The sequence below is a fragment of the Capricornis sumatraensis genome, chromosome X, assembly GCF_032405125.1.
Source record: "Capricornis sumatraensis isolate serow.1 chromosome X, serow.2, whole genome shotgun sequence".
Taxonomy (NCBI): Eukaryota; Metazoa; Chordata; class Mammalia; order Artiodactyla; family Bovidae; genus Capricornis; species Capricornis sumatraensis.
In genome coordinates, this window is record NC_091092.1 from 105,408,618 (window position 1) to 105,666,609 (window position 257,992).

The 257,992-nt window shown below is 42.8% G+C and overlaps 1 protein-coding gene and 1 pseudogene across 2 annotated transcripts; one reads left to right on the top strand and one right to left on the bottom strand.

Moving 5' to 3' along the window:
• The first annotated feature begins 34,092 nt into the window (after window positions 1-34,092).
• On the top strand, window positions 34,093-219,891 carry SRPX (sushi repeat containing protein X-linked). 2 transcript variants are annotated; one of them, XM_068962767.1, is made up of 10 exons: window positions 34,093-34,205; window positions 95,116-95,175; window positions 100,438-100,629; window positions 103,900-104,076; window positions 117,870-117,996; window positions 121,614-121,735; window positions 122,471-122,650; window positions 125,204-125,337; window positions 144,036-144,157; window positions 219,497-219,891. In XM_068962767.1, exons 1-10 carry the CDS (start codon window positions 34,124-34,126, stop codon window positions 219,678-219,680), a joined length of 1,380 nt encoding a protein of 459 aa, XP_068818868.1. In that variant the 5' UTR covers window positions 34,093-34,123; the 3' UTR covers window positions 219,681-219,891. The 2 variants fall into 2 exon arrangements, with proteins under 2 accessions (XP_068818868.1, XP_068818869.1); XM_068962768.1 differs by lacking the exon at window positions 103,900-104,076.
• On the bottom strand, window positions 132,314-139,479 carry LOC138071025 (peptidyl-prolyl cis-trans isomerase D-like; annotated as a pseudogene).
• Window positions 219,892-257,992: the final 38,101 nt, after the last annotated feature.

Sequence of the window (257,992 nt, forward strand, 5' to 3'; positions counted from 1 at the left end):
TACTTCTCTGAACTTAAACCATAGAATCTGTCTTCACCTACCTCCAACCCCCACAATGTCACCTCACTCAGCATCTACCTGCTGATGTCTCTATTCAGATTTTTAATTAGTTTTACATTTTAGCCCAACTTCCTAAAGGTTGCCCATGTGTCTAAATAGCTTAGTTGGTTAGCCAGTTAATTTGGCAGAAGTTGTGTTGAAACAGTTGTGCTCGTCAGACTTCTACCCTCTGCTGATTAAACTGTGCATGGTTAAGGAAGGCATTCCAACTTGCAGCCAGTTGTTGTATTTCCCTTGGCTTTTACTTTTCCCCAGGATCTTTTGGATCTCCCCCCATATTTTTAGTTTAGCAGTCCATGTGTTGGTGTGGACTTACCTCAGCACTGCTATAGTTCACTGGTTTTAGGATCTCCCCATTAAATATCTGGCTGTAATCAGCCCCAAACTAGGACCTCAGCCTTGGAGTAGCAAAGCTGGGAAGATTTCCCCCTCTGTTAACAAACCAAATTCATCACTTCTGTCTGGCAAATCTGTGGGTTTTCATCCTCTTCCCTTTATCCTTTACAGGTGGTACCCCCAATAAATCTCTTCTACATTTAATTCACATTGGCAGTTGCTTTCTGGAGGACCTAAACTGATACCGTGGGTGGCATAGTTCAATGGGCCATCCACTTCACAGTTTTCACTGAGGAGGTGTGAAGTAGAATTGGGTGACTCAGACCATCCTCACTCAAAAACATGAGACTGCTCTGGAACTAACAACTGGTCTGTATTCAGGTCTACTAGCTGAAATCAAAGATACTGCTCGATGCTTGAAGGAACCCAGGGGTTAAATTCCTCCTGTAGAAAGGAATGAGGCAATCATATAGGAGAAGATTCAGTGACCATTGGAATTTAGTCAGTTGTCACCAACCTGAGGTGGGAAAGCTAGGTTAGGAGCTGAAGGAGGATCCACAGAGGGTACCATCCTGGCAAAGACCTGAACCAGGAGATAAATAACCCAAGTTTTCCTAACTGTATCAGTAATTGCATTCAGAAACTAGTGTTAATTATAGAGACCTGAATATAGTAGCTAAAAATGCAATGGTTTATTCTCTTGCATAAAACAAGTTCACAGGTAGACAGTCTTCAGTTGTTATGACAACTCCATAAAATCCATCAGTAATTTAGAATCATCCTCACTTTTGCTCGGCCATTTTCACCATGTGGTTTCTGTCCTTAAGGTCAACCCGTGTCCCAAGGTGGATGTTGAAACCTCAGCCATTACTTATATGTAGTGTAGGAAAGAGAACGAAGAAAAACAAAAAGCCCTCCCCCACCCCCAACTGATTCAGCTCCTTTAAACAACTTTTCCCAGAGTTGCACTTCTACTAAATCCCACTGGCTAGAACTTGATCATGTTTCCACAATAGGGGGGTCAGAGGCAGAAGATGTAGTCATTTATTCTGGGAAGCAGTGTGCCTTAGCTAAAAATCAGGCTTCTGTTATCAAACAAATATTTTCTACAATGATCCTTCAGTTTTAAAAAATCCATTAAATAAAAAAATTGTTTTTAATTTACTTTTTTTGTTTTTAATTTTAAAAAAATTTAAATAAATTTTAAAAGAATGGGTTTATTTTTTCAAGTTGAACAGTGGACAGAACTAGACGGGAACTTGAGGCAATATTTCTTTTTATGGGCTCCGCTAGAGACCAGAGGACAGATTCGACCCCTTTTGTGAACCATGGCATGGAATTGTCCACAACCACCAGGTACTAGAGAAGAGCCCTGCTCACTCTTCTGGAGACCCTGGAAAGACCCCAGATATGACATTCATTAGGACGCAACTCCATGATATTTTATATATCATTAAAGACTTCTTTTCTTTAAGCTAACAGAAATTTGAAAGGCTCAGCCACATCTAGGTTACAAAAAAGAGATGATTTTATATAAACTTTCTTAACCAGTTTGGTCTTGCATAATCATGGCTCCCCAGGCCTTCCTCCCAAAAGGTATTGGCTATTTTAAAATAGCAAAATACATTCAACCAAATTGGCTGTGAAAATCTACTAAATACAAACTCTCATTTGGTAACAGCCTGTCTTACACACACACACACACACGTGCACGTGCAAGCACGTGTGCACAAGTACACACATTCTAGTGAAAAATCACCCCAGGTCCAGAATTGAGTCTGATGAACTGCAGTCACATTTACTTAAATACTTTGACTTTACCTGAGAAGAAGTCGTCACTGAACACACGGCAGCTTTTAGAAGAGATTTTTAAAAGGTAAACAGTTTTTGCCTTTTCTCTGATTATTCATGGAATGAATATATCATTTTCCTATGTTGGAACTCCTGTATTGATGAGACATATAAATATGTATAAGTGATAATAATTCATGTTAATGGGGTATATAATATAACAGATACCTTCTAAAATGGAAGCATTCAGCAAGAGAGACTTTAAACTTGACTTTCCCCATTCTGGATGCCAGAATCTTGCCTACAACTATCAGGCAGAAACTCCCATTCCAATTATCTACCTACCGTAACACATGAAAGAAGCATTTCATTCAGAACTTCATGAAGACAACCCATAAATTTACCAAGAATCATACATGTGTATATCTCATTACAAAGTTAAAGCATGACTGTATACAGTAATTATTACAATAGCACTTAATAAGCATTGCTGCATCACACATTGTTCTAAGTGCTTTCAAGTCAGTTAATCCTCACAACATGCCTATGAGAAGAGTTTTATTTCCCCAATTTTCAATGTATACTTGAGTCACAGAGAAGATAATGAACTTGCATAAGAACAGCTTTTAAATGGATTTCTAACTTTATAAAACCTGTGTTCTTAATCACAGTGGTTTACATTGTGTACAGTCACTTACACATGAATTTCCTTTGTTTTCCTCTGAAGAATTGATGAATATCCTTAGCCAGGTGTGGCTAATAAAATGATCATTTTGATTCTGTATTGTTTTATTTTGTTGTGTTACTTAAGTTCTGCTGACAAGTCCTCTTCTGGGTGTCATGTTGCCATCTCTGCTGGGGTCTGTAATGAGTTAGGCTACATGTATTGACTTCGTACTGTATCAGCTTAGCTAAGCCCAGAACTATGTTTCTCAGAATTGCCTTGTTTGTATGGTTCTGGTTTCTGGTTGGCCACAAGAGACTTTAGAAGGTAAAGATTCAGGTCAGTGTAAGGTGCTAGGCAATACTGCAGAGCACGCACACTGCCACTGATACTCTGGCTTACCTTGTTAGCACCACATGTCAGTTGGACACACAGGTTCTTCAGCTTCTGCCTGACCTCCTTCAGCTTCTTCAAGTTCTGGGCCACACACATGTGCAGCTACATAACAAATGATGCCAATTTCTGAAGGTCACCCACATCACTGAAGCTGGAGATGGTAATAACAGACAATTTCCACTTTGTCCTTGCATGTTCCGGTTTCCACTTGTTCTCTCCCACTTCACATTCAGCTTTCCTGACAGCTACCCCTGCTATCTACAGGGAGTCCAGGCTCATCACCAGGTGCAGAGACAACAGCATTTCATAGAGTTCTCACCAGTTCCCACAATCGCCTAACGTCTAATCCTTATGATAAATTTCAAATTCTATGTGGTTTACAGTGGTTCTGCATTCCTAATCAAACCTGAATGAGCTATGATGACAAATTAAAAAGCCAATAGCTTAACAAAGGTTTATTTTGAGCTCAGATCAGGAATCCAGCATGAATCAGCAAAGTGGGTTGGCCAACGCTTTGTGCATACAGTAAATTGTTTGAATTTTAGCCATTCTGAATGGTACATAGCATTCTCTTGGTTTTAATTTGAATTTCTCTAATGATGTTGAGCATATTTTCTGTGCTTATTTGTCATCTATTTATATACTTTGGATTATCTTTTCCAAATTTGTCAGGTTGTTTATTATTGATGGAGTTTTGAGAGTTCTTAATGGATATGTGACTTGCAAATATTTTATCTCCATCTGTGGCTTGTCTTTTAACTTTCCTAACACTGCTTTTTAAAGAACAGATGTTTTTAGTTTTGATGAAGTCATTTTAATATATTTTTTATGGATTGTGCTTTCAATGTCATATCTAAGAAATCTTTGCCTACCCAAAAGTCACTAAGATATTCTCCTATGTTTTCTTCTAGATATTTTACAGTTTTATTTTACATTCAGGACTAGTATCCTTTTTGAATTGGTGTTTGTCTTTAGTGTGAGGTATTGCTCAAAGTTTTTTGTTGCAATATGAATGTTAGCACTAAAGGAAAAGACTACCCTTTCTGTATTGTATTGCTTTTGCACCTTTGTCAGAAATCAGTTGACCTTATATGTGTGGGCCTATTTCTAGACTTTCTGTTCTGTTTCATTGATTTATTTGTCTACCTTTATACCAGTGCCCCTCTGTCGTCTTTAATGTAGCTTTTTAGTAAATCTTTGAGTGTTGTTTCTACAAGTTTTTCTTAAAAGATTTGTTTTTTGTCTTCAAGGCCCTTTACATTTCTGTATTCATTTTAGAATCAATCTGTAAATTTCTATTTAAGAAGCCTACTGAGATTGTGAAAATTGAATTAAATTGAATATATAAATTACTTTGGGGAGAATTAATATTTTAACAATCTTGAGTCTTCTGATCCATGAACTTTAATTTCACTTCAGGTGAAGTGAAGTCGCTCAGTCATGTCCAACTCTTTGCGACCCCCTGGACTGTAGCCTACCAGGCTCCTCTGTCCGTGGGATTTTCCAGGCAATAGTCCTGAAGTGGATTGCCATTTCCTTCTCCAGGGGATCTTCCCAACCCAGGGATCGAACCCAGGTCTCCTGCATTGTAGACAGATGCTTTACCGTCTGAGCCATTATTGTTTTGGGTATACAGATCTTACAAGCTTTTGTCAGATTTATACCTAAACTTTCAATTGTTTGTATAATATATAGTATAGAGAACTCACTTACTAGTTCTAATTTTTTTTTGAAGATTCTGTTTTCTACATAGACAATCATTTTATCTTTGAATAGACAGTTTTACTTTTTCTCCCCAATCTGAATATCTTTGTTTCCATTTTCTTGCCTGATTGCATTAGTTAGAACTTTCAGTACAATAGTAAATAGGAGTGGCAAGAGTGATTGATTATCATGATCTTAAGGGAAAAACATTCAGTCATTCATCATAAATTATAATATCAGTTGTAGTTCTTTTGTAAATAAATGCTTTTTATTGGGCTGAAGAAGTTGCCTTCTAGTTTCAAGTTTGCTGAAATTTTTTATGAGGAATGGATGTTGAATTTTGTTAGATACTTTTTCTGCATGTATTGATATTATCATATAGTTTTTCTTTTATGGTCTGTTAATGTGAAATAGATTGATTGAATTTTGAATGTTAAAATATTTGTATTCCTATGCTAAACTCTTTTTGGTCATGATGCATTATACTTTTTATGTTATATATCGTTGGATTCAGTTTCCTAAAATTTAAAGAATTTTTACATCTGTGTTCATGAGGGAAATTGATCTGTAGTTTTCTTCAGTGGTTTTTATCTTTTGGTAATATCTTGGTCTGGTTTTGCTATCAGCATAATGCTGGCCTCATAGAACGAGTTAGGACATACTTCCTCCTCTTCAATTTTCTCTACAAGTTTATGAGAATTGGTATCTCTTAATGTTAAGTAGAGTTCACCAATGAAGTCAACAGGGCCTGGAATTTTCTTCATAGGGAGGTTTTTAACTACACTTGTTGACTCTTAAATGCTAGAACCTAGGCATGGTACCGGAGAAGGCGATGGCGCCCCACTCCAATACTCTTGCCTGGAAAATCCCATGGGTGGAGGAGCCTGGTAGGCTGAGTCCATGGGGTTGCAAAGAGTCGGACAGACAACTGTCAGCAGAGAACTACTGACATGACTGAGTGACTTCACTTTCACTTTTCAGTTTCATGCATTGGAGAAGGAAATGGCAACCCACTCCAGTGTTCTTGCCTGGAGAATCCCAGGGATGGGGGAGCCTGGTGGGCTGCCGTCTATGGGGCTGCACAGAGTCGGACACAACTGAAGCGACTTAGCGGTAGCAGCAGGCATGATACATTACACTTGTAACCAGAATCAACCCCACGGTTCTGACTAATTGCAAGAAGGCTGAGAAATGTAGGGGAGCACATCAATATACAGTGGTCAGTAAATATCTGTGCCACATGGTGTTTGGAAAATTTATAGAAAATTATGTCTACTTTGAGTAATTGTTCAACGTTTATAATTGTGAGATGTAGCAACTACATTACTAGGCAGGCTTGTCCCCTCCAACCCTGCAAAAAAAAACACATGGCTTTTATCGTACAACTCTGGAAATAAGATCATATTCTCTGTGCTGTGGCTCTGTTCTCTTCAGTGGAAACTCAGTTTTCTCCTCCTATGGCTTCTGCTCCACATTGGTGAAGAGAGGATTTTCTCCAAGTTAGGCTTTGGCAGGAAAAATAATTTCTAGATTGGATCCAAGATGAAAATGGTTCCTTGGGCTTATGGAAACACAAATACCATGACTCTTCCTGTCTTACACTATAAATATTCCAGTGTCTGCAGAAGCTTCTCTTGGCTGCTGAACTGTTTAAATATTTCTTATGCACCAATATTTAGGATACAAAACCCCACCAAAGTTTGAATTTTATTAAAACTTTCATATTGCTAACACTAGTTTCTTTTGCATGTCAGATAAATATATTTGATCATAAATTAAGAACTTATTGGAAGTTATATCACTCAGGGAACATGTTAAGATGCTGCAACAGAGAACTACTATTCAGTGACTTATTCAAGGTATAGATATCTCTCTCAGATCACAGCTGAGAAATGTGCAGTCCAAGGCTAGTAAAGCTACTCTGCTATCCTCAATAGAGGGCTTCCATGTATTTCATGGTTCAAGTTAGCTTGGGTCCAGTTCTCATTGTCTCCCAGCCAAGATTAAAGGGAAAGGCTCATGAGAGCACATGAACCTTCCATTGTAGGGAACAAGTTGGAAATATCATTACTTTTGCTTCGCTCCAATGACCAACACTTAACCTCATAAAGACACCAAATTGCAAACAAAGATGAAATATTATCCTGAGCTTAGAATCCAAGTGCCTAGCTAAAGCTCAGGAGTTCTGACAGTGGGGTGTGTCAGTCATTTTTAAAAAATTTGAAATATAGTAGATTTACAATGTTGTATTAATTTCTGCTATCCAGCAGTTATACACACATACACACACATTCTTTTTTTAAAAAAAAGTTATTTGTTTATTTGGCTGTACCAGATCATAGTTGCAGCACTCAGGATATTTTAATCGCCACATGAGGAATCTAGTTCCCTGACCAGGGGTTGAACCTAGGCCCCCAGCATTGGGAGCAAAGAATCTTAACCATTGGACCACTAGAGAAGTCCCTATGTTCTTTTTTAAAATATTCTTTTCCATTATGGCTTATCACAGGATATTGAATATAATTCCTTGTGCTATAGAGTAGGACCTTGTAGGAGTTCTTTTGTTAAAGAGAGACTGGGTATTGGTGGAAAATGAGTAAGCTTCCAGGAGTGCACAATATGAACAGGAAGACAGAAGAAAAAGACTTGGAAACAAGCAAAAGGAGGCCAGTGTTGACCGGGGGCATGGCTCACAGGAAACAGGTGTTTTTCCACAAGTTGTACTTTAGTTTTCGGTTCAAAGGATTCATTACCAAAAGAAACCACTCATTACACACAAATAAATAATTTCAATTTTTATAGAAGATTATTTGATTTCATTTCAATATGCAGTCATTAAAAGAAGAGAAATAGAAACAATAGAGAAAAGTAACAGCACATACATCACCAAATTGGCCAACCAATATCCAGATTAAACAGCACTGGGAAGTCCCTGGTTAACAGCAACCTGGAGTCCCAGTTGGAAAAAGGCCTCGGGCAGTGTGTCCATCCCATGGGTGAGACTTCAAATTGGAGTTTGGGGGGCTCCCGCTTATAATCCCAGGCTGCGAACTGATACCATCAGTTTGCGTGCAAAAGTGCCACTCTGGTTTAACTTGTACAATGCTATTTGTTTCACCTTGTGAGTCATAAAACTTGTTAGGCCCAGGAGGGCTGGCCAGGCCCTCAGGAGCTTAAGAGGACTCAAGACCCACTCTCTTTCTTATCTAAAGTGCTGCCTAACTTGATGTGCTTGAGGGCAGACATGTAATCCGGGCAGTGTCCAGGCAGGTCAGAGGCCTGCTCTCTTGCTTCTGAAACCTGAGCAAGACTTCCTCCATTTTAAGTTCCTGAACAACAGGTGTTGTAGGAACACTAGGGCACTGCTCCTGGGTTAAAGGGAAAAAAACACAAACCTCCACCTTTTTTGTAATTTTTCTGTCACTTGTTCTAGATTCAAGGTCCAAATGACCAAGAAAAGATACCTACCTTACACTGTATTGGGTAAATAAGGAAGAATTTGATGAATGTGACCTCCTGAAATCCCATGGGTGTCCAGGAGTAGGAGTTCCCCAGAAAGAAATTGGAGTGCTATTTGGAAGGGGTGTTGGGCTATCACAAAACACATATCTACAATATCAATCACTTTAAATATTTGCCAGAATACTAGTACCATCTAATTTATTTGACCATTCCAAATACAAAGTTGTGGCAACTATAAAAAAGAAGTCATCATTATATCCCATATTCTGCCAGGACCTCGGTTTTGCTGGTGCTTTCTTTGTCATGTTTCTTCTACCTATGCCTTCTTTCCCATTCTTTGTGTTTTTCCAAACTTTATTATCTGTTGCTAGAACTACCTCTCCTTGGCTAGGATTCTTGGGATGCAAGTAAGAGAAAACCCTAATTCAGCTATTACAAAAAATAAGGACATGTATTACCACTGATATTAAACATTCCAGAATTCCAGGTAGGCTACAGGCATCCTAGATCTGGGCTCTGGGCTTGTTTCTCTTGCAGTTTTCTTCATTTCCCCCCTTCCCCACATGTGTTGCAACCAGTCTCAAGCTGGTTGTGAAATGGCTGATATATTCCACACATCTCCTCCATGTATAACATTAGTGGAAAAGAGGGACTTCTCTTCTCTGTATGATTCTTTTAGGAGTAAGGTGGATGCTGCCTATATCCCTCTTCAAGCTTAAAGGGACTTATTTTCCTAGCTGCTGAGATTGTTTCCTTCTGAGAGCCTGCAGCTGTCAACTCGTTTTGGAAATGCTTTTTGCTGAAGATAACTGTCTTCCCAAGTTCATGTTGCCTACCTGGGAGCAGCCCATATTCAATTATCTCAAATGTTTAAGGACCCAGGCTCTTCCATCCAGCTCAGAAAAACTCTGTGAGACCATAGAGTTCTTGGTGGATTGACTGAGGCCTTTGTGGAGGCTACATTATAGCTGAACTTTTCCCTCAACCACATCTTGCTGCCTTCTCTTTGATCTCACGGGTATTGACCACAAGTACAGGTGGCACAAGAGAAGACTCTACACGTGGACATCACCAGATGGTCAAAACCGAAATCGGATTGATTATAATCTTTGCAGCCAAAGATGGAGCAGCTCTATACAGTCAGCAAAAACAAAACCAGGCGCTGACTGTGGCTCAGATCATGAACTCCTTACTGCCAAATTCAGATTCATTTGAAGAAAGTAGGGAAAACCACTCAACCATTCAGGTATGACCTAAATCAAATTCCTTAAGATTATACAGTGGAAGTGACAAATAGATTCACGGGATTAGATCTGATAGACAGAGTGCCTGAAGAACTATGTGTGGAGGTTTGTGACACTGTACATAAGGCAGTGATCAAGACCATCCCCAAGAAAAAGAAATGCAAAAAGGCAAAATGGTTGACTGATGAGGCCTTACAAATAACTGAGAAAAGAGAAGCTAAAGGCAAAGGAGAAAAGGAAAGATACACCCATTTGAATGCAGAGTTCCAAAGAATAGCAAGGAGAGATAAGAAATCCTTCCTCAGTGATCCATGCAAAGAAATAGAGGAAAACAACAGAATGGGAAAGACTAGAGATCTCTTCAGGAAAATTAGAGATACCAAGGGAATATTTCATGCAAAGATGAACACAATAAAGGACACAGATGTTATGGACCTAAGAGAAGCAGAAGATATTAAGAAGTGGCAAGAATACGCAGAAGAACTATACAAAAAAGATCTTCATGACGCAGATAACCACAATGATGTGCTCACTCACCTAGAGCCAGACATCCTGGAATGCAAAGTCAAGTGGATCTTAGAAAGCATCACTATGAACAAAGCTAGTGGAGGTGATGGAATTCCAGTTGAGCTGTTTCAAATCCCAAAAGATGATGCTGTTAAAGTGCTGCACTCAATATGCCGGCAAATCTGAAAAAACTCAGCAGTGGCCACAGGACTGGAAAAGGTCAGTTTTCATTCCAATCCCAAAGAAAGACAATGGCAAAAAAAGCTCAAACTACCACACAGTTGCGCTTATCTCACATGCTGGCAAAATAATGCTCTAGATTCTCCAAGCCAGGCTTCAACAATATGTGAACTGTGAACTTCCAGATGTTCAAGCTGGATTTAGAAAAGGCAGAGGAACCAGAGAGCAAATTGCCAACATCTGCTGGATCATCAAAAGAGCAAGAGAGTTCCAGGAAACATCTACTTTTGCTTTATTGACTATGCCAAAGCCTTTGACTGTGTGGATCACAACAAACTGTGGAAAATTCTGAAAGAGATGGGAATACCAGACCACCTGACCTGCCTCCTGAGAAATCTGTATGTAGGTCAAGAAGCAGCAGTTAGAACTGGACATGGAACAACAGACTGGTTCCAAATCGGGAAAGGAGTACATTAAGGCTGTATATTGTCACCCTGCTTATTTAACTTATATGCAGAGTTCTTGCCTGGAGAATCCCAGGGACGGGGGAGCCTCATGGGCTGCCATCTGTGGGGTCGCACAGTCAGACAAGACTGAAGCAACTAAGCAGCAGCAGCAGCAGCAGCAGCCACAGAGTACATCATGTGAAATGCCAGGCTGGATGAAGCACAAGCTGGAATCAAGATTGACAGGAGAAATATCAATAACCTCAGATACACAGATGACACCATCCTTATGACAGAAAGTGAATAAGAACTAAAGAGTCTCTTGATGAAAGTAAAAGAGGAGTGGAAAAGTCTGCTTAAAACTCAACATTCAGAAAACTAAGATCATGGCATCTGGTCCCATCACTTCATGGCAAATAGATGGAGAAACAGTGGGAGGCTTTATTTTTTGGGGCTCCAAAATCACTGCAGATGGTGACTGCAGACATGAAATTATTATTTTTTGATTTATTTATTTTAATTAGAGGCTAATTACTTTATAATATTGTGGTGGTTTTTGCCATACATTCACATGAATCAGCCATGGGTGTACATGTGTTCCCCGTCCTGAACCCCCCTCCCACCTCCCTCCCCACCCATCCCTCTGGGTCATCGCAGTGCACCAGCCCTGAGCACCCTGTCTCATGCATCGAACCTGGACTGGTGATCTGTTTCACATATGATAATATACATGTTTCAGTGCTATTCTCTCAGATCATCCCAACCTCTCCCTGTCCCACAGAGTCCAAAAGACTGTTCTTTACATCTGTGTCTCTTTTGCTGTCTTGCATGTAGGGTTATTGTTACCATCTTTCTAAATTCCATATATATGTGTTGCTGCTGCTGCTAAGTCGCTTCAGTCGTGTCTGACTCTGTGCAACCCCATAGACGGCAGCCCACCAGGCTCTGCTGTCCCTGGGATTCTCCAGGCAAGAACACTGGAGTGGGTTGCCATTTCCTTCTCCAATGCATGAAAGTGAAAAGTGAAAGTGAAGTTGCTCAGTTGTGTCCGACTCCTTGCGACCCCATGGACTGCAGCCCACCAGGCTCCTCCATCCATGGGATTTTCCATGCAAGAGTACTGGAGTGGGATGCCATTGCCTTCTCTGTATATATGCGTTAGTATACTGTATTGATGTTTTTCTTTCTGGCTTACTTCACCCTGTATAATAGGCTCCAGTTTCATCCACCTCATTAGAACTGATTCAAATGTATTCTTTTTAATGGCTGACTAATATTCCATTGTGTATATGTACCACAGCTTTCTTATCCATTCGTCGGCTGATGGACATCTAGGTTGCTTCCATGTCCTGGCTATTATAAACAGTGCTGTGACGAACATTGGGGTACACGTGTCTCTTTCAATTCCGGTTACCTCAGTGTGTATGCCCAGAGTGGGATTGCTGGGTGGTATGGGAGTTCTATTTCCAGATTTTTAAGGAATCTCCACACTGTTCTCCATAGTGGCTGTACTAGTTTGCATTCCCACCAACAATGTAAGAGGGTTCCCTTTTCTCCACACCCTCTCCAGCATTTATTGTTTGTAGACTTTTTGATAGGAGCCATTCTGACCGGCATGAGATGGTACCTCATTGTGGTTTTGATTTGCGTTTCTCTGATAATGAATGATGTTGAGCATCTTTTCATGTGTTTGTTAGCCATCTGTATGTCTTCTTTGGAGAAATGTCTGCTTAGTTCTTTGGCCCATGTTTTGATTGGGTCATTTATTTTTCTGGTGTTGAGCTGCAGGAGTTGCTTGTATGTTTTTGAGATTAATTCTTTGTCAGTTGCTTCATTTGCTATTATTTTCTCCCATTCTGAAGGCTGTCCTTTCACCTTGCTTATAGTTTCCTTTGTTGTGCAAAAGCTTTTATGTTTAATTAGGTTCCATTTGTTTATTTTTGCTTTCATTTCCTTTACTCTGGGAGGTGGGTCATAGAGGATCCTGCTGTGATCTATGTCGGAGAGTGTTTTGCCTGTGTTTTCCTCTAGGAGTTTTATAGTTTCTGGTCTTACGTTTAGATCTTTAATGCCTTTTGAGTTTATTTTCGTGTATGGTGTTAGAAAGTGTTCTAGTTTCATTCTTTTACAAGTGGTTAACCAGTTTTCCCAGCACCACTTGTTAAAGAGATTGTCTTTTCTCCATTGTATATTCTTGCCTCTTTTGTTAAAGATAAGGTGTCCATAGATGCGTGGACTTATCTCTGGGCTTTCTATTTTGTTCCATTGATCTATATTTCTGTCTTTGTGCGAGTATCGTACTGTCTTACTGTAGCTTTGTAGTATAGCGTGAAGTCGGGCAGGTTGATTCCTCCTGTTCCATTCTTCTTTCTCAAGATAGCTTTGGCTATTCGAGGTTTTTTGTATTTCCATACAAATTGTGAAATTATTCATTCTAGTTTTGTTAAAAATACCGTTGACAGATTGAATCTATAGATTGCTTTGTGTAGTATACTCATTTTCATGATATTGATTCTTCCGATCCATGAACATGGTATATTTCTCCATCTATTTGTGTCATCTTTGATTTCTTTCATCAGTGTTTTATAGTTTTCTATATATAGGTCTTTTGTTTCTTTAGGTAGATATATTTCTAAGTATTTTATTCTTTTTGATGCAATGGTGAATGGAATTGTTTCCTTAATTTCTCTTTCTGTTTTCTCATTGTTAGTGTATAGGAATGCAAGGGATTTCTGTGTGTTGATTTTATGTCCTGCAACTTTACTATAGTCATTGATTAGCTCTAGTAATTTTCTGATGGAGTCTTTAGGGTTTTCTATGTAGAGGATCATGTCATCTGCAAACAGTGAAAGTTTTACTTCTTCTTTTCCAATCTGCATTCCTTGTATTTCTTTTTCTGGTCTGATTGCTGCGGCCAAAACTTCCAAAACTATGCTGGACAGTAGTGGTGAGAGTGGGCACCCTTGTCTTGTTCCTGACTTCAGGGGAAATGCTTTCAATTTTTCACCATTGAGGATAATGTTTGCTATGGGTTTGTCAAATATAGCTTTTATTATGTTGAGGTATGTTTCTTTTATTCCTGCTTTCTGGAGAGTTTTTTTTATCATAAATGGATGTTGAATTTTGTCAGTGTTTCTCTGCATCTATTGAGATAATCATATGGTTTTTATATTTGTTTGTTAATGTGATGTATTACATTGATTGATTTGCAGATACTGAAGAATCCTTGCATTCCCGGAATAAAGCCCACTTGGTCATGATGTATGATCTTTTTAATATGTTGTTGGATTCTGTTTGCTAGAATTTTGTTAAGGATTTTTGCATCTGTGTTCATCAGTGATATTGACCTGTAGTTTTCTCTTTTTTTGTGGCATCTTTGGTTTTGGTATTAGGGTGATGGTGGCCTCATAGAATGAATTTGGAAGTTTACCTTCCTCTGCAGTTTTCTGGAAGAGTTTGAGTAGGATAGGTATTAGCTCTTCTCTAAATTTTTGGTAGAATTCAGCTGTGAAGCTGTCTGGTACTGGGCTTTTGTTTGCTGGAAAATTTCTGATTACAGTTTCAATTTCCATGCTTGTGATGGGTCTGTTAAGATTTTCTATTTCTTCCTGGTTCAGTTTTGGAAAATTGTACTTTTCTAAGAATTTGTCCATTTCTTCCAAGTTTCCCATTTTCTTGGCATATAGTTGCTGATAGTAGTCTCTTATGATCTTTTGTATTTCTGTGTTGTCTGTTGTAATCTCTCCATTTTCATTTCTAATTTTGTTTATTTGATTTTTCTCCCTTTGTTTCTTGATGCATCTGGCTAATGGTTTGTCAGTTTTATTTATCTTCTCAAAGAACCAGCTTTTGGCTTTATTAATTTTTGCTATGATCTCTTTTGTTTCTTTTGCATTAATTTCTGCCCTAATTTTTAAGATTTCTTTCCTTCTACTAACCCTGGGGTTCTTTATTTCTTCCTTTTCTAGTTGCTATAGGTGTAAAGTTAGGTTATTTATTTGATTTTTTTCTTGTTTCTTAAGGTAAACCTGTATTGCTATGAACCTTCCCCTTAGCACTGCTTTTAACACAGAAAGGGTGTCATAGGTTTTGGGTTGTTGTGTTTTCATTTTCATTTGTTTCTATGCATATTTTGATTTCTTTTTTGATTTCTTCTGTGATTTGTTGGTTAGTCAGCAGCATGTTGTTCCTCCTCCATATGTTGGAATTTTTAATAGTTTTTCTCCTGTAATTGACATCTAATATTACTGCATTGTGGTCAGAAAAGATGCTTGGAACGGTTTCAATTTTTTTTGAATTTACCAAGTCTAGATTTATGGCCCAGGATGTGATCTATCCTGGAGAAGGTTCCGTGTGCACTTGAGAAAAAGATGAAATTCATTGTTTGGGGGTGAAATGTTCTATAGATATCAATTAGGTCTAACTGGTCCATTGTATCATTTAAAGTTTATGTTTCCTTGTTAATTTTCTGTTTAGTTGATCTATCTATAGATGTGAATGGGGTATTAAAGTCTCACACTATTATTGTGTTATTGTTAATTTCCTCTTTCATACTTGTTAGCAATTGTCTTACATATTGTGGTGCTCCTATGTTGGGTGCATATATATTTATAATTGTTATATCTTCTTCTTGGATTGATCCTTTGATCATTATGTAGTGTCCTTCTTTATCTCTTTTCACAGCCTTTATTTTAAAGTCTATTTTATCTGATATGAGTATTGCTACTCCTGCTTTCTTTTGGTCTCTGTTTGCGTAGAATATCTTTTTCCAGCCCTTCACTTTCAGTCTGTGTGTGTCCCTTGTTTTGAGGTGAGTCTCTTGTAGACAACATCTGTAGGGATCTTGTTTTTGTATCCAATCAGCCAGTCTTTGTCTGTTGGTTGGGGCATTCAACCCATTTACATTTAAGGTACTTATTGATAAGTATGATCCCATTGCCATTTACTTTGTTGTTTTGAGTTTGAGTTTATACACCCTTTTTGTGTTTCCTGTCTAGAGAAGATCCTTTAGCATTTGTTGGAGAGCTGGTTTGGTGGTGCTGAATTCTCTCAGCTTTTGCTTGTCTGTAAAGCTTTTGATTTCTTCTTCATATTTGAATGAGATCCTTGCTGGGTACAGTAATCTGGGTTGTAGATTTTTCTCTTTCATCACTTTAAGTATGTCCTGCCATTCCCTTCTGGCCTGAAAAGTTTCTATTGAAAGATCAGCTGTTATGCTTATTGCAGCCATGAAATTAAAAGATGCTTACTCCTTGGAAGAAAAGCTATGACCAACCTAGATAGCATATTAAAAAGCAGAGACATTACTTTACCAACAAAGGTCCATCTAGTCAAAGCTATCATTTTTCCAGTAGTCATGTATGGATGTGAGAGTTGGACTATAAAAAAAGCTAAGTACCAAAGAATTGATGCTTTTGAACTGTGGTGTTGGAGAAGACTCTTGAGAGTCTTGGACTACAAGGAGATCCAATCAGTCCATCCTAAAGGAAATCAGTCCTGAATATTCATTGAAAGGACTGATGCTGAAGCTGAAACTCCAATACTTTGGCCACCTGATGTGAAGAAGTGATTCATTGAAAAAGGCCCTGATACTGGGAAAGATTGAAGGCGGGAGGAGAAGGGGATGACAGAGGATGAGATGGTTGGATGGCTTCACTGATGCGATGGACATGAGTTTGAATAGGCTCCGGGAGTTGGTCATGGATAGGGAGGCCTGGTGTGCTACAGTCCATGGGGTCACAAAGAGTCAGACGCAACTGAGCAACTGAACTGACTAACAGGTGGCACTAGTGGTAAAGACCTCACCTGCCAATGCAGGAGACATAAGAGATATGGTTCGATCCCTGGGTCAGGAAGATCCCTTGGAGGAGGGCATGGCAACCCACTCCAGAATTCTTGCCTGAAGAACCACATGGACAGAGGAGCCTGGTCAGCTGCAGTCCAAAGGTTCACAAAGAGTCTGACACAACTAAGGCGACTTCACACACACACTCCTTTCATGTATATTCATTGCAGTGTTAGAGTCTGCTTTTTAGGAAATTTGATCTGCAACAGGACGTGAATAAGTCTTTCTCAGCTGCTGCTGCTAAGTCACTTCAGTCGTGTCCGATTCTGTGCGACCTCATAGACAGCGGCCCACTAGGCTCCTCCGTCCCTGGGATTCTCCAGGCAAGAACACTGGAGTGGGTTGCCATTTCCTTCTCCAGTGCATGAAAGTGAAGTCACTCAGTCGTGTCCGACTCTTAGAGACCCCACGGACTGCAGCCTATCAGGCTCCTCCATGCATGGGATTTTCCAGGCAAGAGTACTAGAATGGAGTGCCACTGCCTTTTCCAAGTCTTTCTCAGATATCCCCTCAAATCTCAATGTACCCTTGTGTCTTAAACACTCCCTTAAGCAGACTCCCAGTAGAGAGAACAGGACTTGGACCAAATAGGATTTGCCTCTGGAGTGGGGGAAGGGGTCACACTCCCTGTATTCTTATTTATTTATTTATTTTTGGCTGCAGTGGGTCTTTGTTGCTTTGTGAGGGCTACTCTTCATTGCAGTGCTCAGGCTTCTCATTGTGATGGCTTCTCTTGTTGAGGAGCATGGGTTCTAGGCTCATGGGTTTTAGTAGTTGCAGCAAGCGGGCTCGCTAGTTGTCATTCCCAGGCTCTAGAGCACAGGCTCAGTAGTTGAGGCACATGGACTAAGTTGCTCTGCAGCATGTGAAATCCTCCCAGACTAGGGATCAAAGCAGTGTCCTCCGTGTTGGCAGGCAGATTCTTATCTGCTGAACCACCAGGGAAGTCCCTCCCCTAATTCTGTGGGGCATGGATGGGAAATGAATAAAACTGGGGCTCTGCCAGCAATGAAGATGCAAAGGATGGATATTGGGTTGGCAGCCAAGAGCATCTGAGGCATCACCTTCTGCCTCTAGATTTTCCTTCTTACTCATGGCACCCTCTGCCATAGTCATCTTCTTCAGAGTCTGTTTTATTCATATGGCTTCCATGCTTTTAAAAACTCTAAACGTATATCTACAGATCATATTATAGATACTTGTACTCTTTTTGTTTTTTTCTTGCCTCAGCATACCTAGAGAAACCACACACACCCATCAGCCACAAAGGCTTGTTACTTACTATTTCACTACAGGAGGGATGCTGGAAAAGAAGGAAAGGAGAAAGGCACCCCTGGCAAGGTGGTGCAAATCAGGCTCTCCAGAAGCAGGTATTTTTGACAACCCTAAGAGGCCATATTGCATTCTCCATGAGAATTAATAACCTATAGGTTCTAGGCTTTAGAATCAAGTGCTTAGCTTCTCACCACTCTTCAAGAACCTATATAATTTGGCTCCAGTTTTCCTTTCCAGCTGCCTCTCCCACTGTGTCCCTACATGACCGTTCTGCTCCTGGCTTGTTGCAATGTACACACCCACTTCTGTGTTTCTGATCACATTGCTCTCCTTCAAAATCTATCTTAAGCCGTACCTCCTCTATAATGGCTTTCCTGACCCCCACCCCCACCCAAGTCTACTGAGATCTGTCATTGACCACACTACCCATAGTGTCACTCAGCAGACACTTAATTAACAAAGGCTTTCTAAATCACTAAAATGTCAAATACAGGTATTTCTATATACATTCCTAGCTTTTTTTTTTCCTGGGCTTCCCTGGTGGCTCAGACAGTAAAGAATCCTCCTGCAATGTGGGAGACCTGGATTTGATCCTTGGATTGGGAAGATCCCCTGGAGGAGAGCATGATCACCCACTCCAGTAGTCTTGCCTGGAGAATCCTCATGGATAGAGGAGCCTGGTGGGCTACAGTCCATGGGGTCACAGAGTTGGACACGACTGAACGACTAAAGTGCAGCTTTTTTCCTAATCACATTTCGATAGAGATGAATGATTCCTGGATGTGGCCACAGTATAATTTACTGCCACAGAGACACAGAGGTTCAATCACTTCAAGAACATTGTTGTTGTTGTTTAGTCACTGTGTTGTGTCTGACTCTTTTGCGACCCTATGGACTGTAGCCTGCCAGGCTCCTCTATCCATGGGATTCTCCAGGCAAGAATACTGGAGTGTGTTGCCATTTCCTTCTCCAGTGGATCTTCCTGACTCAGGGATCAAACCCACATCTACTGCTTAGTAGGCAGATTCTTTACCACTAAGCCATGAGGGAAGCCCTCACGAACATTACCAAATAGAAAACAAAAGTCTATCAAGATCCTGATGGTGGAAGTACCAGCAAAGCATCAGAACTTTTCAGATTCAAATAAATGCCTCAGTAATTTCTCACAAAAACAAACACAAAGAATGTGGAGTCTTTGAATGACAATAGTCTCTGGTAAATTCTTGAAGCATTTCATGTAGGAACAACTACAGTACAGAACCCCTGTGGTATAATTCTTGGTGTTTCCAAATTGCCTTTGCACATAGTCAAATATTTGATGAATGGATGTTGAATCATCATTCATCATACTTTGACTAATTAATTTTACAGTGAGAAATGTCACCACAAATAAGCATAAGAGATTACACCATTAGATATATTGAATAGTTCATTTAAGCTGTTGTGTTTGAAAGTTATTAAACCTTGTACAAACAATAGAAATTCATTCATTAATTTACTTTAAAAGTTTATTTTAGCACCTCAGTTCAGTTCAGTCGCTCAGTCGTGTCCGACTCTTTGCGACCCCATGAATTGCGGCATGCCAGGCCTCCCTGTCCATCACCACCTCCCGTAGTTCACTCAGACTCATGTCCATCGAGTCCGTGATGCCATCCAGCCATCTCGTCCTCGGTCGTCCCCTTCTCCTACTGCCCCCAATCCCTCCCAGCATCAGAGCATCAGAATCTTTTCCAATGAGTCAACTCTTCGCATGAGGTGGCCAAAGTACTGGAGTTTCAGCTTTAGCATCATTCCCTCCAAAGAAATCCCAGGGCTGGGAATGGACTGGTTGGATCTCCTTGCAGTCCAAGGGACTCTCAAGAGTCTTCTCCAACACCACAGTTCAAAAGCATCAATTCTTCAGCGCTCAGCCTTCTTCACAGTCCAACTCTCACATCCATACATGACCACAGGAAAAACCATAGCCTTGACTAGACGGACCTTAGTCGGCAAAGTAATGTCCCTGCTTTTGAATATGCTATCTAGGTTGGTCATAACTTTTCTTTCAAGGAGTAAGCGTCTTTTAATTTCATGGCTGCAGTCACCATCTGTGGTGATTTTGGAGCCCCAAAAAATAAAGTCTGACACTGTTTCCACTGTTTCCCCATCTATTTGCCATGAAGTGATGGGACCAGATGCCATGATCTTAGTTTTCTGAATGTTGAGCTTTAAGCCAACTTTTTCTATAAATACAATGATGAAATGAGACACTGTCCCTACTTGTGTCAAAGAAATCATAGTCTGTCAGGGAATACAGATATTGGTAGTGGGATTTATACAAATACATAAATACTATGATGAATTAAAATACTTTACACCAATAAGTATACATATGCTATGTATATGCTGTGAATCACTTATTTTTAAATTTTTTGTTATTTTTTAAATTTTCTTGGAATATAGTTGATTTACAACGTTGTAATAGTTTTAGGTGTACCCTAAAGTGATTCGGTTTTACATATACATATATTAATTCTTTTTCAGATTCTTTTCTCTTACAAGCTATCACAGAATATTGAGTAGAGTTCTCTGTGCTATACAATACATCCTTGTTGGTTGTCTGTCTTACATATAGTAGTGTGTGTATGTTCATCACAATCTCCCAATTTATCCCTCTCCTCCATATTTCCCCTTTGGTAATCATGTTTGTTTTTAATATCTGTAAGTCTGCTTCTGTTTTATAAATAACTCCATTTGTATCATTTTGGTTTCTAAATTAGATTCCATATATGTACAATAACATATTTTTCTTTCTCTGTCTGACTTACTTCACTCAGTATGACAGTCTCTAGATCCATCCATGTTGCAGCAAATGTATTATTTTGTTCTTTTTTATGACTGAGTCATATTCCATTGTATATATGTACCATATCTTCTTAATCCATTCCTCTGCTGATAGACATTTAGGTTGCTTCCATGTCTTGGCTAAGGTAAATAGTGCTACATTGAACATTGGGGTGGATCTATGTGTTCGAATTATGGTTTTCTCTGAGTATATGCCTAGGAATGAGATTGCTGGGTCATACAGTAGTTCTATCTTTATTTTTTAAAGGAACCTCCCATACTATTCTCCATAGTGGTTGTACCAACTCACATTCCTACCAACAGTGTATGAAGGTTCCTTTTTCTCTACCTCTCCAGCATTTCTTATCTGTAGGCTTTTTTGATGATAGCCATTATGACTTCTATGAAGTAATATCTCACTGTAGTTTTTTGATTTACATTTCTCTGATAGTTAGTGATGTTGAGCATCTTTTCATGTGCTTTTGGGCCGTGTATATGTCTTTGGAGAAAATGTCTATTTGGATCTCCTGTCCATTCTTTGATTGAGTTGTCTGGTTTTTTGAAGAAGCACACGTTTTAGTTATCTATGCAGAGTGATGAATTGGCTCAAAATTCAGTGCCTTAAAACAATGAGATACCATTTATCTCACAGTTCTAGAGTTAACTGGGTTCAGTGGGCAATTCTCGGCCAGGATCTCTCATACAGTTGTGGTCATACGGTGACTTGGGTTGGAGTCATCTTGAAGGCTTCCCTCACTCCCATGTCTGGCAGTTGATACTCACTCCTGATTGGGATTTCAGCTGCGCATAGACACATGACCCCTCCATGTGAATTCTTTCACAGCATGGTTGCTGACTTCCAAGAGCAAGTATCTAGAAAAATAAAAACCAGGTAAAAGCTGCATCTCCTCTTGTGTCATACATAACTTTGGAAGCACACCATGTTGCTTCTGGCATAATCACAGAGCCACCTTGATTCCAGGGGAGACAACACAGAGCTCCCTTGATGAGAGAAGTATTCAATGTCACATTATAAGAAGAACTTATGGGATGGGAGGTACTTTGCAGCCATCTTGGAAAATATGGAGCACATAGAACTGAAATTTATCTACTAGGGAGTCTAGGAAAGCTTCCCTGAAGTGGTATTTAAGATAAAATCTGAAAATAAGGAGATGTTACCTAGAATAAGCGGTAGAAAAAGTAAGCAGAAGAAAGTATTTGCAAAGGCCCTGAAGCAGAAAGGAACAGCACAGACTGAAAGAAAGTCAGAGTGATAGCAGTAGTAAGACTGATGTAAGGGTGGTGAGAGCTGAGGCTGGATAAGTAGACAGTGTCTGGACGAAACAGAGCTTTGTATGTTATGCTCAGAATCTCGTTCTCTTATGTATCAGTATGTGTACCAGTAATCCAGCAAAGGGTTTTAAGCCAGTGAGTGATGGTTTGCTCTGACTGCAGCAAATGGAGAGGATGTGGAGGTCGCAGGAGATACAGGAGTGGATGCAAGGGACCACCTAGGAAGTCACTGATAGGGGTCCAGTTGAGAGGTGATAGTATAGAACATGGGCCAAGTGGGTGACAGTGAAGACAGAGCAACATGGCTGGATTCAAGCATCATAAGGAGGAAAATACAGGACTGAGGGATGACTTGGCTGGAGAGAAAGGAATTCAAGGATGAATAGCAGTCACAGACACAGAGAATGCTGGAGGACACCGAAGTTCACAGGTTAGAGGATGTGAATCGATTCAGTATGTGTGGAGTTGATGGTGCATTTGAACAATCGAGAGAAGTTATTAAATATATAGTAAGGTCAGGCACCCACAGGAGAGTCTAAAGATACATATTTATGAATTCTTAATGTTTAGCTGGTAATCGAAGCTCTGAGAGTAGATGAGATCACCTAGGAGAGAGAATAGAGATTCCCATGGAATTCAACATTTAATGGTTGCCCTGAGATGAATGGGTGGCCAAAAATACTTAAGAAGCATCCAGAGATGTTGGAGGTATGATAGTATGGTGTCCTGGAATCTACAGATTGTCCACGTTACTTGAAGTGGTGTTGTTCAGTCACTAAGTTGTGTCCGGTGACAAGTGGTCACTAGTACTGAATGCTGAGAAGTGTATGGAACAAGGACTAAAACATGTCGATGGGTGCAAACAACACGCAGGTGACAACAGCAAGAGTTATTTCAGAGGACCAGTGTGCACAGACTCAGTTTGGAGTAGGCTGATGGAAGCAGAGAGTTTAGGCAACTTTTTTTTGAAAGGGAAATAAAGAGTTGGAGGAAACTGTGTAATATTACGGTCATGCAACAGCATTCATTTGAGAACATTCCAAGATATACCAAACATTGGGTTTCATTGTACCAGATCATATACTCAAGAGACATGTCACTGCGTATCTTCCTTTTAAAGAGAAGTGAGCATGAGGCAAGTGGGGAAGGTCCTTCTATATTCCAGCCAAACAGAAATTGAATCTACCCTGGCAGAGGGAGACAAGGACCAGAGCAGTGTGGGAAAGCTTCACACAGCCACTTGAAAAATATTACTGTAGACTCCCAACACTGATAGCTCAGAATCCTTATTCAGCTTTGGTGTGTTCAACTCTTGCGGGCCTTTGTGCAAGTCTTGTAACTTTTCCACGAGTCAACTTTTCTTTGGCTGTTGACCAGGGTCAGAGGAAGGCTGATCCCTGAAAGGCAGACAGGACAGAAAGTCCAACAGGATTTGACTAAATGAAGCATTTGATTAGTTATCACTAATAGTATGATGCAACCTAGGAAGGACTATTAACTCATTGTTTCTAAACTTGGCTTGTTTTTGTACTTGGCTGGAGCCCTCAGCCCTCTGGCCAAACAGCAGGGTTTCTGCATGTGCTCTGGCCTCCCTGAAGCCCTCATAATTGAGCCAGAAACTCTTGGGATCCAAGAGAGGTCTTGAGGAACAGGAGAAAGGCTCTGGGGACAGCCACAGGAAGAGGCAGCCTGCACTGTGCCCACACATACAGGGGATGCATGTTAGCTGTTCTCCTTGCAGCTGGAAGCCCTTCTTTAGCCTCCAGGACTCATTTTCCTGTCCAAGTCCTTTCTGTGATGCTGACCTTTGGGTTGATTACAAGTGAATAAATGAAAGCTTTCCCTCTCCTCCAACACGTCCTTCTATGACTTGAAACATGTGACAAGGCTGTTACCTCCAGCAGATGTTTTCTGGATGAATCAGCATCTGAAAAGGCAGAGGCCCCAGGGATGTGCCAACATCAACAGAATTGCAAGGACTAGGGGGAGAGAGGGGAGACAGTTCGATGGATGCAACCTTCTGCAGAGGGTCAGCTGCACAAACTTTAAACAAGGCAGCCCGAGAATCGTGTTCAGAATAAAGGGTGAAAGGGCAGAACTGTCTCCACAGGGCCTTAAACAGATCCCACTGGACCGAGGACCAGGGTTGGTCTTCTTTGGGCAATCAATATCATCACAGTTGGATGCAGGCATATGTCTGGGGATAGTCTTTTGGCAAAAACATCCCAGTCTTACACGAGTTACACTCATCTTCAAATGCATGGCATCTAGACTACCAACCAATTGTCTCATTTTTACCACATTAAGTTACTCCTGTCTCCCAAGAGCTCTGCCCCCTCCTCTACTCCTCTCTTAGACTGCCACAAACCACATTACCACCCCAGGCGAGGGCTTAGAAGTTAGGGGTTCAGTCCTTATGGGTGAGATATTTAACCACAGGATCTAGCTGATGTTTCTTCACTTTGTTCTATTTTTCGTCAGCCTTTAGAACTGGGTCATGTTCCCTTGTCCATAATTTCTACAAGTCTTATCTGGCAAAAAAAAAAAAAAAAGTGTGCCTCTTCTCCCTTGGGACTCAGATGCCCCTTGTCAAGATCCAGAAGCTGTTGTTTGCTATGGCTTCCTTTGTGCTCCCCTGTTTAACTTGTATTTTCCAAGCCTCTTTTTCCTTTTCTTCCTTTTTCTCCAATGTCCTCAAGGAGCTCATCCACTTGAGTGACTTCAGCTTTCACCTCCATGTAAGCATTTCAAATCTCTACCCCTCTCCTCCTCTCTCCTACTAAATTCCAAATGATCTTTGCACTAGAGGTCCCCACCTTGTTGGTCCACCCACACGGCCACCTTCACATGTTCAAAACTAAACTTACTATCTCCTCGCCCTCACTCCTCACCTGTATCAGCCCATGTTCATCCAGAGAAGCAGCTGTATATTGTGAAAGTTCAGTATGGATTCATTACAGGGAACTGTTCTTAGGCAGTTTTGGCTGCTTACTAAGCCAGTCTCTCTATGGCTGTTATCTCTGAGTCTAAAGCTGGAGCTTGACATTCATGGAATGTCCAGGAGGGAAGATGGATGTTAAGTGGAGGGGGGAGATTGAGGGTAGGTTGGAACCAAAAAACACAAGTTGGAGCCCCATGAGGAAGAACCAGACTCATGTAAATCCATGTGGCCTTTGACCTCGGTGATGAGGATCTCCAGCAGAAGTAGGGCTCTTCATCACAGAGCTAAACATATCTACATCTGGCCTAGAAGTCGAAGAAGCTGAAGGATTAGAGAAAGGTTGGTGCTTCACACTGGCGAGGTAAGTCAGCAAATCGGCAACATGTGTGAGCAACAAAATGGCCACTGCTTCTCTTCCAGCCTCCAAATCTCCCGAGAATCTCCCCTAACTGGAAACAAGAGAGTGAATTCTGGGAAATGTAGCTCAGCCTAGCCAAGCTGACACATCACAAAGCCATTAAAATTCACCCCTAGTCAACTTGGCATCCATACACATCTCCTTAAAGTATACTTAATATCTGAATCAGCACAAGGCTAAAGTCCTACTTCTGCCTAGTATTATACAACTCTTCCACATATGACCAAAAAATGCTAACCCTTTCCCCAGAAGAGAATACAGAGTTCCTTATTTTGTCCGTGGCTGATGTTCATTCTTTTCCAAGATGATTCACACATTTCCTTTGATATCTTTGAGATACGAAGTATTATTAATATATCATGTTAGATGATGAGATGAAATAAGAAAGAAAACAAAAATATCTAGTTAATATATATACAAATATATCTGTATTAAAATAAGGAAGAACTATTTATAACTATTACAGTCTCCGTCTCTGCAGCAGCCACATGGTCATAATGGATATTTATAAATTTGTTGTGGTTTACTCAGTCATGTCCAACTCTTTGCGACCCCATGGACTGTAGCCTGCCAGGCTCCTCTGTCCATGGGATTGTGCAGGCAAGAATACTGGAGTGGGTTGCCATTTCCTCCTCCAGGGGATCTTCCTGACCCAGAAATGAAACCCAAGTTTCCTGCATCACCTGCATTGGCAGGCAGATCCTTTACCGATAAGCCAGTTGGGACACCCATGTTTATAACTGCCTTCCCATTGTATACTATTTGTATTCATTTTGCTGTCAACCAGCACCTCCGCAGCTCGTCATGGTTCTTTGTTTGGTGAGGTGTGATAAACTTTCAGTCTTGAAGGTTCTGGTATATTAGCATCCCTGCCTGAATTGGCTTGTTGTCCACCCATCTTTGTGCCCTTCATTTAAGGGTTCAAATGGCTTCCCAGGTGGCACTAGTGGTAAAGAGCCTGCCTGCCAGTGCAAGAGACATAAAAGACAAAGGTCCAATGCCTGGGTGGGGAGATCCCCTGGAGAAGGGAATGGCAACCCTCGAGTATTCTTGCTTGGGAAATCCCATGGACAGAGGAGCCTGGTGGGCTACAGTCCATGGGGTCACAACAGTTGGGCACGACTGAGTGACAGCACACACACGTGGTTTTCTGTTGGCAATAATCATCGGACCTGGGACTATTAAGAGGGACCCTTAAGGATTTTCACTAGAGGTAATAGCAAACAGTGCCGCTCCCATTTCCCCTGCTGTACTCAGGGATCTATGAATACTGGCTACAGGAAAACAACATCATATATTTGATGGCAACTCAAAGGATATACAGCATCCAGGATGACCCTGCCCAGCCCTGCAAGGTGTTACCACTTAGCTGTGCATCAAGTACATCTTCAAAAGGCCGTGCCGCTTCAATCAAGCTGCTTCTGGGTGATAGGGAACATGGTAAGATGGGTAAATTCCATGACGAGTCCATTGCCACATTTCATTTGCTGGGAAGTGCGTTCCTTGATTGGAAGCAGTGCTCTGTGCAGTACCATGATGGTGGGTAAGCTATTCCATAACACCATGGATGGGAATTGACGCAGAAGCATGTGGACAGAGAAGGAAAATCCATATCCAATATCTCTACTCAAGACACCAGGTGAAAGTGAAAGTAAAGTGTTAGTTGCTCAGTCCTGTCTGACTCTTTGTGACCCTATGGACTGTAGTCTGCCAGGCTCCTCTGTCCAAGAGATTTTCCAGGCAAGGATACTGGAGTGGGTTGCCATTTCCTCCTCCAGGGGATCTTCCCAACCTAGGGATCAAACTGTGTTCCCTGTGTTGGCAGGTGGATTCTTTGCCGTTTGAACCACCACCAGGTAGACTTCTCAAAACCCTGCCTACTAAGAGGATCCCTCTCAGTGCTGCTGTTCAGGGCTGTAAGCGAGTTGGGTGGTAACGCTGCCACTCTCCACTTTTCAGGTGCTGCCTACCTGCTGTGCAGAACTATCTGAGGTTTTTCTTCCTCAGTTAACTGGCCAGAGGGCTCATTCCATCAGGCCAGAGATGTGGGTTGGAAGAGAGAAGGTAATGTAGCAGAAGTAGGGACCATGGATTTTGAGGTCACTTCTTTTTTCTTTCTGTGTTTTGGTTTTGGTTGCATGGGGTCTTTGTTGCTGTGTACGGGTTTTCGCTAGTTGCAGTGAGTGGGGGATTCTCATTGCAGTGGCTTCTCTTGTTTTGGAGCACAGGCTCTAGGCACACGGGCTTAGCTGCTGCATGGCATGTAGAATCTTCGTGCAACAGGGATAAAACCCATGTTCCCGGCCTTGGCAGGTGGGTTGTTTATCCACTGTACCACCAGGGAAGTCCTTGAAGCCTTTTCTCAATGCAACTTACGCCTTCCAGGCCCACACAAGCCTGATTACATATGAATCACTTCCATTTGATGATGGAGTGCCGCAGTGAATGCCCTACTGTATGGCTTGGCCAGTTGGACAACACTAGTTCACGATGAACAGCTCAAGTTACACAGTAACTTGGTGGTCCACAGATAAGCATTTCATCAACCAAAAGTTGATTCTGAAAAGGAGAGTAATTATCCACTAAAGAGGGCAGGGATTTGACCACTAAGTTTTAAGGGTCAGGTCTTGCTTCATCTAGAGGGGCTTGTCAAAGACTTCACACTGCACCTCTTTCAGCTGCTGACACATGGAACACCAGTAGATCTCCGGGGTCAAATGGCCCAAGTGACAGAGCAGCTTACAAAGTGGCCCAGACATATGACGGGGTCTTCTCTTGTCCTGTGTGTGTGCATGCTCAGTTGCTCAGTCGTGTCCAGCTCTTTGCAACCCCATGGACCATAGCCTGCCAGGCTTCTCTCTCCATGAGATCTCCCAGGCAAGTATACTGGAGTGGGTTGCCATTTCCTCTTCCAGGGGATCTTCACAACTCAGGGATTGAACCTGCGTCTTCTGTGTCTCTCTGCATTGGCAGGCGGGTTCTTTTCCACTGTGCCAACTGGCAAGCCCTCTCTTGTTCTGAGCCCCACTCAAAACTAGCATGTCTTAGGTCACATCCATACAGTATCTAACCAAAGAGGAAAATAAGAGGGATTCTTTCAACTGGGCTTTGTTTTATAAGTCTCTGAGCAAGCCCCTGGTTGGCCAGCCTGAGGCCTGTGCTGAGCCCTCTAATTCCAGGGACCTGGGGCTCAAGTTCTATTGACCCAGCGTGATTCATGGGACCACACCTATGACCGTGATTTGGAGAGTCTGTGGTCAGCAGATCCCCCCAAAACCACAGAAGGAGTTCCCCAAATGATTTTTTTTTCTGGGAGTTCATCATCGAGCCATTCTTAGAGTTGAAATAAGGCTCTGGAAAATTCAGGTAGCCCTCTTCAAATAGTCCTTTTCTCTGGAGAAGTCTCTGAGCATATTTCAGAAGGATTACTTTTACCTTCTCTCTGCCAGAGCAGGAGGGGAACTTTCTTGGACCTTCACCATGAAAACCTGGTAGGGTTCCTGAAGTTAAAGCCTATGGCAGTGTGGGAATCTCTGCTATGACGTCACCCCCAGCAGTTTCTCACTCTCCTATTAGTCTGCACCCAGCCCTCAGTCATTTTTCTAAATTGCCATTACGGCGTACCTACCATGTATGACTCCAGCGTGTCTTCTGCTCCAAGTAAGCAGATCTCGGCTGTGACTGTCTGGATTTGCCTGTCTTTCTAGATGGGTGGTGATTTGCCTGAAAACTCAGTTCTTTGTTGACTCCAAGAAAAGTCATGAATCTTTGTTTACCCAGCTTTCTCTTGTTGTCAGGACAGGAATGATAACTTCCAAGCCTGACCAAAGGCGTTAATTTCATATTTGAATCTTTGCATTCTTATATTTCTCAATTTTCTGTATGTGTGCTCAGTCGTTTCAGTTGTGTCCAACTCTTTGTGACCCCATGGACTGCAGTCCTCCAGGCTCCTCTATCCATGGTGGTTCTCTAGGCAAGAATACTGGAGTGGGTTGCCATGCCTTCCTCCTTGGGACCTTCCAGACCCAGGGCTGGAAACCAGGTTGCAATGCGCCTGCAACCCGCATTGCAACCCTTTACCAATTGAGTCACCAGGGAAGCCTGTATGACCCTCTACTCCTACTATATAAGAGTATTCTTGAATCTTTTGCTGAATACACCAAATAGTTTCTGAAACTGCCTTTCCTTTTTTTGGGGTAGCTGATTATTTTCATAAATGAGATGTTTTCCTTTGAATCTTTAAGAGTCAAAATATTCCTTTTCCCTTATGCTGCAGAAATTTTCATCCCTTAGAGCTTGTATTGTATCACTCTGAATATTTATTCTAGAAAGAGAAGAAATCTCTTTAAGCCACGGGATTGTAAACAGACTGCCTGTAGCTTTTTTTGATCTTGACCTTGAGCACTCTTACGTTAACCCTCTCAAATCTAGATTTGTAACAGATAACAGAGAGCAATAGTACCAGCCAAACTCGCCCTGCCCTCCTGGCATTCATTTAGCACGATTCCAATAGACTGTAGTTACATCTCCTTGTCCTTCGAGTCTTGAGCTCTCAGAAACCTGGAGTCTAGTGTGGTCTGTAGTTTGTATAAGTGCAGGATGGAAACAGTTAAACCCACTATAACTGTGCTACCCAAACTGTGGTCCCTAAACCCATGCTGCTCTCTGACTTATTCCCATTTTATTTTTCTAGGGAGTTATATTTATTGATTTTATAAAAGCCTTGATCAGTGATGGATTGGGAATTTTAAAAAATTTATGTAAGTATAGTTGATTTACAATGTTGTGTTAATTTCAGGTGTACAGCAGAGTGACTCAGTTATGCATATATATATACATTACTTTTCATGTTCTTTTTCTGTTATGTTTTATCAAGGGATATTGAATATAGTTCCCTGTACTATACAGGACCTTGTTGTTTATTCATCCTATATATAATAGTTTGCTTCTGCTAATCCCAAACTTGGATTGAGAATTTTGGAAAAATAGTCCTCACCACAGCTAGTTTCCAGGTGGCTCAGTGGGTAAGGAATCTGCCTGCAATGCAGGAGATCTGGGTTTGACCCCTGGGTCAGGAAGATGCCCTAGAGAAGGGCATGGCAACTCACTTCAGTATCCTTGCCTGGAGAATTCCATGGACAGAGGAGCCTGGTGGGCAACAGTTCATGGGTTGAAAGTAGTCGGACACGACTGAAGCGACTTAGCACGCACACATGCACAGCTAGTCTGCACTGTCTTAAATCTCATCCCAACTGAGTGTCTCCTTGACTTTGATTCCACTCCCATTTCCTAAGGTACAGTGAGCCACCAATGTTCCCCTTAAGCTTCAGGTCCTTTACTCTGGAAGGATGTGGGAAGAGAACCACTGGTTTGTGAGGGTGGGGGATAAGGAGGTGTGGGAAGATGGCAGGGGCTCACGAGGGAAGGGCCTTGACTGACATGCTCAGAAAAGCTCTCTCCTGTGGTAGGTAGGGGGCTGCCAGATTCTGTTTCAATGGCGTCTCTGAGTCTACAAGTTCAAGGAAGAGAGTGGAGGGGTGGGGAATCCTGCGACTCCTTTTGCTTCCTTCTCCACCGTGGTTCATTCTGCTCTAACTCAGGGGACAAGGCTGTGCTGTTTAATCCGGCCTCCTCCACACTGCAATTGGTGGAAAGGCACCTCTCCCCCACCCACCCCCTGCCAGACTTAGACTGTGTTCCCTTCTCCTCACTTTCGGCACTTTGTCCAGCACTCGAATGCTTCTGAGGATAGAACAGGCTCTGTCAGCAGTGCCCTGAGGTGCCTGGCAAATCTGTCGTAGCCTGTAGGCAACTAAGTATGGTAGGTACTGCTGAGAAGCCACGTTTCCTGTACTCTGAGTCTGTGTGGTTGAATTTTGAGATCTCATGTAGGGCATCATTTTTTATCTTTGTTATCTTCTTATTTATTTCTGACTATGCCGGGTCTTCTTTGCTGCACACGGGCTTGCTCTAGTTGCAGTGAGTGAGGGCTACTTCTTCATGCAGAGGGCAGGCTTCTCATCGTGGCGGCCTCTCTGTGGAGACAGGCTCTAGACCACACACTTCAGTAGTTGTGGCTCTCGGGCTTAGCTGCTCCGAGGCTTGTGGGATCTTCCCGGGTCAGGGATAGAACCCATGTTCCCTGCATTGGCAGGCGGAGTTTTGATCCACTGTGCCAACAGCGAAGTCCTATCATTCTTTTTTAGTGTTCAGAGTCAATACAACATTCTTGCTTATTTATTAGAGATGCCTGGAACCTATTTCTTACCTATCTCTGTGCCTCATGCCAACAGTGTCTTTTCCCAACTCTTTAGTAGCTATGACCAGCAGGACAGGAAGAGATCAGACCTCTGTGGCACTCCCTGGGTGACTTCTCCCCCTGTTTCCATCCATTCATGACCCTGTCTGCTGGGTTCAATTGCTTGACAGATTATGAATCTGCTTAACCATCCTATTGTCTACCAGGACACTGTGAAGAGGATGGATAATTTCTCCTACGTGTCCCTCTTCCCTCATCCCTTCTGCCAGAATCCTGTATATAATAATTATAAATAGCAATACTAGTTATTGTAATTATTACTATAAATCTGGTTGGAGTTTGTTCTAAAGTAGCAAAGAAAGCAGCTCTTAACAGTGTGGTGTTGCTTGTTATCAGCCAGATTCAGGTGCTAGGCGAGAACCAGGTGTTCCTTGTCCGTTCAGTAATAAAATGCATGCTGGGTTTTGTGAGCAGAGCTTGTCTCAGAGGTGATAAAGGAAAGGAAGGCCACCGGTCAGACTAACCTGGGCCTGGAAATTTGGGGTGCCCATGAACCTTTGCTCATGAGCCTCCAACAGGGGTTCTCGATTAGGGCCAGTTTTTGTGCTAAAAGATATTTGACAGCTCCTGGAGACATGTATTGTCACAACAGGGAAAAATTGAGGGCCTGCTACTTGTTCTCAGGGGCACAGAGGCCAGGGATGCAACTAAACCATCCTTCAGTACACAGAGCAGGCACTTCCCCAACCAAGAATGGTCCAGCCGCAAATGTCAATAGCACTTGGGCTGAGAATCCTTGACTTAGAATTTATCCCATTCTAAAACCTGCACCACTGGAACATGGGGGCAAGGGGATGATACATCTACTCAAAGGCCAGACCACATCCCTAAAGATTCTAGTTTCATTGGTCTGGCTGGGGTGGAACCCAGATAGGGTATTTCCATGAAGCTCCCCTAAGGTTTCTCTCCTGGGTGGACAGGATTGAGAACCACTCCCTGGAGAGCCTGGTGAGATGGAAGCCCAGGAAGAGCCTGACCACCCTCATTGTCTTGTGATCAGAGGGTTACTGAAGGGTTGTTGGCTCCATGAGGAGGCAGCAACGATGGAGAGAAGGCTCCCAGGCACCAGAGAGGATAAGATGGAAGTTCAAGGCAGAGCCTTTTGTGAGAACTGGGAAAAAAAGCAAGCCTTCTAGATTAAAAAAACTGAAAACCTTCTGGATGGATATTCCCAGGGTCCTTCGTCTAGCTAACAGACCAGACTGCTGAGGTGAGGAGAAAGCTGCCTTTCCACAATGAACATGGCCTCTATCATAGTACAGGGCTCGATGACCCCAGAGGCGGCTGGATGTTAGCACCCTTGCCCCTTCCTCCAGGACCTTCTCTCAGAGCGCATGGCACAACTGAATGCCGCAGCCCTAGTTGGAAGCTGTCTTAGTTATGATCTGCTGGCAGGAAAAGGGGCGAGGTCCCTGCCTTAGGTGTTTACAAAAAAAAGAGAGAGGGAGGGAGAGAAACCCTTGAAGAAGAAACCAGATCCGTCCTGCAGGCAGCCGAGAAACCCTATCCTGACGCCAGCCCACAGGGTGGAGACTCCAGGCTGATCGTGGTGTCCTAGGGGTGCGAACAATCCAGGAAATGGGGAACTCTGATTGCAAGAAACTACAACAGCTGGATTCCCAGGCTGTGGGTGAGACGGGGAACTTTCTGGGCCTTGTGCTCTCCCATCAGCCAACCTTGGAAAGAGTACCTCAAGCCTCATCCCAAACCGCAGTGCAGCCGGCACGCACGCGGGCCAGCCCTTGATTCATTCCTTCTCTAAAGAGAAACCAAAAAGCCATAGCACGGACATTGGCGCCGGCGCAACCACACACCTAAGTTCAAATCTCTCCTCTGTAACCGTGAACCCGGGCAGGTTTCTAAGCGGCGTTTCTTTTCGGAGAGGGTGGGCATAATAACAGCAAACTTGGGGCGTGATCGGGAGGGTCAAACCCGCGAATTTGGCCATAATAACCTGCCGCGGTTGTCTCTTCTCTTTCCCTGCGACTCACGCAGCTCTCTGCTTAGATGATATGGTGCTAGGGGCCCGGGATCTGAGAGGGGGTCGGGCAACCGGTGTGTGTATTTGGAGTGAAAGGGCGCAAACTGGGAAACCCAGAGATACTTTGGGATGGTTCGGTTTACTAGGGCACGCCCCTGGCGCGCTGCGGCACCCGGGAGAGGGGGCGGAGGTGTCAGCCCCGCTCCAGAAGAAGCGCTGGCACAAAAGGAGGGGGTGGGTCGGAGCCCCAGCCGCGCCAGCGCTCCGGGGAGGCGGAGGAAGGAGGGTTGGCCGGGGGCGGGAGACAGGCGAGAGGAGGAGTTTTTAAGTTCGGCCTCCGCCGGCCCGCGGCACAGTCCCTCGGTCCGGTCGATCTCCTCCCGCCCCCGGGACGCGCGCCGCGCAGCTGAGCGGAGCGCAGCGCAGCCCCCGCGCGACATGGGGAGCCCCGCACTCCGGCCCGCGCTGCTGCTGCTGTTGCCACTGCTGCTACGAGTCCAGCCGAGCCGCGGGTTCCCAGGTAATGCCAGGGGCGGGCCAGCCTCCCCAACGGGGTGCCGGGGACCACCCCCATCCCCGGCTTGGCCGGAGGGTGGTGCGAGGCGCCCTTTGTTTGCGCCGACTTCGTCTTTCGCCGCCCCGGGATTGGGGGATGCGGAGCGGAGCTAGCGTCCGGGCATCGGGAAGGGAGAACCGATTGTCAGGCGGCCGCCGGGAGCCGATGGACCCTCTGCGCCCGGAGTTCCAGGGGGTCAATCAAACCCACGTAGGCGCTAGAGGCGACCAAGAGACGTTTGGCCGCGGGCTACTTTCTCACTCCCAGGAGTTGCCTCTCCTGCGGTTGCTCGCGGCCGGGACCCAGGGGACTGACAGCTTGTCCTGGAAGGAGTACCTACCCCCTCCCACTCGAGGTGCCAGGCCACCCCCTGGGGCTGCAGGGCACTAGTCGCCGTAGGACTCTCGTGGCCGGCACAGGCGGGGCCTCTCCCGCATCCCCCAACCCCCCCTGCTGGGGATTCAGAGAAAGTCTGCACCGCTGGGAGAGAGGTGCCAGCTGAGAGTGGTGACATGTGGCAAGCGCTTGGTTAGCACGCGGGCTCTGCTAGACAGAGGGTGGGGCTTCTGGTTTCTGGAAGGCGTGGTCTGTAGCATCTAAGGGGACCCAGGTGTTTATTAGGGCTCTCCTGGTGTTGACAAAACCTTCTTTGGAAATGCCCCTTTAAGAACTACTGCTGAGTCGCTCATCAGAGAGGCTTAAGTTAGCAAAGAGCTTCAGGGGAGCTGGGAAACATGGATGCACCCGTGTCGCCCTGGAGAGAAGAAATCCATGGGCGCATTTTAATTTAGTATTAGTGGGAACATGGGTGATGTGGGCTATGGGGTCAGCAGATATCTGGCTTTACTTTCAATACTATGGGCAGTTTAAATTTGGGTCTGAAAAGCGAACCTACAGAGTTGTAGGTGAAGCTTGGAGGGGGAGGGTTCCCAGATAGCATGCTGGGGACATTCCCTGCGCATCCACTAATGAGTGAATGGATCCAACGTGTGAAGTGATAATCAGGAACTTTTGTTTCCAGCTGACTCTTGTAAGTTTTTCAGCTGTTGGGTAGGAACTGATTCAGGGCAAAGTGGAAAGGAGACTTTATCCTCTGTGCCTGGCAGGTGCCATTCCCCTGACCCCCAGGTGGATTCATTCCCCCACCCCCCAAAGCGGGAATCAGGTTAATGTGAAACTAGAGGGGAGGGAGAAGCCCGCACTGGACAGGTAACAGGGGAGAAGTTGAGAAATTAGAGGTGGCTTTTCCTGCTGAATTGAGAGGCATCTCTAAGCCGCCTGTGCAACTGGTGGAGCCTTTCTTAGTTAGCCAAGGGGCCTCTTGTCTTTTTCCACCTGACCTTCCTCCCCTGTCTCACCCTGCCCTCCACTCTCCTTCTACTGCATAGCTTGCTGCCAGAGCCCAGCCACCCACAGAGTCATGGGTTTCCAGCTTGGGCGCTCACTACTTTTGGGAACTGGCCCTGGTTGGCCGGGCTCCTCCCTCCAGCGCCCGCCTGCAGGCTGCCCCCAACTTGGCACATCCCAATTGGATCTTTCAGGAAATGTGCTCTGCTGGGGCTGATGATTCCAAAGGAGCAGATTTCAGTCCAAGCCAGAGGTTTTGGAAGTCTGGGGAGGGGAGACTCTCTAGGTCTGTGGGTCCCAAGGCAAGTCATGTCAGCCACGTTCACCCTAAGTGCTGAGTGACAGATTTTGAAGATCATTTCAGAGGCAGTCTCTTAGCAAGTGGACAGTGTGTCTCTGGTAAGAGAACTGGAATCAGAAATCTCTGAAAGAGGGAGATGGGTATTGAGAAGGCCCCATCAGCACTTCTCCCCCTATTGTATAACCATCTGAGATTTAATAGGGAAACTGTCAGAGACAGAGAGAGAGAAAATCATTCCCAGTCCCACTCCTAGAAGGTCTCTGGAGTTCTTCCATCTTTGAATTTGATGCAGCTTTTCTGGCTCTCTGATTTTTGTAGCCTACCAAGATGTGGTGTCTATAAAAACCCACATGAAATATATGGAAAGTTCATAGCAAAGTTGTCTATGTTGGATTGTGTTTGTTTGTAAGATAGGATTTCTTACTCTGTTCGTTTTTTCTTTTATTGATGTGTAACGGAGGCCTGGCGTGCTGCGATTCATGGGGTCACAAAGAGTCGGACACGACTGAGCGATTGAACTGAACTGACATTATAACATTAGTTTTGGGTGTACAGTGTAGTGATTTGATATTTGTACACACTTCACAGTGGTGGCTACAGTAAGTCTAGTTATCATGCATCACTGTACATAGTTACAAAAATTTTTTTTCTTGTGATGAGAACTTTTAAGATCTACTCTCAATACAGTATTAATAATGATAGTCATTCCCTGGTGACTCAGATGGTAAAGAATCTGCCTGCAATGCAGGAGACCTGGGTTCGATCTCTGAGTCAGGAAGATCCCCTGGAGGAGGGCATGGCTACCCACTCCAGTATTCTTGCCTGGAGAATCCCATGGACAGAGGAGCCTGGCAGGCTGCAGTCTATGGGGTCACAAAGACTGGGTGAGTAACACACACACATACCATGCTATACATTTCATCCCATGACTAATTTAAAGCTGAAAGTTTATACATTTTGATTGCCTTCACCCATTGTGTCTACTCCTCACTCCCCTTCCCCTCTGGCTACCACAAATCTGTTCTGTGTATCTATGAGCTTAGATTTTGTTTCATTTTTTAGATGCCACATATATGTGTGATCATATGGTATTTGTCTTTCTCTGCTTGACTTACCTCATTTAGTAAAATGCCCTCAGGATCCAGCCATGTTGTCACAAATGGCAGCATTCCATTCTTTTTTTCTGGCTGGATAATGTTCCATTGTATGTATATACCACATCTTTATCCATTCTGAGCCAGCAGGGAAGCCCTTTCTCAATGTAAATTTATATAATTTAATTTTCATTGCAATAAACTTAGGGATGGGCTTCCCTGGTGGCTCAGACAGTAAAGAATCATCCTCAAAGGAGATGCGGGGTTCAATCCCTGGGTTGGGAAGATTCCCTGGAGAAGGGAATGGCAACCCATTTGAGTATTCTTGCCTGGAGAATCCCATGGACAGAGGAGCCTGGTGGGCTACAGTCCATGGGGTCTCGAAAGAGTCAGACGCAACTTGGCAATTGAGCACACATGGTAGTTGTATTTTTAGTTTTTTGAGGAACCTCCGTGCTATTTTCCATAGTGGTTCCACCAACTTATTTTCTCATCAATAGCACATAAAGATGCCCTTTTCTCCATATCCTTGCCAACACTCGGTGTTAATTGTCTTTTGGAGAATAGCCATTCTGACAGGTATCTCTTTGTAGTTTTGCTTTGCATTTCCATTTTATTCTGTTTGCAGTGAACTCTTGAAACCTCATTTACATCTGAGATGTTTGAGGTTCAGTGTACCTCCTTTTGCAAGCAAGGCTGAAGATAGAGAGCAAGCGCTGTGGCCACTAAGAAAGGCTCTGTGAACCTGGTGCCTGGTGAAAACTGGTAAAATGTGTGGTTTCACTGTTGTAGCCACGCATTCCGGGAAACAAACTCACTCAGAAGGACAATGCAGATAGTGGAGTGCAGTTTATTACACCGGTGGGCCCAAGGCAGAGTCTCCTCTTAGCCAAGGACCCTGACCAGTTTTTCTGAAAACCTTATATACCCTAAGTGTACATGCCCAAACCCACCTCCCCAAATTCCCTGAAACTAGTCTGAACAAAGGAAAAGAAAGATACAATAAAAGTTAACCCGTGATTCATATGCCTTAAGCCTAGGTAGTTAACAATGGACAATTATCAATAGGCCTGTGGTCATACTCCAATAGGCATAATAGAATTTATGATTCTATTCGGTTATACAGATAATTAGGGTGTTCTTTTAGGCAACAGAGAGTCTAGGTATGAGCCATGGGGCTCTTCCATCCAGGGGGCCTGGTTTTCCAGTTGGTATGTCATTTCCATAGATACTGGGCATATAGCTCAAAGTCCACAGTCCGGCCCAAGATGGAGTCCTGCTTTCAAGATGGAGCCTGTTCTGTCTGTTTCCTCCTTTGTCCCCGCCTCTTGATGCTCTTAACTCATAGCATGAGCATCATTCATAGGGATATATTGCACCCTGACTCTCCAACCTCCAATTTGGAAGAACGACATCAACCTTTGGGTTACAAAGTTTATGATACATTGTGAAATAAAGGGTCCACAAAGCAGAACTATCAAGACAACTATAAAAATGATAAATATAGTTTTCCACCAATCACCCTTCACCCAAGATAGGACCAAAGTCCAAAAAGGAAGATTATCATTAGACATAACTTTTACCTGACCTTTCATGTCATCTAGGGTGGCTGATATATAGCCAGATAAATCAGGAATATATTCACAACATTCAACTTTAATTATAGCACAGGTCCCTCTTTGTACTGAAACTATGGTTAGTCTCAAGATGATACCAGCAAGTCCTTGAAGCATCAGTTGATTGTAGAGCTTCATCTCTGTTTCTTCTTTAAGATGATCTTGGTTTCACCGGGATCAGTGGGGTCCTGTTGTGTAGTCCGCTTGGCGTCCTCTGGGTCTGTGTGGTATGCTCTCTTCAGCCTCATGTGGTGGATCCAGGGAGTGACACCTGCAACTTTAACTGCAGTAGGGCTGGTTAGAACAACAGTATATGGACCCTTCCAATGTGGGGCCAAGGAGTCGTGTTTCCAGTCCTTGACCACACCTGATCCCTGGGCACAAATTTGTGAATCTGTTCTTCAAGGGGGAATGGCATCCTTTTTTGTACAAACTTAGTTACCTCATTTATTGCCTTACCCAGTTGTTCATCTGCTGTGAAATCTCATCTCCCCTCACCTGAGGCAAATTTGTTGATACCCGTTTTATTATGGGAGGGGGCCTCCTATACACAATTTTGTACGGAGAAGAGCCATGGGACTGTGGGGTCATTCTGAGTCTGAGCAGAGCCGTCGGAAACAAGTCCACCCAGGAACAGTCAGTCTCTAAGATCCACTTGGAGAGTGTCTCTTTAAGTGTCTGGTTGGTTCCTTCCACCATCCCAGAACTCTGGGGCCTATATGCTGTATGTAATTTCCCCTTGATGTTTAAAGTTTTGCTTACTTGTTATACTAAATCAGCTACAAAAGCCGGGCCATTTTCTGATCCAATGCTGATAGGAAATCCAAATCTAGGAACTGTCTCCCTAAGCAGGCACCAGGCTACTTTTGATGCTCTTTCAGTCTGGGTAGGAAAAGCTTCTACCCATCCGAGAACATACATACTATGACCAGCAGGTAATGGTAGTATCAGTGAGGTTTCATTTCAGTGAAGTCCACTTCCAGGTGTTCAAAGGGCAGCAAGCCTTTTACCTGAATTCCTGGAGGTTTCTGTCTATGCCAAGAGGCAACATTGACCTGTGAGCAGGCAGTGTAGTTCTGAGATTGTCCCGCATAGGGAAGAGAGGCGGGGAACCAAGAAATATTTTCAAATTGGCTCTTCCAGTTTATCATGGCCTAGGTGGGTCACTTGGTGTGTTTGGCTTACCAGAGTCGGTGCCAGCTCCTCCGGTACTAATAATTTGCCACTTGGCAATTCCCACCATCCCTTTTCAGTCTTGATGGCCCCTTCTGCTTTGGCTAGTTGGTTTTGGGCTTCAGTGTAATTTGGAGAGTCTAGCATTAGCTCAGGTAGCTCTGCCAATATGAGAGCTTTAATAGGGGCTTCACTTGTCACCCCCAAGCCTTCGGCTGCTTGTTTAGTGGTCTTATCTGCCAGTCTGTTCCCTGAGCCTGGGGGGTATCCTCTTTTTGATGTCCTCAGCAGTGTATGACTGCAACCCTTTCTGGTTTCCAGGCAGCATCTAATAGGGTCTTAATTTATTCCTTATTTTTAATATCTTTTTCACTAGCTGTCAAAGGCCCCTCTCCTTATACAGAGCCCTGTAGTGTGGCAAAAGCATACCTGGAGTCTGTGTAAATGTTTGTCTTCTTACCTTTTGATAGCTGGAGGGCCTGGATTAGAGCATATAGTTTGGCCTGTTGAGCGGACCAGTGTGATGGCAGAGAGCTAGCCTCAACGATGGTTTCTTCCGTGACTACTGCATATCCCAACAATCACTGTCCTTGTTTCACCAGGCTGGTGCCATCTGTTTACAGGACCAAATCTGGGTCCGGGATTGGCTGGTCTCTCGAGTCAGGTCTGCTGGCATATTTCCTTGCAATCATGTGAGGGCCCACTTTCTCCCACAAGAAAGAGAGCGGACAGATTCAGGACCTGACAAGGCTCAGTAGTAACATGGGGGTTCTCACATAACAGTCCCCGGTATTGAGTAATCTGGGATGTTGACAGCCATTTATGGGGGTCCCCTTGCAGGAGAGTGTTGACCTCGTGTGGGACTTTTACGAACAAATCTTGGCCCAAAGTCAGCTTGGTTGCCTCCCGGACCAGTAAGGCAACCGCAGCAACTGCCTGTAAGCATCCTGGCCACCAGCGGCAACATTGTCCAGCTGATTAGAGATAAGTCACTGGTCTGTCCCATGTCCCCAGAGTCTGGGAGAACACTCCCATAGACAGCTTGTCCTTTTCAGTCATGTAAAGAGTAAATGGCTGAGCAAGGTCTGGCAGGCTCAAGGCGAGTGCTGACATAATTGTACCAGGTTTGAGTTCTATTACCAGTGGGACTTGTTTTGCAAGTCTGGTGGTGGTTGTCTTCCACCCAGACCTCAGGGAATTGTTGAGTTAACTCTCTCTCTCGACTGTTTAGCCTGTCTGGTTTCCCTTCCGGGAGATCGTGCAACCTCCATTCATCTTGAGGGGTTACTGAGAGGAAGAGTAAATAGGTGGTTGGGCCCACTCGAACAGTGGGGTCTTTCGTGGGGGGAAGGGTCACTTGTGCCCCCAATATAGACAGCAAGTCTCTTCCTAACAAAGGTACTGGGCATTCAGGGATGTATAAAAATTTATGACTCACTTGGTGTCCCCCCATCTGACATTTTCAGGGTAGGCTAGAGACACAAAGGCTGCATTTATTACCATCTGAGACCCAGCAGTCTCTGGCTGGGTCTATTGGCGTATAAAGTTTATAGGCCTCGCACAGTCTTTTGCAGAACTCAGAGGGTGATTCGCTTTCCCTTTGAATCACTTTGGAGGGTTTTGCGATACTCATAGCTTTTTGGGCCCCCCTCTTGAGACCTTGTAAGATAGTCACCGGATATCTCCCCAGGTGGCCCCTCCCTTCCTCTGTGTCACAGTCCCAGTTGGGCCTCTCATCGGGGGTGGCTAGTTCTGCCCACCACTGCAGGTTTGCAGTCCCCTCAGGTGCCATTTCTCTTAACCATTTTCTTGCCTCAGTTAGGATCCTGTGTCTTTCCTCAGTGCTGAAAAGGGAGACTAGTAGTTGGATTATGTCATCCTATGTAGGGCGGTGGGTTCGAAAAATAGTCTCCATTCGCCTAATCATGGCTTGTGGCTCCCCCGAGTATGGTGGAGCGTGTCTCTGCCAGTTTAATATATCCATAGAGGCAAATGGCTGGTAATAATAGGCTACAGGGGGCGGATGGTAGTGCCCCATGCGTCCTGAACTGGAGGCTGTTGTAGTCCTCTGAGGGGCATCTGTAGTGGAGTTCTTTCCCCCTGTTCCTTGCTGGAGCACAGCCTCTGTCTAATTGCTGTGTTTTCTTCCCCTTTCCCATCAGTACTCACCGGGAGAGGTGGATACAATCTAGGAGGTCCAGCTGAGGTGGAATTCTGGGGGCATTGATCAGAGGTCTCCATTGCTGGGATTGGAGCCTGCCGAAACGGCGGCTCTACGAACTCCGGGAGAGCTGGCGGAAGAGTAGTGGCTGCTGCAGGAACTTCACCTGGCCCTGGATCGGGCGTTAAGGCGGCCTCCGGTCCTGGTGGAGCCCTGGGTGGCGGGCACGTCATCACCCAGTATGGGGGAGGGGTCAGGTCATCCCCGTCCAAATCCTGTAGAATTTCCTTTTTTATCATCAGTCAATCTTTGTGCCATTAATATTTTTCCCTTTCCCTTCTGGATACAGAACCTTGTCCAAGTAGGAGGGTCTTGAGCTAACCCTAGCCATGAGTCAATATATGGATATAGATCCGGGTGTCCTGGCTCTCCTGTGATGACTGTATAGACTGCTGCCACTATTTTTAAGTTCATGGTGTTCTCTGGAGGCCATCCTACTCCCATAGGGGGCCATTCGACCTCACAGAGTATGTGGAGGCGGTTAGGCTTCATCTTCACCCCTAATCATTATCATCTCCTAATCCCTTCTTTAAATTTTTAGTCATGCACTCCAATACAGTTGCCTTAGATTCACTTCCCCCCATCTTGCTTACCTTCTCGGACCTTCTTCTCCTTTTCCTTTTCGTTCTGTCTACGAAGTTCTCAGTACCCTATGTACTTCTGATATTTCTACTCAATGACACTTAAGTTGCCATTCTGCCTCCTTCCTAATTGGGGTCAGAAGAGCCTTACCTGCCAGATGCCAGAGGGAGAAGAGGGATCGGCGTGTCTTCACCTGCTGGTCAGCACAGCCAAACCAGAACACCACGTGATCCAAGACTGTTTCTCCCTTTACCTTTAAAGTCCATTCTACCTTGGTGGGCTTGATCAGGTGCAGATGAAAATACAGATGGGTTAAATATCCCACATCCCAGGCTGTCTCTGGGGAAGCCAATTCGTACTCACTTATGTATCCCCCTCCTTCTAGCCTGACAATTTCAAGGGGGTCAAGAATTTCATAGAAGATGGAACACCTCCTTGGGGAGGGCAGAATATGAGCACACAAAAACCAAATTTCTTCTCCTAAAAATCCCCTGGCAATTGCTTGGTAATGATTTTCCCTAAGTCGGCGTGGATACCACCTCGTAAATGACCTTCACAAATTTCCTTCCTAAGCCCTAACACCCTCGTCAACCTGTGTACCAAGCAATCGTTGCCACCTGCCTATTCCAGGCTCCTGTGGGTCTGTGCCCCTTCTAATCCCTCCCAGGGGGGTGATCAGGCCCCCTCTTCCACCCTGCTGGGTGGGTTCCTCCTCACCTGAGCACTCAGTTCCCTTGCTGCTGTCCACTACCTGCTAACATGAAAGGTCCGGGCATTGAAAAGCAGAATCCTTCCAGAAGGGCGAGGCGCCTTCCCCCCTCTAGAAGATTCCAGCCACAAGGCCTCAGAGTAGTCCCAAATGGGACTTGTCTCCTCAAAGTGAGGAGTTTCCTGGCCCATGCACCAAATGTTGTAGCCACGCCTTCTGGGAAACAACTCACTCAGAAGGACAATGCAGATAGTGGAGTGCAGTGTATTACACCGGCGGGCCCAAGGCGGAGTCTCCTCTTAGCCAAGGACCCCGACCAGTTTTTCTGAAAATCTTATATACCCTAAGTGTACATGCCAAACCTACCTCCCCAAATTCCCTGAAACTAGTCTGAACAAAGGAAAAGAAAGATATAATCAAAGTTAACCTGCGATTCATATGCCTTAAGCCTAGGTAGTTAACAGTGGACAATTATCAATAGGCCTGTGGTCATACCCCAGTAAGCATAATAGAATATGATTCTATTCAGTTACACAGATAATTAGGGTGTTCTTTTAGGCAACAGAGAGTCTGGGTACGAGCCCTGCGGCTCTTTCATCCAGGGGGCCTGGTTTTCCAGTTGGTATGTCGTTTCTATAGGTACTGGGCATATAGCTCAAAGTCCACAGTCCAGCCCGAGCTGGAGTCCTGCTTTCAAGATGGAGCCTGTTCTGTCTGTTTCCTCCTCATCACCAGCCGGGAAAACTAAGTGAGGATGGCTGAAAGCCAAAGCAGACTCCACCAGCCAGAGCAGTCTTTTAAAATGCCACATTTGGAGATAAGTACTAGGAGCTGAACACCTGGCTCAGGATATACAATTAAAGTCTCATCGGGAGCGGGTTAGGCTAGAAATTTCTATTTGGGTTTAAAACATGTAATCAGCTGATAGAATTCCTCTGCCTTCAAAAGGAGAATGCTAGTGAGAAATGGCATATTTTCTGCCCTAACAGTAAGCATGGATGTCACAGCCATGAATGACTGCAGCCCTCCAGTTTGAGCCGGTGAGCCCTGAGGAAACTCAGGAAAGAAAAGAATTCCTGCCATCTTGACTGTAGCCATTCCCTACAGTGAACCCTGAGGAAACCCAGGATGTAAAAACACAGGATACTGGCTCTAAACAACTGAGGTGCATATCAAAGGAATGATTTTAGTGAGCCCAGACTTGCATCTTCCCATAGATAGAAAAGCGCTGAATTTCTAACTTGGGTTATCTAGTTTTCTTTAATTAATGATAATCTTTTGATGTTCAGACTACCTGCCCTTTGGTGTTTTTAATATTTATTTTCATTTATTTATATGCCCTGTGAGAACTCTTAGTTGCAGCATGCAGGCTCATAGTTCCCTTACCAGGGATGGAACCTGAGCCGCCTGCTCAGTTTGGGAGCACGGAATCTTAGCCACTGGACCAGCTGGGAAGTCTCTATCTGCTCTTTGTTGTGAAACTTCTACCTAACCTGGCTCCTCTCCTCATCTCCTCAGAGCAGTTCTCTCAGGGTTATTGGAGATGCTGTCTCCCGGCTTGAAGTCCTAAAAATTCCCACCAAATAAAACATAACTCTCAGGTTGTGAATATTTTTTAAGTCGACACTGGGACAAGCAGGACCTTTTCATCTGGCATTTTCTTATTGGTAACACTTTCAGTACAATATCCTGCTGTTTTTGTTGTTTAGTCGCTAAATCATGTCCAGCCCTTGCATCTCCATGAACTGTAGCCCACCAGGCTCCTCTGTCCATAGAATTCTCCAGGCAAGGATGCTGGAGTGGGTTGCCATTTCCTTCTCCAGGGGGATCTTCCCATTCCAGGGATCGAACCCATGTCTCCTGCATTGTAGGTGGATTCTTTACCACAGAACCACTGGGGAAACCCATGTCCAATTCTTGTGACCCCATGGCTTTTCCGTCCATGGAGTTCCTCAGGCAAGAATACTGGAGTGGGTTGCCATTCCTTTCTCTAGATCCTGCTATTATTGCTACTCATTTCCTAGATTTGTGAACTGAAAGAGACACCAGAACCCATTACTAAAGCACTGTCTTCAAACCTTCCTCACACAGAAATTGAAATATTGCCCTTCTCTTTTCAGTGATTTCTAGAACATTCTCATTTTTAGTCTCTCATATGACAACTCATCCTACTTTCTTTGGCCAGATACTGCTCTTTTAAATGCAATTTTACTTCATTTTTATTTTACTTCTAATTTTTAATGTTGAAGTAACTATCACTTGTCTTGATCACATTGCTCTCTCACTCAAAAAGCTAAAGCAGCTGCTCCCTGTCCTCTTAAATTAGCTAGAAAGTTCTCTGCTATTGATAGGGGACTCTACAGTTTGCCTGCAGCTGAATTTTCCAGTCCTTCTCTCCTGGCTTCCTAAAATCCAGCCAAAGTTGACTGTATGCTTTTATAGACCTGGAGTCCATGTTTCCTCTTTTTGTTGGTTATGACTTCCTGCACCTGGAATGCTTCCCTCAAGCCTCCATTTGTCAAAATTCTGCCCATCATCCAGCAACACTCCCACTTGGATGAAACTTTTCCTTGATCCTTTGATAAGGAAGCTCCTGCCTTCCTGTAAACACCCACAGCGTTTCCTGTGTCTTGTGGTATTTGTCATGCGTGCCATACATCACAATGAGCTATGCATTCCTTTATGCTTCTCCTAGATTCTGAGGCTGTGAAAGCAGGACACTACTCTGTCTTAGCCCTCTATATTTCCCATGGAGCCTAGCCAGGACCTTGGAAGCCAACAGGATATTTGTACTTATTGAGTTAATGCGTGCATGCGTGCTAAATCGCTTCAGTCATGTCCGACTCTGCAACCCCATGGACTGTAGCATGCCAGGCTCCTCTGTCCATGGGATTCTCCAGGCAAGAATGCTGGAGTGGGTTGCCATGCCCTCCTCCAGGGGATCTTCCCAAGCCAGGGATCGAACCCTTGTCTCTAACATCTCTTGCACTGGCAGACAGGTTCTTGGCTACCTGATAGTTTTCCTGCAATTCAGGTGATGAACTACTGGCCAGAGGAGCTAAGAGAAACGTGTGGGCAAACAGTACATGTGCCACCGCTAACCTCCATACATAGAGATAATGCCTTGCTGGCTGTAGAGGTTGGCTTTTTTAAATCCGTGAACACTCTCCATTTGAGCAATAACCTTCTCTGTTGGGGGTTGTAAGACGAGACACTTACTGTAGCCACAGGCTGGAATTTGCATTTATTATTTTTCTTGGCCACTTTGCTACAGTCCCTTCCAAAGTGGTTGAATGGTTTCCTTAGTCAACGCAGATGTGTGTGCTGCATCAATTCCCCTTTCAGAGAATGCAACTCAAATGAGTAATTGAAAGTGAAGACTGAAGTGAGTTTCAAGAGCAAAAGGTTGACTTGCCAGGTTGTACCATAGTCTGAAATTGTAGCAGCCAAGTTATGATCAATACCCAGGTTAAAGATTCATTTTGAAAACAGCAGTGTGAAGAATCACTTCACTGGAGTTCCAGTTCATAGAGAACTTCTCAAGCCAGCCCCCTCAGTTCTTTCTTTCATTTTTTAATTTTTATTGCTGTATGGTTGATTTTCCATGTTGTGTTAGCCGTCAGTTCTTGACTCTGTCATTTCTTGACTGTCAGCTTTTATGGGCCATTGTTTATGGGGTCTTTTAAGCCTGGCTCTTTCTCTTGGATTTTTGAATTCTGCCTTCTTATGGAACCTGGGCTCTACTCAGAGACTTTGTTTTTAAAGTGGACATAGAAGGATGGAATGCTAGAATACCAGGATGGAGAAGATGGGGAATTCCTTCTCACCATAAGACAGTAGCTCTCTGTATTATGGTGAAATAGATACCAAGTTATCTAAGGTGGTAACTATTAGCACACAGATGGGAGCCATGTAGGAACCCTGGACCTGGGGATTAAAGAATGATGTTGACTGATGCTGATACCAATAGTGTTGACCCTACAGGCCCAAGGAAGGTTAACATAGGATGTCTCTGGGCTTCCTTCTCTAACAACATTTTGAAATTGGAAACAAAAATCTATGCGAGTGATCTTTTTCTGGGGAGAAAGCCCTATTCTAAATCAAAGCCACAACTTACTAGATAGCTTTGTGAATGCTATAATAAGTGTGTGCTCTTAATGAGCACAAAAGTCAACAGAAAAAGTAAGATGAAATTGCCAGAGTAGGGAAACTTTGAACCAATGATTGGGTAGCCTCTTGGGTTATAACCAGCGGTAAAGTTTCCCATTCTCCTCATTTAAAAATTGACACTAAACAAAACAGTCATAATGCTAGGTTGTAATTACCTTCAGGCCTGGGCTGGCAACTTACTATATCCCTCACTTAACACAGTATCTGGGACTTGGGGCAGAATCATTTCATGGCTGTTTGTGGGTTGATTGAACGATTGAGGTAATTGTGACAGGGAATCAACACATTCTATTTCAAATATCCTTGCAGGATTTAAGCAAAATTTCCAAGCTGCTAATCCCCAAAGAAAAAGAAATTCGAGATAGCAGAGGCAATTTGCAGGACTGCACCAAAGATCCATTTGGACAGGCAACATGTAGGGGCATAGTTAATTGCTCAGGCTCTTGCATCTCAAATCACCTTAGGACACTGGGAGACAGAAACACCAGGGAATTTGCAGGGAGGGAGCAGGGTTTTTCAGATAAAAGATTTAAGGGTAAAGCTTGCTGGAGATGATAATTGGTTGCACCTGGGTCTTATGGACTCACAGCGCACTCTGACCTCAGAAACTTCTGGAGCTGTCATTCCTGAGGTGAGTGATTCACGGCCCCATAATCCTTAGCTCATACTTCATGCCTCTTGATGCATTGTTCTCAAGAAGAAGATAAATGGGTTTGGACGTAGTGCCCTGGATTATCCCAAATGTTTGGGATTGTGAATTGAGTGTATTGGTTTTAAAACTTTTTTTTTTTTTTTTTAAATGAGTAATACTCGGACAGACCCAAACATGGAATTTGGGTGTGGACTTTCAGCCTTGGCATTGAAAGATCCTTGCCCCGTTGCTTCTGCCCTGCTCTGACAGTGACCTGTCCGATGACAGGGCCCCGCTGTTTCCTGTTATCACTCATTGGTGCTTGGCGGCGTCCGCCCAGTTATGTCGGATGAGCCTCTCTGTCTCTTCTGTAGCTAGTGCAGCCCAGGACCCTCTTCTGGAGGCCTCTGGCCTGCTGCTGGCTGTGTGGGTGGCTGGGCTAATGACCCTGCCAGCTCCAGGGATTCAAGAATGTTCAAACACGCTGGTTAAATGAGGGCCACGGGGCGAGTGAGAATTGAGCCGAGCATTGGCAGGCCCCTGGTGGAGTGGTGAGGAAGTGGTGGCCTGGCCACATCCCTCATCTTCTGAGACTCTGCCTCCAGGGTGGCCGCTCTGTAGAGGGACTCTGACAGACTTGTTGCCACTGACTCAGCATTTGTCAGACAAAGGCTCCAGTTCCTTTAAATATCCAGTGTTGAAATCCTGTCTCCACTTCGAGTCTAACTCAACTTTCCAAAGTAGTAGAATCGATCTCGCCAGGAACTACTCATGGACCCGATGCCCCCAGCCACGTGAGCAGGCCTTGGAGTCTTGTTCATTCTGTGTCATCGTGGCTGACCAGGGAACCTGGTCCTTGGTGAGAGTGGGACATTGTCTCAGTGGGACTGACGTGCTGGTGGGCATCTTGATCTCTATCTAGAGGCTCAGGAATTTCTCACCCACATCCAGGCTCCCTGCATGGGCCACTTGATTCATGTGGCACCTCAGCCTGAGAGGGCACCTGAGACAGAACTCCCCATGTCTTAGTGATGATCCTCTAAGGTTCAGCAAGGGGAAGGAGTTTGTCTGGGGTCACACGGGGAGTGAGAAGCAAGGCTGGCCTTAGAACTCAATCTAATCTAGTGACTTCAGGATTCCCTTTCCTCCATGGGCAGGAACTAAATTCAGTTTTTGAATGGCCGCCACATGTTAGGCACTGAGGCACTGGCCCAGCACCAGGGATTGGCAGGCAGCGATCAGTGGTGCCCCGGGCACTCCCAGAGCCCTACCTTCATGTATTTCTGCCTGGTTGTTTGCATCAACACTTGGCTGCAATCTGAGACTCTCACACCCAAGGCTGCTTGGGTGTTCCTCAAGGGTTCTGAGAAGTTGCTGCCCTAAAGCTGGTCCTTGCCCATGCTTGTTGAGGTCCTGAAGGCTCCCTCTCTCTGCCACTTGCCTTGAGCTCCCCAACTGACAGGTCATGATATTTTTTAACAGCTTTCTTGTGATGTAATTCACGTACCACATCATTTACCCGTGTAAACCAATTCAATGATTTGTATTCAAAGTTGTGTACCCATCACAATTTTAGAACGTTTTCATTACCCCTAAAAGAAACCCCACACCCCTTAACCATCACTTCCTACCCTCCTCCCCACAGCTTTAGGCAACCACCAAAGTATTTTCTGTCTCTATATTTTTCTCTTGTCAACATTCTATACAAATGGAATCACACAATATTTGTCCTTTTGTGTCTGGCTTCTTTGGCTTAGCATAATGTTTTTCAAACCTCATCCATTTTGGAGCAGGTATCAGCTCTTGACTCTTGTTTATGGCTGATTTGCATTCCATTGTATAGATAGACCACATTTTATCCATTCATCAATTGATAGAAATTTGAGCTCTTTCTACTTTTTGATTATTATGAGTAATGCTGCAGTGAATATTCATGTACAGACATATGTGTTCATTTCTCTTAAGTAGATCCCTAGGAGTGGAATGGCAAGGTCATACAGTAACTCGTTTAACCATTTGAGGACCCGCCAGACTGTTTTTCCCAAGGTGACTGTACCCTTTTACACACCCATCAGCAGTGTGTAATGGTCCTGATTTCTCTGCATTTTCACCATCTCTTGAGATTATATGTCTTTTTGGCTGAGTGATATCATTATAGCTCAGTTCATGAACAGTATCCACTCAAGGGTTGAGTGACAAAGCAGTGTCTGAGCTGTCAACTGGCAGCATTTTGTCAAGAGTCACCTAAGGGTGCTTGCCACTCTCTCACTGCTGGCTGCAGAGCATTGCATAGTCCAATTCTTTTGGGCAGCTTAGAAAAAGATGCCCTGTCTAGGCACAAGTGGGCACAGAGCTTGATCAGAAGATAGATTTTGTGCTAAGTAGGAAAAGGATAGAGGCAGGCCCAGGACTCAAGACTTAAAGAGTGGAGGGTGGGAATTTCCTGGCCGTCCAGTAGTTAAGATTCCGGGATTTCATTGCCAAGGGTGCAGGTTGGGGAACTAAGATCCCACAAACCACGTGGTGCAACCAAAAAGTAAATAAATAAATGAAATAACTCTCATACAAAAATAAAGAATGGAGGGCAGCATGGTTTGAGACCCCCGCCTGGTCTTTGGTCGGGTGTGAAGGTGGGTGCTGTGATGTAGACAACTTCCTGAATGCCCATATATGCAGCAGTCCTGGGTGTCAGTAGCTCAGCTCCAGGTGGGACAAAGCTGTGGGCCCTATGTACTTTGACAACTTGCATCTATTAAAAGGCAAACTCATAGAGAAAGCGAGTCAGAATCATGTGCATTTCAACAAGAGCCCTCTGAGGATTCTTCTACACAGTGAAGTTTGAGAAGGCTGGGTCTGCTGGGTGAGTTCAGTCCTTGACCAGGACCAGGCAGCAGGTCTGTTTCTAAGGGCTGCATGGTAACCCTCTTCCCCTTCTCTTCCCCCTTCTCTCCTGGGCTTGGCCTTCCTTATGGCCTCCTCTAACTTCTTTTCCTAAGTCCCCGACATTCCTGAGATAAGCATGTGTAGCCTTTCCTTGTCTGCTCCCACTTCTAACTTCAAAACAAACCCAAGCCTTTGGGCCGGGGGGTGGGGGGAGGGCTTCAACTGCCTCTCCTTTGAAGTCCTCCTCCATGGAGCACAGCCCCCATCTGGCCTGATTGCCAGCCATGGCAGAGCACATATTGGGTGATGGCTAACAGGGTGTTTGCCTGTCTTTGCCCTGCAGCTCAACTGAACCTTAGAAATAACTTCAGCTCTTGAAGAAAGGCTGGCTGCATGAGTCTAATTAGGACGGCTCTGCCTCTCTGGCAAGACCTTGTCCTGGGATTGAGAATTTCTGCAGCTGATCCACTCTTAAAGACACGGGGGCTCCACATCTTTGTGCCAGAGATGGATGACGCTGGGCTTTGGTAGCAGGCAGCCCCTTGGAGGACGGGTGAGATTGACACCAGTGGGGAAGACAGGAGAGCACATCCCACCCCTCACATGAAGCCTCCCCAAAGCCCCCAAGCTGGGCAAGTCAGGAAGACTGAACTGTGAGCAGCATTAAAAGGGTTTCAGGGCTCTGGGTGGGTAAGTGGTTCCCAGCCCAGCAGTGGTGTTTGGACAGGCTAGGTTGGTATGACTGGGGGCAGTCTGATGAAATGAGGTTTCCCTGACCCCCTACCTCTGTGGGTTCTGCTCTGTCAGATCCAGAGTGGGGACCTAGGGGAGGTGTCTGCAAACTCTTAGGCTGGCCAAAAAGTTCATTCAGGGTTTTCTGTAACAGTGTGTGACGATCCCAAATGAACTTTTTGGCCAACCCAATAAATCTGGGCAGGCCAAACAGCATATCCCACCCCAACCACCCTCCCCTGGTTTTGTAGGACCAGGGAGCTAAGAATGGTGGTTATATTTTCAAGTGATTGAAAAAAATCAGAAGGAGAAGACTAGTTTGTAACACGTGACATTTAAATGAAATTCAGCTATCAGTCTATCAGTGTCACTGGAACCCGGCCACACTCATTTGTTTGGGTGTTGTCTGTGGCTACTTGGTGATAAGTGGCAGGGTGGAGTAGCTGTGACAGAGACCACATGGCCCACAAAGCTGTAAGTAGTATTCTCTGGCTCTTTACAGCAAAACTTTGTCAACCCCTCAACTAGGGTCTTGGTACTCAGAATCTAGCCTGAGACCTGCCTGGCCTGGAGCTCTATAGAAGCCTAGCAATCACACCTATGAAGTCAGAGCCTCCCTGTAACAAGATCCCTTGGTGTTGGGGGCTTCTGCTCCTTTACCACAAGGCTCAGTTCAGGACTCATCTTGGTCTTAGTTAGGGGATCTTCTAAGCCATGTAGGCTAGCATGCTGTGCTGTAGCCCTGTACACACTTTAAAAAATATTTATTTGTTTGTTTTTGGCTGTGTTGGGTCTTTGTTGCTGTTGCACAGGCTTTCTCTAGTTGCGATCGGGGGCTATTGTCTGGTTTTGGTGCACAAGCTTCTCATTGCAGTGACTTCTCTTGTTGTGGAGCTTAGTGGTTGTGGCGCACAGGCTTAGTTGCCCGGCGGCATGGGAGACCTTCCCAGAGCAGGTATGGAACCCGTGTCCCCTGCACTGGCAGGCAGATTCTTAACCACTGGACCACCAGGGAAGCCCACCCTGTTGTACACATTTATCTGATGAATAACGGCTGTCTCACTCTCTTTGTTGGAGGCTTGGTAACTTCCTGTTGGTCTCTAGAAACTAGGACCCTGTTGTATTCTCCACCAGTTCTTAAGGCCCGGTGTCCTGATCCAAGGCTGGAGGCAGACTGGCCTTGGCTGCCTCCTGACAGACTTGCTGGATGCTGTTAGCATTTCTGGACCACGGGCTTGGGGCTCTCCAGACTGCCTGCCCTGCCAGGATCCTGCCTCAGGGTGTGGCCCGAAGCCCTTCACTACCCCTTACCCAGCTCACTGCCAAGGCCTTGACTTGGACATTTGTCTTTTTTGGTGGCACTTTGCTCTGGAGCCTGTGATCTTTCTGCTGGTCAGGACCGTCCCTAGTAGAAATTTTCCCAAAGTGGCTTGCTCAAAGCACTGCTTTCCAGAGAGATTCATACATATTGTCTGGGTAAAAGTGAAAGTGAAGTCGCTCAGTCGTGTCCGACTCTTTGCAACCCCATGGACTGTAGCCTATCAGGCTCCTCCATCTGTGGGATTTTCCAGGCAAGAGTGCTGGAGTGGATTGCCATTTCCTTCTCCAGGGGATCTTCCCAACCCAGGGATCGAACCCGGGTCTCCCGTATTGCAGGCAGACGCTTTACCATCTGAGCCACCAAGTTCTGTAGGTTTCTTTAGTGGGCTTCCCTCGTGGTTCAGTGGTGAAAAATCTGCTTCCCAAGCAGGAGACTTGGGTTTGATCCCTGGGTCAGGAAGATCCCCTGGAGAAGGAAATGGCAACCCACTCCAGTATTCTTGTCTGGAAAATCTCATGGACAGAGGAGCCTGGTGGGCTACAGTCCATCAGGTCACAGAGTTGGACACAACTTAGCAGCTAAAGAACAACAACAAAGGTTTCTTTACTGCTGGACAGCTCAGGGTCATGATATGCTAATGTAATTGCTCCCCTATGGGAGAGAACAAACAGTGAGGACCACCAAATCTCAAGTTGTGTTCCCCAGACCACCAGTAGCAGCAGCACCTGCGAACTTATTAGATGCCTAAATTCTCAGGCCCCATCCCAGAACTGTTGAATCAGAAGCTGGATGTGGGGGACGGTGGGCTCAGCAACTATGTTGTAACAACCCTCCAGGTGCTTCTGATGCTCAAGCGTGAGAACCACTTGTGTGGGCATTTCCAAGTTATTTTCTCACAGCATCTGAATAGACCGCATGCTAAGTTGCTTCAATTGTGTCCAACTCTTTGCAATGCACAGACTGTAGCCCACCAGGCTCCTCTGTCCACAGGATTTCCCAGGCAAGAATACTGGAATAGATTGCCATGCCCTCCTCCAGGGGATCTTCCCGACCTAGGGATTGAACCCATGCCTCTTACAACTCCTCCGTTGATTGGTGGATCCTTTACCACTAGCACCACCTGGGAAGCCCCTCTCAATAGACTGCTGTGCTGCTGCTAAGTCGCTTCAGTCATGTCTGACTCTGTGCGACCCCATAGACGGCAGCCCACCAAGCTCCCCCATCCCTGGGATTCTCCAGGTAAGAACACTGGAGTGGGTTTCCATTTCCTTCTCCAGTGCATGAAAGTGAAAAGTGAAAGTGAAGTCACTTGGTCATGTCCGACTCTTCACGAACCCCATGGACTGCAGCCTACCAGGCTCCTCCGTCCATGGGATTTTCCGGGCAAGAGTACTGGAGTGGGTTGCCAGTGCCTTCTCCGTCTCAATAGAATAGTGTTTCTATTTGTTGTTTTTCAAGGAAACTGAATTTGGGATTTCAGGTCAGGACCTTTGGGAAGATGGCCTGGAATTGCCTGAAGCGTTTACTGGTGGCAGGGACCACTGCAGGCTCAAGGGGGAAAGGAAAAACACCTTTGGGTAACACCATCTGCCTGACATCTGGCATGCTAGGTGGCTGTGTGCATACTTGAGAAGTTTCCTCCAGCTGAAGGCCACCAGTGTTTGGTTGTTGCAAATGTGTTCTTTGAAATGTTTTGTGTGTTAAAATGTGAAGAAAGCTGGGAACAGCCTTTGGGATATATCTCTCTCCTCCTCTAAACATTGTCTCCTTTCAGAATATTCTTCTTTCTTCTTCTGCAGAATTTCCTCATGCAAATCCCAAACCAGCCAGTCAGGTCCAAGTGGCTTTTGCTGGTGCCCTTGTCCACAGTGAGTGGCCCTCTTTCTGTCCATGAAAAGCCTCAGAAAGCTTTTAGCTCTGAAGAGATGGTGTGTCCTCTGACAATGACTCTTAGCCCAGGGCAGCTGTGCATTCCTTCTCAAGGCTCAGCTCTCCCCTTCTTGTTCTAGAACTTTCTCCTTTGCTGTCAGGGTCAGTGGTGTCACAGCCTTGGGCCCTCAGGTGAACACTTTTCATTCTTTGCCATCAGAGAGTTTATAAATGTTGTCACTTCGTTTGAAAATCTCAGCGACAGTGAGGCTTGAGGGTGAGGTGAGAGGAATCCCCGAGTCCTCTTGCCCACGTCTTGGCTGTGTCTTTGTTTAAAATGAGGAGAGGCCTCAGGACCTCATGAGCTGATGTGGATGGGTGGGTTCTTGATGTGGATCTCCCCTCTGAACAGAATTGTGAAGAAGTAGAATCACTTCATTTGCCTGGAGACAGAGGCGATTTGATGGCCGCCTGAGGTGAATCTGGAGCAAGGGAGAACTTGAATCCACCTCAGAGTCTCCCTCAGTCACTACCTTTATCTGGAACCTTCTGCTGAAGGGCTTGCTGCAGCCTCCCTCCTTTCTTGGATTTTCTCTGTCTCCGTTGACCTCTGTGGAGAACAGTTGAGCCTTTGGAAGACCATAGGCCGTTGCTGTTGTTCCGCTGTCTGGTTTTACTTTATAGGCCAGACCTTTTTTGGTTCTGTCTGTGTTGAGTGCCAACAGTCAGCCTCCAGGGCTTCAGGAATGCCCTTGGTGGGAACTGGAGCTGGCATTTGTGGAGGGCCTCTGCTTTGTGCCGATCTCTTCAGAGTTAGGTGCCTGTCTTTTTCCTGTCTTGCCTCTTTCCCAGCTTTAGGCAATGGGCCAAAAAGTAAACAATAGAAGGAGACTTAACTGGAAAAAAAATATTTTTCCCTTGGATGAGAGTAATGCCTTCATTTATAAAAGTTATCCTTTTAACTTTCTTTTTGTTAGCTGTGAGAATATGGTCACAATTAAAATTGCACAAGCCACATGCTGTCTTAATTGTCTCTGCTAATTCAAGGCAGAGTGCCTGGGGACCCCAGATACCATCAACTCTCCTAAAGTTGTCCTTTGGGGGTCTTGTACAAAAGAGTTTGAATGGAGGATGGAGCATTCTCTCAGGTGAAGAGCTGTAGAAGCAAGGCCATCTCTCAGGTCTTGTGCCTGGCAGGAGTCACAGGCTGTATACAGATCTGATAACTTTTTTCTTACCAGCTCCTCATGTTACCACTATTATTATTTTTTCTTTGATGAAATAAAGTTGAAGAGCAGCCTTAATGGGGAAAGAAATTACATAAAGGTGTAAGAGAGGGAAGAAGGGTCCTTAGTAGGATGGAGCTACAGTTGCCCAGCAAGCGGTCCATTTATTGCATTTCCTCTCTTCCCTCTCTTCCCCACTCCATCATTACGATTATGCCTTCTGGGAGGCCTCCCAAAGGAACCACCTGCACTTTACCTTTGAGTTTTCTGGGGACATTCACATGAAGAATGGCTCAGCTGGAACTTAAACCCAAGATTCAGAGTTCTTTCTACTGGTGAACTGATTCCTGCCAAATAGAGCTGCCTAGCTTAGAAAGTGACCTGTAATTCACACTTTTAGGAGGAAGCTTGAGGAGTGTTTCAGCTAGCTATTGCTGTGTAAGATACTCTCCTAAAACTTACAGGCACTTCATCTGGGATGGCTGGGATGGCAGGACCTCTCTCTCTACCTCTTTACAGTCTCCTATTCTCTATATTCTTTCTCTTTCCTCCATGTTGTCTTTCTCCCCAGCAGACTAAGTGTACTTTTGAACATGTAGATGGTTTCCCAGGGGATGAAAGCCAAAGCTGCCAGGGCCCTGAAGGTCTAGGCATATCACTTCTGTCACATTCTATCCATCAGAGCAAATTGCAAAGCAAGCATACTTTCAGGGTGGTGGTGGTAGTAGATGGACTCCACCTCTTAAGATAGCAACAGTGGTATACACATGCAGGGTGGGAGGAATTGTTGCTGGCCAACTTTGCAAGCAATCCACTGTAGGGCTGGTCTGGAAGAGCATATTGGAAATGTGAGCTTAATTTCCCAGGATGTTTGCTGGGTGCATTCTGATTAAATGCTGGACCCCAGATTAGCTATATAAATGTGTTAGACTGTTTAGCTACAGAAGGTGGCAGGCCCAGATTCACTGCAATCCATAGAAATGAATAAATCTGTAGTCTTGGGAAAATCCAGCGTTTTCCCCAATGCTGACTGGTACTAGAATCATTTCTGTTGTTTATTCCCTAGTACTTCTCTCTCTTACTTTTATCAAAGGCAGATTTTGTTACAGAAAAGGTAACTCAAAATAAATTCATAAATATAAAAGCTGTGTGTGTGTGTTCACTCAGTTGTGTCCGACTCTTTGCGACCCCATGGACTGTAGCCTGTCAGGCTCCTTTGTCCCTGGGATTTCTCAGGCAAGAATACTGGAGTGGGTGGTCATTCCCTTCTCCAGGGGATCTTCATGACCCAGGGATCAAACCTGAATCTCCTGTGTCTCACACATTGACAAGCAGATTATTTGCCACTGAGCCATCTGGGAAAGCCACATATAAAACCAACAACTGTGAAACTTCATGATGATAATATGAGAGGGAATCTTTGTGAGCTTCAGTTACACAAGGCTTTCTTAGTTATGATACCAAAAGCATAATCTATAAAATTGAAAAAAAGTGTTTCATCCAGATTTAAAACTTCTGTTCTTTGAAAGACATAGTTAAGAGAATGAAAAGACAAGCCACAGACTGGAGAACATACTTGCAAAAGGTGTAGCTGATAAATAATTTTTATCCAGAATATATAAAGAGTTCTCTAAATTCAATAATAAGATAACAAGTAACCCAATTTAAAGAGTGGGCAAAATATTTTAACAGACACTTCAGCAAAGAAAGTATGTGAAAAGATGCTTAACATCTTTATCCACCTACTAGCTGGATGAACTTGACCAGCATGGTTTTTGCTTGCATCTGCCAACTGTGAACAATGCCACCTGCTCTCCTACGGAAGTAATCTGTGATGTACTGTGCATATAGAAGTTATGGTTATAACTCCCAAAAAACAACTTGCTCACATTCTCTTCCTTGTAGAGGGCTGACTAGCCATTTTCTCTCTCTCTCCCTTACTGGACTTTATGTGACAGACACCCACAAATTGCTGGCCATGACTGTGAGGTAACCACTAGCCACTAGCAATTTGAGACAGGTCATTTACTGTAAGTCAAGTGGACGTGGGTGTCTCCCACCATGCTTTTCCAAGCCAGCCTGGTTTTTAGGTCTCCCTAAAAAATCTCTCAATGCCTACTTTTTCTGCCCTCAAGTGTCCTTATGTCCTTTCATTTCAAGGAACTTGCATCATTTGTGCCCGATAACAAAGGGCTTTAGTTGTTCCTTGGTACTATCAATACCTAAGAGATTTGCTTTGACCTTAAGTTTTTCTTTGAATTCATTTGTAATCTGAAATGGATTATTTTATATTTTCATATGTTATTTTTTTTCTCCATGACCTAATGTTAAATGCTGAATGCTTAATAAGGACACTTATTACATGAGGAGTAAGTGACAGAATATTTTTTTCATCTAGTTTCTGAATTTGGATAAAGAAGCTAGGATGAACAGCTGCAGTAACCCAAGTAATTTTCCATTTCCATGAATCCCAAAGGCCCCCTTCATGTATTTAACATTCCTGAAATCCCTAATATTAAAAAAGTGAATACACAGTTGTTATTAAAAAAAAATAACAGCTTTATTGAGGTATAGGTGCATTAGGTGTGTGCTCCGTTGTGTCTGACTCTTTGCAACCCCATGGATTGTAGCCCACCGGCTCCCCTGTCCGTGGGATTTCCCAGGCAAGAATACTGGAGTGGGTTGCCATTTCCTTCTCCAGGGGATCTCCCCAACCCAGGGATCAAGCCTGTGTCTTTGCTGTTTCCCACATTGGCAGGCAGGTTCTTTACCACTGCACCTCCTGGGAGGCCCATTTTTTGAGGTATACTCAGCATATAATAAACTCCATTGAATTTCCTTTGCACTTTTTAAAATAATTAATTGGCAGGGTTTTTTGCTGATCTGTTTCTTCTTTATTCTTGTCCATTGATCTTTGTGCCTATTCCTTCAATAATGTCATGTTATTTGGATTATTGTAGCTTTGTAAATAGTCTTGAAATTGGGTAGTGTGCTTCTTCCAGATTTATTCTTCTTTTTCAAAATTGTTATGGTTATACATTCCATATAAACTTTAGAGTAAGCTTGCCTCCATCGACCTAAGAAGCTTGCTGGAATTCTGATTGGAATTACATTAAATCTATTAATCAATTTGGGGAGAATTGGCATCCTTACTATTTTGAATCTTCTAATCCACCAACAGGATTATCTTTCCATTCATATAGATCCTTTTTGATTTGTTTAATTAGCATTTTTAGGTTTTCTGCATACAAATCTGGTACTTTTTAAATTGAAGATTTATACAGTTATCCCTTGGTATCTGTGTGAGATTAGTTTCCAGGACTTGCTGTTGATACCAAAATCCACAGATGCTCAGGTCCTGTAGTATGCCCTCCATATTTGCAGAATCTATATCCGTGGATTCAACCAACCACAAATCAGAAACAGAGATGGAGTTCGTTGAATCAGACAATGCAGAACCTGCAGATGGAGAGGGCTGACCATATGTTTATTGAAAAAAAATCTGCATAAGTGGACCTGCACAGTTCAAACGATGGAGTTGGTTGAATCAGACAATGCAGAACCTGCAGATGGAGAGGGCTGACCATATATCTATTGCAAAAAATCTGCATAAGTGGACCTGCACAGTTCAAACTCATGTTGTTTAAAGGTTAATTATACTTAAGTATTTTGTTTTCTGGAGCTATTTTAGAAATGGTTATTTTTTAAAATTCATTTTCTAACTATTTTTTAGCATATAAAAATACTTGTGATTTTGGGGTTTTGACTTTATATTCTGCAACCTTGCTAGCCTCAAGAGTTATTTGTAGATTGTTTAGGAGTTTCTATATAAATAATATTGCCACCTATGAATGGGGACTTCTTTCCAGTCTGCCTTCCTCCCTCCTTCCCTCCCCCTCCCCTTTCTTTGTTTCATCTTATTGCACTGGCTAGGATTACTAGTATAATGTTGAATAAGAGTGGTGCAAGTAGACGTCTTTCCATTATTCCCTATCACTGGTAGAAAGCATTCAGTCTTTCACCATGAAGTATAATGTTAATTGTAGGCTTTTTGTAAATTTTCTTCATCAGGTTGAGGAAGTTCTCTTTTCTTCCTAGTCTGCTGGGATTTTTTGTCATGGTGTTAAAATTCAACAAATGTTTTTTCTGTGTCAATTATATGATCATGTGAATTTTCTTCTTTAGTCTGTTAATGTGGTAGATTGCATTGTTTTTTTTTTGATTGATTTTTTAAAATATTAAGCCAGCCTTACATTCCCAGTATCTATGTCACTTGATACTGGTATATTATTCTTTTTATGTATTGCTGAGTTTTGTCTGTTAATATCACTTTGGAGACTTTTGCATCTATGCTGATGACAGATATTGTCCTGTAGTTTTATTTTCTTGTGATTTCCTTGTCTGGTTTTAGCATCAGCTTAATGCTGGCCTCATAAAATCTATTTGGACATGTTTTCTCCTCATCTACTTTCTGGAATAGATTCCATAGAATTGATATTATTTCTTCTATAAATATTTAGTAGAATTCACCAGCGAAATCATCTGCACCTAGAAACTTTAACTACAAGTTTAATTTCCTTAATATCTTGGAGACTATTCAGGTTATTGATTTCATCCTGGGTGAGTCTTAGTAGTTTGTGATTTTTGAGGAATTGGTCTACTTTATCCAGGTTATTAAAGTTATGTGTAGTGTTGTACATAGTATCTGAAATGATATCCCCTGCTTTATTCCTGATATTGGTAATTGCTTTCTTTCTCAGTCTTGCCAGAGTTGTATCAATTATATGAATATTTTCAGAGGACCAACTTTTCATTTGATTGATTTTTCTCTATTCTGTGTTATGTTGTTTTATTGATTTCTGCTTTTATGTTTATTATTCCTTCTTCCCTTGGCTTTATTTTATTCTTCTTTATCTAATTTGTTAAGGTAGAAGCTGAGATTATTGTTTTGAGACCTTTTCTTTTTCCTAATATAAGTGTTCAGTGCTATAAATTTCCCTCTAAGCACCACTTTAGCTGCATCCCACTGTACTCTTTCTTCTCTCCTTCTTGAACTCAGATGCCTTGAATGTTAGACCTTTTGATCTTGTCCTGTAGGCTCCTGAGCAATAGTAAAAAATAAACCAAGCTAGGGAAAGACAGAAGACAAAAATGACCCAGCAATCCCATTATTGGGCATGTACTGAGGAAACCATAATTGAAAAAGACACATGTACCCCAATGTTCATTGCAGCACTATTTACAATAGCTGGGACATGGAAGCAACGTAGATGTCCATTGACAGATGAATGGATAGGGAAATTGTGGTACATATATATACACAATGGAATATTAGCCAGCTATAAAAAGGAAGTCATTTGAGTCAGTTCTAATGAGGTGGATGAACCTAGAGCCTGTTATACAGAGTGAGGTAAGTCAGAAAGAGAAAGACAAATACCATATATTAATGAATATATATGGAATCTAGAAAGTAGGTTCATCAGTACCATTTTGCAGGGCAGCAAAGGAAAAACACAAAGAACAGACTTGGACACAGTGGGGGAAGGAGACAGAGGGATGATTTAAGAGAATAGCATTAAGACATATACATTACCAGGTGTGAAATAGATAGCCAGTGGAGTTTGCTGTATGATGCAGGGAACCCAAAGCCAGTGCTCTGTGACAACCTAGCGGGGTGGGAGGGGGTTGGGGGGGGTTCAAGAGGGAGGGGAAATATGTATACCTGTGGCCAATTCATGTTGATATATGGCAAAATCATCACAATATTGTAGTTACCCTCTGATTACAAAAAAAAAAAAAAAAAAACACCACGGATGATCTCCCTACCCTCTTGAGACCACAGCTTCTCCATTGAGAAAGTTTCCCTTACCCAGAGTCTCAGGTGCCTGCTGGCCCATGTTGCTACCGCTACCATCTCTCCTGCCCATTGCTACAAGATTACTTGGGAACTGGGACCCAAGAGAACAAAGAAAGGAAACAAGCAAGCAAAAACTGGAGAATTTTCTCCATTCTTTGAGCATTAGGAATCATCTTTCCCACTCTTTGAGCCAGAACTAGAGAGATTCTTCTAGAACTCTCTCTGCATCCAGTTTCCACTTGTGTATTCAGAATGACTTGAGTTCAGCCCAGTGGAACATCACCACCAATTCAGTGGTACTTCAAATTCTGCCTTCTTCTCCAGTCTACCCGCTGATGTTTCCTTTTCAGAGTCCTTAGATAGCTATTCAGTGCATTTTGTTCAGGTTTTTAGTCACATTCAGTAGGAAAGAAGAGGTGTGGAGTATGATTACTCCAACTTACGCAGAATTGTAATCATGTGACCTGTTTTTCTAAAATTCCATGATCTTTTTGATTCTGGCCACATAGACAATTTGCTTTCTTCTTTCTTTTTCTCTTTCGTTTCTCCTTGTCTTTCTTTCCTGTGTTTTCTTGACTGCGGTACCAAGTAGATCATTAGACCTTGATAAGTAACTTTTGACTTTGTTGCAGATGGTGAAAATTCTTTTGTATGAAGTTTTGTAAAAATTATGATTTAGAGAAATGGTTGGAATACTTATTGGAAAACACTGTCTGCTTTCCAAACATATATTTACTAGTATAAGAGAAGAAAAGAATCATAATTTAAAGCATAGAGAATACTGATCTTATGGAGTCACCCTGAAAGCACAATAGGATAACATATCTGTATCTGACACAGGTATATAATTTTTGTCCCTTTAAGCAAACCCAGTTCCATCCAAAGCTGTTTTCTCATAAGGTCATGACAACAAATATATGTTAATAATTAAAGGAACCTTTGCTTTATTAAATAGTTCATTGGAGCAGTGATTGAACAATGCTGCCTTCAGTCTGAGTAATGGAAATTGTGGAATTGGGACAGAGTTAGTAAAACGTAATCTTTCATGCAGATGGGGCTTTTGGTAAACTTCTCAATTAATTGCTCTTTCCTTTGGGCACTTGTATTGGTATCCTAAAACACTAAGCAGCTTTAAAACACAGTTATCTATATCTTATCTGAAAGTACAGACAATTATCTATAAAAGACTGAAGTGTGAAGAAGTGTGTGGCTTCTCTGTATGGGTCATGTACAAGGGTCCTAGCACAGTGATTAGCTCAGCTCTTTCTTTTTTTGGCTGTGTCACACAGCATACGGGATCTTAGTTCCCCAACCAGGGATCAAACCAGTGCTCCTTGCAGTGGAAAGGTGGCGTCTTAACCACTGGACTGCCAGGGAAGTCCCTGCCCAAGCTATTTCTAATCACACATGAACTAGCCACACATCCTTATTTTGAATGGACATCTGAAATTGCCTGCAGCACAATTCCTCAGTGATCGCCGAGACTCAGAAAACAGCATTCATGTTAACATCCAAGTTCTGTTCAAAACATCCAGAAAAGAGCCAAATCCTCCAATTTGATGAACTCTTTTGAAGTCTTGTGAGCCAACTATGTTGACATGTAATTCATCATTAGCTTAGAAAAACACTTTCAGAATATAAATCAGGCTTGAAGTCTAAGATGGAATGATGCTCCTTTCCATCAGAGCATCTCACCCTGCTGTTTCAGATCCTCTCTTCTTTTCTCCAGCAATTGCCATAAATCAGTCCCATCTCCCTCCTCATCTGTGTTCTTTTGCTCACACTCTTAAAATCAAGTCTTTCTCTCTGATGCAATGCCTGTGTCTTAATTTGAAAATCTTAGATAGAATGCCCTGACTCCATGCTTAAACAGGAAGAAACTAAAGCTGTGAGAGGTGGTGGGTCTGGCCATAAGCACACAGGTGGGTGGGAGCAGGGCTGGACGAGGCTTCCTAGCATGCCACTCCATTGTTTCACTCTGAATCTTTTAGAAAGGCACTGTTCTGATCGCGGAACCTCACCTCTGAAGACACCGCATTAGATTTTTAATCCACTCACAACTAAAAATACCACATCTAGTTTTTCATCTGCTCACAACTTTCCACACTTTTTTCTCTCTTTTTTGGGGGGGCTGCACGGCATTGCACGCAGGATCTTAGTTCCCTGACCAGGGATTGAACCCATGCCTGGTGCAGTGGAAATGTGGAGTCCTAACCACTGGGCTGCCAGGGACATCCCTCTTTCCACATTAAAAATAATTTATTTACTTATTTTTGGCAGTGCTAGATCTTTGTTGCTGTGCAGGCTTTTTTCCTCTAGTTGCAGAGAGCGGCGGCTACTCTCTAGTTGCAGTGTGCAGGCTTCCCATTGAGGTGGCTTCTCTTGTTGTGGAGCGTGGGCTCTAAGGCACTCGGGCTTCAGTAGCTGCAGCTCCCAGGCTCTAGAGCATAGGCTCAATGAGTTGCTCTGCAGCATGTGGGATCTTCCTGGACTAGGGATCAAACCCATGTCTCCTGCACTGGCAGGTAGCTTCTTTACCACTGAGCCATCAGGAGAGCCCTACACTCTAAGCATATGAAAGGAAGTCACCTTGTGATGGTGTCAGAAGTCACGATCCTGCTCGTGATCCATTCCTTAATCTGAGTGCTTGGCCTGCGTGAGTTCAGTTTGAGACAAGTCATTGAATGATATACTTTTCTTTAAATAAAACATTTGTAAAAAGTCTACAGGAGATCAGTGATTGGTGGTGGACTGGTTGGAAAAAGCATAAGAGGAGACCAGTAGCATAGGGCAGGAGCCCTAATTTTGTGTCTGGGCTTCCAAACTGAATATTCTGCTAATGCTCTTTATTGTGCAACAAGTCACCGCTCTCATCCATCTTAAAAATTCATTTTCCTCTTAAAGCCCTTTTATCCTGCTCTCCAGGGTACTTTGGCTTCCTGGCGCCTGCATAATCTTTGTACCATCAGTGCTGCTGAATCTTACTTTAAAAGAGCCATTTGCTGTAGCTGAAAATCATAGCGATAATCATGCAGGGATCTTGGCCCCCACCCCAGGGTTCTTGCTTGTTTAATATTTGCTAACAAGCCAGGGCACATCTGGATTTATAGTTTCCCTGCACGCCTGTTTTCTAAAGCTCCAATGTATATGTGTGAGAGGCTGTAGTTTTCTTTTCTAAATGACAGCTCTGAGACCTCTTGTTTCTCTGCTTTTACATTGAATCTGAGATAGAGGAAATGCTTATTCATTGAGGCTTCTCTCTCTCCCATCCCCAAGTTTCTTTTCTAGCAGAAGGGGCAGGAGACCAAGTGTGTAACCAACAGTGGATTGAAAGCCACAGCTCCATCCCTCCTCCTCAGGACTGATGGAATGATCCTTGTAGGTGTTCAGGACTTGCCTTTTTAGTCTTCCTCTCTGTCTTTTGTCTCTTCCTCTATCTTTCTGCCCATCCCTCCCTCCCCACATGTTGTTCTTCAGTGACATCGGTTGATCCGGGGTCAGTGTGGGAGGCATTATTTAGTAGTCTAATTGCACCAAATCCTAGACTCTTAACGTTGGAGAGGGCCTTCAGGTTCCCAGCCCAGTGCCCAGAGCAGGAACCCCCATCTCACTCACCCTGCCAGCATCCTCCACCCTTGTGGGAACAGGTCTAGGCTCAGTGAGTTTTGATGGTATCTCAAGATGGTCTCAATGCCTTGGAAAACCCTGGCTCAAATGGAGGTGAAACCAGCCTCTGGATAACTTCCAGACATTGTCTCTGGTTTTCACTTTTGGAATTATACAGAGTGAGTCTCCTTGTCTCTATGTTGATCCAGGAGAAATCAAAACATAGGGATTCTATTTCCCTGAAGTCTCATTTTCTTCAGACTATAAATCTAAAGTTTCCTCACCTTTTAACAAACTTTATACTTTTTTGGTTACTTATTTACTTGCTATGAAAGGTAGCCCACATTGGTCATTTGGGGGGGTTCTTCTTTCTAGCATCTTCTAGCATGTCAGTATCATTCTCAAGTGGCCTCAAGAAGGAGCCTAAATGGTATCCCCAGGTGCAGTTGGTTCAGTATTCTGTGATTTAGTGTCTCTTGTCCTTTTCCTGGTCACTGTCACTGTCTCTTTCATTTTCTTGGGTTGGCCAAAAAGTTCATTTGGGTTTTTCTGTAAGAAGCTACTTCATCTGTTAGCTCACAATCTGGCAGCTAGCTGACCGTTCTCTCCCAAGTCTGTCAGTTCTGCCTGTACTGGGTCTGAAGAGCTTAAAGGGAAGAAGAATATAAGACTTCATGTTCATAATCTTCTAGGTGTCCAACTGGCTATTGCCTCTGATGATTTCTTCATCTGTACTTTTGTGTCCACTCGTAGCCAGTGCTCCCCGCCCCCCAGCCCACCTCTGTGTCCTGTAGCCCAAGTGGACAGTTCCCACTCCTGGTGGCAGCTCTTTACCTCACATGTCCCTTTGTCTCAGAGACTCTGCCAGCAGACTTTCTCCAGTATTTTGGAACCTGGCTTGGCAGAAGGTTCTAGAAAAAATAGGTTTACCAGCACTGGGGCCAGCCTTCTGCCTAGACAGGGCAGGTGTCAGAAGACAAAGGCCTGAACTGCCGAGTCCCATTGCAGTTCCCCAGAGGGTCCCCCATGGGAGTGTGTCCCCATCAATCGCCCCTGGAAGCAGCCTGCACCTTAGCGCATCTTCATGGACTTTTCTCTTTTTCTCCTTTGTCAATTTCCCTACTTCCACACCAGGCTTACTGGGATCACCTCCCCAGTGACCTACCTACATCATTATCTCAGGGCCTGTTTGTGGGGAACACAACTAAGATCCTGTCCTCTGCAGCTCCGTATCATCTCCAAATTGTTGATCGAAAAAAAAATGCACCACCTAAAAGTTGAGAATTATGCTTTACTTCGTGGATTTTTTCTTTTTTTTTTTTTCGGGGGTAAGCCCAGATGACAGCTTTTTAGATTTCTCTGAGGGATTTTCCCCAAGAGGTAAGGGAGGAACAGCATAAAGAAGCGTGTTTGCAACAAAAACCAAGTAGTTGAAACATCAAAAGATGAAAGAAACCAGATATCTCCAGGTAATGAATTTAGCACTTTTCTGTGTATGGGAAGATGTGAAAGTCTGGGCTCATGAAAATCATTCCTTAGATATGCACCTTAACCATCTAGGGGCAGTATCCTGCTTTTCTCCTTCTTGAGTCCCCTTAGGATGCACTGCTCGTGGCAACTGCAGGGACTGAGAGTTTGATGGCTGCAACATCTTTTGTTTACTGATAAGGCAGGTGAAATTTTTCATCCACAAAATCTATTCTTAATTCTTCTCTTACTCATAGTCTACACAGAGCCCTATTGCACATCTCCTGACTGTTACACATTTGTGGCTTGTGAAATCTATTTAGTGGGTTGTGCCAGCACTTTTGTAACACTTGAATAGAGTAGAAAATATAAGAGGGCATCACACCTTAAACATTGCCTTGCAGAACTTATTTTTCAGTCATATGAAGGTATGTGTGTAGTGACTTACAAGATAACATTTCTTTCTTAATGTGGGTTGTGGTAAAAAAAAAAAAATTGTAAAATCCCTGCTTTTACAAACACAATGTATAAATCAGTATTTTTTAGGGTATTTATAACCACTGAACGTGTTATCATCCAGTCACAGGGATGTCAAGTGAGGATGTATGGGTCTTGATGCAGATAAGATGCCCTGTATCAGAGGAGACATTCTCTTCAGTAAATGAAGGAAATGAGGCTAACCAAAGCTGATTCCAAAGTATCACCATTAAAAAAAAATAAGAAGATACATGTACCCCAATGTTCATAGCAGCACTATTTACAATAGCCAAGACATGGAAGCATTTAACTGTCCATTGACAGATGAATGGATAAAGAATATGTGGTACATATATACAATGGGATATTACTCAGCCATTAAAAGAATGAAATCATGCCATTTGCAGCAACATGAGTGGACCTAGAGATTATCAAACTAAGTGAAGACAGACAAAGACAAATATCATATGATATCACTTATATGTAGAATCTTAAAAAATGATACAAATGAACTTATATGCAAAACAGACCCACCTACACAGCAAACATATGGTTGCCAAAGGGGAAAGGGGAGGGGGAGGGATAAATTAGAAGTTTGAGATTAGCAGATACAAACTATTATATATAAAATAGATAACCAACAAGGACATACTACATAGGACCAGGAACTCTACTCAAGATCTTGTAATAACCTATAAAGGAAAAGAATCTGAAAAATAAATATAACTGAATCACTGTGCTGTACATCTGAAATTAACATGATGCTGTGAATCAACTATACTTCAAAAAACCTCCCTCCCAAATTCTTCCTATTTTTCTGTTTAGTGATATATTCTAAAATGAAGCCTAGGTTGGAGTTAGAATTTTCCCATCTGTAGCTTCCATAGTTCTATCTGTTTGAAAATTGCCCACCCTTCATCTTTGACATTTCTTTGATTTTCTTTAATATTTCCGTGATTACGAGGGATAATTGCACAATACATTCTTTCAGGCCCCGAAATGTCGTTTCCCTGAATCTGGGCATTTGAGCTCAGGTAAGGCACCAGCTGGGGTCTTACTGACCTTGTTTCAAGGCCCTTCTCTTAATGCTTGGCTTTTCCTAGCTGGTGATAGTTCATCTGCATGGAGGTGACAGACACACACCCATTGAGAAAATCTGGGTTTTATCTGCATATCTGTCCATGTATACACAGCTTCTCAAGTAGTGTCAAATTCATCTTGATATTCTCATCACTTTGAAACTCCTCATTTAGATGAAAATAAATGGAATCTGGGCAGTTTGTGTCCTCATAGGATGAACAAGATGTTGTCCTAGTCTAGTTGCTCTTTCATCAACTCTGCCATTTAATCGTGTTTCGGGCTGGGGTCCTGAGAGCCCCCCTTGGCAGCAGCAGAGGGTCCACCCACCCGCCTGGGCTCTGGCTTTGCCCCACTCTCTGCCTCGTTCCCAAACTCATCCACTTCCTTCTTTCCTTTCTTGACACTCTAGTTCTTTTCTCTATTGCTTTTTTGGGAAATAACTTTATGAAATAGTTGTAAAGTTAGCACTGGGCCATTGGAAAAAATCTGAGAAGACTGAAAAGCATAAAATAAAAAAAGGAAAATCAGATCTCCTCTCATCTACTGTCTGGAGATAACCACTTTGAATAGTGCTGTTTAGCTTTCTAGGCTTTTCTGCACACTTGTTCAGTCACTACATCATGGCAGACTCTACGAACCCATGGATTGCAGCACGCCAGGCTTCCCTGCCCTTCACCATCTCTCAGAGCTTGCTCAAACTCATGTCCATTGGGTCGGTGATGCTGTCTAACCATCTCATCCTCTGTTGCCCTCTTCTCCTTATGCCTTCAACCTTTCCCAGCATCAGGGAGTTTTCCAGTGAGTTGGCTCTTCGCATCAGGTGGCTAAAATGTTGGAAGGTCAGCTTCAGCATCAGTCCTTCCAATTAATATTCAGGGCTGATCTCCTTTAGGATGGACTGGTTTGATCTCCTTGCAGTCCAAGGGACTCTCAAGAGTCTTCTCCAGCACCACAGTTCAAAAGCATCAATTCTTCAGTGCTCAGCCTTCTTTATGGTGCAACTCTCACTATTAAAATGATGTTATTTATCCATCTATTTTGGGGTCTTTTTGAAATCTTAAAATTTGTGGTGGACATCTTTTCTTTCCAATTAGCATTGTGTCAGCAAAATGTTGACAGATTTCAAACACTCCGAGAAGTTGAAAGCATTTTTATCGTGAGCCTTCGTATGGTACCAACTAGGTTCTCCAATGAACATTTTACTATACATGCTGCATTGCATATGTATCTACCCCTCCACCCACCAATACGTGTAGTTATGTTTTGTTTTGTTTTGTTTTGTGGTACCTTGAAGCTTGCCGGATTTTAGTTTCCTGACCAGGAATCAAGCCTGAGGTCCTCACCAGTGAAAGAGCCGAGTCTTAACCACTGGACTGCCAGGGAAGTCCCTTAATACATCTAGTTTTTAAATAAACTTCAGATTATAGACATGTGAACCCCCATGCTTTAATCTGCATACCACCTAAGCTCATTTCAATTACTGTTTTTTAAATCATAGAAAAAAATAATTTTATTTTTGGCTGTGCTGAGTCTTCGCTGCTCTGTGGACTTTAGTTGCAGCGAGCAGGGGCTACTCTTCATTGCAGTGCATGGGCTTCTCATTGTCGTGGCTTCTCTTGTAGCGCACAGGCTCTAGGCTGTGCAGGCTCAATAGTCGTGGCACACAGGCTTAGTTGCTCCATGCCATGTTGAATTTTCCTGGACCAGGGGTCAAACCTATGTCTCCTGCGTCGGCAGGTGGACTCTTTACTACTGAACCACTAGGGAAGCCCCTTATCATCATTTTTAATAACTTATATCACAATTTAACTAGCCCCCTTTTAATGGGCTAGTACTTTCAACTTTTTGTTAGTATAAACACCATCACAACAAACATCCTTGTTTATGTACACTTACCTAATTGTTTCCTTAGAATGACTTCTGGAAGTGGCTGCCTCAAGGTATATGTGTATTTTTAAAGATTTTTATGTGTATTACCAGTTTGCTTTCTGGAAAGAGTCTTCCCAATTGTCTATCAGTAAGCAATATATATTGGAGAAGGCGATGGCACCCCACTCCAGTACTCTTGCCTGGAAAATCCCATGGACGGAGGAGCCTGGTAGGCTGCAGTCCATGGGGTTGTGAAGAGCCAGACATGACTGAGTGACTTCACTTTCACTTTTCACTTTCATGCATTGGAGAAGGAAATGGCAACCCGCTCCAGTGTTCTTGCCTGGAGAATCCCAGGGACGGGGGGAGCCTGGTGGGCTGCCGTCTATGGGGTCGCACAGAGTCGGACACAAGTGAAGCGACACAGCAGCAACAGCAGCAGCAAGCAATATATATGAGTATTTCCCCATACTCACCTCCCTAGATATTATCAATCTTTTAAAGTTTTTCTAGGGGAATTTCACTGGTGGTCCATTGGTTAAGACTCTATGCTTCTAATGCAGGGGGCCCAGTTTTGATTCCTGGTCAAGGAACTATGATCTCACATGCCATGTGGTGTGGTCAAAACCAGAAAAAAGAAAGGAAAAGTTTTCAAATCTGTTTGGGAAAATACAGTTTATGAATTTAATTTGTAAGCCTTTCCTTCTTTTATTCTTTCCCAGACTTCACATCCCTTCTCATTTTGCCATGGTGGTCAGTACTTCCCTGTCTTCCTCTCCTGGTCAGTCTAGATTCAGAGCCGCCATCTTCCCACTGGAGAGATGGGAAGTTCCATTGTCTGCTCGGGTGACTTCATGGATTAGGCCCTGCCTCCATTTGATTCAGGGGGCTCCCCTGGTGGCTTAGATGATAAAGAATCTGCCTGCAATGCAGGAGACCCAGGTTCAATCCCTGGGCCTGGAGAAGGATATGGCTACCCACTCCAAAATTCTTGCTTGGAAAATCCCATGGAGAGAGGAGTCTGGCGGGCTATAGTCAGTGGGGTCACAGAGAGTCAGACATGACTGAGGGACTAACACCCACCTGCCCATTTGACCCAGTTCTGTTGCTTGAGCCCCAAGAGGGCTTTTCTGTCCACTTGGATATACTGTCATTCCCCCTTGCCCAGATTTATTTGACCCACACAGAAAGTTTCTCCTGAGCATTGATCATGGCAATGGTAGGGTGTTGGCTTACATACAAAGGAAGAAAAATTTTAAGTGGACTTTAAGGATGAGCTTCAGACTGTTCTGGAGATAAAAGCTGAAAGCTGCTTGAGACTAGGCTGGGATGTCTACATTTTCAAACTTTAAGTTTTCATCGGGACACACTGAGTCCTTGCTGTCTGCATCAGAGTATCTTCCCAGACCATTTCCAGATCTTAAGAATCTCTCATTTTATTGACAAAACATGCCTTTTAGTTGAGGCCCAAATGGTCATTCTTAAGAACTTCAAGGATAAACAATTTCTTATAATTGCAAACAAATGAGAAACCAATGTAACAAACTTTTTGCATTGAAGACGTTATAATTGCTTCAGTTTAAAAAAATGTTTGTTTTTAAATGAAACATTAGTAGAACAAAAGAACGTTTATTTAATATGGATAAAGTAATAAAAAACCAAATCCTTCTGTGTTTACCAGCCAGTTTAATAAAAGGAACATTACCGACATGAACATTAAGTGTTACCTTGAAGTCCTTGTTATGCTTCTCTTGGATTCGAGTCCTTCTGTCTCTTAAGAAGTAACCAGTATCTAATTCGGGGTTTATCATTCCTCTGGTGTTCTTTATAGTATTGCTGGGATATGTTTATATCTCTAAAATGTATTATTTACATTGTAAGCTTTTGACCTTCGTGTAAATGAAGTCACACTGAATGCATTCTTTTGTGACTTGCTTTTTTCACTCAATATTAGATTCTTGAGATATGTTCACATTGTTACCTGTAGTTGTAGTTTGTTTAGTCAAGTTACTATATAAAATCCCATTATATAAATATGCCATAGTTTATTCATGTTACTCTTGGTGTGCATTTGGGTTGTTGCTAGTTTTATAGGAAACAGTGCTGTTGGGAAGATCTTTGTTCATTTCTCTGGAACAGTGTGCAGGAATTTCTCTAGAATAAATACTTGGGGGTGGAATAGCTGGATCATAATACATGTATAACTTTGACTTTCTTCAATAATACCAAATAATTTACTAAGGAGACTGTACCCATTTAAACCACTATTGTGTGTTTTTACTGCTCAACATCCTTATCAGCACTTGATCATAGGTTATCAAATGTTTACCAACTTGGTTTGATATGAAATGGTATCCCAGTGGTTTTCATTATTATTATTGAGATTTTAGTAATAATAGCCATAATAATGTGGTTATGGATTCTCATGGGAGAATTTTTTTTTTTTGTCTTCCACTCAATGCCAGTGTACAAGACAAAACCTTTTCTTTGTAGCCCCACTACACGAGGTAGATTTATTTCTAGTTCACTTTTTATACTGAGTGTGTAGACCTTTGATATATTAGCTTTATGTAGGGGGTGGTGAGGGGAGGTGGGAGGTCTCCTTTGAAATTGCCAATCTTGAGTGGTCCCTGGAGTTTGTCTTCTGAACCTAAATCTTCACTGGTCTCTGGATATCAAAGCTCAGTTTTGGCAGTTTCCCTTAAAAGGGAAAGTGAACCTCAGTAACTGCTTACCCCAGGTTCCCACTTCTGTAATGATTTTGGCCTCTGAGTATTTATTACTTTTTTGAAAACTCAAAGTGGATGCTCCCCAAATTTTTGTTTGATTTCTCCAGAATTTTTAGCTGACTTGTGTGTGAGCACAGTCAGGTTACAGTGGCTCCCATGCTGCCTGAAATCGAGTCCTAATTGCTTGACTTTGAAATTGCTTCTCTTTCCAAACAGTAGTTATTTTTTATTTATTTTATTTTATTTTTAATATAAATTTATTTATTTTAATTGGAGGTTATTACTTTACAATATTGTATTGGTTTTGCCATACATCAACATGTATCCAGAGTGAAGTAAGCCAGAAAGTAGTTATTTTTTAAATGTATTCATGGAATTAGACTAGAGCAATCTGGTCATTTAATGAGTTGAAGGACACTCGTACCTCCTCAGATTCAGAAACTAGAAAATTCTCAGTGGAGATAGCCACCCCATCACTTGTTCAAGATTTTACAATAAAACGAAGAGCTGTCTTTTGCTAACATTTGAGAATTTCTGCATGTGTTCACCAGGGAGGAGAGTAACAGACTGCCTACGCTGTTTCCTATTTTCTGCTTGTGTTAATTTTTCATTTGCAGTTCCTTCCTCAGCAGTTCACAGAAGAGCAATAGTTCTCAGAGACTTCAGTTTCATGCTCTAAAAATGCTCCTGGTTTACTCTGTCTACCTGGGCATCCTTAATAATGAAAAAGATCCACACCCAATTTGATTTTGCTGTGTAGACTTTGAATATGACATGACTACTAGACATCAAGAAAAGCTTTCAAAGACCAATACCAATCAAAACTTTTGTAAGGAATGCACATTAGTGTGTTTGTATTTTTCCTTCTTTTTGGATAGAGTACATGGATTAAATGAAATCCTTTTTTTGTTTGTTTTTTCCTTCTTTTTTTAAAAAAAAAATTGAAAAATTAAGGCAGTATAGTTGATTTACAGTGTTGTGTTAATTTCTGGTGTATAGCAAAGTGATTTGGTTATACATATAGGCATTCTTTTCTATATTCTTTTCCATTATGGTTTATCACAAGATATTGAATATAGTTCTTGTGCTATACAGTAGGACCTTGTTGTTTATCCACTCTTGCATATAATAGTTTGCGTCTGGTAATCCTTAACTCCCACTTCATCCCTCCCCCACCCCCTCCCTTGGCAATCACAAGTCTGTTCTCTGTCTGTGAGTCTGTTTCTGTTTCATAAATAAGTTCATTTGTGTTATATTTTAGATTCTATACAGAATTGATAGCATTCGGTATTTGTCTTTCTTTGTCTTACTTCGCTTAGTATGATAATCTCTAGGTCCATCCACGTTGTTGCAAATGGAAGTCTTTTTATTATTTTTTATGGCTGAGTATTATTCCATTGTATACATGTACCACACTTTCTTTATCCATTCATCTGCCAGTGGACATTTAGATTGCTTCCATGTTTTGACTATTGTGAATTGTGCTGCTATGAATATAGGGATGCATGTATCTTTTTAAAAAATATATATTTTTATTTACCTATGCTGGATCTTAGTTGCAGCACGTGGCATCTAGTTCCTTGATGAGGATCAAGCCTGCGCCCCCTGCATTGGGAGCTCAGAGTCTTAACCACTAGACTACCAGGGCAGTCCCGCATGTCTCCTTATGAATTAAATTTTCTCTGGCTATATGCTCAGGAATAGGATTGCTGGATCATATGGTAGCTGTATATTTAGTTTTTTAAGGAACATCCATATTGTTCCCCATGCTGGCTGCACCAGTTTATATTCCCATCACCAGTGTAGGAAGGTTCCCTTTCCTCCACACCCTCTCTAGCATTATGTGAAATCCTTTATGGAAATTGCCCAGGGTAGCGCCTGGGGCAGTATCTATCCACTAAGCAGGAAGTCCTGCTTCCCCCTAACAAGCCGTAGGCCCCTGAGTTGGGACTCGGGGGTGTCTACTTTGGTCAGTAAAACCAAATAAAGGGGTGCTCCCAGAGCTTCTGCATGATGAAAGGTTGGAGAAGTCACTGAGACTTCATTTACCTTTTATTTGACTGTTTCCTTCTTACCCTGGACTTGTGTCTGCTCATCAGAGTGCTGGAAAATTGCACAGAAAGACATGGCTTGGCCAAGTTCACTTAAGGGTGTATACTTCCTTTTCTACTGGCCCAGGGTTTCTGAGAATTGGCCTCAACTCTGAAAACAGCGACTTGACCAGCTCCACCAGTCCCCATTCTCCAGACAGTCTTGCCTTGACCCTGGGGCTTACTGATGTTTTGAGGTTCTGGAGGAAGAACAAAGGGAACTTGTCACTATAGGCCCTTCTCCAGCAAGAAGCTGGGCAGGGGCCAATGTGCCTGCAGGCTCCTGTATTGACAAGTTGCAGCATCCTGGAGAGCAGCCAAGACATAAAAATGGTAATTTGTGTTTGCATCTGGAATTTTTGAGCTTTCAGTTCTTGGACCAGAGGACTCTCAATAGGAGAAACCAGGATACACATATAAATATCTATATCCGTATTAGTCTCTTTGTTAGACTCTAGATTGCAGATCAAGACCGTCAAATAGCTGGATGACTGTACTAGGAAGAGAAAGAGCCTGAATGCCATGTCCCAGCATGGGGGTGGGGAGCAGCAAATGTGGGATATAGCAGGCGCTGGAGAGAGAATGCCCTTCCCGTTTAGTGTGTACTGAGTCACCCCCAGGCACATCTAGGGTTTGACTATATAATGACTTAAAAGGGCTCTTAGGACTCTCCAGGGGGTCTGATTACCAATTAGATGATTTCCAAGGGAAAGCCAAGTTCAAGTTACAAGCAACTAATTTATAAATGCACGTTTGGGACACTGCCAGCTACGTGTGAGAGGCATTTGGGCTTCCCTGTCATCATTGCATTGAAATCCTGGCAGGGGTACCAGACACCCCCTGCTTCTCTGGCCTCTCTGGGGGCAAGGAGCTGCATAAGGTACTTGTTGAGTAATACTAAAAGTTCCTTGTTGCAGTATACCACTCCAATTGCCTGTTCTGCTATCTGAAGTTTTCCCCATGAGAATCTGGAATTTCCACAATGAAAAGGAAGCCATTTGGGGGAACCCTTTATATAATTGGTTGTATTAAGGCATTATGTAAATATGAGAATGGATCCATGCCTTAATTGATATGGATAGCAAAGATTACTTTCTAAGCTTTTAAAAAATTCTTTAATTAATTAAATCAGTTGATTATTAATTTGGAATTCCTAGATAAGTCATGTTATGCAGAACCCTTTATATAATTGGTTGTGTTAAGGCATTATGTGAATATGAGATTGGATCCGTGCCTTAATTGATATGGATAGCAAAGATTACTTTCTAAGCTTTTAAAAAATTCTTTAATTAATTAAATCTGTTGATTATTAATTTGGAATTCCTAGATAAGTCATGTTATGCAGTTATTTTCAAATTCTTTTGAGTGCTACCAGCAGTAAGAAATATATTTTACATCACAGTCCAGAACACGCACACACACACATTGTGTCATCAAGTCTAAAACTCCATTGGTTGTCAGTGGCATCCTTGTTTTAGGTTACACCATTCCATTAAACTATAAAGGTCATCGTGAGTTCAGAGAAATTAAAATGTAAAACTGCTTTTTTAGATCAATGAAATATTTATACATATATATATATAATTATATTACTGAACCAGAAGTTTCTTAAACTTTTATATATAGTAACTTTTTTTTTTCTCATTCTGACCTAATGTATTTTATTTAAAATAAAGCTGGCACTTGTGATCCAGTGGCTGAGGCTCTACAATTCCATGCAGGGGGCCTGGGTTCTAGTGGTCTCGTTCCATGGTCAGGGAACTAGATCCCATATGCCACAACTAAAACAGAGATCCCACGTGCTGCAGTGAGGACTGAAAATCCGAGTGCCCCAACTGAGACCTGGTGCAGCCAAATAAATAAGTAAAAGAAATATTTAATAAAATAAAACTGATCCCACTAAATTTTTTGAATAGCACACTGAAAGTGAAAGTGTTAGTCACTCAGTCGTGTTCAACTCTTTGTGACACCATGAACAGTAGCCCACCAGGCTCCTCTGTCCATGGAATTCTCTACGCAAGAATACTGGAGTTGGGTAGCCATGCCCTCCTCCAGGGGATCTTCTGAACCCAGGGATCGAACCTGGGTCTCTTGCACTTTAGGCAGATTCTTTACTGTCTGAGCCACCAGAGAACGGCACACTAAGGTATTTTAAATCTGAGCTATGCTATTGTTTTGAAATATGGAATCAGAGGTGATATTCTGAGGCTGATTTCTTATCCCAGACTGGATGTTGTGATACATCTTTTGGTCATTCATTTCATTCAAATGTGAATTGATGGTCTACTGCTTAAGTCAGCCCTCTTGATGGTAAGTGACAGAAACTCATCTTGAACTAGTTTTGGCAGAAGGGAGATTTTGTTTTCTGTCAGGACAGGGGTATGCTGGTGGGCCCAAGTTATAGTGGAACCTAGGGCTCAAGAACTATGAGGTTGCTCTTTCTATCCTCTACCTGTCCCTTCTTGTCTGTAATGATTTGATTCCCTTGGATAAGCATTGTCTACAAGACTTAACCTTTGTCATTGACAATGACAGGGCTCATAGCTTCCTTTTACTTTTACTGGATTTTACCACCAGAAAAAAAAAATCCCCTGAAGGATCTGATTGTCCCAGCTTGATTCCCGTGATTGTCCCTGTGGTCAGGGGATGGGATCAAGCCATCTCCACTAGGAGCATGTGGGTAGTATGGGGGAATGTTACAGTTCCCCAAAAGGAGGAGGCCTGTTTCCTTCAGAAGAACACAGGGGATGTCCATCATACCTAGAGAAAGGGTAGCAGCAGGCAGGCACTTTGTCCTGGGGTTTAGCCACTCCCCAGAGGTATTATTACACAAGGCCTGCAGATATCATTTTGGAACCCAGGATTGCCATCAGTTCAGTTCCACCTTCTTTATCGCCCAGAGCTTGAGCCTCCCCGTGAAGATAATAATAACTGAAAGCAGCCAGTGTGTGACTGTCAGTTCAAGGACACTGTGCAGAAAATCATGCTTTCAAAATTCAAGAGGAAAACTATCCCTGAAAGAAAGCTTTCTATTAATACTTCCCATCACAGCAGAGCTGGCTAAATATATAGTGCATGAAAGGCTTCAAGTGAAATCCAGGTTTTCATCCTTGGATGCTGGTGTTCCATCCTCTGTCAGGGAACCAGAGAATGTTCCAGAAGGATGATGCCTCAGGTTTCAGCTGAACAGGCTGCAGCCTATCACAGGCAATCCTGTGATGTTCATTGAAGGACTATTTTCTAGCAGTGTTCTTCCTCACATTCTCTTTTTCTCTCTCCCTCTCCCTGCCCGCCTCCAGTCTTATCTGTCTCCCCTTAATCTACATTTTATCATTCTACAGCCATGCAGTTAAAAGGCTTGCTGCCTACTATCCTCAGTACACGCTGCTGCAGTTTTCTTTTCTTTTCTTAGTATCTCTCTTCACTGAATCTTGTTCTTTTCAGTTTTGCTACAATGCACCGGAATTTTGTAAATTATACCACCAGTTTACTGCCAAGAATGATATGCCGGTTGCAGCTTTATTTGGGCAGCTTTTCTGAATCTTAAATACCGTATCTGTTTCTGTAAGTACAGCCTTCGCTCAGGGAGATGGTGTTTCACTTTGATGCTGGTGGAACAGCTCCAGCAGATCAGGGGTGTGTAGACAAATGTCTCAAGGGAAAAAAGCCTTTTGAGGTACTCTTGATGGAGTGGCACTTTGTTCACTGAGGCTGTAAGAGAGTAAGGATATGTCTTCCAGATCCTCTCAATGAAACAACAGAGAAGAGTTTATGTCTGTGAGATTTGTGAATGTAGCTTTTGTCTAATGGAGTGAATTCCAAGAAGATTCACAGGAGACCCATAAATTTCTTGATAAGTTTTATATTTGGAAATGTTACCAACATAACTTCCCTGAGAAGTTTCATGTCTGCTTGGGAAGATAGAACTTACACCCAACTGAAATAACTTCTGAAAAATCAAAATATAAGATCAGTGCTCATTCAAAAATGGGAACAGGGCATATCAATGTGAATAGACTTTAACGTGAAAATTAGAAAAGACCAACTAGAGGGGCTAGGCTTCAAAATAGCTTTTAAGTCAGGAAAGGGGCTGAGAGGAGACGGAGGGCTTTTCAGGTGGGTCGTGTAAAGGCATGAAGATAGAAACAAGAAGTTGTGAAATGGCACAGGATTTATGGTCATAGGAGTTCGTTCAATCCTGTGTGCCTTGCAGTTGACATTTACTTCATTCTGAGCTGAGAGCAGAGTCATGAACAAGGTAGTGAAGGGTTGCTGCCCTCCTGACCTATATATTCTAGTCCCTGAATGATATCTCCCTCATGGGAGGCAATGGAAATGAAAGAATCTGGTGAAGTGAAGAGTCATGTGCCATGCTCCTTGTTTATTACCAGTTGGAGGAGGAGGAGGTCATGTCAATTGCCTCAACTGGACAACCTGCCCATTTTGGCCTACACCCATGACTGCCATGTGCGATAGAAGGCCCTACACCCGTGTCAGCCCTACTCAACTCAGGCAAAATTACTTGACTAAGTGATTCCAACTAGAGGTTGACTACAGGAATGTTTGGATGAAGCATAATTTAAAAATGTATATTGCACTCTTCTCCCCACTTCTGTCACTCCGTTTCACAGATGAGAAAACTGAAGCTGAGGAAAGGACACACTGGCTTCCCCAGTTAAGAACATACAGTGAGTGGAGGAGCTAGAACTTAATCCCAGGGCTCTTTCAATTACATCCTACCAGAGAGGATAGCCATGGGCAAATGAGGAAACTCTGTCCCTGCTTGGCTTTTTATGGGCTAGAACATCCATGTCCTGAGCAAATCAGGGCGAAACAAAGGCTTCCATCACTGCCCCCAGTAGCCTTTCTTGGATGGTCAGCTGTTTTCATCTGGAGGGAAGGAAGAAAGAATTAACTAGACAAGACTATCATTACCTATGGGTTTTCCTAAAAATTCTGAATCTGTTTTTCCAATTATTTTGACTAAGACCCATAGGAAGAAATACATACTGTGACCTACTATTTGGGAGAATATAGTATTTATTGTCCAGTCAGAACACTTGAAAGTGAGGAGTGCTAATGATAATCATGCCAGGACAAGAGACATAAAATCTGTCTCATGCAAACTGGGGACACCCTTCTACAGCACACCTAGATAATTGAAGAGTAGTATTTAGTCTTAATATGTGCAATGAACCCTGACATTTTCAATTCTAGTCTATTTCACTATAAAAACACTAATTATGACCCATTAAATTGAGTCAAAAGTTTGAAACATGCTACTCTAGTTGGTTGTTGCTACATGTGAGGGGTTTTGAATCGTGATGGAGAGGGGAAAAGGGGATGTCATGAAGTGAATGTCTGAGACGGACCGTGGACTTGTCCCATCTGAATATTTTGGTGAACATTCTCCTCCAGGACAAATACTAGTAATAAACATTGCCTCCAACTTATTCCCCGTGATTAGCAAAAAGTTTATTTAGATCTATCTTTCTGGCTCTCCTTGTTCTGCTCAGAACAAGCATCTTCTCTGTGTACTTCCCCCACCCCCTTTTCTTACCATTGGGCTTCAAAAATTTTTTTATTTGACTGTGCTGGGTCTTTGTTGTGGCATGTGGAATCTTTAGTTGTGGTGTGTGGGATCTAGTTCCCTGACCAGGGATCAAACCCAGGCCCCCTGCACTGTGAGTGTGGAGTTTTAGCCACTGGACCACCAGGGAAGTCCCACCCTTGGGCTTTTATCTGTTGGTCTGCTCCTGATTTAGAAGTGTAAACTTCCAAGAAAGAGTTTCTAATTTACAGTGTCTGGCCCCTCTGTGTACTTACTCTTATCTTGGAGTTGAATGCTCTTGAAAAGCTAAATTTTCTCCTCTGCTCCCTTCCTTCAAAAATACACACTTATACACAACTCCTGGACATAACAGAGCAAGTCTTGCCTACCAGTTAGACATGAAACTCACACCTGGGCTTCTTCAATCAATGGTCCCTGATATATTAGGACTTTCTGGGTAAGAAGTTCTTGGAAATTACCCATGGAGGAGAGAAGGGTTACCACTCTACCCTCTGTCTACGCTTCTTCAGGTCTTCTAAAATGTTTGAACACTTGTATGTGTCAATAAGAGCCACAGAATGTGAGAGACTCAGGAGTAATACTTCACAGAAGTAAAAAGAACTTTCTGTAAACCCCCATTTTGTAAATATCTTTAGGACACGGAGACGCATAGAGAACCACAGGGGTTTTCCTGCCTTGAAGGCTAAACTATGGTAATATCTTGAAACTGAGAGTCACTTTTTCCTAAAGCAGATTTTATCATCTGATCATACGAATTCATAAACTAAACTTGACAGCAGTTTATTTTACTAGAAAGGATAGAGTATGTGACTTCCTGGTATTATTAAATTGAATGTATATATACATATATTGTTTCTAAATCATAAATCATTCAAGATGGTTTAGACATAGGAATTTAAAAACACAAAACTTTGGTGGCATTAGGATTCCTAACCATGCTTAATGCTTTAAAAAAATTCTTCAAAAACATACCAGCCCAGATATGTTTGTCTTATTTTATTTTACTTTTTTTTATCAGAACCTCATTTACATGCATAGCAGCTCAAGGGGTGTGTGTGTGTGTGTGTGTGTGTGTGTGTGTGTGTGTGTGTGTGTGTGTGACTCAGTTGTGTCCGACTCTTTGTGACCCCATGGACTGTAGCCTGCCAGGCTCCTTTTGTCCGTGGAATTCTCCAGGCAAGAACACTGGAGTGGGTTGCCATTCTTTTCTCCAGGGAATCTTCCCGACCAAGGAATCAAACCCAAGTCTCCTGCATTGCAGGTGGATTCTTTACCATCTGAGCTACCAGGGAAGCCCAACAACTTAAGGTAGTAAAAGCCTAAAATATATATGTACTAAATTAAGTAGAAAATGTGACTATGAACCATCAAATGATGAGTTTGTAAAACAAGCCAAGAATAATAGTTTGTTTGAGGCCAATTGCAATATTTGAGTTTTAGGGAGATTCAGCTGCTATCTTACCTTGGTTCCCTAGAAGCAGAGCCTGTGACTTGCAGGGGGACTGCTCTCAGAGAAAAGCTGTCAGTGAGGAGGGGAAGGGAAAAAGACCCAATCAAGGATACAGTCTCAGGTAAAATCTAGCACCACAAGGTGCTCAGGAGCATAAATCCTGCAGGTTTGTACTTCCACACCCCCCCCCTTTTTTTTGGGTTTTAAACCAAATACTGCTTCTTATATCAGAATTTGTATAGGTTGCAATCTGGTCATGGCTTAGCTGGCTCAAGTTTTCTCAAGAGGTTCCAATCAAGTTGTTGCTTTGGCCTGAGGTTTCATCTGAAGGCTCGTGTGTGTGTGTGTGTGTGTGTGTGTGTCATCTGAAGGCTTGACATGTGTGTAGATCTTCTTCCAACCTTATTCACGTGACTATTGGCAGGCTTTGGTTCCTCACCACATGGGCTTCCCCATAGGACTCCATCATGACTTGGCAGCCAGCATTCCCTGGGATGAATGACCCAAGAAATACACTGAGAGCATGTCCAAATGGAAACCATAGTCTTTTTATAAGTCAACCTCAGAAGAGATATGACATCCCTTATGCTATATTCTTTTCATTAGAAGCAAAGTCAATAATTCCATTCCACATTTTAAAGGAGGGAGTTATACAAAGGAGTGAGTTCCAGGAGAAAGGGATCACTTGGAGGCTGCATGTCACAGTCTACCCTCTGGCACCCAATGATCCATGTCCTTCCCACATGTAAAATACACTCACCCCCTCCCAAGGTCCCCAAAAGTCTTATTCCATCACAGCATCAGCTCAAAATCCAGAATTTCATCATCTAAATCTGGTCCAGGGAAGACAAAGCCCCTTAGATTTACTTTCATTTTTTGTTGGTTCTAAAGGAGGTGATTTTAAAAAAATTCATTATTTGTTTGTGGTTGCGCCGGCTTTGGTACTGTGTGCCGGCTTTCTCTAGTTTGGCGAGCAGGGGCTCCGCTTCATTGTGGTACATTGGCTTCTTATTGTGGTGGCTTCTCTTGTTGTGGGGCATGGGCTCCAGGCACAAGGGCTCAGCAGTTGTGTCGCATGGGCTTTAGTTGCTCTGTGACATATAGAATCTTCTTGGACCAGGGATTGAACTTGTGTCTCCTGCATTGGCAGGCAAATTCTTATCCATTGTACTGCCAGGGAAATCCTAGATGTACTTCTTAACTGTAACTGCTTGAATAGAGTTCTTCTCTATTTGTAGACCTGCAAAGCCAAAGGGGTAAGTTATCAGCTCCCCACATATCTACAGTGATTGAATAGGCATAATATAACTGCTCTAGAGATTCCTGCTAAAAATGGGGTCAAATAGGAGGCATAAGGGAGTCACTGTTTCATAGAACTTTTGAAATCTAGCTGGCCAAGTTTTGATAGTTCTTTGTTCAGGCCTCACAATCTAGAAAGAATTCTTTAGGGTTCGCTGCTCTACTCTCTGGGCTCTTGATTACACCCTCTGAGCAGTCTTTCCTTTGTCATGCAAGGTAACACCTATTTATAGCTAAGCAGCTCTATGTGTCTGTTTCCTGAAAGTAGAATTCTATGAATTCAAAGGTCTCTCCTCAATTCTGTAATGTCTCTATCTCTCTGTCATGTTGGTAATATTTCTGAATATATAACTCATTAAAACTTTGTGAGTCCATTGCAACAAAAAGAATAAAATACCTAGGAATAAATCTACCTAAAGAAACAAACACCTATATATAGAAAACTATAAAACACTGATGAAAGAAGTCAAAGATGACACAAATAGATGGAGAAATATACCATGTTCATGGATCAGAAGAATCAATATCATGAAAATGAGTATACTGCCCAAAGCAATCTATAGATTCAGTGTAATCCCTATCAAGCTACCAATGGTCTTTTTCACAGAACTAGAACAAATAATTTCACAACTTGTATGGAAATACAAAAGACCTCAAATAGCCAAAGCAATCTTGAGAAAGAAGAATGGAACAGGAGGAATCAACCTGCCTGACTTCAGACTATACTACATAGCTACAGTCATCAAGACAGTATGGTACTGGCAAAAAGACAGAAATATAGATCAATGGAACAAAATAGAAAGCCCAGAGATAAATCCATGCACCTATGGATACCTTATCTTTGACAAGGGAGGCAAGAATATACAATGGAGAAAAGACAATCTCTTTCACTAGTGGTGCTGGGAAAACTGGTCAGCCACTTGTAAAAGAATGAAACTAGAACACTTTCTAACACCATACACAAAAATAAATTCAAAATGGATTAAAGATCTAAATGTAAGACCAGAAACTATAAAACTCCTAGAGGAAAACATAGGCAAAACACTCTCTGACATAGATCACAGCAGGATCCTCTATGACCCACCTCCCAGAGTAATGGAAATGAAAGCAAAAATAAACAAATGGGACCTAATTAAACTTAAAAGCTTTTGCACAATGAAGGAAACTATAAGCAAGGTGAAAAGAGCCTTCAGAATGGGAGAAAATAATAGCAAATGAAGCAACTGACAAAGAATTAATCTCAAAAACATACAAGCAACTCCTGCAGCCCAACACCAGAAAAATAAATGACCCAATCAAAACATGGGCCAAAGACCTAAACAGACATTTCTCCAAAGAAGACATACAGATGGCTAACAAACACATGAAAAGATGCTCAACATCACTCAGACAAATGCAAATCAGAACCACAATGAGGTACCATCTCACACCAGTCAGAATGGCTGCTATCAAAAAGTATACAAATAATAAATGCTAAAGAGGGTGGGAAGAAAAGGGAACCCTCTTACACTGTTGGTGGGAATGCGAACTAGTACAGCCACTATGGAGAACAGTGTGGAGATTCCTTAAAAAACTGGTAATAGAACTGCCATACCACCCAGCAATCCCACTACTGGGCATACACACTGAGGAAACCAGAATTGAAAGAGACACGTGTACCCCAATGTTCATTGCAGCACTGTTTATAATAGCCAGGACATGGAAGCAACCTAGATGTCCATCAGCAGATGAATGGATAAAGCTGTGGTATATATACACAATGGAATACTACCCAGCTATTAAAAAAGAATTCATTTGAATCAGTTCTAATGAGGTGGATAAAACTGGAGCCTATTATACACAGTGAAGTAAGTCAGAAAGAAAAATACCAGTACAGTATATTAACACATATATATGGAATTTATAAAGATGGCAATGATGACCCTATATGCAAGACACCAAAAGAGACACAGGTATGAAGAACAGACTTTTGGACTCTGGGAGAAGGCAAGAGTGGGATGATTTGAAAGAATAGCATTGAAACATGTATATAACTGTATGTGAAATAGATCGCCAGTCCAGGTTCAATGCATGAGACAGGGCGCTCAGGGCCAGTGTACTGGGATGACCCTGAGGGATGAGATGGGAAGGGAGGTGGGAGGGGGGTTCAGGATGGGGGATACATGTATACCCATGGCTGATTCATGTCAATGTATAGCAAACCACTACAATATTGTAAAGTCATTAGCCTCCAGTTAAATAAATTAATTTTTAAAAACCCACTTTGTGAGTCTCCTGTGAATCTTCTTGGAGATCACTCCATTAGCAAAAGCCACATCCACAAGTCTCATAAACTCTCGTTTAATTGAGAGGATCTGTGAGATACATCTTTACTAAAGGGCATGTTGTATGACTGAAAGTACTCTGAAGCACCACCTTGACCTAACAAAGGATTTGACGGTCATATCCTTGGCTTTATCTGTACACTGTTTTCCTGGCAGTACCCTGGATTTGATCTTTGTTTGAAGCCATTCACGTGTCCTTTTGGCTTTACTACAGTTGCGGTGTAGCCCCTTTGGCAAATCATTTGCTAGAACTAGATCATCTGGTTCCCGTAAATGAATACCCTATGGCTTCCAATAGTGCAAAATATCTTTTTCTAAACTTCCAAATCTCCAGTATCATCACCATTTAAACTGATATCCTGAAGCTGTACTGAGTGGGATAAAACCATTCCAGACATACAAGCATAATGGCACATGGTTTATGTGTTGTAAGAAACATGAAGCAGCTTTTTCTCTCTTCTTCCAACATTTGTTGACTACCAATTCTGAATCATATTGCTAGGTATACAAGGCAAATTAGACATGGGTCTCATGACTGAGCCATTTAGAGACATGATTTATATCCACAGAGTAGATATTTTTAAATTAAATCTTGACCTATGATGTCTAGTATGGCAGCCACTAGTCACAAGGCTATGTAAATTTAAATTAATTAAAACTAAATGAAATTTTAAATATTATTCCCCAGTTGTACTAGCCATATTTCAAGTGCTTAATGATCACATGTGGCTAGTGGTTACCCTATTGTAAGCATAGATATAGAACATGTATATCATTGTAGAAAGTTCCATTGGACAGCAATAATCTAGGGGGAAAAAATAAGGTCTGATAAAGCTAAGCATTTATCCTTGTTGTACATATATTTCTCTGGCATACTAAAAAGATTCAGATATCAAGGAGATACTACTTATTTCCTTATTAAATACTCTAATGTGCTTCATAATAAAGAATAATGGGAAACCATGGTTCTTCATAAGTTTTTGGATTATAGAACCTTATTAAATCAACTAAAAGTTAGCAACTTTTCCCCAGAAAGTATATTCGTGTACCAGACAGTATGTCCAATTTCAAGAGGTTCATGGATTCCCTCAAAGCCCTTCCATTGATCCTCTAGGAGGCCAGGGACTCAGGTTAAGAATCTACTGCAAACTGAATTTGATTTTCCCATTGACTTTCAGCATACAATTGATGAAATTTATATTTACTATTAAATATTATGACTTCTGATAATAAAATTATATTTAGAATAAAGATGAGAAAACAAAAATTTCTGACAAAACATTAAGAATATATAGCTATCATCAAAATAAGTTAAAAAAATAAACCCAACCCTTTGAACTAAAACTTTAACACAGAACCAGCAAATCTGTTAACTTGCATCATGTATCACAGTCAATAAAGGAATATGGTTTAGCAGATTGGCCACTTCTTCCATTGGTCTTGAATGCTCCCTGTATTCCCCACTGTCACAATGAAAAGAATTTTAGGGTGATGAGCACTCTAGTAGCCTTTTAAATCTAAATTCCTGGTGTAATTCTAATACGTATAATAGATATTTCTTAAAAATGGGTTTGTTGACTCAATGATATTAAATACCTAACAGGCCAGGAAGACCCTTCTTTGAACTTCGGAAAAAAGGAGTGACTAGTTCTTTGCAAATCTGTTAATTTAGATGAAGTTTCTGCAAGAAGAGCAGAATTATAAATAGAATTGGCTCCAGGTATGGCTAAGGGACAGAATCTGACATAGCACCGAGTTTCTGATTTCTAAGCCAGTGTAGAATTTGTATTTGTGTGGAAGAAGCACTGAAGCATTTTTTCCAAAGAGTGGTCATCTGAACCATATGAGGACTTATTAATAGTTGCCATAATAAAACCTCAATTAACCAGAATTCTAAAGGGAACAGCCTTTTGTAAATAAAGAAGAGTTTGCTAGGCAACCTCCCTCTCTCTTTCCCTGCCAACCTCTCTCTCTCTCTCTCTTTATTCCTTTCTATTTTAACCCAGTGGAAAATCTTTTTCTAATATGTGTGAATCTCCTTTGCTATTTTAGTAAGGTTTAGTATGATCTTCTGAACATAATTAGTCAGGGGGCTTCCCTGATAGCTCAGTGTAAAGAATATGCCTGAAATGCAGGAGACCCTGGTTTGATTCCTGGATCAGGAAGAGCCACTGGAGAAGGGATAGGCTACCCACTCCAGTATTCTTGGGCTTCCCTTGTGGCTCAGCTGGTAAAGAAGCCACCTGCAATGTGGGAGACCTGGGTTCGATCCCTGGGTTGGGAAGATCCCCTGGAGAAGGGAATGGCTACCCACTCCAGTATTCTGGCCTGGAGAATTCCATGGACTGTATAGTCCATGGGGTTGCAAAGAGTTGGATACAACTAAGTGACTTTCACTTTGATCTTACTATATCCTTCATGACAACCATTTTGCAGACTGGTCATCATTTTTTATAGAAGTTGATATATGAGTTTAGGCTGAATATAAACTGGGAATTTGGGGGAATATCCATTTATTTTGTTTTCTCTGATCTCTTATCAATAATAGGCATTAAATTCCCTGTTCATTTGTGAATCAGTTTGGATGCATTCAGCTTGCAAGTGACAAACAATGCTATTCATAGCAGTTTAAATTGAAAGGGCATTTAGTATTGACCTAGCAAAAAGTAGGGAATGGCAACCTACTCAAGTATTCTTGTTTAGAAAATCTCATGGACAGAGGAGCCTGGCATGCTACAGTCTATGGGATTGCAAAGAGTCGGATACAACTGAGCAACTAAACAACAACAAACACGAAGTATGGAGGTAAGATGTCTAGGGTTGATTTAATAGGCCAATATAGTCATCACAGACCCCAGATTCTTTTTATCCTTCCACTGTACCATCCTCAGCTGAAAATCTTTAGTCCTGAGACATCTTACCTTATGATTACAAAGTGGCTGCTATAGCTTTAGGTATTTATCCTTACACAATCACTCCCAAAGAAGGAAAAGAGAAACGAGGGCAAAATAATCTCTCTGTGCACTTCTCTCTTTTATCAGGGAGAAAGTCTTTCCCATAAACTTTGTTCTCCTTAAGCAGGCTTCTTTGTGGTTGTCATCTGCCAGTGCTAGCTTTCATGCCTATCTCTGCAACATCTATTGGCAAAGAGGAATTTCTGACTTATAGTCATCATGGTTCAAGGTAGAAAGAGATTAATTAGTGGGTTGTAATCTAAATGGGGCTTCCCAGGTGGCACTGTAGTAAAGAATTTGCCTGCCAGTGCAGGGGGCACAGGAGAAGTAAGTTTTATCCCTGGGTCGGGAAGATCCCCTGGAGGAGGACATGGCAACCCACTAGAGTATTCTTGCCTGGGAAATCCAATGGACAGAGAAGCCTGGCGAGCTACAGTCCATGGGGTCACAAAGAGTTGGACAGGACTGAGCATGTATGCACAGTCTAAATGGAGGTGGATGTACCATTATAAGTGAGTTACTAATCAAAGTAATCTCTGCCAGGATTCTGAACTGAGATCTGAACTGTCTGCCTTGCAGTCTCTAAGTAAAATCAGTAGTGAGAATGCCTGGTTTTGGGTTTGAGTAGCTATCCAAAGAAACCAATGAACAGAAGAGCTGCTTTACTGTGACAGGGAGACTGCTTTCTTGTGGGTGATGATGCAAACCATCCTTATATCTCCTTTTAGCTCATTATAAAGACTTATCTCATGGTGTAACCTAGAGGGCTCCTTTCTCTAGGCAAACATCTACCACTTTTCAAATGACTCCAGAGTTGAGCTTGTCATCTTAAGTTGAATGTGTGGTTTAACAATACATGTGGTTTAAATCTGATACCCCTGGAGGCAGGGTCAAGGCTCACTGTGGGAGTTATGTGTGCAGGTGAAGGCAAATGGAGAAAACTTAGAACCCAGAGTAGAAAAGTCCAGTTTCTGGCAGTTGGCCCTGAACTTGTTTGTGTAGCCATCCTTTTAGATGTATAATAAGGCTTTGGAGTGTGAGGACTTGCAGTAATGTGAAAGGTGGTGCTAGTGGTAAAGAACCCGCCTGCCAGTGCAGAAGACATGAGATATGGGTTCAGTCCCTGGGTTGGGAGATCCCTGGAGAAGAGAATGGCAACGCAACTCCAATATTCTTGCCTGGAGAATCCCATGGACAGAGGAGCCTGGCGGTCGGTCTATGATTCATAAGGTTGCAAAGAGTCAGACACAGCTGAACCCATTCAGCACGAAATTAATCATACATATTGGATCCCACAGGCCACCATTTTTTTGTCTTTAAGAGTTATCATATATATACATGCATATATATATATATTTAAAATTTTTACATAATGATATGCTCAATGACAAAAAAAAAAGGATGGAAATTTTCATTCTAATTCTGCTGCCCCAACATGGAGGTATATGGTGTATTCTTTCAGCCCCCTTTTCCATTTCTCTCATTTCTTTCTTTTCTCCCTCCTTTTCTCTCTCCTTCCTTTTAAAACATGGCAAAATATTTCAAATATAAGCAAAGTATTCACCATCTATATTCAACTGATGTTAATATTTTCCCACATTGACTTCAGCTATTTTATAAGAACTGAGACATCAGTGGCTCCTCATGTATGCATTTGGCTTCCTTCTCCTTCCTTCCTGCCCAGAGGAAGCCATTAATATAAAGTTGATGTATATCTTTCCAATCCATTTTAGCACACATCTCTAGAATGTATATTATATTCTGCATTTAAAAATTTTGTATACTTAATTTCATGCTGTATTTATCATGCAACTTGCTTTTTTTTTTTTTACCATACATTGTTTTGAGATTTCATCTTGTTTTGTGTAGATCAAGTTCACTTATTTGAACTTTTACAGCTTCTTATCATATGAATAATACACCTCCATCTATTTCTAGGAATGGTTGTATACATCTGTTTTTACTAATGGCAATGCTGCAGGGAACCTTCTAGCACATGGCTACTCCTGCCTTATGCCAAAATTCCTGAGGCGTATGTCTAGAAATGGAAGGGCTGATTTGAAGGATAGTTTCAAATGAAGTGCAAAGTTTTTCCAGCCTACTTGTACAATTGTATTTCTACTAATGGAACTTGAGAGTGTCTGTTTCATGAAAGCCTTGACAGTTAAATTGTCGCCAATCTCCTGAGTATAAATTGGTATCTTGATATATATATTATCCCGAATACCAGTGAGCTTGAAGATTTTTTTATATTAACATTCTATGGTATTTGCTTCAAATTCAGGTCATTTTTTTTTCTACAAAACTTCTAATCATTTTTGTCATTTTTTTCATTGGTCTATCTTCTTTATATATCCTGGATAATAATTCTGCATTATATACATTCCAAATATTTTTTCCCAGACTGGGTCTTGTCTTTAAACTTTATTTATGTATCTTTTATTGCATAGGAGTTTTATATTTTAGTGTAGTGAAATGTAGCCATATTTTTCTTTATGGGTTATGGCTTGTGAGTTTTGTTTGATAGCTTTTCCTACCTCATGTTTATGCAGATATTCCTCATTTTCCTCAAATTTTTGGCTTTCAAATTTAGGTCTATAAACTGTCTGGAAATTATTTTTGATTTGGCATAAGATAGGATTCTTAGTTTTTGTTTTTCTTTGTATATGATTTATAGCCAATTAATCTCAGCATATTTATTGACCTTTCCCCTACTTTATCATATTACAAATTTGACATAGGTATGTGTCATATAACAAATTTAACATATGTATGTAACATATAAAATATGTGACATATTCTATATGATATATATAGAATATATAATGTCATTTTATATATATATATTATATATATATATACACATATGTGTATGCTAAGTCACCTCAGTTGTGTCTGAGTCTGTGCAACCCTATGGACTCTAGCCCACCAAGCTCCTCTGTCCATGGGGATTCTCCAGGCAAGAATACTGGACTGGGTTGCTGTGCCCTCTTCCAGGATCAAACCTGCACTTACATCTCCTGCACTGGCAGGCAGGTTCTTTACCACTAGCGCCACCTGGAAAGCCGTGTGTTTGTGTGTCTGTGTGTGTCTGTGTGTGTCTGTGTGTGTCTGTGTGTGTGTCTGTGTGTGTGTGTGTCTGTGTGTCTGTGTGTGTCTGTGTCTGTGTGTGTGTTCAGTTTCATACTTCATCCTGTATATAGTTTGCAGTATCTGCTTTCCTGCTTAGTTATATTTCACACATATTTTCCAGACTTGATTAGTGGCTATAAAATAGTTTGTTGATATAAGATAGTTTGCTCATGCCCCTATTGTTAGATGTTTAATTTTCCACTATATTAAACAACATGTGATGACTCTGTCTTAGAATGCTGCTGTCCTGTTAAAGTGGAGCTGTGCACCCTAGGTGCCCTATCTCTCCAATAGGTCTCAGTCCCATCTCATCTCTATGGAGGGTCCCTTCTTTGAGTTAACACATCTCCAGTTGATTCTCTGTGAGTGTTTTTGTGGTGGTCACGGAGATGCATTGATCAGATGTGCCTTCAAAAGGACTGATTGTCTCAGCTGGGGGTAATGCTGTTCTCAGACACCCGTCAGCTTTCTGTTCCTTAAGAGCTTGCCTCAGCTGTTGGGAGTGCTTCACCCAAGTTCATGTCCTTGAGGTGGGCCATATCCAATGGTGGATGGAAATTGGGATATTAGGGTCCAGCCATTTTAGTCCAACATCAGAAGCTGTCAGGCTTTCCCAGTGGCTCAGTGGTAAAGAAACTGCCTGCAATGCGGGAGCCACAGGAGACCTGGGTACAATCCCTGGGTTGGGAAGATTCCCTAGAGGAGGGCATGGCAACCCACTCCAGTATTCTTGCCTGAAGAATCCCATGGACAGAGGAAGCTGGAGGGCTACAGTCCATGGGGTCACAAAGAGTTGGACACAGCTGAAGTGACTTAGCACGCATGCATGCACAGAAGCTGTCACTGGGCTGGCTTTAAAGCTTGACTTCTCCCTCTTTCCAAACATACTTCCTTCTTATCCCTTTCAGAGATAAGGATCCCTAATAAACACTGCATGTACTAAACTCCATCTTGTAAGGTAGTATACCTCCCAAAGAGCCCAACCTGCGGCAGTTGTCTTTTCTGCTTAGAGCCAGGAATCAGTCCAGATCCTCTTCCTGCCTAGACAGATTATATGGAGGCCAGGGTGACTTGGAAAGAGGGAACTGCTCTTAATATGAGACATATCTCGCAACGCTGAGAAATGTGCCATATGGAGTTGGAGAATTCACCAGTTCTGGAGGACGTCCAGTTCAACTCTGATTCTGGGGGAAGGGGGCAGGGTAGGAGGGGAGGGACAGTAAGTTCTTAAAAGCTTCTGATCCATTCAAAACATATTTTGGAAACTACACTTCTTTGCATTAAGTGAATAATAAATAAAATTTATTTTCCATTATGAAAGTAACATATGTTTATAATGGAACATTTAGAAGAGAAGAAAGAAGAGCATCCAGTGATCAAAGACTCTTTTCCATGCCTTGTTTATTTTGAATTTGTTTTACATTATTATAAATCATACCATTTATATAATTTTGTTACAGCACATTTTTCACTTAATAAGCCTTTTCTATTTAACCCTTTATAAACATTTTGATGACTACATTATATTATATCCAGTAAATGTACTTTGGTTTATTTAACCATAATATTGACTGTTTGGTCAGTTTTTGTAGTCTTTTTCTATTTTAAATGATGTTGCAAAGAAATCTTTGTAAATTCTTTTAATTTTTTAAAATTGGAGTGTAGTTGATTTACAGTGTTGTGTTAGTTTCAGGTATACAACAAATGCAAATTCTTTTTCTATATTTAATATTATTTCTTTGGGATAGATTCCCAGAAGGGGAATCACTGGATCAAGGGATTTGAATATAGGCTTCTAATTCATTGCTAGATTGCTTTCCTGAAGAGTTTCGTGTTCATTTTTTGATATAGAATAAGGACCAGTTTATGTAATTTTATACCTGTCTGGGTGGTCAGAGACCAGGTAAAGAAACCTGAAGCAGAACTGGGCTTCTCTCATTGGGAAAGTCCTTTCCAAATGGACATGGTCTGGCCTTCATCACTTTTATTTTTTTATTTTTTTTTGTTTTTTGTTTCTGATGGGGTTTTATTTTTTTTTATTTTAAAATCTTTAATTCTTACATGCCTTCATCACTTTTAATTTCCACTCACCATCTCTCATCCAGGATACAAGAAGAGCAGGACCATTACTCAATTCTCTTTTCCTGTTTGGAGCTTTGAATACTCATAAAAGAGAATGTTCTTACCTATGATGGTTGCAGTCCCTGCTGGTAAATGTGTAATCAGGGTGTTGCTAATTCAACAGTCAGTGATCAGAAGAGAAAGGCGAGAGGGAGAGATCTCTAAATTCGAGATTATTGCTTTGAAGTTTGGGGCCTGGTGCTGCTCTAAAGGTTAAGAGTCACCATTCACTGGAATTCAACAGTTAACATTTGAAAAATGATTCAGTTCCAAGTTCCAAGTGAGTTTAAAGTTTTAAATTAAACACAGACTTTCTCTCTGAGGTTGTGGTTTTCAAGGGTAGCAGGACTCATCAAGAAATTTGACTTTAGCCATGCCTGGGTGAGAGGTTTCGAACAAACATACATGTCATCAATTTCAGCCCTCATTTCCTACAAATAGACTAAGGCAGCTTAGAACTAAGACATTTGATTTGCCTCCTTATCCTCCACCCAAGTTTGTTTCACAGGATGGACTTATTTTCAGATTATTTTTATAAATAAAATAAAATAACACCCAGTTCTTTTAATAAACACCCAGTTCTACCAGGTTTTCTTTGACTGCTGGAGAAACTCTGGGCTGTGCCTGAGTCACACACGTTTTACTGCGTCTCTGCTGGCATGAGATTCATATTCATTGGCGTCTTCTCAGAGTGAAGTTGACTTGCTCTCAATCCCGAGTCCAGAATTCCAGTGGACACATGGTGATTCCCAAACCATTGGAGGCTCATTTTGATGGGCTCTGGCAATCTCAGTCCAGCCGGGTTCACTCTGAGCGGTCCCCTGTCCCTTTGTGAATGGCCACAGAAGCTTTCACTCTTGCTCTGCGTTCTAATAGCCCCTCTTGCATGGACTGTGCCAAAGCAGTGCTTCAAAATATTCGTCCATATCATGTGGCTTTTCTTGCTGCAGTTTCTGTTCTTTTTTATTGTAGGATCTGGAGATTCACCGCTAGAAGATGATGAAGTCGTGTATTCAGACGCTAAATATAAAGGTGAATGCTTTGCTTATGTGCTAATGAAGACCTGCTGATGCCAGGAGAACTTTCCCTCTTGCCCTGCAGAACCGATTATAATAAAGTGACCAGACAAAACATTTTCACTTGTAATTGCCTGTCCAGAAAAGAAAATGTTTAAAAAGTAACATGCATATGCTCCCATTTGAAAGAAAATACAGAAAAAAAAAAAAAGAAAACTAAAAGCATTTGAAAATCTCTGAAGTGCTACCCTTCAGCACCCCAGTGGTCATTTTATTCTCATCAATTTCTTTACTATCCTTACTTCTGCAAAGCCAAGCTCTAGCTGATGAAAGTGAAAATCAAGCCCTGAGTTCTACCTAATTCATACATTACAGCCAGACTCATCCTGAGTAAACCTTCCAAGGTCAAATCTGGACCCAGTGCTGCTAATGTACTGAGATGAATGGGGAATGAGAAAACTTGATTTTCATAAGCTCATTTCATTGTGCTCTTTCTGAGTGTGGCTTGGCTCCTGAAATGATGAGTAAAGTGTGTTGACCAATGAAACTTTAATGATAAAGAATTCCATCTCTACACATTTTCAGCAATCCACCCCTTCCAGCAGGTATAAAAAGCCTAATCAAGAACCTTCTATGCAGGCTCAGGTAAGTATGTCCATAAATATTTTCTACTGGTGAGTTGTTTCTCTGAAACTTAAGGAGTCCTGAGAAAAGTGAAGGTAAATTTAGATTATTCCTTGCTGAATCCAGTTCCTTTTACATTTGAGAAATAATTTGAATAAAATGGCTTTTTGTCCAGGAAATTTGTCTATATTTTGGCAAGAGCACTCCCCTGATCTGTCATGATGTATCTGACTTACAGGAAGATCAGGGTAGTACTGGCCATTCTTTGGTTGGAGAAAGTCCTTCAGTTGTTTTCTACACAAGTGAACAACCTTTCTAACATAATGGCTGGTACCTATGTCCAGCTGTGTTTCCCACCATATTCCATGTTTGCTTATGACCTGTGAGTACAAATACTCATTCCTATGCATAGCTCCTGTATTATTGCCTCAGGAATTAACCAATCAAGCAAAGCACAGATTTGTTAATGAGTTGTTTGGAGTAAGGTGATTTTCCTATTCGTAACACTTAATTGATTGAGAGTTAAAAAAAAAATCTTCCTAAAACACATGTGTGCCCATGTGACCCTTCACATGTACAAGAGGCATTATGTAGTGCCCTTGGATCGTTGTTCCTAGTGTTCATCCTCCCTTCACAGCATTGGATGTATGGAAGGTAGACCAGATGGCCAAAATATGTGCCTGCCCTAGAGTTCACCTAAAATGTTTAAGAATATATACTTCTTAGGGAATTGTTTTCATTGTCAGTTATTTTTAAATTCTAAAACTTAGAGGCAAACCATTATTCACCAGGGGATTAGTTGTAGATCCTCAGGCCCCTACACAGTGTCTGGCACAGAGTATGTACTCAGTGTTATTGGAATTAAATTTATGATATAAATCATAATTTATAAAAGAAAGAAGATGTGAAATGTAACCAACACTTAATGTGGCAACCCTTGCTTTTGACTCTTTTACCTGGAATGCCATTCTGTCTTCACACTAATGGAGGGGAGGAGGAAGACATGTAGAGATATGATGTTGTTACTTATTTACAGATGAAGGAACCGCAGATTAGAGAGGGGAGGTGACTTGCCCAGACTCACACAGTTAGCAAACATTATGTTTGGGTCTAAACTCCAGATCTTTTAGCTCAACATCCAGAGTTTACTAGTGGTTCCTCAGTCTGCTACATGATACTGCTTACCCCCAGGAACTCCACAATGGCCCAGGGAGATGAAAAGCTTTCCAGAAGAATCAATTTTAGGTTTCTTCCTAAATAAACTGTCTTAATTGAAGCGGCATAAGAGCGTCCTTTCTGTAAATCTCTATTTTAAACATTTTGCTAATTCACTTTTTTAAACATTTATTTTTAAAATTATTTTCTAAAATTAATTTTTATTGGAGCATAGTTAATTTATGATGTTTATTTGTTTTCCACTGTGCAGCAAAGTGAATCATTTAATACACGCGTACTTCATGGTGTTTGCATGCACTTTAAATTCAAGTCACTCAGTGACTTTTTCATTACTGTCACTGCAGGGCTGTTAAAATGTCAAAATACCTTCCAAAGATTTGTCTTGGGAAGTAATCCAAAAGAAATTCCTTTTGAAAAAAAATAAAAACAAGATCTTTCCCCTACATGTTGACAACAGCACAGCTTTTGGATAGGTAGCCAGCACTGTTTTTTAGCTGTGTGAAGGCTCAGAATATCTTAATTTTAAAAAAAGAAAACTGCTAATGGCCTGGTTGTACTGAAGTATGTGAATTTGTGATACATGTATATGCCCATCATTCTGTAATGTACCTGCTAGCCTTAAATATTTGTCCTGGGCACAGTTGTGGAAAAGACAACCATAATATGTGTGCTAAACATTGTGGGTCTGCTGCCTGACATTAGTTTATTCTAAGACCCTGTATTTCCTAACCTCACATCAAAGTCCAGAGGCTGGAGGATGTGAGTGTTTTTCAACACTCGAGTGAAAAAATGAGTAGAGAATTGGATGCCCTTCCAGGTTGTAAATCTGTGGAATTATGATTGGGACCCATAATGTAAACGGATTTGCCTTTAGCTGGAAGGATTACGAGAGACTACCCAAAGTTATCAGTCAGAAGGAGTAAGGAGGTAGGCATGGGTATGAGATGGGTAGGAGGGCAGAGAGGCATAATTTGAATTTGAATCATACAACTGCAAAGCTAGATGGGACTTTTTTTGGACATTTTCAAACTGGTATAAAATTTGATCAGAATAAAAATAAACATCGTACTGGGTTGCCCAAAAAGTTCGTTCAAGTTTTTCTGTACCATCTTAGGGAAAAACCCAAACGAACGTTTTGTCCAATGCAATAGGTGGGACTTTTAAAATAATTTCATCAGATTCCTTACTTGTGTAGGTTAGGAACCTGAGTCCCTGAAAAGTGTTTTGAATTACTAGGAGATGATAGAGTTCGATAATATGAGCCCAATCCTCTTGACTTTGCCCAGTAGCCACCATACACTACTAGCTCACCGTTTTCATCACCTCCCTCTGGGTCTCCTGTATTCTTCTCACCTCATCACCCTTCTGCCCCGATGGGGATTTCATTTGCTCTCTCTGGAGCCCAGTTCTCAGTCCAGGATTTCAGTTTGACCTGTGAGATGGTGACAAAAGGGCAGTGAAGGGGACCAGTTGGCAGGAGAAGTTGGAACTAGAGGAGCACAGAAGCGTGGCAGTCTAGAAGGGGAACTTAGAGGAAGTGAGGCAGTGGGGGAGTTAGGGATAGAGGGCGGGGAAAAGAGGACAAAGACCAAGAGGTAAGGCCACAGATGACTTTCAAGATCTAACACTGTGGAAGGCCTTTGTGGACTATACAAAGTGCTTCTTTGAGCTTTAAAACACTAAGTACATTTTGGAGTTTGCTTGTGGGTGGTCTTTCTTATTACAGTTGGAAAAGAAAGGCAGAAATAGAGGGGAGGGAGAAATATACATCACTTCTAGTAGTCATAGAAACCAATAGGTTCCAAGTCTTGGAGTGGTAGGCATCTATGGATTTTTTCAGAATTTATTGTAAGGACTTCTGATTATAGAAGAAATATCCACAGCTTGGCAGTACTAAGCAAACATACCCCCAAATGCTTCTCATTTACCTGTGATCTTGAAATCTCTTAACTTCGTGGCTTACCAGGAGCCATCAGCAAAGAGAGAACTGAAACATTTAAAATCGGCTCAAAAATTATAGTTAGAAGAAAATACTGGAGATAGTCTGCTGTTTTGTACTTCATTTCAGGGTTAGATTTTTCTCATTTTAAAATGTTAGCACACACAGACTGGATGTGTAAACCCCAGAGGAAGGAAACTTCATTCCAGAAAGGGATAGAGGCCTGGTGTAAGCTCCTGCAAGTCTGTATCCACACGGTCAAACTTAATCAGCTCTAGACCAAGCCTGGGACAGCACTTCTCCCCAGGAAGTCCAGGAAATACTGCTTGAGTCTCTACCTTAGCACCCATTTGCAGCTGCCTGCAAAGCATAATATGATGAAAATATTAGCCAAAGGTGATGTCAAAGCACATAAGTTTAAAAAAAAAGGAAAACAGTCTATGCACGAGACCTGGCCAGGAAGGAGTGTTGGTTTTCATGGTTGAGAAGCAGCCAGAAACACAAGTCAAATAGGGAGTTTCCTGCATGGCCACATGATGGCGCACAAACCTCACTCACTGACAGCGCAGGTGCTGGGGGGAGAGTGAGGAGCGTGGCAGCTGCAGGGAGGGGACACCTGTTCAGGGTGCGGAGAACCTGACAGACTTGAGGGAGCTGTCTCTGGTCCCCATTGATGTGTAGTGGGCACTGTGGGAACTTTCCAGGAGCTAGTCTTGTCCTGCTAATTTTATGGCTCTCAGTGAGCACCTACTAAAGGCCCAGGAAGAGGTTCTAAAGTATGTGTCGCCCTAAGCTGTTCTCTAGGCAACTGTGAGACCGAGACCAAAACACCCTGGAACTTTGCCATTGGAGAAGGGTGTCATCTCTTACCTGAAGGGGGCTTAACTGCAGACATCTGGAAAGGGAGGTTGCTTCCCAGTGGGGAGTCCCTGTTCTGTGACTTTAAACCCAAATTATATCCTGTGGCAAAACCCTGGAAATTGTTGCTATATCCACACTCATTAAGATGGGATTACGTGTTTTTACAGTCACTATGATACAAACTTGGAAAAAAATCTAAATTGACCAATTATTAACTCCCTGCCATCATATATGTATGGTTGGGGTTAGAGTTCACGATGGTAACAGTTGCTCTCAAGAGAATTCTGTCTCTAGTCAAGGGAAATATTCAAAAGAACAAGCATTCATTGAGCATTTACTATGTGCTAGGCACTGTGCTAGTTGCTCACTATGCATTTTTTTCAGTCCTTATAAGAGTCCTATGACATAGTTATGAGTATTCACTCAGAGAGGTTAAGTAATTTGTCTAATATCACACAGCCACCAATGGAGGAACCTGGACCCATATTCAGATATATCTGACACCTAGTCCCGTGATCATAGCCTCCCCACCCAGAGATACCTTATAAGACATGGGGCACTATTTGGAGGTCCAACATCTGGAATGCAGCCAGTCAGGGACTTCGAGACTGAAAAAGACACATTTTCTGAAGATGTCATTTTCTATTTCTCCTTTTCCTTTGTTTCTGCCCCCTGTAGACATCCCGTGGTGCTCCCCCATCAAGGTGAAGTACGGGGATGTGTACTGCAGGGCCCCTCAAGGAGGATACTACCAAACAACCCTGGGAACCAGGTGTGACATCCGCTGCCAGAAGGGCTATGAGCTGCAGGGCTCTCCCCAGGTGATCTGCCAGTCAAACAAACGGTGGTCGGACAAAGTCATCTGCAAGCGTGAGTAGCCTGGCCCCATGTGGGAGACCCCAGGGCCAATCAGGGCCAAAGTTCTTTTTTTGTTTATTTGTTTTAAATATTTTTTTTAATGTGGACCATTTTTGTTGTTGTTATTGGCTTTTTAGTTATTTGGTTTTGTTTATTTGGCTGTGTTGCAGTATGTGAGATCTAGTTCCCTGACTAGATTTCGTTCCCAGGGATTGAACCTGGGCCTCCTGCATTGGAAGCATGGAGCCTTAGCCTCTGGACCATCAGGGAAGTCCCTGATGGTGGACCATTTTTAAAGTCTTTACTGAATTTTCTTCAGTATTGCTTCTGTTTTCTGTTTTTTTTTTTTTTTTTTTTTTTTTTGCCCCAAGACATGTGGGATCTTGGCTCCCCACCCAGGGACTGAACCTGCACCCCTTGCATTGGAAGGTGAAGTCTTAACCCCTGGACCACCAGGGAAGTCCTGGGGCCTAAGTTCTTTTGCTCTGAGATCAAGGATTTTTACTGAATGTTTTGTGGGCTGTGATGAGAAAAACTCCTTTGTGAGCAGAAGCCAATGTGTTCTTAAGATGTGGCAGAAGTAAGATGACACAGTTCAGACAGAGGGGTGTGATTGGCTGTTTGGAAAGGGGGAGAGAACAGAGGTTTGTTTTGCACTATATTATGTCCATTTAATGAGTGCTGGACCCTGGAAAGGTGTTGGGGATTGAGAAACAAGACACATTCTACCATCAGGGGTCATCTGCCATCAGGGGTCTCACGGAACAGCATCAGAGACAGCGGGCAGAGGAGTAAACCACAGTATAAGTGCAAGAATGGTGCTCTGGCCCACCTCCTAGCTCCTGCTTTATGGGAGGCAGATGGTGATTGCAGCCATGAAATTAAAAGACTCTTGCTCCTCGGAGGAAAAGCTGTGACCAACCTAGACAGCGTATTAAAAAGCAGAGACATTACTTTGCCGACAAAGGTCTGTCTAGTCAAAGCTATGGTTTTTCCAGTAGTCATGCATGGATGTGAGAGTTGGACTATAAAGAAAGCTGAGCACCGAAGAATTGATGCTTTTGAACTGTGGTGTTGGAGAAGACTCTTGAGAGTCCCTTGGACTGCAAGGAGATCAAACCAGTCAATACTAAAGGAAATCAATTGTGAACACTCACTTGAAGAACTGATGCTGAAGCTCCAATACTTTGGCCACCTGATGCTAGGAGCCGACTCATTAGAAATGACTCTGATGCTGGGAAAGATTGAAGGCAGGAGGAGAAGGGGAGGACAGAGGATGAGAGTTGGATGGCATCACCGACTTGATGGACATGAGTTTGAACAAGCTCTGGGAGTTGGTGAAGGACAGGGAAGCCTGGCATGTTCCAGTCCATGGGGTCACAAAGAGTTGGACGCAACTGAGTGACTGAACAACAACAAATCAGTAAGCAAATGGAAAAAGAAAACACTACAAAACAGGGCAAAAATCAAAACCAGGTGCAACATAAAAGAGAAAATGCAAATAGCCAAGGAACCAGGGAAGAAAAGATTTGCCTCACCAGTGTCAATGAAAATAATCAATAAACAATCTATAATAGAATAGAAGAGAGTTTTATCTGAGCCAAACTGAGGACTCTGTGGTGACCCAAGGATGAAAGAGCAGATAAAACCAAGGAGGGCCTTGGAATGCAGGAACGGAAAAACCAGACCCTTAGCATCCTTCTCTCCCCCATGTTGTAATTATTAACAGATTTCAGGTCCTCCTGAGCAGTATAACCTGTCTTCCCTCCTACCCCATAGGGAGAAGGTATTTGCCTTACTCTTCCCCCACCCCACATGCCTCATCCAATCAGCAAATGACCCACAAGACCCTATCCCACTCCTTGTACCCTGGGTATAAAAGTGGACTAAGTTCCCCTGTTCAATGTCGGGTCTCCCTTGAGCTGGCCCACTGTTCTGTCAGCATCTCCCATTCTAATAAACTTTATTTCCCTCTCAAAAAAAAAAAAATTGTGCTCTGCCCTGGACTACTGGTAGTAGAGAAAAGTGCTCCTCCAAGAGGTAGAACTTAGGGAGGCAGGGAAGAATTACCCGCTGAATGATGCTCATTCCCTGAAAGGCACCAGGCCTCAGGGGAGAAGCCTCTAAGCACATTTCAGGGGCTGACTTTGAGCTTCCTGAAAAGTTCCATCTCACTTGGGAAACTGCACATTGCACAGCATGGTTGAAGCACATTTCAGGTGCCATTGCTTTTCCAGATCGCTGTCATGAATGGAGCACTTGGGTACCAAGCGTTTCACATACATGCAGTTTTTGCAACAACACTGTTGAGATGGGTGCCTTTAACTATTGGGGAAACTGGGGTTGGGCTGCAGCCGTGTGATCCAGGCCGTGTAGATGACTATACCGTCTGGGTGACTATCCTGGACAGTTGCTCTTCATGACTTGTACCGTCGATTGACCTTCCTCCGAGGAAGAAGAGGCTCTGCTCCTTCAGAGCACTGTTTTCTCCATCCTAACAGGGAGAGCATCCCCCATGGGCAGCCTCTAGCTGCCCAGTACTACTGATGGGTAAAGGATTCTGAAAGCCCAGCTACCATGCCTGGAGGCAGGGCAGACTCAGGTGTCAATCATGCTCCAGGGCTCCCCAGATCAGGCTGAGGCTCACCTGGCCTGAGATACCACCTTGCCCCCCTTCCTCCTCTCCCCGTCCTGCCTCCCCCACCCTTCACTGGTCTCCCCTGGAAGCACAATCCTACTCCAGATCGGAGTTTGGAGCAGAGAAAGGTTTATTGCAGGACAAAACGAGGAGAATCAGTGGCTCGAGCCCAAACTCACCCTGCCTCCCAACTGCCTGAAGGGTTTTAGCACAGCCTGTTTAAAGGCCAGGTGTGTGTGTGGAGGGGGTGTGGGTCTCAGAGTACATGAAAAGTTCATGCACAGTTCTTTGATTGGTTGATGGTGAGGTAACAGGGCAGTTAACATTGTAGGCGCCAGGGGTCTGGGGTCATCAAATAGTTCACTGCGCCCACTTGGTGGTAGTTTTAGCATTTGAAAAACTCAGGGAGTGTGCAGCAGATACTATTATCTGGGTCTTCAGAGAGGAGTTAGCATGGAGGATATGGGAAGAGGTCTGCCTCCCCAAAGGCCCCATGGCGTCCTGCTTGGTGACACCATCCATCTTTCCTCAGACTTCTGTCTGCTTTATTTCAGTTAACTTCCCCCTGTGCTTTCAGTTTCTGGACTTTGAAACTCCGTGACAAAAACTAAGACCTGCTGAATCTCTGGTTTTCTCTTTTTCAGAAAAGCGATGTCCTACCCTTGCCATGCCAGTGAATGGAGGGTTTAAGTGCATCGACGGTGCCTACTTTAACTCCCAGTGTGAGTACTATTGCTCGCCAGGATACACGCTGAAAGGGGAGCAGACAGTCAGGTGTATGGACAACAAGGCCTGGAGCGGCCAACCAGCCACCTGCGTTGGTAAGAAAATATCACCAGTCCTCAGGAGGCACCTACTTTGGGAGGAGTGGGGGGTGTCCATACAGTGGATTTAAAATTTTTATTTATGTATCTATCTCCACCAAGTCTTAGTTGCAGCATGAAGGATCCCTAAATTGCTGCATGCAAACTCTTAGTTGCAGCACGTGGGATCTAGTTCCCTGATCATGGATGGAACCTGGGCTCCCTGTATTGGGAGCACAGAGACTTAGCCACTGGACCACTAGGGAAGTCCCCATAAAGTGGATTTTTAAAGGAAATACCTGTGTTCCATGTGTAAAGCCAAAGGCCCGGTTTTGCTTTCCATGGTTCTCTTCATCCCTGTTTCTCTGGCTTAGCACAGATCTAGCCTCAGTCTCTTTGCTTGAGTTGACTTCACAGCTCATGGCTTTCCCATGACTTGTCTCTCTCTTGGATTGCGATCGAGGCAACTGGAGGCTAGCAGAGAGAGGTGCAGGGAAATCCTGCTATTTTAGTTCCAGGATGTGCCCTGTAGCATTGAGCAGAGTTGTTGACATTTGGCCGGATGGTCCTGCGGGGAGCAGCTCTGTGTCTTGCTGCCCACAGACATAGTTCCTTTGTTAGCAACTCTGGGAATCAGCAAATGCTCAGTGTGCTAAACTGGTAGGGATTTGGCTGTCTTACCTGACTCTGGATTTGTTGGCAGTAGCTCTTAGTTGTGGTTCGGGGGAGCCTTGGCCGCAGCCTCGCTGGAAATCTTTTTTTTTTTTTTTTTTAATTAATTATTTTTGGCTGCACTGGGTCTTCGTTGCCTCTCCGGCTTTTCTCTAGTTACGGTGAGCAGGGGCTGCTCTTGGTTGACAGTGTGTGGGCTTCTGCTGTTGCAGAGCACAGGCTCTAGGGCTCACATACTTTGGTAGTTGCAGTGTGTGGGCTCAGTTGTGGCATACGGGCTTAGTTACCCTGTGGCGTGTAGAGTCTTCCGGGTTCAGGGCTCGAACCTGTGTCCCCTGCATTGGTAGGCAGATTCCTATCCACTGTGCCACCAGGGAAGTCCTCGCTGGAACTCTTTACACATGCAAATTCAGGGCCCCACCCCAGACCTGCTGAATCACAAACTCTGGGCACGGGGCCCAGCACTTGGCACTTTAAGGAGCCTTCTAGGGTGTTCAGAAGAGCTTAAAGAGAGAGCCACTGATCTAAGACAGTGCTTCTCCAGCTTGGGGATCACCTGGGAACCTTGGTAAAAATGTAGCTTCTGCTTCAGGAGATCTGGGGCAGATTCTGGGGTTCTCCTAGACCCCGCTCTAGACAAGGTTTCTGAATCTTGGAACAATGGATATCTGGTGTCCAATAATTATTTGTCATGGGGTCCTGTCCTTTGCACTCTAGAATGCTTAGAGCCTTGGCTTTTACCCACTAAATGCCAATGACATCTTTCCCCAGCTCCCATGTGTGACAACCAAAAATGTCTTCAGACATTGCCCAATGTCCTCTGGAGGGAGGAGAAGAGGGAGGAGAAAAATCACCCCTCCTTTGAGAATCACCCATCTCTGAGCAGTGGATACCCACCCTGGCTACTTACTAGAATCACCTGAGTATCTTTTAGAACCTAGCCATGCCTTGATCCTGGGGCTTCCCCAGTAGCTCAGCAGTAAAGAATCCACCTGCAATGAAGGAGACCTGGGGTCAGAAGGGCATGGCAACCCACTCCAGTATTCTTGCCTGGGAAATCCCATGGACAGAGGAGCCTGGCGGGTTGCAGTCCATGGGGTCGCAAAAGTGTCGGACATGACTTAGTGACTGAACAACAACACGCCTTGGTTTTACCCTAGAGATTCTGATTCAGTTAGCCTGATGTGGGATAGCTAGAGGAGGCAAGTGGCATTATAAAAGCTTCCCAGGGGGGTTTTGTGCACAACCAGAGTCAGGACCATCATCTGAGAGCAGTGGATCTCAGAGAGTGTGGGCTCCTGACCAGAAGCATTAGAAATGCACATTTCCAGGCCTGCAGGATTATTGATGCTGGGGTGGGGCTTAGCAATCTGCATTTTCACAGGCCCTCCAGGACATTCTGTTGCTCTAAAGGTTGAGGATCTGCCTTGGAAGATCAAATTTGGGAAGAAATTTCGTACCTTTTGGAGAAGGAAATTGCAACCCACTCCAGTATTCTTGCCTGGAGAATCCCATGGACAGAGGAGTCTGGCGGGCTACAGTTTATAAGGTCACAAAGAATCAGACGCAACTGAGCAACTAACACAACACTTAGTACGTTTTAATACAAAATAGTGCCCAGCAGTTTGAGCACCAGAAGGAAGCTTGTTAGAAATATAGACTTTTGGGACCTATCCCAGACCCAACAGATCAAAAGCCACGTTGTAAGAAGATCCCCAAGGGATTCCTATGTCCTTTTAAAGTTGAGGCAGACTGCTCTGAGACAGTGGTTTTTAACTCTAGCTGCAGTTTAAATCTGAATATCTGGGGCCCTGGCATTTTTCCAAAACTAATCCAGGTAATTGAAAACTACTATTCCAGGAGACTGTTGACTCATAACGTGTTAGAGCTGCCAGGACCCAGCCTAACAGAACATTCTAGTCCAATCCCCCTTCTGCGGATAAGGCCTTGACTTTGTTGATGTTGCATAGAGCCAAGCCTATGTCTCCAGGCTTTTAGGCTCAAAGTCCCTGAATCCAGAGACAGCTCTGGCACAGAGGTGGCAAGGCAGCTGACCGCAGGAGCCTGGCTCCTATCCTGCTTGGGTCTGCCCATCCTGCAGAGAACCATTCCCAGCTTAGTCTGCGCCTGCCCATTCCCCCAAGGACTCCTTCCTGACAGCTCAGCATCTGGGCAGACAATTCAGGGATGTGACTGAAACTGGATGCTGCCCTCTGGGGGCAGTTGTACAACAGCTTCTCTGGCCTTGGTCCTACAGATGTCTTCATGACGGTACCACTGTCCACTGTCTGCCTTGGCAGCATCGGTCATTCTTTTCCTTCATTTATAGCCAGGGGACTGACCCGAGATGTGAGCCTTCTACATCTTCTACATCACAGCCCTGGACCTTACCTTATAGCCATCTTAACAAGAGCACCAGGTCCAAGTAATTTCTCAGATCACTGACTCAGATTTATTCCTGGCTTTTCTTTTTCTATAATTTAGGTGGGAGTTTGAATTGATCAGTAATCGGGAAGGCAGAAACCATTATAGGTGTTTCCAATAGAGGAGACGTTAATACAGGGCAATGGTTACCAACATATAGGAAGGGCTGGAGGAACAAGAGGAAAAAGACTTGCCAGACATTACGTGCGTGTGCACTCAGTCGTGTCCGACTCTTTGTGACTCCATGGACTGTAGCCTGCCAGACTCCTCTGTCCATGGGATTTCCCAGGCAAGAATACTGGAGTGGGTAGATTCTCCAGGCAACCTTTCTGACCCAATTCTCCTGATGGCAGTACTGTGCCATCTAGAGATTAGTTAGAGCAGAAATCCATCCCAACCAAGGGCTGGGGGGAGCAAAAGTGGCCTAGTGGTGTTACCCAAAGTCCGTAAACTCACCCTGAGGCTGACATGTCTGCAGCTGACACCATCATGGATGAGAATGAAGTCAGGAGCCCAGGAAACCTTCATGAAAGCCCCTACCAGAAGCCTAACGGCTTCCCTCTTCCTCCTGCCCTGTGTCCTCATGAGAGTGCCTCCCATTGGCCAACCTAGCTGGCACCCAGTTGGCAGAAGGAGTCCAAGACATGTCAATTTGAGAATTTCAGTACAGGCAGTAAAGATTTCAGTGCAGGTGATGATTTAAAAAAAAAACTGAGTGCCAACAGAATCTGTGCCACAGAAGCCTTTTACTTTCTTTTATTTATTTATTATTTTTTTGGTGGTACTATGTCTTTGTTGCTGCACGTGGACTTTCTCTAGTTGTGCTGAGTGGAGGGCTACTCTCTAGCCTGTGTGTCACACAGGTTTAGTTGCCCCAAGGCATGTGGAATCTTCCTGGACCAGGGCTCGAACCTGTCTCCCCTGTACTGGCAGATGGATTCCCAACTACTGGACCACCAGGGAAGTCCTCAGCAGCCTTGCTCTGAGGTTTTAGACATCTCCGTGTAAATCGCTGTAGTTCTCAGTGAGGAGGAGCCTGCAAAGCGGGCCTGCTCAGCCCATGCATGTAGGATAGTGCTCAGGCTGTGAGTTCCAGGCACTCTTCTAGAAGGACATGACCTGAGGCCAGATGTTGAGGTCAGAAGAGCCCCTCACAGATGTTGCTTTCACTTGCTGCCCAGTGACTTGGAGTGTGCAAGCTAGCTCTTCAGAACACTCCTCTCCACACACACACCCCCACCCCCCACCCCCGTCTCCCGCTTTGAATGTCTGCTCCCTCACACTGGAAGGGGTAGAGGTGATGGGAGGGGAGGAGATAGTCGAAAATCTCCCTGCTGAGCAAGCACTGGCAGAATCCTCCAGGGATCACAGTGTTCAGATGTCCAGATTGTGCATAACAATGGAAAGAAATTGCTGATTGTTCTCAAAAAGCAACAAGCATGTCTTAAGCTGGACCAGATGGGCCTGGAACCTTCCCAGAGGGAGAGAGAAAAAACTAAGAAATGAACCCCAATTCCAGGGGATTGATCTTAGAGTGGGACAGGGCAAGGTTCAGGCATCTTTGGGGGTAGGGGAATTTGTGCATGCAATGTCGGGGGTGAAAAGGAGATCAGTGATCGATGAGCTCTCAGGAAAATAAAGAGAAATAAGACACAGCAAGCAGGCAAATCTTTCTTTTATTCTGTGACAGAGAAGCTGGAGTTTGTCCCCTGTGAATTTTACTCCAGGGATGTCATGGACTCTTTGGCTTTCAACGTATTATTAAATAAGTTTATTGACTTGGTGTGTTGGCAGGGCTCGGGGGTCTGTGAGCACAGCTCGGAGCCTCAGCCTAGTTTAGGAGCTGACACATGGTGGCCAAGGAATTCTCAGATTTCTACACCGGCTTGAGCAATACCTCTAGGCCCAGCTGTGCTGAGTGCTAAGGAAATCCTCTCAGTTCTCCTTCAGATCTGGAGGGAAGAGCGAACCCTGGGCTGGCTTTTGATGCTGAGGTGGTCAGTTCTGTGGTCTGGCTAAGTTGAAAGGACCACAAGTCAAAATTCATTCTCTTAGGCAGCCTACACTCTGGCAGTAGACTCAATGTCCATGGTTATTTTAAAAACAGATATAGATAGAAATAAGTCAATGTAGGAAAAAAAACATACTGAAAATTGCAGAAGGGTAAAATATTTAGAGAGCCACAACTTCCATGTTATATATATAAAAAAACCCCAAACCCATAGACTGTAACAACTATTGTTTTGGGGTATATTTTTTTCTTTCTTTCCATTTTTACTCCTTTCCAGTTACATTGGCATGTAGATATAACAATGGACAGTTACAATTACAGGTCTTCTCCTTTGGACCAACACTTTTCCCTAGGTCAACAGGAAGAGGAAAAAAAAAATTCAAGTAAATTTAAAACCCATGGACAATGAAAACCGAGCAAGTATCTTGAGATACACAGGGAGCCCCATTGAGATGTTTTAACAAAAGACCATGTACAAACCAACTTGCTTCCTGAAATTACTCTCTAGTTATTTTATATTTCCTGTGGAATAGAATAGTTGGAGAGTTAACACAAGCAGAAGTCTGGAATTAAAAAAAAAATCTCTGCAGTTTTAGATATGCACATTGATGGACTACTTTTCCAGCTTGCCAATTATCTGACAGCTTGGTTGACCCAGTGACCCACAAAGAAGTTTGCTAGGCAGAATGGTATTATTTTTAGAGATTCAGTTGAGGATACAAACGTTATGGGGCTGAGAATAGATGTGTCAGGGCATTGCTGTAAATGCTCTGAAATCATACAAAATTTTTCCCAGGTTGACAAATACACATTGATTTATAAACTTTTAGGAAGCTAGTTTCAGCTTTGCAACAAGTTGCTTGATTGAGATACTGCTCCACTTTTTTTTTTTTTTTTGGCTCCCCTGCATGGCGTGTAGAACTTGCCCAACCAGGGCATGCAGAATCTAGCTCTGTGATCAGGGATCGAACCCATGTCCCCTGCATTGGAAACATGAAGTCTCCAGTGGTTACACTACCTCCTTGGAAGTCTGAGATACTGCTCCACTTTTTAACCTGGCATGATTTTTAGCACAAATTAAACAGGTAAACTGTTATTGCACCACTGTAGTATATCCCCAATGAATTTTTAGTTTGGCATCTTTCTGATGAAGATAGTGACTTCCAGTTGTGGAGTTCTTTGCTTCTCAACTCTTTGGTCCATTGGGAAAGTTTCCTAATATCTCATATGGTGCCAAAGAAGTGGAAACCCTGTTCAGGGGCATGCACATGGATTACAGTCTAGCTGGGGGAAGCAAGCAATGAGGGAAATTTTCAGTGGCCAGATTTGTTCTGCCTTGGTTAGTCACTCTCTCCCTGTGCCAAGAAATGACCACTTCTCCCCTCCATCAACAACCTCCAACTATTTTATGTTTGTGTCAGTAATCTATTGCTGCACAACCAATCACCCAGAACTTAGTGGCTTCAATCAACCATGTTATGGCTCATGGTTGTTTGGGTTGGCAATTTGGGCAGGGCTTGGTGGAGACAGCTCACCTTTGTTGCACATGGTAATGGCCAAGGTGCATGTCTGGGGCTGGAGGATCCAAGACGGCTTCACTCCCATGTGCAGCATCTCACTCAAAGGTCACTGTACTGGCGAACATTTGAGTCCCTTTTTTCTCTCTCCCTTCATTTCTCATCTTCTCCACCTGGCCACTCAAGTCAGATAATTGGGCTTCCTTAGATGGCAGCTGGCTTCTGAGATGGTAAACACGGAAGATGCCAGACTCTTTAAGGGCCTATGCCTGGGACTGGCATAGAATCACTTCCCTTGCATTCTGTCAGTCAAAGTAAGTTACAAGCCAGGCACAGATTCAAATGGAGGGGAGGCAGACTCTACTTCTTGGTAGAAGGTTGCTGTTGTTCCGTTGCTCAGTTGTATCCAACTGTTTGCAACCCCATGGACTGCAGCATGCCAGGCCTCCTTGGCTCCCAGCATCTCCTGGAGTTTGCCCAAGTTCATGTCTATTGCATCAGTGATACCATCCAGCCAGGTCATCCTCTGTTGCCCTTTCTCCTCCTGCCTTCAATCTTTCCCAGCATCAGGGTCTTTTCCAATGAATCAGCTGTTTGCATCAGGTAGCCAAACTATTGGAGCTTCAACATCAGTCCTTCCAATGAATATTCAGGATTGATTTCCTTTAGGATTGACTGGTTTGATCTCCTTGCAGTCCAAGGGACTCTCAAGAGTCTTCTCCAACACCACAGTTTGGAAGCATCAATTCTTCGGCTCTCAGCCTTCTTTATGATCCAGCTCTCACATCCGTACATGACTACTGGAAAAACCATAACTTTGACTAGATGAAACTTTGTTGGCAAAATGATGTCTCTGCTTTTTAATATGCTGCCTAGTTTTGTCATAGCTTTTCTTCCAAGGAGCAGGCATCTTTTAATTTTGAGGCCACAGTCACCATCTACAGTGATTTTGGAGCCCAAGAAAATTAAGTCTGTTTCTGTTTCCATTTTTCCCCCCATCTATTTGCCATGAAGTGATGAGACCGGATGCCATGATCTTAGTTTTTTGAATGTTGAGTTTTCAGTCAGCTATTTTACTCTCCTCTTTCACCTTCATCAAGAGGCTCTTTAGTTCCTCTTCACTTTCTGCCATAAGAGTGGTGTCATCTGCATAACTGAGGTTATTGATATTTCTCCCTGCAATCTTGATGCCAGCTTGTGTTTCATCCAGCCCGGCATTTCACATGAAGTACTTCGCATATAACTTAAATAGGCAGGGTGACGATATACAGCCTTGACATATCCCTGTCCCAATTTGGAATCAGTCCATTGTTCAATGTCCAGTTCTTCTACATCTTGCTTCTAACTGTTGCTTCTTAACCTGCATACAGGTTTATCAGGAGGCAGTTAAGGTGGTTGGGTATTTCATCTCTTTAAGAATTTTCCCCAGTTTGTTGTGATCCACACAGTCAAAGGCTTTTCTGTAGTCAATGAAACAAAAGTAGATGTTTTTATGGAATTCCCTTGCTTTTTCTATGATCCAATAGATGTTGGCAATTTGATCTCTGGTTCCTCTGCCTTTTCTAAATCCAGCTTACATCTGGAAGTTCTCGGTTCATGTACTTTTGAAGCCTAGCTTGAAGTATTTTGAGCATTACCTTGCCTAGCATGTGAAATGAGCATGATTGTGCAATATTTTGAATATTCTTTGGCATTGCTCATCTTTGGAAGTGGATGAAATCTGACAATTTTTAGTCCTGTGGCCACTGCTGAGTTTTCCAAATTTGCTGACACATTGAGTTCAGCACTTTCACAGCATCATCTTTTAGGATTTTAAATAGCTCAGCTGGAATTCTGTCACCTCCAGTAACTTTGTTTCCAAAGCCCACTTGACTTCACACTCCAGAATGTCTGGCTCTAGGTGAGTGATCACATCATCATGGATATCCGGGTCAGTAAGATCTTTTTTTTATAGTTCTTCTGTGTATTCTTACCACCTCTTCTTAATCTCTTCTGCTTCTGTTAGGTCCTTGCCGTTTCTGTCCTTTATTGTGCCCGCCTCTGCATGAAATGTTCCCTTGATATTTCTTATTTTCTTGAAGAGACTCTAGTCTTTCCCATTCTTTTGTTGGTAGGAGGAACTGCATGTATATAAGGGGATTATGGGTAGCCACCTTCCCAGGAAATTCACCAGAGTATTCTTTGTTAGAAATCAGAGCTTAGAAATCATTAGTGAACTACATCTTGGAAGATGTCATACCAAATTTGAAAAAAACAGATGTGGTTGCTTATATCCTATTTCCAGGTATATTAATAAGGCCAAAATCACAATTCTTTAAACAAGTTAGAACTTCCATTCTCATATAAATGTCCGGGCAGTGTCCTAGACCCAACCTCCTCCTCATTTGTTCTTCCACTCTCAACTTGCAGCTTTCATCTGCAATCGAAGATGGCTGTTCACAGCTCACCACTTCATACACATTCAAACCATCATGGAGGAAAAAGAAAGAGGAGAGTACCTCCTGCCACAATCACACACATACCTTTTTACAGCCCAACCCAGAAGTTGCACATGTCACTTTTTCTCACAGCTCACTGGTGGAACCCGTCCCATGGCCATAGATAACTTGAAACAAGGCTTGGAATAGAATCTTTATTCTGAAGGGTCACAGGCCCAGGAAAACCTCTTCTCTTCTAAAGAAACGGACACACATGGGCGTTTCTCCAGTTGTAGAGAACGGGAGGTGCTCTTTACTTGTGGTGCGCGGGCTTCTCCGCCTGGTGGCTTCTCTTGTTGCAGAGCACGGGCTCTAGGGTGAATGGGCTTCAGTAGTTGCGGCTCCTGGGCTCTGGAGCACAGGCTCAGTAGCTGTGGCCCATGGGTTTACTTGCTCCACGGCATGTGGAATCTTCCTGGACCAGTGATCAAACCTGTGTCTTCTGCACTGGCAGGCAAATTCTTAACCATTGGACCACCAGGGAAGCACTCAGCCTCTTTTTTATTTCCACCATTTTATCTGGTTAGACATAGTAAATATTCCCAAGTATGTTGTATAGCTTTGCAGATAAACAGTGGTTGATAACAGTGCAACATGTTTGTTTCTGATATTTTATATGCAGAGAAGAAACTAGAGCATAGAGGCAGGGGACAGTTTGTCAGATGTCTCCAGTGAGTGGGGCAGAGGCCAGGATGTTCATGAGAGTTGCAAGGTTGTCACATGGTAACTTGCCCTGGGGGCACTCTGACTCAACAAGGAATTGTGATCAGGTTTCTATAGTAACTTTGTTTATTTCATTCATGGAAATTTATAATAATGTAGAAATAGCAGTGATGGCCATGGCTGTGTAATAATAGACTTCAGTTTCTGGAGCATCTGCTGAAGGGCAGGCCAGCTAGTCTCCTCAGCTGAAAAAGAGGGCCTGATGCTTGAGAATGTGACAGGAGTCCGCTCTGCTGCTGCTTTTCCAGGGTTTATGGGGAAGGTGGATGCAATGACCAGGAAAGAATGTGTATGCAGAGGACGGAGGGAAATAACTAGCTCAGCAGTAGGCAGACACACAGAAGTCTTTGACTGATTAAAATAATTTTAAAAATATGTGATCATGTCTTAAAATCCCAGACTGCAAAGAAGTTCCTAAAGAGAGGAAAGGCTTCCCAGACTATAAATGGGGATGATAATAACAAGACTTAGTCTAGTGGGTGGTGGCAAGAATTCAGTGAAATAATGCAGGGCGGGTACCTCGCCTGGGCTGGGCAAGTAGGGAAGGGTCAGTAAATAAATATTAGCTATTATTGTTAGTGCTTTATTTCCTCTTGGTTCTTGTTTGGAAGAATACTGCTTCTGAAAAAGTAGGCCAAATTTGACTGATCATTGTTAGCTGTCAGAAGCTGGCTTTGGGAAGCTGAGACTCTTCACCCAGATAACCTAATTTGGAGCTGTGTTTGCTCAGTGTCAATATGTCTAGTTTATAGGGAAAACAACCCAGCCAGCATATCATCTAGATGTTTATTTTACATGACACAAAGAGTAAGAATATCTTTTCACTAACAGTGTTGCTCTAAGAAAATATGGTAACACTAAGTAATTTTATATTGAAATCAATTTCCCTTCCTCCTCCCCTCCTTTATGGCTTTAATTTTTTTTCTAGATTCAGTATTGTTCAGTCACTCTGTCATGCTTGACTCTCTTGCAACCCCATGGGCTGTAGCCCACCAGGCTCCTCTGTCCATGGGATTTCCCAGGCAAGAATACTAGAGTGGGTTGCCATTTCCTTCTCCAGGGGATCTTCCCTACCCAGGGATCAAATCCGTGTCTCCTGCATTGTAGGCAGGTTCTTTACCACCGGGCCACAGTACAGCATTTTTAGTTGAGATATAATTCATTTTCACACCCCCCTCTTTTAAAAAATATTTTTGCCCATGCAATGCAGCATGTGGGATCCTAGTCCCCTGATTAGGGATTGAACCTGTACCCCATGCAGTGGAAGCACAGAATCCGAACCATGGACCGCCAGGGGAGTCCCTTGGCTTCAATTTTTTAAAAAATAAATATGCTTTCTATTATGAGCTTGCTGATTATATTTGGCCAGCAGGGGGCAGGTATTATATACATATCTTTCTGATTCACCCAAAGCTGAAAAATGTTCATCCGAACTATAAAAGTATGTCTTCTATCACCTATCATACTAAAAACAAAAAAGGATTGTTTTTAACATCTTAGCAACTGAAAATAGACACCTCTAACTCATTTAGAGCAGCTTTCATTTCACCATCACGTTGATAAACTATAAATTCTAAGAAGCATATTTTTTTTCAGTTACTATCCCTGAAATTAGCATGCATCTCACAATCGGTGACTTAGATTCAATAAAATATAGTTATTCACTTTAGGATTAGCATATTATGGCTGTAAATTCACACTCCATGGAAGCATGGCATTGAATGAAAATGAATTTGGATCGCTGAAGACACTACTCTTTAACAAATTATTTGTGATTTCTTACCCTACATAAAATGAGTTATTGGACAAGACACAAGAGAAAGTATATGGAGATTTGACTTGGTGCATTTAGTCTCTCAGAAATGTTTGTGATTCAGAATCAAATGACATTTCACTTTCATTCAGGCTATAGTAGTATTTAAACAATTAGCAGTTGACATGTAAAATAATGCAAATCGAAATGTATTTACTCTGCCTTCTTAAAAATACATTCTCTGCCTGTTGAAAATCATCAAGTAGAACTTGTAAAAGTTTGAATCCCCTCTTCTTGTGAATTCACGTTGTGTTTGGGTGTGTTAGTCACTCAGTCATGTCTGACTCTCTGTGACCTCTTGAACTGCAGCTCGCCAGGCTCCTCTATCCATGGAATTCTCCAGGCAAGAATACTGGAGTAGGTTGCCATTCCCTTCTCCAGGGGATCTTCCCAACCCAGGGATTGAACCTGGGTCTACAGCATTTCAGGAAGAGTCTTTACCATCTGAGCCACAAGGGAAGTCTGTTCTAAGGATAAGTGCTCTAATTTGGGTTATAATTCACTTTCTCATTATTTCCATGCCTGGCCTTAAATAAATAACTTATGCTGTCTGAGGCTCAGTTTCCTGATCCGTAAAATGAAAGCATTGGGTAACTCCTTTAAGCCTCCACAGCATTTACTTTTATGTAGCCTAGAGCAGTGTTAATTTTCTACCTCATGTCATATTTCACATATGGTGATATAATCCTCTCAACAGACTGTCAATTCTGAGAATAACATGATTCTCTTGCCTTTGCATGCCCAAGCCCAACAACTGAAATGATGCCTTGGGGAAGGCTGGTACTCATTAAAGACTTGTTGCCTTGAATTGAATCAAACTAGATGATACCTAGGAGAAGGCAGTGGCAACCCACTCCAGTACTCTTGCCTGGAAAATCCCATGCATAGGGGAGCCTGGTAGGCTGCAGTCCATGGGGTTGCTAGGAGTTGGACACGACTGAGTGACTTCACTTTCACTTTTCACTTTCATGCATTGGAGAAGGAAATGGCAACCCACTCCAGTATTCTTGCCTGGAGGATCCCAGGGACGGGGGAGCCTGGTGGGCTGCCGTCCATGGGATTGCACAGAGTTGGACACGACTGAAGCAACTTAGCAGCAGCAGCAGCAGATGATACCTAAGGCACTTTTCTCTAGTATCTGATGATACTCTCTTTAAAGCAGGAAAGACTCACTATGGCTGAATGATTTCTAGTTGGGTAACTGCTATGTTGCCAAGTCAATAGGCAGAGTTTGGAAGCGTGGGGAAGAAGTTGCTGTAGCTGATAAATTACCCTACAAGACACTAGCAAGGCCAGCTGATTGCTGATTTAGCCATACACAGGTAAATACTCACACAGTCTTTAAAACTCAGCAGGCATATCACTGGGAACTCTGATCAGTGTGATGTGGCAGCCTGGGTAGGAGGGGAGTTGGGGGAGAATGGATACATATATATGTGTATATACACACACACACACATATATAGCTGAGTCACTCTGCTGTGCACCTGTAACTATCACAATCATTGTTAATCAGCTATACCCCAATATGAGCTTCCCTGGTGGCTGAGGGGTAAAGAACCCACCTGCAATGCAGAAGACACAGGAGGCACCGGGTTTGATCCCTGGGTTGGCAAGATCCCCTGGAGGAGGGCATGGCAACCCACTCCAGTATTCTTGTCTGGAGAATCCCATGGACAGAGGAGCCTGACGAGCTACAGTCCATAGGGTTGCAAACAGTCGGACATGACTGAAGCGACTGAACACGCATGCATATCCCAATACAAAATAAAAAGTTGAACTTGGCAGACAAGAAAGGGCAAGATGAAGGGAAAGAAGATAAATACAGAAGAGGTGAAGAAGCCCTTCAAAAATAGGGAGCACCTAGAGCTTTGGGCACTCGCAAAGATAGTGCAGTGGTAAAGAACTTGCCTGCCGATGTAGGAGATACAAGAGACAAGGGTCTAATCCCTGGGTCAGGAAGATCCCCTGGAGAAGTAAATGGCAACCCATTTAGTATTCTTGCCTGGGAAATCTCATGGACAGAGGAGCCTGGTGAGCCACAGTCCACGGGGTCACAAAGAGTCGGACACAACTCAGCACAGAGCTTCGGGCATGTCTAATGGTGGGTTGGGTGTCGAACCCCAGGTTGATATTTCCTGATGATGGTGAGAATATTCTGGTTATATTTTCAGATCTCGAACCTCCTAGAATCAAGTGTCCAAGTGTGAAGGAACGTGTTGCAGAACCCAACAAGCTGACAGTCCGAGTGTCCTGGGAGACGCCCGAGGGAAGAGACACAGCAGATGGCATTCTCACTGAGTAAGTGCAACTTGGCGGCTGGAATGAGGTTGCCCGTTTGTGTGAGAAGTTCACTACCAAGAATAAGGAAGTGTATGCATATACTGGTCAGTATATGCTTTCAGCCACACCTCATTCATTTCTTTGTTTTTCTTCACTGTCTGGCATACTACATTCTTCACTTATTTATCTGTTTACTGCCTGTGTCAACTACAGTATGTTTGCAGCCATATCCTTAATGCCCAGAACCATGCCTAGCACATAGTTGCTGCTTAGTAACTATTTGTTGAGGGAAAGAAAGGAAGTCAGAAAGAGTGGTGGGAAGAAGAGAGGAAAAGGGACAGAAGAAGGAAGAGGAAGTCAAGTGGTTAATTCATGGAAAGACTCACTGCCATTGTCTGCTAGGCCCCCTACCCAGGCCTTCCTAAGCCACCGCCTCTCTTGGAACCTGTGTCTCCCAGGTGGAGCTCAGTGTCGCCCCCTTGTGCTCTTGGAGTATGTTTTAGGGCAGAACTCCAAAATCTCGTTTTTTGGCACTTGTTTCTTTCACAACTTTTGATTTTTAATTTTTCAATATATGACCATTAAACACTTAAACCAGTTGTAAATAAAAGAGGAGTCCTTCTGCCTTCTTCCCCACCCCACCCCCCTTCTCCAGGACCAACTGCACAAATAGTTTGAAATACATCCCCAAAATCTTTAAAAATGGGTGGTTCCCTTCAGTGAAGTTTAGCCACATGCTGCTCTAATCTAGCCGCTGCGCCTGTGCCCCTGCGGCTATGGATGGGCCCTCATGTTCCCTGGAGGCCACTACTTCATGTCAGCATATTCATATCCATGCCTTAGAGTACACGGTTCTATTAGACCTCCCCACCAAGTTTCCATCTGTGGACAAAGAACACCTCTGACTTATCCCTGGTGAGCCATACAGCAGGGCAAGGCTTTCTAGAATTCTGTCAACCCAGGCTGGGCAAGAGGAAATGTTTTTAAGCCAATATTAGCCATAACAGAACATTTTCTTCTAGGAAGAGGCTCAGTCTTTCACCCCTAGGACGTTTTGTTCTGACAGCCTGATAATTTTTCCCACCATCTAGCTTAGATCATATTTGTTATGTTTCCCCTTGTAATTCCTCAAAGATAAAGTGTGAGTATTAAGAAATTATTTATTTGCTGTTGCATACATATGTCACCCTTTAAGGAGAAACTTTAGGCAATGGGGATTAAAAATATAAGTCACAGTTGATATAACCATGTCATGCATCACGTGTGTATGTGCTCAGTCATGTCCAACTCTTTGTGACCCCATGGACTGTAGCCTGTCAGGCTCCTCTGGCCATGGGATTCTCCAGGGAGAATATTGGAGTAGGTTGCCATTTCTTCCTCCAGGGGATCTTCCTAACCCAGGGATCAAACCCAGGTCTCCTACATTGGCAGGCAGGTGGGTTCTTTACCACTGAGCCACCTGGGAAGCCCTTGATATTGTCAGGGATTGGCTTTTAACAATTGTTGAATCTTTTGGGACCCAGCATGATGCCTGGCCCTGCTCCTAGCCCATAACAGATTCTTAGATTCTCACAACTGCGATTGCTATTGAAATAATATACACACAATATCAGGTCATCAGATGACTCTAGTTATTGAGCAAGGATATTCACCTTGGCATTTTTGTGGGTAATCTGTGTGTTACAGTTAGAAATGTCACATATTGAAAGAGCATCTTAGTAACCCGAACCCTCTGTTCAGAGCAGCTATTGGCTTCCTAAATTCTACAGCCCAGGGCCATCAGAGGTGTGGAGCAGAATGAGGAGTTCAGATAAGGCTATCTTTCCCCCCTTTTCAGCTCTTGCTTGGCCCCTTTGCTTCTCTGGCATTTCTCTTCTTTTCCTCATGTCTTTTGCAAGCTTCTGTTCTGTAGTCCCCTTCTGCGGTAGGGGGAAGGTTCTAGTGTCAGGTGCTGAGACAAGTGCTTCCTATGAGCTCCATATTTATGCCCTATGACCGTTATTTGCATGTCACACATGAAAGAGAGTCTCCAAGAGGTGAGCGGCCACTCATGTTTGAAGTATGATTCCTCTCAGGTTTATCTGCTTTTAAATTATGCTTCCTGATGAGGACCTTAAAGCACCTAAGGCCCAAAGTGACACGTCTGTAATGCTGGGATGTCTGGCACTCTCATAACACCCCTCACTGCATACTTGTAAACAACTGCCTTGTCCACCTGTGTGGAAGGTTCTCCTCAATGGTGACAGAATTTCACATGCACATTGTCAGTCAACATTCTTTTCATTCCTCAGACGTGTAGAGAGAAGGGAAATTATCTATTGAAAAACAATTGATCATATTGTACCTACTGATATTCTTATCAGACAACTGAGAAGAAAGATGTGGGAGTCACCCTTGCTCTGTGACCTTGGGTGGGTTCCTTGATCTTTTGGTGGCTCAGTTTCCTCATCTGTGAAATGGGTATAATAATGCTTACATCATAGGGTTGTTGAGAGGATTAAATAAACTACTGTATATGTGTGTGTATACATGTGTGTGTGTGTGTGTGTGTGTGTGTGTGTGTCTAGAGCCACACCAGACATGTGTAAGGTTTACATACTGCGCTTCCCTGGTAGCTCAGAAGGTAAAGAGTCTGCCTGCAATGCAGGAGACTTGGGTTCGATCCCTGGGTTGGGAAGATCTCCTGGAGGAGGGAATGGCACCCCACTCCAGTATTCATGCCTGGAGAATCCCCACAGAGAGAGGAGCCTGTAGGGCTGCAGTCCATGGGGTTGCAAAGAGTCAGACACGACTGAGTGACTCAGCACACACGGCACAAAGAATAATAGTAATGATAATAATAATAACTAATAATAAAGATAATAATAACGAGTTATTATTATGATCACCATGAAATCACAGTGAATTTGCCTTTTGCTCAGGAAAGGTCTCCACTGAAATAGAAAAAGCAAAGAAAGTTCTAGCGCCCCCTGCAGGCCCAAGTTGCCAGTGACTGCTGGGACTACCCTCTCAAATGATTTCCCTCAAAGAAAATTCCCTCATCCTCTCAATCGGGTGGGAGTCCCTGGTGGCTCAGAGGTTAAAGCATCTGCCCGCAATGCGGGAGGCCTGCGTTCGATTCCTGGGTCGGGAAGATCCCCTGGAGAAGGAAATGGCAACCCACTCCAGTATTTTCGCCTGGAGAATCCCATGGATGGAGGAGCCTGGTAGGCTACAGTCCACGGGGTCGCAGAGTCGGACACGACTGAGCAACTTCACTTTCCCTTTCACTTTCCCAATCCGGTGGCAGTTCAGGTCTCCCCTGGACCAAAGGAAGGAAGACTTGAGCTTTGGGTTCTCAGCATCTCCCATCCTCTGTTCTACAGTCTGATCTTCCCAGGAACTGGGGACTTCCATTTTCTGGTCTCAAACTGCACTTCCAAAACAGAGTAAAGCTCAGAAAATTCTCTTCTTTGAGAATTAAACTAGTAAAACTGGCTTAATGGCAGTCCTTTGGAGTCTCTGTATCTTGAACAGAATGGGTGCTCAACAAACACCCATGATGATCCTCTTTGATCCTTAGGCCATCATGGCCTGATTGTTGTTAGGGCCTACAGCGATCATCTTTGGTGTTTCTGATTTTTTCCCCCTTTAAGTGTTATTCTAAAAGGCCCACCCCCAGGCTCGCATTTTCCAGAAGGAGACCACAAGATCCAGTACACAGTCTATGACAGAGCCGAGAACAAGGGCACTTGCCAATTTCGAGTTAAAGTAAGAGGTAAGATGACTGCTTCTTGGCTATTTTTTCCCTCTCTCTTTTTAAGAACAAAGGGAAGCAGAGACTCAAGCTAGAACCTTCTGTGAGTGCCCATTGTCAGAGGAAGACTTGCCAGCTCTGGATTTGCCTCTGATCATGAGGCTAGGGGAAGGGTGCCACTTCACTGCCTAAATTTCACAATTCAAATCTGGATGAGGTTGAGTGCTGGCAGATGATTGAAGGAGTCCAAGAGAGCAGTAAGCTCATCTCACATGAACCCATCGCTGGCTGTCCCAGAACAATAGTATTTAATAGCTTTTACACTCCTGGGCTTCAGTGACCAGCCAAAGCTTATCTAAGTCCTTCTATGAAGGAGGTTAGGAGCCCCTTAGATAGCCCACCAGCCCGACCGTGTTCTTGGTGTTCCAGAAGCTTTGGGAATAAAAGGTTTTTAAGGTTTACTTTGAGCTTCATGATTTGGGTAGCTAATAACTAGCCATCTTTACTCCTTCCTCTTCTGGGTTCAACCTCCTCATCTAGACCACAGGGAGCTGAATCAGTTTATCTCAGTGGTCTTGTTGGTTTGAACAGTGACCCTCCCAAGGCCCACCCTCTGGCAGATAGCCACACCTGCCCCTCCCTACACACCTGCCCAGTGTAGAAGCTGGTGTTTCTGACTCCCCTTCTCCCTGCTTGCTTTGTGGTGGTGGTGGGGCACTCAGCACTGAGCACCCTCTGGGCTTGTGTCCCACACAGTGAGACGCTGCGGCAAGCTCCACGCCCCAGAGAATGGCTACATGAAGTGCTCCAGTGATGGCGATAATTATGGGGCCGTGTGTGAATTCTCCTGCATCGGAGGCTATGAGCTCCAGGGGAGCTCTGCCCGAGTATGTCAGTCCAACCTGGCTTGGTCTGGCACTGAGCCCACCTGCACAGGTACGAGGGCAGCTCTCTCTCCAGCCAGCAGCAGACCCTGATGCCCCTTTGGTTCCGGTTTCCAGGACAGGGAGGCTTCTGTTCTATATACTTTGAAAGGTTCAGGGCCAGCCATCTGCATCTGTTGGATGAAAACAGTCTTCCAGTAACTGGGTAGCCCATCTTGCCCACTCTCCTTGTTCACCTCTGCTCATCTGCTGATTTATCTCGCATGTCCTCTAAGGAGGAAGCTGGAGGTAGGAGCCCAGGGTTCATTATAAATCAGTGGCATTATGAATTAGCAAAGTCTGCACCCTTGGGACCTCCCTGGCAGTCCAATGGCTAAGACTCTGCGCTCCCAATACAGGGAACCAGGGTTCGATTCCTGATCAGGGAACTAGACCCCACATTGCCACAATGAGGAGTTGCTTGCCACCACTAAAACCTCGTGCAACCCAAACAAAAAAGCATCTGTACTTGCAGCCATGAAATTAAAAGACGTTTACTCCTTGGAAGGAAAGTTATGACCAACCTAGAGAGCATATTGAAAAGCAGAGACATTACTTTGACAACAAAGGTCCGTCTAGTCAAGGCTATGGTTTTTCCAGTGGTCATGTATGGATGTGAGAGTTGGACTGCGAAGAAAGCTGAGCACTGAAGAATTGATGCTTTTGAACTGTGTTGTTGGAGAAGACTCTTGAGAGTCCGTTGGACTGCAAGGAGATCCAACCAGTCCATCCTAAAGGAGATTAGTTCTGAGTGTTCATTGGAAGGACTGATGCTGAAGCTGAAACTCCAATACTTTGGCCACCTCATGTGAAGAGTTGACCCATTGGAAAAGACCCTGATGCTGGGAGCGATTGAGGGCAGGAGGAGAAGGGGATGACAGAGGATGCGATGGCTGGATGGCATCACCGACTCAATGGACCTGAGTTTAAGTGAACTCCAGGAATTGGTGATGGACAGGGAGGCCTGGCATGCTGCGATTCATGGGGTCACAAAGAGTCAGACATGACTGAGCGACTGAACTGAACTGAACCCTTGTTCCTCTCTTCAAAGCCAGTACACTACTATGTACAGATGATAGAGCCCCTGCTTTGCAGCACTAGCTGGAAAGTCCCGCAGATCTTGGGCCTTCGGGATCTTTCCTCCTAATGTCAAATGAGGAAGCAAATACTCTACCTTCTCCTGGAGCTGTTGAAAGGATGAAATGAGGTCATCTATTGAACAGTGGAATTGAGCAAGGCTTGGCATATGGTCCTGGAGTTGGGAAGATCCCCTGGAGAAGGGAATAGCAACCCACTCCAGTATTCTAGCCTGGATAACAGTAACAATAATGAAACTAAAACTTTCAATACCTGTCAGCTGTTATTACTGAGGAACAAAATGTGACATTTGGACTAGCCAGAAAATTCTGGACATGGCTTCTATTTCTGTACTCCACTTTTTCTCATTTCCTAGTACTTTCTCTGGAGAAGGTAACGGCAACCCATTCCAGTACTCTTGCCTGGAAAACCCCATGGACAGAGGAGCCTGGTAGGCTGCAGTCCATGGGGTTGCTAAGTCAGACACGACTGAGCAACTTCACTGTCACTTTTCACTTTCATGCATTGGAGAAGGAAATGGCAACCCACTCCAGTGTTCTTGTCTGGAGAATCCCAGGGACGGGGGAGCCTGGTGGGCTGCCGTCTGTGGGGTCACACAGAGTCGGACACGACTGAAGCGACTTAGCAGCAGCAGCAGTAGTACTTTCTCATCTCTTCCCTTTAATCTTAGCTGCTCAGAATTAGCTTAGAGAGAGATGGAGACAGATACATACATCAACAGCTAAATGCCTGAGGCTCTTAGATTTCATTAAAATACAAAGAACATCCCTCTTTCCTTCCCTGTCTCATTTCCTGGGGTAGGAGAGTAATGCCCCCCACCTCCAGTACCCCGCAAAACATATTCACATCGTAATCCCCAGAACCTGTGAATGTATTACCTTATGTAGCCAAAGAGACTTTGAAGTTGTAAATTAAGGATTTTGAGATGGGGGAAAAGCACGTGGATTACCCAGGTGGGCTCAGTGGAATCCCAAGCATCCTTTATAAGAGGGAGGTGGAACTGCTCTCAGAGAGGAGTGAAGTTGGAAGCTGCTACGCTGCTGGCTTTGAAGGTGGAGGAAAGGCTAGGAGCCAAGATTCTGGAAAAAGACAGGGAAACAGATGTTCCCCCAGGGCATGTGGGTTGGGGGTGGCTGGGGAGGGGGCACAGCCCTGCCAACAGCCTTGACTTGACCCCAGTGAAACCCGTTCCAAACTTTGCACTGCCAGAATTGTAAGAGAATGTGTTTTAAGCCACTAGGTTTGTGGTGATGAGTTGACCACAAGCAAGAGGAAACTAACACGCGTCCCCACTCCCCAACTGAGTGCTCTTTGGGACCACCTCCTGAATAAACTGAAGACTTCTAGCTGAGTCTTTATCTCGGGGTTTACTTCTTACACATATGTTTCTGTGTCTCATCACAGGCTGTATGTATTGAGCCAGAAGCAGTAGAGGGTTTCTGACCTACCTGACTGTTTCTGATTACAGCCATGAATGTCAATGTCGGCGTGAGAACAGCAGCTGCACTTTTGGATCAGTTTTATGAGAAAAGGAGACTGTTCATTGTGTCCACCCCCACTGCCCGAAACCTCCTCTACCGGCTGCAGCTGGGGATGCTGCAGGTGAGTCCTGGCAGCAGGGCCGAGGCAGGAGGGAGACCTCTGAACAGGAAGGGCCCAGCCATTTCATTAAAAAGCAAAGGCTAGATTTAGTTCTTAATCCATTTTCCGGGAACTTTAGGAACTGGCACTTCAGAACTCCCACCATTCATTTCTGGGTCTGGGCTATAACCTAATTAGCATTGACACCCCAGAGCTAACACAATCGTTTTCCAAATAATGAGGTTTGTTTATCTTCACTAATAAACCTAACTGACATGTTGTCCAGGTTCAGCCAAAGAACAAATTGTCTTTGCTGAATCCGGCCAGGGTATGCCTGGGAGGGAGGCCATCTATCTGTAGTTTACCCAGAAGGCTGACTCAAGAACTGAGAAGAGTCCAGGGGTCCTCAGGCCCCACATGCCACCACAGGGAGCTTCCCCAGCTCCCACAGAGCTCCTCAAAGAGGGGTGAGCATCTTTCAGAAAAGTGGTTCTCTGAACCGTGGTCCATGGACTAGCTCTGTCAGCCTGGGAGCTTGTTAGGAATGCAAATTCTCAAGCCCCCACCCAAGACACACTGGATCAGAAACTACCTGTTAGCAAGACCTCCAGGTGACTCCTTAGAACTTCAGAGTTGGGGGGTGGGTTTTCTAGAAAATGCGCCCTTCTTAGCTGTGTAAGTTTTGTAGCTACAAAATGAGGCAACCAATGTCTTTGGGGAGGGAAAAAAAGCCAGAAACTGAAAGGATTGAATTAGAACCTGCTTGATTTTTGTCCTGAAGCATGTTGTCAATAAGAGTGGCCAATCTGATTGAAGAGGTGGGATGCTGTGCTGCGTCATAGATGTGGTGTTGCATATTTTGAGAGGAATGTTTCACCCAGGTGGTGCTAGTGGTAAAGAATCTGCCTGCCAGTGCAGGAGATGCAAGAGATGCGGGTTCAATCCCTGGGTTGGGAAGATCCCCTGGAAAAGGAAATGGCAAGCCACTCCAACATCCTTGCCTGGAGAATACCATGGACAGAAGAGTCTGGTGGGCTGTAGTTCATGGGGTTGTAGAGTCAGACACGACTGAGTGCATACTTGTGCACACACACACACATACACACACATGACAGTAAACACAACTAGATGTCCAGAACAATTTTGGTTTAATCGAAGGCTACAATTAAACTTTTCAGCTTTAAGACATTGAATAATAAAACTTTGTTTATTCTCCACATGTACTTGGACTTCCCATGAACTCTGAAGAGCCATATAAAAAGTTTGGGGCTCCCTTGATAGGAACCTAATTTATCTCATCTTTACCTCCAGTCCCTGCCACCTGACCTCCACCTTATGTCCCCTTGTCCCAGCTAGGGGCTTGCTCTTGGGGTAGCACAAGGCTACAACACTCCATCGTGTGGGGAACTGGCCTTGCAGGCTCTATCCCATAACTATACATTTCCCGACCTCTTGTTATTTCCATGGAAAAATAAAAAAGACAAACAACTTGCTTTTTTCTGTTGGGCAAACTATGGCATTTGTAAGTAAAATTGTATTGACGTGCAGCCAAGGCTTGCTCATTTGTGCGTTCTTTACGGCTGCTTTAGCATTACAGTGGCACCATGGAATAGCATCTAGTGGCACCATTAGAACAGAGACCAGCCATCCCCATGGAACCTACAATCTTTACTCTCTGGCCCTGTACACAAAATGTTTGCTGACCCCTGCCCTAGTCTAGCCTACTCCTTCAGGTACTTGCTAAGTTACTAATCAACTAGTTGGTTAAGATACTTGATATCAAGGTATTGATATGTGACCTCCCCCTTCCAACATATTTACATTGGCATTTTAAGCAGAGCCTTCAAAGAAAGGTTTGATTGCCTTATGTGATTGTTAGAATAATAAAAATGTATATTTCTACCTTTTTTTACATTCTTCTACCACTTCTATCATCCCATACAGAGATATTTCAGTGGAACTGTGATAAAAACTTGGTGTTCTCATACCTGAGGTGTTTAAACTTTCTTTTTCCCATTTAGTCATCATTCATCTTAAATTACTTTTTTGTTTCCTTATTGCCACTGCCGCTACTGATGAGACTTCCTGGCATGTGACTGAGCAGGTCATGGTTCTTGCCAAGGACCAGCTCAGAGGACTGGAACATTTTCTTTAAAAAAAAAAAAAATGAGGTATGGTGGACATCTAACATACTAGTTTCAGATGGACAACATAATGACCCAATATTTGCATATATTGCAAAATGATCGTAACAGTAGTCCATTTACCATCCATCACCATACATAGTTACTAAAAATGGTTTTCTTGTGATAAGACCTTTCAGGATCCACTCCCCTAGCTACTCTCAAATATACAATATAGTTTTATTAACTAGAGTCACAAAGCTGTATATTACATCCCCATAATTTTTTCATTTTATTACTAGAAATTTGTACCTTTTGACCCCCTTCACCCATTTTGCCCAACCCCCAGCCCCCACTTTCGGAAAATGACAATCTGTTCTCTATATCCATGAGTTCAATTTGTTTTAGTTCTTTGGGTTTTTCTTTTAAGATTGCACATGTAAGAGAGATCATATGATATTTTCTCTTTGACTTACTTAACATAATGCTTTCAAGGTACATCCATGTTTCAAATGGCAAGAGTTCATTCCTTTTTGTGGCAGCAGAGATATACTCCCTCGGTGTGGGTAGTGAACTTCTCACATAAAAGGGGCAGCCTCATTCCAGCTGCCAAGTTGTGCTTACTCAGTGAGAATGCCATCTGCTAAGGACCTACAGATCTTTTTTATTTGTGACTTGCCAACTAAATCAGATCAGAGAGGAGCAGCCTTTCCAAATGATCAATCAAAAATAAAATGTACCTTTTTAGCCTGGTATTTCTCCTGGTCTCATTTGTTTTACATTTCAGTGAACATATATTGGGGCTTCCCTGGTGGCTCAGTGGTAAAGAATCTGCCTACAATGCAGGAGACAAGGTTCGATCCCTGGGTCGGGAAAATCCCCAAGAGAAGGAAATGGCAACCCACTCCAGTATTCTTGCCTGGAGAATCCTATGGACAGAGGAGTCTGCCAAGCTATAGTCCATGGGAATCACAAGAGTCAGACAGTGAAGTGAAGTGAAGTCGCTCAGTCGTGTCCGACTCTTTGCGACCCCGTGGACTGTAGCCCACCAGGCCTCTCCGTCCATGGGATTCTCCAGGCAAGAATACTGGAGTGGGTTGCCATTTCCTTCTCCAGAGGATCTTCCCGACCCAGGGATCAAACCCAGGTCTCCTGCATTGCAGGCAGACGCTTTAACCTCTGAGCCACCAGGGAAGCCCGACTTAATGTCTTAGCCTTAGTGACTAAACAACAAGAATAAATACTGCATTTTATATATATCATTTTCTTCATCAAGGGACATTGAGGTTGTTTCCATAGCTTGACTATTGTAAATAATGCTGCAGAGAACATGGGGGTGCTTATATCTTTTCAAGTTAGTGTTTTTCTTTGGATAAATATGCAGAAGTAGAATTGCTGGATCATATGGTAGTTCTATTTTTATTTTTTAAAATATGAATTTATTTATTTCAATTGGAGGTTAGTTACTTTACAATATTGTATTGGTTTTGCCATACATCAACATGAATCCGCCACAGGTATACACACAATGTCCCCTGATGAAGAAAATGATATATATAAAATGCAATATTTGTTCTTGTTGTTTAGTCACTAAGGCTAAGACACTAAGTTGTCTGACTCTTGTGACTCCCATGGACTATAGCTTGCCAGACTCCTCTGTCCATAGGATTCTCCAGGCAAGAATACTGGAGTGGGTTGCCATTTCCTTGGATGTGAGGGTGATCTGGTTGTGACATCTGTCACCCCATTGATCACCAGGGTTGATTCAGCTGATCTGGCTGGCTAGGTGGGTGTCCCCTTCCTCCCTCACCACTCCATGTGCATCCCTCCCAAAGCTGCGTGCTTGGTCGAAGACGACGACCATCCCCGATAGAGGAGGACCGGTCTTTGGTCAAGGGTATACAAGTAGCTGCGCTCCCCTGCTAGAACCTCCAAACAAGCTCTCAAGGTAGTTCTATTTTTAATTTTTTTGAGTCACTGCCTTACTGTTTGCCCTAGTGGCTGTACCCATTTACATTCCCACCAACAGTACATCAGTTCACTTCAGTTGCTCAGTCGTATCCGACTCTTTGTGACCCCATGGACTGCCGCACGCCAGGCTTCCCTGTCCATTACCAACTCCCGAAGCTTACTCAAACTCATGTCCATTGAGTCGGTGATGCCATCCAACCATCTCATCCTCTTTCGTTCTCTTTTCCCACCTTCAGTCTTTCCCAGCATCAGGATCTTTTCCAAAGAGTCAGTTCTTCACATCAGGTGGCTGAAGTATTTGAGTTTCAGCTTCAGCATCAGTCCTTCCAATGAATATTCTGGACTGATTTCCTTTAGGATGGACTGGTTGGATCTCCTTGCTGTCCAAGGGACTCTCAAGAGTCTTCTCCAACACCACAGTTCAAAACTATCAGTTCTTCAGGGCTCAGCTTTATAGTTCAACTCTCACATCCACACATGACTAATGGAAAAACCAAAGCTTTGACTAGATGGACTTTTGTTGGCAAAGTAATGTCTCTGCTTTTTAATATGCTGTCTAGGTTGGTCATAACTTTTCTTCCAAGGATCAAGCATCTTTTAATTTCATGGCTGCAGTCACTATCTTTGGTGATTTTGGAGCCCCCCCCCCCCAAAAAAAAATAAAGTCTCTCACTGTTTCCATTGTTTCCCCATCTATTTGCCATGAAGTGATGGGACCAGATGCCATGATCTTATTTTCCTGAACGTTGAGTTTTAAGCCAACTCTTTCATTCTCTTCTTTCAGTTTCATCAAGAGTCTCTTTAGTTCTTCTTTGCTTTCTGCCATAAGGGTGGTGTCATCTGCGTATCTGAAGTTATTGATATTTCTCCCCACAGTTTTGATTCCAGCTTGCACTTCATCCAGCCCAGCGTTTCTCATGATGTACTCTGCATACATTAAATAAGCAGGGTGACAATATACAGCCTTGATGTACACCTTTCCCGATTTGGAACTTGTCTATTGTTCCATGTCCAGTTCTAACTATTTCTTCCTGACCTGCATACAGATTTCTCAGGAGGCAGGTCAGGTGGTCTGGTATTCTCATCTCTTGAAGAATTTTCCACAGTTTGTTGTGATCCACACAGTCAAAGGCTTTGGCATAGTCAATAAAACAGTAGTAGATGTTTTTCTGGGAACTCTCTTGCTTTTTTGATGATCAAACAGATGTTGGGAATTTGATCACTGCTTCCTCTGCCTTTTCTAAATCCAGCTTGAACATCTGGAAGTTCACCTACTGTTGAAGCCTGGCTTGGAGAATTTTGAGCATTATTTTGCTAGTGTGTGAGATGAGTGCAGTTGTGCGGTAGTTTGAGAATTTTCTGGGGCATTGCCTTTCTTTGGAATTGGAATGAAAACTGACCTTTTCCAGTCCTGTGGCCACTGCTGAGTTTTCCAAATTTGCTGCTGTTTTGAGTGCAGCACTTTCACAGCATCATCTTTCAGGATTTGAAATAGCTCAACTGGAATTTTATCACCTCCACTAGTTGTTTTTTAGTGATGGCTCCTAAGGCCCACTTGACTTCACATTCCAGGACGTCTGGCTCTAGGTGAGTGATCACACCATCGTGATGATCAGTACATGAGCTTTCCATTTTCTGTATGTCCTCAATGGCATTTGTTACATGTCTTTTTTCTTTCCCCCTTTTGTAGCACTGGTTTATTAAGACTGAATCCCTATCAGTATTTGTAGACTGTCAGTAGTCATGTATGGATGTGAGAGTTGGACTATAAAGAAAGCCAAGCACCAAAGAATTGATGCTTTGGAACTGCGGTGTTGGAGAAGACTCTTGAGAGTCTCTTGGACTGCAAAGCGATCCAACCAGTCCATCCTAAAGGAAATCAGTCCTGAATATTCATTGAAAGTACTGATGGTAAAGCTGAAACTCCAATACTTTGGCCATCTAATCTGAAGAACTGACTCATTTGAAAAGACCCTGATGCTGGGAAAGATTGAGGGCGGGAGGAGAAGGGGACGACAGAGGATGAGATGGTTGGATGGCATCACTGACTCAATAGACATGAGTTTTTGGGTAAGCTCTGGGAGTTGGTGATGGACAGGGAGGCCTGGGGTGCTGCAGTCCATGGGGTCGCCAAGAGTCGGAAATGACTCTGTGACTGAACTGAACTGAAACAATGGGGAACTGAAGCATCAAAGAAAACACATTAAGGATCATACATAATAGATCAACCCTTAAATTTTTTTATTCCCTATATTATTATTCCCCTTATTATTTGTTTGCTTAAGTAATTCAGTGCATACTGATAGCTTCAGGTGTCGAATTCGTGATCTCCAAAGAAGATTTAGCTTTGGGACCAGGGACCAGGCTTGATCACTCAAGAGCTTTTGTGTAGCAGAGTTTTATTAAAGTATGAAAACAGAGAAAGCTTCTGACATAGACATCAGAGGGGAACAGAGAGTGCCCCCCTTGCTAGTCTTAGCAAGGGAGTTATATACATTTTTAATTGGTTATTGCAGTAAATCAACAGAATGTCTCAAGGTTGTAAAGGTCTTACCAGACTCACTCCCACAATATACATTTTAAGATATGGGATTAGAACTAACAATAGAAAGATTTTACCAGAGCTGCTCCCATAATATACATTTTAAAATGACAGGATTAGTCAGAAGGTTCTCAAAAGGGAGAAACATGTCCTCAAGCAGGATACATTGTTTTTATATAATCATTGGTAGAATTTAAGGGAAAACATATCCTTGAGCAATATGAGTTGTTTTGTTGTGTAATCATCTGCTCTGGGCTTAAAGGACAAAACCCTTTGTCTTTTTCTCCTCCTTGAAAACTCCAGAGCCCTTTCTCCTCCTCGGGACTTCTTACCAGCCTACCTAGGAACTGACTCTCAATACTTAACCAAAACTGAATTCTTTATGAAACATTTTTGCATAGGCTGCAGATCTTTCTGTGCCTTTATCTTTTGTTTGACTTCCAGCAATTCTGCCTGAATAGCTCTATCTTCTGGTGCCATCTCCTGGGCTTTCTTAAAGTCAGGCAATGCTTGATCATATTCTTTGAATCCTGGCCACCCTTGGGCTTTATGGTACAATGCCTTGGAGTCTGTTTCAAGGACCTCCAAGCAACTGTCAACCACTCCCTGCCAATCAGACATTTTCAGTGGACATCTTCAGTTTGCAAGCTCCAATATTCAGCACACAGCTTAAAGCAACAGGCTGCAGCTTTGATCCATGTGCTTTCTCAATTGCAACTTTCGTGCCTTCCACATACCTTAAAACTTTGGTGTATTTTTTTTTAAATGGCCATCTCTCAGTTCTGGGATTTGAATAAAGAATTTCCAACGTTTTTAAGTCTTCTGTTACTGATCAAATTTCATCTACATCTGTTAAATCTGCATCTGCATCCTCAGAAATCTCGATGACTGTCACCAGAACTATCTTGGGGGAATAATCCCTAATCATCCCCTTCCTTCAGTTCTCTGCATTCTGCAATAATGCCCAATTTGGCAGTTTTTTAACCTTTCATCTCCACGTTTTCCAAAATCCTTGCCACACCGATTCCTTTCATCACCTGCCCAAACACCACGTGTTTCCCATGAGTGAGGAGTCTGAACTGTCATGATGAAGAACTGAGAATTGCTTGTCTTGCAGCCTGCATTTGCCAGGCTCAGTAATTCCCCCTCGTTATGCTGATAATGGAAGTTTTCATCTTCAAATTTTTCATCATAAATATTTTCTCCACCTGTCCCATTCTAACTGGAGAAGTCTCCACCCTGAATCATACATTTCTTGATTTGATGAAAAAGGCATCCTTTCAATTTCACCACTTCCCTGGTGGCTCAGACAGTAAAGCGTCTGCCTATAATCTGGGAGACCCAGGTTCAATTCCTGGGTCAGGAAGATCCCCTGGAGAAGGAAATGGCAACCCACTCCAGTACTCTTGCCTGGAAAATCCCATGGATGGAGGAGCCTGACGGGCTACAGTCCATGGGGTCGCAAAGAGTCAGACACGACTGAGCGACTTTTTTTTTAAATAGAGAAGTTTCCCAGTAGTGAGTCCAATGCCTGTTTCTCCTGTACCTGACTGCTAAGTCACTTCAGTCATGCCCAACTCTTCGCGACCCCATGGACTGTAGTCCACCGGGCTCCTCTGTCCATGGGATTTTCCAGGCAAGAGTACTGGAGTAGGTTGACATTTCCTTCTCCGAGGGAATCTTCCTGACCCAGGGATTGAACTCACATCTCTTATGTCTCCTGCACTGACAGGAGTTCTTTACCACTACCACCACCTGGGTTAGTGTTCTGTACACAATTTTGCTGTACACAATGCTTGAAAAATTTCTGCAGTTTTGGGCATAGTATCTGCAAGCAATTTTAAGGCAATTAGACCATCTTGTTCCCCTCCAGTATCCAGACTGAAGAAGACTACAGGGTTACTGGGGTTGGAGTGCTTAACAGGGGTGAGGAGGAGACAAGTGCAACATTGTGGCCCAAAGACACTATTTGCAAGTGACTCAGAGCACTTCACGGAGAAGGCGATGGCACCCCAGTCCAGTACTCTTGCCTGGACAATCCCATGGACGGAGGAGCCTGGTGGGCTGCAGTCCATGGGGTCGCTAAGAGTCGGACATGACTGAGCGACTTCACTTTCACTTTTCACTTTCATGCACTGGAGAAGGAAATGGCAACCCACTCCAGTGTTCTTGCCTGGAGAATCCCAGGGACGGGGGAGCCTGGTTGGCTGCTGGCTATGGGGTTGCACAGAGTCGGACACGACTGAAACAATTTAGCAGCAGCAGCAGAGCACTGCATGGCCACAGCACAGCACACTGCATCCATGTAGACCAGCTGTGCTGTTATGTGTCTCTTTAATGATGGCCCTTCTAATAGGCATTTGGTATTATCTTATGATTTTGATTTGCTTTTTAATGACTAGTAATATTTAACATCTTTTCATGTATCTGTTGGCCTTTCATATATTTTCTTTGGAGAGATGTCTATTCAGGCCTTTTGACCAGTTTAAAATTGAATTATTTATTTGCTGTTGAGTTAAATGAGTTCTTTAGAGATTCTGGATATTAATCCCTTATCAGATAAATGGCTTGCAAGTGTCTTTTGTTCCCATTTTGTAGGTTGTCTTTATACTTGTTGATAGTTTCTCTTACTATGCAGAAGCTTCTTAGTTTCATGTAATCCCACTTGTTTTTTGTTTTTTTATTTTGTTGCTAGTGCTTAAGGTGTCATATCCAAAAATCATTGCCGAGAGCTATATCAAGGAGCTCCTTTTCCTGTGTTTTCATCTCGGAATTTCATAGTTTCATATCTTCTATTTAAGTCTCTAATCCATTTCAAGTTCATTTTTGTAAGTAGTATAACCTAAGGTGTTAGTTTCATTTTTTATGTGTGAATATCCAGTTTCTTCAGCACTAGTTGTTAAAAAGACTGACTTTTCTCTATTGAGTATTCTTCGCTCTTTTGTCAAATACAAGTTGACTATATATCCTTGAGTTTATTTCTGGGCTCCCAATTCTGTCCCATTTGCTTTTTTTTGGCAGCGGTGGGATGTGTTTTTATGCCAGTACTATACTGTATGCAGGTCAGGAAGCAACAGTTAGAACTGGACATGGGACAACAGACTGGTTCCAAATAGGAAAAGGAGTACGTCAAGGCTGTATATTGTCACCCTGCTTATTTAAATGTTTGGTAATGTTCATTAGTGAAGCTATCTGGTCCTGGGTTTACTTCATTGGGAGATTTTTAAATTTTTTTTTTATTATTTTATTGATTTAATCTCCTTACTAGTAATTGATCTATTCAGACTTTCCATTCCTTCATGATTCACTCTTGATTGTTTTTATGTTTCTAAGAATTTTTCCACTTCTAGGTTGTCGAATTATTGGCATAGAGCTATTCATAATAGCCTCTTAGGAACTTTGTATTTCTGTTGTATCAGTTGTAATGTCTCCTTTGACATTTACAATTTTGTTGATTTAGTTTTTTCCTTAGTTCTAAAGGAGTGTCAATTTTGTTTATCTTTCAAAGAGCCAACTCTTAGTTTGGTTAATCTTTTCTACTGTTTTTCTGTTCTCAGTTTCATTTATTTCTGTTCTAATCTTTATTTCCTTCCCTCTGCTAATTGTGGGTTCAGTTTCTTTCTCTAGCTCCTTAAGGCATAATTAGGTTGTTAATTTGGGAAATTTCTTGCTTTTTAATGTTGATTTTTATTGTTGTGCAATTAAGTTTTCATATGTTGTCTCCATTTTTGTGTCAAGATATTTTATTTCCCCTTTAATTTCTTCCTGATCCATATGTTATTCAGGAGAGTGTTGTTTAATTTCCACGTATTTGTGAATTTTCAGTTTCTTCTTGTTATTGATTTCTTATTTTGTACCACTGTGGTCAGAGAAGATACTTGGTATAATTTCAAGTCTTCTTAAATTTTCTAAGACTTGTTTATTTAGTGGCCTAACATATGGTCTGGAGAAGGAAATGGTGACCCACTCCAGTATTCTTGCCTGGAGAATCCTGTGGACGGAGGAGACTGGTGGGCTGCTGTCCATAGGGTCGCACAGAGTTGGACACGACTGACGCAACTTAGCATGCACGCGTGCATTGGAGAAGGAAATGGCAAACCACTCCAGTATTCTTGCCTGGAGAATCCCAGGGAGCCTGGTGGGCTGCTATCCATGGGGTTGCACAGAGTCTGACATGACTGAAGCGACTTAGTAGCAGCAGCAGCAGCAACATATGGTCTGTTCTAGAAAATGTTTCATGTGCACTTGAGAAGAATGTGTATTCTGCTGATGTTGGATAGACTATTCTGTGTATGTCTGTTTTGTATATTTGGTCTATGCATGCTAACTACCTTCAGTCATGTCTGACTCTTTGTGAACCTATGGACTATAGCCTGACAGCCTCCTCTGTCCATTGGATTCTCCAGGCAAGAATACTGGAGTGGGTTGCCATGTGCTCTTCCAGGGGATCTTCCTGACCAGGCATCAAACCCTTGTTTCTTATGTCTCCTGCATTGGCAGATGAGTTCTTTACCACTAGTGCCAGCTGAGAAGCCCCTTTTGGTCTATGAAGTGAAAGTGAAGTCGCTCAGTCGTGTCCGACTCTTTGTGACCCATGGACTGTAGCCCACCAAGCTCCTCCGTCCATGGGATTCTCCAGGCAAGAATACTGGACTGGGGTGCCATTTCCTTCTCCAGGGGATCTTCCCGACCCAGGGATCGAACCCAGGTCTCCCACATTGCAGGCAGACGTTTTAACCTCTGCACCACCAGGGAAGCCAGAGTTGTTCAAAAATGCTGTTTCTTTATTGATTCTGTCTAGATGATCTATCCATTGTTGAGAGTTGGGTATTAAAGTCCTGTTTATTTCTCCTTTTAGGTCTATCAGTTTTTGGTTTATGAATCTCAGTTTTCCAATATTGGGCACATAAATATGATCCTTATAACTTATTGATGTATTGATCCTCTCATCATTATATAATGACCTTCTTTGTTTCCTTTTACCATTTTAAAAATTAAAGCCTATTTTGTCTGATATAACTACTCCTGACTTTTTTGGGTTGTTTGCTTAAAATATTTTTCCAGTCCTTTACATTTCCTTTGTATGTCTTGAAGGCCAAAATGATTCTTGCAATGAGCATATCATTGGATCTTTTATAAAAATCCATTTATCCATTTGGTTTCTCATTTAAAGAACTGGATCCATTTACATTTAAAGTTATTATTGATAAATAAGAAGATACTGCCATTTTGTTAATTGTTTTCTGGTTGTTTTATAGATCAGCTGTTTCTTCTTTTCTTTCATTGTGTTTTGATGTTGTGTGGTATTAGTATGCTTTGACTTTATCATACTTTTTTGTAATTCAGGTTTTTCCCTTCTTGTTACCATATGAGTGTGCGTTTTAAGTCACTTCAGTCATGTCTGATTCTTTGTTACCCTATAGATCATAGCCCATCAGGCTCCTCTGTCCATGGGATTCTCCAGGCAAAAATACTGGATTGGGTTCCATGCCCTCCTTTAGGGGATCTTTCCAACCCAGGGATCGAACCCACATCTCTTATGTCTCCTGCATGGGCAGGCAGGTTCTTTACCACTAGTACCACCTAAGAACCTGTTACCATGAGGCTTACATTAAAAAAAAAAACACCTTAAAATTATAACACACTATTTTAAACTAATACCAACTTAATTTCAATCAAATCCTAAGCTTTATACTTTAAATTATACTCCCTTCCCATTTTAGGTTATTGATGTTACAATTTACATAGTTTTTAATATGGTATACCTCAGATTATTTGAATTTTAGTTATTTTTACCATGTTAGGTATTTTTTTTAAGTTTCTGTATCTTTAAAAAAATGTTTTATATTAGATTATAGTTGATTAACAATGTTAGTTTCAGATGAACAGCAAAGTAATGCAGTTATATATATACATATACATGTATCTACTCTTTTTCAAATTCTTTTCCCACTTAGGTTATTACAAAAAATTGAGCAGAGTTCCCTGTGCTATACAATAGGTCCTTGTTGATTATATATTTTAAATATAGCAGTGTGTACCTGTCAAACCCCTGCTGTCTCCCCTCCCTGCCCTTCACCCTGATAACCATAGTTCATTCTCTGAGTCTGCTTCTGCTTTGCATATTGAGTTCCTTTGTGTCACTTTTTAAGATTCTGCATACTAGTGATGTCATATATTTGTCTTTCTCTTTCTGACTTTCTATGATAAACTCCAGGTCCATCCATGTTTCTGCAAATGGCATTATTGCATTCTTTTTATGCCTGAATAAGATTCCATTGTATATATGTACCACATCTTTATCCATTCATCAGTGGACATTTAGGTTACTTCCATGTCTTGGATATTGTAGATAGTGCTGCAATGAACATTGTGGTGTGTGTATCCTTTTAAATCATGTTTTTCTTTTGATGTATGCCCACGACTGATGTGACTTAGCAGCAGCAGCAGGAGTATCACTATTTTTAGTTTTTTAAGAAACCTCCACACTGTTCTCCATAATCCCTGTACCAATTTAAATTCCCACCAACAGTGTAGGAAGGTTCCATTTTCTCCACACTCTCTCTGACATTTATTATTTGTAGACTTTTTATTCCTAGATTTTTTTTAAGAGCCTCCATACAGTTCTCCATAGTGGCTGTATCAATTTACATTCCCACCAATAGTACAAGAGGGTTCCCTTTTCTCCATATCTTCTCTAGCATTTATTGTTTGTAGATTTTTTTGATGATGGCCATTCTGATCAGTGTGAAGTGATACCTCACTGTAGTTTTGACTTGCATTTTTATAGTAATGAGCAATGTTGAGCATCTTTTCATGTGTTTATTGACCATCTGTATGTCTTTGAAGAAATGTCTGTTTAGGTCTTCTGCCCATTTTTGATTGTGCTGTTTGTTTTTTCTATATTGAGTTATATGAGCTGTTTGCTATTTTGAATATTAACCCCTTGTCAGTTGGCCTTGTTTGCAAATATTTTCTCCCATTCTGTAGGTTGTCTTTTCATTTTGCTGGTGGTTTCCTTTGCTGCACAAAAGCTTATAAATTGTATTAGGTTCCATTTGTTTATTTTTGCTTTTATTTCTTTTGCCTTGGGAGACTGATCTAAGAAAACATTTCTATGATCTATGTCGAAGAAGGTGCACTTGAGAAGAATGTGTTTTCTACTGCTTTTGGATGAAATGCTACATGAATATCAATTCCATCTGGTCTAATGTATCATTTAAGGCCTGGGTTTCTTTATTGATTTTCTGTCTGGATAATCTATCCATTGATGAAATTGGGGTGTGAAAGTCCCCCACTATTATTGTGTTACTGTCAATTTCTCCTTTTATGTCTATTAGTATTTGTCTTATATATTGAGGTGCTCTCTATCTGTGCATCCATTCTTTTTCTGAGATCTTGAATTATCTTTACCATCATTACTCTGAATTGTTTTTCAGGCAGATTGCCTATCTCCATTTCACTTATTTGTTCTTCTGGAGTTTTATCTTGTTCCTTCATCTGGGACATATACCTCTGCTGTCTCATTTTGTCTAATTTTCTGATTGCAGTTTCCACTCTGCAGGCTACAGGCTGTAGTTCTTCTTGCTTCTGTCTGTCCGCTTGTGAATGAGGCAGTCTAAGAGGATTGTGTAGGCTTCCTGGTGGGAGGGATTAGTTCCTGCCCACTGGTAGGTGGAGCTGGGTCTTGTCCATCTCCTGGGCAGGGCCATGTCCATCTCCTGGGCAGGGTAGTGTCAAGGGGTGTGTTTAGTAGGCAGCTGTGTGCTCAGGATGACTTAAAACAGTCTCACAAGTGAGGCTGTTTTCCTGTCCTGTTGCTTGTTTAGCTTGAGGCATCTCAGCACTGGCACCTACAGGCCGTTGGGTGGGTCCAGGTCTTGATAAGAAAATGGTGGCCTCTAGCAGGGCTCATGCTGATGTGTATTCCCGAAAACTACTGCTGTGATTGTCTGTCCCAACAGTGAGCCACAGCTGCCTCCCCTAACCTCTGCAGGTGACCGTCCAATACTAGCAGGTAGGTCTGGCTCAGTCTCTTATGAGGTCACTGATTTCTTTTCCCTGGTTCCTGGTGTGCCAAAGACCTTGTGTGTGCCCTCCAAAGTGGAGTTTCTGTTTTCCCCAGTCCTATGGAATTCCTGTGATTAAACCCCACTGCCTTCAAAGCTAGAGGATTTGGAGGCTCCTCTTCCTGTTGCCAGACCCCCTAGCTGAGGAGCCTGATGTGGGGCTCAGAACTTCCACTCCTGTGTACAACTTCTGTGGCGTAATTATTTTCCAGTTTGTGGCCTGCCCACCTGATGGCCAGGAGTTGATTTAATCACTTTTGCACTGCCCCTCCTCCTACCATCTTGTAGCTCCTTCTTTGTCTTTGGATGTAGGGTATCTTTTTTGATAGGTTCTAGTATTTTTTTGCAGAGAAGGCAATGGCACCCCACTCCAGTACTCTTGCCTGGAAAATCCCATGGACAGAGGAGCCTGGTGGGCTGCAGTCCATGGGGTTGCTAAGAGTCGGACATGACTGAGCGACTTCACTTTCACTTTTCACTTTCATGCATTGGAGAAGGAAATGGCAACCCACTCCAGTGTTCTTGCCTGGAGAATCCCAGGGACGGGGGAGTCTGGTGGGCTGCTGTCTATGGGGTCGCACAGAGTTGGACATGACCAAAGCGACTTAGCAGCAGCAGCATTTTTTTGTTGGTTGTTCAGAAGTTAGTTATTTTGGTGGTTTCCTCAGAAGAGGTGAGCTCACATCCTTCTACTCTGCCATCTTGTCTCTGTCTACCATGGTTGTTTTTTAACTTTTAAATTAGAGCTGTAAGTGAATTACATACCACTATTACCATATTACAGAACCCAACTTTGACTAAGTTTCCCCCTTTCCAGTGAGTTTTACACTGCCTTCTTATGTTCTTATGATGTTAGTTATTGTCCTTTTATAGTTATTCCTCAGTACTTGCAGGGGATAGGTTGCAAGACTCACTGTGGACCCCAAAATCCGTGGATGCTTACATCCCATTGTCAGTGCTCTGTATCTATGGGTTCCATATACATTGATTTTCTGGTTCTACATATAGTATCTGGTCCATGGTTGGTTGAGTTTGTGGATCTGTAACTTGTGGATGTGGAGGGCTGACTGTACTTCCACTCAAAGAAGTCTTATAAAGCAGGTCTAATGGTGATGAACTCTCTCAGCTTTTATTTTTTCAGAAAAGTATTTGTCTCTCTTTTATTTCTGTAGGGGAGCTTTACTGGATATGGAATTTCTAGGGTTGACAGTTTTTCCTCCCAATATTTTGAATATGTCATACCATTCTCCTCTGGTCTGAAAAACTTCCATTATTAAACCACTGGTAGTCTTATGGAGGTTCCCTTGTATGTAACTTCTCTCTTTTCTCTTGTTGCTTTAAAAATTCTTTGGTTTTGTCTTTTGACAATTTAATTATAATATGTCCTGGTGTAGCCTATTTGGGTTCAATCTATTTGGCATCCTTTTTGGATCTAGATGTCTAGTTCTCTCCCAAGGATTGGGAATTTTTCAGCCATTATTTACTGAAATACACTTTTTGTCCCTTTCTTCCTTCTAGAATTCCCAGAATGCAAATATTTTTCATTGTGTCTTATAAGTCCCTTAGGCTCTCTTCAATCTTTTTCATCATTTTTCCTTTTTGTTCCTCTGACTGGATAATTTCAAATGATCTGTTTCCCAGGTTTCTTATTTTTCTGCATAGTTGAGTCTGCTTTTGAGGCTCTCTGTTGAATTTTTCAGTTATTTTATTATTCAGCTGTATGATTTTTTTTCATGGTTTATATTTCTTTGTCAAACTCCTGTTCATTTTTCTAATTTCATTTAGTTGTCTGTTCTTATAGCTCACAAAACCTCTTTAAGAGAATTATTCTGAATTCTTTGAAAGTACATAGCTCTCCAATTTCTTAGGGTCAGTTATTGGCCCTTTATTAATTACATTTGGTCGTATCAGACACACTTGCTTTTTCATGATCCTTGATTCTTTTTATTGGTATTCATTTGAGTATGTGATCTCCTTTTCCAGACAGTTCAGGTTTACTTTGGCAGAGACAGTTCTTCAGTCAGCTCTGTTAGGTTTCTGGACATATCTGCTGGTAATGTCCTTGGGAAGGTGGGGCTTGCTTCTAGGGTCTGGTTGGCTGAAGCATCGATTTGAGCTCCGAGCTTGGTGGCGGGGGTGTGCCATTGACTGAGAACAGCTGGGTAGGTCTGCCATCTTAGTTCCCTGCCCAAATGCAGCTGCAGGATGTGCTTCATGAATTCTAGATTCTCCTCAGGCTTACTAGATGCTTTAGACTGGATAATATGCCCAGCTGTAGGTGCGGCTATGAATTAACTTCCCTCCTCTGGCAAAGCAGCAGGAAGGGACCCAGAGTTGGCATGGCTCATGGTCTGGGGACCCAAGTCAAACAAGAGTGTGCACTGAATATTTTGCCTAGGTAAGGACACCAGTTTTGCTCTGCAGACAGAGAAAGCTACAGTCTGTGTTCTGTTCAAATGCACCATAAGCAGGGCTGTTGGCTGGGTGATACAGCTCCCGGTGTGTTAGGCTTCAGTTCCTTGGTCAGTGATCTGAAGGTAGGATTCAGTTATAAGTGAGGTTGTGAATGGTTTTCCATTCCTGGGCATGGTGGGAAAAGCACCTTCAATGCCACGGATGTTCTTAGTTTGTGACCTTGACTCAAGCCGACTCAAATATCAAGTTCCCTGGCTGAACAGGGCCACTTCCTTTGCTCTGGCAGCCATCAGCTCTGCTCACTCGCCTCTCAGTTAAGAGTTGCTGGGTTTTACAGCTTCCAGGTATTCTCACCAACTCTTCCTGTCAGCTGGGGGCCACGCTCCAGAGTGGGTAGGGCAATGACTCGGGCCATGTCTGGGTGGTACTGGGAAGGCCCATTTCAGGCAACTCTCAAATTTTCCCAAATAGGCTTTCTGGTCTGGAAGTGACAGGAGCCTCAGTCTGTAGTGGGTGAGGCTATGTATCATCTCCCCTGCCTGGGCATAGCAGGGGGACTGTCCAGAGGGAGAGAATAAAAATGGTGTCCCTGGCCTGTATTCCCTGAGAGCCTCTCTGTAGGTCTCAAGATGTGTGCCAAGCCTGAAACCTGTCCTTAAGGCTGAAGATCCAGGAGAAAAAATGAGACCTCTTTCACAGAAACTGGGGGCGTATTTTAGTTTGCTGTCTTTGCAATGACCTGGAGGTGGTAGCCCAGCAAAAACTATTAGAGTCATGTGTGACCCAGCATTGTAATCCCTCCAGCCACCAGAGCCAGGTCATCAAGTGGTGTCCACTGGGTGCAGGCGTGCATATGTGCTAAGTCACTTCAGTTGTATGTGACTCTTTGCAACCCCATGGACTGTAGCTCACCAGGCTCCTCTGTCCATGCAATTTCCCAGGCAAGAATACTGGAGTGGGTAGCCATGCCCTCCTCTAGGGTATCTCCCCGACCCAGGGATCGAACCTGCATCTCTGTCTCTTAGGTCTACATGCATTGGCAGGTGGGTTCTTTACCACTAGTGCCACCTGGGAATTGGGTGGCAACCACCAAACCCAGGTCACCAATTGTCAAAAAAAGAAAGAAAGCATGGCATCAGATGGGGGTTGGAATGTCTTATCCTAGTTTCTTCACCATGTTAGTGTGTGTGTGGGCTTTGGGCTGGTGAGTGTGAGGGGTGGAAGAATGGGCAGATAAGGGGACACTAGAAGTAATCTTTTGTCCTTGCAAATACAAATGAAAATCCTCTGGAGGTGGTCTTTGATACTTGTTAGGAAATTTGGCTCATGCAAAGTCTCACCCCACCTGGAAATACATACACTGTCATTTTGCTTAGGTTTTCAAAATCTCATTGCCAAGTCATTTCTGAATGATCCCTTTAGGAAGGTATTTGGGTTTTATAGCCATTAGTTTAACCCCGATTTCTCAACTATCTTCAGGACAGTATGGAGTGGGCAGAGAAACTTCCCCAAATAGAACATCGCTGCTTCTGTCAGCCTGTAGTTTGACATGGATTTTCCTTAGCTACACTTACACCTCCTTTGGATTTTTTTTTCCAGCAAGCACAGTGTGGCCTGGATCTTCGACACATCACTGTAGTGGAGCTGGTAGGGGTGTTCCCAACCCTCATCGGCAGGATAGGAGCAAAGGTGATGCCTCCAGCCCTGGCCCTGCAGCTCAGGTAGGGGGAAGTTCTCCTCTTAAATGTTGTTACCTATAAATGTACTTTTTTCTGATCAGGGTCCCTGATTTCTGTCTATTGAGTCTTGATTCCAGGCAATGTTTCAGTACTTCTGTTCTGGGAGTATTATAACCACTTTAATTGGCATTTGTCTTATCCAAATATATAATGCAGAGGGTAATCACCAGGGTTCTTCCTCTCCCCCCCCCAGGTGTTTTTTGCTTTGTCTTTGTGTTTATTTTTCCCTTGGTTGGGGAGGGATGGAAAGGGGAGAGAATACAAAAAGGACCTTAAGCAGTCTTTGGTCTTATTAAGAGGGCAGGCTTCCAGTTTAGCCTTTCCAGGCTTGGCATCCTTTTCCTCCATGCTTCCAGGGCACATATCCATAGCCCCATTTTAACAACTAGTTTATTTTGGTAACGTATAATGCCAGAATCATGGTGTTCGGACTCTGAGTAATGGTGCATTAAAAAAGCAAAAATTAGCAGCCAAAAGGTAATTTCAGAGCGACTCAAACTTTTACTTGTGTCTTTTGACCACTGTGAAAAGAATAATAGAAAAAGCAAAGCTCCTTAAAAACCTTCCTTTCTCATCTATCTTTTTCTCTCATGCTCTGTAGAGGAGGGGGTAGATCTCTGTTCTTATGGTCCCAAGCCATTGGTAGTTCCACTATCTTGTAGCATCCACATCCCAGAAGATATTACTTCCGGGTTGTACAAAGAAGGGGAAAGAGTGAAAAAAGAATGCCATTTGTGTGTGTGCATGTGTGTCATATTGGAAGCATAAAATTGCTGACTCCGAATCCATTGGCCAGAACTCATCACATGATTGTGATCAGAGTTCAAGGGAGACTGGGAAATATGGTCTTTGTATATACTCAGGAAGAAGAAAATGAAATAAAACTTGGAGAACCATATCACAGATTTTCAAAAAAGTTCACAGAAATTCCTTATCATGATGGAAATATGTCTTTAGCAAGTGTTGTTATGTAGTGACATAACAATTTATTTTTTAAAATTTCCTTATTTTCCATCTGCCTTAAAAAAAAATAATTTTACTTATTTTTTGCTGTGCTGGGTCTTCATTGCTCCCCAGGCTTTTCTTTAGTTGCAGCGAGCAGGGGCTACTCTCTAGTTGTGGTGTGCAAGCTTCTCATTGCAGTGGCTTCTCTTGTTATGGAGCGTGGGCTCTAGATATGTGGGCTTCAGTAGTTGCAGCTCCTGGATTCAAGAGCACAGGTTCAATAGTTGTGGCACATGGGCTTAGTTGCTCAGCGGCATTCCATCTGCTTTTTGACCCACCACACATTTGATTTATACCTGTTTCCTCGCAGAGTCCACAACAGGCCCATCCACAACAGGATCAAAAATTCAGAAGGCCAGGGATGGAAAATGATAAAGAGGCCTGAATTCTCTTTTGTTGGCTGAAGGAGAAGCCGGGGAACACTCATCAGCTTTTATGTATTCATTTTTGTCCTCCTGCATTTGTATCTAGTACCTCTGTAGGGGTGACACTTGTGAGGTCAGAACTAGATCTTTCTGAATTTGCTACCTAGTACCTAGCACAGTGCCTGGTGCTATGTTGGTGCTAAGTGATTCAAAGGGAATCAGCTTTACTATTTCCAGGGGTGACAGTACTCTTTAAGAGTATCTGTATCATTCCCAACACTTCAAATTGAAGATAAGAAGATGTGAGAGGGCTGTTGCCATCTGAAAAATTTTATTGAAAATTCTCAAAGTAGATTTCATGAAGCTATTGCACATTTAGAACTACCTATACATATGCTATGGTATGTCAGTGATTTTTTTTTTTTTTCCTAAAAAGAACGCTGCAGAATTTAACAAAAGAGTTTTCCTGGATTGCAAATATACAGAGAGAATCTTTGAAGGATAGAAAAATCTGATTTAAGAAAATTTCTGTGATTCAGGTTGTATATGTTGGGGCTACTATAGACCTCTGTAGGCTAATGCTAATGATTTAAACAGTAAATAAGCTGCATAAAAGAATTGTGCAGTGGATCTCAAGCTTTACCCAGCCTCAGAATCTCTGGGAGGGCTGATAAAGAGTGCAGGACCCCAGCCCCAGAGTTTCTAACTCACTTGGTCTATAGTGGGGCCTGAGAACTTGCATTCCTAGGAAGTTTCCAGGTGTTGCTGATGCTTGTGGTCTGAGGATCACAGTCAGTGAACCACTGCCTTGTGCTTTTACCAAATGCTTCACAGTTTTGAAATAGAATGTCTATTGTTTTCAATGTAAAAGTCCTTAAACTTCTTGGTTAAATTTACTCCTAAGTATGTATTCATTTTGCTACAATTATAAAAGTGATTTTTCTATTTCTGGTGCTTCCTTATTGTTGTTGTTGTTGTTCAGTTGCTCAGTTGTGTCTGACTTATTGCAACCCCATGGACTGCAACATGACAGGCTTCCCTGTCCTTCACTATCTCCTAGAGTTTGCTCAAATTCATGTCCATTGAGTCGGTGATGATCCAACTATCTCATTCTCTATCGGCACCTTCTCCTCTTGTCCACAGTCTTTCCCAGCATCAAGGTCTTTTCCAAAGAGTTGGTTCTTCACATCAGGTGACCAAACTATTGGAGCTTCAGCTTCAGCATCAGTCCTTCCAGTGACTATTCAGGGTTGATTTCCTTTGGGATTGACTGCTTTGATCTCTTTCTGTCCAAGGGATTCTCAAGAGACTTCTCCAACAACACAGTTCAAAAGCATGAATTCTTTGGAACTCAGCTTTCTTTATGGTCCAACTCTCACATCCATACATGACTACTGGAAAAACCATAGCTTTCACTGAAGACCTTAGTTGGCACAATGATGTCTCTGCTTGTAATACACTGTCCAGGTTTGTCATGTCTTTTCTTCCATGGAGCAAGCATCTTTTGAGGCTGCAGTCACTGCCACAGTGTTTTTGGAGTCCAAGAAAATAGTCTGCCACTGTTTCCATTGTTTCCCCATCTATTTGCCATGAAGTGATGGGACCAGATGCCATGATCTTAGTGTTTTGAATGTTGAGTTTTAAGCCAGCTTTTTCACTCTCCTGTTTCATCGTCATCATGTGACTCTAGTTCATCTTTTCTTTCTGCCATTAGCATCGTGTCTTCTGCATATGTGAGGTTACTGATATTTCTCCCATAAATCTTGATTCCAGCTTAAGATTCATCTGGCCCAGCCTTTCACATGATGTACTCTGCATATAAGTTAAATGAGGGTGGAAATATACAGCCTTAACGTACTCCTTTCCCAATTTTGAACCAGTGTGTTGTTCCATGTCTGGTTCTAACTGTTGCTTCTTAACCTGCATACAGGTTTCTCAGGAGGCAGGTAAGGTGATCTGGTATTCCCATCTTTTTAAGAATTTTCCACATTTAATTGTGATCTACACAGTCAAAGGCTTTAGATTACTCAGTGAAGCACAAGTAGATGTTTTTTCTGGAATTACATTGCTTTTTCAGTGATCCAACTGATGTTGGCTTTTTGATCTCTTTCCTTTGCCTTTTCTAAATCCAGCTTGTACATCTGGAAGTTCTTGGTTCACGTACTGTTGAAGCCTAGCTTGAAGGATTTTGAGCATTACTTTGCTAGCATGTGAAACAAGCACAGCTGTGCAGTAGTTTGAACATTCTTTGGCATTGCCCTTCTTTGGGATTGGAATGAAAACTGGCCTTTTCTGGTCCTGTGGCCACTGCTGAGTTTTCCAAATTTGCTGGCATATTAAGTGCAGCACTTTACCAGCATCATCTTTTAGGATTTGAAATAGCTCAGCTGGAATTGCATCACCTCCACTAGCTTTGTTCATAGTGATGCTTTCTAAGGCCGACTTGACTTCACACTTCAGGGTGTCTGGCTGTAGGTGAGTGATCACATCATTGGGTTACCTGGGTCATTAAGACTTTTTGTATAGTTCTTCTATGTATTCTTGCCACCTCTTAATATCTTCTGCTTCTGTGAGGTCAATACCATTACTGTCCTTTATTGTGCCCATCTTTGCATGAAATGTTCCCTTGGTGTCTCTGATTTTCTTGAAGAGATCTAGTCTTTCCCATTCTATAGCTTTTCTCTCTTTCTTTGCATTGTTCATTTAGGAGGCTTTCTTATCTCTCCTTGGTTTTCTTTGGAGCTGTGCATTCAGATGGGTAATATCTTTCCTTTCCTGCTTTGCCTTTTGCTTCTTTTCTTAGGTATTTGCAAGGCCTCCCCAAACAACCATTTTGCCTTGTTTCTGTTTTGATGATCTATTCATTGTTGTAAGCTGGATATTAAAGTCCCCTACTATCCTTCTCCTCGTATTTGTCCTTTTAGGTCTGTTAATATTTGCTTTATTTATTTAAGTGCCACTGTGCCAGTTATACACACACACACACACACACGTATATATATTTAACAAATATTATATCCTATTTTTGGATTGAACCCTTTATCACTATGAATCACCCTTCTTTAGAGCATTATAGTCTTTATCTTAAAATATTCTGTCTAAGCATAGCTATCCAGGTTACTTTTAGTTTGCACTTGCATTGGATATATTTTTCCATTCCTTTAATTTCATTTTGTGTGTCCTCACATCTGAATTGTGTCCCTTGTAGTCACCACATAGATAGGTCTTGATTTTTTTTTAATCCATTCAGCTACCCTTTCTTTTTATTAGATAATTTAGTCCACTTAAATTATTGATAGATGCATACTTATTGCCACTTTCTTAATTGTTTTGGCTGTTTTATAGTTGCTCTGTTACTTTCTTCTCTTGTTCTCTTTCTATGTGATTAGATGACTTTAGCAGTATGCTTAGATTACTTTCTCATTATCCTTTGTGTATCTACTGTAGGTTTCTGGTCACCATGAAATGTATATATATACTATTTATAGTGGTTTAAGTTGATAACAAATTAAGTTTGAATACATTCTAAAGGAACTCAAATATTTCTGCAAAATAAATAGACTCACAGAGATAGAAAACAAATTTAAGCTTACCAAATAGGATAGTGTGGGGTTGAGGGAGACTGGGTGAAATTAGGAAGCTGGGTTTGACATATATACACTAGTAGAAAAAAAGAGAAATAACAAATACCTCCTATATGTCAAAGGGAACAATATTCAATAGCCTATAATGGAAAGGAATCTGAAAATATATATATCTGTATTTATGTATAACTATCACTTTGTTGGATACCTAAAATAATTTAACTACTTCCATTTTAAAATGGTTACAATGTTTAAAATGTAGATATGTTAATAAAAGTAGTGGATCTGTAAAGCTAGTATAAAGGTTTAAAGACAAAAGGAGTAAAACAACTACAATAGCTACTTAAGGGATACACAGGATTAAAAGATAATAAATGTGACATGAAAAAAACAAGTTTATTTCAATCATCTTTTTAGATTACAAATATAAGTGATGTCACATAATATTTGTCCTTTGGCTTTATTCACTTAATAAGATAATTTCTAATTCCATCCAGTTTGCAAATGGCATTATTTCTTTTCTATAGCTAAGTAATACTACGTGTATATATACCACATCTTCTTTATGTCTTCATTTGTGAATGGACAGTTAGGTTGCTTCCATGTCTTGGCTGTTGTAAATAGTACTGCTGTGAACATTGAGGTATATGAACATTTTCTTTCTTTTTTATTTTATTGTCGTATGTTTCTTTACAATATTCTGTAGTTTCCTTTATACAGCAAAGTGATTTAGTTATACCTATAATCATTCTTTATTGGGTTGTTTTCTCACATAGGTTATTACACAATATTTAGTAAAGTTTTCTGTGCTACATATTAGGTCTTTCTTGGTTAGCAACCTTTATAGAGTAATGGATATATGTTAATCCAAAGCTCTTAATTTATTCCTCCTCCTCCATGTTTCCCCTTTGGTAAGTATATGTTTCTTTTCAATATGTATATGTCTGTTTCTGTGTTACAAATAAGTTCATTTGCATTGTTTTTTAAAAATTAGATTCCACATATGAATGATATCATATAATATTTGTCTTTCTCTTTCTGACTTACTTAGTATGGCAATCTCTTGGTCCATCTAAGCTGCTACAAATGGCATTATTTCATTCTTTTTTGTTGCTGAGTAATTTTCCATGCCATATATATGTGGGTGTGTGTGTCTCTATGTGTGTACACACAATATCTTTATCCTTTCCTCTGTTGACGGACACTTGGTTACTTCCATGTACTGGCTATTGTAAATAGTGCTGCTATGAACATTGGCATGCACATATCTTTTTGAATTATGCTTTTCTCCAGATATATATATATATATGAGTGGGATTGCTGGATTACATGGTAGCTTTAGTTTTTAAATTTTTATTTATTTAGTTTTGGTTGCACTGGTTCTTCACTGCTGTGTGGGCTTTTGCTAGTTGCAGTGAGTGGTGCCTACACTGTGGTATACAGACATCTCATTGCAGTGGCTTCTCTTGCTGTGGAGCATAGGCTCTAGAGGTTGCAGCCTTCAGTAGTTGTGGCATGTGGGTTCAGTAGCTGAGGTTCCTGGGCTCTAGAGCACAGGCTCAATAGTTGTGTCTCACAGGTTTAGTTGCTCTGTGGCATTCATTCCATCTGCCTTTTGACCCACCAAATATTTGATTTATACCTCTTTTCTCACAGAGAGTCTACCCCATCCACATCAGGATGAAAAATTCAGAAGGCCAGGGATGGAAAATTATAAATAGGCCTGAATTCTCTTTAGTTTAGACCACATGACCTGCCTCCTAAGAAATCTGTAAGCAGGTCAAGAGCAACAGTTAGCACTGGATATGGAAAAACAGACTGGTTCCAAATCGGGAAAGGACTATGTCAAGGGTGTATATTGTCACCCTGCTTATTGAACTTATATGCAGAGTACATCATGAGCAGTGCTGAGCTGGATGAAACACAAGTTGGAATCAAGATTTCTGGGACTAATATCAATAACCTCAGATATGCAGATGATACCACCCTTATGGCAGAAAGCAAAGAAGAACTAAAGAACCTCTTGATGAAAGTGAAAGAGGAAAGTGGAAAAGTTGGCTTAAAACTGAGCATTCAGAAAATTAAGATCATGGCATCTGGTCCCATCACTTCATGGCAAATAGATGGGGTAACAGTGGAAACAGTGACAGACTTTATTCTTTTGGGCTCCAAAACCACTGAAGATGGTGACTGCAGCCATAAAATTAAAAGACGCTTGCTCCTTGGAAGGAAAGTTATGACCAACCTAGACAGCTTATTAAAAAGCAGAGACATTACTTTGCCAACAAAGATATGTCTAGTCAAAGCTATGGTTTTTCCAGTAGTCATGTATGGATGTGAGAGTTGGACTATAAAGAAAGCTGAGCGCCAACAAATTGATGCTTTTGAACTGTGGTGTTGGAGAAGACTCTTGAGAGTCCCTTGGACTGCAAGGAGATCCAACCAATCCATCCTAAAGGAAATCAGTCCTGAATATTCATTGTAAGGACTGATGCTGAAGCTGAAACTCCAATACTTTGGCCACCTGGTGTGAAGAACTGACTCATTGGAAAAGACCCTGATGCTGGGAAAGATTGAAGATGGGAGGAGAAGGGAACGACAGAGGATGAGATGGTTGGATGGCATCACCAACTCCATGGACATGAGTTTGAGTAAGCTCTGGGAGTTGGTGATGAGCAGGGAGGCCTGTCGCGCTGCAGTCCATGAGGTCACAAAGAGACAAGAGTGAGCGGGGGAGATGCCGGGAGCCACCATGGGAGATCCCACCCATGACAAAGTTCATACGAAAGAGAACTCTTAAGCAAGGCTTCAGAACTCAAGGGGCTCCCTAGGCTTTCTCAAGCATCTACCCCCAAACCAGAAAAAAAAAAAAAAAAAACACGAGGTGACCAAGCTGCTTCGGTGAGCGAGGCCCTAAAGCTTTATTTTTCAAAAGGTACTTTTATACCTTGCCTTATACATAGAGGGAAATGAAAGATGCAAGGTCATACCAAGTCAGCCCAAACATTCCAGCAGTTTTGCCCTTATCGAAACCAGGAGTTTTTTGCATACCTTTCCCACAAATGATGTTGTGTACAGTATCTTCTGGCTTTGGAGGCCTGTGAACATTTTATGACCCTCTTTTGATAAAGGCTGCTCAACCAGAAAACTTATTTTCCCTCAAAGTGTTTTTTCTTTATATTTCTAATCTATGTCAGCCTCAGAAAATGCCAAACAGAGTTAACATTTTTCACAGAGCAAAGGTGCAGTGAGTTACAAGAAAGAACCAATTAGCTCAAAAGTCTGATATGGTTAAATTCAAGGCTACACTTGTTTTTCTAGCATTCTCACTATGTTAACTAATGCATTCCCAGGTGCACAGTGGATAAGAGATATGGGAACTTAGCAACAAGCATTGGCCCAATAATGAAATCCTACATCAGCGCTAGCACTACTCTAATAACTTTTAACTCTTTCAAAGGCTCTATGTTTTAGGCTTTCCATGCCTCTCACAGTTGGGAGGCTGTAAATAATCACACGTGTAGCTGTAAGAGTCTAGATATACCTGCCGAGCAAGCTAGAATGCTAACAGAGGGGGTTTGATTTGAAATACTCCTCTCATGTCCAGGAGACTTATTAGCTATAGCCCTAAGTTGATTTTCTCCAGAGAAAGGTGGTCAGGGTTAGCCCCCTGTTAATATCAGAGGAGTTGGTGAAAGTCATGAAATAGTGAAACAGACAGATTCTGGTTGGGGTAGATGCTCGAGAAAGCCTAGGGAGCCTGGTGAGTTCTGAAGCCTTGCTTAACAGTTCTCTTCCACATGAACTTTGTCATGGGTGGGATCTCCCGTGGTGGCTCCCGGCAGGAAAGATTGAAGGTGGGAGGAGAAGGGAACGACAGAGGATGAGATGGTTGGATGACATCACTGACTCAGTGGACATGAGTTTGAGTAAGCTCTGGGAGGTGGTGATGAACAGGGAGGCCTTGCGTGCTGCAGTCCATGGGGTCACAACGAGTCAGACAAGAGTCAGTAACCGAACTGAACAGAACTCTCTTTAGTTAGCTGAAGGAAAATACTGGGAACACTCATCAGCTTTTATTTATTCATTTTTTTCTCCTGCTGTATTTGCATCTAATAATTCCCTAGGTTTAACACTTTGAGGTCAGTACTAGATCTTTTTAGCATTTGCTACCTAGCATAGCACCTGGTGCCATGCTGGTGCTAAGTAAGTAAATGACTCTGAATGGAATCAGCTTTACTATTTCCAGTGAGTGACGGTAGCCTTTAAGAATATATGTATGATTACCAACACTTCAATTTGAAGATAAGAAAACTTAAGAGGACAGTTGACATCTAAAAATTTTCATTGAAAATTCTCAAAATAGGTTTCATGAAGCTGTTGCTCATTAAGAACTAACTCTTGAAAGGCTCTGTCAGTGATTTGAAAATCCTCTTGTATAATTTACTAAAGGTTTTTTTTTTCTGGATTGCAGATATGTAGAGAGAATATTTATAAAACCTTGATGTGATTTTTAAATTGCTTAAATTTGAAGGATAGAAAAATCTGATTCAAGAAAACTTCTGTGATTCAGGTTTTATATGTTGAGGCTATTGTAGACCTCCATAGACTAACGCTGATGATGTAACAAAAAATAAGCTGCATAAATGATTTATACAATAGTTCTCTAGCTTTATCCTGCCTCAGAATCTCCAGGAAGGCTGTTAAGCTGTGTGGGGCCCCAGAGTTTCTGACTCACTTGGTCTAGGGAGGGGCCTGTGAACTTGCATTTTTAGCAAGTGTCCAGGTGTTGCTGATGCTTGTGGTCTGGGGATCACAGTGAGTGAACCACTGCCTTGTGCTTTTACCAAAGGCTTCACAGCTTTGAAATGGAATGTCTATTGTTTTCAATGTACAAGTCTTTTAACTTCTTGATTACGTTTACTCCTATGTATTTATTCATTTTCATACAATTATAAAAGTGATTTTTCCATTTCTGCTGCTTTCTTATTGTTGTTGTTCAGCCGCTCAGTCATGTCCGACTCTTTGCAACCCCATGAATGGCAGCATGCCCAGCTTCCCTACCCTTCACTAACTTCTGGAGTTCACTCAAACTCATGTCCATTGAGTTGGTGATGCTGTCCAATCATCTCATCTTCTGTCACCCTCTTCTCCGCCTGCCCCCAATCTTTCCCAGCATCAGGGTCTTTTCAATGAGTTGGCTCTTTGCATCAAGTGGCCAAAGTATCAGAGCTTCAGTATCAGTCCTTCCAATGAATATTGAGGGTTGATTTCCTTTAGGATTGACTGGTTTGATCTGCTTGCTGTCCAAGCCACTCTCAAGAGTATGCTCCAACACCAGAGTTTGAAAGTAGCAATGCTTCCGTGCTCTAATGGTCCACCTCTCACATCCATACATGACTACTGGAAAAATCATAGCTTTGACTAGATGGATGTTTGTTGCAAAGTGTTGTCTCTGCTGTTTAATACACTGTCTAGGTTTGTCATAGCTTTTCTTTTAAGGAGCAAGCATCTTAATTTTGTGGCTGCTGTCACTGTAGGCAGTGATTTCAGAGCCAAAGAAAATAATGTCTCACTGTTTCCATTTTTACACATCTATTTGCCATGAAGTGATGGGACCAGATACCATGATCTTAGTTTTTTGAATGTTGTTTTAAGCCAGCCTTTTCACTCTCCTCTTTCACCTTCATCAAGAGCCTCTGTAGTTCCTTTTCAATTTCTTCCATTAGGATGGTATTATCTGCATATCTGAAGTTATTGATATTTCTTCTGGCAATCTTGATTCCAGGTTGAGTTTCATCCCCACCATTTCATGCATAAAAGTTAAATAATCAGGGTGACAATATACAGCCTTGATGCACTTCTTTCCCAATTTGGAACCAATCTGTTGTTCCGTGTCTGGTTCTAAATATTGCTTCTGATCTAGTTACAGGTTTCTCAGGAGGCAGGGGAAATTGGTTTGGTATTCACATCTTTTGAAGAATTTTCCAGTTTATTGAGGTCCACACAGTTAAAGGGCTTCCCTGGTGGCTCAGCCGGTAAAGCAACTGCCTGCAATGTGGGAGACCCGGGTTCAATCCCTGGGTCGGGAAGATCCCCTGGAGAAGGAAATGGCAACCCACTCCAGTATCCTTGCCTGGAGAATCCCATGGATGGAGGAGCCTGGTAGGCTACAGTCCATGGGGGTCGCAAAGAGTCAGACACGACTGAGCTACTTAACTTTCACTTTCACACAGTCAAAGGCTTTAGCCTACTCAGTGAAGCAGATGATCTTCAGGAACTCCCTTGCTTTTTTTTATGATCCAACGGATGTTGGCAATTTGATCACTGGTTCCTCTGCCTTTTCTAAACCAGCTTGTACATCTGGAAGTTCTTGGTTCATGTATTGTTGAAGCCTAGCTTGACGGATTTTGAGCATGCCTTGCTAGCATGTGAAACGAGGGCAGTTTTGCGATAGTTTGAACATTCTTTGGCATTGCGTTTCTTTGGAATTGGAATGAAAATTGACCTTTTCCAGTCCTCTGACCCCTCCTGAGTTTTCCAAATTTGCTGGCATGTTGAGTTCAGCACTTTTACAGCATCATCTTTAAGGATTCAAAATAGTTCAGTTGGAATTCCATCACCTCCACTAGCATGGTTCATAATAATGCTTCCTAAAGCCCACTTGACTTTGCACTCCTGGGTGTCTGGCTCTAGGTGAATGATCACACCATCGTGGTTATCCAGGTCATAAAGATCTTTTTGTATAGTTCCTCTGTGTATTCTTGCCACCTCTTCTTAATATCTTCTGTTTCTGTTAGGTCCATATCATTTCTTTCCTTTATTGTGCCCATCTTTGTATGAAATGTTCCCTTGGTATCTCTAATTTTCTTGAAGAGATTCCTAGTCTTTCCCATTCTATTGTTTTCCTCTGTGTCTTTGCATTGTTTATTTATAAGAAGGCTTTCTTCTCTCTCCTTGCTATTCTTCGGAACTCTGCTTTCAGATGGGTATATCTTTCTTTTCCCCTTTGCCTTTAACTTCTTTTCTAAGCTATTTGTAAGGTCTCCTCAAGACAACCATTTTGCCTTATTGCATTTCTTTTTCTTTGGGATGATTTTGATCACCGCCTCCTGCACAATGTTATGAACCTCCGTCCATAGTTCTTTAGGCAGTTTGTTCTGGATTAAATCCCTTGAATCTATTTGACTTCCAGTGCATATTCAAGAGAATTTTGATTTAGGTTATATATGCATAGCCTAGTGGTTTTCCCTATTGTGTTCTATTTAAGTCTGAATTTTGCAATAAGAAGCTCATGATTTGAGCCCCAGTCAGCTCCAGGTCTTGTTTATTTCAAATATACTACTTAAGAAGACCAGAGAACTAGCTCCAGAAGGAATGAAAAGACTGAACCAAAGTGGAAACGATGCCCAGTTGTGGATGTGTCTGATGGTGAAAGTAAACTCTGATGCTGTTAAGAACCATATTGCATAGGAAGGTGGAATGTTAGGTCCAAGAATCAAGGTAAATTGGACCTGGTCAAAGGAGATGACAAGAGTGAACATCAACATTTTAGGTATCAGGGAACTAAAATGGGTGAAAATGGGCAAATTTAATTCAAATGACCATTATATCTACTACTGTGGGCATGAATCCCTTAGAATTGGAGTCACCCTCACAGTCAACAGAAGAGTCCAAAATGCCATTCTTGGTTTAAGTCTCACAAATGACAGAATGATCTCAGTTTGCTTCCAAGGCAAACCATTCAGCAACACAGTAATCCAACTCTATGCCCCAACCACTAATATTGTGGAAGCTAAAGTTGAATAGTTGTATGAAGACCTACATGACTTTCTAGAACTAACACCAAAAAAAGATGCTTTTTCATCATCAGTTCAGTCGCTCAGTCGTGTCTGACTCTTTGCGGCCCTTGTGAATTGCAGCACACCAGGCCTCCCTGTCCATCACCAACTCCCGGAGTTCACTCAGACTCACGTCCATTGAGTCAGTGATGCCATCCAGCCATCTCATCCTCTGTCATCCCCTTCTCCTCCTGCCCCCAATCCCTCCCAGCATCAGGGTCTTTTCCAATGAGTCAGTTCTTCACACCAGGTGGCCAAAGTATTAAGAGTTTCAGCTTTAGCATCAGTCCTTCCAATGAACACCCAGGACTAATCTTCAGAATGGACTGGTTGGATCTCCTTGTAGTCCAAGGGACTCTCAAGAGTCTTCTCCAACACCACGGTTCAAAAGCATCAATTCTTCGGTGCTCAGCTTTCTTCACAGTCCAACTCTCACATCCATACATGACCACTGGAAAAACCGTAGCCTTGACTAGACGGACCTTTGTTGTCAAAGTAATGTCTCTGGTTTTTAATATGCTGTCTAGGTTGGTCATAACTTTCCTTCCAAGGATTAAGCATCTTTTAATTTCATGGCTACAATCACTATCTGCAGTGATTTTGGAGCATAGAAAAATAAAGTCAGCCACTGTTTCCACTGTTTCCCCATCTATTTGCCATGAAGTGATGGGACCGGATGCCATGATCTTAGTTTTCTGAATGTTGAGCTTTAAGCCAGCTTTTTCACTCTCCTCTTTCACTTTCATCAACAGGCTCTTTAGTTCTTCTTTGGTTTCTGCCATAAGGGTGGTATCATCTGCATAGCTGAGGTTATTGATATTTCTCCTGGCAATCTTGATTCCAGCTTGTGCTTCCTCCAGCCCAGCGTTTCTCATGATGTACTCTGCATATAAGTTAAATAAGCAGGGTGACAATATACCGCCTTGATGTACTCCTTTTCCTATTTGGAACCATAGACTGTCAAATTTCTTGGCACATGATTTCTCATAACAGACTCTTATCCTTTGTATATCTGTGGTAGCATGTGTGAGTCTCCTCTTTCTTTTCTGTCCTGGTGAGTCCAGCTAAAGTTTTATGAATTTTACCTTTGTGCAAAGAACAAGCTTTTTTTTGCTTTGCAATGCTTTATATTTTATACATTAAGCACATTTCCTCATGTGATCAAATGTCTTCTTATAGTGTGATTCTGAACAGCCTCACAGTACAGAACAAGAAACATCCATGTAATTCAGTTAACCAACCTCCTACTGTATGGTATTTCTAGTGTTTTCTGCTTTTTATATTTTTTTGAAATTGTAGTTTCTTTATTTTCTTTTATTTTTTAAAATTTATTTATTTTACTGGTGTTTTTTATTGTTTTTCTGGACGCTCCTTCATTTATTTCTTCTCTGATCCTCATTATTTCCTTACTTCTACTAACTTTGGGCATTGTTTGGTCTTTTTCTAGTTCTTTCAGGTGTAAAGTTATGTTCTTTTAGAGACTTTTTCTTGATAAGTATTTTTGCCCTGAAATTCTTGTTTAGAACTGCTTTTTCTGCATTTCATAAGTTTTAGAATATTTTATTTCAATTCTCGTTTGACTGTATTTTTTTAATTTCTCTTTGACTTGCAGGTTGTCCAATAATGCACTGTTTACTTGCCACATTGTATGTTTCCAGTTTTCATATATTTGATTTCTAAGTTTGATACATTATGATCTTAAATGATGCTGGATATGATTTCAATCATCTTAAATTAATGCTTGTTTTAAGCCTAGCATCCTATCCTAGAGATAGGATCTATCTCTATCCTAGAGAATGTTCTGTGTGCACATGAGAATATATATTCTATTGCTTTGGATGGGATGTTCTGTATTTCTCTGTTAAATCCATGGTTTATTGTGTTTAAGGCTGTTTTGTTTATGACTTTCCATCTGAATGATCTATCCATTGTTGTATGCTGCATATTAAAGTCCCCTACTATCATTATCATTGTCCTTGTATTTCTCCTTGTAGGTCTGTTATATTTGCTTTATATATTTAAGCACTCCTATGCTGATTGCATATATATATTTACAAATATTATATCCTCTTTTTGGATTGAACTCTTTATGATTATATATCACCCTTCTATAGCTCATTGTAGTCCTTGTCTTAAAGCCTATTTTGTCTGATGTAAGAATAGCTATCCAGCTTACTTTTGGTTTTTACTTCCATACAATATGGGCTTCCCTTGTGGCTCAGCTGGTAAAGAATCCACCTGCAATGCAGGAGACCGGGGTTTGATCCCTGGGTTGGGAAGATCCCCTGGAGAAGGGAAAGGCTACCCACTCTAGTATTCTGGCCTGGAGAATTCCAGGGACTATACAGTCCATGGGGTCACAAAGAGTCAGACACGACTGAGTGACGTTCACATTCACGTTCACATCCATACAATATATTTCTCCATTCCTTCACTTTCAGTTTGTTTGTGTCCTCACGTCTAGATTGAGTCCCTTGTAGTCAACATATAGATAGAACTTGTTTGTTTGTTTTAATCCATTCAGCTATACTTTTTTTTTATTAGATAATTTAGCCAACATAGATTATTTATAGGTATATACTTACTGTGATTTTGTTAATTTTGTTTTGGCTGTTTTGTAGTTCCTCTCTTACATTCTTCTCTTATTCTCTGTGATTTAATGACATTAGCTGTACACTTAGATTCCTTTCTCATTATTATTTCTGTGTCTATGTTTCTTGTTTCTGGTCACCATGAAACCTATATATAATGTATATTGATAATGGTTTATTTTTAAGTTGATAACAACTTAAGTTTAAATGCATTTTAAAGCTCCACAAATATTTTTAAAAAACAAAACTGAACTCATAGACATAGAAAACAAACATGGTTACCAAAGAGGATAGTGGGAGGTTGAGCAAGAGTGGGAGAAATTAGGAATTTCAGGTTAACATATACATACTACTGTAAATAAAAGAGAAATAACAAAGACCTCTTGTATACCACAAAAAACAATATTCAATAACCTATAATGGTAAAGAATCTGAAAAATAATATATATTTTTATGTATAACTAACACTTTGTTGTACACCTCAAACTAAATTTAAATTAACTACTTGTACTGTAAAATGGTTAAAATAAAGTATTAAAACTGATAAAAATGTAGATATATTGATAAAAGTAGTGGATCTATAAAGCTAGTATAAAGGTTGAAAGACAAAAGTAGTAAAATAACTACAATAACTACTTAAGTGATACACACTACACATGATTAAAAGTTATTAAATGTGACATCAAAAACAAGTTCACTTAAATCATATTTTAGATTCCACATATAATTGATGTCATATGATATTTGTCCTTCTTTGCCATTCTTCACTTAATAAGATAATTTCTAATTCCACCCAAATGCCATTTTTTATTACCACTAAGTAATATTCCATTCTGTCAGACCTCTCCAACATGACCCTTCTGTCTTGGGTGGCCCCACACAGCATGGCGTAGTTTCACTGAGTTAGACAAGGCTGTGGTCCGTGTGATCAGATTGGCCTGTTGTCTGTGATTGTGGTTTCAGTCTGTCTGCCCTCTGATGCCCTCTCTCAGTGCCTACCATCTTACTTGGGTTTCTCTTACCTTGGATGTGGGGTATCTCTTCACAGCTAAGTGAGAAATAGATTTAAGGGACTAGATCTGATAGAGTGCCTGATGAACTATAGATGGAGGTTCATGACATTGTGCAGGAGACAGGAATCAAGACCATCCCCATGGAAAAGAAATGCAAAAAAGCAAAATGGCTGTCTGAGGAGCCCTTACAAATAGGTGTGAAAAGAAGAGAAGTCAAAAGCAAAGGAGAAAAGGAAAGATATACCCATTTGAATGCAGAGTTCCAAAGAATAGCAAGGAGAGATAAGAAAGCCTACCTCAGCGATCAATGCAAGGGGAAAACAATACAATGGGAAAGACTAGAGATCTCTTCAAGACAATTAGAGATACCAAGGGAACATTTCATGCAAAGATGGGCTCAATAAAGGACAGAAATGGTATAGACCTAACAGAAGCAAATGATATTAAGAAGAGGTGGCAAGAATACACAGAAGAACTGTACAAAAAAGATCTTCACGACCCAGATAATCATGATGGAGTGATCACTCACCTAGAGCCAGACATACTAGAATGTGAAGTCAAATGGACCTTAGGAAGCATCACTATGAACAAAGCTAGTGGAGGTGATGGCATTCCAGTTGAGCTATTTCAAATCCTGAAAGATGGTGCTGTGAAAGTACTGCATTCAATATGCCAGCAAATTTGAAAAACTCAGCAGTTTTGGCTCAGCTGGTAAAGAATCCACCTGCAATGCAGGAGACCGGGGTTTGATCCCTGGGTTGGGAAGATCCCCTGGAGAAGGGAAAGGCTACCCACTCTAGTATTCTGGAGGACTGGAGAAGGTCAGTTTTCATTCCAGTCCCAAAGAAAGGCAATGCCAAAGAATGCTCAAACTACTGCACAATTGCACTCATCTCACATGCTAGTAAAGTGATGCTTAAAATTCTTAAAAAGTCAGGCTTCAGCATTATGTGAACCGTGAACTTCCAGATGTTCGAGCTGGTTTTAGAAAAGGCAGAGGAACCAGAGATCAAATTGCCAACATCTGCTGGATCATCAGAAAAGCAAGAGAGTTCCGGGAAAACATCTATTTCTGCTTTATTGACTATGCCAAAGCCTTTGTTTGACTGTGTGGTTCACAATAAACTGTGGAAAATTCTGAAAGAGATGGGAATACCAGACCATCTGACCTGCCTCTTGAGAAACCTATATGCAGGTCAGGAAGCAACACTTAGAACTGGACATGGAACAACAGACTGGTTCCAAATAGGAAAAGGAGTACGTCAAGGCTGTATATTGTCACCCTGCTTATTGAACTTATATGCAGAGTACATCATGAGAAACACTGGGCTGGATGAAGTGCAAGCTGGAATCAAGATTGCCGGGAGAAATATCAATAACCTCAGATATGCAGATGACACCACCCTTATGGCAGAAAGCGAAGAACTAAAGAGCCTGTTGATGAAAGTGAAAGAGGAGAGTGAAAAAGCTGGCTTAAAGCTCAACATTCAGAAGACTAAGATCATGGCATCCAGTCCCATCACTTCATGGCAAATAGATGGGGACACAGTGGACACAGTGGCTGACTTTATTTTCTGGGCTCCAGAATCACTGCAGATGGTGACTGCAGCCAGGAAATTAAAAGATGCTTACTCCTTGGAAGGAAAGTTATGACCAACCTAGACAGCAGAAACATTACTTTGCCAACAAGGTCCGTCTAGTCAAGGCTATGGTTTTTCCAGTGGTCATGTATGATGAGCTCCTATCGATTAATGTTCCCTGGAGTCAGGAGTTTTCTGGTGTTCTCAGGATTTGGACTTAAGCTTTCTGCCTCTGGTTTTCAGTCTTATTCTTACAGTAGCCTCAAGACTTCACCTGTCACTTCCAAGGTGGTTTTAGCTTCTGCTGTTTGCTGGTCTCGTCAGTGTCTAATTTCCACCCTGACACAAGGGGGCGGTGGTGGACACATTTTTAGGCTCACTTGTTCAGTCGTGCTGTGGATAGGGAGGGACGCTGCAAACAAATAACACTGGCATGTGCTCGCAGTGTCTCGGCCACACTGGGTTTGCCCCCGCTCACGGCGTGTGTGCTTTCCCTGTCTACACTGCTTAGGCTCTAGGTTGCCCTGCCAGGAACTGTCTGAGGCCAGCCCTGGGTTGTATGCACTCCCCAGGTCTAAGCCGCTCAGGTTCAGGTACTCGGGTAGTCCACAAAGGCGCAGACTCGGTACGGCCTGCATTTTGTGCCCTTCCCAGGTCCGAGCAGCTCCAGTGACCAGGTGTTTGGCGAGCACGGTCTCTGCGACTTATCGTCTCCCCCATCCCTGCCGCTCGGTTTTCTGGGTGTACAACCGGCGCACCTTCTCAGGCAGATGTCAACCGTCCAGAATCCCAAGAAGTCTTGGGTAGCAACGAAGCGTGCTTGCAGTTTGGTAGATAATGCCTCTCTGGGAGCGTGATTGCCCCTTCCGGCTCTGGCTGCCCTCGCCTGCCTGTCTCTGGAGGGGGGTGGGCCTGTCTGCAGCTGGCTAGCTCTGCTCAGTCCTTTGTTCTGTGAGCCGGCCTGGCATTGTCTTAGGTTAGGGCTTTTCCCGTGGTAGCTCTCCCACAGTCTGGTTTGCTATCTCAAGTTAGTTCCCTCAGATTGCCCTTGGGGCATTCAGCCCGGTCCTTACTCTAAGCAATGGAGCCCGCGCCTCCCTGCCCAGCCCATGCTTGCTAGTGGCGGATGCAGGGTCTGCGCTGCTTCTCCGCTGGGAGTTACTGTCGGGCACAGAATCTGTGGATTTTGATTATTTATTTATTTTTCCTCTTGGTTATGTTGCCCTCTGAGGTTCCAAGGCTCGCCAGAGACTCACCAGTGAGAGTGTTTCCTGGCATTTGGAAACTTCTCTTTTTTTAAGACTCCCTTCCAGGATGGACCTCCATCCCTACCTCTTTTATCTCTCTTTTTATCTTTTTTTCTTACCTCCTTTCAGGTGCCTGATGTCCTCTGCCGGCATTCAGAAGTTGTTTTGTGGAATTTACTCAGCATTCAAGTGTTCTTTTGATGAATTTGTGGGGGAGAAAGTGGTCTCCCCATCCTATTCCTCTGCCATCTTAGGACCGCCTCCCACAAAGTTTTTAATTTTGCCATAAAACTTTTTTTCAAGGACTTTCTCTTATTCTCTAATTTCTCCCTTTTATAGCACCCTGTTCCCATTTTATAAACCCACTGTCATCTTTACAGTTCTGACAATATGAATTTGGATTTTTTGTAATGTTCTTTTCTGTTTCCTGTAGTATATTTGTTTTTCTCCCCAGAAATAGTTCTGTTTATTCATCATGATCTCTTTCACTTCCGCCAAATATCTGGTAAACATTTGTCCATCCATATTTGGGAGTAAAGGACTCAGGTTTGATCCCTGCATCTGGAAGATCCTCTGGAGATGGGAATGGCTACCCAATCCAGTATTCTGGCCTGGAGAATCCCATGGACAGAGCAGCCTGGCCGGCTATAGTCAGTGGGGTCGCACAGAGTCCAACACGACTGAAAGACTAACACTTCCACGTTTTTCATTGTGATTTCACCGCCTCCCCGCCCCGCCTTGTGGTTCTTATTATGATTGCAAGAGGTGCCTCAGTAGCAACCCTTAGGGAACTTTGTAAAGAAAACATGGCTTATTACTCACAGGTCCTGGAGGATGCACGGCATGAGTCGGGATGCATAGCCAGATCATGGGTAGAAACTGAGTACACGTTCAGCCTGGGTCGCTTTTATTGGGGTCTAGGATGGGATGCCTGGCGTGTCACAGATTTAGTCTTTCTTGGTGAATTTAAAACAAGAGAGTGAATTAAAATGTCAGAAGGGAAAACCAAGTGGTTGGATGGTCAGTTATCCTAGTCAAACAGTGATCTCTAAAACAAAGGAAACTTCTGTGATGGGGAAGCCTGGCTCTCATCTAGTCTGGTAGCTGGCACTGTGTTTATTTAAGACAGCTGTCTGTGATGTGGATGCCTTGGCAATCAACAGCTTAAGATCAGACAATTACGTTACAATAAAAAAACATTAAAAACAAACAAACAAACAAACAACTCAGGGGACTTCCCTGGTAGTCCAGTGGCTACAACTCCAAGCTCCCAGTGCAGGGGGCCTGGGTTCAGTCCGTGGTTGGGGAACTAGATCCCACATACTGCAGCTAAGACCCAGTGCAGGCAAACGAAACAAACCAACTCAGGTGCTCAGAGTACAGTCCAGCCTGTGATGCTGACAGCAGAGTTAGGAGGTGAGGACATGAATGGCCTTCAGTATTTGTAGGCAGGGGCACTGTCTGTTTCTGGGTGCACCTTTTGGCCTCAGAAATGACTGACAGTCTGACGGGCCTCTTGGTCTAGGGTTGGGTCAGCCAGCAAGCACCCAGCAAGTTCCACCAGACAATAGCGGCTCATCCTCTGGTGCCTTCAGGCAGTGCACTTAGTCCATTGTTTCTGGAACGTCTCAGTCCCCATTGCAGTGTTCCACAATGTGAACTGGGGAGCAACCCATCTGGGTGAGCAGCTACATCTCCAACATGGTGCCATGGCCCTTGGGTGTCATCTCCAGTGGGCAAGGCATAGGTGTCTCCAATGGTGAACTCCTGGCCTGGGACGATGTCGCCTGTGATGGGATCATCTCCAGTGATGAGTCAGTCTGTCTCACTCACTAGTGAGGTCCTCTGGAGTGGAGGCCACCCAGGGGTAGGAACCCATGTGGATATGCAGTATTGGTCATCAGCTGGGCATAGGCTAGCCTGATATAACGTAGAGGCTTCCTTGAGGACTGCAGGGCATGCTGCTTGTGGAACAAATTGTTGAGAGCTCTCTGGGGTCATCAAGGACATCTTTAGCAGTGGAACGAGTGGCTGTCCTTTCCTTCCTGAAAGAGCTCATCCAAAGCACATTCTGGGGCATTTATATCCCAGGCTACAGGCGATCTTATGGATGCTACTTAGGCACAACCATGAGGGCAGTCCCTGCACAGATCCTGGGAGCACATTCCCCATATTCAGATGGGTTTCATGTAGGAACGATCATAGGGCCAGTTGGCTTGTAGCACTATTTGATGTTGATACTGGAGGGCAAGTATTGCTTGGATGTTGCTTCCAGAGAGCCTGTTGCCTTTAAAGGGCTTCCCTGGTGATTCAGAGGCTAAAGAACCTGCCTGCAAGGTGGGAGACATGGGTTTGATCCCTGGGTTGGGAGGATCCCCTGGAGAAGGGAATGGCTACCCAATCCAGTATTCTTGTCTGGAGAATCCCATGGACAGAGCAGCCTAGCAGGCTACAGTCCATAAGGTCACAAAAAGTCAGACAGGACTGAGTGACTAACAGTACACTCCTAAGTTTGGATTACTTGGCATTTAATAGAGGTGGTTGTCAGAGGCTTTATTCTTCACATACCTCTTTAAAGGCTATTACATTTTCAGTTCCGATCCTTGGCACCAGGCTGGAGTATTCCTACCACTGGGTCAGTGGTCTTGGCTCTTCCTGGCCTCCCTTCAACTCAAGCATCCACTCTTACCTTTTGTAGAATTTCTTCAGGGACTTCTGGCGGAAGTTTGTCTCTCCATTTTCATAGCACAGCTTGGGGGGCAGGCTTGACCTAGGAGTATTTTCAGTTCAGCTCAGTTGCTCAGTCGTGTCCGACTCTTTGCAGCCCCATGAATTGCAGCATGCCAGGCCTCCCTGTACATCACCATCTCCCGGAGTTCACTCAGACTCACGTCCATCGAGTCAGTGATGCCATCCAGCCATCTCATCCTCTGTCGTCCCCTTCTCCTCCTGCCCCAGTGCCTTCCAGCATCAGGGTCTTTTCCAATGAGTCAACTCTTTGCATGAGGTGGCCACGGTACTGGAGTTTCAGCTTTAGCATCATTCCTTCCAATGAACACTCAGGACTGATCTCCTTTAGGATGGACTGGTTGGATCTCCTTGCAGTCCAAGGGACTCTCAAGAGTCTTCTCCAACACCACAGTTCAAAAGCATCAAATATTCAGTGCTCAGCCTTCTTCACAGTCCAACTCTCACATCCATACATGACCACTGGAGAAAGCATAGCCTTGACTAGACGGACCATAGTCGGCAAAGTAATATCTCTGCTTTTGAATATGCGATCTAGGTTGGTCATAACTTTTCTTCCAAGGAGTAAGTGTCTGTGAATTTCATGGCTACAGTCACCATCTGCAGTGATTTTGGAGCCCGCAAAATAAAGTCTGACACTGTTTCCACTGTTTCCCCAACTATTTCCCATGAAGTGATGGGAACGGATGCCATGATCTTCATTTTCTGAATGTTGAGCTTTAAGCCAACTTTTTCACTCTCCTCTTTCACGTTCATCAACAGGCTTTTTAGTTTCTCTTCACTTTCTGCCATAAGGGTGGTGTCATCTGCATATCTGAGGTTACTGATATTTCTCCCGGTAATCTTGATTCCAGCTTGTGTTTCTTCCAGCCCAGCGTTTCTCATGATGTACTCTGCATAGAAGTTAAATGAGCAGGATGACAATATACAGCCTTGACGTACTCCATTTCCTGTTTGGAACCAGTCTATTGTTCCGTGTCAAGTTCTAACTGTTGCTTCCTGACCTGCATACAGATTTCTCAAGAAGCAGGTCAGGTGGCCTGGTATTCCAATCTCTTTCAGAATTTTCCACAGTTTATTGTGATCCACACAGTCAAAGGCTTTGGCATAGTCAATAAAGCAGAAATAGATGTTTTCCCGGAACTCTCTTGCTTTTTCCATGATCCAGCAGATGTAGGCAATTTGATATCTGGTTCCTCTGCCTTTTTTAAAACCAGCTTGAACATCAGGAAGTTCACAGTTCATATATTGCTGAAGCCTGGCTTGTAGAATTTTGAGCATTACTTTACTAGCGTGTGAGATGAGTGCAATTGTGTGGTAGTTTGAGCATTCTTTGGCATTGCCTTTCTTGGGATTGGAATGAAAACTGACCTTTTCCAGTCCTGTGGCCACTGCTGAGTTTTCCAAATTTGCTGGCATATTGAGTGCAGTACTTTCACAGCATCATCTTTCAGGATTTGAAATAGCTCAACTGGAATGCCATCACCTCCACTAGCTTTGTTTGTAGTGATGCTTTCTAAGGCCCACTTGACTTCACATTCCAAGATGTCTGGCTATAGGTGAGTGATTACACCATCGTGATTATCCGGGTCATGAAGATCTTTTTTGTACAGTTCTTCTGTGTATTCTTGCCCCCTCTTCTTAATATCCTCTGCTTCTGTTAGGTCCATACAATTTCTGTCCTTTATCGAGCCCATCTTTGCATGAAATGTTCCCTTGGTATCTCGAATTTTCTTGAAGAGATCTCCAGTCTTTCCCATTCTATTGTTTTCCTCTATTTCTTTGCATTGATCGCTGAAGAAGGCTTTCTCCTCTCTCCTTGCTATTCTTTGGAACTCTGCATTCAGATGCTTATCTCTTTCCTTTCCTCCTTTGCTTTTCACTTCTCTTCTTTTCATAGCTATTTGTAAGGCCTCCCCAGACAGCCATTTTGCTTTTTTGCATTTCTTTTCCATGGGGATGGTCTTGATCCCTGTCTCCTGTACAGTGTCATGAACCTCATTCCATAGTTCATCAGGCACTCTGTCTATCAGATCTAGGGCCTTAAATCTATTTCTCACTTCCACTGTATAATCCTAAGGGATTTGATTTAGGTCATACCTGAATGGTCTAGCGGTTTTTCCTACTTTCTTCAATTTAAGTCTGAATTTGGCAACAAGGAGTTCATGATCTGAGCCACAGTCAGCTCCTGGTCTTGTTTTTGTTGACTGTATAGAGTTTCTCCATCTTTGGCTGCAAAGAATATAATCAATCTGATTTCGTTGTTGACCAGGGGTGATGTCCATGTGTAGAGTCTTCTCTTGTGTTGTTGGAAGAGGGTGTTTGCTATGACCAGTGCATTTTCTTGGCAAAACTCTATTAGTCTTTGCCCTGCTTCATTCTGCATTCCAAGGCCAAATTTGCCTGTTACTCCAGGTGTTTCTTGACTTCCTACTTTTGCATTCCAGTCCCCTATAATGAAAAGGACATCTCTTTTGGGTGTTAGTTTAAAAGGTCTTGTAGGTCTTCATAGAACCGTTGAACTTCAGCTTCTTCAGCATTACTGGTTGGGGTATAGACTTGGATTACCCTGATATTGAATGGTTTGCCTAGAAAACGATGAGATCATTCTGTCGTCTTTGAGACTGCATCCAAGGACTGCATTTCTGGCTCTTTTGTTGACCATGATGGCTACTCCATTTCTTCTGAGGGATTCCTGCCCGCAGTTGTAGATGTAATGGTCATCTGAGTTAAATTCACCCATTCCAGTCCATTTTAGTTCGCTGATTGCTAGAATGTCGACGTTCACCCTTGCCATCTCTTGTTTGACCACTTCCAATTTGCCTTGATTCACGGACCAGACATTTCCAGGTTCCTATGCAATATTGCTCTTTACAGCATCGGACCTTGCTTTATCACCAGTCACATAAGTCACTTGGGCGTTTAACTTTGTTAGATATTCCCCGAGTAAGGGAATAGGGCATTCAGGCAGATACGGAAAGCTGTGCCCTACATATGCTATTTTTCTCTCCCCCAATTATATAAGATCTGAGGTAGAAAATGGAGAGTGTACATGTACAAATGCCCTGAGTTGACCTTGGTCATCTAGGCCTTTGGGAACTTGTTTCATTTGATACTGGCCTGCCTGAGGGCAACTTAAAAGATACATATTTTAAATATGTTTAAATTTAAATTAAACATTGACAATATAATAAACCATCTACTCTTTTGCTGCTGCTGCTAAGTCGATTCAGTCGTGTCCAATTCTGTGCAACCCCATAGATGGCAGCCCACCAGGCTCCCCCGTCCCTGGGATTCTCCAAGGGAAGAACACTGGAGAGAGTTGCAATATCCTTCTCCAATGCAGAAAAGTGAAAGTGACATTGCTCAGTCGTGTCCGACTCTTAGCGACCCCATGGACTACAGCCTACCATGCTTCTCTGTCCATGGAATTTTCCAGGCAAGACCACTGGAGTGGGGGTCCATTACCTTCTCCGTCTACTCTTTTAAGCAATAGTTTCTTGATGCTTATTTTATATATGAGAAACCAGAGGCACAGAGAAGGTAATTCACATTCCCCAATGCCCTCAATTTAGTAAGTGGCTAGAATGGGATTTGAACCCAGGCCATCTGTGGGGAAGAATCCACGACACCAAACTGTTTGTCCAAAACAGGAGAGTAAGAGGGATCTTCAGGCTTCCCTGGTGGCTCAGTGGTAAAGAATCCTTCTGCCAAAGCAGGAGACCTGGGTTTGATCCCTGATCCAGGAAGATCTCACATTTCGCAGAGCACCTCAGCCTGCACATCACAGCTACTGAACCTGTGCTCTAGAGCCAGGGAACCACAACTGCTGAGCCCATGTGCCACAACTACTGAAGTCCAAGCACCTAGAGCCCATGGTGTGCAAGAGGCAAAGCCACCACAATAAGGAACCCACATACCGCAACTAGAGAAAAGCCTGTGCAGTAAGGAAGCCCCAGCACAACCTAAAAGTCAATTTCTAGTTATAAAGATGAACAGCTACTCACCTGGTGCTTGCTTCTATCTCGAGGAGGACAGTTAATTGACACATGTAGGATCTGAGACATTGTCAGAGGAAAATGAACGTGTCAGTCACTCAGTTGTGTCCAACCATTTGCAACCCCATGGACTGGAGCCTGCTAGGCTACTCTGTTCATGGAATTCTCCAGGCAAGAACACTGGAGTGGGTGGACATTCCCTTCTCCCAGGGATCTCCCTGACCCAGGGACTAAACCTGCGTCTCCTGCATTGCAGGCAGATTCTTTGGTGTCTGAGCCACCTGGGAATGCTGGTCAAAGAGAGAGGAGAGATCCTCAATGTGAGCAGAGAAAGAAACAGAAGTGAAAAGACCCCGGTTATCTAAGAACAAAGGAACAAGCAAATTTTCTGGAAAGTTAACTGAAGAGAGTTAATCCTCATTTAAAAAAGAATATTCAAGTGCGGTCATGGTGAAATGGGACAGTTAATTCCTTTGTAGCCAGGCTTGTTTATATATTTGTAAATATTCAAAGTAAGAGTTAGTTGCTCAGTCATGTCCGACTCTCTGCGATTCCATGGACTGTAGCCCACCAGGCTCCTCTGTCCATGGGATTCTTCAGGCAAGAATACTCAAATGGGTTGCCATTCCCTTCTCCAGGGGATCTTCCTGACCCAGGGATCAAACCCAGGTCTCCCACATTGCAGGCAGATTCTTTACTGTCTGAGCTACAGGGAGGAATATTTGTAAATATTCAAAGCAGTTTGCAAAGTTTTGGGAGACTCAGATGGACCATGTGTCAATCTGAGGACCATCTGTTATCAAGGACTATGTGTCCTTGATAAGACAGGCAAGATCTGTAAAATTTTAACTTTTGCTTTATTAACCGCACCTAGGCACAGAAGAAACATATTTTGAGTGTTTTTGTTAGGCAGAGGCAATAGTAGGGTTTACATGTGTAGAGACTTCATCTGATCATGATGTCTCCCATAGGTCTGTTTCTAAAGCTGACATCCACTCTGAACTCCAGATTCATTTTTCTGGCTACCTGCATGACAGTTGCACTTGGAAGTCTAATATGCATCTCAGATTTTACAGGACATGCCTTCTCCAACAATCCATCCCAGCTGTGCCCCTGGCAAAAGACCCCAAATTGATAAAATGGCACCACCATCAAGCCAGGCATAGATTTTCTTCTTCATATCTCACTCTTCGTCTCTGGTCCATGAAGAAACGTTGCTGATGTATCCAAATCCATCTGCAGTGTGTCTACATCTCCTCATTTCCTCATCCTCTCCTCCAGTTCAACCACCATTGTCTTTCACCTGGACCAGCTGTCATACCTTCTAACCGGTCTCCCAGCTTCACCCTTTCCCCCTCTACATACTTCAATGCAGCCAGTACCACTGACTTCATATTCAGGGGGATTCATTTTACTTTACATTCAGTATCACAAATTGACCTTCATTCATGAGCTTATATTTTTCACCCTAGAAGGGCTATATAGAATCACCCTCAATAGAACTGAGATAAATTTTGAGTGGTATCATGCTGCTTTATCGCAGGGTGGTACAATTCAAGTAGAAAATCACACGTGGATGTTTGTAAGGGCCGCTCCCATGCTCAACAGTGGTGACCACAGGAAGTGTGTCTCTAGGAAAGCCAGCCCTGCTACACTTAGATTGTCACAGTAGCCCAGGGTGAGCTTGTCAGAGAGGGACTCTGCTATGGCAGCATCCCAGGTCCCCATCTTGCTTCCCAGAAGTCTGCTTCAAACAAAATGAAGACCCCTTGATTTCATTCCCTTCCCAATCCCTTTCCCTTCACTATTTCTGGGGATCAACCCCAATCGTGATTTTCAGGCCATATTTTTATGTCTCGTCTATTCACAGGCACCCACATTCACCAGAGCCTCACCTCATTATGTCTCGTCTATTCACAGGCACCCACATTCACCAGGGCCTCACCTCACCCGTGCCCACCCCGTATACCACGTTGTTTATTAGGGGAAGGTACATTTTGTATTGTTCAGGGTCCCATGGATCCCCTTCTTCCCTCCCTCTGTGGAGATCCTGAGCTGCCTGCGGACAGGGCATTGGTAGCTCGAAAGACTGCCGGATACCTGTTTTAAAACTTGAAAGGTTAAGGGTTTGCACACGTGAATCAAGAAGGCACGTTTATTTCTTCAGGAAGCAATTACTTTATTTGAAGAACACTGAAAGAAGGAAAACTTAAAGTGAACTTTTTCTGCAAGGGCAGTACTGCGGTCTGCATTGCAGGCAGGGTGACCTTGGGCAGTCACCCAGGACTCGGGGGAAGGTCCAGTCCAGGCTCAGTCCTTCTTGTCCTCGTCACACAGGGTGAGCTTGTCCAAGAAGTACTCTACCAGGGCATCTTCTGGGAACCCCATGTTGCTCAGGTCGCTGAGATGGTTCCGCAGCTCCCTGATGAACGTGACCTGCTGGTGCAGGTAGCCGGCCCGCAGGAACTGGCACAGGTCGGTGTCGCTGCTATCGGTGGCCAGCTGGTGCAGGTTGAGCAGGCTCTGTTTGACGTACTTCTCCAGGTGCAGGGTGTCTTGCATGGCCTGGAGTCCGGTCTCCCACTGTTGGGTCTCAGGCTTTCTGATGCCGAGGAAGCAGATGCGGCCCCCACGCTGGCTCTGCAGGAACATCAGGCTCTCAGTTGTCTTGCTGTGCTCGAGGCAGCGGAGCAGGAAGAAGTGGGAGAAACGCTTCAAGGCCACGTCACCATGGCCGAGGTAGAAGGACACGGCCAGGCAATGGAAGGAGGCGTGGAACTCCAGGGCGGCATGGCTGTTTACCGCGGCCTCACACTCGGGGCGGTAGTTGTGACGCACCTGTGACGGCAATGTGGGCAGCATGGCGGGCAACTCCTCGAACCAGGGAAGGGCGGCTGGGATGAGGCGTCTGCGGGGCAGGAATCGGCGGGGGCGCGGGAGCCAGCGGTCTCCCCGCAACTTTCCCAGGGTGGACGATGTGGGTGGCCGGAGGCGGGCTCCGGGCCAGCTGGCAGGCGGCTGGGTGCGGGCTCTGGGACGGACGGGTAATGGCGTCCGTTGGGCGGGGTCAGTGCCTGGGCTTGAGATTGGTTAAGGACGAGGTCACGTGGGTGGGCGGGATCCGTGGGCGGGATCTGTGGGCAGGGCAAGACCACTGTCTATCAAACCCAGGGTGTGGGGAGGGTGAGACCACTGTCATTCAAAGCCAGGGTGAGGCAGAGCCGCTTTGAGCTGAGTACTTCGCATCCACAAAGTTTTCACGTTATTTATTTTTTAATATAAATTTATTTATTATCATTGGAGGTTAATTACTTTAAAATATTGCATTAGTTTTGCCATACATCGACATGAATCTGCCATGGGTGTACTCGTGTTCCCCATCCTGAGCTGCCCTCCCACCTCCCTCCCCCTCCCATCCCTCTGGGTCATCCCAATGCACCAGCCCGGAGCACCCTGTCTCGTGCCCGGAACCTGGACTGGCGATCTATTTCACATATGACGATATACATGTTTCAGTGCCAGTCTCCCAAATCATCCGACCCTCGCCCTCTCCCACAGAGTCAAAAAGACTTCTATACATCTGTGTCTCTCTTGCTGTCTCGCATACAGGGTTATCGTTGCCATCTTTCTAAATTCCATATATATGCATTAGTATACTGTATTGGTGTTTTTCTTTCTGGCTTACTTCACTCTGTATCATAGGTTCCAGTTTCATCCACCTCATTAGAACGGATTCAAATGTATTCTTTTTAATGGCTGAGTAGTACTCCGTTGTGTATACGTACCACAGCTTTCCACTCAAACCCATGTCCATTGAGTCAGTGATGCCATCCAACCATCTCATCCTCGGTCGTCCCCTTCTCCTCCCACCTTCAATCTTTCTCAGCATCAGGGTCTTTTCAAATGAGTCAGCCATGCACATCAGGTGGCCAAAGGATTGGAGTTTCAGCTTCAACATCAGTCCTTCCAGTGAACACTCAGGACTGATCTCCTTTAGGATGGACTGGTTGGATCTCCTTGCAGTCCAAGGGACTCTCAAGAGTCTTCTCCAACACCACAGTTCAAAAGCATCTATTCTTCGGTGCTCAGCTTTCTTTATGGTACAACTCTCACATCTATAGATGACCACTGGAAAAGCCATAGCCTTGACTAGATGGACCTTTGTTGGTAAAGTAATGTCTCTGGTTTTGAATATGCTGTCTAGGTTGGTCATAACTTTTCTTCCAAGGAGTAAGCGTCTTTGAATTTCATGGCTGCAGTCACCATCTGCAGTGATTTTGGAGCCCCCCAAAATAAAGTCTGACACTGTTTCCCCATCTATTTCCCATGAAGTGATGGGACCCGCTGCCATGATCTTAGTTTTCTGAATTTGAGCTTTCAGTCAAATTTTTCACTCTCCTCTTTCACTTTCCTCAAGAGGTTTAGTTCTTCACTTTCTGTCATAAGGGTGGTGTCATCTGCATATCTGAGGTTATTGATATTTCTCCCGGCAATCTTGATTCCAGCTTGTGCTGCTTCCAGTCCAGCATTTCTCATGATGTACTCTGCATATAAGTTAAACAAGCAGGGTGACAATATACAATACTAATAACATACTCCTTTTCCTGTTTGGAACCAGTCTCTTGTTCCATGTCCAGTTCTAACTGCTGTTTCCTGACCTCCATACAGATTTCTCAAAAGGCAGGTCAGGTGGTCTGGTATTCACATCTCTTTCAGAATTTTCCATAGTTTGTCAAAGGCTTTGGCATAGTCAGTAAAGCAGAGATAGATGTTTTCCCGGAACTCTCTTGCTTTTTCTTTGATCCAGTGGATGTTGGCAATTTGATCTCTGGTTTCTCTGCCTTTTCTAAAACGAGCTTGAACATCTGCAAGTTCATTGATAGCATATTGCTGAAGCCTGACTTGGAGAATTTTGAGCATTACTTTACTAGCGTGTGAGATGAGTGCAATTGTGTGGTAGTTTGAGCATTCTTTGGCATTGCCTTTCTTTGGGATTGGAATGAAAACTGACCTTTTCCAGTCCTGTGGCCATAGCTGAGTTTTCCAAATTTGCTGGCATATTGAGTGCAGCATCACTCTTTCAGGTGCAGCATCACTTTCACAGCATCATCTTTCAGGATTTGAAATAGCTCAACTGGAATGCCATCACCTCCACTAGCTTTGTTTGTCGTGATGCTTTCTAAGGCCCACTTGACTTCACATTCCAGGATGTCTGGCTATAGGTGAGTGACTACACCATCGTGATTATCCGGGTGAAGATCTTTTTTGTACAGTTCTTCTGTGTATTCTTGCCCCCTCTTCTTAATATCTTCTGCTTCTGTTAGGCCCAGACCATTTCTGTCCTTTATCGAGCCCATCTTTGCATGAAATGTTCCCTTGGTATCTCGAATTTTCTTGAAGAGATCTCCAGTCTTTCCCATTCTATTGTTTTCCTCTATTTCTTTGCATTGATCGCTGAAGAAGGCTTTCTTCTCTCTCCTTGCTATTCTTTGGAACTCTGCGTTCAGATGCTTATCTCTTTCCTTTTCTCTTTTGCTTTTCACTTCTCTTCTTTTCATAGCTATTTGTAAGGCCTCCCCAGACAGCCATTTTGCTTTTTTGCATTTCTTTTCCATGGGGATAGTCTTGATCCCTGTCTCCTGTACAATGTCATGAACCTCATTCCATAGTTCATCAGGCACTCTGTCTATCAGATCTAGGGCCTTAAATCTATTTCTCACTTCCACTGTATAATCCTAAGGGATTTGATTTAGGTCATACCTGAATGGTCTAGCGGTTTTTCCTACTTTCTTCAATTTAAGTCTGAATTTGGTGACAAGGAGTTCATGATCTGAGCCACAGTCAGCTCCTGGTCTTGTTTTTGTTGACTGTATAGAGTTTCTCCATCTTTGGCTGCAAAGAATATAATCAATCTGATTTCGTTGTTGACCAGGGGTGATGTCCATGTGTAGAGTCTTCTCTTGTGTTGTTGGAAGAGGGTGTTTGCTATGACCAGTGCATTTTCTTGGCAAAACTCTATTAGTCTTTGCCCTGCTTCATTCTGCATTCCAAGGCCAAATTTGCCTGTTACTCCAGGTGTTTCTTGACTTCCTACTTTTGCATTCCAGTCCCCTATAATGAAAAGGACATCTCTTTTGGGTGTTAGTTTAAAAGGTCTTGTAGGTCTTCATAGAACCGTTGAACTTCAGCTTCTTCAGCATTACTGGTTGGGGTATAGACTTGGATTACCCTGATATTGAATGGTTTGCCTAGAAAACGATGAGATCATTCTGTCGTCTTTGAGACTGCATCCAAGGACTGCATTTCTGGCTCTTTTGTTGACCATGATGGCTACTCCATTTCTTCTGAGGGATTCCTGCCCGCAGTTGTAGATGTAATGGTCATCTGAGTTAAATTCACCCATTCCAGTCCATTTTAGTTCGCTGATTGCTAGAATGTCGACGTTCACCCTTGCCATCTCTTGTTTGACCACTTCCAATTTGCCTTGATTCACGGACCAGACATTTCCAGGTTCCTATGCAATATTGCTCTTTACAGCATCGGACCTTGCTTTATCACCAGTCACATAAGTCACTTGGGCGTTTAACTTTGTTAGATATTCCCCGAGTAAGGGAATAGGGCATTCAGGCAGATACGGAAAGCTGTGCCCTACATATGCTATTTTTCTCTCCCCCAATTATATAAGATCTGAGGTAGAAAATGGAGAGTGTACATGTACAAATGCCCTGAGTTGACCTTGGTCATCTAGGCCTTTGGGAACTTGTTTCATTTGATACTGGCCTGCCTGAGGGCAACTTAAAAGATACATATTTTAAATATGTTTAAATTTAAATTAAACATTGACAATATAATAAACCATCTACTCTTTTGCTGCTGCTGCTAAGTCGATTCAGTCGTGTCCAATTCTGTGCAACCCCATAGATGGCAGCCCACCAGGCTCCCCCGTCCCTGGGATTCTCCAAGGGAAGAACACTGGAGAGAGTTGCAATATCCTTCTCCAATGCAGAAAAGTGAAAGTGACATTGCTCAGTCGTGTCCGACTCTTAGCGACCCCATGGACTACAGCCTACCATGCTTCTCTGTCCATGGAATTTTCCAGGCAAGACCACTGGAGTGGGGGTCCATTACCTTCTCCGTCTACTCTTTTAAGCAATAGTTTCTTGATGCTTATTTTATATATGAGAAACCAGAGGCACAGAGAAGGTAATTCACATTCCCCAATGCCCTCAATTTAGTAAGTGGCTAGAATGGGATTTGAACCCAGGCCATCTGTGGGGAAGAATCCACGACACCAAACTGTTTGTCCAAAACAGGAGAGTAAGAGGGATCTTCAGGCTTCCCTGGTGGCTCAGTGGTAAAGAATCCTTCTGCCAAAGCAGGAGACCTGGGTTTGATCCCTGATCCAGGAAGATCTCACATTTCGCAGAGCACCTCAGCCTGCACATCACAGCTACTGAACCTGTGCTCTAGAGCCAGGGAACCACAACTGCTGAGCCCATGTGCCACAACTACTGAAGTCCAAGCACCTAGAGCCCATGGTGTGCAAGAGGCAAAGCCACCACAATAAGGAACCCACATACCGCAACTAGAGAAAAGCCTGTGCAGTAAGGAAGCCCCAGCACAACCTAAAAGTCAATTTCTAGTTATAAAGATGAACAGCTACTCACCTGGTGCTTGCTTCTATCTCGAGGAGGACAGTTAATTGACACATGTAGGATCTGAGACATTGTCAGAGGAAAATGAACGTGTCAGTCACTCAGTTGTGTCCAACCATTTGCAACCCCATGGACTGGAGCCTGCTAGGCTACTCTGTTCATGGAATTCTCCAGGCAAGAACACTGGAGTGGGTGGACATTCCCTTCTCCCAGGGATCTCCCTGACCCAGGGACTAAACCTGCGTCTCCTGCATTGCAGGCAGATTCTTTGGTGTCTGAGCCACCTGGGAATGCTGGTCAAAGAGAGAGGAGAGATCCTCAATGTGAGCAGAGAAAGAAACAGAAGTGAAAAGACCCCGGTTATCTAAGAACAAAGGAACAAGCAAATTTTCTGGAAAGTTAACTGAAGAGAGTTAATCCTCATTTAAAAAAGAATATTCAAGTGCGGTCATGGTGAAATGGGACAGTTAATTCCTTTGTAGCCAGGCTTGTTTATATATTTGTAAATATTCAAAGTAAGAGTTAGTTGCTCAGTCATGTCCGACTCTCTGCGATTCCATGGACTGTAGCCCACCAGGCTCCTCTGTCCATGGGATTCTTCAGGCAAGAATACTCAAATGGGTTGCCATTCCCTTCTCCAGGGGATCTTCCTGACCCAGGGATCAAACCCAGGTCTCCCACATTGCAGGCAGATTCTTTACTGTCTGAGCTACAGGGAGGAATATTTGTAAATATTCAAAGCAGTTTGCAAAGTTTTGGGAGACTCAGATGGACCATGTGTCAATCTGAGGACCATCTGTTATCAAGGACTATGTGTCCTTGATAAGACAGGCAAGATCTGTAAAATTTTAACTTTTGCTTTATTAACCGCACCTAGGCACAGAAGAAACATATTTTGAGTGTTTTTGTTAGGCAGAGGCAATAGTAGGGTTTACATGTGTAGAGACTTCATCTGATCATGATGTCTCCCATAGGTCTGTTTCTAAAGCTGACATCCACTCTGAACTCCAGATTCATTTTTCTGGCTACCTGCATGACAGTTGCACTTGGAAGTCTAATATGCATCTCAGATTTTACAGGACATGCCTTCTCCAACAATCCATCCCAGCTGTGCCCCTGGCAAAAGACCCCAAATTGATAAAATGGCACCACCATCAAGCCAGGCATAGATTTTCTTCTTCATATCTCACTCTTCGTCTCTGGTCCATGAAGAAACGTTGCTGATGTATCCAAATCCATCTGCAGTGTGTCTGCATCTCCTCATTTCCTCATCCTCTCCTCCAGTTCAACCACCATTGTCTTTCACCTGGACCAGCTGTCATACCTTCTAACCGGTCTCCCAGCTTCACCCTTTCCCCCTCTACATACTTCAATGCAGCCAGTACCACTGACTTCATATTCAGGGGGATTCATTTTACTTTACATTCAGTATCACAAATTGACCTTCATTCATGAGCTTATATTTTTCACCCTAGAAGGGCTATATAGAATCACCCTCAATAGAACTGAGATAAATTTTGAGTGGTATCATGCTGCTTTATCGCAGGGTGGTACAATTCAAGTAGAAAATCACACGTGGATGTTTGTAAGGGCCGCTCCCATGCTCAACAGTGGTGACCACAGGAAGTGTGTCTCTAGGAAAGCCAGCCCTGCTACACTTAGATTGTCACAGTAGCCCAGGGTGAGCTTGTCAGAGAGGGACTCTGCTATGGCAGCATCCCAGGTCCCCATCTTGCTTCCCAGAAGTCTGCTTCAAACAAAATGAAGACCCCTTGATTTCATTCCCTTCCCAATCCCTTTCCCTTCACTATTTCTGGGGATCAACCCCAATCGTGATTTTCAGGCCATATTTTTATGTCTCGTCTATTCACAGGCACCCACATTCACCAGAGCCTCACCTCATTATGTCTCGTCTATTCACAGGCACCCACATTCACCAGGGCCTCACCTCACCCGTGCCCACCCCGTATACCACGTTGTTTATTAGGGGAAGGTACATTTTGTATTGTTCAGGGTCCCATGGATCCCCTTCTTCCCTCCCTCTGTGGAGATCCTGAGCTGCCTGCGGACAGGGCATTGGTAGCTCGAAAGACTGCCGGATACCTGTTTTAAAACTTGAAAGGTTAAGGGTTTGCACACGTGAATCAAGAAGGCACGTTTATTTCTTCAGGAAGCAATTACTTTATTTGAAGAACACTGAAAGAAGGAAAACTTAAAGTGAACTTTTTCTGCAAGGGCAGTACTGCGGTCTGCATTGCAGGCAGGGTGACCTTGGGCAGTCACCCAGGACTCGGGGGAAGGTCCAGTCCAGGCTCAGTCCTTCTTGTCCTCGTCACACAGGGTGAGCTTGTCCAAGAAGTACTCTACCAGGGCATCTTCTGGGAACCCCATGTTGCTCAGGTCGCTGAGATGGTTCCGCAGCTCCCTGATGAACGTGACCTGCTGGTGCAGGTAGCCGGCCCGCAGGAACTGGCACAGGTCGGTGTCGCTGCTATCGGTGGCCAGCTGGTGCAGGTTGAGCAGGCTCTGTTTGACGTACTTCTCCAGGTGCAGGGTGTCTTGCATGGCCTGGAGTCCGGTCTCCCACTGTTGGGTCTCAGGCTTTCTGATGCCGAGGAAGCAGATGCGGCCCCCACGCTGGCTCTGCAGGAACATCAGGCTCTCAGTTGTCTTGCTGTGCTCGAGGCAGCGGAGCAGGAAGAAGTGGGAGAAACGCTTCAAGGCCACGTCACCATGGCCGAGGTAGAAGGACACGGCCAGGCAATGGAAGGAGGCGTGGAACTCCAGGGCGGCATGGCTGTTTACCGCGGCCTCACACTCGGGGCGGTAGTTGTGACGCACCTGTGACGGCAATGTGGGCAGCATGGCGGGCAACTCCTCGAACCAGGGAAGGGCGGCTGGGATGAGGCGTCTGCGGGGCAGGAATCGGCGGGGGCGCGGGAGCCAGCGGTCTCCTCGCAACTTTCCCAGGGTGGACGATGTGGGTGGCCGGAGGCGGGCTCCGGGCCAGCTGGCAGGCGGCTGGGTGCGGGCTCTGGGACGGACGGGTAATGGCGTCCGTTGGGCGGGGTCAGTGCCTGGGCTTGAGATTGGTTAAGGACGAGGTCACGTGGGTGGGCGGGATCCGTGGGCGGGATCTGTGGGCAGGGCAAGACCACTGTCTATCAAACCCAGGGTGTGGGGAGGGTGAGACCACTGTCATTCAAAGCCAGGGTGAGGCAGAGCCGCTTTGAGCTGAGTACTTCGCATCCACAAAGTTTTCACGTTATTTATTTTTTAATATAAATTTATTTATTATCATTGGAGGTTAATTACTTTAAAATATTGCATTAGTTTTGCCATACATCGACATGAATCTGCCATGGGTGTACTCGTGTTCCCCATCCTGAGCTGCCCTCCCACCTCCCTCCCCCTCCCATCCCTCTGGGTCATCCCAATGCACCAGCCCGGAGCACCCTGTCTCGTGCCCGGAACCTGGACTGGCGATCTATTTCACATATGACGATATACATGTTTCAGTGCCAGTCTCCCAAATCATCCGACCCTCGCCCTCTCCCACAGAGTCAAAAAGACTTCTATACATCTGTGTCTCTCTTGCTGTCTCGCATACAGGGTTATCGTTGCCATCTTTCTAAATTCCATATATATGCATTAGTATACTGTATTGGTGTTTTTCTTTCTGGCTTACTTCACTCTGTATCATAGGTTCCAGTTTCATCCACCTCATTAGAACGGATTCAAATGTATTCTTTTTAATGGCTGAGTAGTACTCCGTTGTGTATACGTACCACAGCTTTCCACTCAAACCCATGTCCATTGAGTCAGTGATGCCATCCAACCATCTCATCCTCGGTCGTCCCCTTCTCCTCCCACCTTCAATCTTTCTCAGCATCAGGGTCTTTTCAAATGAGTCAGCCATGCACATCAGGTGGCCAAAGGATTGGAGTTTCAGCTTCAACATCAGTCCTTCCAGTGAACACTCAGGACTGATCTCCTTTAGGATGGACTGGTTGGATCTCCTTGCAGTCCAAGGGACTCTCAAGAGTCTTCTCCAACACCACAGTTCAAAAGCATCTATTCTTCGGTGCTCAGCTTTCTTTATGGTACAACTCTCACATCTATAGATGACCACTGGAAAAGCCATAGCCTTGACTAGATGGACCTTTGTTGGTAAAGTAATGTCTCTGGTTTTGAATATGCTGTCTAGGTTGGTCATAACTTTTCTTCCAAGGAGTAAGCGTCTTTGAATTTCATGGCTGCAGTCACCATCTGCAGTGATTTTGGAGCCCCCCAAAATAAAGTCTGACACTGTTTCCCCATCTATTTCCCATGAAGTGATGGGACCCGCTGCCATGATCTTAGTTTTCTGAATTTGAGCTTTCAGTCAAATTTTTCACTCTCCTCTTTCACTTTCCTCAAGAGGTTTAGTTCTTCACTTTCTGTCATAAGGGTGGTGTCATCTGCATATCTGAGGTTATTGATATTTCTCCCGGCAATCTTGATTCCAGCTTGTGCTGCTTCCAGTCCAGCATTTCTCATGATGTACTCTGCATATAAGTTAAACAAGCAGGGTGACAATATACAATACTAATAACATACTCCTTTTCCTGTTTGGAACCAGTCTCTTGTTCCATGTCCAGTTCTAACTGCTGTTTCCTGACCTCCATACAGATTTCTCAAAAGGCAGGTCAGGTGGTCTGGTATTCACATCTCTTTCAGAATTTTCCATAGTTTGTCAAAGGCTTTGGCATAGTCAGTAAAGCAGAGATAGATGTTTTCCCGGAACTCTCTTGCTTTTTCTTTGATCCAGTGGATGTTGGCAATTTGATCTCTGGTTTCTCTGCCTTTTCTAAAACGAGCTTGAACATCTGCAAGTTCATTGATAGCATATTGCTGAAGCCTGACTTGGAGAATTTTGAGCATTACTTTACTAGCGTGTGAGATGAGTGCAATTGTGTGGTAGTTTGAGCATTCTTTGGCATTGCCTTTCTTTGGGATTGGAATGAAAACTGACCTTTTCCAGTCCTGTGGCCATAGCTGAGTTTTCCAAATTTGCTGGCATATTGAGTGCAGCATCACTCTTTCAGGTGCAGCATCACTTTCACAGCATCATCTTTCAGGATTTGAAATAGCTCAACTGGAATGCCATCACCTCCACTAGCTTTGTTTGTCGTGATGCTTTCTAAGGCCCACTTGACTTCACATTCCAGGATGTCTGGCTATAGGTGAGTGACTACACCATCGTGATTATCCGGGTGAAGATCTTTTTTGTACAGTTCTTCTGTGTATTCTTGCCCCCTCTTCTTAATATCTTCTGCTTCTGTTAGGCCCAGACCATTTCTGTCCTTTATCGAGCCCATCTTTGCATGAAATGTTCCCTTGGTATCTCGAATTTTCTTGAAGAGATCTCCAGTCTTTCCCATTCTATTGTTTTCCTCTATTTCTTTGCGTTGATCGCTGAAGAAGGCTTTCTTCTCTCTCCTTGCTATTCTTTGGAACTCTGCGTTCAGATGCTTATCTCTTTCCTTTTCTCTTTTGCTTTTCACTTCTCTTCTTTTCATAGCTATTTGTAAGGCCTCCCCAGACAGCCATTTTGCTTTTTTGCATTTCTTTTCCATGGGGATAGTCTTGATCCCTGTCTCCTGTACAATGTCATGAACCTCATTCCATAGTTCATCAGGCACTCTGTCTATCAGATCTAGGGCCTTAAATCTATTTCTCACTTCCACTGTATAATCCTAAGGGATTTGATTTAGGTCATACCTGAATGGTCTAGCGGTTTTTCCTACTTTCTTCAATTTAAGTCTGAATTTGGTGACAAGGAGTTCATGATCTGAGCCACAGTCAGCTCCTGGTCTTGTTTTTGTTGACTGTATAGAGTTTCTCCATCTTTGGCTGCAAAGAATATAATCAATCTGATTTCGTTGTTGACCAGGGGTGATGTCCATGTGTAGAGTCTTCTCTTGTGTTGTTGGAAGAGGGTGTTTGCTATGACCAGTGCATTTTCTTGGCAAAACTCTATTAGTCTTTGCCCTGCTTCATTCTGCATTCCAAGGCCAAATTTGCCTGTTACTCCAGGTGTTTCTTGACTTCCTACTTTTGCATTCCAGTCCCCTATAATGAAAAGGACATCTCTTTTGGGTGTTAGTTTAAAAGGTCTTGTAGGTCTTCATAGAACCGTTGAACTTCAGCTTCTTCAGCATTACTGGTTGGGGTATAGACTTGGATTACCCTGATATTGAATGGTTTGCCTAGAAAACGATGAGATCATTCTGTCGTCTTTGAGACTGCATCCAAGGACTGCATTTCTGGCTCTTTTGTTGACCATGATGGCTACTCCATTTCTTCTGAGGGATTCCTGCCCGCAGTTGTAGATGTAATGGTCATCTGAGTTAAATTCACCCATTCCAGTCCATTTTAGTTCGCTGATTGCTAGAATGTCGACATTCACCCTTGCCATCTCTTGTTTGACCACTTCCAATTTGCCTTGATTCACGGACCAGACATTTCCAGGTTCCTATGCAATATTGCTCTTTACAGCATCGGACCTTGCTTTATCACCAGTCACATAAGTCACTTGGGCGTTTAACTTTGTTAGATATTCCCCGAGTAAGGGAATAGGGCATTCAGGCAGATACGGAAAGCTGTGCCCTACATATGCTATTTTTCTCTCCCCCAATTATATAAGATCTGAGGTAGAAAATGGAGAGTGTACATGTACAAATGCCCTGAGTTGACCTTGGTCATCTAGGCCTTTGGGAACTTGTTTCATTTGATACTGGCCTGCCTGAGGGCAACTTAAAAGATACATATTTTAAATATGTTTAAATTTAAATTAAACATTGACAATATAATAAACCATCTACTCTTTTGCTGCTGCTGCTAAGTCGATTCAGTCGTGTCCAATTCTGTGCAACCCCATAGATGGCAGCCCACCAGGCTCCCCCGTCCCTGGGATTCTCCAAGGGAAGAACACTGGAGAGAGTTGCAATATCCTTCTCCAATGCAGAAAAGTGAAAGTGACATTGCTCAGTCGTGTCCGACTCTTAGCGACCCCATGGACTACAGCCTACCATGCTTCTCTGTCCATGGAATTTTCCAGGCAAGACCACTGGAGTGGGGGTCCATTACCTTCTCCGTCTACTCTTTTAAGCAATAGTTTCTTGATGCTTATTTTATATATGAGAAACCAGAGGCACAGAGAAGGTAATTCACATTCCCCAATGCCCTCAATTTAGTAAGTGGCTAGAATGGGATTTGAACCCAGGCCATCTGTGGGGAAGAATCCACGACACCAAACTGTTTGTCCAAAACAGGAGAGTAAGAGGGATCTTCAGGCTTCCCTGGTGGCTCAGTGGTAAAGAATCCTTCTGCCAAAGCAGGAGACCTGGGTTTGATCCCTGATCCAGGAAGATCTCACATTTCGCAGAGCACCTCAGCCTGCACATCACAGCTACTGAACCTGTGCTCTAGAGCCAGGGAACCACAACTGCTGAGCCCATGTGCCACAACTACTGAAGTCCAAGCACCTAGAGCCCATGGTGTGCAAGAGGCAAAGCCACCACAATAAGGAACCCACATACCGCAACTAGAGAAAAGCCTGTGCAGTAAGGAAGCCCCAGCACAACCTAAAAGTCAATTTCTAGTTATAAAGATGAACAGCTACTCACCTGGTGCTTGCTTCTATCTCGAGGAGGACAGTTAATTGACACATGTAGGATCTGAGACATTGTCAGAGGAAAATGAACGTGTCAGTCACTCAGTTGTGTCCAACCATTTGCAACCCCATGGACTGGAGCCTGCTAGGCTACTCTGTTCATGGAATTCTCCAGGCAAGAACACTGGAGTGGGTGGACATTCCCTTCTCCCAGGGATCTCCCTGACCCAGGGACTAAACCTGCGTCTCCTGCATTGCAGGCAGATTCTTTGGTGTCTGAGCCACCTGGGAATGCTGGTCAAAGAGAGAGGAGAGATCCTCAATGTGAGCAGAGAAAGAAACAGAAGTGAAAAGACCCCGGTTATCTAAGAACAAAGGAACAAGCAAATTTTCTGGAAAGTTAACTGAAGAGAGTTAATCCTCATTTAAAAAAGAATATTCAAGTGCGGTCATGGTGAAATGGGACAGTTAATTCCTTTGTAGCCAGGCTTGTTTATATATTTGTAAATATTCAAAGTAAGAGTTAGTTGCTCAGTCATGTCCGACTCTCTGCGATTCCATGGACTGTAGCCCACCAGGCTCCTCTGTCCATGGGATTCTTCAGGCAAGAATACTCAAATGGGTTGCCATTCCCTTCTCCAGGGGATCTTCCTGACCCAGGGATCAAACCCAGGTCTCCCACATTGCAGGCAGATTCTTTACTGTCTGAGCTACAGGGAGGAATATTTGTAAATATTCAAAGCAGTTTGCAAAGTTTTGGGAGACTCAGATGGACCATGTGTCAATCTGAGGACCATCTGTTATCAAGGACTATGTGTCCTTGATAAGACAGGCAAGATCTGTAAAATTTTAACTTTTGCTTTATTAACCGCACCTAGGCACAGAAGAAACATATTTTGAGTGTTTTTGTTAGGCAGAGGCAATAGTAGGGTTTACATGTGTAGAGACTTCATCTGATCATGATGTCTCCCATAGGTCTGTTTCTAAAGCTGACATCCACTCTGAACTCCAGATTCATTTTTCTGGCTACCTGCATGACAGTTGCACTTGGAAGTCTAATATGCATCTCAGATTTTACAGGACATGCCTTCTCCAACAATCCATCCCAGCTGTGCCCCTGGCAAAAGACCCCAAATTGATAAAATGGCACCACCATCAAGCCAGGCATAGATTTTCTTCTTCATATCTCACTCTTCGTCTCTGGTCCATGAAGAAACGTTGCTGATGTATCCAAATCCATCTGCAGTGTGTCTACATCTCCTCATTTCCTCATCCTCTCCTCCAGTTCAACCACCATTGTCTTTCACCTGGACCAGCTGTCATACCTTCTAACCGGTCTCCCAGCTTCACCCTTTCCCCCTCTACATACTTCAATGCAGCCAGTACCACTGACTTCATATTCAGGGGGATTCATTTTACTTTACATTCAGTATCACAAATTGACCTTCATTCATGAGCTTATATTTTTCACCCTAGAAGGGCTATATAGAATCACCCTCAATAGAACTGAGATAAATTTTGAGTGGTATCATGCTGCTTTATCGCAGGGTGGTACAATTCAAGTAGAAAATCACACGTGGATGTTTGTAAGGGCCGCTCCCATGCTCAACAGTGGTGACCACAGGAAGTGTGTCTCTAGGAAAGCCAGCCCTGCTACACTTAGATTGTCACAGTAGCCCAGGGTGAGCTTGTCAGAGAGGGACTCTGCTATGGCAGCATCCCAGGTCCCCATCTTGCTTCCCAGAAGTCTGCTTCAAACAAAATGAAGACCCCTTGATTTCATTCCCTTCCCAATCCCTTTCCCTTCACTATTTCTGGGGATCAACCCCAATCGTGATTTTCAGGCCATATTTTTATGTCTCGTCTATTCACAGGCACCCACATTCACCAGAGCCTCACCTCATTATGTCTCGTCTATTCACAGGCACCCACATTCACCAGGGCCTCACCTCACCCGTGCCCACCCCGTATACCACGTTGTTTATTAGGGGAAGGTACATTTTGTATTGTTCAGGGTCCCATGGATCCCCTTCTTCCCTCCCTCTGTGGAGATCCTGAGCTGCCTGCGGACAGGGCATTGGTAGCTCGAAAGACTGCCGGATACCTGTTTTAAAACTTGAAAGGTTAAGGGTTTGCACACGTGAATCAAGAAGGCACGTTTATTTCTTCAGGAAGCAATTACTTTATTTGAAGAACACTGAAAGAAGGAAAACTTAAAGTGAACTTTTTCTGCAAGGGCAGTACTGCGGTCTGCATTGCAGGCAGGGTGACCTTGGGCAGTCACCCAGGACTCGGGGGAAGGTCCAGTCCAGGCTCAGTCCTTCTTGTCCTCGTCACACAGGGTGAGCTTGTCCAAGAAGTACTCTACCAGGGCATCTTCTGGGAACCCCATGTTGCTCAGGTCGCTGAGATGGTTCCGCAGCTCCCTGATGAACGTGACCTGCTGGTGCAGGTAGCCGGCCCGCAGGAACTGGCACAGGTCGGTGTCGCTGCTATCGGTGGCCAGCTGGTGCAGGTTGAGCAGGCTCTGTTTGACGTACTTCTCCAGGTGCAGGGTGTCTTGCATGGCCTGGAGTCCGGTCTCCCACTGTTGGGTCTCAGGCTTTCTGATGCCGAGGAAGCAGATGCGGCCCCCACGCTGGCTCTGCAGGAACATCAGGCTCTCAGTTGTCTTGCTGTGCTCGAGGCAGCGGAGCAGGAAGAAGTGGGAGAAACGCTTCAAGGCCACGTCACCATGGCCGAGGTAGAAGGACACGGCCAGGCAATGGAAGGAGGCGTGGAACTCCAGGGCGGCATGGCTGTTTACCGCGGCCTCACACTCGGGGCGGTAGTTGTGACGCACCTGTGACGGCAATGTGGGCAGCATGGCGGGCAACTCCTCGAACCAGGGAAGGGCGGCTGGGATGAGGCGTCTGCGGGGCAGGAATCGGCGGGGGCGCGGGAGCCAGCGGTCTCCCCGCAACTTTCCCAGGGTGGACGATGTGGGTGGCCGGAGGCGGGCTCCGGGCCAGCTGGCAGGCGGCTGGGTGCGGGCTCTGGGACGGACGGGTAATGGCGTCCGTTGGGCGGGGTCAGTGCCTGGGCTTGAGATTGGTTAAGGACGAGGTCACGTGGGTGGGCGGGATCCGTGGGCGGGATCTGTGGGCAGGGCAAGACCACTGTCTATCAAACCCAGGGTGTGGGGAGGGTGAGACCACTGTCATTCAAAGCCAGGGTGAGGCAGAGCCGCTTTGAGCTGAGTACTTCGCATCCACAAAGTTTTTACGTTATTTATTTTTTAATATAAATTTATTTATTATCATTGGAGGTTAATTACTTTAAAATATTGCATTAGTTTTGCCATACATCGACATGAATCTGCCATGGGTGTACTCGTGTTCCCCATCCTGAGCTGCCCTCCCACCTCCCTCCCCCTCCCATCCCTCTGGGTCATCCCAATGCACCAGCCCGGAGCACCCTGTCTCGTGCCCGGAACCTGGACTGGCGATCTATTTCACATATGACGATATACATGTTTCAGTGCCAGTCTCCCAAATCATCCGACCCTCGCCCTCTCCCACAGAGTCAAAAAGACTTCTATACATCTGTGTCTCTCTTGCTGTCTCGCATACAGGGTTATCGTTGCCATCTTTCTAAATTCCATATATATGCATTAGTATACTGTATTGGTGTTTTTCTTTCTGGCTTACTTCACTCTGTATCATAGGTTCCAGTTTCATCCACCTCATTAGAACGGATTCAAATGTATTCTTTTTAATGGCTGAGTAGTACTCCGTTGTGTATACGTACCACAGCTTTCCACTCAAACCCATGTCCATTGAGTCAGTGATGCCATCCAACCATCTCATCCTCGGTCGTCCCCTTCTCCTCCCACCTTCAATCTTTCTCAGCATCAGGGTCTTTTCAAATGAGTCAGCCATGCACATCAGGTGGCCAAAGGATTGGAGTTTCAGCTTCAACATCAGTCCTTCCAGTGAACACTCAGGACTGATCTCCTTTAGGATGGACTGGTTGGATCTCCTTGCAGTCCAAGGGACTCTCAAGAGTCTTCTCCAACACCACAGTTCAAAAGCATCTATTCTTCGGTGCTCAGCTTTCTTTATGGTACAACTCTCACATCTATAGATGACCACTGGAAAAGCCATAGCCTTGACTAGATGGACCTTTGTTGGTAAAGTAATGTCTCTGGTTTTGAATATGCTGTCTAGGTTGGTCATAACTTTTCTTCCAAGGAGTAAGCGTCTTTGAATTTCATGGCTGCAGTCACCATCTGCAGTGATTTTGGAGCCCCCCAAAATAAAGTCTGACACTGTTTCCCCATCTATTTCCCATGAAGTGATGGGACCCGCTGCCATGATCTTAGTTTTCTGAATTTGAGCTTTCAGTCAAATTTTTCACTCTCCTCTTTCACTTTCCTCAAGAGGTTTAGTTCTTCACTTTCTGTCATAAGGGTGGTGTCATCTGCATATCTGAGGTTATTGATATTTCTCCCGGCAATCTTGATTCCAGCTTGTGCTGCTTCCAGTCCAGCATTTCTCATGATGTACTCTGCATATAAGTTAAACAAGCAGGGTGACAATATACAATACTAATAACATACTCCTTTTCCTGTTTGGAACCAGTCTCTTGTTCCATGTCCAGTTCTAACTGCTGTTTCCTGACCTCCATACAGATTTCTCAAAAGGCAGGTCAGGTGGTCTGGTATTCACATCTCTTTCAGAATTTTCCATAGTTTGTCAAAGGCTTTGGCATAGTCAGTAAAGCAGAGATAGATGTTTTCCCGGAACTCTCTTGCTTTTTCTTTGATCCAGTGGATGTTGGCAATTTGATCTCTGGTTTCTCTGCCTTTTCTAAAACGAGCTTGAACATCTGCAAGTTCATTGATAGCATATTGCTGAAGCCTGACTTGGAGAATTTTGAGCATTACTTTACTAGCATGTGAGATGAGTGCAATTGTGTGGTAGTTTGAGCATTCTTTGGCATTGCCTTTCTTTGGGATTGGAATGAAAACTGACCTTTTCCAGTCCTGTGGCCATAGCTGAGTTTTCCAAATTTGCTGGCATATTGAGTGCAGCATCACTCTTTCAGGTGCAGCATCACTTTCACAGCATCATCTTTCAGGATTTGAAATAGCTCAACTGGAATGCCATCACCTCCACTAGCTTTGTTTGTCGTGATGCTTTCTAAGGCCCACTTGACTTCACATTCCAGGATGTCTGGCTATAGGTGAGTGACTACACCATCGTGATTATCCGGGTGAAGATCTTTTTTGTACAGTTCTTCTGTGTATTCTTGCCCCCTCTTCTTAATATCTTCTGCTTCTGTTAGGCCCAGACCATTTCTGTCCTTTATCGAGCCCATCTTTGCATGAAATGTTCCCTTGGTATCTCGAATTTTCTTGAAGAGATCTCCAGTCTTTCCCATTCTATTGTTTTCCTCTATTTCTTTGCGTTGATCGCTGAAGAAGGCTTTCTTCTCTCTCCTTGCTATTCTTTGGAACTCTGCGTTCAGATGCTTATCTCTTTCCTTTTCTCTTTTGCTTTTCACTTCTCTTCTTTTCATAGCTATTTGTAAGGCCTCCCCAGACAGCCATTTTGCTTTTTTGCATTTCTTTTCCATGGGGATAGTCTTGATCCCTGTCTCCTGTACAATGTCATGAACCTCATTCCATAGTTCATCAGGCACTCTGTCTATCAGATCTAGGGCCTTAAATCTATTTCTCACTTCCACTGTATAATCCTAAGGGATTTGATTTAGGTCATACCTGAATGGTCTAGCGGTTTTTCCTACTTTCTTCAATTTAAGTCTGAATTTGGTGACAAGGAGTTCATGATCTGAGCCACAGTCAGCTCCTGGTCTTGTTTTTGTTGACTGTATAGAGTTTCTCCATCTTTGGCTGCAAAGAATATAATCAATCTGATTTCGTTGTTGACCAGGGGTGATGTCCATGTGTAGAGTCTTCTCTTGTGTTGTTGGAAGAGGGTGTTTGCTATGACCTGTGCATTTTCTTGGCAAAACTCTATTAGTCTTTGCCCTGCTTCATTCTGCATTCCAAGGCCAAATTTGCCTGTTACTCCAGGTGTTTCTTGACTTCCTACTTTTGCATTCCAGTCCCCTATAATGAAAAGGACATCTCTTTTGGGTGTTAGTTTAAAAGGTCTTGTAGGTCTTCATAGAACCGTTGAACTTCAGCTTCTTCAGCATTACTGGTTGGGGTATAGACTTGGATTACCCTGATATTGAATGGTTTGCCTAGAAAACGATGAGATCATTCTGTCGTCTTTGAGACTGCATCCAAGGACTGCATTTCTGGCTCTTTTGTTGACCATGATGGCTACTCCATTTCTTCTGAGGGATTCCTGCCCGCAGTTGTAGATGTAATGGTCATCTGAGTTAAATTCACCCATTCCAGTCCATTTTAGTTCGCTGATTGCTAGAATGTCGACGTTCACCCTTGCCATCTCTTGTTTGACCACTTCCAATTTGCCTTGATTCACGGACCAGACATTTCCAGGTTCCTATGCAATATTGCTCTTTACAGCATCGGACCTTGCTTTATCACCAGTCACATAAGTCACTTGGGCGTTTAACTTTGTTAGATATTCCCCGAGTAAGGGAATAGGGCATTCAGGCAGATACGGAAAGCTGTGCCCTACATATGCTATTTTTCTCTCCCCCAATTATATAAGATCTGAGGTAGAAAATGGAGAGTGTACATGTACAAATGCCCTGAGTTGACCTTGGTCATCTAGGCCTTTGGGAACTTGTTTCATTTGATACTGGCCTGCCTGAGGGCAACTTAAAAGATACATATTTTAAATATGTTTAAATTTAAATTAAACATTGACAATATAATAAACCATCTACTCTTTTGCTGCTGCTGCTAAGTCGATTCAGTCGTGTCCAATTCTGTGCAACCCCATAGATGGCAGCCCACCAGGCTCCCCCGTCCCTGGGATTCTCCAAGGGAAGAACACTGGAGAGAGTTGCAATATCCTTCTCCAATGCAGAAAAGTGAAAGTGACATTGCTCAGTCGTGTCCGACTCTTAGCGACCCCATGGACTACAGCCTACCATGCTTCTCTGTCCATGGAATTTTCCAGGCAAGACCACTGGAGTGGGGGTCCATTACCTTCTCCGTCTACTCTTTTAAGCAATAGTTTCTTGATGCTTATTTTATATATGAGAAACCAGAGGCACAGAGAAGGTAATTCACATTCCCCAATGCCCTCAATTTAGTAAGTGGCTAGAATGGGATTTGAACCCAGGCCATCTGTGGGGAAGAATCCACGACACCAAACTGTTTGTCCAAAACAGGAGAGTAAGAGGGATCTTCAGGCTTCCCTGGTGGCTCAGTGGTAAAGAATCCTTCTGCCAAAGCAGGAGACCTGGGTTTGATCCCTGATCCAGGAAGATCTCACATTTCGCAGAGCACCTCAGCCTGCACATCACAGCTACTGAACCTGTGCTCTAGAGCCAGGGAACCACAACTGCTGAGCCCATGTGCCACAACTACTGAAGTCCAAGCACCTAGAGCCCATGGTGTGCAAGAGGCAAAGCCACCACAATAAGGAACCCACATACCGCAACTAGAGAAAAGCCTGTGCAGTAAGGAAGCCCCAGCACAACCTAAAAGTCAATTTCTAGTTATAAAGATGAACAGCTACTCACCTGGTGCTTGCTTCTATCTCGAGGAGGACAGTTAATTGACACATGTAGGATCTGAGACATTGTCAGAGGAAAATGAACGTGTCAGTCACTCAGTTGTGTCCAACCATTTGCAACCCCATGGACTGGAGCCTGCTAGGCTACTCTGTTCATGGAATTCTCCAGGCAAGAACACTGGAGTGGGTGGACATTCCCTTCTCCCAGGGATCTCCCTGACCCAGGGACTAAACCTGCGTCTCCTGCATTGCAGGCAGATTCTTTGGTGTCTGAGCCACCTGGGAATGCTGGTCAAAGAGAGAGGAGAGATCCTCAATGTGAGCAGAGAAAGAAACAGAAGTGAAAAGACCCCGGTTATCTAAGAACAAAGGAACAAGCAAATTTTCTGGAAAGTTAACTGAAGAGAGTTAATCCTCATTTAAAAAAGAATATTCAAGTGCGGTCATGGTGAAATGGGACAGTTAATTCCTTTGTAGCCAGGCTTGTTTATATATTTGTAAATATTCAAAGTAAGAGTTAGTTGCTCAGTCATGTCCGACTCTCTGCGATTCCATGGACTGTAGCCCACCAGGCTCCTCTGTCCATGGGATTCTTCAGGCAAGAATACTCAAATGGGTTGCCATTCCCTTCTCCAGGGGATCTTCCTGACCCAGGGATCAAACCCAGGTCTCCCACATTGCAGGCAGATTCTTTACTGTCTGAGCTACAGGGAGGAATATTTGTAAATATTCAAAGCAGTTTGCAAAGTTTTGGGAGACTCAGATGGACCATGTGTCAATCTGAGGACCATCTGTTATCAAGGACTATGTGTCCTTGATAAGACAGGCAAGATCTGTAAAATTTTAACTTTTGCTTTATTAACCGCACCTAGGCACAGAAGAAACATATTTTGAGTGTTTTTGTTAGGCAGAGGCAATAGTAGGGTTTACATGTGTAGAGACTTCATCTGATCATGATGTCTCCCATAGGTCTGTTTCTAAAGCTGACATCCACTCTGAACTCCAGATTCATTTTTCTGGCTACCTGCATGACAGTTGCACTTGGAAGTCTAATATGCATCTCAGATTTTACAGGACATGCCTTCTCCAACAATCCATCCCAGCTGTGCCCCTGGCAAAAGACCCCAAATTGATAAAATGGCACCACCATCAAGCCAGGCATAGATTTTCTTCTTCATATCTCACTCTTCGTCTCTGGTCCATGAAGAAACGTTGCTGATGTATCCAAATCCATCTGCAGTGTGTCTACATCTCCTCATTTCCTCATCCTCTCCTCCAGTTCAACCACCATTGTCTTTCACCTGGACCAGCTGTCATACCTTCTAACCGGTCTCCCAGCTTCACCCTTTCCCCCTCTACATACTTCAATGCAGCCAGTACCACTGACTTCATATTCAGGGGGATTCATTTTACTTTACATTCAGTATCACAAATTGACCTTCATTCATGAGCTTATATTTTTCACCCTAGAAGGGCTATATAGAATCACCCTCAATAGAACTGAGATAAATTTTGAGTGGTATCATGCTGCTTTATCGCAGGGTGGTACAATTCAAGTAGAAAATCACACGTGGATGTTTGTAAGGGCCGCTCCCATGCTCAACAGTGGTGACCACAGGAAGTGTGTCTCTAGGAAAGCCAGCCCTGCTACACTTAGATTGTCACAGTAGCCCAGGGTGAGCTTGTCAGAGAGGGACTCTGCTATGGCAGCATCCCAGGTCCCCATCTTGCTTCCCAGAAGTCTGCTTCAAACAAAATGAAGACCCCTTGATTTCATTCCCTTCCCAATCCCTTTCCCTTCACTATTTCTGGGGATCAACCCCAATCGTGATTTTCAGGCCATATTTTTATGTCTCGTCTATTCACAGGCACCCACATTCACCAGAGCCTCACCTCATTATGTCTCGTCTATTCACAGGCACCCACATTCACCAGGGCCTCACCTCACCCGTGCCCACCCCGTATACCACGTTGTTTATTAGGGGAAGGTACATTTTGTATTGTTCAGGGTCCCATGGATCCCCTTCTTCCCTCCCTCTGTGGAGATCCTGAGCTGCCTGCGGACAGGGCATTGGTAGCTCGAAAGACTGCCGGATACCTGTTTTAAAACTTGAAAGGTTAAGGGTTTGCACACGTGAATCAAGAAGGCACGTTTATTTCTTCAGGAAGCAATTACTTTATTTGAAGAACACTGAAAGAAGGAAAACTTAAAGTGAACTTTTTCTGCAAGGGCAGTACTGCGGTCTGCATTGCAGGCAGGGTGACCTTGGGCAGTCACCCAGGACTCGGGGGAAGGTCCAGTCCAGGCTCAGTCCTTCTTGTCCTCGTCACACAGGGTGAGCTTGTCCAAGAAGTACTCTACCAGGGCATCTTCTGGGAACCCCATGTTGCTCAGGTCGCTGAGATGGTTCCGCAGCTCCCTGATGAACGTGACCTGCTGGTGCAGGTAGCCGGCCCGCAGGAACTGGCACAGGTCGGTGTCGCTGCTATCGGTGGCCAGCTGGTGCAGGTTGAGCAGGCTCTGTTTGACGTACTTCTCCAGGTGCAGGGTGTCTTGCATGGCCTGGAGTCCGGTCTCCCACTGTTGGGTCTCAGGCTTTCTGATGCCGAGGAAGCAGATGCGGCCCCCACGCTGGCTCTGCAGGAACATCAGGCTCTCAGTTGTCTTGCTGTGCTCGAGGCAGCGGAGCAGGAAGAAGTGGGAGAAACGCTTCAAGGCCACGTCACCATGGCCGAGGTAGAAGGACACGGCCAGGCAATGGAAGGAGGCGTGGAACTCCAGGGCGGCATGGCTGTTTACCGCGGCCTCACACTCGGGGCGGTAGTTGTGACGCACCTGTGACGGCAATGTGGGCAGCATGGCGGGCAACTCCTCGAACCAGGGAAGGGCGGCTGGGATGAGGCGTCTGCGGGGCAGGAATCGGCGGGGGCGCGGGAGCCAGCGGTCTCCCCGCAACTTTCCCAGGGTGGACGATGTGGGTGGCCGGAGGCGGGCTCCGGGCCAGCTGGCAGGCGGCTGGGTGCGGGCTCTGGGACGGACGGGTAATGGCGTCCGTTGGGCGGGGTCAGTGCCTGGGCTTGAGATTGGTTAAGGACGAGGTCACGTGGGTGGGCGGGATCCGTGGGCGGGATCTGTGGGCAGGGCAAGACCACTGTCTATCAAACCCAGGGTGTGGGGAGGGTGAGACCACTGTCATTCAAAGCCAGGGTGAGGCAGAGCCGCTTTGAGCTGAGTACTTCGCATCCACAAAGTTTTTACGTTATTTATTTTTTAATATAAATTTATTTATTATCATTGGAGGTTAATTACTTTAAAATATTGCATTAGTTTTGCCATACATCGACATGAATCTGCCATGGGTGTACTCGTGTTCCCCATCCTGAGCTGCCCTCCCACCTCCCTCCCCCTCCCATCCCTCTGGGTCATCCCAATGCACCAGCCCGGAGCACCCTGTCTCGTGCCCGGAACCTGGACTGGCGATCTATTTCACATATGACGATATACATGTTTCAGTGCCAGTCTCCCAAATCATCCGACCCTCGCCCTCTCCCACAGAGTCAAAAAGACTTCTATACATCTGTGTCTCTCTTGCTGTCTCGCATACAGGGTTATCGTTGCCATCTTTCTAAATTCCATATATATGCATTAGTATACTGTATTGGTGTTTTTCTTTCTGGCTTACTTCACTCTGTATCATAGGTTCCAGTTTCATCCACCTCATTAGAACGGATTCAAATGTATTCTTTTTAATGGCTGAGTAGTACTCCGTTGTGTATACGTACCACAGCTTTCCACTCAAACCCATGTCCATTGAGTCAGTGATGCCATCCAACCATCTCATCCTCGGTCGTCCCCTTCTCCTCCCACCTTCAATCTTTCTCAGCATCAGGGTCTTTTCAAATGAGTCAGCCATGCACATCAGGTGGCCAAAGGATTGGAGTTTCAGCTTCAACATCAGTCCTTCCAGTGAACACTCAGGACTGATCTCCTTTAGGATGGACTGGTTGGATCTCCTTGCAGTCCAAGGGACTCTCAAGAGTCTTCTCCAACACCACAGTTCAAAAGCATCTATTCTTCGGTGCTCAGCTTTCTTTATGGTACAACTCTCACATCTATAGATGACCACTGGAAAAGCCATAGCCTTGACTAGATGGACCTTTGTTGGTAAAGTAATGTCTCTGGTTTTGAATATGCTGTCTAGGTTGGTCATAACTTTTCTTCCAAGGAGTAAGCGTCTTTGAATTTCATGGCTGCAGTCACCATCTGCAGTGATTTTGGAGCCCCCCAAAATAAAGTCTGACACTGTTTCCCCATCTATTTCCCATGAAGTGATGGGACCCGCTGCCATGATCTTAGTTTTCTGAATTTGAGCTTTCAGTCAAATTTTTCACTCTCCTCTTTCACTTTCCTCAAGAGGTTTAGTTCTTCACTTTCTGTCATAAGGGTGGTGTCATCTGCATATCTGAGGTTATTGATATTTCTCCCGGCAATCTTGATTCCAGCTTGTGCTGCTTCCAGTCCAGCATTTCTCATGATGTACTCTGCATATAAGTTAAACAAGCAGGGTGACAATATACAATACTAATAACATACTCCTTTTCCTGTTTGGAACCAGTCTCTTGTTCCATGTCCAGTTCTAACTGCTGTTTCCTGACCTCCATACAGATTTCTCAAAAGGCAGGTCAGGTGGTCTGGTATTCACATCTCTTTCAGAATTTTCCATAGTTTGTCAAAGGCTTTGGCATAGTCAGTAAAGCAGAGATAGATGTTTTCCCGGAACTCTCTTGCTTTTTCTTTGATCCAGTGGATGTTGGCAATTTGATCTCTGGTTTCTCTGCCTTTTCTAAAACGAGCTTGAACATCTGCAAGTTCATTGATAGCATATTGCTGAAGCCTGACTTGGAGAATTTTGAGCATTACTTTACTAGCATGTGAGATGAGTGCAATTGTGTGGTAGTTTGAGCATTCTTTGGCATTGCCTTTCTTTGGGATTGGAATGAAAACTGACCTTTTCCAGTCCTGTGGCCATAGCTGAGTTTTCCAAATTTGCTGGCATATTGAGTGCAGCATCACTCTTTCAGGTGCAGCATCACTTTCACAGCATCATCTTTCAGGATTTGAAATAGCTCAACTGGAATGCCATCACCTCCACTAGCTTTGTTTGTCGTGATGCTTTCTAAGGCCCACTTGACTTCACATTCCAGGATGTCTGGCTATAGGTGAGTGACTACACCATCGTGATTATCCGGGTGAAGATCTTTTTTGTACAGTTCTTCTGTGTATTCTTGCCCCCTCTTCTTAATATCTTCTGCTTCTGTTAGGCCCAGACCATTTCTGTCCTTTATCGAGCCCATCTTTGCATGAAATGTTCCCTTGGTATCTCGAATTTTCTTGAAGAGATCTCCAGTCTTTCCCATTCTATTGTTTTCCTCTATTTCTTTGCGTTGATCGCTGAAGAAGGCTTTCTTCTCTCTCCTTGCTATTCTTTGGAACTCTGCGTTCAGATGCTTATCTCTTTCCTTTTCTCTTTTGCTTTTCACTTCTCTTCTTTTCATAGCTATTTGTAAGGCCTCCCCAGACAGCCATTTTGCTTTTTTGCATTTCTTTTCCATGGGGATAGTCTTGATCCCTGTCTCCTGTACAATGTCATGAACCTCATTCCATAGTTCATCAGGCACTCTGTCTATCAGATCTAGGGCCTTAAATCTATTTCTCACTTCCACTGTATAATCCTAAGGGATTTGATTTAGGTCATACCTGAATGGTCTAGCGGTTTTTCCTACTTTCTTCAATTTAAGTCTGAATTTGGTGACAAGGAGTTCATGATCTGAGCCACAGTCAGCTCCTGGTCTTGTTTTTGTTGACTGTATAGAGTTTCTCCATCTTTGGCTGCAAAGAATATAATCAATCTGATTTCGTTGTTGACCAGGGGTGATGTCCATGTGTAGAGTCTTCTCTTGTGTTGTTGGAAGAGGGTGTTTGCTATGACCTGTGCATTTTCTTGGCAAAACTCTATTAGTCTTTGCCCTGCTTCATTCTGCATTCCAAGGCCAAATTTGCCTGTTACTCCAGGTGTTTCTTGACTTCCTACTTTTGCATTCCAGTCCCCTATAATGAAAAGGACATCTCTTCTGGGTGTTAGTTCTAAAAGGTCTTGTAGGTCTTCATAGAACCGTTCAACTGAATGGTTTGCCTAGAAAACGATGAGATCATTCTGTCGTCTTTGAGACTGCATCCAAGGACTGCATTTCGGATTCTTTTGTTGACCATGATGGCTACTCCATTTCTTCTGAGGGATTCCTGCCCGCAGTTGTAGATGTAATGGTCATCTGAGTTAAATTCACCCATTCCAGTCCATTTTAGTTCGCTGATTGCTAGAATGTCGACGTTCACCCTTGCCATCTCTTGTTTGACCACTTCCAATTTGCCTTGATTCATGGACCAGACATTTCCAGGTTCCTATGCAATATTGCTCTTTACAGCATCGGACCTTGCTTTATCACCAGTCACATAAGTCACTTGGGCGTTTAACTTTGTTAGATATTCCCCGAGTAAGGGAATAGGGCATTCAGGCAGATACGGAAAGCTGTGCCCTACATATGCTATTTTTTTCTCCCCCAATTATATAAGATCTGAGGTAGAAAATGGAGAGTGTACATGTACAAATGCCCTGAGTTGACCTTGGTCATCTAGGCCTTTGGGAACTTGTTTCATTTGATACTGGCCTGCCTGAGGGCAACTTAAAAGATACATATTTTAAATATGTTTAAATTTAAATTAAACATTGACAATATAATAAACCATCTACTCTTTTGCTGCTGCTGCTAAGTCGATTCAGTCGTGTCCAATTCTGTGCAACCCCATAGATGGCAGCCCACCAGGCTCCCCCGTCCCTGGGATTCTCCAAGGGAAGAACACTGGAGAGAGTTGCAATATCCTTCTCCAATGCAGAAAAGTGAAAGTGACATTGCTCAGTCGTGTCCGACTCTTAGCGACCCCATGGACTACAGCCTACCATGCTTCTCTGTCCATGGAATTTTCCAGGCAAGACCACTGGAGTGGGGGTCCATTACCTTCTCCGTCTACTCTTTTAAGCAATAGTTTCTTGATGCTTATTTTATATATGAGAAACCAGAGGCACAGAGAAGGTAATTCACATTCCCCAATGCCCTCAATTTAGTAAGTGGCTAGAATGGGATTTGAACCCAGGCCATCTGTGGGGAAGAATCCACGACACCAAACTGTTTGTCCAAAACAGGAGAGTAAGAGGGATCTTCAGGCTTCCCTGGTGGCTCAGTGGTAAAGAATCCTTCTGCCAAAGCAGGAGACCTGGGTTTGATCCCTGATCCAGGAAGATCTCACATTTCGCAGAGCACCTCAGCCTGCACATCACAGCTACTGAACCTGTGCTCTAGAGCCAGGGAACCACAACTGCTGAGCCCATGTGCCACAACTACTGAAGTCCAAGCACCTAGAGCCCATGGTGTGCAAGAGGCAAAGCCACCACAATAAGGAACCCACATACCGCAACTAGAGAAAAGCCTGTGCAGTAAGGAAGCCCCAGCACAACCTAAAAGTCAATTTCTAGTTATAAAGATGAACAGCTACTCACCTGGTGCTTGCTTCTATCTCGAGGAGGACAGTTAATTGACATATGTAGGATCTGAGACATTGTCAGAGGAAAATGAACGTGTCAGTCACTCAGTTGTGTCCAACCATTTGCAACCCCATGGACTGGAGCCTGCTAGGCTACTCTGTTCATGGAATTCTCCAGGCAAGAACACTGGAGTGGGTGGACATTCCCTTCTCCCAGGGATCTCCCTGACCCAGGGACTAAACCTGCGTCTCCTGCATTGCAGGCAGATTCTTTGGTGTCTGAGCCACCTGGGAATGCTGGTCAAAGAGAGAGGAGAGATCCTCAATGTGAGCAGAGAAAGAAACAGAAGTGAAAAGACCCCGGTTATCTAAGAACAAAGGAACAAGCAAATTTTCTGGAAAGTTAACTGAAGAGAGTTAATCCTCATTTAAAAAAGAATATTCAAGTGCGGTCATGGTGAAATGGGACAGTTAATTCCTTTGTAGCCAGGCTTGTTTATATATTTGTAAATATTCAAAGTAAGAGTTAGTTGCTCAGTCATGTCCGACTCTCTGCGATTCCATGGACTGTAGCCCACCAGGCTCCTCTGTCCATGGGATTCTTCAGGCAAGAATACTCAAATGGGTTGCCATTCCCTTCTCCAGGGGATCTTCCTGACCCAGGGATCAAACCCAGGTCTCCCACATTGCAGGCAGATTCTTTACTGTCTGAGCTACAGGGAGGAATATTTGTAAATATTCAAAGCAGTTTGCAAAGTTTTGGGAGACTCAGATGGACCATGTGTCAATCTGAGGACCATCTGTTATCAAGGACTATGTGTCCTTGATAAGACGGGCAAGATCTGTAAAATTTTAACTTTTGCTTTATTAACCGCACCTAGGCACAGAAGAAACATATTTTGAGTGTTTTTGTTAGGCAGAGGCAATAGTAGGGTTTACATGTGTAGAGACTTCATCTGATCATGATGTCTCCCATAGGTCTGTTTCTAAAGCTGACATCCACTCTGAACTCCAGATTCATTTTTCTGGCTACCTGCATGACAGTTGCACTTGGAAGTCTAATATGCATCTCAGATTTTACAGGACATGCCTTCTCCAACAATCCATCCCAGCTGTGCCCCTGGCAAAAGACCCCAAATTGATAAAATGGCACCACCATCAAGCCAGGCATAGATTTTCTTCTTCATATCTCACTCTTCGTCTCTGGTCCATGAAGAAACGTTGCTGATGTATCCAAATCCATCTGCAGTGTGTCTGCATCTCCTCATTTCCTCATCCTCTCCTCCAGTTCAACCACCATTGTCTTTCACCTGGACCAGCTGTCATACCTTCTAACCGGTCTCCCAGCTTCACCCTTTCCCCCTCTACATACTTCAATGCAGCCAGTACCACTGACTTCATATTCAGGGGGATTCATTTTACTTTACATTCAGTATCACAAATTGACCTTCATTCATGAGCTTGTATTTTTCACCCTAGAAGGGCTATATAGAATCACCCTCAATAGAACTGAGATAAATTTTGAGTGGTATCATGCTGCTTTATCGCAGGGTGGTACAATTCAAGTAGAAAATCACACGTGGATGTTTGTAAGGGCCGCTCCCATGCTCAACAGTGGTGACCACAGGAAGTGTGTCTCTAGGAAAGCCAGCCCTGCTACACTTAGATTGTCACAGTAGCCCAGGGTGAGCTTGTCAGAGAGGGACTCTGCTATGGCAGCATCCCAGGTCCCCATCTTGCTTCCCAGAAGTCTGCTTCAAACAAAATGAAGACCCCTTGATTTCATTCCCTTCCCAATCCCTTTCCCTTCACTATTTCTGGGGATCAACCCCAATCGTGATTTTCAGGCCATATTTTTATGTCTCGTCTATTCACAGGCACCCACATTCACCAGAGCCTCACCTCATTATGTCTCGTCTATTCACAGGCACCCACATTCACCAGGGCCTCACCTCACCCGTGCCCACCCCGTATACCACGTTGTTTATTAGGGGAAGGTACATTTTGTATTGTTCAGGGTCCCATGGATCCCCTTCTTCCCTCCCTCTGTGGAGATCCTGAGCTGCCTGCGGACAGGGCATTGGTAGCTCGAAAGACTGCCGGATACCTGTTTTAAAACTTGAAAGGTTAAGGGTTTGCACACGTGAATCAAGAAGGCACGTTTATTTCTTCAGGAAGCAATTACTTTATTTGAAGAACACTGAAAGAAGGAAAACTTAAAGTGAACTTTTTCTGCAAGGGCAGTACTGCGGTCTGCATTGCAGGCAGGGTGACCTTGGGCAGTCACCCAGGACTCGGGGGAAGGTCCAGTCCAGGCTCAGTCCTTCTTGTCCTCGTCACACAGGGTGAGCTTGTCCAAGAAGTACTCTACCAGGGCATCTTCTGGGAACCCCATGTTGCTCAGGTCGCTGAGATGGTTCCGCAGCTCCCTGATGAACTTGACCTGCTGGTGCAGGTAGCCGGCCCGCAGGAACTGGCACAGGTCGGTGTCGCTGCTATCGGTGGCCAGCTGGTGCAGGTTGAGCAGGCTCTGTTTGACGTACTTCTCCAGGTGCAGGGTGTCTTGCATGGCCTGGAGTCCGGTCTCCCACTGTTGGGTCTCAGGCTTTCTGATGCCGAGGAAGCAGATGCGGCCCCCACGCTGGCTCTGCAGGAACATCAGGCTCTCAGTTGTCTTGCTGTGCTCGAGGCAGCGGAGCAGGAAGAAGTGGGAGAAACGCTTCAAGGCCACGTCACCATGGCCGAGGTAGAAGGACACGGCCAGGCAATGGAAGGAGGCGTGGAACTCCAGGGCGGCATGGCTGTTTACCGCGGCCTCACACTCGGGGCGGTAGTTGTGACGCACCTGTGACGGCAATGTGGGCAGCATGGCGGGCAACTCCTCGAACCAGGGAAGGGCGGCTGGGATGAGGCGTCTGCGGGGCAGGAATCGGCGGGGGCGCGGGAGCCAGCGGTCTCCTCGCAACTTTCCCAGGGTGGACGATGTGGGTGGCCGGAGGCGGGCTCCGGGCCAGCTGGCAGGCGGCTGGGTGCGGGCTCTGGGACGGACGGGTAATGGCGTCCGTTGGGCGGGGTCAGTGCCTGGGCTTGAGATTGGTTAAGGACGAGGTCACGTGGGTGGGCGGGATCCGTGGGCGGGATCTGTGGGCAGGGCAAGACCACTGTCTATCAAACCCAGGGTGTGGGGAGGGTGAGACCACTGTCATTCAAAGCCAGGGTGAGGCAGAGCCGCTTTGAGCTGAGTACTTCGCATCCACAAAGTTTTTACGTTATTTATTTTTTAATATAAATTTATTTATTATCATTGGAGGTTAATTACTTTAAAATATTGCATTAGTTTTGCCATACATCGACATGAATCTGCCATGGGTGTACTCGTGTTCCCCATCCTGAGCTGCCCTCCCACCTCCCTCCCCCTCCCATCCCTCTGGGTCATCCCAATGCACCAGCCCGGAGCACCCTGTCTCGTGCCCGGAACCTGGACTGGCGATCTATTTCACATATGACGATATACATGTTTCAGTGCCAGTCTCCCAAATCATCCGACCCTCGCCCTCTCCCACAGAGTCAAAAAGACTTCTATACATCTGTGTCTCTCTTGCTGTCTCGCATACAGGGTTATCGTTGCCATCTTTCTAAATTCCATATATATGCATTAGTATACTGTATTGGTGTTTTTCTTTCTGGCTTACTTCACTCTGTATCATAGGTTCCAGTTTCATCCACCTCATTAGAACGGATTCAAATGTATTCTTTTTAATGGCTGAGTAGTACTCCGTTGTGTATACGTACCACAGCTTTCCACTCAAACCCATGTCCATTGAGTCAGTGATGCCATCCAACCATCTCATCCTCGGTCGTCCCCTTCTCCTCCCACCTTCAATCTTTCTCAGCATCAGGGTCTTTTCAAATGAGTCAGCCATGCACATCAGGTGGCCAAAGGATTGGAGTTTCAGCTTCAACATCAGTCCTTCCAGTGAACACTCAGGACTGATCTCCTTTAGGATGGACTGGTTGGATCTCCTTGCAGTCCAAGGGACTCTCAAGAGTCTTCTCCAACACCACAGTTCAAAAGCATCTATTCTTCGGTGCTCAGCTTTCTTTATGGTACAACTCTCACATCTATAGATGACCACTGGAAAAGCCATAGCCTTGACTAGATGGACCTTTGTTGGTAAAGTAATGTCTCTGGTTTTGAATATGCTGTCTAGGTTGGTCATAACTTTTCTTCCAAGGAGTAAGCGTCTTTGAATTTCATGGCTGCAGTCACCATCTGCGGTGATTTTGGAGCCCCCCAAAATAAAGTCTGACACTGTTTCCCCATCTATTTCCCATGAAGTGATGGGACCCGCTGCCATGATCTTAGTTTTCTGAATTTGAGCTTTCAGTCAAATTTTTCACTCTCCTCTTTCACTTTCCTCAAGAGGTTTAGTTCTTCACTTTCTGCCATAAGGGTGGTGTCATCTGCATATCTGAGGTTATTGATATTTCTCCCGGCAATCTTGATTCCAGCTTGTGCTGCTTCCAGTCCAGCGTTTCTCATGATGTACTCTGCATATAAGTTAAACAAGCAGGGTGACAATATACAATACTAATAAACTCCTTTTCCTGTTTGGAACCAGTCTCTTGTTCCATGTCCAGTTCTAACTGTTGTTTCCTGACCTCCATACAGATTTCTCAAAAGGCAGGTCAGGTGGTCTGGTATTCACATCTCTTTCAGAATTTTCCATAGTTTGTCAAAGGCTTTGGCATAGTCAGTAAAGCAGAGATAGATGTTTTCCCGGAACTCTCTTGCTTTTTCTTTGATCCAGTGGATGTTGGCAATTTGATCTCTGGTTTCTCTGCCTTTTCTAAAACGAGCTTGAACATCTGCAAGTTCATGGATAACATATTGCTGAAGCCTGACTTGGAGAATTTTGAGCATTACTTTACTAGCGTGTGAGATGAGTGCAATTGTGTGGTAGTTTGAGCATTCTTTGGCATTGCCTTTCTTTGGGATTGGAATGAAAACTGACCTTTTCCAGTCCTGTGGCCACAGCTGTGTTTTCCAAATTTGCTGCACTTCCACAGCATCATCTTTTAGGATTTGAAATAGCTCAACTGGAATGCCATCACCTCCCCTAGCTTTCTTCGTAGTGATGCTTCCTAAGGCCGACTTGACTTCACATTCCAGGATGTCTTGCTCTAGGTGAGTGATCCCATTGTGATTATCTGGGTCGTAAAGATCTTTTTTGTACAGTTCTTCTGTGTATTCTTGCCCCCTCTTAACATCTTCTGCTTCTGTTAGGTCCATACCATTTCTGTCCTTTATTGAGCCCATCTTTACATGAAATGTTCCTTTGGTATCTCTAATTTTCTTGAAGAGATCTCCAGTCTTTGCCATTCTGTTGTTTTCCTCTATTTCTTTGCATTGATCACTGAGGATGGCTTTCTTATCTCTCCTTGCTATTCTTTGGAACTCTGCATTCAAATGGGTATATCTTTCCTTTTCTCCTTTGCTTTTCACTTCTCTTCTTTTCATAGCTGTTTGTCAGGCCTCCTCAGACAGCCATTTTGCCTTTTTGCATTTCTTTTTTCTTGGGGATGGTCTTGATCCCTGTCTCCTGTACAGTGTCACAAACCTCTGTCCATAGTTCATCAGGCACTCTGTCAGATCCAGTCCCTTAAATCTATTTCTCACTTCCACTGTATAATCATAAGGGATTTGATTTAGGTCATACCTGAATGGTGTAGTGGTTTTCCCTACTTCCTTCAATTTAAGTTTGAATTTGGTAATTAGGAGTTCATGATCTGAGCCACATTCAGCTCCCGGTCTTATTTTTGCTGACTGTATAGAGCTTCAATCTGATTTTGGTGTTGGCCATCTGGTGATGTCCATGTGTGAGTCCTCTCTTTTGTTTTTGGAAGAGGGTGTTTGCTATGACCAGTGCATTCTCTCGGCAGAACTCTATTAGCCTTTGCCCTGCTTCATTCTGTACGCCAAGGCCAAATTTGCCTGTTACTCCAGGTGTTTCTTGACTTCCTACTTTTGCATTCCAGTCCCCTATAATGATAAGGACATCTTTTTGGGGTGTTAGTTCTAAAAGGTCTCGTATGTCTTCATAGAACCATTCAACTTCAGCTTCTTCAGCATTACTGGTCAGGGCATAGACTTGGATTACCGTGATATTGAATGGTTTGCCTTGGAAAGAAACAGAGATCATTCTGTCGTTTTTGAGATTGCATCCGAATACTACATTTTGGACTCTTTTGTTGACTATGATGGCTACTCCGTTTCTTCTAAGGGATTCTTGCTCACAGTAGTAGATATAATGGTCATCTAAGTTAAATTCACCCATCCCAGTCCATTTTAGTTCGCTGATTCTTAAAATGTCAATGTTCACTCTTTCCATCTCCCGTTTGACCACTTCCAATTTGCCTTGATTCATACGTCTTAGAATTTTTTATTTCCATTTTACTGAATGTAATTTTTAATTCCTCTTTGAGTCACTCATTGTCTAGTAACACAGTTTAATTGCCACATTATTTGTAAATGTTTCTACTTTTCTTCTTATATTTGATTTCTATGTTTGATACATTATGATCTAAAAAGATCATATGATTTCAGTCATCTTGAGTTGATGAAGGCTTGGTTTACAGCCTAACATGATGTATCCTAGAGAATGTTCTGTGTACACATGAGGAATATATATTCAGTTGCTTTGGATGGGATGTTCTGTATTTCTCTATTATTAAATCCACAGTTTAATGTGTTTAAGTCTGTTTTGTTATTGAGCTTCTGTTTGGATGATCTATCCATTGTTGTAAGCTGGATATTATTGTCCTCGCATTTTTCCTTTTAGGTCCGTTAATGTGTTAATATTTGCCTTGTATTTTTAAGTGCTTCCATGCTGCTTTTATATATAGATATACATCTGTCTGTCTCTCTATATATATTTACAACCATTGTATCTTCTTTCTGGATTGCAGACTTTATCATTATGTATTGCCCTTCTTTAGCTAATAATAGTCTTGTTTTAAAGTCTATTTTGTCTGATACAAGAAAAGTTATCCAGCTTTTGGTTTGCACTTGCACAGAATATATTTGTCCATTCCTTCACTTTCAGTTTTTGTGTGCCTTCACATCTGAATTCAGTCCCTTGTAGGCAGCATATAGATAGGTCTTTTTTCCCCCCCATTCAGCTACTCTTTCTTTTGATTAGATAATTTAGTCCACTTAAATTATTGATAGGTATATTCTTACTGACATTTTCATAATTGTTTTTTCTGTTTTATAGATCCTCTGTTACATTCTTCTCTTGTTTGTGTTATTTAAAGAATCGGCGGTGTGCTTAGATTCCTTTCTTGTTATTGTTTGTGTATCTACTGTAGTTTTATGGTTTCTGGTCAACATGAAGCTTGTATATAACTTATGTTTATCATGTTTTTTTATTTTGAAAACAACTTAAGTTTGAATACATTCTAAAGGACTACAAAGATTTTTACAAAACAAAAATAGACTCATAGACATTGAAAACAAACTTATGGTTACCAAAGAGGATAGTAGGGGATTGAGGGAGACTGGAAAAAATTAGGAATTTCAGGTTAACATATACACACTAATATAAAAGAGAAGTTACAAAGACCTCTTGTATAGCACAGGGACCTATAGTGGAAAAGAATCTGATAAACAATATGCATATTTATGTATAATTCTCACTTTGTTGTACAAACAAAATTGAAATTACTTTCATTTTAAAATAGTTAAAATAGTATTTTTTAAAAATTTAAAATGTAGATATATTAGTAACAGTAGTGGATATATAAAACTAGTGTAAAAGTTTAAAGACAAAAGTAGTAAAATAGCTATCATAATTAATTACGGGATACACAGGACTAAAAGATATTGAATGGGACTTCAAAAACAAAAGAAGTTCATTTAAGTCATTTTTTTTAGATTCCGCATATAAGTGATGTCACAGGATATTTGTTCTTTGTCTTTCTTCACTTGATATGATTATTTCTAATTCCATTCATGTTACAAATGGCATTCTTTTTTATAGTTAAGTAATTTTCCATTGTGTATATATTCTACATCTTCTTTATGCATTGATTTGGCAATGAACACTTAGCTTGCTTCCATGTCTTGGCTGTTGTAAATAGTGCTGCTGTGAACATGTACATGAATGATTTCTTTTCTGTTTTATTGTAGCAGAGTTGCTTCACAGTGTTTTGTTAGTTTCAGGTGTACAGCAAGGTGATTCAGTTATACATATATTCATTCTTTTTTAGATGGTTTTTTTCATATAGGTTATCACAGAATATTGAATAGATTTCCCTGTGCTATACATAAGTTCTTCTTGGTTATCAATCGAATATATAGTAGTATATATATATAAATCCAAAGCTCTTGATTTATGCTCCCCCCCTCCATGTTTCCTCTTTGGTAACCATGTTTGTTTTCCATATCTGTAAGTCTATTTCTATGTGTAAATAACTTCATTTGTATCATTTTTTAAAATTTAGATTCTACACATCAATGATATATTTGTCTTTGTCTGACTTGCTTGATTTACTGTGACAATATTTTGGTCCATCCATGTTGTTACCAGTGACATTATTTCATTCCTTTTTTTTTGGCTGGATATTTTTATATGGCACGTGTGTGTGATGGAGATGTGGTTACTTTCATGTCCTCGCTATTGTAATAAATAGTGCTACTATGAACATTGGCATGCACATATCTTTTGAATTATGGATTTCTGCAGATGTATGCCCAGGACTGGGATTGCTGGATCCATTGTTGCTATTGCTCAGTTTTAGTTTTTAAAATTTTAAAATCTTTTATTACACTGGTGCTTCATTGCTGTGCAGGTGTTCTCTACTTGCAGTGAGTAGGGGATACTCTCTAGTTGTGGTACACAAGGTTATCATTCCAGTGGCTTCTTTTGTTTTGGAGCACACAGTCTATGGTTGGCAAGCTTCAGTAGCTGCAGAACACAGGTTCAATAGTTGAGGTTCCTGGGCTCTTAGAGCCACGGGCTCAGTAGTTGTGACACACAGGCTTAGTTGCTCTGCGGCATTCCATCTGCCTTTTGACCCACCATACTTTGGCAGAGTGTCTGGAGGATAAAAAAACTCAGAAGGCCAGGGATATAGAACAATAAATAGGCCTGAATTCTCTTTAGTTGGAGGAGAAGCCTGGGAACACTCATAACCTTTTATTTATTCATTATTTGTCCTACTGCATTAGCATCTAGTACCTAGCACAGTGCCTGGTGCCATGTTGGTGTTAAGTAAATGACTCTAAATGGAATCAGCTTTACTATTTGCAGGGGTGACGGTACCCTTTAAGAATATATTTATAATTACCAACAGTCCAATTTAAAGATAAGAAAACCTGAGAAGATTGTTGACATCTGAAACATTTTATTAAAAATTTTCCCAGTAGGTTTCATGAAGCTATTGCTCATTTAGAACTGTGTCAATGATTTTTGTAAAAACCTGTTGTAGAATTTCCTAAAGGGTTTTTTTCTGGATTGTAGGTATATAGAGAGAGTCTTGGAGAAGGAAATGGCAACCCACTCCAGTGTTCTTGGCTGGAGAATCCCAGGGATGGTGGAGCCTGATGGGCTGCCTTCTATGGGGTTGCACAGAGTCGGACACGACTGAAGCGACTTAGCAGCAGCAGAGAGAATCTTTATAAAATCTTGATGTGATTTTAAATTGTTTAAATTTGGATAGAAAAATCTGATTTAAGAAAACGTCTGATTCAGGTTGTATCTGTTGGGGCTACTGTAGACCTCTGTAGGCTAATGATGATGGTGTAAAAAGTAAATAAGCAGCATAAAGGAATTATACAGTGGTTCTCAAGCTTTGCCCTATCTCAGAATCTCCAGAAGAGCTGTTAAAACAGTATGGGGCCCCTGCCCCAGAGTTTTTGATGGGCTAGGTCTATGGTAGGGCCTGAGAACTTGCATTTCGAGGAAGTTTCCAGATGTTGCTAATGCTGCTGGTCTGGGGATCACAGTGAGTGAACCACTGCCTTGTGCTTTTACCAAAGGCTTCACAGTTTTGAAATGGAACGTGTATTGTTTTCAATGTACAAGTCCTTTGAATTCTTGGTAAAGTTTACTCTAGGTATTTATTGATTTTCATACAACTAGAAAAGTGATTTTTCTATTTCTGGTACTTTATTATTCTTGTTGTTCTTCATTCCCTCACTCGTGTCCAAATCGTTGTGGCCTCCACTGACTGCAGCATGCCAGGCTTCTCTGTCTTTCACTCTTTCCCAGAGTTTGCTCAAACTCACATCCATTGAGTCAGTGATGCCATCTAACCATCTCATCATCTGTCGCCCCATTCTCCTTCTTCCCTCAATCTTTCCCAGCTTCAAGGTCTTTTCCAAAGACGTGATTTTTTCCATCTGGTGGCCAAAGTATTGGAGCTTCAGCTTCAGCATCAGTCCTTCCAATAAATATTCAGGGTTGATTTCCTTTAGGATTGACTGGTTTGATTTCTTTGCTGTCCAAGGACTTTCAAGAGTCTTCACCACCATACTTCCAAAGCATCAATTCTTCTTTGATCAACCTTCTTTATGGTCCAACTCTCACATCCATACATGACTACTGGAAAAGTGATAGCTTTTACTAAACAAACCTTTGTTGGCAAAATGCTGTCTCGGTTTGTCAAAGCCTTTTTTTCCCCCAAGGAGCAAATGTATTTGATTTTTGAGGCTGCAGTCACCATACACAGTTATTTTGGAGCTCGAGAAAATTAAGTCTGTCACTGTTTCCACCGTTTCTGTATCTATTTGCCATGAAGTGATGGGACCAGATGCCAGGATCTTAGTTTTTTGAATGTTGGATCTTAACCCAGGTTTTTCACTCTCCTCTTTTACCATCAACCAGTCTCTTTAGTTCCTCTTCGCTTTCTGCCATTAGGTTGGTGTTACCTGAGGTTATTGATCTTTCTCCTGGCAATCTTGATACCAGCTTGAGCTTCATCTAGCCCAGCATTTCGCATGATATACTCTGCATAGAAGTTAAATAAACAAGGTGACGGTATATAGCCTTGAAGTATTCCTTTCCTAATTTTGAACCAGTCCATTGTTCCATGTCCAGTTCTAACAGTTGCTTCTTGACCCGCATACAGGTTTCTCTGGAGGCAGGTATGATTATCTGGTATTCCCATCTCTCTGAGAATTTTCCCCAGTTTGTTGTGATCCACACAGTCAAAGGCTTAGGATAGTCAATGAAGCAAAAGTAGATGTTTTTCTTGAATTCCCTTGGTTTTTGTATGATCCAAGGGATGTTGGAAATTTGATATCTGGTCCTCTTTGTTTTCTAAACAAAGCTTCTATGTCTGTAAGTTCATCTGGTCCTCTTCGTTTTCTAAACAAAGCTTCTATGTCTGTAAGTTCATGGTTCATGTACTGTGGAAACCTAGCTTGAAGGGTTTTGAGCATTATCTTGCTAGTATGTGAAACGAGTGCAGTTGGACAGTAGTTTGAACATTCTTTGCCCATTTTTTGGATTAGGATGAAAACTGGCCTTTTGCAGTCCTGTGACCACTGCTGAGTTTTCCAAATTTGCTGGCATATTGAGTGCAGCACTTTCACAGCATCATCTTTTAAAATTTGAAATAGCTCAACTGGAATTCCATCACATCCACTAGCTTTAGTCATAGTAATGATTCCAATGGCCCACTGGACTTCACACTCCAGGATGTCTGGCTCTAGGTGAGTGATCACACCTATGTGGTTATCCAGGTCATTAAGACCTTTTTTGTACAATTCTTCTGTATATTCTTGCCATGTCTTCTTAATATTTTCTGCTTCTCTAATGTCCATACCATTTCTGTCCTTTACTGTGCCCATCTTTGTATGAAATGTTCCCCTGGTCTCTCTCATTTTCTTGAAGAGATCTCTAGTCTTTCCCACTCTATTCTTTTCCTCTATTTCTTTGCAGTGTTAGTTTAAGAAGGCATTTTTTTTTAATCTCTCCTAGCTATTATTTGGAACTCTGCTTTCAGATGGGTGTATCTTTTGTTTTCTCCTTTGCCTTTTGCTTGTCTTTCAAAACTATTTTTAAGGCCTCCTCATGAGACCATTTTGTCTTGTTGCATATCTTTACTGGAGGAAAATTTTGGTCACTGCCTCCTGTACAATGTTATGAACATCTGTTTGCAGTTCTTCAGGCACTCTGTCTACCAGATCTAATCCCTTGAATCTGTCACTTCTACTGTATAATTGTAAGAGATTTGATTTAGGTCATATCTGAATGGCCTAGTGGTTTTCCTTTCTTTCTTCAATTTAAGTCTGTATTTTGCAATAAACAACTCATAATCTGAGCCACAGTCAGCTCCCTGTCTTGATTTTTGTACAATATACTACTGGAGAAAAGCGGAGAAATAGCTCTAGAAGAAAGGAAAAGGCTGAGCCATAGCAGAAATGATGCCCAGTTGTGGATGTGTGTGGTACTAAAAGTAAAGTTGGATGCAGTAAAGAACCATATTACATAGGAACCTGGAATGTTAGTTCCACGAATCATCGTAAATTTAACATGGTCAGACAGGAGGTGGCAAGACTGTGCATCAACTTTTTAAGAATCAGTGATCTAAACTGGATGAAAATGGGCAAATTATATCAGATAACCATTATATCTACTACTGTTGGAAAGACTTTAAGATTTGCTTGTTAGTGTATAGAAATGCCCAAGATTTGTGTATATCCATTTTGTATTCAGAAGTTTTACTGAATTTGGTTTATTAATCTAACAGTATTTTGTTGGAGTCTTTAGGGTTTTCTATATATAACATCATGAAATCCAGAAATAATGAGTTTTATTTTCCAATTTGGATGTCTTTTTTCTCTTTTTGTTGTGTACCAAGTCTGGCTAGGACTAACACTAGCATGTTGAGTCCAAGTGGCAAGAATGGGCATCCTTGTCTTGTTTCTGATCTTAGACTAAAAGCTTTTAGCTTTTTACCATCGAGTATAAACTTAGCTGTGGCCTTGTTTATATATGGGCTTTATAATGTCAAGATTTGTTCCCACTATACCCACATTGTTGAGAAAGTTTTTATCATAAATGGATGGTGAGTTTTGTCAAATGCTTTGTCTGAAACTATTGGGATTATATGATTTTTATCATTCATTTTATTAATATGGCATAACATGATTGGTAGATGTTGAATCATCTTTGCATCTTGGAAATGTATAAATATGTTGAATTGTTTTACAAATGTTGAGGATATTTGCATTTGCATTCACCAGGGATGTTGGCATGTAATTTTCTGGTGTCCTTGTCTGGTTTGGATTACCAGCAAATGATGGCCTTGTAAACTGAGTTTTAAAATGGAACCTCCTCTCCTAGTTTTTGGAAGAGTTTGAGAAGGTTTAGTATTAATTCTTCTTTGAATGAAGGTAGAATTCAGTTGTGTAACCATCTGGTCCTGGGCTTTTATTTGTTGGGAGGTTTTTGATTAGTGATTCAATCTTCTTAATAGTAATTAAAGAGTTTCTATTTGTTCATAATTCAGTCTTGAAGGGTTGTATTTTTCTAGGAATTCATCCACTACTAGGCTGTCAAATTTCTTGGCATGTAAATTTTCACAGTAGTCTCTTGTTCTTTCCATATCTGTGATATCAGTTGTGAGTCTCTTTCATTTCTGATTTGTATTTGAATCCAAACTGTCCTGGTGAGTCTACCTAAAGTTTTATGAATTTTACCTTTGGAAAGACCCACCTCTTGGTTGGGTGTTGCAGTGGTCTTTTGTCTTTTTTGTCTCTCCATTTATATCTTCTCTGATCCTTATTATTTCCTAACTTTTCAGTTGTTTCAGATGTCAAGTTAGGTTTCTTTTGAGATTTTTGTTTTGATAAGTATTTATTGCCCTGAACTTCTCTCTCAGAACTGCTTTTGATGCGTTTCATAAGTTTTAGGATGTTTTATTTCCATTTTCATTTGACTAAATATATTTTATTTCTATTTGAGTCACTTGTTGTCCACTAACACACTGTTTAATTGACACATTATTCTTAACTGTTTCTAGTTTTCTTCTTATATTTTATTTCTAAGTTTGATACATTATGATCAAAGGAGATGCTGTCTATGATTTTAATCATCTTGATTAAGGATCTATCCTGTAGAATGTTCCATATGCACATGAAGAATAGATATTCTCTTGCTTTCAATGGGATGTTGTGTATATTTCTCTATGAAATCCACAGTTTAATGTGTTTAAGGCTGTTCTGTTACTGAGCTTCCATCTGGATATCTGTCCATTGTTGTAAGCTGCATATTAATGTACCCTACTATCATTATCCTTGTATTTCTCCTTTTACGTCTGTTAATATTTGATATGTGTGTGTGTGTGTGTGTGTGTGTGTTGCTATGCTGGTTATTGGAGAAGGCAATGGCACCCCTCTCCAGTACTCTTACCTGGAAAATCCCATGGGTGGCAGAGCCTGGTAGCCTGCAGTCCATGGGGTCGCTAAGAGTTGGACACAGCTGAGCGACTTCACTTTCACTTTTCACTTTCATACATTGGAGAAGGAAATGGCAACCCACTCCAGTACTCTTGCCTGGAGAATCCCAGGGACGGGGGAGCCTGGTGGGCTTCCATCTATGGGATTGCACAGAGTTGGACATGACTGAAGCGACTTAACAGCAGCAGCAGCAGCAGCATGCTGGTTATATACATTTACAAATGTATAAATTCCCTCCTCTCTCCTGGAATCAAACCCATGACCCATACATTGGGAACCAAACTCCTAACCACTATACCACCTAGGACTTCCCAAACATCAAGCTCCTGCTTTCATCCTTGCTCTGAGACACAGAGGTATAAAACTAAAGAAGCTGCTTTGAATGATGGCTGACAGTATAGAGGGCAGGATAAGGTTGGGTAATAGAAATCTTCTTGCATTAGGAATTGTAATTACCTATTCTTGGACTGTCCTGTCCTGGAACACAAGGTTGGGTTAGTATGTTTTCATTGTTAGGAAAGATTTGGTGGACTTAGAGACACAGAGCCAGTTTCACGGGTGTGTGATCTATGCAAGCACACAGGTCTCCACACTGAAAAGGGTCTTGTTTTTGGTGTAATGGCATGATGTTACCATCTTGACCTTCTTAATTTTTTCTGGCTTCTATTGCAACCTAACTTTTTATTTAGCCTAAGTTTTTTTTTGACAATTGTCTGTTTTATATTTTAATTTTAGTAGAATATAGTTGATTTACAATGTTGTATGTTTCAGGTGTACAGAAAAGTCATTCACTTACACATATATAAAAATATATATATTTATTCAAGGAATATTTTCTCATACAGGTTATCACAGAATGTTGAGTAGAGATTTCTGTGCTATACAGTAGGTCCGTGTTGGTTATCTATCTATCCTATATGTTTCTCTATCTTTATATAGAAGAACATATATTCCTTTGTTTCTTCATTTTAGTTGGCTCTCTGTTGGTTTCTGTGCATTAGCTGCAATGGGCACTTCTAGTCTTGAAGGACTGGCCCCAGGTAGGAGATGAACCCTAGTTTCTCTCGCAAACCTTTGTGATTGTCCATGGAGCTTATTTTAATTTCAGTAGTTCCCAGTGTTTGAGGGTGTGCCAAGACCTGTTAATGCTCCAGTGGAGAGGATCAGTGAGCACTTAGATTCAGGCTGATTGGAAGGCAGACCTGCAGGCAGCAGCTTTTAAAGTATGCAGATACAGTCCTGAGGGACTGCAAGCAAAAGGCCCTGTTGGCCACCAGAGCCACGGGGGTGGTGGGGTGGTAGACGGTACCTGCTGGCTTTAGTAAGGCAGAAAGAACATAGGAAAATGTCTATCCTGGGTGGACCATGGAGGTGGCAGTCGGCCAGAAAAAGAGGTAAGAGATGGTTTCTGCTGGCTTTCACCCGGTAGAGGGAGTTTGAAAATTGCTCACACCAACATACCCCTGGCCCCTCAGTCTGCTTACTTAAGATCATCAAATGAGCCTATTCACATAAAGCCTGGGTACTTTTAAATGGATACTTCTACACTGTGTCTTGGGGTGCATTAGTCTTCGCTTCAAGAACTCTTTCTGAGTTTGTGACAGCTCAGCAGCCCTTATGGGATGAGCCCCACTGGTTTGGAGAGATATTTGGGGGTTGTCTCTCTGCAGCAGGTCTTAAATGCTGGAAAGCCTGCTGTGGGAGAGGAACTGTCTACTACTCAGGGAGAAACTCCAGGTTATGAGTGCCCTCCTGACTGCTGGTCCTCACACATGGGTGGGGACTGTGACTGGAGATATTGCTGGGGTTTTGGTCAAGATTGTCTCTCACCCTTTTATGCCTACTTTGATGTTATTTCCTTCTCATTTTCCTGACATGCAAAAGTCACTCTCCTAGTTTTTAGTTTTTTTTTTTTTTTTCCTGGGGAAATTGTATGTAGATTTGGTGTGTCAATGGGAAGAGGTAAGTTCAGACTCTTCCTACACTAGGATTTTGAACTGAAACCTCCCTTAGTGTTTTGTCTAGTTCTGTAGAACTTGCTCTGAAATTCATATCAACCTGATATTTGAGTAACTCTGAAATATTGCTGGTACCATCCTTCATCCTGTAGGATGTCTTATCTCCAAAAGTTCTGTGGTTTCTTAGCCATGGTGGGATGCATTTCTATACCTGTTGGTAGCCTGCTGATCTGACAACTCCTCTCTTCTCATGGCAGTTTTCCCTCTTAATATTCTGTGTCAATCAAGGCACAAGGCCCACAGGAAGAACGTGTGTGGTAGCAGCAGATGGTGGCACCATGGGGGATTTCTGTCCTAACTTAAGTACTGTGACAGCAAATGCTCCGATTCTATATTGGTCACCCTCTCCCATCGGCTCCAGCCACCACAACATTGCCTAGTTCCTTTTTCCTTCCAAATGTACTTCTCTCTTCTTTCCTATTCTGTTCTTTTAAAATCCCCCTTTACTGTCAGCAGTTTAGCTGCTGCGTGTACCTATATACCTATGTGCACGTGGGGAGATAAAGACAGGTAGGTGTGCATCACCTGTGTCCAACTCTTTGAGACCCTATGGACTGTAGCCCCCCAGCCTCCTCTGTCCATGGAATTGTCCAGGCAGGAATACTGGAGTGGGTTGCTATTTCCATCTCCAGGGGATCTTCCTGACCCAGGGATCGAACCCGTGTTTCTTACGTCTCCTGCATTGGCAGGTGTGTTCTTTACCACTAGCATCACCTGGGAAACCGCTAATTAGTCTTCTTTTAAAAGAGGCAGAGAAGTTTAGTTCTCCATTCTAACATCACTTGCATGCTCAAGATTTGAATGTTCCCAAACTCATTAATGCACTTCTTGAGGTCATCTACTCCCAAGTTCCCCTCTTACCACCACGAGAAACCATGGGAGATATGGTAATGCTGTCTTTTATTTCTACTCACTAGAAGTGGACAGAGGAGCCTGGAGGGCCACAGTCCATGGGGCCACCAAGAGTTGAACATCACTAAGCAACACACACAAGTGGATGAACAATTTAGTTTCCCACTGGGATAAAACAAATGATTCTCATCTCTCCTGCAACTATCAAAAGCCAGAAGAGGGACTTCCCTGGTGGTCCAGTGGTTAGGACTCTGTACTTCCACTGCAGGGAGCACAGGTTCAGTCCCTGGTTGATGAACAGAGAGCCTGTATGCTCAGCCAAAAAAAAAAAAAAAGGCAGAATAAAGTATAGTCAGCTTGGATTTTGAATAATGATTTTTTCCCTTAATCTATTTGTGTGAGGGAAAAAAAATAGTCACTTTAAATCCAGATGGCAGTATGTACTCTATCTTGAGATTATATGTGAGATGGTCTCTTCTCCAGATTTTGTTGTGTAGCTGAGTGGGCTCCTCCCCCCGCCCCAAACTCATCTGTTTGCTTTCCCTGGCTTTTTTTCATCTAAACAGGTTTCTAATGAAATACATTACTTTATACATTTGAAATTCTAATGGGGTAGAACAGAAAAAAACAGGCCCTTGAAACCACTTCAAATGCTTTTTGAAATTACTTGATGTATTAAAAATAATAATAATAATCACCCAAGTGAATAAAACTAGGGTGAAGAGCAAGTTCTGTCCCCTCTTATGCAGTTGTGAGCTAGATGGGCCACAGCTGGAATGTTTGGAACATAATTTCAATTAGCTTCACCTAGACTTGGCAACTACACCACCACCAGGCCAGGATTGTTCAACCACGGCACTATGGACAGCGGGCTGTTCTGTCCATTGTAGGATGGCAGGCAGCAGCCCTGGCTTCCTACCATTAGAGGCCAGTTGCACCCATCACACATGGTGAACACCAAAACTGTTCATACAGAACCAAATGTCCCCTGGGGGCCAAAATCACCCCTGCTGATAACCAGTGGCTCTATTGCCTCTGTGGTTGTGCAAACCTCATCTGCAATTAGGGGTTGACTCCAATATAATACAAAAAATTGTTAGCGTTGTTGAACATGCCTTGGAGCAACTGTTGGTACATAGCACCATTGCAGGTCTAAAGTCTTCCTGCCATTATAGTCTAAAGCTGTCCTACTCAACCAGTAGAGTGAATGCAGCTTCTAATTCAGTAGGTTGGGTGGCGGGTGGAGGGGTGGTGCCTGGGATTCTCCATTGTTAAGAAGTTCCCATGCGATGTACCACACTTTGACAAGAAAAGGTCTAAAGGATAATTGAGTCCTTAGTGGTATTAAGCCTTTTTGTGCACACAGCTTCACTCTAGGACTCTGGTTCACCAGTCCTTGGGAAGACAATTCTGACCTAGTCTTCTCTTTGTCCTAGGCTGTTACTGCGAATTCCACTCTATTCCTTCAGCATAGTGGTACTGGATAAGCATGGCGTGGACAAGGAGCGCTACGTCTCCCTGGTGACGCCTGTGGCCCTCTTCAACCTGATCGACACTTTCCCCTTGAGAAAAGAGGAGATGGTCCTGCAAGCAGAAATGGGCCAGACCTGCAACACCTGATGGGCTGTGTCCTCTCTCAGTAGTGCCTCTTCTCTCTACATCGAGCTACACGCACAGAAAGGCCTGAACAATATCCTTGATGTACAGATTTTTATTTGTAATTTTTAAAGTCTATTTTATTATTATAAGCTTTCTTGGCACTTAATTTTGCACTGCTTTTTGTACTTTGTAGCAAAAACTGAATATACTTACTCTGTTAATTCCATCATGGCTGGTTACTTTGGTAGAGAAACTAGAAACTACAACTATATACAAGCTTCCCATGCATTTATACAGTGTGACACGTATGTATCTTCTGTTTTATATAAAACTTACTAATAAAATATTTTAGAGCAAATGTGCTAAAAATCATTTTTTCTCAAGCACTAGCCATACTTGCTCAGTGTGGTCACTGGTCTTCAGACTGTGACTATTGGTGTTTTAGGAATGGAAAAATTAAGTCTCAGGAGGAGCTCAGTTGAGCTGAGAGAGCTGAACTTTCAAGTGTCAGAGGAGCCCCTAAAGCAACAAGCTGGCAATGAAAGAGGTAAGACTTATCAATCATTTACTGTGCTGCTATAACCAAGAAGCTAAAACTGGAGCTTCCATCTTCTATTTTTCCATCTGCATTCTCTCCAGTGGACCAGTGGTCACCAGGTGAAAGCTCAGGTGGGTTACAAAGACATGAGGTCGTCACATTGTTGAGGGAGACCCAGCTCTGGCAGCTTTATGGACTCTGGGGTCATGGAAGGATGAGCAGCCAGGAGTGGGAAAATACTGGCTCCTGAATCAGGGGGAAAGCTTCCCTCCCTTCCTCCTGTAAGGCCCCAGGAGAGGAACGTGAAGACCTCTGCTCAAGGCCTCAGAGACCTAGGAATGCAGTCACTTGGGCTAGGAATACAAATATGTGACAGGACACTTCCAGTCCTTGACTACAGTTCCAGCCAGTGGCTGTGATTCATTGACTGGATACCACCAGTCTGTGTGGGGCAAGCAGCTTCCCCTCATGAGGCCTTCCAAGGGAAGGCTCTGTATTAGTATTTGCCGAAGGTCAGGCCTGAAAAACCATACTTTTACAACTAGGAGTTGGACTCTCTCAACTCTCATAAGCAAACCCTGATCCAAACTGACATCCTGAAACTGAAGGGAAAATTTCAATCAATTCCTGAACAAATAACTAAATCAATGATGGAAAGTCCAAATTCCAACCTGGAGGTTTAAAACTAGAAGCAGATTTGACACTTTTGAACATTAGACAGTGATTGCTATCCTGTGAATAGGTTTATATTTCATTTACAAATGATTTTTTCCCCTAGTAGCTGCTCTTCTTTGACCTCTGTCTTCCGCAAATGTATCTATCAGATGAAAGGTCAATGACATGATTGGGAAAGGAAGATTAACCAATGGTGAGTATGTGAAGCCATGAACATTTCAAAAGACCACTTGTCACAATTCAGTAAATGTATCAGCCCACGTTAAAGCTCTCCTGTCTGTGAAAAGCCAGCCTGTGCCCTTTGCCCCATACATGAAAGATCTAAGGCTTGAAGATGGGCTAATATTTAAGGAGCTGCTCAGATTTCTTCAAACAAGTCTTCTGTTCTGTTCTATTCTATTACAGACATTTTGCCTAATGAGATATAGACTATTTGAAGAATGAGTACACTGTGGTATGTCATGGTACGTGAGTCTTACCTTTTTCTTTCCTCCCCTCTAACTTGTAGTTCAGCTCAGTTGCTCAGTCGTGTCTGACTCTTTGCAACCCCATGAATCGCAGCACACCAGGCCTCCTTGTCCATCACCATCTCCCGGAATTCACTCAGACTCACGTCCATCGAGTTGGTGATGCCATCCAGCGATCTCATCCTCTGTCATCCCCTTTTCCTCCTGCCCCCAATCCCTCCCAGCATCTGGACATGCATAAATAAATGAAAGAACCTTTGCACAGGCCAGCAAAGAAATCCGTCCATCTGTGCATACGAAAGTGAGTAAATAGGAGCTCAGAAGAGGCTACTGAGGTAAAGGGAACTGCAGAAGCAGCCGTGGAAACATCAGTGGTGACCTCGCTAGCAAAGGAAGTGAAGGTCTGTCAGGCTATGGGGGGCTACAGCTGGAGGCTCCCTTTGCTCTTCAGCAAAATCCTGCATAGCTGAAGTGAGACATCCACAATTGGGGGAGGGAGAGGGAAGAAGGCAGACCCAGGGAACTAGAGGAATGTATCTCCTGCTGTCTGCCCTGAGATGCCCACCACCCCCTACTCGAAGATTCCCCCGACCAGGCCATGGGCACCCAAAGCCCCCAGTACGTACACATCTCACACTCTGCTGCCACCTTTTTAAAAAAGTTTTCCCCACCCTTGTTTTTTCCCTATATACACTCCCAACCCTAGCAGGGAGTTGATTCCTCTAATAAGGACTAAAACTTTTGCTATAGCGCCACCTTCTGGAAAGCAGAAGGAAGGCTCTTAACTACTAATCTGAATAGAAGTAAACAAAATCTTACCTAAATAAGAAAGGTGCTCCCTATGACAGACAAGGCAGCAGAGGCTCTCAAACACTATAAAGAAAAAACTCATAGTAACATGGTATCACAAAAAGAAGATGACAATTCTCCAGCAACCGAGGCCAAAGATACAGAATATTGCAATCTAACAAAGAAATCAAAACAGCACTTCTGCGAACTCAGGAATAAAATGAACGAACAGGACTATTTCACCAAAGAGACTGAGATTCTATAAAGAATAGAGAAATAAGAAAAAATGTATCAGAAAGCATTTGAAATAGAGATCAGATGGAAAAGAGAATAAATAAGCTTGAGGATTGGAATTTAGAAATGATATGAGTATAAAAGGGGAGAGAGTTAAGATTAATGGGCATACCAGAAGAAGAAAGGGAGACGTGGGCAGAGGGCTTAAAGTAACAGTAGCTGAAAACTTACCAAATCTGGACAAGGAACTGTACTTACAAGTCCTCGGAGCTATTAGAACCTTATCATCTCAACGCAAAAAGACTTTCTCCAGGACACATTATAATAAAACTGTCAAAAGTCAATGAAAAAGAATTTCAAAGGCAGCTAGGTAAAAGATGAGAGTAGCCCACAAAGGACCCACACACACACATCATATTAGGGTATATTAGTCGCTCAGTTGTGTCTGACGTTTTGAGTCCCTATGGATTGTAGGTCAGGCTCCTCTGTCCATGGGATTCTCCAGGCAAGAATACTGGAGTGGGTTGCCATTTCCTTCTCTAGGGCATCTTCCAATCCAGGGATTGAACCTGGGTCTCCTGCATTGCAGGTAGATTCTTTTTACCATCTGAGCCACCAATGAAGCCGAATTAGTGTATCAATAGGTTTCTCAAAAGAAGCTACAGGCCAGGAGAATCTGGAATAGCATGAAACTTCTAGAATAAAATATAAGGAATAAGCTTCCTGATACTAGGCTTGGCAATGATGGTTTTTTCTGGCATGGCACTAAAAGGACACACAACAAAAGCAAAATCATCTAACTCAAAAACTTTTTCCCAGCAAATAAAATAATCAACAAATATTTGCAAATCACAGAGCTCATATGAGATTAATATGCAAAATACATAAAGAACTTATTCAACTCGATAGCACAATACCAAACCAAGTGGACAGAAAATCTGATAGACATTTTTCCAAAGAGTACATCAAAATGGCCAAGAGGCACATGACAAGATGTCCAGTTCACTATTCAGCAGGAAAATCAAGAGCAAAACAACTAGTTATCTCATACCTGTTAGAATGCCTGTCTTCAAAGGAGACAGAGACAACACATGCTGGTGAGGACGTGGTGAAAGGGAATTAGTCCAACCACTATGGACAATATGAAGGTTCCTCAAAAAATTAAAAATAGATCCATCATAGAATCCAATAATCCCCCTTCCATGTACCCAAAGGAAATGAAAACAGGGTTTTGAAGAGATAATAGGCACACCCATGTTTATTGCAGCATTATTAACTATAGCCAAGATGTGAAGATAAGCCACATGCCTATCAACAGATGAATGGGAAAAAAGATGTGGCATGTATACCATAATGGAATAGTATTCCACCATTAGAAAGGATGATACCCAGCTCTCTGTGACAACATGAATAGACCTTGAGCATATTATACCAAGGAAGAGAAACCAGAGAAAAATAAGTACTGCATGATATCACCTATATGGGGAAACTTAAAAAGTCAAACATGTAAAGACTAGAGTAAAATGGTGATTACCAGTGGGTGGAACATAAAACTGATGTTGTTTAAGGGCACAAACTTATAATGAGTAGTAAATACTCATAATTCTATGACATTTAATTCACAGTATAATGAATACAGACAAATAATATATACTAAAATGATATAAAGTGATAAATACTGCTACAATGGCAATCATATTACAATATTTAAATATAATAGCACCTTAAATCCACAAAATGCTGTATGTCAAATTTGCTCAATAAAAAAGTACATAGATGCATGCATGCATCTGTATACATATCCTACAACAAACTTTGGGGCCATTTCAAAATAATAGCCTGTCTTCTAGAGGACTGGTTGCTCACAGTAAATCTTACAGGATATTTCTATGTGCCTTTTGGACCCCAGAAAAACAATCCTCAGTTATGTCTGGTCACACCATTTGGCACAGCAGCACTCTTACTGATGTGCATGCGTGTGTGTATAATAAAGGGGCAGGCGAATAAATTGGCTGAATTCAGACTCTGCTTTGGTAGATAGCAGCTGGAGTCTCAGTTCAGTTCTTTTAAACTTCACTGGGCTACTTGGAACCTGCCCCCCACTCCTCACCTGCATATGAGTGGCACAGTGATCTGTGAGAAATGCAGGTAGTTTACACACAGAATCAGGAGCTCCCCTTCTTGCTCCTTACCTTTGGCTATCTCCTTTCTGAGATTTCCCTTCTGACTTCTCAGTTGCCATGGTTGCTCTTTCCATCTCTGGTGGCACTTCAAACCATTTAAGACTATCTTCAGTAAGGCCTCCTCCCTAAGATCAGCCTGGTGCACACAGCAACCAGCCCTTACACAAAACCCAGCAAACCCTGATGACTCACATAGTATATGTGCCCTCTTCCAACTGATGACTGCCCTCCAGTATCTGCCTGCATTTTGGTCACTCTCCAATTCCTGCAGATAGCTATTTTCTATATTTTGTCCACATATAATTGTTTGTGGGAGGCAGGTCTAGTAGGAGCTGCTGGACCATTATCAGAAGGCTAGCGAAGGGTGAAGCAGAAGGCTGAAGAGTCTAAGCCATTCTCAGAGAACTGCAGATTTCACCTCTACAGGCCTTCAACGCCGGGACTTCAGCTTAGATGAATGGGGTGGGGAATGAAGGAGAAAAAAGGCAATGAGATCGTCTAAAGCACATTGAAGATAAGATCAATGACTGACATGCTGGTAACCATATCACACATTTATTCATGCATTGAAAATTACCCCAAAGCTTAGTGATGTCACAAGAAACGTTTATTCTCTCTCACATTGTCTGTGGGTCATGAATTTGAGAGCAGCTTAGCTGAACAATTCTGGCTTGTACTCTCTCATGAGGCTGCAGTCACCTGAAGGCTTGATGGGCTGGAGGATCCACTTCCATGGAGACTCACTCACATGACTGGCAAGTTGGTACTGGTTGTTGGAAGAGGCCTCTATTATTCCCCACATGAGCCTCTCAAGTGGCATGAGTGTTCTCATAACATGGTGGTGTCTTCTTCCAGTGGAAGTGATCCAAAAGAGAACAAAGCAGAAGTGACAATATCTTTATGACCTAGCCTCAGAAGACATGCAGTTACTTCCAAGGAATCCTAGATCTCACATACGTCAGCCCTATTCAGTGAGGGAAGGGGATATATAAATCTATGGATGCCAAGAGGGGAAGATCACGGTGGGGAGAGACAATTTGAAGGCTGGCTTCTACAGCGTCTAAACACTTTTATATTAGAGAATCATTCAGTGATTTTTAGGATAGGGATAGTGTGGTCAATAATGTAGACAGGTCTGCTTAATATGTATTCAACCCTTTTTAGCATGCAGATGAAGAAAGACAAATTATATTCCCCAGATCCCATTGCAGCCGTAGTTTGAGAAGTGATGAAAATTCTATCAGACAAGGGAGGTTGGGGTGAGAGATCAAGTGGGAGTATGGGGTTAGCAGATGTAAGCTATTTTATACAGGATGGATGAGTAACAAGGTCCTACTGTATAACACAGGGAACTATATTCAATAGAAACCATAATGGAAAAGAACTTGAATATACATATATATATATATATTATATATATATATATCTGAATTACTTTGCTGTACAGCAGAAATTAACACAACATTGTAAATCAACTATACTTCAACAAAAATTGAAAAACCAGATTCCATCAGTCACATGCACTCAAAGTGTGACTTGGTTTTGAAACCAAATCAATGTGTGGAAAGAGAAAAATGCAGAACAAGCATATTATTCTAGACTGTGGCTGAGGCAGTGTGGTTTTTTGCCAATAACTGATGGCAGCTTCTTAATTGGGACCATGACTTCTTGATGGTGGCAAGAATGGAATGATTCTAGAACAAGCAAATCTACTGACTGGTACCTTCTCAATCTGGTAGGCAAATTCCTGATTTTCTAGTTTCTTGGCAGCTCCTTTGGGATTCCCAAGTGGCTTGGGGAGGTGTTCACCAAGTTCAACATACAGCCTATTTCTTCATCTTTCACCTCTAGATGATGAGGGAATCCTTTCTGTTTAGCTGTAATAGATTCTATTTTCTGAAACTCAATCTTGAGTGATACTGATAGCAAAATAAGAATTGTAGTCTTCAAACACTGGATTTGTTGGACTTTACTTCCTTGAAATTCAATAGTTAACAGAGATATTTAAGTACCTCTTGGAAAAATATCTTATAAGCCATACTGAAACCAATCAGCACAAATGAGCATTTATTTTTCAGCAATGCTTCATTCTCCAGGTAGAGGATGAGAGAAGGCATGTTAGAGAACTGATCTAGGGGTGGGGGTTTGTGCTAAAGGTGTGGTGAAAGGACAAGGGTGAGGGAGGTATATTGTAGGACTGAGAAAATGTGATAACCAACTGTGACCTGGATCAGTCTGAAAAGAAAAGACAGCAACAGCACTAATATATTGAACACATATAGGGAAGGGCTGGTGATCCCCAGGTGGTTGAAGATTGAATGTAGTCAGTAAAAGATAAGTGGCGTTTAGAAAATACGTGATGACAGAGAATGGAGGAAAACATCCTTGGAATTGTGATGTTAGAGAGGTGGATGGGCTGTCCATATGATAAGTCCTCTTGGCAAGATTGAAGACAGAGAAGATAAATGAGATTGAAATTCCAAACGCTTATGTAAGTGTGGAGGAGAGAACCGAATGTAATGTAGATAGATGGTTGTAAGGGGAGGTGATGGAAGTCATATGTTAGGAGGCAGGAATCTCAGAGAAAGTCTTTTGCTTAGGTTAGGTTAAAAATGAAGAATTAGAAAGGGCAGTGGAGAACTGGAATGATAATGACAGTGCCTCTCAACTAACAAACACTGAAGTATGGAACAAAGAACAATATCCTCTAAGAAAAGTGATGCAGGATAAAGTCAGGATTTACTCAGGATTGTCCTGAAAAGATACCAAAGATATAGGAAGCCTAATTTACTATGATGCGTGCGCACACACGCACGCGTGCGTGTGTGTGTGTGTGTGTGTGTGCGCGCGTGCCCACACATGGTAGTGGTCTGGAAGGCATCAAAGAATGTCTGGGGGAGAGTTCAGTGTGGGAACACTCAGCGTTCAGAGCAGTATGAGAATGACAGGACAAAAGAAGACTAGTGAGAAGATTGGTAAGACATGTCAGGCTTATAACTGAAGGATTATAGAAATAAGCATGGGTGAATCTGACAGCTTTGATGTTCCCATTTTAGGGTATAATGCTTTGGTGCCAGAAGTGACTTGCACAGTAATTTCCAAGTATCCCATCCTAGACTCCAAGGCAGGAAGAGCCAGGGCCCTCCCATGGCCAGAACTAACTCTATGGTGAGGGCTGGGCCCAGCTCTTCCTGTTTCAGGGTCTAAGAAAGATTACACGAGTTATCATGAGTTGTCACAAAAAGTGACAGGATTCCCTAGGGAGTACAGCTGACCTTTGAACCACATATGGGTTAGGGATGCTGACACACACAGTTCAAAATCCATATGTAACTTTAAAGTGGGAAAGTAGGCCCCTGTGTCTGTGGTTCTGCATCCCTGGATTCAACCTACCTCAAACCATTTAGTTCTTCAGTATTTGCTATTGAAAAAAACACACATATATTTGAATCCACACAGTTCAAATCCATGTTGGTCAAGGGTCAACTGTAGTTGGTTCCATCTGTAGGGCAGGAAAACTCAAAAGGGATCCTGAGACATCTCCTTATTGTTAAAAAGTAAGAATGGTTTCAGAGGTAACTGAAGTAATATTTTGTCTTAAGTGAAGATAAGGATCTCCTGCAAATCAATAATATAAATAACAAAATAGTGAAAGATTTAATCAGTTCAAAAAGAAGACATATGAATGGTCAATAGTATATGAAAAGATGTTCAACATCTTTAGTCATCAAGGAAATGAAGAAAGAAAACTACAATAAAAGACGCTTGAGTAGACTTCCCTGCTGGTCCAGTGGTTAAGAATCATCCTGCCAATGCAGGGGACACAGTTTGGATCCCTGGCCCAGGAAGATCCCACAGGCCGCAGTGCAACCAAGCCCATGCACTACAACTGCGGAGCCCGTGTTTCACAACAAAAGAAGCCACCACAATAAGAAGCTCCTGCACTGCAACGAGAGAGTAGCCCCCGCTCTCCACATCTAGAGAAAAGCCTGTGTGCAGCAACGATGTCCCAGCACAGTCTAAATAAACATCTATTAATGGTTAAAATTTTAAAAAGACTGATAATACTAAGTGTTGATCAGAGGTAGAACAACTGCAACTCTCATACACTGTAGCTAGGGGTGTGAAGTGGTAAAAGTACTTTAGAAAAATGGTCAATCCTTATAAAGTTAAACATACAACTTCCCTATGACCCAACAGTCTCACTCCCTGGTATTTATTTAAGGGAACAAAAAATGCATATACACTAAAAGGCTTTAAGCTTTATTCATCATAACCCCTACTGGAAATGGCCCAAGAAAATGTATAAACCAGCAAGACAGAATAAAATTCAGCAGTAAAAACAACAAACTACTGATACGTGCAACATTCAAAATCATCTGGAATGAAAGCTTGACCCAAATGAGCACACACTGTATAATTCCATTTATATGAAATTTGCAAACAGACACAATTAGTCTGTAGTGACAGAAATCAGCACAACAGTGATTTCATCCATCGGGGAGAAACTGGTTGGGAGGAAGCATAAGGGAAACATCACAGGGTGTAAGAATGTTTCATCTTGATAGGGATGTGGGTTACCTGGATGTATACAGCACAAGCTGGAATCAAGATTGCTAGGAGAAATATCAATTACCTCAGATATGCAGATGACACCACCCTTATGGCAGAAACCAAAGAAGAACTAAAGAGCCTCTTGATGAAAGTGAAAGAGGAGAGTGAAAAAGTTGGCTTAAAGCTCAACATTCAGAAAACGAAGATCATGGCATCTGGTCCCATCTCTTCATGGCAAATAGATGGGGAAGCAGTGGAAACAGTGGCAGACTTTCTTTTGGGGGGCTCCAAAATCACTGCAGATGGTGATTGTAGCCATGAAATTAAAAGAGGCTTATTCCTTGGAAGAAAAGTAATGACCAACCTAGACAGCATATTAAAAAGCAGAGGCATTACTTCATCAACAAGGGTCTGTCTAGTCAAAGCTATGGTTTTTCCAGTAGCCATGTATGGATGTGAGAGTTGGACTATAAAGAAAGCTGAGCACTGAAGAATGGATGCTTTTGAACCGTGGTGTTGGAGAATACTCTTCAGAGTCCCTTGGACTGTAAGGAGACCCAACCAGTCCATCCTAAAGGAAATCAGTCTTGAATATTCATTGGAAGGACTGATGCTGAAGCTGAGACTCCAATATTTTGGCCACCTGATGCGAAGAACCGACTCATTTGAAAAGACCCTGATGCTGGGAAAGATTGAAAGTGGGAGGAGAAGGGGACGACAGAGGATAAGGTGTTTGGATGGCATCACCGACTCAATGGACATGAGTGTGAGTAAACTCTGGGAGTGTGATGATGGACAGTGAGGCCTGGCGTGCTGCAGTCCATGGGGTTGCAAAGAGTTGGACATGACTGAGTGACTGAACTAAGCTGAACTGATACAGCTTTCAAAACACATCCAACCCTACACTTTAATAAGTGCATTTCATCGTAGCTAAATTACACTTCAATAAAAAAAGGGTTAAAAAAAGGAATAAATTAGTTACCCTGAAGAAAAAGCTAGTAAAGGCTAACTGAATATCAAAAATATGATAATGATTAATGTCAACTGGAACTGTAAGTCCACACCGATGTAAATGGTCAAAAAGCAGAAGGCATCCTTTAGAAAGACATATATAATAATGTGAATTAATCACAAAATGCCAGTGTGAGCAAAGGATGTTGGATAGATGATTAATTACCAAAGATGAAGGGGTAAACTGTGAGGAGATTATGTTAGCCCAACATCAGAAGCACATATATAGAACAATATTAAGTGGGAATCAGTATGAGGATTGTGGGAAAAGAGATTATAGAACATTGCACAGCTGGAGGAGGACACATTTTTCAATGACCTGGTATTGACTCTGTTGTGTCCCTACAGATCAGGACATGACCTGTTGATCTTGGTTCAAATATGAGAAAAGACAATAACTCCATTTCATTTCACAGCAGTGCAGCTTATACTATACTACCTCTCCTTGATGATGATTATAAATCTGGAAAAATACAGGAAAAAAAATCACCTGAGTTCATTGGATTTCAACCAAAAGCAGGCAAAAATTATAGAAGATACAACCCTCAAACAATGAAGCACACTGGATGAACCACACACATTTAGTTGGCTTTTACTCTGAAGCCTCCTCCATGTGCTTGGTGCATTGGACATGGAGCTCAAGCAGAAGGCTGCAGTCTTAACTGGGCCGTGGCTCCATCAGAGGGCAGACAGGATGAAAACAACCACCACAGAAAACTAACCAAACTGATCACATGGACCACAACCCTGCCTAACTCAGTGAAACTGTGAGCCATGCCATGTGGGGCCACACAAGATGGACGGGTCATGGTGGAGAGTTCTGACAAAGCGTGGTCCACTGGAGAAGGGAATGGCAAACCACTTCAGCATTCTTGCCTTGAGAACCCCATGAATAGTATGAAAAGGAAAAAAGATATGACAGTGAAAGATGAATCCCCCAGGTCAGTAGGTGTCCAATATGCTACTGGAGAAGAGAGGAGAAATATCTCCAGAAGGAATGAAGAGGCTGAGGCAAAGTGGAAACAATGCCTAGTTCTGGATGCGTCTGGTAGTGAAAGTAAAGTCCAATGCTGTAAAGAACAATATTGCATAGGAACCTGGAATGTTAGTTCCATGAATCAAGGTAAATTGGAAGCAATCAAACAGATGGCAAGAATGAACATCAACATTTTAGGAATCAGTGAACTAAAATGGATAGGAATGGGTGAATTTAATTCAGATCACCATTATATCTACTACTGTGGGCAAGAATCTTAGAAGAAATGGAGTAGCACTCATAGTCAACATGAGAGTCCAAAATGTAGTACTTTGGTTCAATCTCAAAAACGACAGAATGATCTCTGTTCATTTCCAAGGCAAACCATTCAGTATCAAAGTAATCCAAGTCTATGCCCCAACCACTAATGCTGAAGCAGCAGAAGTTGAACAGTTCTATGAAGACTTATAAGACCTTTTAGAACTAACACCCCAAAAGAGATGTCCTTCTCATCATAGGGAACTGGAGTGCAAAAGCAGGCAGTCAAGAGATATGTGGAGTAATAGTCAAGTCTGGCCTTGAAGTACAAAATGAAGCAGGACAGAGGCTAACAGTTTTGCCAAGAACACACTGGTCATAGCAAGCACCCTCTTTCCAACACAACAGAAGACTCTACACATGGATATCACCATATGACCAAGACCGAAATCATATTGATTATATTCTTTGCAGCCAAAGATGAAGAAGCTCTATACAGTCAGCAAAAACAAGATCAGGAGCTGACTGTGGCTCAGATCCATGAACTCTTTATTGCAAAATTCTGACTTATATTGAAGAACAACATAGGGAAAACCACTAGGCCATTCAGAGGGCAGCTATGAAGAGGCTAGAAATCTAGGAGGAGACTGGAGAGAGGAGAAAGCCACAGGGAGGGAGGCTCCAAATCTGCATATAAATTCATCTCAAATCCATTAAGTGCCCCCTGCGGAGTGCATGTGCAGAGCCAAGCTCAAATTAGTCCAGGGAGAAAACAACAGTTGAAAGAAAAAGATCTGAACAGACATCTCAGTAGCTGGTCAGTGCTGGAGATTGAATCAAGGTAAAGGGGCTTTTTGAACAAGTTGGGCTTCCCTTGAAAATCCAGAAATAAAGATTAAGCCTTTGGTCTAAGGTAAACTGAAATAGATCTGCTCAACAAAGCCTACAGCCAAACTTCCATAAGATCAAGATGACTGAATTTAACTGGGCAAGAATGAAAACAAAGCTAGCCTATGTGTGTAGACATTTCCTTAAACTAGCAGTTCTCAAACTTTTGGAGCACTGGCTCAAAGCTCAACATTCAGAAAACTAAGATCATGGCATCTGGTCCCATCACTTCATGGCAAATAGATGGGGAAACAGTGGAAACAGTGTCAGACTTTATTTTTCTGGGCTCCAAAATCACTGCAGATGGTGATTGCAGCCATGAAATTAAAAGACGCTTGCTCCTTGGAAGGAAAATTATGACCAATCTAGACAGCATATTAAAAAGCAGAGACATTACTTTGTCAACAAAGGTCCGTCTAGTCAAGGCTATGGTTTTTCCATAAGTCATGTATGGATGTGAGAATTGGACTATAAAGAAAGCTGAGTGCTGAAGAATTGATGCTTTTGAACTGTGGTGTTGGAGAAGACTCTTGAGAGTCCCTTGGACTGCAAGGAGATCCAACCAGTCCATCCTAAAGGAGATCAGTCCTGGGTGTTCATTGGAAGGACTGATGTTGAAGCTGAAACTCCAATACTTTGGCCACCTGATGCAGAGGGCTGACTCATCTGAAAAGACCCTGATGCTGGGAAAGATTGAGGGCAGGAGGAGAAGGGGACGGCAGAGGATGAGATGATTGGATGGCATCACCGACACAATGGACATGGGTTTAGGTGGACTCCGGGAGTTGGTGATGGACAGGGAGGCCTGGCGTGCTGCAGTTCATGAGGTTGCAAAGAGTCGGACATGACTGAGTGACTGAACTGAACTGAACTGAAAGTACTTTCATTTATGTGGGTTATCCTACTGGTATTTACTGTGTTAGAAATTAAAACTGAGAAGAAATTAATCCCATTTACAATCACACCAAAAAGTAAAATACCTAGGAATAAATTTACCCAAGGAGGTGAAAGACCTATACACTCAAAACTGTTAAGACACTGATAAAAGAAACTGAAGACACAAAAAGATGTTCCATGGTCATGGATTTTAAGAATACTGTTAAAATCTCCATATTACCCAATGAAATATACATATTCAATGCAACTTCTCAAAATTTCAATGGCACTCTTCACAGGAACAAACAATTCTGAAATTCATATGGAACAAAGACCCCGAATAGCTAAAGTAATCTTGAGAAAAAGGAACAAAGCTGGAGGCATCATGGTCTATATCCTGATTTCAAAATACATTACAAAAGTATAGTAGTCAAAACAGTATGGTATTGGCATAAAACCAGACACACAGACCAGTGGAACACAACAGGGAGTCCAGGAATAACAGGGAGCCCAGGAATAAATCTATGCGTATATGTTCAATTAATTTACAACAAATGCGTCCTGAATAGACAATGATTTTAATAAGTGATGTTGGGAAAACTGGACAGCCACATGCAAAAGAATAAAACAAGATCACTGTCTTAACATTGTACAAAGAAATCAACTCAAAATGGATTAAAGACTTGAAAGTAATACCTGAAACCATGAAACTCCTAGAAGAAAACATAGGCAGTAAGCTCCTTGACATCTTGGCAATGATTTTTTGGATCTGACTTCAAAAGTGGAACCAACAAAAGCAAAAAGTGAGGCTACCTCAAAACAAAAAGCTTCTGTACAGCAAAAGATATTATCAATAAAATGAAAAGGCAACGTATTAGATGGGAGAATATATTTGCAAATCATATATCTGATACAGGGTGAATATTGAAAATACATTAAGAAGTCATATAACTCAATAGCAAAACAACAAATCCAATTAAAAAAACAAGGAAAATAAATGATACACCAATAAATTTTTTAAAAAACAGATCTGAATAGAAACTTTTCCAAGTAAGACATACAGATGACCAATGAGTACATGAAAGAATGTGCAATAGTACTAATCATCAGGGAAATGCAAATCAAAATCACAGAGATATTATCTCACACTTGTTAGAATGGCTATCAGCAAAAAGACGATAAATGTTGTGAGAATTTGGAGAAAGGGGAACTCTGGGTACTGTTGGTGGGAATGTAAATTGCTGCAGTCACTATGAAAAACAGCACAAGTTAAAAATAGAACCACCACATAATCCAGCAATTCCACTTCTGGTTATTTATCTAAAGAAAATGAAAACAAATTCAAAAAAATATGTATGCACCCCCATGTTCATGGCAGCATTACTAACAATAGCCAAGCTATGGAAACAACCTAAATGCCCACCAATGGATGAATGGATATAGTAGCTGTGTTATATACTACTCAGCCATAAAAAAGAATGAAATAATGCTATTTGTGGCATCATGGATGGACCTAGAGATTATACTAAGTGAAGTAAGAGATCGAGAAAGACAAATATTATATGATATCACTTGCATGTGAAGTCTAAAAAGCAAACAAATAAACAAACTCCAAACTCAAGAACAGATTGGTGGTCACCAGAGAGACAGAGGCAATAGTTGGTGAAATGGGTAAAGAGGGTAAAAACTGCACAAACTTCTAGCTACAAAATGAATAAGTCATAGGAATGTTATATAATAGCAAGGTTGTTGCAGGAAGGAGGACCTCTTCCAGGGCCCGAAACTGGGCTCTTGTCTAACACTTGGAAATGAATTGTCTGAGGAGACACATGTGCTGACAAAGCAAGAGATTTTATTGGGAAAGGGCACCCAGGTGGAGAGCAGTAGGGTAAGGGAACCCAGGAGCACAGCTCTGCCACGTGGCTCCCAGTCTCAGGTTTTATGGTGATGGGATTAGTTTCCGGGTTGTCTTTAGCCAGTCATTCTGACTCAGAGTCCTTCCTGGTGGTGCACGCCTTGTTCAGCCGAGATGGATGCTAGAGAGGATTCTGGGAAGTGGTCGGACATGTGGTTTCTCCTTTTGACCTTTCCCGAACTCTTCCAGTTGGTGGTGGCTTATGAGTTCCTTGTTCCTTACCAGGACCACCTGTCATAAAACAACTCATGCAAATGGTTACTATGGTGCCTGGCCTGGGTGGGTGGTTTCAGTCAGTGTGCCTCCCCTAACAACTCATACTAAGAAAGATCAAGAAAAACAAATATTATATGTTATCACTTACATGTGAAGTCTAAAAAGCAAACAAGTAAACAAACTCCAAACTCAAGAACAGATTGGTGGTCACTGGAGAGACAGAGGTGGTAGTTGGTGAAATGGGTAAAGAGGGTCAAAAATGCAGCAATTTCTAGCTATAAAATGAGTAAGTCACAGGAATGTTATATAATAGCAAGGTGACTATTGTTAATAATACTGTATTTCACATTTAAAAGTTGCTTACAGAGTGGATCTTAAAAATCCTCATCACAAGAAAAAATATTTTGTAAATATGGATGATGATAACTATACATGTTGATCACTTCACAAGATACATAAATACTGAATCATTATGTTTTACACCTGAAACTAACATAATGTTATATGTCAGTTGTACCTAAATTAAGACTGAACACATTTTTCAAAACTTATCTTTCAATTCATTTAGGAAAAAATTATAAACTCATGTTAATGTAGATAACATTTTTAAGAAAAACTGCATATGCATCACAAAATTTTTAAAAAGTCAGATAAGTGGCATTATTTTGCATTATTGTAACTCTTCAAAAATATGCCATAAAAGCAGACTTCTAGATTTTCACATATGCTTTCCATTCAATCCATTACAATATCAATGTTCTTTTAATTAAAGTATATGAAGATAATCAGAATTTACAGAAAAGAGTTTAATAGCCCTATTTAGGTATCTGGATATTTTTCTTTGATACTTCATCAAAACTCAGGAAGTAGTAGTTCCTTAAATATTGATGCCAATATGGACAACTTTTTACACTGTGTTGCATTAAAATCCATTGATCTAGGACCTCCCTGGTAGTCCAGTGGTTAAGACTCTTTGCTTCCACTGCAAGGAGCACAGGTTCAGTCCCTGGTAGGGGAACTAAGATTCTGCATGCCATACAGTGTGGCAAAATAAAACAATAAAACAATGATGACCCTATATGCGAGACAGCAAAAGAGACACAGATGTAAAGAACAGACTTTTGGACTCTGTGGGAGAAAGCGAGGGTGGGATGATTTGAGAGAATAGCATTGAAACATGTATATTATCATATATGAAATAGATCACCAGTCCAGGTTCAATGTATGAGACAGGGTGTTCAGGGCTGGTGCACTGGGATGACCCTGAGGGATGGGATGGGGAGGGAGGGTCAGGATGGGGAACACACGTACACTCATGGCTGATTTATATGAATGTATGGCAAAAACCACCACAATATTGCAAAGTAATTAGCCTCCAATTAAAATAAAAAAATAAAACAAAATCCATTGGTCTATCTTGTACTTTGAATGGATCTTTAACCACACATGATTTTATAACTCATGCATTGGTCATTGAGAACATATTGGTTCACTGAGTTAGGCAGATATTCCAAAGGTCAATAAGATTTGTTATACAATATAAAAAATTCACCTTGGTTAATGTCATCACCGATCCTATCAAAAACATCTCTATGCACTGGGAAGCTGTCATAAAGAACAGTGTACACAAGTTTTCCAAAATTCTAGTTTTTGCTTCAACTCTCAAGTTTTATCATTAAGAGCAAATACTGTCAGTTATTTTCCTTGAAATGACAACTCTTTTTGTTGATTTTGAGAAAATGTGTGCCAAGTCCTCAAGCCTAAATAATTATACTTTATCCGTCATTCATTCATTAAAATAAAAATGGTGAAAAATATAGCCAGTTCAATATGCAACTAAAATGCCCAAGTGCTTTTCCCTGAGCATGCATAAAACATCTGAAAAATCACACATCCTTAAAGGTCAAGATTTAAACACATTAATAACTTTTACTGCTTCATCAGGACTTTTGAAAATGAAAGTGGTATGTTACTTTTCATCATATGTGTGTACTTGGGCAAACAAACTACTGAAGTGTCTGCAGTTTTATTCACCATTGCTTCTGGACCACCCCAGCAAATGTCAACACAGCAAAAAAAAGTAAATAAGGAAAACCGCTTTGGCCTTGCTGACCCCTCAAAAAGGTTTTAGGCTGCCCAAGGGTCTGCAGACCACACACCATGATCTGTTGCCTTCAACTGAAGTGCACTGATTGTGAATATAATTCTGGAATGGTGACAGAAGCTTGAGTAGGAATGTGTGTAAGCATAAAACTTTGGCTCTTTCTCTCAACTCGGGCAGGACTCGTGGGCAGTGTGCCTTGTAGAGACCCAAAGCACAAGGGAAAATCACTTCAAATTTGCTGCATCCACTTCTGTTATCTGCAGCTCTCTTTTTATCAATAAATTCTATTAATAATCCTTCACTAATTTAATCAGAAATGAATAGCAGGCTGATTGAGAATCCAAACATTGCACGCACATGATCTCATTTCATCTTCACAGGAAGTCACAAGTATTTCCTCTCCTTGCAGTTTTAACTCCTTTTTAACAATATTAACTTTGGAAACTGGAGTAACAGAAGAGGTGCTGGAAGGTTCCCCTTAGCTTAGTGCCCTAAGGGGTATGCCTTTTTTAGCAATCATTCTACCCTTAGCCTACAGTTCTCTCAATACTCTTTGTGTCAGTCTTTCTTAACCTTGGATGCACACTGAATTACTTGTGTGTGTGTGTGTGTCTGTGTGATCAGTTGTGTTGGACTCTTTGTGACCCCATGGACTAGGGGAGTTTTAGAAGACTGATGCCTATGTGCCATCACTGGAGATTAAGATGTAAATTTCCTGGGTGCAGACAGGTCCTGAGGAGACTTTAAAAGCTTCTGAGGGGATTCTCACGTGCAGCCAAAAGTGTGAATCACTATTCTGGGTGAGGTGAGAAGGATGCCAGTATAATCACCGACATAAACACTCACTAAAGTCATTGGATCTCTGCTTATGGCCAATGTTTAAAGTTTGCATTACAAGCTTAGAAGTATGCTTCAGTTCAGTTCAATTCAGTTCAGTCGCTCAGTCACATTCGACTCTCTGCAACTCCATGAATCGCAGCACACCAGGCCTCCCTGTCCATCACCAACTCCCGGAGTTCACTCAGACTCACGTCCATCGAGTCAGTGACACCATCCAGCCATCTCATCCTCTGTCGTCCCCTTCTCCTCCTGCCCCCAATCCCTCCCAGCATCAGGGTCTTTTCCAATGAGTCAACTCCCTGCATGAGGCGGCCAAAGTATTGGAGTTTCAGCTTCAACATCAGTCCTTCCAATGAACACCCAGGACTGATCTCCTTTAGGATGGACTGGTTGGATCTCCTTGCAGTCCAAGGGACTCTCAAGAGTCTTCTTCAACACCACAGTTCAAAAGCATCAATTCTTTGGCCCTCAGCTTTCTTCACAGTCCAACTCTCACATCCATATATGACCACTGGGAAAAACATAGCCTTGACTAGATGGACCTTTGTTGGCAAAGTAATATCTCTGCTTTTCAATATGCTATCTAGGTTGGTCATAACTTTCCTTCCAAGGAGTAAGTGTCTTTTAATTTCATGTCTGTGATCACCATCTTCAGTTATTTTGGAGCCCCCCAAAATAAAGTCTGACACTGTTTCCCCATATATTTGTCAGGAAGTATGCTTAACTCATCTAAAATATAGCATTTGTTTCTCCTTGAAAGACATAGGAATGATACAAGAGAAGTAGCTTTGTTAATCAGAATCAATTTCACTGGAGAATGTGCACATGAAAATGTATTTCTATTATTTTTTAAAAATCATTGAAGTTTAGTTGATTTACAATGTATTAGTTTCTGATGTACAACAAAGTGATTCAGATAATATATATATATTCTTTTTTATGTTCTTTGCCAGTATAGTTTATTACAGGATATTGAATATCTGTGCTATACTTTAGAACCTTGTTGTTTATCTATTTTATATATAGTAGAGTATATTTGCTAATAGAAACTCCTAATTTATCCCTCCCCACCCCCTTTCCCCTTTGGCAACCATAAATTTGTTTTCTATGTCTGTGAGTTTGTTTCTGTTTTGTAAATAAGTAAATTTGTATCATATTTTAGGTTCCACATATAAGTGATATCATATGCTATTTGTCTTGCTGTTGTCTGTACATTCAGTATGATAGTCTCTAGGTCCATCCATGTTGCTGTAAATAGCAATATTCCATTGTTTTTAATGGATAAGTAATATTCCATTCCAGTCCATAGCAAAGGAAACCACAAACAAAATGAAAACACAACCCACGGACTGGGAGAAAATATTTGCAAATGATGCAACTGACAAGGGCTTAATTTTCAAAACATACAAACAGCTAATACAACTCAATAGTAAAAAAAAAAAAAACAGGAAGACAACATAAACAGACACTTCTTCAAAGACATACTGATGGTCAACAGGCACGTGAAAAGATGCTCAACATCACTAATTATTAGAGAAATGAAAATGAAAACTACAATGAAGTCCAACCTTACACCAGTCAGAATGGCCAACATGAAAAAAATCTACAAATAACAAATGCTGGAGAGGGTGTAGAGAAAAGGGAGCCTTCCTACACTGTTGGTGGGAATGTAAATTGGTGCAGCCACTATGGAAAACAGGATGAAGTTTCCTTAAAGAACTAAAAATATTGTTGCCTTATGATCCAGCAATCTCATTCCTGGGCATATATTCAGATAAGACTCTAATTCAAAAAGACATGCGTCCCAGTGTTCATAGCAGCACTATTTACAATAGCCAAGGCAAAGAAGCAACCTGAATGTCCACTGACAGACAGACAGATAAAGAAGATGTGGTTTATATATACAAGGAATACATTTCTATTATTATGGTATCACTTTTGAAGATGCTCAGCCTAAGGATTTATTTTCCTGTTTGTTCTATGGCTACGCTGGAACTCGGGGGAAATTGAATTTAAGTGCACAGAGGTTGGAATTTTGTTTGGTCTGTTTGTCTCTCTATCAGAAGTGACAAGTTTCCCTGTAGAATGATGTTATACTTCAGCAGCAGTGCCCTGGGACTAACAAACTGATTTCAAATGGAACTGAAATGTTGTCTGACCACAGAGCAAATCTGAATCCTTTTCTCTGAGTATCTTTCAATGTGTCTGTTAGTCTCATGCAATTCCATTTGACTGCTGGGCAGGCTATTAAGTGGGTTTCTGATGCCCTCTGAAACTAAGCATGGATACAAAGGCTTGGAGAAAAGAGGCACTTCTTGGAATGTGAAGTAATACTCACATTTCTCAGCAAGTGGCAGCACTTCTAGACGATGGTCCTGTGAACGGACTGAGTTCTAAGACCCTCCAGAGTAATGCTCCTTGGAGTACAGTCCTCCTACTGGCTACTAGTCCCTGGACCATTTGTTAGTGGTTCAAAAAAAAAAAAATCAGGAGCTGGCCCCAGAATGTAAATCAGCAATGTCCATAAATGCATTATATAGTTTGGCTGATATTTTTTTGATAGCAAATCTTTCTCAGCAAAGGAAGCAGCACGTTAATTTACATTCTGATGGGAAGTTCCTTATTTTATCATGGACCCATGCTCTGAGTAGCTTTGCTCCAGAGAAGGGCCAGAGAACAGACACTTGTTTGTCTCTATGGGAACAATTAGGAACTTAAGAATTAGAAAAAGGAAACACAGTAGACTTTTCCAAATGCACAGTAGCTCTTGTACTGGCCTGAGTAACCTCAGTTATTGCTAGATTTCAGCAGATAGCCTCTGCAGTTTGGGTCAGTAGCTTTGCTAAAGAGTTCGTAAGTTCTAAACAGGCAGCCTAGACTAAGTGATGTCTGTAAAGAAGGCCCATGAGTGTGTGCTAAGTCACTTCAGTTGTGCCCAACTCTTTGTGACCCCATGGACTGTAGACCTCCAGGCTCCTCTGTCCATGGGATTCTCCAGGCAAGAATACTGGAGTGGGTTGCCACGCCCTCCTCCAGGGGATCTTCCTGACCTAGGGATCAAACCTGCATCTCTTATGTCTCCTGCATTGGCAGGGGGGGATCTTTACCACTCGCACCACCTGAGAAGCTCAAAGAAGGCCCATGGCTGTTCAAGTAGGCTGGGCCAGAACATATTCCAGTTGTCACACAGGCAGTGAATGTCCGTTAACTGCAGCTTGTGAGGACTGATGATTTCTCATACTGTTCTCCTGCAGAAAGCTTTGAACTCAGGTCATGAGGAGTCACAAGCAACAGTCATTAGGCCTGCTTTACCAAACACCAAATCGTACCCCTGTCGGTAGCTTTTCCTTTGGAGTCATCTCATTTCCAGAGAAAGGGAATCACTCAAGAGCATTCTGATATTTTTGTTCTGATGTAACAATTAGGCGTCCTAGGCAAGGACATAACCTTCATATTGATTACCTGTCTCAAGACTGCACGTGAAAAACCATCTAGGTACATAAGAAGAATCAATGTTGATTCTGATTGTTGAAGTTCATTCTGAATAACGCACCATCTGGCACAGCACTCCACTGCATCTGTCCTTTGAGGTAAGCTGCACTCTGAATACGAATCATTCCTTGATTCATTCATTCATCAGGAAGATATTGCAATTAGCATAGTTCACTGATCCTGAAATGCACCACCCCCCCAACACACACATTTTAACATCTCTGAAGTGGAGAGTGTCTTACAATCAATGACATTTTTAAAATCTAAGTTCTAGTGGGGAACAGATGGCAGATTCTAATGGGAATTGAAGAGGACATAATGAAATAATTATTTATAATGAGTGAGCATGATCAGTGGTAAAGACTCCGCCTGCCAGTTCAGGAGAGGCAGGTTCGATCCCTGGGTCAGGAAGATCCCCTGGAGAAGGAAATGGCAACTCACTCCAGTGTTCTTGCCTGGAGAACTCCATGGACAGAGCAGCCTGGCAGGCTACAGTCCAGGGGCTTGCAAAAGAGTTAGACACAACTTAGCAACCAAAGAACAAGAACCAGAAATGGTAAAGGGAACTATTAAGGGATACTGAAGCACTTTAAAGCTAGCAGCATCAGAGGACATTTACCACCCTAGGCCTGAAGGGCAAGCAGAGAGAGTGATTACTAGAATCCAGAGAGAATGCCATGTACAGTTTAAAAACAGACCACCTCTGAGGAGCCGTGGTAGAGGAAGCCAGCCTTTAACAACCCTCGGCCCAGCAGGGAGGGAGCCTGGGGAATAAATGACCTGAACTTTCTCTCCTTCTGTCTTTTTATCTCCTGCTATTGGATCCAGTTGGTCAAACCCAACTGAAAATTAGAGGGCCAAGGAGCAAAGCAGAAAGCAGTTTTGAAAACTGCAGAGAGGAACTCTGGTGGGGCAGACAGAGAATACCAGCACAGTTCATCCCTTTTACCCTCAGCATCTACTCTTTTGTCTGAATAAAGAAAAAAAAATCTCAGGTCTCAGGACCTTCCTGGTGGTCCAGTGGCTAAGACTCCATGCTTCCAAGGCAGGCAGCCCAGGTTCAATCCCTGGTCAGGGAACTAGATCCTGCATGATGCAATGAGGACCATGCACATCCAAATAAAATAAATATTAAAAAAAATCTCATGTTCCTATCAGTTCAGTCGCTCAGTTGTGTCCGGCTCTTTGTGACCCCATGAATCACAGCACGCCAGGCCTCCCTGTCCATCACCAACTCCTGGAGTTCACTCAGACTCACATCCACCAAGTCGGTGATGCCATCCAGCCATCTCATCCTCCGTCGTCCCCTTCTCCTCCTGCCCCCAATCCCTCCCAGCATCAGGGTCTTTTCCAATGAGTCAACTCTTCGCATGAGGTGGCCAAAGTACTGGAGTTTCAGCTTTAGCATCATTCCTTCCAAAGAAATCCCAGGGCTGATCTCCTTCAGAATGGACTGGTTGGATCTCCTTGCAGTCCAAGGAACTCTCAAGAGTCTTCTCCAACAGCACAGTTCAAAAGCATCAATTCTTCGGCGCTCACCTACTGCAAAAGTCAGCAAATTACAGCCAGTAGTCTGGCTATTTGTTTTTGTCATTAGTCTTATTGGGTCACAGGCACACACACACATATTTTTTTTCTTCTTTTATTTATTGTTAATGGCTGTTTTTGCTCCACAGTGGCAAACATCAGTAGTTACAACTAAGACTGGGTGGCCCATAAAGCCTAAACTATTTACTATGTACCACATACAATCAGAACATTTCCCCAACTCCTGACAACCAGATCATTGCAGGGTAATATCAGTTCTCTGATACACTCACCAGAAACCTAAAATCTTAGCTACCACCAGCAATTCTACCCAGAAGCTAGTTGGAGGAGAAAGAGGTTGGAAGAAACAGTTAATGTCAAACAAAGGTGCTTCAATCTCATTCAGGTAGCTGCTCATGAGATCTGTGTTAATAATCATTTCAGATTCTCCTGTGGCCCTCTGTCAGCACTTCAGCTGAATTTCCTTACCTGGAGGATTGACCCAAACCTTCACTGTGGAAAGGACGTGGTTTCTTAGTGGCCATTTTTATTGGTTTGCTGCAGTTTTCCCCTGACCAGGATGACTGAGCACTGGAAAACTGACAGATATCTCGATAAATTCCCTGAGCTCTAGACACAGTTCTCCTTATGGAGACAAGCAACTCAACTGTGGATAAGCAACTCAATTTCTTCCTAATAATCACCCAAGCTAGTACCTCTTCTCTGCCTGTAGCTTTAGTGGTGTGAGGGGCCCTACCTATTTAAGAGGCATTCTCAGCTTGCAATATAATAGCACCATGACTGTTTCCTATGTAAAAATGCTAGTGCCTTCCTTGGGCACTAGAGCCCTTCAGCTCATTGAACCCAAGTTCATGTAGACACATAGGAAAAACTACTTAAGTAGCTTATTAAGTATAACAACAAGAAGGGACACTGCCAGTTGCACATCTTGGTCCCTGAACCCATGGGTTTCTGTTATGAGGGCTACAACACTGTATAATGGCAACCCATTCCAGTCTCCTTGCCTGCAGAATCCCCTGGACAGAGGAGCCTGGTGGGCTATGGTCCATAGGGTTGCAAACTGTCAGACATGACTTAGCAACTAAACAATAGCAACTTAAAGTATATACTCTATCATGTAAGACATCTCTCCAGCCTCACTAAGCATTGTCTATCAGTGCTTTCTATAACTGACCTTTGAGTAAACCATTTCATTCTTCTATCAAACCAGCTACTTTGGAGGTGCTGAGATATGTGGTAAGACCAATGAATTCCACAGCATGAACTCACAGCTGTGCTTTCTTCACCGTAAATTGAGTTTCTAGGTCAGAGGAGATACCTTGTAAGATGTCCTTGGAGTCTAAGTATAATGATGCATTCACATGACAGAGAACAGTTTATCTTTACTTTCTGACCTAAGAAACACTCACCACCTCTGTGGCTCTTTGTTATAAGGGGCTCTGGAGGAGTCTTCATTGTCTTTACATAGGCTCATCCATCATATTGATGACGTTCTTGCTAGTCCAGACGCGCTATCATTACTAGAGCAAAGCAATAAAGTCTAGGACTTGGTAACCAAGTATTGACCAAGAAATGCTTTCTTAATTCTTATCAGCACACATAATCAGAAACAGGGATGTCTGCTGTAGAGAGCCAACGGAATCTTTTAAAGGGAACATATATCTTTCGATGACCATCTTTGTACATATTAGGAAACCTTAGAGAGCAATCCCTCTTAATTTATGGCCATCTGAGTTTTTATGGTTATTAGAGGTGCAAAGATTGGAAGATCATTTTTTTCCATTCATTCCAGCAAACTAACTAAGCATCTTTTACTTTGCCAAGCACCCGCAATGCTCCTCAAATATGGGAGTGACAAACCTAAAATTCTATTTTCAGGGACCACATTTTAAGAATAACCCCCAATACCAAAATTACTGTATCAATGAGGGTCCCAGCCAGAAACAATGGAATACTAAAACTATGAATGGAATCTTGAGGAAAAAGTAACAAAAGGACTATTTATAAAGGGGTGGTTGGGGTTAAAGAAAAGTAAAGAGGGACACTGCAACTGACCACGGTCAAGACTACCCCTCTTAGGCCTAACGGGGGTGGAGAGAAAGTGGTGGCCATACCTCCAGCTGGGGAAGGCCACCTGCCAGGAGCTCTAGTCCTGGGCAGAGGAGCATAACCCCCGTGATCCAGTAGGAAGGAGCCAGGGGAAGAACTATATTGATCTCACCATTCAGTCTCCTACTGGTCCCTTCCTTTGGCCAATCCCAACCAAAATCCACATGGCAAGAGAGCCCCTGTGAAGCAGTTCATTAAGGTTGGCTTCTGAGGGTACAGATCAGTGTGAAGAAGGACAAAGAGGGAAAAAAGGCAGGGACAGAGGTAGAGCACCCAGAACAACATCTTACAGTTAGAACTGGCTGTATTTTGCCCCTTTTAGAGTGGTATGGAAGCCCTGCTACACCCGCAACAAAGATTGAACATCTGATGTGCCACAACTAAGACCTGACGCAGCCAAATAAATATCTTTAAAACTCCTTTAAAAAAGATACAAATGAATTTATTTACAAAACAGAAGTAGAAAACAAACTTATGGTTACCAAAGGGGAAAGGGATAAGTTAGGAGCTTGAGATGGAAATATACACATTATTATGAATAGACAACCACAAGGACCTACTGTATAGGACATGAAACTATACTCAATACCTTGTAATAATATGTGTGTGTGCGTGTGTGTGTATATATTTCTTTTTTACATTCTCTTCCATTATATGTGGGACTTCCTTGATAGGTCAGTTGGTAAAGAATCCACCTGCAATGCAGGAGACCCCAGTTCGATCCTGGGTCGAGAAGATCCACTGGAGAGGGGATAGGCTACCCACTCCCTCCAGTATTCTTGGGCTTCTCTTGTGGCTCAGCTGATAGAGAATCCACCTGCAATGCGGGAGACCTGAGTTCGATCCCTGGGTTGGGAAGATCCCCTGGAGAAGGGAAAGGCTACCCAATCCAGTCCATGGGGTCGCAAAGAGTTGGACATGACTGAGCAACTTGCACTTCACTTCAATGTGTGTGTGTGTGTGTGTATGTATGTATGTATATATATAAATTTGCTTGCTTAGTCACACAGTCGTGTCTGACTCTTTTTGCGACCCCATGGACTATAGCCTGTCAGGCTCCTCTGTCCATGGAATTCTCCAGGCAAGAGAATACTGGAGTGGGTAGCCATTCCCTTCTCCAGGGGATCTTCCCCACCCAGGGATCCAACCCAGGTCTCCCACATTGCAGGCGGATTCTTTACCATCTGAGCCACCAGGAAAGCCCATATATATATTATATATATATATATATTATATATATATATATACACACAACTGAATCACTTTGCTGTATACCTGAAACTAATACAATATTGTAAATCAACTATAGTTCAATAAAAGTTTAAAAAAAAAAGACTGATAAATGGGGTGTGTCTTAGGCCAATGTTCACAACAGCCAGGCTATAGTATCAAGTACCTTAAATATTAAGGTCCAGTCAATGCTTCTTAAAGTTTATTGTGATTTCAGGTCAACCAAGGATCTTGTTCTAATGAATATTCTGATTGAATCTGGCTTAAAGCGCAACATTCTTCATTTCCAACAAGCTCCCAGATGAAGCTAATGCTGTTGGTTCATGAATCACACCCTGAGAATCTGGGATACATTTTGGTGAAGAACTAAGGACATGGGCTTTGGGATCTGAAATGTAGGGTGGGGCCTATTACATACTAGATGGGTTACTTAACCTGAGACTCATGTCTCCAGTTTTGTCCTTTGTCTTTTTTAAACACAGATAATAGGTAATAATTTATAAAGTCCCTGATGTATAGTAGGTGCTCAATAAATGTCACTTCTTTGATCCCTTCTCTTATCACTGCCCAGAGCAAAGGGAAGGATGGTGTCAGGGTTCAGCTTTACAAAAAGAAAGGTGAAGAAAAACCAAAATGAGAGATTCAATAGCTAAGTAACAAGAAGAGTTGTTCAACATCATCCGAATCTTAGACACCAGACAGTCATCCAAACTGTGTGTCTCAATTCAGCAAATGTGCTTTGCTCCAAAGACAAATAAGTATAAAAACAGGAGGAATAGGTGACACACGACACATTTTCAAGTATATGTATCTTCAAGTACCCAGGAATAATTTGTAATAGAACACATGAGAGATATTAGGAAAGTGAATTTAATGAAAAAGATATTACACTTTGCAGCAAGTACAGAGTGGCACAAAGCTTTGGTCTGGCGGACACAATCCATACAGAAGCTTAGAAGTAGGCATATTAAGTGTTTAAGCATTGCTACTGATTTTGCACTATATATGGCAAAACAAGTAAATAGGAACAATCACTTGTAGCCAATAATAAAACCAAGAAAACCAGCAAAATAAATGCAGACCTCCCATCTTCTCCAGGTAATTTTTTTAATGTTTGAGAAATTTTTAAGAAATTTTAAATGTTTAAGAAACAATAATTCTTAAATCTTCCATCCTTTTCTCTCTCTCCTTAAAACCAACGATACTGTATTGTGCACTTAAAAATTTGTTAAGAGGGTACATCTCCCATTAAGTGTTCTTACCACAGTCGAAAAAAAGAAATCAATGAGTTATTAAGCCACAAAATACACGGAGGAACTTCAATGCATATTGATAAGTGAAAGAAGCAAGTTGGAAAAGGCTATATACTGTATAATTGATTCCAACTATATAACATTTTGGAAAAAGGCAAAACTATAGAGACAGTAAAAAAGACCAGCGGTTGTTAGGGGTTGGAGTGCAGGGGATTTTTAGGGCAGCAAAAAGATTCTGTATGAGAATGTAGTTGTGGATACATGATATCAAGCATTTGTTAAAACCCATACCACTGTAAAACACCAAGAGTGAGCCCAAATGTAAACTATGGACTTCAATGAACAATAACACACCAATGTTGGTTAATCAATTGTATTAATGTATCACACCATCACCACACCAACAGAAGACGTTAATTACAGGTGAAACTTGCAGGGGGAGGGGAATGGTAGCATATGGCAACTCTGTACTTTCTGTTTAATTTTTCTGCAAACCTAATACTTCTTTAATTTCTTAAAGTCTAATAATTTAAAAACAAAGAGATCAACTTCCTAGCAAAGCCAGAGCTTAGGAGAGTAAACTGGCAGACAAAGTAGCTGCGTGCTAGGGACAAGGCAGATACAGGTGACCCAGTCATTGGCAGAGTTTGGAAAATTTCCACCCTTACTTCTTCCCAAGGAGAGCTGCCATTCCAATGTCCCAGGAACCAAGCAATCCTCAGGTGTTCTTAGGGTATTGCAAGTGTGTCTTCCCTCTCCAGTCCACTAAACGCTTGGATTCATCTTCAGGCCCAGAGAAAAACAGCCTGCCTGTGACAACCACACTCAGTCCAGCAACAGGGACCTAGTGCATTGAGAGTTGGGCCAGTTCTTGCCCTGATAATGTGGTGTCCGTCTCCGAGGCTCTTTAAATATTTATATTGATACAACATTTATTTTGAGAAATGCTGCCTAGTGGAAGGGATAAAGGAAATGTCCAAAGGAGGCCACCCTTCTCCCCCTTTCCCTGTCCTTAGCGATTCATGCCTGGCCCAAGTGACATACTCCATTCAGGTAAACAGAAGCCCAGTCTCTAATCAAACCTGTCATTCATCAACCATGAATTGCTGTTCAGGCATGGGGTCCCTGCCTCACTTCTCTACTCAAGACGACAGTATTTCTTGCTAACACCATAGTCTTTCCAGGAGGAGTTCCCCATCTCATTATACTTTCGCAGGGATGTTTAGTACCCCTTGCATTCTGATTCCTTAGGAAGCAGTCAGGGTAACTCCTCCTCCCCCAACCTGGCTTTGTGCATTCAGATGCTTTGCCAACAAATGACTGTAACAGAGCTGCTTTCAGAGGTGATGGAAAAGACCTGAAAATTACTAATAACATTTCTATTAATCCAAAAACATTAAGGACATCTCCCATCTTCGGAGCTACACGCCATCTGTCAGAGGCACAATGTAAGAGGATACTTAGGAATTAAGAAGGACAAATTAATTAAGGGTAATAAAGAAGGTCAAAAGCAAGAAGATTCAGAAAAGTCTAGACATTTCTTTCTTCATAGCAACTGAAAACCAAGAACTCTCTTCAAGATGTCAATTTATGAATAATGAATATTGGAAAGGATGGAAAAGCAAATATATTCCTGATATGCAATCACTCTAACTACAGTTCAAACATAAATGATTGTCATAAACTGTTTTGTAAGGGAATGGCTCCCTTCCCTGTTTTCAAATGGGAAAGATTTTACTGGTAGAATGGGCAGGGGTGGGAGAGAGGCTGAAGAGGGGATATGAGTGAGTATACATATGGCCAATTCATGTTATTGTCCAGCAGAAGTTAATGCAACATGGTAAAGCAATTATATCCCAATTTTAAAAATCCATAAATAAATAAATAAATAAAACATTTTTACTGTTGGGACCCATCAGTTTCCATAGATTTGCACAAACAAGTTTCAACTTTCTGAAGACAAAATGAACCTCTGGCTAAGTAGAAAATCATACTTGGAAGGAGAAATTAGATTCCTTCCCCCAGAGTAAGCAGACAAAGACAATAAAAGGGTAAAAATATTTTGACTCAAGTTCATATCTAGTTCTCTGCCCTTCTATAAAGAGACATTTTTTTCCTAAGCAAATGCCAATGATTTTAACTTTTGCTTTAACTATTACACCGAAATATTTTACTTGCTTGTTGTATTAATTTCTGCCTCAATCAGAGACAAAGGAAAACAAAATAAGAGACATTTATCCTCCTTTGCTGAAATACTGGAAAGAAAAACATGATCTACTCCCTATAGGCGTATTTTGTCACTTATAGGCAATGCTAACTATATATTCTATCTCCCTTTTCCAAGTATGAAAGGAACCCTCTGCCGGTATAAGTCAATAAATTCTAATGCGGTAAATGAGAAAGAGTACTAATCTTTGAAACACAATGCATTCCTCATAATGACCACAGCATTTGTATTTCTATGGAATTTGTTTTGACAGAATGGTAAATTTCTGTAGATAAAAAGTGAGATTCTGAACAACCCTCTGAGGAAGGCAGGTTTGATCTCCCTGACATAGGAGATAAGTGATGGGCCATAGTAAGAAATGGTCATTACAATGAAAATGTTAAGGAAAAGGGTGGAAAGATAGTTTGTTTATGGTTTCTACAACCTCTTAACAAAAAGCTGACAAGTCTCTCTTTCCATCAAATGGAACACTTTCGCAAAAATTACTATCTAATCAGATGAAGTAGGAAATTCCACAATGGATGATATAGCAAAGTAAGGAGTTTTTTGGGTATTTTTTGTATTGTTGCTATACACTGGAAACTACTTCATTATAATGAATGATTAAGACCTAGCTAAACACCCAGGAAAAGAAGGGCTTAAGAGATTATGAACCACAGATTGCTATCTCTCAGTTCAGTTCAGTTGCTCAGTCGTGTCCGACTCTTTGCGACCCCATGAATCGCAGCACGCCAGGCCTCCCTGTCCATCACCAACTCCCGGAGTTCATTCAAACTCATGTGCATCGAGTCGGTGATGCCATCCAGCCATCTCATCCTCTGTTGTCCCCTTCTCCTCTTGCCCCCAATCCCTCCCAGCATCAGGGTCCTTTCCAATGAGTCAACTTCCTGCATGAGGTGGCCAAAGTACTGGCGCTTCAGCCTCAGCATCAGTCCTTCCAACGAACACCCAGGACTGATCTCCTTTAGGATGGACTGGTTGGATCTCCTTGCAGTCCAAGGGACTCTCAAGAGTCTTCTCCAATACCACAGTTCAAAACCATCAATTCTTCGGCCCTCAGCTTTCTTCACAGTCCAACTCTCACATCCATACATGACCAGTGGAAAAACCATAGCCTTGACTAGATGGACCTTTGTTGGCAAAGTAATATCTCTGCTTTTCAATATGCTATCTAGGTTGGTCATAACTATCCTTCCAAGAAGTAAGCGTCTTTTAATTTCATGGCTGCAATCACCATCTGCAGTGATTTTGGAGCCCCCCAAAATAAAGTCTGACACTGTTTCTACTGTTTCCCCATCTATTTGCCATGAAGTGATGGGACCAGATGCCATGATCTTAGTTTTCTGAATGTTGAGCTTTAAGCCAACTTTTTTACTCTCCTCTTTCACTTTCATCAAGAGGCTTTTTAGTTCCTCCTCACTTTCTGCCATAAGGGTGGTGTCATCTGCATATCTGAGGTTATTGATATTTCTCCCTGCAATCTTGATTCCAGCTTGTTGCTATCTCTAGATCACTAATAATGATTTTTTTTCACAGTGAGTTAGAAGTGGCAAAGCATATTTACCTATATTATCTCATTTGATATCTTCAATTTCTCCAAAGCAGCCCAATTATCCCTATTTTCCAGGCAACTAGATCAAGGCCTAGATTGGATAATGAACTTGACTGAGGTCACACAGTTGGTATGTAGTCAAGACTTGAGCTCCTGTCAATGTGAGTTCAAGTTCAGGCTCCTTCCATCTCACCATGGTTGGCTCACAATGAAGAACATCCAGGTTAATCAAATCCAATGTGTTATCATGATGCAGAGTTGGTGCAAATGATATAGCTAACGTAATTTCTCCTCAAATACAATCTTCCTCAAACTGTGATCCATTTGTATTAGAATCACCCAAGAAGCTTGTAAAAAATGATGGAATTTCATGGAGATTTTGTTCAGTAGGCTTGGAGCAATGCTCTGGAATCAGTGTATTACATTCACACCCCATATTCAGATAATCCTGTGGAATCCTTGATATGGCCCAATTTCCATGGCTCTTGCTCAAGCCTTGCAAGATCCAATGTTTGCTATAATGGTGCCTATATAAACTTCCTCATTCTTTTTTTTTTTTTTTTCATTAACTTCAAAGGTCATAAATATACCATTGTGGGAGGAAACCTTTTCTGCCAACTTCTAAAAGCAATGCTCAGTTTCATGTGAAGTATCTACATGGAAGAAAAACACTGATCACAGCCCAAAATGCCATCGTAGTTCACTCTGAGTTGCTTCTGGGACTTGATATCCTGATCCAGTTTGCTTCTAAGAGTGGGCTTTACCCTTATTTTTTCCACAGCTATCTCTTCCCCTGCCAAATAGAAACCTTGGAGTAGTAGATGCTGCTGCTGCTAATATTACTGTCAATATGGTGGGCTCAATTCACCCATTAGTTAAGTACTTAGAGATGATTTATCATATATTTAAGCTTTTTCTAAGGCAAAGGAAATCAAAATAAAAAGTCCCATCAAAGTATCTTTGTGGTTGGTGCTTTTGTGACCTGGAAAATCCATATCCTGACGATTCCAATGACATTAACAACAGACAGCAAAATGAGAGCTGATATACTGGTATACACATCTCCCATGTGTCCTGCAGGTGCTATTTACGAATGGAACAGTTGAAATCAGGCTTGTAAGCTTGCCAAGGTCTCTTTATAACTTGTCTGATTCAACTAAGAAAAAAATTGAGGGCTGCTTGAAATAAGGAGTAGGATCCTCCAGGCAAGGCCATGGTCTCCTCTTCTGAGAAGCTGAGATGCTAGGCTGGAGAGAACACTCTGTGCTTTATCTATGCCAAGAGAAACTGAAATGTGCTGTCTAGGATTGAACTAAAGTAATTATAGTGCTGTGCTGTGCTCAGTCACTTCAGTAATGTCTGACTCTTTGTGACCCTATAGACTGTAGCCCACCAGGCTTCTCTGTCCATGGGATTCTCTAGGCAAGAAGAAAGGTTGCTTTTAAAAGACCAATCAGAGTCAGATATTTTTCTTGATCTATGTGGATCCCAGTTCCCTGTAACAGTGATCTCTAAAGATGTCTATATTCTAACATTCTTTTACTGTTTTTTTCACTTTCACTTAATCCACAAATATTTTATTACCTGCTCTTAACTAACCATGGGGGATGCAGCTATGAAATAATATGAATACCGTCTCTCTCTGCCCCTCTGAATCTTATATTCTTGGGATGTGGTGGGAAGGGAATTGACACAGGCATGATAGGACTCATTACATGAATAATTTATTAAAATTGTGATGTATGTAGTGAAGGGGAAAGAGAGACAGGTGACCTAGTCAGGCAGAGGGGCATCAGGAGAGATTTCCCTGAGCAGGTAACATTTTAGACCTGGATGATGAATGGAAATCAGGTCAATAAAGAGAAGGAGCAAGAAGATTCCATTGCAAAGACTGTGAGAGAGACTGGAGGCTGGCACAATTGAAAAGTAGAGAAATGCATTGTGTGGCTGAAAGGGGAGAAAGGAAGGAGGCATGGTGTGGGGTGAGCTGGAGGCAGCAATCATCTAATACAGGGCCTGGCAGGCCATGAGCAGGAATTTGGATTTTATTCACAGGGCAATGGAAAGCCACAGAAGGTTTTAAAGGATGATCAGATTTGCAATTTTTAAACGATCATCACCGACTCAGTGGACATGAGTCTGAGTAAACTCCGAGAGTTGGTGATGGACAGGGAGGCCTGGCATGCTGCCATCCATGGGGTCACAAAGAGTTGGACACGACTAAGTGACTGAACTGAACTGAACTGAGGATAGACATATAGCCAATGATGTGTAAGTATAGCCTACTGGTAGAAGTTGAATTTAGGTGGTGGGTATAAGGGTGTTCACTATAAAATCATTTCAACTTTCCCATATGTTTAAACATTTTAAATTAACATGCTGGGAAAATCTGGCCACTGTGTGGAGGGTAGATTGAAGGAGGGCAAGAGTGGCTGCCAAAATAGCAGTTAGGAGATTTGTAACAATTACAGAGAGGGGTCAGTTCAGTTCAGTTCAGTTGCTCAGTCGTGTCCAACTCTTTGAAACCCCATGAATTGCAGCACGCCAGGCCTCCCTGTCCATCACCAACTCCCGGAGTTCACCCAGACTCGAGTCCATCAAGTCAGTGATGCCATCCAGCCATCTCATCCTCTGTCGTCCCCTTCTTCTCCTGCCCCCAATCCCTCCCAGCATCAAAGTCTTTTCCAATGAGGGTAATGGTGGCTTATACCTAGGTGGTGGCATGGAGATGGTGAGAATTGGGTAGGTTTTTGAGATCTTCAGGAGATATAATCAATACGATTTCCTGATTAATTTTGCCTCAGGTTAAGGAAGAAGCATAAATCAAAAATCACTAATTTGGAAAGATATATATACCCAATGTTCACAGCACCAGTATTTACAACAGCCAAGGTATGGATGCAACCTAGATGCCCATCAACAGAGGAATGGGTAAAAACGACATGGTACATATGTACAATGAAATATTACTCAACCATAGTAAAGAGTGAAATAATGCCATGTGTAGCAACATGGATGCCCTTGTAGGGCATTATGCTAAATGAGATAAGTCAGAGAAAGACAAATACTGTATGCTATCACTTGTATGTGGAATCTAAAAAATACAACAAACTAGTGAATATAATAAAACAGAGGGGCTTCCCTGATGGTTCAGAGGTTAAGAATCTGCCTTGCAAAGCAGGGGACACTGGTTTAATTACTGGTCCAGAAAGATTCCACATGCTTCAGAGCAGCTAAGCCCACGGACCACAACTACTGAGCTAGCTCTCTAGAGCCCTCGAGCTACAGCTACTGAAGCTGGGGTGTCTAGAGCCCAGGCTTCACAAGAGAAGCCACAGCAACAAGAAAACCCCATACACTACAACTCTACAGAGTAGCCCTTGCTCGCCATAACTAGAGAAAAGCTTATGCACAGCAACCAAGCCCCAAAGCAGCCAAAAATTAAAAAACAAAAAAAATTCACAGTTACAGAGGAGTAGTGGTTACTAGCGGGGAGAAGTGTAGGGGAAGGCGCAAGATACGTGAGTGAGTTAGTGAAGTCGCTCAGTCCTGTCTGACTCTTTGTGACTCCATGGACTGCAGCCTGCCAGGCTCCTCCGTCCATGGGATTTTCCAGGAAAGAATACTGGAGTGTGTTGCCATTTCCTTCTCCAAAAATATGTAAAAGGAGGTACAAATTACTAGGTATAAAATAAATAAGTTATAAGGATACAGCACATGGAATATGGTCACTATTTTATAATAAGTTTACATGGAATATAATCTATAAAAATATCAAATTACTATGTTGTATAGCTAAAACTAATATTGTAAGTCTGCTACAGGTCAATGAAAAGAAAAGGTCACTACCCAGTGTCTAGTTAGTATAACCTGGTGGATGATGGGACAAGGTACTGAGACAGAATGTAGCGGAGCAGAAAGATATAGGTGTAAGAAAAAGGGTGGAATAAAGAGTTCATTTTTTACTATGTTGAGAGTATGAGCAATCCTGGTGGAGATATCATATAAACTGCTGGATCAGGACCTGGGGCTGAGAGAAAGGGTCTGGGTTGGGGATGCAAATTTGAAGTCATAAGTATAAGTAAAGTAAAGTTGCTCAATTGTGTCTGACTTTTTGAGACTCCATGGACTGTAGCCCACCAGGCTTCTCCGTCCATGGGGTTTTCCAGACAAGAATATTGGAGTGGGTTGCCATTTCCTTCTCCAGGGGATCTTCCCCACCCAGGGATTGAACCCAGGTCTCCCGCATTGTAGGCAGATGCTTTACCCTCTGAGCCACCAGGGAAGCAAAAGTGAAAGTGAAGTCACTCAGTCGTGTCTGACTCTTTGCGACCCCGGGGACTGTAGCCCACCAGATTCCTCCGTTCATGGGATTCTCCAGGCAAGAATACTGGAGTGGCGTGCCATTTCCTTCTCCAGGGGAATCTTCCTGACCCAGGGATCGAAGCCAGGTCTCCCACATTGCAGGCAGATGCTTTAACCTCTGAGCCACCAGGGAAGCCCCAGTTAAATCCATGAATGAAGTGAAGTGAAGTGAAGTGGCTCAGTCGTGTCTGACTCTTTGCAACACCATGGACTGTAGCCTACCAGGCTCCTCGGCCCGTGGGATTTTCCAGGCAAGAATACTGGAGTGGGCTGCCATTTCCCTTCTCCAGGGGATACTCCCAACCCAGGGATCGAACCCGGGTCTCCCACATTGCAGACAGATGCTTTACCACCTGAGACACCAGGGAAGCTGGTCATAAAACAATGAGGATACCATACATGATAATACCTGAGGATGGATAAAGTGAGGAGGAAAGAGAGAACAAGCATCAAAGAATCCAATGTTTAGAGGGACTTCCCTGGTGGTCCAGTGTTTAAGAATCCACCTTTCACTGCAGGTGATGCAGGTTCAACCTCTGGTAAGGGAAGTAAGATCTCACATGCCATGGGGCAAGTAAGCCTGCCTGCCACAACTAGAGAGCCTGCGTGCTCCAGAGAATAAGAGAAACCCACGCGCTGCAACTAGAGAAAGCGCCTGTGGAAGGGGCAATGAGGAAGACACAGCACAGCCAAAAAAAAAAAAGAATCCAAAGCTAAGCATTTTACAATCCTTAACAGACAAGGAAAGGGAACAACTAATGAAACAGAAAAATTAGGCATGAATGATATTAGAGAAGGCCTCTATTGATGGGCTTTTGGATGTTTTCCAATCTTTTTCAAGAAATATTCTTGTATGTACTCATTTCTAACATATTTATCAATCTCTGTAGGATAAATAACCAAAAGTAGAATTGATATGTAATATACAGATCTCATTTTGAATTTAGAAGTGTTTACTCTGGAAAAAAAATTGCTTCAAAAAGCCACCAAACATAGATAGCTTAATTAACCATATTAAATGTGGTATTTGATAAGAATGGTTAAATAAATTTAATATACCCCTATAATGTAGTACACTGTAGCCATATAAAAAGAAAGAGACTGTCAATATATTCTGATATGGAAGAGGAAAGGGTAAGACTTGCTTTTCACAATTTTGAACTATTTTAATTTTGTGCCATTCACATGTATCATTTATATTAAAAATCTTTTTTGTACCTCTACACTATACTTAACAAAAAGTAACCTAAAAGATCAACTTGCCTTTTATTTCTGAGTCACACCAACAGGATTCTGATGGACTTCAGCATACCTGGGCCTTACATTATGGAGACACCCAGTTAGATGTTGGATTTTATGAAATCATAATACTCTTACAATTGCTCTAACTGTGGCAAAGGTCTGAATACATGAAATTCATGCTCATCTGGAGTTCAAGATATTTTGGAATTAATTTTGCCACTTTCATTATTAGTGAATAAATCTAATTCAGTCCGTCTACTTTAGAAATGTCTCTAGGCTTACCCTCTCACCTCCCCTAAAAATGTCATTGAGGATATACTGAGCCATGTCAAGTCTGAAGACATTTATTCTTCCAATATAGGAAGTAGTGATGATTGTACAGTTTTTGTTTTCTGTTTTTAAGAAGGGCAACATAGAGATACAGGTATGAGTTTTAAAAATTGTATCATATGCACTAAGCTACACTAAACTAATAACTTCCATTTCCTAGAACTGGATAGCCTATTTCTGAATAACAGTCAATATGGATTGCTATTCACCTTACTAAGAATAATGGCAAATATATTCTTAAATCTGTTTTCAAAATTCAAAAAGAAATTTTGAATATGGAAGAATTAGCTACCTGAAGATGATTCTAGCTTTCCTACTACTAAAATTCAGTATCCACCCTTTTAAGGAATTTTACATGAATTCAAGTGAAAAAATGAGCTGAGAGGCTAGAATATGACTCCAGAAGAAGACTGTGTCAAGTATATTCATATACAAACATTCAGACTTGACTCCACCTCCCG

Excerpts from the sequence above, each read along its gene's own strand:
- SRPX (XM_068962767.1), top strand. The coding sequence starts at position 34,124 with ATGGGGAGCCCCGCACTCCGGCCCGCGCTGCTGCTGCTGTTGCCACTG. Across the intron at positions 117,997-121,613 it reads GCAGATGGCATTCTCACTGA|TGTTATTCTAAAAGGCCCAC; the intron begins GTAAGTGCAACT and ends TCCCCCTTTAAG. Across the intron at positions 121,736-122,470 it reads ATTTCGAGTTAAAGTAAGAG|TGAGACGCTGCGGCAAGCTC; the intron begins GTAAGATGACTG and ends TGTCCCACACAG.